At 40.5% G+C, this 243,616-nt stretch overlaps 4 protein-coding genes and 1 long non-coding RNA gene across 7 annotated transcripts; 3 read left to right on the forward strand and 2 right to left on the reverse strand.

Moving 5' to 3' along the window:
- The first annotated feature begins 15,997 nt into the window (after positions 1-15,997).
- Positions 15,998-147,761, forward strand: RASGRF2 (Ras protein specific guanine nucleotide releasing factor 2). 2 transcript variants are annotated; one of them, XM_074570633.1, is made up of 27 exons: positions 15,998-16,453; positions 59,422-59,528; positions 69,813-69,960; positions 70,593-70,682; positions 72,312-72,565; positions 73,692-73,771; positions 74,218-74,411; positions 75,995-76,104; positions 78,022-78,140; positions 83,215-83,375; positions 84,339-84,405; positions 85,255-85,391; positions 89,186-89,268; positions 91,371-91,619; positions 91,930-92,318; positions 95,610-95,738; positions 96,999-97,088; positions 115,585-115,691; positions 126,723-126,835; positions 135,259-135,319; positions 135,993-136,096; positions 136,714-136,798; positions 137,426-137,623; positions 139,507-139,586; positions 141,351-141,468; positions 142,234-142,302; positions 143,017-147,761. In XM_074570633.1, the coding sequence occupies exons 1-27, from the start codon at positions 16,169-16,171 to the stop codon at positions 143,107-143,109; spliced, it is 3,720 nt and encodes a 1,239-aa protein (XP_074426734.1). In that variant the 5' UTR covers positions 15,998-16,168; the 3' UTR covers positions 143,110-147,761. The 2 variants fall into 2 exon arrangements, with proteins under 2 accessions (XP_074426734.1, XP_074426735.1); XM_074570634.1 differs by having other exon boundaries at positions 95,613-95,738.
- A 5,478-nt stretch (positions 147,762-153,239) lies between these two features.
- CKMT2 (creatine kinase, mitochondrial 2) lies at positions 153,240-180,167 on the forward strand. Its single transcript, XM_074570635.1, has 11 exons — positions 153,240-153,869; positions 160,299-160,372; positions 164,095-164,267; positions 165,533-165,731; positions 166,902-166,997; positions 167,757-167,978; positions 170,338-170,423; positions 172,938-173,061; positions 175,500-175,634; positions 175,992-176,117; positions 179,938-180,167. Exons 3-11 carry the CDS (start codon positions 164,116-164,118, stop codon positions 180,055-180,057), a joined length of 1,260 nt encoding a protein of 419 aa, XP_074426736.1. The 5' UTR covers positions 153,240-153,869; positions 160,299-160,372; positions 164,095-164,115; the 3' UTR covers positions 180,058-180,167.
- Positions 175,491-193,642, reverse strand: LOC141736455 (uncharacterized). Its single transcript, XR_012584964.1, has 3 exons — positions 193,146-193,642; positions 184,745-184,867; positions 175,491-177,976 (listed from the first exon to the last, which is right to left on the reverse strand). It is a non-coding gene; the product is annotated as an uncharacterized LOC141736455 (long non-coding RNA).
- Positions 193,643-193,704: 62 nt separating this feature from the next.
- Positions 193,705-200,724, forward strand: ZCCHC9 (zinc finger CCHC-type containing 9). Its single transcript, XM_074570637.1, has 6 exons — positions 193,705-193,772; positions 194,034-194,398; positions 195,523-195,673; positions 195,937-196,029; positions 197,124-197,192; positions 199,116-200,724. Exons 2-6 carry the CDS (start codon positions 194,054-194,056, stop codon positions 199,229-199,231), a joined length of 774 nt encoding a protein of 257 aa, XP_074426738.1. The 5' UTR covers positions 193,705-193,772; positions 194,034-194,053; the 3' UTR covers positions 199,232-200,724.
- A 2,920-nt stretch (positions 200,725-203,644) lies between these two features.
- Positions 203,645-233,747, reverse strand: ACOT12 (acyl-CoA thioesterase 12). 2 transcript variants are annotated; one of them, XM_074570371.1, is made up of 16 exons: positions 233,502-233,689; positions 231,914-232,181; positions 230,731-230,800; positions 226,524-226,584; positions 225,410-225,511; positions 223,074-223,206; positions 221,088-221,238; positions 217,591-217,710; positions 216,068-216,218; positions 214,215-214,270; positions 213,760-213,820; positions 212,187-212,270; positions 207,783-207,916; positions 206,205-206,333; positions 205,182-205,308; positions 203,645-204,343 (listed from the first exon to the last, which is right to left on the reverse strand). In XM_074570371.1, the coding sequence occupies exons 3-16, from the start codon at positions 230,760-230,762 to the stop codon at positions 204,209-204,211; spliced, it is 1,476 nt and encodes a 491-aa protein (XP_074426472.1). In that variant the 5' UTR covers positions 230,763-230,800; positions 231,914-232,181; positions 233,502-233,689; the 3' UTR covers positions 203,645-204,208. The 2 variants fall into 2 exon arrangements, with proteins under 2 accessions (XP_074426472.1, XP_074426471.1); XM_074570370.1 differs by lacking the exon at positions 231,914-232,181 and having other exon boundaries at positions 233,502-233,747.
- Between the last annotated feature and the right edge of the window lie 9,869 nt (positions 233,748-243,616).

The raw sequence follows: 243,616 nt of genomic DNA on the forward strand, positions 1-243,616 counted from the left end.
CCATTCACTGCAAGTTAAACAATTTAGGCTGATACCAGCTGTATCTTCCCAATGAGGACAAGAAGCAACAGGAGTTATTAAGGGTCTTTGGGGATTCTCTGTTGCTGGCTATTTTTTTCCATGTGAGTGGATGCTTTTGTAGAAGACAGAGAAATTGATTCAAGGTGTTCTGGATGGTAGTATTTTTAAAAGCACACTGCTTTTTCTGCAGAACTGTAATTGTGATTCAAAAATACAGATAAAATCAGTAATAAGGGAAACACGCAACGAATAAAGAACAGGCAGACTGCAAAGTAAAATGTAGGGCAAAAGTAGGTGAGATTAAGTTTAGTTTAAATAGTCCACAGCACTCATGGAGCAAAATTTCTGTAGCAACTGAAAGATGAAAATAAACATTCACAATACAGTGTAAGCTCTGCTGCAGGCATATATGCTGACGTTCTTGGTTTTTCACTTTTCTGGATTTTTCCTTCTGCACAGCTTTAGTTCTCACATTTTCAGATACCAAAACCACATTCCCCCAATTAACAAATCAGCTTGTTTAAGTTGGTCATAAGATCCACGGGTGGATTATTTCAACAAAAGACACAATAAAGAAATTCATTATAAAGGTCACAAGTGAAAAAAAATTACTGTTTCTCCTGGTTTCGAAGCAGAATCTTACCACCTCGGTTTGCAAAGTCTAAGTAGGGCACGTCAAGATTTCTTGATATTACTGAATCATGGGGGGGAGTTTTCACAGCTAATAAAGGGATATTAACTTTTTTTTTTTTTCCAACATATGGAAGCCACGGCATCTTATAACTCAGTTATAAGTTGTTAAAAACTGAAATCAACTGATGCAATACCATCTCAAGGGTTTCAAGATGAGTTTTTAATGCATTCTGCAAATAGAATCATGTTGATTTCTTTCAGAAACAATGAAAAAAATCCATCTGCTCTTGCTAATAAAACCACAGCATATCTTGCTACAGTTATGGGATGTAAATTTAATTTATTTTTCACAAAATAAATTATATTATGTCAGGTTGCTAGAGTGAACAATAGTTATTGTCAGGAAATAGGTTCAGATAAGTTGTACAAACAACACTTCCTCCCTTAGATTTTCCCAAATTGAAATTGCAGATTGTGGCCTGGGGACAAAATGTACCCTGAGCTCTGGAAGCAATGGGAGATTCAGTTCTGGCTCCTTTCCTTGGGGTCTCAAAGGGTGTGAAACTGCCCTCAGCAGACCAAGCCCACAGATGTTCCCTGCTCACTGTTGTCCTGAGCCAGTGCTGCAGGAAATCGGTCACTGTTTTTAGTGATGCTACCCCATGGTACTTTTCTGTTCTTCAGACAAGGTGTCTGCACAGAAGGAATTACAGCGTGGGTTACACAAAATCATGTCATCGGCACTGTCTTGTAGCTGCAGAGCTCCTAAGAGGGGGACTATGCCCACCACAGCCCTGATAGACCACCTCTGACTTCAACAGCACAAAGGGCTTGGGTCTTTTTTTGTGCGTGGTCCTCAGCAGAGAAACAGCCATGGAAGTAGTGTCAGCTGCACAATGCAAAACATCTTCTGATCAGGCTGTTTTGACTAAGAGCATAAAGCATAAACCAGCAACGGGGTGCTCTCCGGTTGTGTTGCCTTCTGATTGCCCTGTGGGGAGGGACCCTCTGGCTGACAGTAACTCCAGACTCTGCAAACCTCTTCTCTGCGTTTACTGCTATTAAAACAAATAATTAGCACAGTAGGACAAGCCTCTTCTTATTTCATGAATAAAGCATATCAGTAAATAGATTTTCCTTTCTCACCATAGGGCTAAACCAGTATAGCGAGAGTAAGAGAAAGCAGAGAGTTTTGCACAGATTGGATAAAACACAATTTCTAATGAACATCCAATATGCAAAAGTGTCAGATGATCAGTTGGAGGGATATGACTGTAGAAAGAGTCCAGCCACAAGGGACTGTTTAGTTTTCTCGATTGGTTGTTCAAAGTCTGCTGGTGCATTTAGGGAATTTCCCACAGGAAGAGAAGCTGTTGGAGAGCGTGGCTGCTTCTGCCTGTACCCTTTTGCCATCAGGTTTCCAGGTGGCGTGAGTGTCAGGAGTGTCTCAGCACTGCTGCTGGCATGCACGGAGGAGAGAGACGCCGTTACTCAGGTTCCTTGAATTGGTTATTGGGGATATTTCACCCCCCCTCTGTGTGTCCATCTCCCACCTACTGCCAGAAACATGCTGGATAAAAGATGGCACAAGCCGTTCTGCTGTCATCCTCCAGTTCTTCAGATGCTTGAGGTCCCTTTGCGTATTCCTTTTCTCTTCTCAGGCAGGTAAATAGCTGAAAAAATAAGTACAATGTTTTCTTCTGCAGATATTTACCAAAGTATCTGCAGAACTGTATGTAGTGTGCGTTGGTCATTAGCCATTTCCTTGTAGTTCCAGGAAGGCATTTTAATCAGTTAATAAATAAATACCATTCCTTATGTAATAGTTATTATCTAAAACACCTATACACAGATTATTCTTGCTGTTCAAAGTCACCTTCAAAGTTATTGGCAAAAGAAGTTCATATATAAACACCCTCGTACTCCAGCTGTAATTTGAATGTGTCACGCTCTCAGGCCTACATGAGAAATAAGTCCTAAAGTTATGTTATAGAAACTTACACCAACTTTCTTCTGGAAAAGAGTTATTATTAAGTCTTGTGAGATGAATTCACTGAGGTTTCTGAACAAAAGCTAACATTTGAAGATTAAGGCGGTGCAGCTAATCATGTTTAAACACCATTAAGACAAGAAGGAAGAGAGACAATAAGGTCAGCTCTGGAACTGCAGGAGAAGTCACTCAGTCCTGTACATGCTCTGCAGCTGGAGAGTACTGAGCTTTCCAATATTTTCAAAGTTTAAATTTGGTAGTGAGGTTTTGCTGGCAATTTATACAGAGAAGGGTTTAATTTCATTAAATGCAATTGTGTCCCCTCCAGAAACCTACGTCTCCCACTTCAGAAAAGGTGCAGTTTCACAGTTGGCTTAAAATGCTCGAAGACACGTTGCCGCTGATAGGAGGTGGTGTCATCCTCCCACCCCAAGCCCTGGACTACCTCTTTTTTGCATCAGCACCAGCAACTGAGTGTCTGCAAGGCAAGAACTACTCACAGTTTTATTGCTTGTTTAATTTTCAGGTGGATGAGGAAACTGGACCAGTTTACCATACAACCATGGGATTGCTATTGCCTAAATAAAGCAATTAGTAAAAATATGTAGCTAGTGTAGGAGAAAGGGAATGGGCTGAAACGAGGGTAAACTTACTCTTAAAAAACAATGCAGTATTATATCAAGTGATGCTGAATGAAATGTTGCATCGTAAGTGATCTGCAAACCCCGGTGGCCTCAGGCTCCATCTCCACAAGAAAATTTTGCCAGAAAAATATCCGTGCTGGCAAGAAAACTGGCCCTTCTCTCCTCTGTGCTGTTCCCTCCCTTGCAAGGGCCAACCGTTTGTTTGAATTTGGGGGATGTGAATTGCATGTCCCCAAAACTGAACAGTTTGGAAGTGTTGGGTTTTTTTCTTTTTTTAAATTCTAACGTTACAGCAACAGTTTATCCTATAATCTGGTTTAGGTGGCAGTTTGCAGAAAAAAGATCCAGAGCTAGTCATCAATCATAAACTGAATATGAGTCAACAGTACCATGCTGTTGTGAAAAAGCCAGACGTTAGATGAAGCTCTGTAAGCAGGAGTGTGTCCTGCAAGATAGGAGACGACACCCTCCTGCTCTCCTCGGAGCCAGCGAGGACTCAGAGCCAGCGCCTTGTCCAGCTGTGGGCGCCACGTCGAGACAGACATGGACCTCCTGGAGCGAGATCTGGAAAGGGACACAGTGACCATGAGTTATCTGGAAACAAGGCCAAGGAAAAGTGGTTTAACCTGGAGAAAGGAAGACATGGCGACCGTCTTCTGAAAGGTAAAACACAGCTGCAAACAAGGAGCAACATGTTCTTCATGTCCCACAAGGGTATGGAGGGACAGAGGCTTAACATTCCAGGAAGGAAGATTCAAGTTATACATTAGGGGAAAACTCCAAAAGGTAAGGTTAGCTCATTGCTTGAATAGATGGTGTGGAGCATCTGGGAAAAAATCCAGAGGCTCGGAGACCTCTGAAGCTGTGGAGATAAACATCAGTCAGGGACGATGCTGGCTTTGCTGAGTCTGCCTGGGGAACAGAGGGGATGAGCTTTTTAAGTCCTTCTGACCTCTATGAGTTAACAGTATCCTAGTTAGTATGTACATGTGGGGTTTTATACACACATGAATGAATAATATATTTCTACGTCATGTACTACTATCTCTGTGGTTTTGCAATTATTGTAATAAGCCCTGTGATTTCAGTAGTCAGGGAAGACTGCTTTCCTGCAGAAACCTTTCGCAAAGGCTAGACAGTGTAAGTGATTTTCTTCTTGTTGTCACAATAGGGAAAAAAATTTTGGAACCGCCTAAGGACAAAAAGATCACAGGGTATTCATGCTTGTAGGATGTTAATTTGATGATGTATATCTTTTCTGTCTCTTACCTTACCTAAATGGTGAAACTGTCTTCTGAACTAGCAGTTACCCAGGTCTTTTCAGCATGAGCTTCACCCCCTCTTCAAGAATTTGAAGCAGAGAGGTTAAGGGGAGAGCCATATGCTCGATTTTTGCTAATGAATTTTATGCTTTTCTGAAAGATACCAAGGAGAGGAGGACAAAGAGCACTGGAAACAGAGTGCTGTAAGTCAGGACTAATAGTCACAGAGAGCATCACGTCATTAAGCCACGGCAGGGTTATGCAGGCACCAACTCATGCAAGTTTGTAACATACGGAACGGAAGGAGATGCCGCTGAAGATGCTGTTCTTTATAAAAGAGAGGTGGCAGAGCTGCCACTGGCAGTGAGTGCCTTTGCCAGCTGGGTTATAGCAGTGCTGGGGTACAGAAACAGCACTGCCTTCCACCCCAAGGGTGACCACGGTCTGGCTTTTCTATGCAACCCTATACATGGATTTGTGTGGGCTGTATCATAAAAAGAATTTTGGTTTCCAGGCCCTTTGAGACTTTATGGTCTCCTTTAAAAAAATAAAGCAAAAAAAAAAAAAAAAATAAAAAAAGCTCTCAAGATCGAGAGGAAAATGAGTTTCCAAGTTTGTACACATGTTTTATGGACATGAGCCTAAGTGCTACTATATATATTGATGGGTTAGGTATATAGTATGGGGGGGTATATACTATATACTATACAGTATACTATACTATATAGTGTAGTATATAGTATACTGTAGTATATAGTATATAGTATGTAGTATGGGGAAGGCAGGGAGCAGTTGTGACTTTTCTGTCCATAGGTGACATGCTTTCCTGCATTATGACACTGCATCTCCACTGGCTTCATTTTTTTAAAAAAATGTTTTAATTTTGAGTATATAATTGTCTTTACCGCAAACTGTGTTTAGCCAAAACTTTCAGTATAATTGATTATAATGAAAAATGTGTTTGGGGAATAAACTCCTGTTTCTAATGCAAATAGATTCATATTTCTGCTCACTTTTTCTGGGTAGATGAGCACTGCAGGAAATCTGTATATAGCGGTATTTTGGTTTGATTAATTAAGAAGATTAGCTTAGAAATGGGTGTTTTAGAGGTAGCAGAATAAATGGGTACTTTGAGATTTCATTATCTTTCCTGAATATTTTCTTTATGAAGTGTTTTGCTGTATCTGGAAAGAAAATAGCAGAGAGAATGACAGCAGTGAGCATTACTAAGTCCGAGTGAAACCAGCATGCTGTTACTTCATAATTTTGTTTTGTCCTTGTCTGCCAAACTCCTTCACTTAACTCCTTTTCTTGTCTGTTCCTCAGTTATGCCGGTACTTCTAATTTTAACAGCTATTCTGATACATATATGTTAATAGACTTATATAATTTATACAGTACATGCCGATAAGGCTGACAATGTACAGCTCACAGCTCAATTCAGGCTACAGCAATAAAGCACAGCATAATAATGGTGCATAGAGAAATGAAATAAGAACAATACTTTTTATATAAATTATATACATTTCATCTGTATCTCATATCCATTTTTATGTAATAACTCAATTTTAGTCATACCTGATGGTTCTAATTTTAGGCAATTAATATCTCTTAGCTGTTATGGAGGAAGGAAATTTTTGATGAAAAAGAGACAGAGCGGCATAGAACAATAAAACCACCATCTTATATATAACTATCTGTATATATATGTGACATACACAAATGTGAGTCAATCATTTATCACAGTTATAAAGTATTCTCACAGCCATAGATGAACAGGCAATTGCAACATGATAAAATTAGTCCAACTGTGATGGTTGCCTAAAGCTCCCGTAAGCACGTAGGTAGGATTAATCACGTAGGATTCATTTCATTCCTACCTACAGAGCAAGGAGCAAAAATCGGCAGGAAAACGCTTAGCACATTTTGCTTTTAAAAACACTATCTTTTGATGGTTTAAGTACTGTCACTAGTACCATAGACGGGCTGGAACAGGGGCAATGAGATGCTAAATGCACCAGCCTGAGCCTGTTTGCACTTGGAGGATTCCCCAGAGGGGAGTTTCTCCCTTTTTTTTGAGCTTTACACTAGAGGACGGGGGCTGTAAATGGGAGGGAATGTGACTCAACAGCTGCATGGGGTGTGCTGACCTCCTTCACAGTGTTTCTCTTCCCCCTTCCCATCGCTGCGTGTGTTTCCAAAGTTTTTAAGGGCAGACGGGCTGCATTCACTCATTTATGCTGCCTACTGACCAGATAGCAGGTAACAATTCAGAGATAAATGAGCAATCATTTACTCTAGTGGAAATTTCATAACTTGGAGGAGGATTTGTCCTAATTACTGTGTTTTACTGAATACGAACCAGTGACCTGAGGGCATGAAGCTCTGTATCCCATTACTAATGCCACTTACCTCACTTAGAACATTGTAAAAGCTTTTCTGAAAAAGATCGGTGGCTCTTGGAGGGACTGAGAGGAATAACTTGGAGTTACCCTCCCCTCCTGCACGGACCCCAAACTCCGTGCAGCCAAGCTGGCTGCCTTCTTTTGATGTATTACCTGAGAAACACCAAACAAAACACTTATCAAAGCAATTTCAATTCATCCTGTGTCTGCCAAGAAAGCGTCCTATACTCTAGACCTCTCATTTTTCTTTCTTTTGATTACACTGTTTGTCAACTTGCATTACAGATGAGTAACACAGAAACATAAAGACATACCCTCTGGAGGAAAAAAAAAATCAGTTTTATAGGATGAAGAAGCTTAATCATACATGGTAATTACATCAGCATGTGGTAACAACTATAGTATCCTAGAATGCGCCTTAATGCTAGTAACATTTAAAAGAGAAATATATACATGAACAATTATTAAAGATAATTGCAATCCATATTAAGAAAATGTATGTAATACACATACATAATAGAAAGCTTTCTCTGAAAAATCCCAGAAGCTGTTTCTTTGGGATACCAGTCAGAACTTCCTCAGAAATCAGAACAGTGTAGATGCCATGGAGAAGCACACGGGGTGTATTTTCCTTCCACAGCCCGGCAGAATGGGACAATCTGTCACCTGAAGCTCTCCCAGGGATTTCTCACTGATGTAGCTCAAAGTGCTTTACAAATAAGTTTATGTATTTATTCCCAAGGGGTTGGGCACAGTGCATGGAAATGCTGTAAACGTCTCGAAGGCCAGTGACTTTCATCTGGGGGGAGAACCAAGGTGTCTTCAGTTCTTCATGCTGGAACTGGCGATGATTTTTCTAAAGGTTTGGTTCATAAAAAAACCCAATCTGCTTCACTAGGAGTAAACATTTTGAGGATAGGATAGTATTTGACCTCAGACTGTTTTGAAATATGTAAGACCCTTTGACTTTGGCAAAACCAAACCAAAACCACCTGAATTTTCCAGGCTGTTTAAATGGTTGAACAATACGATTTACCTAATCCATTTATTCCCCAGAGTTTTGGAGAATAAACTTTTTAGAGGTTTCTGCATTAAGCACAATGGACAATGGATACATTTTTTTAACATCTTAAAATTGGGAAAATGTTTCTCACCCAGTCTTACACTGTAGGTTTCATATTCTTACTTTAGGCTCGTGTACCTGTAGCATGTGTTAATTCCAGATCTTTGTTGCTCTTCCTGAAGAAAACTCTAAGGCATTATCTAATAAGCCTTCACTAACATCTGACAAAACTATTAATGCGGTAGCTATATCTGATCCATATGTCTACACATATGTCAGAAATTTAGAATTAGTTCCACAAAGCCATTATATACCACAGCAAAAACCAGAAACTGTATAAATCAACACAAGAAGTATTTTCATGTTGCCTCTTTCTTTGGTCACAAAAATGCCACTAGAACAAGAAATCTCACTCAAAATTCTTGAATATTATAAATGTAACTTTATTATCGATACAGGAAAATGGGATGCCAAATTGGAATAAATATACCTTTCAGCTCCCCTCGCTACCGTGAGTACTAACAAAGAGGTAGTGCTAATACTCAAAGTAATACAACTGACCCAAGCAGACAAACAAACATAACAGTAACACAAATGGGAGAACATAAATTTTGTTTTTTGAAATGGTACAATTATTTTTCATTTACTTTCTCATTATATATTCAAGAGGAACCTACTCATGAATAAGTCACGACTTATTTCTGCATAAAAAAAGACCAAGTGTATTTTTATATGGATTCAGGCCTTTATTCACTTTAGCATGTTAAGAGTAGTAGCTTTGTGACAAGTACAATAAGTGTTACTTTTGTATTCTGTTTAAAAAATATATACATCAATATTAAGTGCAATTAATATACTTTATACTATACTGTGTTGGAAAGCATTCTACCATAAAAGACGATGTTACAGTTTTTTATATTACGTTGAATATAATTGTAGCTGGATATTGTTTTGATTTTTTAAATTTTTATTATGTTTCTCTGAGCTATTTTTTGTCCTTTGTTCTTTTCCTCTTTTTTCTTGCCCCCCCCCGCCCGTCCCCCCGAAAAGTATACTGCATAGCTCCCGAGCGGCTACAGAGGTTATCAGCTGAGAATCTGAACAACATAAAACTGGACCAGGAGGAATGTGCATTAGCAACAGCAGGTCAGAAATTACAGATACCTGCTATCCACTTCCCACCTAAGCAGAAATCCCCAAAACAAGCAGCGACTGATGTTAAGCTTAATTTCTTTACTCTTATTAGGTGAGACTGTTGTTTGGTATCTTTTTGCTTGCATGCGCAGGGTGATAACATTGGCTCAGATCACTGTTGTCAGGGCTGCTCTGCCTACAGCCTTTTAAGATATTTATTTTTCTGCTGTTACACACATTTTCTCCAGGCATTTGTACGGTCCCAGCTGCATCTGAATGGATTCATTAAAATGGTTTTCAATATATTCCATCTGTATCAAATATAAATGCAATGTTCTCATAAAAAGGCATTGTCTTAGAAATTTCACATGGTCTCGAGATGATGTGGGTACCCTGCACCATTTGATTTCTGTTAAGAGAACAGTGGATTCCATTCCCCATAAAACTGGTTTTTATGGTATATGGGTCTGCCTACCTACAAAGTAAGGTGCCGTACTTCTGAAAGCTGCTCAGCTGCATAATACATTAAATGTGTCTTTCAAGGTGACTATGGGGAATGCTACTTCTAGTTTATCAAACCTGTTTCTATTGAATTATGCACCCTTGTGGCAGATTATTTGCAGGCTTTATGCCAGATGGATGGAGTTCTCTGTATCAGTATCGAGCCTTGTAAACATCACAAATTCTTCCCAGGGTTACTTACTTATTCCAGATGGCACCTGCTGCGCTCTCTGTATCTTTCTTCCAATCTGTGGGGCTTACTTTTTCCCAAGAAAAGAGAATGCTTTAATATTTTGCACATTTTTCCTATTTTTATGCCAATATGTGAGAGTATCTTGACAGAATAAGCAAAAACTGATTTGCATTTATACTCCGTTCACACTGAATAAGATTTATACTCATTTCACATTGCATAACAAAAAAAAAAATTATCCTACTATGCCTTTTTAATTCTAAAGTAATTTTCATAGTTACCAAGAGCTTTTTGAAACTTAGAGTAATCATAGCCTAGTGTCTGCTGAACCCTTTACTTGCAAGAGCTCAGTCATCAGGCTGTCTCTCTTGACTCACATTTGGAGAACATTATGAAATCTGTGTTATGACACGCCAATGTCTTTGGAACATTTAAAGTACTAATTTAAGCTATCTCCCAAGAATGTCGAGACAGTTTCATGCTTTGGCTATTTGTGAGCTGTAGGACAATACTCTTCTTACGGATACCACACTGATCACAGGGTCTGTGAAATTCTCATTACACAGCTCTCAGAATAGGGAAAAAGGGAGTAATCTCTACTAACTTTAAAAATCAGGGCTCAGCTCTGGCAGTCGTATTCCCACTGGGTGAGTTGTGCCTCAATATCAATACTTTAGCCATGTGAAGAAAGTTTAAAAATACTATTTTCACTATGCTTTGCATCATAAATCAGGAGCTTAGTTTCTGTCTGTTGTATCTGCGTTATATAAAGTACTTCTGGGACTTTCAGTTAACTGAGTGTGTCTGCATATCTTAAAACCTTTGGTCAAGAGTCTGAATACTGGCTCTTCCATTTTAATCCCAGATGGTGAACCTTTGCTGTCCCCGCAGCAAAGGAACCAGTGGAAAACAAACTTAAGGAGAAAAGCTGCCTGTCTTTTCTCCCCTGTGTGATTTTAGTGCTGATTTGGACTATCAGCATCTCCGTGTTAGAAATGCTGCTTTCTTTTTCTGTGTTACCATTGATTTAATCCTTTCGCTTCATGCGCGGTATTGAACTGGCCCTACCTGACTCTCCTCTTCCACATTACTGCTTGCCAGCCCCCTCAATCTGCCCCCCTCTGTGCATTGGTCTCTCTTCTTCCTATTTCGGAGTGACACTCTTACCCCCAGGATCTCTGCGGGTGTTTTCCACCTCTTTACCAACCACCTCTTTTTTCCAGCCATACCCAGCAGCCACAACTCTCGTGCTCTGTGGCTCCCAACTTCGCCTTCTCCGCGACGGTCTCTCCATCACCACCTCCCCGCGACTCCTTCCTCTGCTCCTGGCTGTTGGGATCCTCATGCCGGCTCCTCCAATTCCCCAGCCGTTCTGAGCCCTCCCTTACTCACACTGGCTTCCTCTGCTCTTTACCTGCCGTGCTCTCATTATCATCAGTCTGCCAACCAGGCTGAATTCTTCCGCAACCCACTTGCTTTTGCCTCCTGCCTAAATAGTGCTATTTCTTCAATTTAATTGAGTCCCTTGATTCCAGCTTTTCTCTTTATTTGTTTTTTTGGGGGGTTTTTTTGCTGCTTTTGCTTTTCTCCAGCCTGACTGTGAGACAGCTCCTGCCGTGCTTTTTTTTTTTTTTTTCCATTTTTTCAGTTGTCCTTTGTATTTTTCCCACACTGTCCCTGACCACAGGCAAGAACTCCCCAATGACCTCTGCAGATGCACCAAACTGTTTCTTTCACAAGTTCCCGTAAAGCCTTCTTTTGGTATTCTTCTCCCAAAATCTCAGCAACAAATATGCTAGTTGTGTACTGAGGATGCTGCATATCACAACAAGCATTTACTAGTCCTTGTACTTCTCCTTTTGACTGACTCTGGCGATGGATTCTTATGTGTAGACGTAAGGTGTTCCTGGCATGGGTCCTTTTCTTGCCTTTATGCAGCATTTAGCACATGGTGGCATTAAACCACGATGATAATATCCTCACCTGCATAATAGGTAAATGATCTGAAATCTCCCACAGCAAGAAGTGATCCCTTTGTTACCCTTCGGTATGGCAGTAAAAAATCCTTTCCTCAGAGCTTTCAAATCATGTGCACCAGCATGTGTGGGGCTGCAAAATAGCTAGGTGGCTCTTCTGTATGTTGTAACGAGATGTCTCTGCCACACACAGAACTCCTGTGCTCTTTTTTCTTAAAATGAGCACAAACGCTCTTCCTTGGAAAGACGTGCAAGTGGCACCAGAGGCACTACTCACGCTCTGCGCAGATTCGCTATGAAATTATCCTCACTGGCGCCCTGTGTGAGGCATGGGAGGGACTGGGCTGGGATTCCTGAGGGAGGGAATCTCATGAACACTTGTTCCACCACCTTCTTCATAGCACTGAACGGCATGGGTAGTTGTCTCTTTTCCACAGAAAGGCTGACCCCAACACTTGCTTCCAGTTGCTAAAAAAGTAAGGAACCACAAGGAATGAACTGCCGTGACCCGGTACACACAATGATTTAAAATTGGTTAGACAAGACAATTCCCCCAAAACTTGTCTAGATAAAATAAGAGAAGTAAATCTTCTCAAATGACATCAAAAGCTAGATTAAGCAAGCATAAAATTGTAGTAATTTAAAAGGAGAATGATAAGAGGTAAATGACATTTCCATACATGTGAGAATATCTGGTTATTTTCAAGATATTCAGGACTTACTGTGCCAGTGATGTGCAATATTATGTGCTTGAAATTCTTCCTGCTTTTTCAGATAACTAAATCTTAGCTGAATATTATAAATACCTTTCAAATAGCCAAAACATGCTTTGTGCCTTGAAGAGTAAAGTATTATTCATTCAGTTCTGCTTTTCAGACAGGTATATTCTTAGCGAAACCTAGTTCCTTCTCCGTAAGATATTGTAGCAGCTGTTCAACAGCTTTACGGAATTGTTTTGTATTTGATACACTGCCTTGACATGAAAAGGTAAATAATGATTTACTACCCTAATTTAGTGACAAATAAGCATTACAAATGTATAACAGCACAGAGCAGATACATACTAACCCAGACATAAAATTGATGGTATAACAACACTTTTCCATTGCTTTAATCAATTTTTATTACCATTACATTAACAATATTTTTTCCCAAGGTTTTTTTTCCAGAAGAGAGGTCTACATTTTACATACTTTCTGAAATAGTTTCTCCTGACACCTGTCACTCAGAAGAGTGACAACTTGCTGACTTGCCCCCCCAAGCTCTCGTGGTCACTTCTGGGTATCAGAATCAGCAATTGCGCTGTCACACGACGCTATGCATTTCTCTGTCTATGACAGCTTTGAACAACATGCTGTGAATTAGTTCCCAATGGAAATTTCAAGGTAAACGTAGGCTGAATGGGTTAAATTATCTCACCTGATACGTGACCACAACTTTCCACCACAGTTTTACAGAAAGCTCCTTGAGGCCTATAATGACACAATACTCGGGAATGTGGTTTTATAAATGAATCCTCTGGAATGAAAATACCCAAAAAGTACGTGTTAGCTAAAGAAGATATAAAATAAAGTAAAATAGTGTGCTTATCTGTATGTTCTTTTCTTCAGAGCTCTATGGAATAAATTACATCAGCAGATTCCTTTACATCTGTTTGCACACGTAACTCGATCAAGTTCATACATACGAATTTGGCCTAGAACTTCTTTTTTAAAAACTACAAAACACCCTTCTTTATTCTTGGTAATGAAGAAATTAAAAAAAAAATCATATTTACTTACATGCGTTTAGATGTATTAGGTAGTATATAGACACATAGATATGGAGTAGAGCTTTAAAGCAAAAAAAAGGTAGGTTGTGCTTTTATTAGAGGGATCAAGTAATAAAATATCATTGAGAGAACTAAATCATACTTTGAACAATAAAGCACAGGAATTCGTGACAAACTGACGGTTACACAATCAGCGCTCACTGTAGCGAACACGTACATTAGATGCCTCGTAATTCCTACGGATTGCTGTGCAATGACATATTCAACATTTTCATCTTAGGAAAAATGCCTGCATGTCTAGGAGAAAATGATGTAGTAAAAGGAAACCCTCTCTTTCTTTATTTTGTAGTTAAAATTTAACTCCTGTCATTTATTTTTACTGCGTGTCTCAGGTGTTGTGGTAGAATAGATGGTGCGTAATCACTTCTGATTTATGCAAGAGCTTTATTAATGTTCAAATTACATAAGCTGGGACAAAACCGTGCAACCTTATCTTGGCAAAGATGGGTTCTTTCTATAGCATTTGGTCGTGATATACGATGTGTTTGTTTTGGAAAGCACTAACTATTCGCTTAGTGTCAAGTATCTGAAAACTCCTCTGAGTTGCAGTGTGGTTCTTTTCCTTAGTTTTACTGCCTTGCCATTAACTTACACTGAGATACAGTATCGCAGGAAATTTCATGCACCGAATTAATACTGACTTGGCCAGCACCACTGGAGTGAAACTGAATTAAAGATGCATCACAAGAAGCAAGTAAGAACCCAGTCATTGATACGCATGAATGAGTTATTTCATACATGCAAATAATCCAAACGATCTTCAATCCCTGTCCAAAACATGGACTTCCTTGGATGTTACGTGTTAAACTCAAACTGCATGATGTGAAGCCACAGAGGAAACTAGTCAACTAATTTCCAACAGGATTTGGGCATCTGTTTGTTTCTTCTAATACAAAGCTCTCTATTCACAGAATGGGAGGCTTAAAACTCCACATAGGTCCGCAGTTCCTGTAAATAACACTCAAAATCATAATTGCTGACAGAGATCCCATAGGGAATATTTTCTAACTCTTTCTGTACATTATACAGGATACTGAGTATTGTAATTTTTGCATTTTTGTTCAGACAGTCAGTAAGAGAATCATCTTTCTTAGTCATAAGACTCAGTAAAGCAAAGGAGACAGAAAGCTACATATGCAAAATACATTTTTAAATGAACGAGTTTCAAATGCCTTTTCGTGAAAGAACCTTAAAAGGAAGTTTAAATAATGTGGTAAATTAAAGCGTCCTCTAGTTGGTAGAAATTTCCATATTCCTTGTGTTTTTTTGTAAAACAATTCTTGATACCAGCTCCTTCGCTGGAGCTTATTTATATTTTTTTTTTTTTTTATAATTAAGGTCTGCCTCACCACACTGCCCTGGCAGCATGGAAACAACCCCGCGCCTGCTGCGAGCCCTGCTGAACCCGTGGGAAAAATAAACCCGAGTAACTCCCTCTCCAAGCAGAAGCGCGTACCGATCCGCTTCTGGGGGGGTGACTGGCCACCCCCTTCCCTCGGCTTGTCCCCAGGCTCATCCTGCGGGGCACGGAGGCTGTGCCCCCGCGATGCTGCCCGCTGCGGGCATCTATAATGAAAATTTGTCCCTGCAGCCAGCCCGGACACACGGACGGCTCCCGCAGCCCCGGCCGGCTGCGGGCTCCCCGCAGGGATGCGCGGGGGGGTGCGGGGGTGTCGAGGCCCCGGAGCGAGACCGGCTGCAGCGCTTCGGCCCCCAACCCCGCCCGGCCTTCAAACGACGTCCATATCGGGTTAAAAAGTAGCGGGTTTCGGGCGTTCCGCCGGGCTGTCACTTCTCGCTCTGGCTTTCCTGCGCCGCGCAGCTCGGAAGCGAAGTTGCCGGCTCCCGCCCAGCCCTGCCGCTTTCCAAGATTTTTTCACTCAAAAGAATCGAAAAGGCGAAAACTAACGGGAAACCGACCGCGAGCCCCCAAACCACCCAGCGCCTCCCGCCCCGTCCCGTCCAGCCCAACCGCCCGGCTGCCTGCAGGTGTCCCATCCGACCCCCCGCCCCATCCCCATCCCCATCCCCGGGGCCTCCCCCTGTGTCCCCCCCGCGTCGGTCGGGAGGCGGCCCCGCCGCCGGGCGGAGGGAGGGACTGGGGCTCTGCGGCGGCGGCGATTTTGCTCTTTAAATCGCTACCCAAAGCGGATTACGGCTGATCCCTGCACGTCACGGCGGAGTTGCCCGGGGGGAGTGGGGGGACGGAGCATCTTGCCACTCCCCCCCCCCCCCCCCATACCCTCTCTTCCCGCGGGGCGTCGGGGAGGCGGCGCGGGGCGGGGGGACGGGGACACAGAGGGGACGGGCACGGGTGGGATGCCGCGGCGGGTTTAGCGGCAACCGCCCCCGGGGGGCGGGCGGAGCTCGGGGGAGGGCGGGTGCCGCCCGTCGGTGCGTGCCGGCGCCCATGAAGCGCTGCCGCGGCGCGGCGCAGCCGGTACCGGCGCGCTGAGCGCCCGCGGAGGTTGCCCTTCGGCCGGGGCGAGTGGCCGCGGGCTGCCGGGCGGCCACCATGCAGAAGAGCGTGCGGTACAACGAGGGGCACGCCCTGTACCTGGCGCTGCTGGCCCGCAAGGAAGGCACCAAGCGGGGCTACCTGAGCAAGAAGACGGCGGAGACCAACCGCTGGCACGAAAAGTGGTTCGCCCTCTACCAAAACGTGCTCTTCTACTTCGAGGGGGAGCAGAGCGCCCGCCCCGCCGGCATGTACATGCTGGAGGGCTGCAACTGCGAGAGGGTGCCGGCTCCCAAGGGATGCGCCGCCGGCAGCGCCAAGGATGCGGCGCTGGAGAAGCAGGTACCGCCGCGCCGGGGGCAGCCCGACGGCCGACCCTCTCCCCCCGGGGCGGGAGGGATGCAGGGATGGAGGGATGGAGGGAGGAGGGCAGGCAGGGTGCGAGGCGGGGGAGCGAGAGTCCTGGCCGTCGGGGCGCCCTGGCTGCCTCCTCTCCATCTCCCCGGGAGGGTGACGGTGACTGTCCCCGGTCCCCAGGCCCCGGCGGGGAGCAGCTCCCTGACGCTTCTGGAGCGCTCCAAAAAGCAGCAGCCGCAAAGAAAGTGGCAAGGCCCGTGGCTTTCCCGTCCCATCTAATGACTCTTCCTTCCTCCCTGTCTCTTTTTTTTTCTCCCTGGTGTCTGCACACCTTATTTCACTAGAGTACCTGGAGAGGAGCATCTCACAAACTGGGTGTTTAGTCATCTTTACGCCAACGCTTCTGTGATATCACCAAACTCAGCAAATAGAGGGTGCAAGGGACAAAAGTACCAAAACAGCGCAGGGGGACACTATGGAGTCACCAAGTTTGTCCCTAGGTAGCTGTGCGGCTGTTGCCTGTCACAGTGATGCTGTGAGGGGTGACAGGCTCTCAGCTTTCCCTTGAGAACCCCTCTGAGAGCCAGGCCCGTGGCTGGGTGAGCATGTGCCCTGATTTACAGTCTGCCATTCGCAGAAGTCAGTGGGTTCTTTTGCAGTCGGCAGGTGTTGCAAAGCCGATCGTGCTTGCGATAGAAATGGTGGCGCAACGCTCCAGCCTGGTCTTGCATGGCTTTCATCGGGCAAAGGACGCTGAAGGCTTCGCTGGGATTCATTCCCATGAGGGGTGATGGTTCCTAACACCTGAACTGCCAAATTCCTTGTCCCCCCCGGCCCCGAAAGCTGATCAGTTTGACACTCATGTGTCGGACAAGTCAGTGGTTAAATACTATCTATGTATTACGTAACTGCGAAGACGAGGACAGCGTTGTTGTTCAGCGTAGATAGAGATCAGGTGTCCCAACCACACACCTCCTATTGCCTCATGTAAATTCTTGATCTAATTTGCTGCCTGGTTGAAATTTGTTTGAATCTGCATCTGGCATGCCCTAGCGCCTTTCTCCCTGAGCAGGAGAAGCCAAACAGGTGTCAAACTGGTTTGGAAGAGTTTGGGTAACTGGTAAGGAGGGTGGTTTCGAGCTGGCTGCAGGTATTTCCTTCTGATTGCGAGAAAGGGGCACAGACCAGCTCCTGAAAACCGGCACATCTGCATGGTGCACTAGCGTGATAACTTTGTGAAGAGAGCTCAGAATCTTGTCGTGTGTTCGTGCCTTTTTGCCCGTTCAGAACAGATACTTGTGTGTTTAAACAGGCTCTGAGATAGTACGTAGTTAAGCAAGTGAACTTTGGGAAGTTGGGATGATTGTAGTTATGTCATATTCCTCCGTCACATTCTTGCTCGTTGCTTTGAGGCATGTCTTCATAAGTGTTGATAAAAGAAATACTGGAGGAGTCCCTAGATAAAATTAAACATGAATATTTCCCCCCTGCTTTACATTGGCTTAGTACACTTGTTTATCGGTAGTGTTGTTAAACTACGGCTTGACTAAGAGAACTGTGTGAAAACAATGTCTTTCCATATCTGTTCCCTGGGAATCTTAAGTTGTGCTTTTATATAGTGATGAATGTCTGAGTTGTTTGTAATTACATTTGGTGGTGCAGAGACAAAATAATTACAGGGGATGAAGCTGAATTTTGCTTTGCTTTAAATATCAACTATGCTCATGTTTTTAACAATAGCAGAGTGCTATTAGAGAGGCAGAAGAACACTTCAGGTTTTTTTCATGGGATCCTAGCTTGAATTTTCAAGGCAGACCATGAGAAAATATCTTTTTCCTGTTCACCTTTCACTTGATGCAGAATAGAGCTTTTGAGTGTTAGTAGTTTTCACAGGTGTTACTCATTAAAGTGTAGCCTTGTTTGTATATTCATATGGACACAAACCTTTGCTAGGGTGTACAGAAAACTCCCTCAGCGACTAAAAGTGATAAATCACAAGAAAAAAGAGAAACATTTGAAAATCAAACAGTCCTTTTTATTCAGAAAATGTGCTCATATTCTTACAAGTGTAAATCAATAGACTGTGAACTGTCAGTTTATTAACAGAAGACAAAGTTATTTCAATCAAATGGTAATGAAAACTCAGTATTGTACATGTTAACTACTGGCAGGGTAAAAATACTGCCTAGATTTAATTTGCTTTGATTTAACCACACAAATGTATTAAAGGAATGAAAAAAATTGGAAAATCTATGCCAGTTTTTAAAGAATGAGATCTCTCTTCTCCAAAAGAGAAAGAAGAAAAAAAATAATCTCCTTTAGTTTGGGGTTTATTTACCTAGGTAATTTAGACATTAGTGTGATATAGGCTATAAAATTACACAAATGAGGGGTAGAGAGGCAGAAGAATTAATCTCACAGGAGAGCTTCATCAGCATCCTTTGGGTGGATATTTGAAAAAGCAATAGATTTTCTTTAAGTTATGTAACTGAAGATTATGGAAAATGCATGCAGAACAAAAGTATTTTGTTTTCCTTAGTTTGCAGATCCTTTTAATTTCAGTTTGAGTTGTTTAAGGCTTGCTTGTCAAGTCGTCACGCCAGGTAAGAACTGTGCTGAGAAGTTGTGAGAGTTCAGCGGGGTGAGTGTCGGAGCTTTACTTCCCCATACAGGAGACTGTATTTCGGTCAACAGATGTGCTCAGGTTTGGGTATCTGGCTCCCAACAAGCCCCGCAGCTTAATGATTTCACATTTAACCACTGCTGGGGCTGCTATGTCCTTCCAGCAGTCCATCATGAAGGGACATTAAAGTACTAACAGGAACCATAACAGTGTTTTGTGGAAGATGCCAAATGCCTTCGTAAGATTTGCTGTAATATTAAAGTATTAAGAGCTTGAAAAAAAAATTGCAATGACAGAATGCACTTTTTTTTTTTTTGTCTTTTCCATTAAGATATTAGTGGGGTTTTTTTTTCCTTTGGAAGGATATTTGCTTCAAAGCAAATTCTTTTAAAATTACGGTACCTTTCTTAATGTTAAGAAGCTGCATAGAGCATGAATCAGTTGATATTCTGGGAATATGGGATCAAATTGAGTACATTGCAGATATCAAATGATTTGTAGGGGGAGTTTTTATTTTTAAGGAAAAGTGTTTTGATCTCCCTCAGATTTTAGAAGGGTTTTTGTAAATGCCAAACAGGTGTTGCTATCCACTCCGATTTCACATTTCAGAAAAAAAAAAGACAGATTTATTGAAAAACAACCATGTGGAAGAAGCTGATTTTCAAAACAGAAAATCAGGACATGAAAATACTGCATGTGAAAAGCTCAAATTCTGGTATTAGTGAAAGTGCTTCTTCCTGCAGGAACCGTAGGCTGTAAACAAGTGCAGCTCCAACAAGTCCTCCGCTGTGACAATGACAGACTTGATGAGAATGAATTTCAGCTTTTGTTTCAGAAACTCTGGAAAGAGAATGGCTTTGTCTCAGTGAGTGGCTAGGCTCTTTCAAAGGTAAAATAAAATGCCTAAACATTACGCTTTCTGCAGTGTTTCATAGGAGGCGGCACTTGTTATCCATCAAATTCTCAGATATTTTTTTTTAAAAGACTATTGGAAGCATGTGAGTAGAGCAATGTAAATATTATTATTATTATTATTATTATTGTCTGTATTGGGAGGAGGCCTGTATGTTTAGTTTCTTTCATAACTGTGGATTGAATACATGGAAATGTTCTGATATAGTTATTAATAACTGTCTTAGTGTATCTAAGCTTGTAAATGTTATACGATTTGGGCAGAGACTATCCTTTGTATGTTGCCTGCAATAATCTTCCTCCCACTTAGCAAAATTAAATGCAGTTTTAAGTCCATGTCTCAACAGATTTACAGAATCCAATTATTTGAATTTTTTTTCTGCTTACTGTAGCTCTGTATTTATTTTATAAAGGACATGGTGATTTTGTTTGAAACCTCTCTACTTTACATGTTCCTTGAAGTGATAAGGCAGGCATATGCCACCAACAGCTTTTGCTGTACCTCACTGCTAATTCAGTGTACATAAAACCTAGCAACAGCACTTAAAGGTCATTTGTTTCTGAAGATATAATGAACTAAAAGTTCATCTCTTCACTTTTATTGGTCAAAACCCCCCCTCTTGTTGTTCAGCATCCTCTTTCTGTTGTATGCAGTAGGTAGCTGAGGAGTGGTGTTATCTTTTTGGCAAGATAGATAGCTTGCCAGCTTCAGGTGTAATACTGTCCATAAATCTTACTGCTTGCACGTGGGCAAGTAACTCCCTGGGATGTTTCAGTGCAAAGGTCCACCAGACATGCGGGTGTTTTAGAAATTTCCTGCAGCATTTAAAAAAAAGAAAAGGTGAATTTGTCTTCTCAGTATCCGAGAAGAAAAAAATTCATTGTGGGTTTTTTTTCCCCCCTCTAAATTCTTTTTTTTCTTTGGGGTGTGGACTACCTTCAACAGAAGTAGTTAATTAAAAAAGATGGCCAGTGGGAAAGTTTTAAGATACTAGTGCTATTGGGATGAGTGTTTCTGTAAGACCTTCTCAGAAAAGAGTCTCTAAACGCTTCTTGCATGGGGACAACTTTGGGGTAACTACCTCTTGTTTGCTTTCCCAAGTAACCCCTCTGCCCCCTCCATCATTTGGTCACTGTCACAAGACGATACAGTTTGCGGGCATGTTCAAAAAACACATTTGTTCAAGCCATTTTGAGATGCATTTGAGGAGTAAACTGCAAAACGAGTTGCTGACGTTGCGCTCGAGGCAAGCTGCATCAAAGGGGCTGCCTCTGGCTCTTCACGCAGAACTGTAAAGGGAATTTGCAGTGTGCTTTCTGGCCTAAGGCAACAGGCGGTAAATAAATAGAAAAGTATAACCCTCGTGATCTCTCCAGGGACGGAGCTTTGCTGTTTGATACATGGTTTGTGTTTACCTGCTTGCTTAGTAATGAGCACATTTTGGGGATAATGAGAAGAAGAGAAAAATTTCATAGCCATATTTATTGCTATTTTGCCAAAACTTAACGCATTTTTTAAGCATTTAATTCTAGCTCTTGAAAATGCATGTTCGATACTGTCGAGTTATGAAATGGACTGTTTGTAACTATGCAAAAGTGGGGAACATAGCCAGCTGAGAAGTGCGTTACAGGTAGATCTGGTTTATTTTTGAAATGCCATCCTCTTGAAAGTTTAGTTAAATCCACACAGACATTACCTCAAAGAATATTGATGCCATTGAATAGTTCGATATTCAACCTTTGGCTACCCTAATCCATGTCACTTTGGTCAGAGAGTGGAGACTGATCTGTTGTTTTCTGTTCTTGGCAACAGAAGATATTGCCAGATATCTTGACTAAACAGTAATTAAAAGAACACTGGGAGTGATCGTAGTAAGACCAGATTTTGGTGAGACCAAGTTTTATTGAAGAGAAAACCATGGGCTGAAGTCCTTAACATTTCTCTGTGAGGTATTGTAAGGTCCTGAAATATTACAGTATGCTTTAACAGAAGTGCATACTCCTTAATTAAGTTATTGGAAAAATAATTAGGTCCCAAGCCAAATTATATTTGGCAAAGGCTTATTTGTGGAGTTGCTGGGAAATCCTTTTAGCTAACAGGTGAAATGTCAGCGAGGGAAAGACTGGAATCAGGTTAGAACTGAATTACAAATGCATCCCAAAGCGTAAATCCCAAAACCACCGCACTGACACTTAGCCTGTAAGAATAATGCGTTCCACCTTCTCAACCTCAAGCATCACGCGAACGCTGTGCAAAGTGACCAGAACGTACATACAGCTGTGGAGCTCACAACGATGATGTGAATACTCGAATTACATTCAAAATGAAGTATCATAACAGTTTAACACCAATTTCATTCTTCCACCAGTCTTATGCTGCCAGCATAGTCAATGCTGCCAGCTCTTTCGTTTTGTCTCTTTTGTTAGCAGAGTTGCATTGATGTTGCGGGATCTGTTTAGTTCCTCAAATGTAAGATGAAATGTGTAGAAAATAAAAAAAATTCTGAGGACAAAAAAGGCAAGTCTGTCCCTAGTCGTCTGAATAATTGTATTCCATTTATCTTAATTGGCCTTTATTTAAGTTTTAAAATAGATTTAGTGTTTTTCTTCTTCGTCATCATCTAAGCAGACTCGTAAGGCACGTACCCTGTTTTCTGGTCACGTGCCACCTGTTTCAGTTTCTCACCATATACCTCAATAGAAGATCCAGGCAGAGATGCTTCTATTTCTGTATTAGTTTGGCAATATTATCAGTCTTTATATATTCATATATTATGTATTACAATCTCATCATTACTAATACCACGGCATTTTTTTTTGATCCACTTGTTGAGGATTTTCTATCCTAAGAATCTGCATGCATCCTAAGAATCTGTTGCTCAATTTGGCCACATACAGTGACCAGTCTTGTGCCTATCACGTGCAGTGTATCTGCATTACTGAGTAGTTTCTGCAAAGAGGGAAGGGATGGGGCACGTTCTGGTGCAGCCCATTGTGGGTTCCTGGCGTTTATATCCGTATTGCGTCCTGAGCAACGATGATGTTGGTAGTGCAACCCAGTTGTTAGTGCATAATGTGGATCTGGAGAGCTGACAGCTGCATCACAAGCAGGGCACTCTAGGTAGTGTCCCACTGTGTTGCTTCCACATATAGTGGAGCAGATTCACACCAAAAAGAACCCCGTCAGTGCAGTAAATCATTAACATAGACCTCATGCAGCTGGTGGAGATAGCGAGGTCTGAAAATACCAACCCGCTGCTTTTTGCCATTCTTAGCAGGAGATTTTGCTGCTAGCAGGAGCACGCTTCTCTAGATCCACTGCTTCAAAGCACGTTTGGTACCGCGGCTGCTGCGGAGTCGGAGGCAACACTAACCCATTTTTCAGTATGAATGTTATAAGCATTCTCACTTTGTGCTTACTCAAGTGGTGATGGACTGGCCAAATTTAGGTACTCTTTCATGGATCTGCTGGGGAAGGTGTGGGTAGATTTCGTCTGGATTGAAAACGATGTTTGTTTGTTTGTAGCCTGATTGCTGATCAGCCACAGCGATTCAGAAAGACGGTGTCATGAGCCTGTTCACACGGTTGAAGGAAAATGAGATTCCACATAGTACCCCTTTTCAGTTTTTTCTGTCTACCAGCCATTACTGATGCTGAAGATAAATTGAGGCAGAGGGTTTTTTTTTTAACACTGTGCTCTGCACTAGATGTCTAGGAACATATGCTTACGATCTAGCTTCCAGTGTTGGGGTTTTTTTTATGTACCAATCCCATAAGGTTTACTGTTTGAGGTACAGAATCAGTATATATAGAAGCAGAGGCTTCCCCGATTCAGTCCAGCCATTTCAATGTCTCTATTGTATTTTCCGTGAGCTCAGAACTAACTCAGTTTTATTGGAAGTGTTTATAAAGTACCAATTCTGAATTGAGCTATGTTGTCATAAGTGATCTTACTTCCACTGTTTTACAGTGGAAACACTTTATCGTGGCAGCTCTAATTCCACTGCTGCTTTTGAAAAAATGGATTGTGTTTTAAGAGTTAAATGCTGTAACTATTGAAAAAAATCTGGGATTATATGCTGTCTCCCTCTTACAGTTCTCCCTTTTCTTCTCACGGTACTGTGGAACAGTGACTTTTGTGCATTTTTTGCCTTTTGCGTTTTTGACTGTGGTATAATGTCTGAGTAACAGAAATTATCTGCTGCTTAATCGTTCTGCAGTTTTGACCTAGTGTGGTTCAAGTTCCCCAATTACTGCAACATTTCCATTGCAGTACAGTGTGTCCTCTGCAATCTTTTGAACTCTGCAAGCTCATTACATAGCTTTTTTTTTTGCCTTTTTTTTTTTTTTTTTTTTTTTTTTAATATTGTGCTTCTATTTAGCATTCTTTGAATAAATTCTAAACTGTAGGGTAGGATGCCGGTGCCCCACACTATTGCAGACAGTGGAGTCCCAGCAAGTACAGTCAGTGAAGTCTGGAGAATTAGTCACCCCATCCTAAATTAGGTGTCTACATTTGTTAGAGTGAGCAGACCTGACCGAGAGTAGTGACTAAATCTCGGTTGGCTGTTGAACTGGGACATCTGGCTCACATGTGTCCTGGGCACTTCCAACAACATGTTCTGCTGCTGACATGGGGAACATTTATTGGTTTTTCACCCAGACAGCTGTGAAATTTGAGTGTTTATGGCTGTAGACAATGTTCTGAAATGTGCCATGCTGGACCCTAAAACATACTGCTTTATTGCTGTTCGATGTTTTAGATACGTGCTGGATCCTTATGTTGGAAGTTTAGGATGATGGCAGGTGACTGCTGGTTTTTTTTCTTTCTGCTTTCTGTTCACTTCCTCTCCCTTACACAAGTTGTTTCTCCTGTCTCAGCAAATGCCAAGGATTTTGTATTCTTCGGTGTTGTGGAGATCATGTTCAGTGACTTTGTCAGAATCTCTCTGATGTCCTCCAGAATGAAATCGGGAATTAATTTTTAACCCCATGCATTCATGGGTGCTCAGGCATGACAACAAAATTGCAACCTTTTGCGCTACTTATATTCTCTTCCATTTGGCACTCAGAAAAATTTTAGAGAAATAGTAAAAATACTTCTTCCTAATAAATCTGTTGGGGATAATTTAGAAGTTGTGAGCCAGCTGCAAAGGTCTCTTATGAGAAAGACGGAAGAAAAACTGACAGAAGAGTGGAGGGATCCAACATTGATATCTGTGCAATGTCACCACTAGTCATGCAGATACTGGTGTGTACAGATGAAGGGAAGAACAGGACTAAATGGCACTGAGGTGATAATACTGCTATTGCATTTGATAGCATAAATATTCTGCCTATTCTTAGGTCTTGACCAGGAACATCAGGCAAATGAGAGCTCCTGGGATGGTGTATTTGTTGGTTTTGTGACTGTGAGGTCTTTTGGTTGTAGCTTTCGTGGCCCAAGAAGTGTATGATGACTGAAGGGAATACCAGGTGAAATGAGGAACAGTGATGGGGAGAAGATCCAGATGAGTTGGTGCTTCCAGAGTTGGAATCTTCCAGCCTCCCAGAATCCAGGAATCTCAGTATCTTTGTGATGGCAGATGGGAAGCATAACGCCCACTGGAGAGGTACAAACCTTCTCCCTCTAGTGGTTATCCCACAGGAGAATGCTAGCCAGCTACTGCTGTCACAGCACCAGCTCAGTGTAAGGTCCAAGGGCTGGAGCAGAGTCTCTGCAGCTGCTCCTTACAAGTATTAGCGCATGTTTTCTGTCTCTTTTGCTTTCCTGAGAAGTCCCAGGAGTTGTGTGCACAGGGTGTAAGAGCAGGGTGCACAGAGTGTGAGAACAGGCTGTAGGGATGCCGGACCGAGCACCCAGCAGTCAGGGAAGGACAGAGTCAAGGCTTCCCGAGCAGCCCAGCAGTCACGCCGCCTTCTGTGTTGTGATGTGCTCTGTGGTTTCAGGAGAAATGTTTCTTTCCTGGGACTCCTTTCTCAGAAAGTGTTCAAAAGAAGCATTGCAATTAATATCCTGAAGGGGGTCATTTCCTATAGGGCTTTTCTGCTTTCCCCCCGCTCCTTTTCTGAGCATTTGTAGCACGTGAGGCACGAGGCTGCAGGAAGAGAAAGATGATTCCATGGTAAAATCAGACCACCACCTGTGGGGACTGGATTCTGTATTTGCCGAGGATCTCTGTGAAAAATTGCAAAAATTACATCCGCAAGGTGTTTCATGGTAATTAATCATTCCTTCTTTGGGGGACCCAGCTTGGCCCAAGAGCTAGGCACACAAAGGTAGAACTGATCTCTGTGAAAGTAGTGGTTAAAACAAATGAAAGTGCCATTTAAATACCAAAGGCCGGTGGTTTTTCAGATCAGGCATCCAAATTGAGTTGCATCTGAAACTGCTGGATTTTGTGCTGACCATATTTGCAGTAATTCGTTCTTACCTCACTGGCTGTCGTGAAAATAAATGCATTAATTCAAAGGAAGCATCTGAATGGCGTCATGAAAAGTGTCATAGGATTATCATGTAAGAAGTTTCTGAACTCTGCTTATTATTGTGCAATAGATAAAGCAGGGAGACATGCATTCAAGAATCAAGACAAAGCAAAATATGAAATCATATCTCACTTGTATGTGGTAACTGAACCAGGATCTCCTGAGAGAAGAATCGTGTAATAAAGAACTGCAATCATTATGCTTGCACACGTGGGACTAAATTAACAATGCATAAACTAGCTTCCAATGTGGCGCGTCTCCTAAGCTCTGTGTACCTGGCTTTGTAATCTAATGCCAAAAACTAAAAAAAAAAACCAAACAACCTGAAAAAAACCAACAACATGAAATTGAGGCACAAATGCATGTAAAAAAAATGAATCTTTTTGACCCACATGATGTATGTTACGGAAACAACCGGATAGAGACAATTCATTTTGTTATTGTAGTAGGTGTAAGCTTGCAGACCCTAGACTAGGTTTTTTTCTCATCTTTTTGCTGCCTACTGCAGATGGAAGTTTCGTAAGTGCATTACTTGGTGGCCTGAGGGAAAGCCTAGCTAGCTGGTGTCCAGTGTTGTACGGTCCACAATGTGCAGCGACCTGAGAGAGCTCCGTCATCAGCAGTATGAAAACTGCTGCAGACCCACGGAGAAGTCGTGTCTGCACCACGTACACTAATATTAAAATCCTCTAAAGAGGGACACTCTTCCCTGAATGCTGCACCGCATTCTCGTAGCTTAGCAGCAGATGACTTGGCTGCGTGCCAGCCAAGTGAACGAAGTAAAGGCAGCCACTCAGATGTACTTGACAATTTAGAATAATGCCAAGTGGTTCCACGTGAAATAAATAAATAGATAGATTTACCTTTCACAGAAGGGAAGGGGGAAAAAAAAAAAGAAAAAAAAAAAGGAAGTATCTTCCTGATTTTAAAGAGGTTTTCTTACAGACCATTGACTTTCTGCAAATACCTCTTTGATCCTATATTTTATTTTTACTTTTTTGAAGACATTGGAATGTGCGTGTGTCTTATGTGTGTTCATAGGCTGGGTGGTGCGGAGCAGAAGGATGGTTATTTGCGTTACGTACGTCCTGGGTACATTTGCTTCCTGAGCCCTTCACTCCCTGTGGCCTCCTGGTGAATCAGTTTCTTGACTGCCTTCCTTCTGCAGGAGTAAAACAGGCCTAATAGTGCTTCCCATATGCCAGCATATGGGTAACACCATCTGCATCGGGATATTTGTTTATCCTTGCAGTATTTTAGGGTGTTCATCTGCGGCTTAATGGGTGAACGCAGAAGTGGTTACCGAGTTAGTCATAAGGTATCCTGAGCGTGTTTCTGCACACAGGAAAAGCACGTGGTAAGGCCTGAGAAGTGCCTAATCCTGAAACTTACAGCTGGGGTATTCCTCTTGTAATTCATGACTTTATTCCTCTCTGCCACCGGGGTCTGTTGGGTGCACCTTGCGTATTTGTCCTTCCAGGCAGAATGCTCTCGCTAGTCCAGTTAACCTGGCTTGTACAACTTACTCTTTCAGGCAGTTTGGTTTTGATGCACTCAACTGAAATTGGAAAGAATTTCTTCCTCATATTTTTTTGTGAATAAGTTATTTGTAATTATAGCAGACCCTCTTAATACTACTTACCCTAGAAGGGTGTTTCTTCTCCGTCAACACTTGTGATTGTCGTAATCATTGAAATTCATTGCTAGCCTAATAGTATATGGTTGTACACGCATTTGCTTCATCTTTCTGGTGTCATTTTCTTTGAGTCTTTCCCGTCCTTGTGTAAATTTCAAACTGGTTTTTTTTGGTCTTCCTGTTCTGCTTTCTGCCCCACCAATATTAATGCAGTGTGTCGGAGCTGCCTCATGTGCGGTGCTGGGGACACTGTATGAGTTTGCTTCGTCTCTGTGCTCCTCTCATTCAGTTCATACTAGAAAATGACTGAATGTGCCAGCAAGAGGGAACACATGAACAAAACCAAGTACCTGTGTAAGGCTTATTTCATCACTTTTGTCCCTTCTTAATGGCTTCTCAAATGCATTGTGTCCTACTCGTGAAAACGCTTCAGTAACTTGCAGGGCAACGATGTTTTATTTCTTGGTCTGCTGAGGTATCCTGACTTTCTACTGTTGTTTTCAAGGTACGTGGAGAAGTGTAAGCAACAACGTTGTCTTATTCTGACAGTGGTGCGGTGTATAGGAGGTTACTTAAAAAACAAAAGAGGTCATGTGCTTTCCTCAGCTTCCATGCGACAAGCTTGGAAGAAAGTACCGTGGTGTGAGCCCCAAAGAGCTGTTGTAGGGACTGCGCTGCAAGGAGCGGATTATACCTGAGAGAGTACAGCTGTGGTATTTGTAATCTCACAGGCAGTCCTTGGGTGTTCACCTTCATGTGGCTTCCTACCTGTCTCATGCTCACAGGATTGTTTCCCATAGGGGACACTCTTGCGACCACAGTCTACTTTGTGATTCAGCCACTTTCTTTAACTCATGTCTTGGCTACTTAGTCTTGCTATTGCCAGATTTCCATACCTTTGATTTTCTGGGTAAGGTACTAAATCTCTAGGGTGTAGGTAGTGTGTAAGACCTTAGGTGGAGACCTAATGAGTTGGCTATATGACAAATGTAACAGTAAATGTTGGGTCTGCTTTAAATGGCTTGTAGCATAAGCTGACTGTCCAGAAGGAGCTCTAATGATTTGCTTTGCAAAGGTCACGCAGCAATTCCAAGTAATTTTGAAAGCAATTCTGATTTTTGTCTCTAATGTTGCTGTTTGACCTCTGTGGTGGAGTGTGAAATTTGTTAAGTAAGAATAGCAAAAATATGCAGCATCCAAGACATCTCATCTTTTTGAACTGTGTTTTTTCGTCTTTCCTAATACGTTTAGATGTTTGGACTTTGCCTCCTTAATCTAATGGCTCTATTTGGCAGTTATATGCAGTAAAAATACATTTTCTTTTCTATAAATTATTCCAGTTCAATTTAAAAATTCAGAATTGTCTAAATTCTTGAGAAACTTGGGAACACAAGTCTTTGACTTTGAATCCATCCATAGTCTAATGATACCTTAATGCAGTCCAGTGGTATCCAAACCTTTTGCTTGAGTGAACTTCGTATGATATGCGTGAAGACTTGAAGGGCGTAGAATGGTCATGATGACTGGAAGAAGTTCCTAAGGACTGGAAGAGAGCAGATATCACTTGTATCTTCAAGGAGGGCAAAAAGGAAGATCCAGGGAAGTACAGGGCAGTTGATCTCACCATAGTACCTGGGAAGGTGATGAAGAAAATCCTCCTGCAAAGCATTTCCACACACATAGAATCATAGGGTTGGAAGGGACCTCTGGAGATCATCTAGTCCAACCCCCCTGCCAGAGCAGGGTCACCTAGAGCAGGTTACACAGGAACACGTCCAGGTGGGTTTTGAATGTCTCCAGAGTTGGAGACTCCACCACCTCTCTGGGCAGCCTGTTCCAGTGCTCTGCCACCCTCAGGGTAAAGAAGTTCCTCCTCATGTTTAGGTGGAACTTCCTATGTTCAAGTTTGTGCCCATTGCCTCTTGTCCTGTCCCCGGGCACCACTGAGAAGAGCCTGGCCCCATCCTCCTGACACCCACCCTTTAAGTATTTATAAGTGTTGATAAGGTCACCCCTCAGACGTCTTTTTTCCAGACTGAAGAGACCCAAATCTCTCAGCCTTTCCTCATAAGAGAGGACAAGAAGGTGACTGGGAGTGGTCAGCATGGATTTACAGAGGGGAAATCATGCTTGACCAGCCTGATAGCCTTCCACAATGAGGTGACTGACTTGGTGGATGGGGGGAAAGCAGTGGAGGTTGTTTACCTCGACCTTAATAAAGTCTTTGGTGCTGTCTCCCATAAAATCATCATTGTAGACAGCTGACGATGTATGGCTTAGATAAGTGGGCAGTGATGTGGATTGAAAACTGGCTGAATGAGCAGGCTCAGAGGACGGTAAAAGGTGATGTCGAACCTTCACCCAGGACATTTAGTTCTAAGACAGAACTGTTGGCCCAAATGGTAGGAATTTTTTTTTTGTAAGGCAAAACCACAAGGGTTCCCACTTCACTTTCTTACATTTTCCTCTCTGCTTGTTGTCAGGAAGTAAAATCACAGGAGAAAAGAAATATATATGCCAGGACATTGTTTTAAGTTGCTCTACAGTGATCAGGCTTACTTTTCATTCCCTGGCAGAAATTTACTACTGGCTCAGCATCTGAGCTGAAGTTTTAATGAGAACCATAATAAAAATCTGAATTCAGAATTTCTAAGAGTTTTCTGAGAAGTAAAAAGATGAAAATTCTTTCTGGCTTTTTGTACTTGTGATGGGCGCTTTTTTTCTTTTTGCATATATTAGTGCAGTGTGTATGTGGTATGTATTTTCTACTTCAGTTCTTTTCTCTTTTCTGGGGCAGCGAGAAAGGTTGTTTTGTTTTTAATCATTTCCCATCTGATTTAAATTTGAAGTAGTCATTCTGGTTTGGCAAACGGTTAAGTTGTAGCAGGAAAAAATTGTGCAACTAGAGTAAACTTGACTTCAAACTTTTTGCACTAATGAGCAGAATGTGATATAACTGTTGCTAACTAAGGCGGAAGCCTTTTTTCCTTCTCTTGAGGTACATGGAATATATCCATAATTCAGCATTTTCCTGCTTTTGTTTTCTTCTTGTGCTGAGCAGTAGTAATATTTACAAAATACTTTGTTTTGCTACCCTGGGAAGTGTAACATAACTTTGGATCTTCTTCAGGCTGTATTTATTATAGAGACAGAAGGAAGGAGGGGAAAGGGGCTGTTAAGCTTTAGGATATAAGGGCTAGTGTGTATCTCTTTATTACCCTTTTTCTTCCCGAGTTTCCCGTTATCCTGTACTTGTCTGTACTGTTTATTCAGGTGGCTTTTTCTTTTTTTTCTTAATCTTCACCCCCAGGGATTTATTTGGGGAATACCTATTTGGTAGTGAAGCTGCATGATGTATAAAACTGGAACACCCCCAAGCAAAGCTAAGCCTCGTTTATTCCTACTCCACTTACTTTTATAAAAATGCATGAGTGGTGATTCTTACATCTAAAGCACAGAAATAAGCGTCTCTGCTTTACCATGTGTATATCTGATATAATTTCACTGGAGTGGATTATTTAAACTAAGTGACTTCAGAGTTTAGACTCTTCTAAATATATCGAGTGGGACCAGGTGCCTGATCTGCTTTAATACCATGTACCTTTTATTAGGGGTTGATCAGCTGCCATTTCCATTTATATTTCCTGATGTTCTTTCTTGATTCAAGGTTATTTTTAAGTAACCCAGGTCAGGAAGGATATGAGTGGGGTGGAGTGCTGTGGGAAACGTGGACAATCAATGGAAAACATATTTGGAGGAGAGCTTTGGGAGCTTCCAAAGAAGTGTATTCAAGTGTAATTGACTCGTTTGATTAAAAATGCTTATGAGAATCAGGCTACCCCCTAAAAACCCCTGAATGTAGCTACAGCAAATTATTTAATTATCACTGAGTAATACAAACAGTATCCAGTTCTGCATGTCTTGTATGTATAACCTGCAGCTTTTATTATGGGTTACTAATGTTGTGAGAATGTCAGCGTATGTTAATTTTTAATTATTGTTTGGGATACTGGAGTATGTGAAATCTGCTTAAAACACCAGCAGTTTTCCATGAACTGTTTCAGAAAAGCACAAGGCTGCTAAGGTGGAAATACGGAAAGTTTCAGCCTAGAATTGTTGGCATCTTCTCTTGTTTTTAACTTCGGGATTACAGTGTGGCACAACAGAGTATGACATAACATCATTTCTTGGATTTTTATTTTTATTTTCTCAATTAAGGACTTAAAAGGGAGCAACTAGTTTAGTGCGATACTTAAACCCCATTTTGTGACTGAGGGTGGGCATATCTGTTTACAGTGTTTATGTTGAACAAAAACTGTCTCAGAACAAATTTTTATGGTTATAGCTGTCAGTAGACTATAAAAACTTTTTCTAACACAAAATGAAGACTGGCACTAAAAAGTCTCAATTCCTCTTCTCTTTCCTTGTCTGCCTCTTTTCCTCCATCAGGCAGCTGTACTGGAAGTCTTTGATCTCTCCCTGCCTTAATAAAGTCCTCTTTGACAGGCGAAAGTAACTGCAGGTTTTTATTATGCAGATGACATTAGCCGTTCCTAAAGCTCTCTCCTCCAAGTAACTGAGAAAATATGCTGTATTGTAAACTGCTCTGTGATGAATGGATTCATGTGTCGGTCAGAGCCTTGCAACCCCCGTGCTGCTTTGATGTTATTGTTGCGTTGGGCAACCTGTGAGTTCATCCCTGTTCCTGGGCGGGGTGGGTGTGGGGACAACGTTGTTTGTACATATGTCATCTTTGAAAATATCCAAGTACCCCTAGCAGATAACCTCTTCCTGTGAGACACTAATAGCAAATTTATTTAGCAGGTTTAATGCGTTTCAACCTGTAGCAGCCATTTGGGTATATGGGAAGCCTTAATCAATTTCAGTGCCCTCTGTTAAATACTCAGAGAAGCTAAATTAGAAGATAACTGCTTGTACGTGGAGGAGCCAAAGCTGTGTAACCGTAGGCGTCTTAGAGCTAGGCATGCTTAGCTTACCATACATAGACACAGGAAGGCACAGTAAGATACAGCAGACATTCCAGATTGGATTAAATGGAAGTGTTGGCACCTGTTAGCATAATAAACACAGAGTAGACAGCAAAAGTCCTTGTGATCAGTAAAACAAAATATACAATATGGACTTAGAAGCATGGAGAGATGCACTTTTTTGTTGTTGTTGATGCTGTTACTGAAAACTGCTCTGACGATGTCCTTAAACTTAGCACTTGAAATACTTGTTTTAAAAACTTATGCTGAATTAATTGTTCTTAGTTACTCGTTAAGCAACATTGGCTTAATTTTTTGAAACATTTGCTGATACTTGCTTTAAGTTGTTTCCAGACCTGGAACATACTGGAGTCTGTAGGTGAATTCAAGTTTTTAAAAAATATCTTATTTGCATATTATTCAATATTTCATAAAATTTAATACATTTAGTGTAATTAAATATTAAATGTATTAGTATTTAGTGCATGGCAGTAAACCCAAAGGTTTGGAAACTTCCTAAGTCATGTTTCCAATGTAAACCCTCTTAACCCTCTCTCATCACCTAGAAGACCTCCTTCTTGCAGTCCTGAAATGTACTTCATGAATTTTTTTCATTAAATGTATTTTATAGTTTTGCCTGTGTTACTCCTGTCATCAGGGACTTCCAAATGTAGTAGTAATAATTCCTACTTGTACTTGTCACCCATCACACGCTCAAAGTTGCTCAGTGTTTTTTACATTAATATGGAAATTTCCTATCTGTAACATAGGTCATGTTTTAAAAATAATGCTTTCGCATCTCCTTTATGGCTAACCACATTACTAGCAAGCCAGGTAGGTTTTCCAGAATCAGTGGACAGCCAGCAAGAATAATAAGAGTGCTTTAAGCATATCCTATCATCTAATGTGTTTAAAAAAAAAAAAAGTCTTGAGAACTGGCATTAAAATTGGTTTCCTAGTCACACACCAACCCTCAGACCTAGAAACTAAAGTCTGGTGTCTTGCCTGAGATGTTCTGATGGTTGCAGAACATTCGATAGCTGACAATTATGGTAGCCTTACCTAGCTAAACATTTCACAATGAATAATAAATCTTTGAGGTCCCCGTTCTGATTTCCTGTATTCTAGTGATGTATCCTTGACTCCTTGTGGAGAAATGCTTCTACCTCCTCTTAGTTGAGTGTGAACCCTCACTGTTTTCTTGAAACAGTGTTGATATCCGGGCCGTTAAGGTACTTTGAGAGCCTCTAAATGCTGCGGGTTGCGTATGTCTAGAGACCTTTCATTTTAGAGTATTTTTTATTGTAATAAATGAAAGGGAGTGCCATGTTTCTGTGGTGATGTCATGTGGTGCAATTTATTGTTACCAGATAATGTTTACATCTTGACTTCCTAGCCTGAGTGATGAGTGAGGTCAAAAATACCAACAAAGCTATGCAACTGGGTTGTGTTTACATGGCTCAAGGCAAAACACCATGTGTTCGGTTTAGCTCTGTGGACGAGGAGATTGTCGTTATGGTACACAGTGCACCTTTTAAAAAATGTTTAGGAACTGAAAGCACTAGACAGCTTCTGAAGAGATGGCACATGCTTCAGCTATCAACCCTGTGCTATAAATCAGACTTAATTACATGCCATTCATAATCGTTACATATTTCATTTTACAGAATACTAGCTTCACTCTTGTAACAGTAGCAAGAGTTGAGTATTGATTATGTCAACGTAAGCTTGACCACCATAGATCAAAAGTTCATTGAGCCAAATCTCCACTCCCTCTTAGTGTCGACAGCTGACGGTTGGATAAGTGTGTCAGGGCATATGTGATGCTTTCCACAAATGCTGTCTTAAGCTCTAGCAACTTCCAGACCTAATACCCTGAGCTGAAGTTCATGCCTTTGCAGTGAACAGTGATTTTTCTTCTCAGACTTTGCCAAATTCCTTTTTGAATCCCTACGTACTTACTTCTGTAAAGCCTCCAGTGGCTGTTGCAAGTAATTTGAAGGCTCACTACACGTTGTCATGAAGAAATACCTTTTGATTTTTAATCAGCACCTTAATGTTGTACTGTTCAGCTCCTGCAGCTTCATGCTGCCACGTCTGAGCAGCATCAGGGCACACCGCCTCATGCAGCAGCGCACACACGAAACCTGGGTGTTCAGTACACTCAGATCAACACAAACGCTCAGCACTGATGCAAACACAAACAGCACCAGTGGCCTCATCCTGTTTCCCACTCTGGCTGATCAAGATGAAGGTCTGTTAGGTGGAAATTATGCATCTTTATAATATGTATCCTTCCAGAAAATGGCCTAGGCACACTTCATCCAGCTGCTGGCTCTTGGATCCTCTTTCCTACAGTTAGTTCATGCACAAAAACACAGACACACCCAAACTGGTCTCTCCACAGACCCCCAGACTTTGTGGCCCCACCAGTAGTTGGCCTCGACCTTCTGGCCCTTTCAGTGTCTTAACTCCTCCAGTTGTCTCACTCACAGAGACTCAGCTATTGGCCCAGACTTAAACCTGTATTGAGAGCGGGCTGCCAGGTGACTTCTGCTGACTGGCTGGTGTGGCCCGATATTCACCAGCAGTCACATTCAATCCATTTGCTGGCACCACAGGCATATGGGCCCCTGTGACCTGTGGTCTGTCATCCAGTTGATGGCCCTTAGAGCTTCATAGACACACATATGCACACAGACACAGACTCACCCTATCCAGGAAAATAGTTAGAAATGGAGTTTAAGGCAACAACAGGAGACACTGTGATGGTCAAGCACAGGGCATGGACAGGCAGATGTACTGGCCTGATTGGCCCCTTTTGTTAGCTTATTCCTTTATTTTCCCATGCTTACTCTTCCCTTTCCCTGCCGTTGGTTCCTCCTGTAGTCATCCCATAACAAGTCTTGTACAATCCCAAAAAGCTCTTCCCTGCTTCCCATAACAAGTGTCTGCTCCTGTAGGCAGCATTCACAGACTGAAAGGTGATCTGGAGAACCTTTCCACTGACTGGTCTGGATGGGTTTCTAACAATAGGTTCTCTCATCAGGAACCATTCTACACCTTCTAGTTTGTTTCTTTGCTGTTCTCTTAACTTACAGCTCTGCCCTCTCTGTTCTGAGATGGAGAATCATAGAATCACAGGAAGTTCGGGTTGGAAGGGACATTGGAAGATCATCTAGTCCAAACTCCCTGCCATGGGCAGGGAGACCTCCCACTAGACCAGGCTGCTCAAAACCCCATCCAGCCTGACTTTGAACACTTCCAGGGATGGGGCATCTCAACTTCTCTGGGCAGCCTGTTCCAGTGTCTCACCACACTCATAAAAAATGTCTTCCATATGTCCAATCTAAATCTGCCCGCTTTCAGTTTAAAGCTGTTGCCCCTTCTCCTGTCACTACAGGCCTTGGTAAAAAGTCTTTCTCCATCTTTCTTATAAGTCCTCTTTATATATTGAAAGGCCCCAATAAGGTCTCCCTGGACCCTTCCCTTCTCCAGGATGAGAGGCCCCAACTCTCTCAGCCTGTCCTCATAGGAGAGGTGCTCCAACCCTCTGATCATTTTTGCGGCCCTCTGGACCTGCTCCAAGATGTCCATGTCTTTCCTGTGCTGAGAGCTCCAGAACTGGATGCAGTACTGCAGGTGGGGTCTCACCAGAGCAGAGTAGAGGGGCAGAATCACCTCCCTCAACCTGCTGGCCACACTTCTGGTGATGCAGCCTAGGATATGGTTGGCTTTCTGGGCTGTGAGCACACATTACTGGCTTATGTCCAATTTTTATCCACCACTTCCCCAAGTCCTCCTCCACAGGGCTGTTCTCAATCCCTTTATCCCCCTGTCTGTACCGGTATTGGGGATTGCTCCAACCCAGGCACAGGAGCCTGCACTTGGCCTTGTTGAAGTTGATGAGGTTTGCATGGACCCACTCCTGTCAGGGTCCCTCTGGATGGCATCCCTTCCCTCAAGCGAGTCAACTGCACCACTCAGCTTGGTGGCATCAAGCCAGGATGTACCTAGCACTGAAAATGTAGTTTGGCCATTTATATACATTATGGCATAGGGCCATTTTCTGTTTTGCTCCTCTGCTGTTCCCAGAATGTCTTTCTGATCAGTACCAAGCCGCAGACCGCAGATTTTCCGTTACAGCCCCAAGGTCTGATTAGTGCATAGTCAGCTCAGGGCTTATTATCGTGTATGTGAAATACAGATTGTCTTTCACCATATCCTTCTTTTCCTGTTTATTTACACTGAATTTCAGCTGCAGTTTTAACACTCAGTTGGCTGATACTGTTAAGCTTTCGTGTAGGTATTCAGAGACAGTGTTGGTCTGTGCCACCTTGAATAATTTACTCTGGCAAGAAGACTTTGTTTTGGACAGAAGATGCTATGTTTGTTTTATTTTTTTGTAGAGGAAAGGTGACTTAGATGTTAAGAAAATATGTCACAGTGTAATTAAAATGTAGTTATTATTTTTACTGTAGATTTGCCTGCTGCTAACATAACATGATACATCTACATTTCAGTCATGCTTATGGCTGTAGTTCAGTATATGAAATTGGTCTTGAAGTAATTCTAGTTCAGGTAGCAGACTAGTGATAACATTACTAGATTTTCTGTGACTAACTGCCTGAGCATTCATTCAGTGTCAATAAATGTTTATTTACTTTTAGTATAGATGGCTATTCTGAGTATTTTCTATTTTTTAAAGTATATAACAAATATTGGCAGAAGTCCACTGTGAAAATTTCTGGAACCACAAAATAAAAATCTCACTGATAAACGGAAAAGCTGTTAGCGCATAGTTTTCTGTGTGTTTTTAAATAAAAGAAAGGTTAAATGCAGCCTATGTACACACATAAAAATGTGTTTACCTTAAAAATCAACACCCCCTTTTGTTACGAAACTATTTTTTATGTGGGAAAATAATAGTTTGTAAAACTGACATATTTCAATTTTTTGCAATGTATCTGATTCACATAATTGACTGGAAAAATGTCTTGTGTGTCATTGCAGTTCTGAATAGCAGTCCTATGTGTGCAAACAAACAGTGAAGTGGTGGTGATCCTGTGTCAAAAATAGTTCCTTAGCTTCAGTGCTAAGTCTTAATAGTAATCATTACTAGTCTGACAAATGATATAGCGTAATTTTAGTAACATGAGCCTAAAGCCTCAGGTTGTCATTCATATGCATCTAGATACATGAGCAGCAAAGCACTTTTTTCAAGGGGAATAGTGAGGAATCTGGTAAACTTGGACCAAGGCTCACTGAAGGCATAAGACAGGTAGCCTCCTCAGGACCAGATTCTTTTTTTTTCTTCTTTCAGTTACCTGCTGTAAGCATTTTATGCTTTGCTAACCCAAAATGAGCCCTTTTTCACAATGCCTTTGGGGTCAAGGCTGTGTCAGTGATGGAGGAGGTTTTGCCACACCAGTGTTATAAACTCTGCTTATCCCCCATGAACAGTTGTTGGTTTCTCCAGGCTCTGGTGTTCTGCACACCGGAGTGGAGCGCTGTGCCCTTCTGCAGGGGCATGAGGGTGTGCAGACCTGTTTTAAACTACTCTGTCTTAATCATGCCAGTACCTGCTGAGCTTATGCATTTGGTATTCCTCCCATGCTTTAGCAATACTGATGGGTGTGTTCTAATGGGCAAGGGGTGGCCAAGCGAGATGCTAGCAGCTTCGTGCTCCACAAGCTGCCCATACATAGCCCTTTTGCAGGGGCTGTGTTGTGTGACCAGCAAGGCCCTGTTGGTCTGGGAAGTCCTGAGGAATATGGCCCTTAAGCGACAGAAGGAGATTAAGTGGCAGAATTTCTTCACTGAAAGGGCTATCAAATATTGGAACAGGCAGCCCAGGGATCACCATCCCTGGAGGTATTTAGAAGATGGGTAGACATGGTTCTGAAGGAATATGGTTTAATGGTGGGTTTTGGCAGTATTAGGTTAATGGTTGGACTCGATGATTTTAAAGGTCCCTTCCAATCTAGACAATTCTATGATTCTGTAAGTTGGAATCATAGCATCATAGAATCTTCATGGTTGGAAAGGAAATTTGAGATCATCGAGTCCAACCATTAACCTAACACTGCCGAACGTAACAGTTGCTGAACCACTGTTGATTGCTCTATGACTTGGTGTCTATGGTGAACCCAGTTGCGCATCCCAGTTGGGCATGAAATGTCTGATGCTCATCCTCTTCAGATACTCCGTTCTGGCTTATCTGTCAGCTATTATGGGTTACTGGGGATGGGTTACTGACCTAGATGAATGCTTGCATTCTGCCACTATGGCCGTTTAATTACTGAATTGACTGGCACTTTGTTCACTCTTAGAAGTTCCCCCATTATATTAAAAAAAAAAACCCTAATATTTTTTGTGTCTATAAAAATCTTCATAAATTGATACCAAATGATTTTTTTTGTTTCTTTATTTTATGAGTCAGCCTAATATGTCGCATATATTCTTTTCTCTTCTGCTTCTCTGTAGCATTATTTTCTCTAATATTCAAGGATGTAAAAAAATGATGATAGCAGATGTAAGATACAAAATTTATTTTCTTTAAGGTACATATATATTGCATCATAATTATAAAACAAGTCTATTGATCTGTGTTTGCACTTGCTTTATGTTTTATGGTTTCTTTTTTTCTAGAGGTAATAACATAGAATCTTTAGTACCTTTGGATAATGGGTTTTCTCTTCTGTACCCTGAATAAATAATGACTGTCAAGTTTTGGCAGTTTCTTTTTTAGTTTTTGCAATTGAGCATTTGATGTGAGCCGCTAGCTCTGGGCTTGCTCCTCAAATCTGTATGCAGGTCATTTTACAACCTTTGAGAAGAGGTGGTACATGGAAGGGGTTGAGCAAAGAGAACAATTACTTTGTGTGCTAGGACCTTCAACATGTCATGGATTTTCAGTGTCTAGAAACTTCTTTGGGAGTTAATGCAGGAAGTAAGAAGACTAGGAAGAAATAATGAGTGATGCTAATTGGAATCACATCATTTTAACCTCAGTGTAAGTGAAATCAGGGTCAGTCCTAAACACCCCAGATTCCTCTGCATTTAGTTGAAATTTTGCCATTTATTTCAGGGATGATAAGACTTCAGCCTGGCAGTCATAATTTAGCCAGCTAAATAAGAGGACAGATTGTCAGAAATTAAACACCCACTATTCTTAATTATTCTAGCAGAGCCAATAGTGCTGGATGATCAGTGTTTTACAGAGGCATTTTGAAAATCTTCATCCCAGCTCTCCATCTAGCTATGCAAGTATCTGTCTTTGGATTACTGACCTTCGTAGCAGGACATTGTGTTTTCTTGTATGCAAGCCCCAAATTATGCCAGGACATCTGTCACTTCGTTACATCGTTAACTTGCTTTCAGCTTGTTTTGTTAGAACTCTGCTTTATAACTGCTTTAGCTCAATGACATTATGATTACTTTGCTGTATACTGCAGAAGAATGGGAATAAATTGCTCTTCAGTGTTTCAAATATAAAGGGCAGTCATTTAGCTGGAGCAGTGGTATAGATTGGCACCTATGTTGTGGAAGTTTAAAAAATGATCTGATATAAATATTTACAAGAGAGAAGTCTCAGTGGTAATTTGAAGTATCTAAAAAGCAAACCTTTAAAAATGTAGAGAGCTGTGACACTGCTTTTAATGTTAAGATTTGTTCAACAATTAAAGCTGCTGTTGAAAAATACTGCCTTTTTAATGATTGAGAAGTAAACATGGTTAGTTGTGCTGCAGGAAAAAAATAAAAAGAAAAAGAATCATTTCCTTGCAGCACTGGTGGTGCAAGTGCAAGTAAAGCATTTACATACTGTGTTTTATAATACCACATACCTTTCTTTTGCAATTATTAGAAGGAAAGTAACTCCTGCATCTCAGTCACAGAGTAGCCACTGAAAGCAGCCACTAATGGCAGCTGCTAAGAGTTCTGTTTTGGTAATTTTATTGCCTGTTTTTGGCTACAGTTTGTTCTTCCCCCAGTCTCTGAATCATGTAAGAGCTGACAAGTGGCTATGGTCACAGACAGGGTAATGGATAGGTGGCTAATTTGAGCCAGGATGGCAAAACCTATAACCACAGCATGTGACTGCTTGCTGTATTCTGTTTATACAGAAATTATTTTATAACACTATTATATAGCTTGTTTTTACTCAGCAGTTTTTGAGAGACAACCGTAGCTTGTCTTCATAGAGCCAACAATGTTTGGTTGTAAATAAAGGGAGCAGGAGCAAAATAAAAAAGATCCCTTGGGTCTTGTTGACTGAGTTTAAACTTGGTTGCGTGCTTATTTGATTGCATTTTGAGTACAAAAGATGGAAGATGTGAAAAGATGGAAGATGCGAAACAAGCTTTCACATGTCACAGTTTACCCTGGAGCTGTTTGCTCACAGCGTCTTGTTCCTGGGCTCAGGCGAGAGTTGGGTCTCTCGGTCTGCTGTTCTCTGTGCGTCCCTCCTGCTCCATCCACAGCTGAGCTGTCAGCTCTGTACAGTGAACTTGCCTTCTGGTTCTGTATCTTGATGAGGATTGTTGTCTCTCTACTTAAGCAGTGAGGAATTAAGGCATAATTAATGGTTGCATGCCTGCAAACAAGCGTATGAGGCTGATTGCCAAAGTCAGAGCGTTACCTTTGCTTTGGGTAGTGTTGTTCCAGGTCAGTTCTCTGTAGCTGGATCCTGCTCAACTTCCTCACAAAATTCTTGATGCAAGTTTGCCTGTATATGATGACAGTGATGGGAGTGTCGCTTTGAATCTACATTTTTTTTGAGCAGTATGCTCCCTCTTCTCATTTTTCTCCCTTACTGCAACTGGCTACACCATTTGTGTTTCTGCAGCAGGCAAGTAAATTCACACAGTTTTTATGTCACATCTTTTTTCACATGGGAATACAGAACTGCAAGACGGTATATACAAGAATGCACTGTTAAACATCTCTATAAAACCAAATGTTTCCCCAGTTGTGTTCAGAATGTGAACTTTGAAACTCGGAGATGTAGTTATCAAAAGCACTGTAGCTACTTTTGTATTGTTTTATCTTTGGAAATGATAATTTTAAGGGCTTGACAGGGATTATTTTGTGGGTTTCTTTCTTCTCTTTAAGAAACCTGCATGAGGTTATCTTTCTGACACCATGTCAGACAGTAGGATGGCAATCTCCATAATTAGTACAACTTCCGCAGCAGAAGTAGTATTCCATTTTTATGCAACTGATAGAACAAAGAGATTCTTAATTTTTAACATTACAAAAGTTAGAGAGGAGGTGTCAGAAGTAGAAGTGCAAGAATGAAAGAAAGCAGGATAGGAATCCAGGGATGGTTTCTGTAGATGCTGGTCTTGAACTTTTTGTTAGAATTATTTTGCGTGGAGAAAGTAGTTTCAGAAGACCTGAAAAACCCTCATTTGATTTCCTACATTTTCCCCCCATCTGATTGAGAACTGAGTTTTTGGCTGGTTTGATTTCATAAATCAAATTCTCTGCAGACTCGCAGTGAAATGTTTGTCATTGAACTGGGTTGCATTAAACTTCATTGGTCTATAACGTTATGGTGTCTCAAGGAAGCTGGGTGTGGTGCCTCTCACCTTTTCTTGTATATCTTGACTACCCACTGCGTCCACCGCAGCTGAGAGCCGTGTGTCCTGGAAGACATATGACCGTAAGACCCATCATGGAAATACAGCTTGGGTAGGGAGGACACCCGTGCAATGTAGAAGCTGCATTACCGTTCCCTTTAGGCACGAATAGGTTGGTGCGGAACAGCCTTCAAACAAAGCGGTTTTTAGTTGGTCCATCACAATTGGTTGATTCAACACAAAGTGCTAAAAAAGCTTTTGTTTTCTTTTGCTTTTACATTTCTAAGTAATTCCTGATATGATGAAACATTAGAATTTCCCGTAGGATAGAAAAATGTTTTTTTTCCCCTGTTATTACTCCCCAGTCCTCCCTCACTGAACTCTGGTGTAAATCAAAGCAGAAGATGTAAGCAGTATTTTTCCTCTTACTAGAAATATTCTTCAAGAAAAGATGACTTAAGGAATATTTTGTCTGTTGCTGCAGAAAAATGTTGTTAAGTTTCAGTAAGAAATTGGGTGAGGCTTTTAACTGACCTGAAAGCTGTAGCTGATTTCTTACTCTATTTTGACGTTGTGCCTTGTATGCCGGTTAGTGCACAAAATTATGTTCTTTTATACGTTCCTTAGTACTAGGAATGCCTCTGTTCTTATTATCTATGGCAAAACTGGATAGCTTTTCAGTCCTTAGACACTGCTGTATGTTTCTGTGCCTTTGAAAAGGATAACATTCATGTGGGCTACAAAGTTCCAAACATGAGAGAAATGCGAGAAGAGAAATCGAATTTCTGGCATAGTTCTTCCCACAATACATTCCAGTGAGTTAAAAACAAAAACCAAGAGGAACTGTTAGTATTTAGATGCAGCTATTGGTGATAAACTGCTTCTCAGATGTTTTGGTTGAAACTGATGGCGTAAAGACGTGGTGGTGTTTTTCTGTGTGTATCTCTTTTTTTTTTTTTTAAAGGATCAATTTTGGTTAAATTAAAAGAAAAAAGAGGCAATTTGTATTTTGACATTTATGTGCAAATAAAAAAAAGAAACGTAAAGTAAATCGAATATTGGCATTTGCCATGTGAATACTTCTTTGGTCATTCAGGCTTTACTATTACATTATGTAGAAAATGTGAATCATTAATATAATTTTGAGAAACTCTAGTGGAATGGCAGAGATCGTAAATTCTAAAACTTGATATTGTCAGCACTAAAAGAAGGTGCAATAACGTCCTTTGAAATGATTCTGTTTGTATTCAAGCTGAAACTGATTTGGTTGCTCTGCTTCACTTCCCATGCTAGATTTTTCAGCAATTTGTTATGAAAAGTGTTGTGAAACAAAGACAGTAGAAGGAAGAGTTTTACGGAAAGAAGTTTCTTTGATTGTATGGCAAGTTTGAGACCTAATGAACTGCACATTTCTGTTGAACTGGCAAGAAATCAATAACGTTTGGCCATTAGCCTGCTGCAACGGAAAGATCAGGATGATGTTTTGCACTTCTCGAGCCAAGGCTTCATAGGATTTACTGTGGAATAGCAACAACGCTACCATCACGGGAAGGTTTTCCTGTTCAAAGATGATCTCCCTCAGGAATTCAAAATCTCTTTGTTTATTCAGGTTAGCTTGAGAAAGCTATCGCTGCTGGGGATGCAGCTTGCCATAGGAAGCAAAATTTGAGGTTGCATAAGAAGGAGGAACATAAAATATTCTCCTTGTGGAAAACAAACAGAAAATCCCATTGTTCTGCATACAATTTATTCTTTTCTGGGAGAGTGAAAGTGATGCCTGTACTTTTCAGCCTCCTCTTCCTCAACCGTTTTGTGACTCCGTCTTCTCCAAAATGATGATGCCAGCTTAGAACTGCTCTCGGTTCTCACTGTCACCTGCTCCTTGCAGGGAAGTGACATTGGCCCAGCAGTCTTCTGTATGCTTTGAAATTCTCCAGTCATGTCCGTGGGCAGCGGGATAGGGCTTTATTGCTACCCAGAGTGTGTGCAGGACAGCCTGATGGCAAAGTGGCTGGATCGAGGTGACACAACCACGGTCACCAATCCTGAGCAGCACCTATGACTGTGACACGGAGTTCTGCTTGGCCCGTTGTTGGGAGTCTGCACTGGTAGTTGCTGACTTCCTGCACAAAGTATTTCAGGAAGTCTGTAAAAGAAAATGGTTATTAATTTAAATGTATGTAATACGAAATGCCATAACAAACCGTGTTGTTTGGAAAATGAAACCGTGATGCGTGCACCTTGTCCTGAGTAACAGAGCACAACATCAGAAGAGCTAGAAGTGACACTGCTCAAATGCTGCTGTGATCCAGGAGTTGTGGAACATCTGGAAATGTCTCAGTTATCAGAAAGGTGCTTCCGAAGGTCCGTATTAACCAAAACGGTGCCAGAGTACTCTCATCAGATGGAAAGGAAACTCATGCCAAGCATGAATAAAAAGGTTCTTCAACTTTTCTATCATAAATCCTTTGGTAAACACACCATGCAAGAAAAGCATCACACCTGTTTGCTTGGCACCCAGAATTGTCATATCTCTGGGGAAAAAAAGAGTTGAGGAAAGTGCATTATCAGTAAATGGATTTCTGAAAGTAGTTCTGTAACTCCTTTTGGTATATTTGCTTTAAGCCCATTTTATTTCTACACAAGCTAAAAAATTAGCACACAAAAGATAGTTTTGGTTCACACTTACAGCTTTGTTCATGTCATCTCTGAAGGGAGGAGATGCCTGCCATCATATTACACAGCTGGATAAAGACAGCATTTATTAGAGTAGGTTGTACAAGCTGCGTTTCCCTGAAGAGGTGGCATTGGTAATGAAATGGTAAAGCCTGGTATCTGTACCCAAAGAGGGGCCGTGGGAGAAATAGTGTTTGTGCATCTTGAAGGTGTTTTGCCAGGATGCATGTATCTTGCAATGCTTTCATGCAGTTAAGGACATGACAACTCTAAGCAAGCTGTAGGTATATGGCCCCTGCATTAATGAACCTAGTGAGGTTTGGGTGTGAACTTCCTTATTGGAGGAAACCTGTAGCTCTGAAGAGGGAGAACATCTGGGGATCAGTTGGGAAAATGTTCTCTTCCTCTCTTCCCTCGTTAAGGCAGTCCTTTACAGTGGTGTCTTTGAAACACTTGACTTTGGAGTGGAGGAGAGGAAATACTTTCTCAGACTCAGAGGTTCAACTGAGGTGTTCTTGGTGTTTGAATGGGTAGGAGGTCCTGCCAATGGATGTTAACAGCGGTCCAGCAAAATCTGTGGCCGTGTGTGAATAGAAATGTGGTGTTGTTCCCCCCCCCCCCCGCCCCCGCCACTGTCATTTAAAGAGTAAGACATAGATTATGGTTACTACCCTAAGTAACTTCCTGTTGATCTCTTTCTACAAGCCTTGTTGTTTGATTAAACTTAGTGGAATGACAAGTGTGATTAAAGCCGGAGCATTCACAACCAATTTTTAGGGGAACCAAAATCCAGGCGTTCTCTAAAAGATGTGGGATGTTTCTATCCTATTATCTGAGAATATGAGTAATTGTTGTATTACTTAAAAAGGAAACTTCACCATGTCCTTTGCTATATGAGTGAAAAATCAGGTATAATATCTGAGCATTTAAAGTACTTCACATTGCATATACTGCAAAATCTTTGCTACTAGCAGAAAATCTATTGAATGTATCACAGTTAACATGACTTGAGAGATATTAGTAAAAACCTGGAAAGAAAACATGTACTTTAGTTGCAGTTGGGTAAATAGTTGAAAACTGGATGTGTGTTTAAGTGTGTCTTTGACAGTAAATATTATAAAATATGGATTCCATCTCTAATGTTGTTGATTTTATACGCTGAAAATAATTTTATTTTACACAAGCCATGAACACATTTCAGCAATCTCCAGCCAAGTTTTGAAAACCAGTTTTCGACTCACCACTTATATAGTACAATTCATTCTCACCCTTCATATAAAATGTTAGTGGATGTGACATTCTTCTCAGTGTGAGGATTTCATTTCTATATGCAAGGTGGATTAGTTGATTGGATTATTTTTGGTTTACTGGTACAGCATGTCTAAACAGTTAAAAGGAAATTTCAGTGAATCCCTATAAAAAACTCAGGGTTGACAATGGATAGCCAGAAGTTGAACTAGTACTACTGAGGATTAGGGATGGATTGTTTTATGAACTGAATTATCTTAATTGTTGCTTCGCCAAGGTGGGGTACGTTGGATTTTTGTTTATTTATTTATTTATTTGGGTCATTGATGAAAACTTTGAGAACTTAAAGGATAGCAGTTACATGGAAATGCCACAGAAATTTCATCCAAATGTTTCTTAGTGGGTGAGGTATGACAGGACTCAACCGCTGGATCTTTGATGTTCTGAGACAAGGTAGACATTTTCTTGCTCTGTGTATCTGAGTGTACCCCCTATACTCATGTGATTTTGAGATAGAGCAGTTCAAACCATTGCCTGGTGGTCTTGAATGTCCAAGTGTGCTAATAGGCTTAGTTATAGTTCCCTCTAAGAACTGCTTTTCTACTTACATCCTTTAGGGACTTGAGGGAAAAAGTTTAATGAAGAATTTGTTCCTGTGTCAATTATGGTTAGAAAAGCACTTTTTTCAGCTCTGTGGAGTTCGTGGACTTCTTGAATGCCAATCCTTGGCCTCCTGAGTTTGATCCAGGTGGGTAGACCAGCCAGTGCTCCTTTTGGTGTAGTATGACCTAAATAGTAGGTGGAAATCTAGGCAGGAGATCATGCTTCTGGTACTGGAACAACCTTCTGTTGCTTAAAACTAGATTCTGTCACTTTTCTTCCCAAGTTTTTTTATGAGGTTATATCCAAGCTCCAACCCCTAGGGCTAGTTAACCACAGAGTACGACTGTCAGTGAACGTGGTGGCACCTAAAAGACATTTTTCCATGTCATAAAATCATTCAGGCTTGATAGGCACTTTTGAAAACATTATATGTGGCTCTTTGCAGTGGCCTTTTTTTTCCCCATCAGAGCCCTGGCAATGTCTGGTGCTGGCAGGTGGACTGTACCAGTCTTGTCCCTTATCTCACAGAATACTGCAGTTGCTTGAGATTTTGAGTGTTTGTTTTTTTCTGAAACTGTTTATAGATAGAAATGATTATATATAACAGAGATGTAACAAGGTCTAGGATGTGCTGACTTCTTATTCTTGCTTCCCTATCATATGTTGGCTCACTTCAGGGAGAGGAGCTCTGTTTATAGCAATCTCGAGTTGAACTCATTTACAGCAGATCTATATTTGGGCATCTTTGCACATATCCTTGTGCCTAAAATGGGCACCATAATTCTTACCTTGTAGAGGGGTTAGAAGATTAGTTACTGTCTGTAAAGAGCTTTAAAAATGACAAAGCCTATGTTTCCATATCTTCAGAATATAATTAGGAAGCCAGCCAATTAATCTGTTTCCTAGAAATCAATAGTTCAGAATTATTTGTTCATAAAAATTGTTTATGTGCATAATTTGGGGTAAGTATACCTTTTTTTCCCCCCCATATGTGACGGTGTTTACTGAGAAACCCAGGCTCTGCTCTTGCAGTACACACTGCATGGACGCACTCTTGAAATCTGAGGCCCATTATATAATTTCATTATTTACCTGTTTACTCATTATTTAAAATGGAGCTGCATGTTTTCTAGTAGTGAGGGTAATTTACTACCTAGAACAACCAAACATGGGCTCAGGTGTGTTTTTTCATTACTTTTTATGTCAGGATTGATTAAGGAGGGTCTGTGTCTCACCTTGATCCTGTATGTTTTGATTCAGGAGCTGTCTAGTGAGATTTTTCTGGCCTATATTACACACGTCATCAGACTAGAAGGTTATAAATGTCCCTTCTGGCCTTTAAAGTCTGATCTTGTAATTAAAATACAGGGATGTCTTTTGTGGGGCAAAATAAATACTGATAGTTTATAGCTGAATTCGTGTGGAGGATCTCTGCATCATTAGGAGGTTTTTGACAAGAAAGTTAGATCGCAGCCGCTACAGCTGCTGTTTGGACAAGGAGGGAAAGCCTGTCAGTACGTGGAGAAAGGTTAGGGTTGCTAAGAATGGTGAAGCAACAAGACAGGGTAAAAAAAGAACAAAACACAAAAAGCCTAATTTCTGAAAAATATATAAAACTGCCACTGATTACAGTATTCCCTGTTGTCTCTTTCTGTCTCTTTCCCCCATCTGTCCGTTCTTTGTCACTTTGAACAGCACAGTTTTCTACTAATACAGCTGTATTGTGCTTAGTTTTGTGGTAGGGCTGTAATCTTGATTCCCTTTAGCTCTGCCATGCTTGAGGAGGGGCCAGAACTTGGATTACCTTGACTGTTCGTTCCCTCCTCTTTGGCCCCCATGGAAAGGCAGCTAATGACACACTGGAGAAATGGAGGTCGAAACAAGAAGGGAGGAGCTGTGCCCCCAGCCTCCATGCTGGAATAGGTCATCAGTAAGAATAACGGGATTTCTGTCCTCTTTGTGCTTTGCTTGCACTGCAAACATTTCGCGGCAGATCGTGGTCCCAACATGTACCTGGCCATTTGTTGGACTCTCCACATACGGGTTGAATGTGTGTGTCCTGAAAATGTCTCAAACTATGATTAAAACTAACTCTTTTAAGGATGTGACTTTCCCTTTGCAAGCGTAAGGAAGATATTATAAAGACACTGAAGACTGGAAGGGGTCTGAGGCAACAAGTGGTAGCTTAAATTTAGAGGTTTTATTGATAAGTGGGATCTGCAGACCTGGATGCCATGTCCTTTTTCGAGTGCTTGGGAAGGTGAGAATCCTAGGAATGGGATTGGGGACATACAGAGGGGAGCAGAAGAATACCTACACCATAAGGTATTGGGAACTTTATAGAAATTCTGTATATAGAAAGTATCTTTAGGGCACAGCTGCTACATCAGTCACCTGAGGAAGTTAAATCTAGAGGTGTTATCGGTGTCAGTCCCAGAAGACCTTACACGTGGGAGGGGAGGCTTAAGGATTTGCAGGAAGGTGGCAGTTCTGGGAACGCTGTGAATGTTTACTGGTCAATATACTGGATGCAGCCTTTCACGTCCCTAAAAAGTTAAATTAGGTGCTTTGTGGATTGCTCTTCCAGACTCAAGCATGGTGATACAGTGCAAGTCCCAGGTTGGTTGCCAAAAAGGAGACCTGTCTCATGTACAGCGTTCCTAACAAAATGAGACGCTTAACCTGACTGTCCTGAATTCCAGACCCGTACCAGCATTATAGACCTTATTTCTGTTCAGTGCAAGGCACTGTAGACAGAAGCAGTGATGACTGCTGCGAGAAGAGGGAAAATGTCCTGCAGCTAGGTAACGCACAGCCTTCTAGGCAAGCAGCTTGTGGTTTCTGGCAGGAAATTCCCACTGGACATTGTCAAATGCATTTTGAGATGATGTTACCCATGTTCAGTTTATTATTAGCGAATAATTTAGCTGTGCTTACCATGTTGTATGAGTTCCTGTAGGCTTTACTTTGTGAAATTTGCTTTTGTGCAGCAGAATTCTTCCCAGTTGGTAAACTTCTGCTGAAGTACAAATGGTCTGCATTGAAAATACAGCAGATGGGGTCGTATTAGCCTGATTCTCTCATCCATGAAAACAAATGCTATAACCATTGTAATTTGGCAGAATTTTGATGCAAGTCAACAGAGTTGCAGGAGAATTAAGGTCTGCAGTGACCTTTGTGTATTCCTTGATTTTTGTTTTACATGCAAGTTGGGTATGGTATTTTTTTATCGATAGTAAGAGTTTATAAAACAGGGTACATATACATATAATCTCCCTAATTCCAAAACCGCTGATTGCATATTTAAATATAATGACCTCAGAATGTTGTTGCTCTTGGCCCAGACAATATTTGCAGAATGGCTCAGGAAGGTGGTTCACTGTCAGATGCCGGAATAGATTTTATGCAGCAGGTTGTAACTTGATTAATCCAATACCGGTTAAAGAGAGAACATATCAAGCCATCTCATCTATACTATACAGGGGGTGTTGTGTGTATATATATATATATACACACACAGAGTATATATTTTCCCCACTGTTAAACCGAACCCAGAACAGATAACACAGCCCATCTCTGAATCTCCTCCAAAACAATGCCTCATCATGTGTTCTTGAGCCAGTGGCTTGGCAGATAAAAGCCCTATTGTCTTTTACCTCTAGAACGTTTTTCTCTGTCGTCCTGTTCAGTACCATTTTTCTATTTACCAGTGGTGATGAAGTAACATTAAGATGAAAAAAAAACCCTTAATCCCTGGGTGCCACCACAAAGAAACACAGAAGCTGTAATACTGCAGTGGCTCTCTACCAGTTTTACAAATTACCTCTTTAGTTTTTTTTAAAGAATTAAAATCCGAACCAAAATATGCAAGAAAAAAACAGACAATTAGTAAGAGCCAGCACTTCATGAAAATGCCACTGTATCTTGTTTATAATAAAAGTACGAAGCAATTTGGAGGATTTAAAAGACTCACATACCATCAAGTAAAGTTTTAATTAGCTCCCGTAAGACTATGAGAGAGGCTTTATTTGAGTGGACCGAAGGCCCAACTAGTCTAATATCCTATCTAGCATTGTGGCCATGATGACATGCCGGCGAAGGCATCAACTTCGGTACATATTTTATTTTTCCTTCACCTTTCCTCTGAGATGACTTTAAGATTCCAGTTATTTTCATCTTCAGGACTGCCTGGATTCTGAACATGTGAATTCTGTGTGTTCTGTAGCCCACAATTTCTGTACAGTGAACTCTCTAGTCTCCGTGAAACCCATTGACGCTGCATTTACCACTCCCTTTGTCAAGGAGCAACACAAGTTTACTGCCAGTTGCATGAAGAACCACTTTCTTGTGTTTGTTTTGAAGCTGGTTTCTATGACGTTCATTTAATAGATATTTCTTTTTTCTTATTGGAAGAGAAGTAGAATAGTGGATCCCTACCCATCCATTCCATACCTCTTGTGATTTTGTAGACCCATGTTGTATCCTCAAAGTTGTTCCTTTCTTTGTACTGAAGAGTCTCAACTTAAGTTTTTACTTATATGGATATCTGATTTGGACATATGCAAGACTTTCCACACCACTTTTTTTCTGAACCTTTCCCATCTTATGTTGCCTTTTCTGTGATGGGAAGTCCAAAACCACTCAACAGTATTCAAGGTGTTTCGTAGTGTAACAGCAGCCTTGTCTACTTTTTGTTTCTTTCCCAATCATCCCTAGCACTCTGGTTTGCTTTTTTGGCAGCTGCTGAGCATTGGGCTGGTGTTTGCATGGAGGTTATTCCAGGATCTTGCTCCTGAGTGGTAATAGCAAGCACAGAGCCCATCTTTTCATGTGAGAAGCTTGGAATGTTTTTCCTCACATATGTCATTTTATATTGGCGTACAATGAATTTTATCTGCCATTTTACTGTCCGGTAACTCAGGCGTGTTGAGGATGCAGTTCTTCATAATAGGTTCTCATCGTTATTATCTTGCAGAATTAGCAAACTTTGAACGAACTTTGTCATCCTTTGTAATGCCTGTCCCATCCCTCAATGCAATTCCCTGAGGAAGTCCTTTGATGACCTTGTTCTATTGTAATAACTGACAGATGGTTCAGTATTCCAGCTCTGTTTGCTACCTTTTGATCAGATTTTTTTTTTTTTTATCTGTGGAGGGACGTTTTCTTGTAATTCGTAGATGCTTAAGCGTTTCCCTAAAAATCTGTCAAAAGCATTTTGAAAACCCTATCATTGTAATCCAAATGCTTGTTGACCCCTTCAGAGAACTCCACTGGGCTTAGAGGAGATGACATCCTTTTACAAAAGCCATACAGTCTCTTCCCAAGTACATCATATTAATTCTGATGTCCGCTAATCCTGTTCTCATTATAGCTTCTACTAATTGCTGTGATACAAACATGAAGTGTATTGGCTTCGTATATCTCCCTGGAAACTTAAAAAAATTGTTACGGTTTTCAACCTCCTGTCATTATTCCATTCTCATGCTAATTTAACAACAATGGGCTACGAATTTCCTGCCAGTGCTGCTGGCACAGCAAGCCTCAAGAAGTGGCAAAACCCAGCCATGGCATTTCCTACCCTTGACTCAAGGCGCAATACTCTCCTTCCCACTAACATGCTGCTGATCCAGTGATGGGGAGGGATTGTTGTCTTCTCCCCCAAACATCTCCCTCACCTCCATACACTCATCCTTTTGCACTTGTTCCCTTTTAGGGATGCTGCCTTCTTCCAGACATACTCCCTTCTTTTCCTTCCCTTTCCCCAGGATGTAAGAAATGCAGAATACATGTAAATGTTTTCTATTTCAGATGCCGGGCAAAAACACATCTGAAAACTTCATGAGTTACCATGTCCTTAGATAGTACAAACTGCTTTGATTTAGACTGCAATTTGCTGCTTTTCCCTCAAGGATTACTGAGGAATCATCAATTGCTGCGGTGATTGTCCTCTTCTGCTCAATAATTTTACTAGTGTTTGAGATTGCATACAGGTTTCCAGATTCTGAAATGAAAACGTCTTTAGAAATCAAGGATGAGAAATATTTTTAGCTTGTCATCTTAAATTTTAATTAATCGCTTCTCCCACCTTCTTTAGCCTCAAAAGGCTAAAACAAAGGCTTATATGTCCTTATAAAGATCAGGTAGCGAATATAAGCCTTAAAGATACAGCAAATGATTAAGCATCCGCATACCCCACATTGAAGACAGACTTTTGTTAAGGCTCTTAATTTTTGTTAGCAATCTTGGTACAAAGACTAACTTTTCACAGTTGTTTTGCATTTATAGTCTCCGTTCTTGTCAATATTGACGGCTGGAATTTTCTTTCTAAATGACTCTTGAAGTCCTGACTTGACTGATTAAACAAAGACTGTGCAATAAGCCACCGAAAGATCAGGAAATAGCATATAATGAGGTCACACCACATTCATGATTTTAAAATGGTGTTTTTATAGTATATTATGAAGAGAATTAAATTTGGTTTATGTTTAGTAAGAAAAGTTTAGGGAAAAGCAGTTCATAGGCAAGTAGCAATTACCAAACTGTGGTCATTTACAAGCCCACAATACAACAAAATTTGGTAGTCACCTTGAAGTCCTTTGAGACATAGTTTAAATGTTTATATGCTGTGCTGATGGAAGGATGAGAGAACAAAACCACTGTTGGCACATGCATCATTTCTCCAGTATGAATTTTTCCATCTGGACTTTCAAAGCTGACCAAATTCCGGAGGAGCTGAAGGCATGAGCTTGCAGTAGGAATTGTCAAGCAGCACTACTGTCTAGGGTAGCAGCTTCTCAGCCCATGACAGGTAGCAGCACCACCATGGGAAGATGAGTGCTCATTCTCCTTGGTCCTTCAGTGTTTCATTAACTGAACTGCTGCCAGCATCACCACTCTTTTACAAAAGGAAAAGACATGTTGGGTTACTGCAACTACTGGGGGAGGAAATGGAGTAACGACAAAACAGATGTAGTGATAAGTTATAAGGGGATAGGAGGTAAGAGAGAGGATAGGAGATGTCCTTTACAGTTTTTCTGTGAGGTAGAGGGAAGAGAATGATCTGTGGGACCATCCCTGTGCATTGGAGAGCGCGGTGCCTGTGTTGGTATGACTCTCACTTCATAAACAGCAAATGCCCTTGTTGGTCACAAGGAGAACGGCGTTCTGCTGTTGGGAAATCTAGTCTTAGAGGTGTCTGTGTTGGTGGAAGCTCTACCTCAATATGCCTTAAAAGTAGTGTTTCTGTTACAGGGCATATGTCATTTGGGTTGTTTTTCTGGTTTGGGGTTTTTTTGTTTGTTTGGGTTGGGTTTTGTTTTGTTTTTTACCAGAACAATGCCTGTTTTTCGCCTTGGAAAGAATGGCAATTTCAGAGCTTTTACTGTCTTACTTTGAATACAGCCATTATCTGTGCAGTTTCATAAGGACAAAGTTATGGTGTGAACTTGCTGTTAGTGGGGAGCCCATCATAATAATCAGTGTACTCTGGTACAGGACTTCTTTCATTCAGGGTCTTAATCTTGTTCCAGCCTTGTCTCTGAAGTGCAGGTGCCCATCAGCTCATTCCTTAGTCTTTGCTTTTCACTGTAGGAAGAAACTGTTTAGCACTAGATACAAGTCAAAGAAGTGATACACAACAATATGATTGATGCGTCTTGATCCCTTTGTTCTTTCCTTGTCTGTCAGTCAAGATAGTGCCTTCATACCTATGCAAGGTACATGAAACTATCTCTCCTTTTTTTTCCTCAAGCTTTACTTTGGAGAACTCTGCCAAAGGCATTTTTATTAAAATGAAGACTTACCATTTTCCTTATGCATACCTGAACACTGAAAAGACACCTTTAAATCAAAATACAGAATGTTCATTCTATCTTCTGTGAATCTGGTGATTTTCAGAATAAGCAATAATAAAAAATTGTCCAACTGAACCACAGGCTTAACTTGAAACATGAGTGTTTGCCTGCTAGTCCAACAGGCACGATCACTTATGATAAGGGTACTTGATGTAAATGTATCCTGTAGTTCTTAAATATTTACTGCGATCACTTCAAGAAACTAATAGTGTGTATGCGGAAAGGTGGTTTTTACCTGTACTGCACTGCACTGATGTGGAAGCGGAGCTGTTTAGCAGATTGAGTGGCAGTGCTAAAGTTTCATATGAATATATATATTTATATATGTGTATATAGATCCACTTATGTACATTATCAACTTGAAAATTTAATAATGCATCACAGATAACATCTTATTTTCTTGTAGTAAATCAGCTTTGTAAATAAGCAACATTTATTTCAAAAAAAGATTTCAAGGATGACTTAGAGGTTCTTTTTAGAGGCATGTTGTGGTATTTTGCTTGCACTCCGCTTACTGTAGAGTTGAATACTTCTGGGTAAATGATGGGATATCGATACTGATGCTTGACTGCAATATGCCTGTTTGCAGGGGGAGGAGAATGTAGATGATTTTTAAAATAGCTTCTGAAAACAAATGATTTTTATAATTTAGCTTTTGTTTTCATTGGGTCCAGTCCTACTGTAGTAGCCCCTAAGTTTGTTTAAATTTCTGAATTTTCTTGGTCTAACTAAACTAAGTTTAGATCATGCCTATCACCATAGTAACTGTACACCTCTAAGCCTAAATTCTGCGACATGAGATCACCGGAAGTCTTGCTCAAAAGAGGTCTGAATTATCTCACTTTAAAAGAAAAAATAGGGAGGACTGTAATATTGTCTCTTCCTTTAACTTGAATCCCTACACAATGGGACTAAATCCAGTGCTTGTCTACACTTGTGTCTTTATTCTAATTTTATATGTAGCAGCTTTATGAAACACAAATAAGTTGTTACATAAATTGCAGCTCTGAACAGTGTGTTTTATCTTTAAATATACTTTTTAAAATAGACTATCCCAGTCTATAAACAGAGCGCACTTGTGTGTAGTCTTGCTGTACTTTTTACTGTCCTGTAGGTTGTTTTCAACTGCACTGCATTGTTGTAAGTTTTTATCTATCCTGGCTATGGAGAATCCTAAGGACCTGTGTATTGGGTTTGCATGGCAAGGTTTTGGTAGCTGGGGGGCTACAGAGGTGGCTTCTGTGAGAAGCTGCCAGAAGCTTTCCCCTTGTCCAACAGAGCCAATGCCAGCCGGCTCCAAAATGAACTTGCTGCTGGCCAAGACCGAGCCCATCAGTGATGGTGGCAGCGCCTCTGAGATAACATAGTTGAGAAGGGAAAAAAACCTGCTGGGGAACAGCAGCAGGTAGAGAAGAGTGAGAACATGTGAGAAGACCAGTTCTGCAGACACCAAGGTCGGTGAAGAAGGAAGGGGAGCAGGTTCTCCAGGTGCCAGAGCAGAGGTTCCCCTGCAGCCCATGGTGAAGACCATGGTGAGGCAGGCTGTCCCCCTGCAGCCCATGGAGGTCCATGGTGGAGCAGATATCCACCTACAGCCCATGGAGGACCCCATGCCAGAGCAGGTGGATGCCTGAAGGAGGCTGTGAGCTTGTGGAGAGCCCATGCTGGATCAGGCTCCTGGCAGGACCTGTGGCCCCGTGGACAGAAGAGCCCACACTAGAGCAGGTTTGCTGGCAGGACTTGTGACCCTGTGGGGAACCCATGCTGGAGCAGTTTGTGAAGAACTGCAGCCTGTGGAAAGGGTTCACGTTGGAGAAGTTCATGGAGAACTGTCTCCCGTGGGAGGGATCCCATGCTGAAGCAGGGGAAGAGTGTGAGGAGGCCCCCTGGGAGAAAGAAGAGTCAAAGTGTGATGAACTGACCACAACCCCCATTCCCCGTCCCCCTGCGCCACTTGGGGGGAGGAGGGAGAGAAATGGGGAGTGAAGTTGAGCCTGGGAAGAAAGGAGAGGTAGGAGGAAGGTGTGTTAAGTTTTAGTTTGTATTTATCATTATCCTCCTCTGATTTGATTGGTAATAGATTAAATCAGTTTCCCCAAGTTGAGTCTGTTTTGCCTGTGACAGCACTGGTGAGTGATCTCTCCTTGTCCTTATCTTGACCCACGAGCCTTTCGTTATATTTTCTCTCCCCTGCCCAGCTGAGGAGAGGAGCGACAGAGCAGCTTTGGTGGTCACTGGGCGTCCAGACAGGGTCAACCCACCACAACCTGATTAAATGTTTCTTTCTGTTCGTGGCATTCAGGTTTAAGTGATACGCACTGTCAAAACCCCACACTTTTACAGGATTGTCCTTTCAATGATTTATTGATCCTCATCTGTGCTCTGGAGTTGTTTAATTTCTGAAACTTAAGGGATCTGAGCCTGGACTTTGTATAGCCTGTTAAATGTGGATGCTGCTTCTTATTTTGCCTTCTTTTTTTTTTCTGTTTTGATGGTCTGTTGCTAATCCTGCAGTGCTTGTGGTCTTCTGTATGAAAGCTGTTTTGTAGACATGTAACAATGTTTAGTAAATTAATATAACGCACAAGTGAATAGTTTTCTCTCTATGGAATGCCATCATACCAACTCATGTTACTCGAAAACAAACCAGACGTACGAGCGTACGCGGATGCACAGAGGCAGCTGAGTTTTGTAAGTGTGAGGTCCCAGGCACAAACCTCACTGCAAATCCAGGTGTGCAGATGGTGCTCAAGCCAGTGTAGTTAATCTGGTGCACCTGGGCTGTGCTGAACCTGTGCTGACGGTGTCCTGTACAGGCTCAGCAGCCTGCCAGATGTTTCAGAAGGGGCCCATAGATGGCTGAAAACACCTCTTTTTCTGCAGACAAAATTCATTATCTGTGTTGACAGTATCTGCAGCCAGTTCTCTGTAGGTAAAATTTCATCCCTTCTGTTTCTGTGTATGCTTGTGTTCCTCCTGCCTCGAAAATGGCTTTTATTTCTGAGGTGGTTTATATTTGCTTGATCTCCAGCATGGTGTTTGGCTCAGAGAGGCTTTTTCAGCTGAGCTGTGGGTTTGACAGGGAAAGCAGAATGTTTGTTGACATCACTTCAGGTTTCTTACCGCTGTAAACAATGGCTAATGGTGTGGGAGAACGTAAATTATATACCTCGCTTGCTGACTGGAGCGAGTTTGTGATTTGCTGTTAGACCCCAGAAAGCAATTGCTGCCACAGGTCGTTATACTCAGCTCCCTGTTAACTGGGATGAAGGTGGAAGAGAGGTTGAGAAGTTCTAGGTAATGAAGAGAACTGAGTGATCTGGTGCAGAGATGTTTAGCTGTAAGAGCTCCTGAATCACATCAGACCTAATAACCGCTGGTTTTATGCCTGGGCAGGTCCATAACTGGTCCCTCTGCCTGTGAAACAGCTGACTTACTGATGGGTGCATTGAAGGCAGCTGTGGAAATTACACGTGTGCATTTAGGTAGAACATTTTCTCACCTATTTTCTTCTAAGTTGGAAGAAATCCATTTGCTACCTGGCTGTAAGTTAGAGTGCAAGCTATGCAAAATAAGGTTGTAAATGACCAACCTTGTGAACTGGGTTTTAAGGTAGATGACTGGGGTTTCTCCCCTCTACTATTATTCCTACATTTTGAAAGTAGCAGAAACTTTCCTGAAATTCTGTGTTCTATGGAACACACCGTGGACCGCATTCTTCGTGTAAGGAATTCCATCGAAGAATATGACACTTCTTGTGCAAACAGCGTTTTCTTGTGGAAACAAACAGTCGTTGCAATGACAATTATGGGTGAGACTTCTTGAAGGAAGCACAAAAATGTTTGGGGGGTGTGACGAATGAGAAGGGACGCTTTCCCTGTTCTTTTAGAAAGGTGAGGAAATAAGCTAGAGCCAGTGCACAGTCCGTGTTCTTGTGAGGAAGTGGTGGCAGTTCCAGATTTGGTATCCCGTGCTGGCATCGAGGAAAAAATTATAGCAGAAAAAATGCAAGGGAAAAAGAACTGTAGACACCCCGCTACAGTCACGCTATTGTATTCGACTGTAGAAGCTGCTTAGGGAATTACATTCTGTTGTCTTACATGTGGGAGCTTAAGAACAATAACTTACGGTAAGTATCATGAAAGCTATTACCTTGATACACAGGGGAATAAGTTAAGGATACAGTTTCAGCTTCAATCTGTGCTTCATGACTAATAGTTTAAAACACATCTTTGTAGGCTGGCTGGCTGTGTTTAAAAAGTTGGATTTTTTTATTATTATTTTATGTATCTATTTTATTTAAAAGAGTTTCTGGAAAATTTTTTTCTTGTTCTAATTTGCAGCATTACTTTACTGTTCTGTTTGGCCATGAAGGGCAGAAGCCACTGGAGCTCCGTTGCGAGGATGAAGTTGATGGAGACGAATGGGTAGAAGCTATTCACCAAGCTAGGTATGAAACCTGATTTTTAATCCTCATCTCCATTTTATTGTAAATAAATTGGTAATTGAAAATACAAATTCACTCTCTAAACAGAAGTAAACGTTACAGTTCATTAGATGTGTATTGCTTGCAATTCATGGGTATGTTGCAGGAAAAACATGCCTTTATTGTTCATGCTTATATCACTGTATTTTATCATTCACGAGTGATTGTGTTGCAGTTGAAATTAGTTCAAGAAGAATATTCTTTTATTGAAAGCAACCTGTAGGATTAGTCCTCTGTTAGAGGAAAAGTGTGTTACAGAGATACGCCAAATGAATAAACGAGCGTTTCTTAGAAAGCTCTTACATAGAAATAAGTGTAAGGTAGAGGAGGTCATGCCATTATGATGATAAAGTGTAACAAATAAAATTTTTACTTCAAAACTGAAGTCCAGAACAGCAAAGTCTTGTGAAAAGGGACGTGGTAGGATTTCCAGCCATGCAGTAATCTTCCCCTGAGGGAAGGTCTGCATGGTGAATGGGCAAGGTTTACAGTATAATCTAAATGAAAATCATCTCACTGAAGGTTTGTGAAATGGTTTGCAGAGGCAAATGCCTTTGCTGAAATGCACTTTCTCCAGCCTCCTCTCATAGACACTCACCTCAGCTAATCTACAGTGCCATGGTAACGCACGAGGAACCAGGCAATTTCTGAGTTGCTTAGGACATGAGCCATGTAAACAGAAGTGATTTTGCTTTATAACTAAAAATGAACTCCAGCAGATAGTAGTTTTTAATTTAGAACTTGTGAAATGAGGCCGTGAAGCTGCAGGTCTTGTGTCGCCTGGCACCCAGCCTTTGGATCCGCGTCCTCTTCTTAGCTGATACGTAACCGAACGGGGTCTTGTCCTTTCTTGAAAAGCACCTTCTGGGTTGTGGTTTTAGGTGAACCACATTTTGCATGGTAGCCCTCTGGGTCATCACGTTACTTCAGGTCTTGAGAAGCTGTGAGGCTTTGAAATCTCAGCCCATCATCCCAGGACAGCATGTCCACCAGCAGGCAGTCCCGGATTGCTCAGGGAGGAGGAGAGGAGGGAGATCTTCACCTTGTCTCGATCTGGGTCAATTTCTTTTGTGGAGTACAACTGAAAGCAAGTGAAGGAAGGAGTAGGACTTTTTGCCTTTTGGTAAGGGCGTTCAGGGGAAGCAGGATCCTACGGTTTCCTGTTCTCAGGATAATCGTCTTCTTTTCCATTGCCTGGTGTAAAAGGCGTGTAAGCAAGAAGAGCTTCATAACACTGAGTTAGAATTTCTGTCTAGGTAGGTAGTTCAGTCCATAAATGTATCACACATGAATTTTCAAGGCAGAACTTAACATAAAATTAAGCCAGTGTTTAACAACACACAGTTGAAAATACTGAGAAATTAAACTTGCTAAGAAGATGTTAGTTGTGATGTTCAACGTTGGGATGGCTGAATTTTGACTCCACTAGAAAGTTATCACTGCAGCCTTCAGAAGACAACAGGCTTTTCTGTTGTAAGCAAGATCAATATTTTTATCTTTGTCCCTTTTGCTATTTGACTTTTTTCCCTTTATTTGTGCCTATCTGAAATGACGGTCATAATAATACTGAGCTATGGACACCACTGTGAGGGCTATTCTCAGGACCCTGTATCATTTGGGGGATTTTCTTAATCTGTTTTTATGCATAGGTCTCTCAATTTCTTGAGGAAATTTTCCAGGGATTTGGACATGGCTTTTCTTGTTCTGGTATTTTTTCTTGAACAAAATATCAACAAGTGACAAAAATGTTTCTGAAATTTAGTTGCTAAACATAGAGTGTTGTACAGTGCTATGATCACCTCATTGTTCTCATGCTTTTCTACTTCACTGGAAACTGCTTTTATTTGCTTTACAGTGTGTGTAGCAAAACAACTTGGAGTTGCATAATTAATTAGTTACTTAACCATTGGGTCTTTTACCAAAGTACATAACAAAGAATGTTGCATAAGATTTTTCATGCCAACTTCATAACAAAATAGAACAAATTTTCTTCAGGGATTAAGTTTTGCCTGCATCACGATTTAGACTTTTTTCTTGAGTTAGTCTGCGTTTTTGACAAACGGCACAGGCTTTGGCAACTTCTTCAGTGTCACTGTTCATTTGAGGCTAGCCTCAGACACTTCTGACCCTTCTCTCAGGTTTTTATTTTGAGCTGCTAAATGAAATTTTGTTTACCCCTTTAAAGATACTTTTTTTCTAGTATCTCAGGTGTCTTAGGTAAAAACTCTATGAGGAAATGAAAACATTCCCCCTACCCTTAAATTAAAAACAGTCCTGGGAACATCCTGCTCTGTGTGAATATGTTGTCATTTGTGAAATAGAAATATTTAATTGCTTTCTGGAGGGTCTCATCCTCATGAGTAGCTATGGCAATCCATGTTTTAGCTGAGACAAAAGTAGTTGGTTTTTTTCTTTTTTTTCCCCCTGTTTTCTTAGATTGACGTATACAAAATCTAATTTTGGATTGTTTTTCATGACTTTTTGCCAAATACATGTTTGCAGCCATCAAAATCTCTTTCATGTTTTATTTATTTTGCAAGTTATAAACAGACTGTTGAAAAAATAACAACGATCTCACTGCATCCCATGTCCCGCTGTGGATAACTAGGTATTTTATTTGGATGCAAAAATCATAGTTAAAGGATTTTCGGATGGGCATTGTCCATTGTTCCTCGGAATATTTCACCGTGGGTGGGACACTACTGCTTATCATTTGGGGGCCACCGTGCACACCCTTTGAGAGCCGACGGGCTCTTGCGTGCTGTGGCTAGATGCTGCATTGCTTATGCTCCTGTCCGAAGTGCCCTCTCCCCATTTGGGAGAGATTGTTTGGCTTGGGAGGTAGCAAGGGGAGGTGCAATTCAGTATATTTTAATGGGGCTCCATCACGAGCTCCACATGCATACCTGCTTTTCATCTCTTCCCATTTTGTTTGAATTCTCAGTGTTTTGAGTTCTCACTAATGTCCATCGTGGCAGAGTAAGGTTTGATTCTTCTGAGTTACATTTCTGGGCTGAAGGATTTATTCCTGGCAAATTCTAGTTCCTCCGTCAGTGACCGCATCTGGAAGTCCGGTTTTGGGCTTTGTTCCACAACTTGGTCTCTTACAAAAAAATCTGTTTCACCCTCAATACACTGTTGTGGACTTTCCACCCTCTCTTACAAATTCTTCTGTGGGTTTAATTTTTTTTTTTTTTGCATTTAACTCAAAAACTTTTATGCTTGCCTTTTTTTTTTTTTAAGTGGATACAGCGCTCATCAAATTTCTCAGCCTTTTCTACTTTAGCTTATTGGAAAGTCTTAAATTAAGTGCTCCAGGCCATAGTTTCATGTATGTTTTAGTCCTGCATAAGCCCACACAGCTGCTGAAGGAAGCAGCTGCCATTCTCATAAGTCAGCCATTCATTCCCACACCTTTTACCAGCCCTTCTCTTAGGCAGGCACAAGTGTGAACTTAATTGGGAAAATAACATGCACTAAAAAGAATTATGTTTTGTTAATTTTTTTTGCCATCTTAGTTTTAATTCATCTGATTCCTCTGGGTCTGTTCACTGTGTCCACACAACACGCCTGCGTGCACTGCACAAGGGAGAGGGAGGTGCATGGGTGGATGTGGGAGAACACGAGTGCTATGTCGGGGGGAAAGTGGGAGTGCTTCTCTCAGCTAGGTTGCTGTTTAAAGCATATGAGGAACTACTGCCCTCCAACCAGCAATTTTTATTTTTTTTTTAAAAAAAAGGCTTGCTCCCAGATTTGTTGTCACACTCCACTTGCTAATGCAGGGTGTATTTCACATAGTATTTTGCAGCCAGTTGTAAGCTCAGTATGGTACTTCAGAGGCGCCTGGAAGCTTGAAGCAAATGCCTTGCTACTTATGCCTTACTGTTGGAGAAACTGTATTAGCTGAGGCTTGGTGCTGTAATAACCACAATTTTGTAGTTTCCAGTGGGCTGGAAATGAGGCAGAGAGAATTTGAGTAATGCTCAAAACATGGGCAATCTCATATCTGCCTTCCAGATAATGTCTAGCTAGATCCACAGACCAAAGTGGTAGGGGTTGCTTGATAGAGATGAGTCTGCAGCTGCTCCCTATACCCAGGCTGAACTAGAAGTGACCCTGAGCATGTAATTCCAATGCTAACAAACACACATACGTACATATAAACACAGCTTGCCACCCAGATGAGCACAGACAGAAACAGTCACCACTCATGCAGACACAGGCAACACCAGCAGCCTCGTCCTGTTCCCCTCCCTGACTGATCTGGGCGAAGGTATGTTAGTGGAAAATACATACAATGCATATATACAGCATGGGTCCTGCCTGTGAAGAGCCTGGCCATGCAGTCTTTCCAGGAGCTGGTCCTGGATCCTCCGTCTCCCCAGTTGCTGGCACCTGGAATTACAAGTTCCCATGGACCCTCTCCAGTTGCTGGTACTCAGTCCCCATTACTCACAGATACGCATGCATCCCCCCCTTCCCAGGACACTGTGGATCCCCCATTAACTGGTCTGAGACACTTGGTCTACACCAGTAACTGTCCCTGGACCCCATGTACTTCCGGTTACCTCACGCCCTGTTCCCCCTGTATGCACTGTGGATGCCCCATTAATTGGTGCACAGGTCCCACCAACCCTGTATGCATGAACACACACAGAGACCCAAACACTGTTGATCTCTCCCGTAACTGCCCTGCACACTCAGTCTAGCTGGTAACTAGCCCTTGGATGTTCCTGTTTCCAGCTGTCCCAGGCACACACACACACGTGTGCAAATGAGTTTCTCAGACAACTGCCCCACCTCATGGTGTTCCCGGTAGCTGGGTTGGGTCTCCTGTGCCCTCCAGGAGCCAAATCACAGAATTTCTGGTGACCCAACATAGACTTACTGCATCTTCAACACCTCGCTTCCCAGCAGCTGATCCTGCTCACCAGCTAGCCAGGCTTGACTGTGGCTGGTGATCACACGCTGATACACACACACACAGACGATACACACACACACTCCTGCCTCTCCAGTGGATGCATATATGGAGTCCCCTCACCCAGGAAAGTGATTAGAAATGAAGTTCAGTGAGAAGACAGGATGGACTGTGCTGATCAGGTGCGGAGCATGGCCAGACAAGTGTGCCGATCAACCTGGTTACATGTGACACTTTATCCTGTTTTATCCCCTTATCTCTGTGTTTTCCCAAGCTTGCTCCTCAAACCTCCTTGATCCCACCCTTTTCCTGCCCTTGGTGCCTCTCTTAAACGTCCCATAAAAAGCCTTGTACAATCCCCAAATGCTCTTCCCTATAATATCTCATAAATTTAGCACCCCTATAGTTCATAACCCTTCTCAGCCTGAAAGGTGATCTGGAGAGCTTTTCCACTGGTTCATCTCTGTGGGTTTCACAGACTGCCTGATGATGCTGGTGGCTCTCCTGTCACAGCCCTGGGAGGACCTCGACTACCTTAGGGGGCTTGTTTCCCTGACTGGGTTATTGGGGTTCCCTGCCTGGCACTGTGACCCTTCCTATTTGTGGAGATGGGCCTTTCATGGTCTGTTCTTGTAATAGCCTTGGTAGCAGCCAGGTTAGGGAGCTCATTTCAGGGGTCACAGCAGCTGCCATTGTTCCTCTGTGCTCCCTTGTGTTGGTTAAGATCAGCCTTTTACCACACATCTTAACATTGCCTACCAGAGGTGACCGTACCTCCTGTGCTCCTGTTTTATCCCCTAGAATGGCTGTGTTCCTGGAGCAGACATCTCAGTGCTGCTGCAAAGGGCTCCTTAAGCCCTTCAAGGGCACCTGTAGGTCTTGGTAATCAGCGCCTTACATAGCTTAGACACAAAACTTGAGAAGCCATGATCGTTGTACTGGTAATTAGGTCTGTCCAGGAGATTGGCGTGGTAGTTGTTTCCTGAGGGAACATTTGAAATCCCACCAGTCACACTCTCTGGAGATCGTAGCTACAAGTTTATAGCAGTTCTGTGAAGCCTCAGCTCACGCAGCAAGGAGTGTTCCTTCCATTGTATTTGGTCTGGACTTTATGGCTGGTGTTGAATTCTGTCTCAGTTTTGCATAATGGGGTAAGGTGCCTTTCTGCTACAGTTTTTTTGTAGATGAATTCCTATAGTCAGATTTTCCTGGATGAATGAGTGCCAGGACAATTGGAACAGCTGGTTTTAGTACTAGTTGTGAATTTGATGAATAACACATTGGGGTAATGAGATGTGTTTTCGGGATTGTCTCATTTTTGCGTGAGAGGGTAGCATTCCTCTCCCCATACACCTGTGCTCCTAGAGTAAGGCATACCTCAACTGACGTGGTTTGGGTGCATGAAACCTCCTCTGGTTGTTGGGGCCACCCTTCCGAAAGACTCTCTATTCCAGTTTGTATTTCCCCATCTCAGTTAAAAGGACCTTGTAGTAAAAGTAATTTGGGGTATGGACATCTCATGCTTCCCCATGTATCACACAGTCCTACACCCACCCACCCAGCCTCCAATCCCAGTTGCTGTACTTGTTCATCAGTCCAAGTGCCATTCCCTCCTGTTTGACTGGACATCAGTAGACAACTCTTTTACAGCCTTTCTAAGCAGTTGTCCATGTGTGTCTGAAAGCCCATCTCAATTTTCTGTCTTCTGATAAGCCTCAGCCCTGTAACCCTTGCAGCCATAGGTGTCTCTCGATATCCCATATCATGCAGGAGTTCATTAAAAGTTAATGGTACTTGTGTACAGGTGGTTTCCTAACTCACCTTGGTTAGAGTCGTAGGGGTGGATTGCATAAGTTCTATTGCAACTTGTGCTGTTTCCATCCCTAGTGTGGTTGTGAATGTGCCTTTAGATTTTAAAACCTGTCTGGAGGCTATTCCTACTCTGTTAAGGAGTCCTGTAGCTGCCTGAAGGTGGTTACTATGGGCAGATGTAGGCAATTTCTTTTGCCTTCCAGACCCCCAGAGCCATATTGCCTGGTTTTCATAAAGAGTTGATTAAGTTGTGCATTTTGCATTCCAAAAGGGTGATTTGATATGATCATAAATAGTTTGTCCAGGTCCAGTGCCTGGTTCTTTCAGCTGCCTGAGCCGCTTTAGTACAGTTTGCATAGAGTGATCCAACGAACCATAACTCTGGCCTGAATTCAGTACAAAAATCAATTATATTTGCTGGTAGCACTGCTGGAGCCTTTATCTTGCTCTGGTACCACAACAAGGAGACCCTAATAATGAGACACTGGTTAAACTTTCTTCAGTTTTCCTACGTTTTCTGAGCATGTCAACTCTCACAGGACGTAAAATAATGTATCATTTTTCTCAGGACTTTCTTCATTTCTTCCTGTCTCCATGTGGCAGGCAGTGGTCAATCAGAGCTTAAGGTTCTCAAAATATCTGTTTCGAGTCTTGTCTCTACAGATGATCAAGGAAATAGGTATAGCCTCAGCTTTCAGGATGCTCTGTCTTTGAGCCTCACTATGTATTATCATAAATTCAGAAAACTTAATCTCTCAGTAAAATCTTAATACTGATTCATAGAAACCCGTGGTTCGCAGCAGTTACTTCTTTGTATTAAACAATATGCAAGCCAGGGAACTAGATCGAGACTAGCTGCTTACAAGTTGGTTTATGAGTTTTTCGTCTTCCTTTGACACTTGAACACTTAGGTATAATTTTCTTTAACAAAGGATTTTGTATACACGTGTAATCAAGTCAGTATTGAAACCCTGCCCTCTTGGAAAGCTCCTGGCATTATGCTGGATATACAGGTTAGCACTTTAGGCATGATGCTTTAGGTCATACATACAGAGAGATGGATGAGAGGGGCTGTTGAAAGTACGTGAAGTTTATTCCAAAATCCTATGATTTTCCTTCACAGAAGTAGCGGTTTTGAGAAGGAAGATGGATAGCCTATTCTAAGTTAGTGTAGGTGTACATCGGCTTTTCCAATTAACTCCTCTTCATACTGCTAATTCTGGGAGTGAAGGAAGTGTTGTTTGGTTTCCAGGATGAGACTGACATTTTAGACAGCCAAAGCCACTAACTAGGCAAAATACTCTAAGTACATCTCAAAAGAACAGAAACTTTTCCATCTTCCATAGCAAAGTTCTTGTTCCCTAATACAGCAAGACTGTGGAAGTCTGGGTTAATGCTTCCAAAGAAGCTGAAAAATCTAGATAAAGCTTCATCCCCTAAAGAAGGAAAATAAAAATAAAAAATAGTGTAAGAAAAACATCATATGTAATAGTAACTGGAGTCTTACATCAGCTCTGACTGCAGCTGCTGTTCACCCTTTGTGATTCTGTGTCATAATATTTTCCTCAGTTCTTGAATAAAAGCAAAGCCAAATCTGTGAAATTCTGTATGGGAAACATTTGGTACCAAAAGTTTAAGAAAATTTTGAAAAGGAAAAATAGAAGAAAAGGTCCTACCGGATCTGAGTTTAGGTAGAAAAGATTACTCTTTATATTAAATGTGAATCAAGGCAGTGCTGCAGGCACTAAGGAATGCATTTTCTTACATATGTTACATATATTTTTATCTTCATAGCATCTCTCATCATTGTAAAACAACTACTGCTTACTGCATTTCTAATTCAGACACTTTTTATCATGTGCAAATGCCTTTAAGTGCTATGGATTCTGAAAAAACAGTATTCTTGCAAAACACAAAAGATTATTATTGAACAATTTTAAAGAACTAAATCTCATAATTTATTACTGTTTATTGCAGAGTTAAGAAATATGGATTGCTTCATGACAGATGATTGTGTGTATGTTGTTTTACTTTCTGGAAGAGACGCCCTGAGTTGTTTTTTTTGGGGGCCATTTGTTGTTTACTGTTGTAGTAGTTAAAATATAACAATAGATGCAATAGAATTAAATTCACTTCTTATTCTTTTTATAATCTGTTCAAGGAGGAAAAACTTTTGCTTTATGATAGCTGTGGGAACTCATTGTAATTATTTTAAATCTAAGCTTGCTTTCTAGGTTGTTGAATTTAATAGCTGTATTCAGTATTGGTCCCCTCCACTATATAGCTGCACTAATACTGATTGAAATGTGAATAAATATATATAAAAAAAGATTAACTGGAGAGGATGCACATTATTACATTTTTTAAAGCCTCACAGTATTTAATAGCAAATGTTAATTTTTCAATGAGTGCTGTAACAAGTAGGAAGAAATTTAAAAGGAAAATATGTGGAATCCAAAAATTCCTTCTGTCAAATTCTGTGCTAACTTAAGAGTGGAAAAAGATATGATAGTCAGCATTTTCAATGATAGATCATAAAAACATAAGACATCCCGTGTCAAAGATATAGGGCTTTGTCTGGCGTGTTTTGTGCACTTTGGTCTTTATCTTGTAAAATTGTTTAACTCTCAGAGGAGCAAGCTTCCTGAAACCTAGGTAAAGAGACAGTTCGTGTCTGTAGATTTTGCTGAAGCAAGGCCGGCAAACAAGCACGTCATAAGACTGTGCATTTTCTGCACATTTAAATTACGGGAGATAATTATGAGTGAAAGAGACTGAACCACATGAAAGACCAGTCTGATGAAGGTGTTGCATAGGAAGAAACTGATTTCTCCTTTACGTGAAGTTGGGAACAGTACTTCCAGTGCAGGCTCTGATTGTGACATCTAATTGCACTAGGGATACTGTCCCTTTTCAGGAAAATACAAATCAATGGCAGTTTTCTGCCCAAAAGCTAGAAGAAAGACTGATACCATAGTTGTTGTTACTAATCAGAATACATACATATATTTGAATAATCTCAAACTAGCCTAAACAATAAAATAGGTGCTAGCAAACTAAAATAACAGTTATGATGGGAAATCTTCCATAAAGAGATCTGACAGGTGGAGAGAATTAGAAATAGTTCTGATGAAGTGCCAGATGCTTCCCCCAAGTCCTCACAAAAGATAGAAAAAAAGCAGCCGTTAAAATAAATAAAATAAATAGAATTAATAGAATTCTTGGGCTTAGCCTGAGAATTAGAAGCTTATAAAAAAATTAGTGCAATTATCTTGCTGTTGATAACTGGATACTGGGAAGCTGGGTACTGCTAGCACCTGTGTCTAAAAACGATGTTGAACACTATAAGTTTGGGGGATTTATGATCAAGCTATTCATTATACAGTAAGCCAAACAGACACAGCTTTGCGGGTTTCTTGTCATTGGTGCAATGTTTATTCGGTCGGTATCTCATAAGGGGATATGGAAGACAATGTGTGGCTATTTTTACTAATGTAAATTTTTTTCCTTTTTAGTTATTCAGATATTCTGATTGAAAGGGAGGTGTTAATGCAGAAGTACATTCACCTTGTCCAGATTGTAGAGACTGAAAAGATTGCAGCCAATCAGCTTCGACATCAGCTTGAAGATCAAGACACGGAAATTGAAAGACTTAAATCTGAGGTATGTGCCAGAGACATCAAGCAATCATTGAATTATAACATTTTGCTGTGTACATTGCAATAATATTCAATATTTCTGTAATATTTGTGAAAATAATGGAACCCAGTAAGGTTAATAGGTAATAATCCCCCTATGAACCCTTGGCTAAATATTTTTCTTAGAACTATCGGGGACTGTTGAACTGATTGGATTATTTCTTTGTCAGAGTCTTTAAAATGACACATTGCTTTGCAGTATGGGTGCCATTGCTTGCATTATTTCTTGCTTGTCTTCACACGAGGCGTTTGACCCTGGACACATTGTCTTTGGTTGTGACAGTATTGAGAACTATTCCAAGCTGCTCTATTTCACTGAATGTTAAAAATTTTGTTGCAGTCCTGAGCTGATAAAGTCTGAAAGGCGCACTTGGTTTTGAAAGGAGAAGCAGCTCTCTTCTGGTCCGTCCTCCATCTGGGTCAAGAGCCTTGCTGGTTTTCAGAGAACTGTGTTCAGGTCCCTGTGACCAAATATGTGCTTATCATTCTGTGCAGCTTTAGCAGGCTTGAAGAAGGGGAAAATATTTTTCTGTTAGTTCTGTAGCTAAGAGTTTCATTGCCTTGAGAAAGCATTTAATGAATGGTTGTTTTTGTCAGATTATAGCTCTCAATAAAACAAAAGAAAGAATGAGACCTTATCAAGGCAACCAGGAAGATGAGGATCCAGATATTAAAAAAATTAAAAAGGTAAACATGTGCAGTCTTCTGTGCTTAAGAGGAGAAGGGTGGGATGGGGTGTGTACTGTTGTGTTTTAGTCTGTCTAGTTTTGTTTTCATTTATTTTCTTTAAGTACAGTCAAATAGCAAGATTCCTTTCCCTCCCCTACTTAAGTCTCTTAAATTACATCAGCTTCCTATGTTTCAGTGCCACATTTATCCTGTGGTGTATTTGTTACTTAAGCATTAATTTGTACTTGCGAGGTATATATTCAGTCTCTTGAAGAAGCTTGCGCGTTGCATTCAATTGTTGGTAAAGACTGAAATTAAGTCATGGGCCTTTCCCATCGGAGTCACGTGTATAGTGACTTTGCACTCCTTCCTTATTTAAAGGCTTATAAAGATATAAGAGAATGACTTATAGTCTGTCACTGCAGTTGGAATAGAAATATTGAAAATGCAGAGGGCAGCCTTGATTTAGGTTTTCAGCCGGTCTGTTTGATGGTGATTGTTCCAGGATGCTATGGCCAGTGCTTTTAATAATGGGGAATTAATTTAATAAATGGAATTCGTGCTTGAAGTTGTGGTCCTGTATGTGTCACCCTTATCCTCTCAGCGTTCAGTCTCTCAAATTGCATAATATCCTTTATGGTATGTGGGCTTGGTCTCTGACTTTTTCTGGGTTACACAGTCTGAGTCAGGGTGAGCACTGAATTGGTACCCTTGCGTGACTTTTTTTCATGTAGATTAAACAGTGTAATAGAAGCTGGAAATGTCTCTTTTCATAGAAGGAGAGTTCTGGTTCTGTATATAATTCACTGCATTCTACATCTTGATGGTTTTGACAATTAGGCCCTTTTTTAAAAGTTGTTTATTCAGAGTAAACTGCTACCAGTGAGATTCTGCATTTCTTTTTCAAGATGAATGATCTTCACATCAAGATCAGGGCAAAGACATACTGAAATTTTCTGTGACCAGATGTAGACCTTTTCTGTAACCTTTAATCCACTGTAACTTCAATGGATATTGTGCTTAAGTAGATTTTTCCATGACACAGAGGTACTTTTTAAGAACACCAAAAATATGCCTTTTCTGGATAAATATGCCTCGTCTGATACTAAGCAGTATATTGGTATTAGCTTTATATACACATGCTAAGATGTATCTACTTAAAACAGAAAGCAAACTGAGTCTAGCAACTATTTTAGAATTATGTCAATAATGATATTGAGTCTGTCTTGAAATGTGTTACCTGGAAGCATTGCACAATACTTCTGAGAGAATAGGAGAAATGTGTAAGGGGACTAAAAAAGGTAAAAGGAGTTAAAAAGCCTGCGCAGCATGTAGCACGGTTGTGCTGATGGGAATAGTATATACGAAGGTGCAACATTGAACTTGCAGTAAAAGGTACCTTTATATGTATGTGGTATCTTTTCAGTCTGTTTCCTGGCAACAAATATGACCAAGTGATTGTGGGAATTTCATTAACGTACAGAAAAATAAAAACTATAGATCAATAACGGCAACAGACTTTTTTTGTTTGTTTTTTTTTTTACACAGAGGCATTTCATTTAGAGAGTTATTTCTACAATTAAGACTATATGATAAGTCGTGTCATGTTTTTTTCTCATTCTTCTTTTCTGCTTGGTCCATTTTTAGGTCCAGAGCTTTATGCGGGGCTGGTTATGTAGAAGAAAATGGAAAACTATTGTTCAAGATTATATTTGTTCTCCCCATGCAGAAAGCATGAGAAAAAGGAACCAGATAGTTTTTAACATGGTGGAGGCTGAATCTGAATATGTGCATCAACTTTATGTTCTTGTGAACTGTTTTCTGCGGCCCTTAAGAATGGCTGCAAGTTCAAAGAAGCCACCTATCAGTCACGATGACGTTAGTAGCATTTTCCTCAACAGGTATGGGGGTTTTGGTTCACTTTTGGTGGGTTTCTGCAACCTCTTCTTCTCATTCTGCTTCAGTTTACAGTAGTGAGGTCTGGCACTTGTTTTTTTACTCTAAGTCAAGTCACTGAGGTAGACCATGTTTCCAGGGGTAAAAGGCAAGGTGCTGTTGGTGATGCTGTTTGAAACCAGCTAGACCTCTTTTGCCTCCTTACATTCTATTTCTTTCTCTGCTAGAGGAAGAAAATGACAAATTGTGCCTCTTGGGGCAGTTCTTATAATTTTCTGTCACCTTTGCTGTTTCTTTTTCTCTTAAGAGAACAAAATTCGACTTAGTGGCCTCATATGATCCAGATAAGACCCTGAGGATGAGTACATCAAATCTTTTATTTTCTCTTGTCCTGCCTAAGGAGCCTCCTTCCCTCTGACTTGTCTTTTCATATCCTACAAAAAATAATTATTCTTTGCATTAAGCATCCAAGTACTATTGTAATGAGTATGTACAAGTAAGCCAGCAGGCATCTAACATTTGATACAGGATTGGGATTGCATCCAAGTCCGCCCCAAACTTCTAAGAAATACAACATGTTCCTGTTCCTTTAGTTATGAGACAGGTCTCCCTTTCATAGCTCATTAATGATCACTACACGCTTTATGGTTTCTCTTACAACTGGGATGTCTGTTGACCTTCTAAGCTAAAATACAGCATTACATTTCATGTTATGGAAAAGCTGTAAGCTTCAAATCTTAAACGGAAGCAAGCAACAATGTAGGTTACCACCAGTGGCTTGAGGTTTCTGCATCTTACTGGTTCTCTTAAACTATGGAATGCATTGTCAAGGATATTCTTGGACAACCTGTTTATTAAACTGTGTGGAACATGTTATTTAATAGATGCTTTATTTAAAAGAACTGAACAGTTAGAATATGCTTTCTACACTTCTTTTTTTGCACATACTACACTGAAAATTTTAAACAATGCAATAAAAGGAAGCACTTTCATAATAATAACTATCTTCTGTTTTTTCAAGCAAAGTACAGAACATACTACTAATGAGGAAGATATGTTTCTCTGTGAATTATTAATCAAAAAATAAAACCTGAATTGTCTTTTTGTTTGTTTAAATACTTGTTTTTTCAGTGAAACAATCATGTTTCTTCATGAGATATTTCACCAAGGCTTAAAAGCAAGAATAGCTAATTGGCCTACCTTAATCCTAGGTAAGTTACTGTACTTTCTCTAGGGGTACAGTTTTCATATTTATTTTTGAAATTACAGTAACGTTGGTGTGGGGTTTTTGAAAGACTTTTTTAAAGTCCTTTTTGGATGGAATGCATTTCCAGAACTAACACCACAAGATGTGGTGTAGTGGGAGTCCCACGTGGGCAGTAATGACTGTCTTCCAGTCTGTGTATGAGAATGCCTCTGCCCTAAGCATTGATTAGACATGTGCCCCCGAATTTTCAGTCATATTGTCTGATTATTAGCTAATCAGAACAACCATGTTTTGGCAGGTGAAAGAGCTGAGTTGAATGTTTCTAAAAACCCAGTATATTGGAAAGAGAACTGATTATAGTAATTCACTTTGGTAGAACATAGTAGTTTCTTTAAACATATTTCAAGAGATGGGTAGCTGGAAAAAAAGGCATTTCTTGACTTTTTCTAGCTGACTTATTTGACATTCTGCTGCCAATGCTGAACATATATCAAGAATTTGTTCGGAATCATCAATATAGTCTACAAGTACTGGCAAACTGTAAGCAAAACAGAGATTTTGACAAACTCTTGAAGCAATATGAAGCCAACCCAGCATGTGAGGGGCGAATGCTGGAAACTTTCCTTACTTACCCCATGTTTCAGGTAGTCTCTGTATATTTTTTGTGACTATTTGTTTTTAATGTTTCCTGTATTCTTTTTGTGTTACTGACTTTGTGATTGATTGAAGATTGTTCTTGCTTTGCTAAAAATATTCTCATGCAAATTAATTAAGTTATTTCATTATTATAGTGAAATTTAATTATTTATTATACTGAAATAACATGGGTTTTGTTGTTATACTGAAACTCTGCCTGTAGAGATCTTTTCTCCAACTATAATGATTCCTCTCTATTCAGAATCTTACGTATGTTGAAGGGGAATGTGGGGTAAGGACTAGCGCCAAAAGAAAAAAAGCTGAGAAATTATTACTTCACTTCTGCCTGCTGCAGGATTATAAAGCGGTCCATAGAGGGATAATATACCTGGTATAGCATGTTAGAGCAGCCACAAGCATTTTACTGGGAATGCATTTTGAAACTTTCCTACCACTTTGTTCTCCAGCGACTTGGTCTTTAGAAAATGAAAAATATATTGCAAAAGTTTTGTGAACTTTATCCTTCTGATATTTTGACTTGACTTGCCTGGATTAATTATTTACAGCTGTCTTAAGAGGTCTATGAAACACTGGTCTAATGATTTTATTTAACCTAACATTTTACTCATCAAGAGAATAGTGAACTCCCTCAGTTTCTTCAGTTACTGGCAGACCAAGAGTCAAAAAGAAAAAAAAAAAAGGGACTTCAGTGATAATGTGTCAGTGATAGTTATTCATGTTAGCCTAAAGGGCCATTAGCACCTGTAACAATACATTTCTTTAGCATTGAGCTTGTATATTTTTGAGCTTTTGGACTTTTTGGTTGAGCTAAAACAAAGTTATGGGATCTTAGAAGAGAGGGAGAGCGTCCTATTCATATGTGATGGAGGATGTCATTGCTGATGACTTTTCACTTCAGCATAATAAGTCATGTCTCCGTCTTCTAAATAACTTTTATTCTGTAAAGACAAGTTATACTGCAGTACCATTTGGTTCTGGTTAAAAGCCCTAAAACTACTTTAGGTAATAATAAATGGATCAGGGTTCTTGTGCTACCCTGTGGCCGGCCTTTAATAGTCAAATGCTGCGTATTCTTCCATGTCCATTAACGCAATATGAATTTTATCTAAATGCAGACAGGTCAGCTGGCATTTTCAAAGTCACAAGAAATTTAGATGCACATATCCTGTTGAAATTGAGGGAAGGTATGTATGGATCTCCCAGGGAGTTTGGAAAGTTTTCTCTATTGGCACTGGGATAGCAGCATGAAACAATTACATTTAATGTCATATTTGTGGCCGCCTCTAATCTGATATTTTCCCTAAAATGTAAGAAATGGTTCTTGGGCTTCCTCAAACAGAAAACATACATATGCATATGCATATGCAATCTCTGTCACCCAAAAGTTCAGTATTTTTGGCAGTAGCTATATTTAGAATGTATGTATAATAATTTAGCTGTGGATATTAATTTAAAAAAGACTATGTTTGCAAAACTTTTCTGACCAAAGTAATGGCTAATATTTTTTAAAAAGCTGTATTGGAATTATTCTCTTAAGGATTTACTGATTTTATACCTAATTTTTTTAAAGATTCCTAGATATATTATAACACTTCATGAACTTCTGGCTCACACACCACATGAACATGTCGAGCGAAAAAGCCTTGAATTTGCTAAATCTAAACTAGAAGAACTTTCAAGGTAAGATTTTTCTACCTTAAGTTTGATAATCTTGAATCAAAGGTTTTGAGATGAAAAAAAATATTTTCTGTATTTTGGTTTGGTTTTGTTCTTTTTAAAAAATTCTTTTCAAGAAAAGGATCAAAACCAAAAAAAGATAATTAAAAAATACCCAAATACCCCAACATAATATTTTGACTCATCTTTTTTTTTTTTCTTTTTGGCTAACATCATAAATCTACAAGTGTGTCCTTGTATTTTGGGTAGGGGAGAATAGGAGTTGCTATAGGAACCACCTACTCCTGGGTTATGACCAAAGGAATTTCCTTTACCTAGAGAAACATAGATTTTTTTCACAGTTTAAAGAAAAAGGACTGATACTCTCTGAGAATGGGAATCAATGAAGGTCTTGAAAAGTACCGAGTTCTCAATCTGTATTATAGTTCACGTGTGTTAATGAAATAACTGATTTTCACATATGATTCAAACACTGCCAGATAAACAGGAACTAAAGATATACGTTTAGAACTGCTGATCCCTGTAGAAACCTGCAAAATTAAGCTCTTCCCTGAACTCCCAGACCATTCTCAGATGTTCTCCTCTGTCAGCCCAGAAAGAAATTCAGTTGTTATCTCTGGGAAACAGAGTTTGCTGCTGTGAACAGAGAAATGCTGCATGAACTCCAGGATATACTCTTGGGTATCTGGAGTATTCACCAAAGGTGTACTTGGAGTGTAAAAGAGGGATCGCTTTATAGCTTTTGTTAATTGCATGCTCTTGACTGCTCAGTTTTCTTTTTCTTTTAAGACAAAGTTGCTGCCTTGTGCAAACTACCTGTTAATTTGGAGCTCATTATTTTTTCCTTTTTGTCCTGCTGTATCTTTTAACAGAGGCAGCTTTCTGGGTCAGGTCATGTTGTGCCACTTCTTCAAGCTCTAAGTTCTTAAAGAGCTGGGCAGCCAATATCTTTTACAGAAATGTCTGTGTTTGACTCCTGCAGTGTTCAGCAAGTTCTGCCCTGTTCTGAGGCCATCTGAAGTAGGAAGAAGTAATGTCTCCTTTCCACTCAAGCAAAGCAGAGAATTTCTCTGGCCAGGGTTACGTGCACAAGCAGATCAATCAGCGTTGGCTTGGCTTCATCTCATAAGTCAGAGTTCATTGCTGATCCAACTAATTTGTCACTGAACGTCCAGAATTGGAGGCTGAGACTGATTGATGCTCCTCTGCTCACAAGGCAGGCAGTATAGACCATAAATATAAAGCTTTGTGACTCATTCCATCCCTTTAATGGGGGCCTGAGGGAGGAGGAGCTTTCACATAGTGCAGTCCGGTGCCAGTTTAGAAAACTATTATACATCACAATACCACATAAACTTCTGGGTTGGTATCAGCCTTGAAAAAATCAGGATCGTCTGTGTAAGGGGAGGATATATAAGAAAAAAAAATGGGAGAAAGTGAGCAGTGAGCCATCAAGGCTGTGGTTGTTATAGGAAGCAAGGGGGAAGTGAATGGTACATTGGGATGTAAACTGAAGCAAAGCAGTCATGGGCAGAGACTCTACAATGTGTTATAACTAATACAAAATGCTAGGAAACACTTCCAGCTTTGTGGCAGCCTGGTGTATTAAGGATCAAGAAGTACTATTCTATCAGCTGTGAAGGGTTTTTAGCTTGGTGGCATCTGTCAGATGTGTTTAGAAATAGTCTAAAAACAAGTCTGGCAAAATTGGTTCCACTGCTGAAAAAATGAAGCGATTGCAAGGGAGGGAATAAAAGGCAAGAAACTTGCTCTGGAGAGATCATGTGGATGTGTATATCTGCTTTGTAGCAGGTGGCAAAGGACATCAGCTACCTTCTGTGTCTACACTGTGGAAGTCCAAGTGAAAACAGACACAACATTTCAGGGGATTTAAAGTGCGTTTTGCATTGTTTCTCACAGGGTGATGCACGATGAAGTGAGTGACACAGAAAACATCCGGAAGAATCTAGCCATAGAAAGAACAATCGTAGAAGGCTGTGATATATTACTAGATACCAGCCAAACTTTTATACGCCAAGGTAAGACATTCTTCTTTAAAGCTATCTAAATAATAAGGAAAAAAAATAAATTGGTTTAAACCAGCAGGATTCATGTCCCGTCATTGGGCAGGTCACTGCACTGGGCACAGCTAACATCCTAAGACTAGTCACGGTCCATGGAGGGTAAGGCACAAAATGCCCTAATGACAACTAATTGGGGGCTGTATTTGAACCCTACTTCTATGCTGTTTTCTTCAGGAACCATGCAGAACAGCAGCACGTGAATGGTAAATCACCTGTGGAACAGTAATGTACACTCTGCCAGGACTGTGATCTTCAAAGGGATGGAAATTAGCTACAGCTCCACAAAGACCAGGGCTGCCTGGCAGTCCCAGCTGATACCAACACTTGGGCAAAAGTGCAGGAAAATTTTGAAACTTTATCACTGGTAAAATGATCGCTGGGAAAGAAAAGAGCTGTCAGTTGTTCCCGGTTTTCTTGTTGCTTTGGAAACATCTCAAATTGATAGTGTGAGCATAGATATAATACTTGAACATACTCACTTTGCCTCTTGCAAGATGCATTTTTGGGCGTTAGTAGAAGTTCAAGATAGATTTAAAAGGCACTTCTGCAAGAAAAAGTCATGAAGAAAACGCATCCTGTTCTGCCAGGAATGTAGGACTACTTGTAATAAAACAGTTAGCAAAACAAGAGATTGTCTGTTCTAGGTGGTTTGTGAAACTCTGTCTATTGAAATTTAGTTATAGCAGAGGTGGAATTTGTTGTTAAGTTCCACAAAATTGGGATAAAATAACTTTTCCACTTAACTTGAGTTTACTTTTTACCAGGAACTAACTGCAAACTTATTGCAGTTCTTATTTGGTGGACTTTACTTTAGTGTTAAACTAGCAAATGCGAAAACTTTGTAAATGAAGCTTATTTTTCTCTCATTTATTTAATAATTTACTTCTGGATCTTCTAAAAGAAGTTAGTTTGTTTGCACTCGCCACAGATCTGTAGGATAGGGTTTTGTCTGGGTAAAAGCTTCTTTGTGTCTGAAGAGCATTACATGAATTTAGGAAAGGTTAGGAATGTAATTTAGGTGCATCCCTTCATGGGACCTTTTCTAGATAGCCTCAGCAGAACATTTGGTATTTAATAGAGCCGTATACACAGCTGGTAGTTAATAATCTTTGTATACATTTTGAAATCCATTCTGCAGTGTTTCTGTAGTCAAGTGGTCAAACAATGAAACTTGCTGTAATAACTTCCAAGGCTGTTTTTATAACAGTCCCTGTTAAATTACTTGATTCTTCATTAAGTTATGTGCATTTGTTATAACTGAGGTATTTGAAGAGTTATGAATATGGCTTTGACAAAAATATAAAGCTGTTGTGTTGGATCCACAGCAAGAAAATTATAGGGCTGTGATTATCCTAGATTGACTTGTATCATACAATTTAATTAGATTTTAGAAAATTTTTTTCAAGATGATTACAGTGTTTTGCTTTTATATATTTGTTGGGGGTTTGCCCCTTAAGATTGGCTGGTATTACTTTGTCTGATTATGTAGTGTTTCATCAGTAAAAACTTACTATTTTTTCTGTGGGAATCAGTCTGAAAGAGATTACTGTTGAAGTGTTAGACCCAGGTCAAACACATAGTTCAAATATATTAAATTTAGTTTATTTCTGGACATACAGTCAAAGGACAGTGGACAACACCGTATGTTACAGAAGGCTGTATCACAGTTTATCTTTTGGAACATCCACTACATAAGATTTTGTGTAAATGCAGAAATCTGAGTAGAGCTACTGAAGTAACACAGAGCCCATTTTCCTTTCACATCTGGCAGTAGGGTCACTTTGACAGTGATGTCCGTCTCCTCTAATTTCAATTAGGCTCCTGTTCTTTGTGTTGATCAGTGTAGACAGGTACAGGAAACCTCTTTTCAGCTTAAAAAAGGAGACAGGTGCCTTTACCTTTTTTAAGACTTTTTCTGTGAAGGTTAGTTACAGCTTTGCCATATTTTGTATACTTTACTTTTCTAAGAAGAGATTGATTCTGTTGAGCTATACAAGTTGAGTAGACAGGATCTATCTCAAGCAGTGTTTTGCACAGTAGATTGTGGATTCCCCTTCAGGTTTCTTGGGGTCTGCTTTTCTCTGTCTGTTGCTTAGATACAGACTTTATTGTCAGGCAGACTATAAGTCATGGCAGACAATTAAGCAACATTTTCTTTAAGAGTCTAAAGGAAGCACAGGGAACCTCAATCTGCAATCCAACTATTGCCTGACACCCGGACAACTGGGCATCTCGAGGCCCTTTAGATGCCTCCAAACACTCTGTGTGATCTTCCTGCCATCGGCTGCTATGAATTTACCTATACTGATAAATATATCACAATTACAGAATCATGAAATAGTTGAAATTGGAAGGGGCTTCCTGTAAATTATCCAATCCAGTCTCATGTGCCCAAGGCAGCATCAGCTGGAGCAGGTTGCTCTGTACCATGTCTAGTCTGATTTTGGCTGTTTCCAAGGACAGAGACTCCACAGCCTCTCTGAATGAGCAGCCTGTTCCGGTGTTTGACTATCCTTATGGTAAAATTAAAAGACATCCAGAATAGAGAAAGCCAGACTGAATTTGTAAATCAGGCAGTTTCATGTAGGCTAATTTTTTTATTTTTTTTTAATACAACATTTTATATTTCTTGGATCAAACAAAGGCTAATAGAGTGACTATTCCGGCAGTGTTGAAGTACTGAAAGTGGTTAGGTCTGCAGCTGGATAAAAGTTCCTGAGATTACACTAATCGTCCAAAGTATGCTATTAACAAATGCTCTAAAATTAGCCTCACTTGCTCATTGCAACTGTACACTGGCCAATTGTGACCGTTTTTTTCCTTAAGAGGAAATCTGTAGTAGAATGGATGGTGGGCAAGTGCCCAGTTTCATTAGTCACAAAAGCTTGATGGGAATGCATGAAGTCCTTGCTTGATGTCAGCCATGCAGCACATATAGCAGATGCGTTTCTTCCTGTAAATATTGAGTATCAAAGAGACATAATGCAGTCTCTCTTTCCTGCATTTAAAAAATCTAGTATATTTTGATTTACCTTATTAAACAATAACATTTCACCTCCATACAAGAGCACCACTTAACCTTCAGCCAATTTTAGCAGAACAGAATATAGTATTCCTGAAAACATTCAAATGAAAATCAAAATAATAAAATAAAAGCTATGTGTAAAGATGTATCTGTAAGCTTATCGTATTTATAGATACTATTATTCTGAGAAGCAAAGTAGAAATGCAACTTACGAGTTGACTATTGGTACCCTAAATGTTTAGAGGGAATTTCAGGAGAAAAATGATGCTGAGAATTTTGTGATGGGAAGTTGCTTGGGCATTGTTTTGTACACACTCCTTGGCCTTGCAATGGGGGGCAGTTGGTGTAACACGGAAAAGTCAACGTTCCAACACATGGGAACCATCTCCTTCCTTTCTTTCACAGTTGAAGCAGGTAGGCTGTTTTGCCCAGGGGAAATGTATGACAACCAATAAGTATTTATGGATTTTGGTCAGAATCTAAGTGAACCTAAAAAATATTCCAGACCTTTGCAAATTTCTAGTGTATATCTTTACTCCACTGTTTTGTTGCAATGACACAAATCACATTGTACACATTTAGTTTGAATTGAATTGGCTGTCAAAGAACACTGTTCTGTTGCAGATTTACTGATTACTGCGGATTTACTGTATATTGTGCTATGCCAGACAGCGTAAGTTTCAAATATGTTAATAACATAAGGCTAATTAAATATATAGAGGGAGGTAAGTGTAGAAAAAAGTAGATAAGCAGTAGCTTTTTCAGTTACCTTAATTTCTCTGTTTGTTAGTTTAAGATTGTGTATATGAACTTCAAACGTGATAATTTTTTTTTGACAATGTAGAGTAAGAATTACTAATCTAAAATTTCATGGATAATTCTTTCAGGCTTCCATTGTGTCAAGCCGTTGCTGCTAGTTTGAGCTTTGATATAGCTATGCTAGTCCAATATCTTGTTGCCTCTGAAAGAGGCAGGCCAATATCCATCCCTTCATGCTTCTGCTGCTGCTGTTGCTTCCTTTGCACCCTCACGGGTGCTTTTTTGACCTTGCAGTGAGGCATATCAGGGAGCTAAGTCAGCTATTTCTCTGTAGCATTAGATTCCTGCTGGTTTAGCTCTATTAGCTAGCTAATGTTGGAATAAGATAAGAGCTGGTGTAAGGGTGATAGTAAGGATAGATGTGTGGGAATGAGATTAGGAGGTCTTTTGGCTGCCCTGTCTGCTAACAGCAAGCTGTATCATAAAATCGTTCCCTTCAATATATGGAGGAATTGCAGTTCGTCACCAAATTTAACTCCATATCCAAATTCGGAAGTGATACACATGGTGATATCGCTCTGGAAAAGCTGGTCAGAGACTGGTTTTGAGGTATGAAACGGCAAAGAAGCAAAGCTGTCCCCACTCTGGAGTTTTGCAGAGCACAAATTCAGACTTACGTAACCAGGTTCAATTTAGTTCAGAAGTTTTTTTACTGGTAACACATTTTAGATGAGCTGTGGAGCACTCAAAATTATGCAGTATAAGATAAGAAGAAGAAATGTGCTTCATTTCCATCTCTCTTGCACAGAGGCACACACACACAAAAACTCTTTTCCTTCAAAATCTTTTCTTTTCATCCTCGGTCTCTTTGACTTGTAAGTAATGTATCTTTTGCAAGTCTAGCAACTGTCCAAATGGCAGTTTGGTGTTCAGCTTCATTTTCTGATCAATGTGCTATTAGCGTGCTTAAATTGCATAAGAATTTGCCCAAGATCTAATCCTGCCATGTACATAAGTATTAGCCTGGACTGTACTTGTTTGAGTCTACTTATTGTAAAAAAACAAAGTGAACTTCTGCAAAACAAGATGATCAACTTGCGCTTGAAAGAGATGCAGATATATATTGATACTTACTAGAATGAAAATTTGCATTAATTAATATCACAATATTAAGTGCATTAGCACGTTAAACAGCGCCTACTGAATATTGCTATAGTACAGTAAATTTTTCGTCTTTATTATCAGGTTCCCTTATTCAAGTCCCTTCAGTCGAGAGGGGAAAACTTAGCAAAGTTCGTCTGGGATCGTTATCTTTGAAGAAAGAAGGAGAAAGGCAGTGCTTCTTATTTACAAAACATTTTTTAATTTGTACAAGAAGTTCAGGAGGAAAACTGCATCTTCTCAAGGTATAGACTTGACTTTATGACTCAATTTACAAAATGAAAACACAGCTTCAGTGAAATTTCAGTACTTTATTATTTTATGTCTTTAACCTGAGTAGTTAACAGTAGTTAACTGCTTTGTCCTGTCATTGCAAATAATAGAATTCAGCCAAAGTTCTTACTAATTACATTTTTTTTTCTAGAGCCATGTCATTCTAATGATATGGGGGTTAGAAACAAGATATCGGTGTATCTATTTGTATAAACTAGCACTGAATGTGAGTTTTCATTAAGTCAGCACATAAATCAGCCAGTACAACCCTGTAGAATTACTAAAGAATATTTTCCAGAGCTCTAATAAAATTAATTTTAGAAGTCAGTTCTGTTTTCCTGAAAAGCACTGAAAGGTCTTCTAAGAATACTCTAGTTATATTTGTTGAGAATCAGGCTTTCGTAGTGTTGGTTTTTGAATAAAGAGATGTTGGTGGTTTACAGAGCGGATTATGTTGTATAGAATTTTAATTTGACAAAGACATTTCTGAGATGTTATTAAAACTGTTTGTATGCCCTCTCATTTTGCACCCCTTAAATAGTTCAAGTATTATGCAAAGTAAATAGAGTATGCCTGAACCTCCCAAAAAATCTTGTATGTATTTAATTTAAATTCAGGAGAAGATGAAATTCTAGTTAGCTTTTTTGAAACTTGTGAACAAGTATTTATGTGAGATAAATTATACTGTAGTAAAAATGAAAGAAATTTTATACGTTTGAGTATATATTGATTTGTTGGAATAAGAAAACCATGATATTTCATCTGTCTGGGTTTAGTTCTTGAGGAAAAATGTGCATCGTGAAATTCATGTATCTTTCTAAGAGCTCTTAGTAATGTAAAATCTCAGAGTAAGGTATATCAGAGTGTAAAAATAACTATAATGACAAATGGGAACAAATGTCAAAATTTGCGAAAAATGTGCTTTGTTTTCATAGACAGGAGGTGTTCTGTCTTTAATAGAGTGCACACTGATCGAGGAGACAGACGTGAGTGATGATGATTGTAAGTTAAATTCAGCTGTTTGTAGTAATTATAGTTTCTAGTTTCTTAAAATTGGTACGCTTTGTTTATTTTTCACAAGAGCAAATTAATATTTTCTCCTGTTTTATGAAACCAGAGGAATACAGCATTAAACTGATTCAGTAGAATAGATGTTTTAATAATGGGCATGCTGGCTTGGTTAAGGGTTTGTTTTGTTATGTTTGTTCTTGCTGTTGACATCCCACATAGGATTTTCAAGTAGACTGGCTGAAGGAATGTGATAAATTATTTGCTGACTTTTGCATACAACTTCACCCAGAGGATCCTGGAACAACAACCAAAAAATACCTTAAAAGAAGAAGCAGATAATTGGGATTTTTAAATACATGGGGGTTGAGTGAGTTGGCAGAATTAGTGGAAAGTTTTTGTCTTGGACTCCCGACAAATCTTGACTGCAAGCTTGTTCAAATGAAATAACAAAACACATTCCCAAGCTGATTTTATTGTTACTCATTTTGGCTTCCATCCTGCAGTTTTAGGCAAGTTTTGCAGTTGAATTGTGAAAGTAGTTTCATTCATTTCAATGATACTTCTGCTGAGAGCATATCAGCGTAAAAGTGTTAGAAGGACTTTAGCCTTATTCGTATCTTTAAAAGTAGTGTATAGCAACTCCCACTATTGCATATTTACAGCTGTTTTTTGTATTCTGTGTATTTGAAAAACACAGTGAGTTTTGGATCCCCAGTTGGGTTTCCTCTTTGTCAGAGAGATGTTTTAAAGTAACTTCCATTCTAAATGAAACCATTTTCTTTGTCTTTCAGTCTTAAGTCTCATATTTTGATTTTTTCTTCCCCCACTCTGGCTGTAAAGCAAAAGGTTCTGGACAAGTGTTTGGACACCTTGATTTCAAGCTTGTAGTTGAACCTACGGATGCTCCTCCTTTTACTGTTGTCCTTTTAGCCCCATCACGACAGGAGAAAGCTGCATGGACAAGTGATATAAGTCAGGTAGCTTAATGCATTCTTTATCTTATTTGTATTAAGATCTTAGTTTATTCTGTATCTCTGAAAACTAATTCAAGAGAGGGATGTTGATTTCTTGAGGGCTGATTTGCTATGCTATATATAAAAAACCCTTAATGTTACCTGTTTCCCTCAAAATTCAGTCTTTGCATTTGAGTCATCAGTGAAACATGTTTCTCAATGAGACAGATGGGATATAAAATAGAAAACTGTCAGTTGACAAACATAATACTAATGGGTAGTCATTTTTATGTCTAAGGAAAGCCCATCCAGATACATATTTTGATTTAAGAAGAAGGATAGTACTTGTTTGTTCATAGCTTTCATACAGATCAAAAACCACCTGAGAGTCCTGAAAGTGAAAATGATACCATATCATATCAGTAATCATATCCTATGCAGTGACAAAATGAGATAAACTCCATTTTCCACCAAAACGAATATGAAAAAACCATTATAAATAATTACTAAGCATTCTAACGGTGTGCAGGAACTGTCTTTGCTATTAATGAAAAAAAATGATGTTTTAAAATACTTGAACGTCAGGGATAAAAGCAATATTTTTAGTGCATTTGGCTAAAAACATAGTAGACGAACTTTTATCAGAATCTATCGAGGGGAAAGAAGTTGAATGCACTATGAAAAATCTGAACTTTCAACTAACCAGGTCTGAATTAATGCTATTGCTATTTTTGTTCATGCAACCAGCAGGTACATAGATGTCTCACAGTTCTGACTTTGCATAGTATCCTCTATTAATTTCAAGAGAAATAGTTGATTAGGCAAATATCAGTGTGGAATCTGTTGGATTTCTAAAGATGCTACCATTGCTGGCAAGATCTCCAGATGAATTATCATCGCAATGAGTAGAAATTGCTTAAAAACGAGTATTCTGGGTTACTTTCTTCTGGACTGACTTTTTTAAAGGAACAAAAATATAAAGATAAAAATCTCAAGACAGACCTGGTTGGAGAATTTGTTGCAAAATGGATTATCAGTGAATTATGTTGTTCCATTGACACATTAAAGTATTGGAATTATTTGTTGGGGAGGAAAGACTGTTTAAGAACTGGCCTGGAACATGGTACACCCAGGAATAAGTCCATTCTTGGCCTATATAATAATAAATTTAAATGACAAAGTCATCGGCAGTCCATGTAGACAAGAGATCAGAGTTTGGGTCTGCCTCCAAGGCTCAAGTCTTCTCCTCCAAACCACTCCACCTCCAAACAATGCTACTGTGGTGTTAGGGGAAGAGCTGAAAAGCTCCACAGCTGACTTGAGAGGTGCATGCCTGCAAAGCTTGGAAGTGTCTCAGCAAGGCAGAGGTAAACACGACTAGCTGCATACAGCGGAGAGAGCAAAGGGTTGGCCAGACTGCCAGGGAAACAGAAGGGTTTCTTCCTTGATCCCTCTTTGAGGAAGGGACGATCTCCCAGCTTTTGAAGACAGGCATATTCTGAAGAGATACGGAGCCAACAATTAACAGAAGCTAGAAGCAAAAGCCTGAGAAAAGTGAGATCTTTTAGCATAGTGAGGCTGAAAAAGCTTCTCTGTCCTTACAAACGAAGGGAAGCAAGAGATGCTGAGGGGATAAGCAGCAGCTTAAAACAAAAAACAAGGAGTAAGAAGGGGCACAAGGTGCTGTGCAGACTGCACAGGCATTTGGTGCACGAATCAGTACTGTTTACAAATAGCAATCGAGTCAGTTGACTTAGCACTTATAGTTCTTCTAGTGCATCTGGAGAGCAGGAAAAGAAGGAAATAACACAAGAAGCATGCCACCTGTCTTCCGCTGGCAAAAGAAAATTTGGGGTGAAAATCTGGATAATGCTTGAGAACTTCTAAACAATTGAGACCACTGGTCTCTTGAAAATCAAATTGTGTTTCTGACTGAGCACATTGCCAGCAGAAGCATTGCCATAAAAGATTACTGAATCGCCTGCCCAAAAGCACTTTTTTCTTTTTCACCCTGGCTACAACCCCCAAGGAGAACACAGGAACTTTGCTAACAAAAAGGGCATGTAAAAAGTATTTTTTTAGTAAATATGTGTTTCCTATGTTTGCAAGTAAAAAAAGTATACATGAAGTTGCTGTTCACTCACAGCATTAGTCTTGCTGTCCGTAATTCTGCATCTTACTAAATTATCTATGTGTAAGACATATAAGACATACAAGTCATATTTGTCTATATGTTCCTAGTGAGGACTCCTGAATTTATATTCCCTTCATACAAACCATACACTTCTTATGAAAAATGCATGGGTTTTGTTAATGCTGAAGAAACCTCCCCGCTTCTAGTTTGAACTTGTTGTCCTTCAGCCCTAGATCCCTTATTGCTTAGCTAGAATGATGGTATCTGTCAGGGAGGTGATAAATGCTAGGCCTATGCAGACTGAGGATAAGAGCGCTGAATTACCTCAGACAGTTTTATGGTTGGTGCTAAGGCCTTCTTTGCAACATTTAAAATTCACACAGGGGAAATTACATATTTTTATTAGATGTGCTTTTCTCACTGCTTTTAGGTAGCAATTTGATAAAATCATAATGTGGAATGTTACAACTGCCCTTTTCAAATAATCTTAAATACCTGAATGTAAAAACACATATAGCTACATAGATCATATTTTAAATGTATAGCTACGTAGATATATTTTAAACCTGAAAAGTCCTGTCATTATCTTGTTTGACCAATCTAGCATCAATCGTTATTTTGCTATGAGATGTTCCAAAGCCAGCAAACTGTTTTTATTCTTGAAGTCAAGGTAAATGTATATGATAATTCTGGAAATTCCTTTTTATTGATGTAAATAAATAGTGTTTAATTATGTGTACGATATTTGATGAATAAAACTAGAAAGTATAAAGTCAAGAGTCCTGTCGTGTTAGGTAGCAGGTACTTGCTGAAGGCTGTGTAAGCCTGATCCACTGTCAGACTCTCTGTTGACTTCCAAGATCAAGGCTTGTGTTGATGTGTTATCTTAACTGTATAAAAGTACTAACCCGAAGATAGTGGTGGACAAATGGCTTTGACCTACCCCTATGCACTGCCAACACTGAGCTGCTTTGAGGCTTGAAGAACAGCTTAAGCACTTATAGAAGTTTGTAGACTTCTACTGAGCACAGGACAGCCTGTGATTTCTAAAGCAATATGTACTGTGACCACGGCCCAGAACTGACTTTCCAGCTTCTAATACTGAGCCCAAAACATTTATACAAGAGTTTGCAAGGAACTCCTTGGACAGCATCTTCATAACTCTGTTTCATAATAACAGCACCACTTGAATTTGTTTTTACAAGTGTGGTTCTAGAAACTGTTTATATTTCTCTTTGGTCTATTTGCACAGTGTAAAGGTTAAGGTATTAGTGTATCTGTCTGTGTATAAAGTATTCTCACTTTCTTGCAGTATTGATTTCTCAAGCTTAACACTCATTCAGGAAACGCTAGAGATATTTAATTTTGATCTGTTTCAAAGGAAATTTCACTTCCAACTCAAAGTACTTAATCATGTGGAAAAAAGGATGCTAAGCTGAATACCCTGAGTGTGCTGGTAAAGAAGTGTCGACTTGCAGATGTGCAAAACAAAGGCAGAAGACTAGAAAAGCACGTCAACTGTAATTCTTGCATCACTGCTTTTCATTTATGAAAATACCTTGTACCAATCCGTCCATATCCTGTAAAAACTATGCTTTAAGCTTACAGCAGTGTGAAAAGTGTGGAAGTAAGTTCCCTTACCCTGTGTTTTGATTTTAACAGTTTTCAATGTTTGTTTTCGCAGTGCATTGATAATATAAGGTGCAATGGTTTAATGACCATAGTGTTTGAAGAAAACTCTAAAGTCACGGTGCCACATATGATCAAGTAAGTGCAGCATTTTTTTTTTCCCAGTGACCAAATAGCTTCTTTGGTTTTTTAGAGAAAAGTTTTAACAAAAGAAAACGTGTATTTGGAAAATACAATCTTTTAATCTTTTGTTCCTCTGTTTTTGTTGATGGAATTAATTCCGCATCCCAGAATGTATCTTTTCAAATCTCTTTCTTGAAATGGTAGGGGTGACTCAAAATGTCAATCTCTGAATTCACAGTATTGGGCTGTACAGGACCACAGCTCAGATTTTTCTATTATTTGTGAAGTTACCTTCAGTTACACTTCAGATGATCATTTTATTCTCTGTTAGCTTTTCTCTGCCATACCACTCATAATTTTATTGAATATATTTTAAAATGTCTTTAAATTTTAGGTGACTGCAGACAAGTATAATTTTCTAAGGTACTTTTTTGCATTAGCCAAAATTTTTCTTCTCTTAGTTTCTCTTGTTTCTGAGAAAAAAATTGTTTTCTCTCATAATTTTAACTGATCACATCAAGGTAACATCATTATTCATAAATCTGCTTCCTACATCCTTGGATTCTTTCAGTCATCTGTTGTAATAAGTAGTTTTTATCTGTAGACAGCGATTTTCAGTACATGATTCCACATTTCTAACACAATTTTACCTCTTGAATCCTCTACAGATCTGTATTTACCTGAGTTTTACTTACTATTATCCAATATGAATATTAAAGACTAGAACATAGGGATAGAAGTACAAGTATTTCCTTTCTTACTCTTATCTGTCACTAGGCTATTTCTCTTTCTCTTGGATGTACTCCATACATGAAACGTTTCTCAAATGCCTGTTTTTCCTTTTTAGTTGTTGCCTCTCCTCTCTTTGCATGTGTTTAGAATTGAAAAAGAGATAACATCTGTGAATAGAGTTAGGCCACATACCTTTGATCCCAGGAAAGAAGGCATTTTATTGCCTTCAGTTTTATTCCAGGAACTCTGCAGTGTGTAAACACTTTTGTTACCTGCTGAATGTTAAAAATACATTTATCTGTTTTCAAATTGTAGAGTACAGCAAGGTCTTAATCCCAATGTCAAGAGAAAGAAATCTTACTTCTAAAAAACGTACAGGATCTTAACAACAGATATAAATTTGGTGTTGTCTTTCTGAGGTTCTACTCATCTGATTTTTAGCACACATTGACTTTTAGAGTCAGATGTCTTTGGATTAAATAAAAAAAAAACCTGCCACTTTTTTGAGGACCCAACTTAAGAAAGAATTTTTTTTCAGTGTAAAAGTGTGTGGAGTATCTTGATGCTGCATTATAAGAAAACCCAATCATTTTTAACGAAAGGATCAGACAGTATTGAAAGATACTTACTATCCATGCCATTTTTTTACAAACTAAGCCTTAAGCTAGATAAAATTATGCAAAACTTAATTCGGAAAAAAACCATCATGAGTACAGTTATGTAAATAATTGATTTTTGTTTTGATGTCCAAGCAAAAATTAGTCCAATTTTTTTTCACTGAAACAAAGCTTCTCTGTAGTTTCTGCTTTGAAATTAGAGATGTTTCATGCTGTTCCGTTTTTCCTTTTTTTTTTTTTTTTTTTTTTAAATAATTCTTGGAACCCGAGGGCAGGTGTTACCTTCAGGTACACCTTAAGCTTAGCTAAAGTGTTAATTTTGCCGTCTTTTGCTAGGGTCCATTAGTTTATTTTAGATAAAGCTAGATCACAGCAGAAAACATTGCAATCAGTCCACTGTTATTCTATAGTGAGCTTCTAATAATATCAGGCTGCAGGCCACAACAGCCTGAAACAGACAAGAGGGGACAATTCTGCCTCCTGTTCCATTTCAGAAATTTAAGCATCATTAATGGTTTCTTAGAATTTGAAATGTGAATTAATTATTTGCCAAAAGTAAAATTTAAATTCCTTTAGTTATGGCATAAAATATAATTGAATGGAAGTAGGTATCGCCACAGATTGAGTTCTCTTGTATTGATAAAATACAAGAATGCATATATATATTTGCTGCTTCTACGTTGACAGGAGTAGCTAAAGTGATACCACTGCTGTACCATAATCACGCTTCGTCTTTGATAAAATGTTCTATATTTAATTTTTGTGTAGATCTGATGCTCGTCTTCATAGAGATGACATTGATATCTGCTTCAGCAAAACACTGAATTCCTGCAAAGTACCCCAAATCCGTTATGCAAGCGTCGAGCGCCTTTTGGAGCGGCTAACAGACTTACGGTTTCTAAGTATTGATTTCCTGAATACTTTCCTACATACTTACCGCATATTTACTACTGCAGCTGTTGTACTGGAAAAACTCTCAGACATATACAGACGGCCCTTCACCTCCATTCCCGTCAGGTGAGCTCTGGGGTTTTTCCTTCCTATCGTAGGTTTCTTAGTGAATTACCATGGCATAATTTTTTGTCACGTTTTTTACTATGATTTTTTGATTATATAAGTAATCTAAGAATAAAGTTCTGCATTTGTAAACAGGACATAAATTTTTAGGAAGTCTGTCTCAACTTTCTGCCCAGGCTTTGAGGACTAAGTGTCATACAGAATTTGCAGTGCCATGCAGATTTGCACAAAACTTGTTTGTAAGTGTTTTCACTTAAATCTGTTTGGCGTCTGCTATCATCTGTTGCCTTTTTTTGTTTCTTACTCTCAGATCTTTGGAGTTATTCTTTGCTACCAGTCAAAACAACAGAGGAGAGTACCTGGCTGATGGGAAGTCACCACATCTCTGCCGCAAGTTTTCTTCTCCGCCTCCATTGTCACTCTCCAGAACTTCCTCACCTGTAAGAACCCGAAAACTGTCATTGACCTCACCACTGAATTCAAGGATCGGTGCCCTTGACCTCTCTACTTCATCAGTGGCAAGCAGTCCTACCTCGACCTACAGCCCAGCCACTTCCCCACCACCAACGGGTAGCAAAGTACCACTCGACCTTAGCAAAGGGCCCTCCTCTCCTGAGCAAAGCCCTGGCTCCATAGAGGACAGCTTGGAGAACCCTCGTGTTGACCTCTGTAACAAGCTGAGGAGAAGCATTCGAAGAGGTATTATATACTCAGAAAATACTGAGTGTTACTTTTGGTAAATAGATAAGTCTCTAAAGTAGGCTTGACTTTTATCAGATTACTGCTGAGAAGTTGTTTCTCATGTCTTTATTTTCCCCCCCCGATCACCGTAAGCTGTGTTGTGAAACCAAATACTCTGCTTCTACTTCTTCTCTGGTAGAGGCTGCAATGCGTTGTCTGTTTCCACTGCTTTGTCACTTTTTTGTAGGAATAGGAGTATGGCAGAACAGTCTTGTCTGTTTTCACTTCACCAGAGTGTTAGGGAGAAAGGCAGAAGGAAATACTTGATGCCAGTTGTGTTTCTTGAGGTGAAAAATTTTGGAGTTGTACCATTACTATAGGAAGTAAAATATTAATTTAAAAAGAAATAGGGATGTAAAGACGTTAACAGCTTTAACACGTTTACAGACCAGGGGTGGTTTTCCAGAAAGATTTCATCACTAACCCAAACAAATAATTTATGTGATGCCCTTGGTACATTGGTGAGATTTGAGATTCATACCACCTGCTTGTTATCCATCCGGAAGGCAGATGTCTAAAATAGATTAATTGCTCCTGTGCAAATGCCTCTTTTCCTCTATGGATTGTGTAAGGCACCCTGGAATAAGTACTACTTCCAGAGGGCTAAAGTTGGTTGAGAAAAACCTCACTACGGGCATCTGGAATGGGATCGTTGTATATATAGATGGCAAAGCAAGAAAGTAGCCCTAATCTCATAGAATGCACAAATGTGTGCTTATTTCTCCCTGCTCTTTGGGGGAGGGATAGTCTACCTCTGAATTGGAACAGAAGTATATAGTGATTTTTTGTATTGTTGTTACATTAAACAGAAGATGAGGAAATAAAAAAACCCCATCTATTTTATTCCTAAAATTAATGTTTAGAAATGGTCTTACATGGCCTGACTTACAGTCTGAGGAATTTGAATTGTAAATCTAAGCAAAACGTAGCTCAGTTTTACTTGCAAGTACTCTAACACTGAAAATTGATGTAACTCAAGAGGAAAGAAGAAAAAGATTACCAAATATAAACGAAGAAAAATCTGATTGAAGCGTTATGTCTACTTCTTACTGATAAATTGAAATAAGTGCCCTGGTAAGAAATTTGATGTTGCATTATGCGGAGGGATTGTTTTTACAGAATGTAGTCTGTTGTTTTTAAAAAATTGTAGGAGTCCATGCTTGCCCATACTTTTTGCTTTCATAAAATGCTGGTTGGCTGTTATACTTCATCGTTACATTTCTCTATGCTGGATGCTTTTAAATGAATAGCATGACAGAGTATTTTTATATATAAAATATAGTATTTACTATGTAGAGTTGGGCAAATTCTTCTTGTGCAGTAGTGTAATCACATTTAAATCAGTGTGATAACACAGCGTGTCCCAAAATATAGTCTGTGCATTAAAATGAATTGTACACAGGTAACTGCAGTCTTAGGTGTAACGGTTTTTGCTATACACTGTAAAGTAAACTAGTAAGGGTAGGTTATTCTGGCTTAGTGTTAGCACTAGGCATTGTTGCAGAGGTATTCAGATTTTGCATTCTGGTCTGTCAAAGCTGGAAGTGTCATCTGGGCAGTGTCAGGAACATTTGGAAATGGCAAGAACCTCATATAAATGCTAAATTGCTGTCTGTGCAGTGTCTCCAGTCCCTTTGGGGATCTCCTGCTGAACAGTTTGCGCTCAGTTTGGAGGAATTTGCAGCTAGATATCTCTGTTCTGCAGGGGAGAGTCCTTTTGTCACCCAGCTGCGTATGGCATGTTGAGGAAGAGGTGTAAGTTTAAAAAGAAATCTCACAGGGAGAATGGAAATGAGTTGTTAAGAGAACTACCAAATGCTAATCTGTGTGCTTCTTATCATACACGATGAATTTCTTTGTTTCTAAAGTTTTCTGGGTAAGGAGACCAGTTCTATTTAATGATGTACCGCCACCCCATTACAGTTACTACTTTTGCTCTGGCACTGCCAGATTTCCAAGAAAACAACTGTGGCTTACTCTAAATCCACTATAACCGTATGAATTCTGTTCGCCGGGACATATTATTATAGTGGTTGTTTTTCTCCTTTAGTTTTTTCTGTTTACATCCTGGAATTTCCACCTTCTTCGCCCACTTCCAAAGATTTTGTTTTCCAAAGTTGTGGGTTTTTAATACATTTTTTACATATACAATACTTATGCTGCAGGTGCAGTTGTCATTCATATCAAATGTCGGTTATATTTTATCACCTTATTTTCCCTCATTTTGGAATTAGTATTTCTGTCATTCCTTTTTTATTCTTCTGATAGAAGAACTCCTCCATGAAGTAATCAGCTCTCCAGTGCTGTATTTTGTTGGGCAGTTTTTGATTACATGTAGTTATCCAACAAGGATTATTTTCCCTTGCTCATATAAAACCTATGACTTCAAGTATCCTTATGACATGTGCATTTCACTGTATATTCTGCTGATTTAAAGTCCAGTCTTATCCAAGCTATTTTTAAAATTGACAACTTGCTGGTTTTCACCAAGTTCTTTATTTATGAGCTTTTGTGTGGCTATGTTGTTGGTACAAAATTTTTCCAGTCCTTTAACTCCATCCAGAGGATAATTATGAGTGTTCTTAATGCAAAAGATTCATAGGAAGTTTCAGAAGCAGTACTGTTTAAAACAACTATAAACCACAGATTAAATGTAAACAACTTTGTGTTAGATGGCATTTAGTGGTATTAGGTTGGTATTGAAACACTGGTATTACGTGCTATTAATTAATGGCCATTTTTTAAACATTATGTTTTGGTGAAGCCCCCTTTGATGTACATATTTATCAATGCATTCCAGTTCAGATTGTTAAAAGTTGATCAATTTCAGACTTTCTATCATTTCGTATTTGTAAACTGAGAGTCCTGAATCACCCACATGCTCTATAATCTCTGCAGAGGCACTCCATATCTAGGACAAACTAATCTGACTGGACTCAGTGCTTTAAAAAAGTGTATCTTAAAGGCCCATACTGTAGTTGCTATGGCCTCTTGATATTTTCAAAGGACATTTATACTTGATAAATACATCAATAGAATAGAATAGAATAGAATAGAATAGAATAGAATAGAATAGAATAGAATAGAATAGAATAGAATAGAATAGGAGTCATTGATATGTTAATATAAGTTGTTATTTAAATATAACATAATGTAATATGATATGATATAAGATATGATATGATACACATTAAAGAGTTGTAAATTATGAATGATCATCCCAGTATTAACATTTATTCTCTTTTAAAGCAGCAGTTCTAGAGTCTGTGTCAGTGGACCGGACAATTCCTGAAAGCACCTCAGCAGTGGATGCCACAGAGCTTTCCCCATGTAGATCCCCTTCGACACCACGTCATCTCCGCTATCGTCAACCAGGAGGTAAGAACCTGATGTTTCTTACCTCTATCAGTCACTTTAAAGAATTTAAATACTGTAGCTGTAATCTTTGCAGGACGTTAGAAAAGAAAAATGTTTGAATAATGTGTTTTGCTTGCATTTTCCTCATTTCTTGGGTATTAAAAAAAAAAAGCTGTTAGAATGTGAATTACACTGGTTAATTTGTATAATAACAAGAGACTTGGAAGCATATTGGGACTTCGGTATGATGAAATGTTCTTAAATAGCTTGAGCAAGATGTGCCCAAGACTAATACCGTATCAGTCCCATTCTCGCAGAACTCTCAAGACCTTGATAGATTTTTTTCAGCTTCTAAGGGGACGTATTTTGGGCATAATATGTAATCATGAAATACACAACACACGTTATTGTCAATGGGGAGTGACTGTGTCTGTTTCTTTGTATAACACTGCACATTTACAGATGGTGTCACATTATTCGTTCCAAAATTTGAATAAACTGCTCAATTGAAGAGGAGAAGTGAGAGCTGGAGCTCCTCAAATAGGTCTCACGTGGCTCTCTGAAATCATTAGCAGAGCTGTGAGCTACGTCCATGAACGCTTAAAATGCTGCCTTCTCATGCACGCCAGATTTCTAGGCAGTTATTTCATGTCTGGGATTAAAACAGGAAAAACAGAGTGGAGTCTTCTCAACTGTTAATAAGTTGCTGAGACACTTTAATTTTAAACCAACTTGTTATTGGGCACCTTTACAGTGAGATGGCAAGATTTGGGAAACTGTGGTGAACAGTGCCATATTATCTGAGTACTAGTCAGAAGCAACGTTCACAGAACTCTCTATAGAGAAAGTTTGATAAATTGTGCAAAACTGTACTCATCCTAGGCATTGACCTGGGAAAATATGTGAATCTAGTTATCAGAAGGTAGTTAATATGCTTAGTTCTCGGACATGATTTTTTTGTTTAGGTTAATTTTCTACACCATCGGTTTTGTAATTTTTTTTTTTTTTTTTCTCTTTAGTTACTGCTTGTTCCTCACCTTGGCAGTGTCTTAGACTTTTTTTCCTGTAGCAACATTAATTATACCAACCCGGAAATTAACTTAAATCACAAATATGAGTATTATATTTTTATTTCCCTTAATATAAAGTCCTCTGCCAATGAAAACGTAGAGTGTACACAAAGTATAAACGTTAGTGAAGTTTTTAAGTATTACTGTTGCTTAACTTGAAAAATATGAAAAGTATGTAGAAGTTGTTAACTTTTCTCTGTTCCCTTTTCAGTACAAACTGCTGACAACAGCCACTGTTCGGTTTCTCCTGCTTCTGCTTTTGCTATTGCCACAGCTGCAGCAGGGCACGGGAGCCCTCCAGGTGAGAGAAATGAGCTGTACAAAAGAGAGAGAACAATAAGATACCTAGGTCTCAAGAGGTGAATATTTCTTAAGAACATACTTATCTGAATCCTAAATAGTCACTGATTTTTTTCCATTCATCTGCTGGTGTTTTGAGTCTGGAATCATGCCCTTTGTGTGGACGTTGCAGCACAGCACCCCTAGTTAATTGAAGCCTGGGCTGCTGGCCAATATGAAAATATTTGTACTGTAACTCATTTAATTGGAAGTGCAAGTGACCCACAAGAATGACTAAAACAGCTTAAGACAGACAGTTCAGGTACATCCACCCTGTTGTATTTCCTGCAGTGACAGTCTGGAAATTTTGGCTGATGAACAATTTATGTCACCGAACAGTAAAATCATCTTTTAGGCTGTATGTATACCACCCTGTCCTGGGAAGTTGCCAGCAACCATCATGATGTCTACTTGAAAGAAGGAAAGGATAAGAATGTATTTCAGAAATATCTTTTAGAACAAAACATGAAACGTAACAAATGAGGACTATATACTATACCACACACCTTCAAGAAACTCGTGTGAGCTTTTGCATTTGTTTTGTAGACTCTAAGGAGATTGACAAACTATTCATTGAGATTTTGAACTATCATGGTATAAGCCAACAATAGCTTTTCTTGCTGACTTAAATCAGAATTATATTTATCACTTGCCATTTTCAGTTCATCATCTGTTAGTTGAATTCTTGTATTCTGTCCTTAATATTTCTACTCCAGCCTATTACTGAAAGATTAATATTTTACATATATGTAATCTGCTTAACATCTAGATCATATATTTCTTGGGTTTATTTTTTTGTATTCGCTTGCAATTTAAGGTTTTATTTTGAAAATAAGCCTTTTTATTTCCAAGGTTGGTATACATAAGAGCAGTTGTACTTAACTAAATTACGGCAAGCGCATACTGCATATTCCTTGGAAAGCAGCTATGTTGTCTACTGACTGGAGGTATTTACTGCAACTTAAAATACTCGATTTAAGTTTTGAATTTGCTTGCTGTCTTGCTTTGCACCCGTGACATATTAATAACTTCCACTAACTGAGTCCTGTCCTAGGTCTTCCTACAAATAGAAAGCAACTTTTTTAAAGTCCAGAAAATCACTTTCAGTTTGCATTGACTCACTCAAACCCACAGTTCATTTGGTTATGTATGACAAAGCATAGTCCAACTGTAAATTTACACCTGCCTCTTTTCCATTATAAGTGTTGGAATTTCAAGAAGCTGCTTTGAAAACCCGAGTCTCAAAATCACTCATGAAATTCTATGCAAGTCAGTAAATCATCGCCATTGATTTCAGTGGATTTTGTACGCACCGTGTCTAAAGTTGTGATCATTCACTTTATGAGTGAGTAGGCATCACGAGAAAATCATTTCTGGATAAATATGGATCAGTGCTCCTGTTACTCTTGTGTACTTCCTATGATCTTTAGATGATCACAAGAGAGTAATGTTCAGTTTTAGGAACTTCATGAACGTGTCACAAACGTATTCAATACATTTCTTTGAAATGATGAATATCCTCTGCCTCATCAGAGTCAGAGAGCTTTATAGTCACACTCTCTATCAGAAACAGACATGAAGAATGTTTAATCATCTCCTGTGGAGAATGCTGGCCATAACATTTTATAATTGCTGCCACCATGCAATGATAGGTTTATATACCGCTATGTATACAAAGCTCTGAACAGCTCTCCCAGGCATATGATGGCTTTGCTGATCTTACGATAAACAACTGAGAGAACACTGCCTATGTTGGTCTTGTCTGCAGGCTTCGTGACCGCAAGTGGCTTGATGGGAAACCAAAGTTGAAAGACTTTTACGTACTTTGGTCTGCTTTAGATATTGGTTCAGTTTCCGCTTCAGATGCAGCCAGAGTGCACTGCGTGTTGGCAGTGTTTTCAGTCTGCTCCATCCCCACTGTTTGGGGATTGGTGCTGTGCTTCAGGGACCTTGATGGTGTTTTCGGGGCACCCTCATCTGTTGGGTTCATTTGTTATCTGGGCGCATGTGAGGTGGACATGTGGGGCTAGCAGGGCCCTAATTACAGCTCATGCTGGGGTTGCGCCACAACACCATATGCCACACTAGTTTGCGAGCTGCTAAAAAGGAGGTGCTGGGCACCACGGCATTGCTCTGCAGCATGCAGAGCTTCCCGCAGTATGTAGAACCTTTCTCTGAACCACGATGGTTCAGGTTCTTATACCCTTCAGCAGTTTTTTTTAACTTACTGATTTTATTGCCATTAATTTCACTTATTTTACTGCTTTTAGGATGCCAAGCTGTACTACCTGTCCTATTGTTTAGTCCATCTGTCTGGTTAAATATTAATCTCTACATATCTTAACCATGTTTTTACATATTCTCTTCCAAAATACTTGCATACTACTTGTTTATTTTAACAGCCTGATAAATAGAAATGTGAAGTGAAAGTATGGAGAGATAAATTCGGCACCCCAGGTGCGCAGTTTGGTACTTGCAGGAATGATAATATGCACAGTAGGGATAAATAGAGTATGCGTCTTTTACATGTCCGTTCTCTTTGGAGGGATATGAAGGATGGCTGGATGGCTCGTGGTTTGCTGCAGCTGTAGTGCTCTGTCACCATTAATAGCTTGCTGCACGCCTTCATTCTTTTCCCAGCTTATAAAAATAGGATGACTAGCGTAGAAATGGACAGGTCAAATGATCTTTATTCTCCAGCTTTCTTTCGTGGCAATAAAGCTCATTCTTCACCAAGGGAAGAGAATAGAGTTACACAAGCATCCTTGTCCAGAACAGTGACAGATAACCAGTTTTCATGACTGGACATAAACTAGTATAAACTCAAATTGTTGATACAGGGCCGTATGTTCTTTACTTAATCTGAATTACCATCTCCCGTGTCATGACTCTTCATCATTGCTCCTAGTGTTTCTGTTCACCTACGTGCTTCTCAGAGCGGTAGGTAAGCCTTGCGCAATCACAAACATATGTGTGCTCAGAGGCATCAGTTACTTGAGCTGTTTCTTTCCCCGCTGTTCATATACTTCTAGAGAATTGGTTCTTGATTTCTGCTTCCAAAATCAACACAGAAGTCATCTATCAGCTCTGCTCCCGTGTCTGTCTTACAATATAGAAAAGTTCCAACGAAAATTTTATTGTTAGCGGTCTCATCCTAACGAATGTCCTGCTAATCTCTTCTTCTAGCTTTGCAATGGGAGCTAGGTAGTCCTTCAGTGGAACTCCAGGGAGCTGCAGGGAGCCCCATGTGTCTTCAGGAGTGATTGCCTTCTCTTCTCTGAGAGTCTGTCACACAGCCAGTGTCAAAAAAAGGAGTGAGACTGGTAACGTGGGAGAGGAACCTCCTGCCAAAATGCTCAGCACTCATTTGTAGTTTTGCTGCAAAAATCCTACAGATGTTACAGGAATTAAGAAACAGCAGTATAATGTACACAGCACCCACACAAACCCAGCAATTTATGTGGAAAAGTATTTCTTTCATCTGTGACTTGTAGAACTTGCAAATTTCCCTGGTTTATCTTTGTACAATTCTTTCAAACATGTTACTGCTGTTTTTTCTCCTTAATAGTTCATTTATATCTGCTGTGCACAGAAATAGAGCGCTATCTCAGGATCGGTAAGGTATCATGCACTGATTTTTAAAGAAAAAACAACTTTTGGTGTTGATTTATTGAAACTGCTTGCTCTGCATGCAAATATAAGGTCCTGATACTTGTTAATACTTACAAACTATGACGGTGCTCTGTGTGACTAGAAGTGATTCAAGCTTCACTTAAAATTTCTGAATAGTTGTATGGACGAAGCCGTATTAGCAAAATAATGCTGTGTTATTTTTGTAAATAATGAATAAAGTAAAAAGTACTTACATAAGCTTAGCAAACATACACATTTCTTCTCTGCTAAGAATATCTAGTATAACTTGAAGAGAAATGGTTGAGATTAAATGGATCATTTTATTTTAAAACAGTTCTGCCGAACACAGGCGTCAAGGAGATTATTTTGGCAAAAACTTAAATTCAAGATCTAAATTGATCTTGTATGCTGTTTATATTTTCTATATTCTTAGAAGATAGCCTGACGGAGCTTTGAGAAGCTTATTTCTTCCTCAGCTCAAACTGGAGACCAGAAAATCTCCCAACATGGAAAATAAATGTTAGGCGAGAAGCAAATACTTAAACCCAAACAAACGGGTTGTTCCCTCGTGTGCACAGCAGCTTTATTTCAACAGCTCTCTCATCCGAATTTTGAGCTGGGTACATCAGCCTTTCCAGCGTGCCGCATGCTTCAAGGCTGCCTTCCCCCTCCTACGGCATGCCGACCCGCGCCGTGGAGAATGTACCATTTTTCACAAGAACAAGGTGACATATTATGGGAGAGGATGGGAGTGGGATGGAAGCTTGCGGTTGGCAGGAGGGCCTGGCTTCTTTAGTACAAGCGTTTGTTTCTTGAAACACATGTGAGAGGGAGAGGGGAGAGCGAGAAAGAAGGAGGGGGTGGGGAAAAAGAGTCTTTGGGGGAGTATCTCTGACAAATATGATTTACACGTAGGAAAATCTGCCCCATGGTAGCGAGGAGGAAAGATGGCTTTATTCTCTCTGAATTTAGTGATTTAAAGGAGCAATTAAAGTAATAGCTTGAAGCTTTTAAGCATCTATGCAAAGAGGAATTGCTCATATTCTATCCCTTTCAATTAATTGCCTGCAGATATCTCTGACACTGAATTACCTTTGACTTGAGTTATTTACCTGAATGTTGTTCAGGAGAGAGAATTTTTCCTAAAGCTTCTGTGTTTTGCAGCTTAAGCCCTTTCAAAGAACACTTCAAAAGATCTCTCAAACACCCAGCCGGCAAATCCTTTCTTGTGCGGAGAAAGTACAACCAGCTCCTTCTCGTTTCACAAACCCACTCCAGTGGTTCAGAGAATCAATCTCAACCTAAATTGCCCTTGGTTTTAGTCTGGCAACACTGATCAGCCTCTTTACCAGACCATTTTCTGGTATCATCTGCTTTTCCATAGCTCTTACAGTCTGCCTGCAGAAGTGATCAGACAGTCCTTTGCAGCTGCAGCAGATCCTCCACAAAGCAAGCACAAAAGCTGCTCTGTTAATCTGCTAGCTGCAGCTGCTAAAATGCAAGTAATATTTTCCTTCAAAGCAATTTAATATGCCTGGCCATTGAAAAGTACCTCCTGATGCCGCTTCCACGCACTGCCACTGGAGGAGTTTCCACTGTTGGTGACGGTCCTGGAGTGATGGTCCTGCGGTCACGTCACTCTCTATGGAGGCGTCAAGTTCCTTTCCTAATTTTATACTTTGTGTAGAAACTTAGTTATATGCTACCTTCCACTGATAATCAGTTATGCATTAGTCCATATATATATATAAAAGTGCGTTATATGCATAAGTTAAACATTAGTGATGGAAAAGATGTACAGAGAAATGTGTAATCCTTTTACAGTATGAAATATCTGATTTGTTTTGACTTCGCTATTTTTGTATTCATGGTCACAGCCTGGGTTAAAACATGGTAGGCCCTTTTTGTACTTCGTGTGATCACTTCTCATCCAAAGCTGGCAAACCTCTTGAATGCGGTTGAGGATAAACAGTGTGGAAATATTGATGCAAAAGTGTCAACTTTAAAAGCCAGTGATCTATGTGAAAGTGTCAACTTCAGGAGCCACTGCAATGAATAAGGACAGTCCTCGTCTCCTCAGAAGTGCTGTAGGAGTTTGTCTGCCTTAACATGCCCTAACTGTAACAGCAGTAACAAATGTAAGTGGACTTCTGTAAATTACAGCTGTGGTTTCCAGAATGACACATCTCTTGACAGCAGCATAAGCACTGAAGTTGAGCCAGATGGGTCCTGTGAGCTCTCAGCCTGACACACTTTATCCCTGCTTGATTACTGTCACAATATCAGATGGAGAAGAACTAGCTAAAAGTAATAACTAATGTTTCATAGGGATTGAGATTACACAGTGGGTCATATGTAGGCCTTTCCATTCTGATAAATGAAGCACAGATTGATTGACTACTTATTTTAAAAGGCTAAAATTAGCATGAGAAAGTTTAACAAAAGTTTTTAATGAGAGCTGCGTAGTTTATTTTAAGTTGTGGCTTGGAGATGTACCCCAGAAAATAATGAAGGCATACACTCCCAGTGGGATCCCGTTGATCCCTGAAATGGAAAAGCATGCAGAAACGTACATTATGCTTTAATCAGATATGGTATTTTCTCACCATGTTGCACACAGATTGATGCAAGGATATAGTTCCCTATTCAGGGATATCAGCTGTGCTGTTCAGGGAGTATTTCGCTAATTCTGAACAGGAATAATAATGTGGCATAACACCATTATGTTTCCTGAGACAGAAATTCTAGAGTAGGCAGCTGAGATAATACAGAATTTGGTAAAGATTAGAATTAAGTGAAGTTAGTAACGGAAATTATTACTTTCTTTTTTCTGTTGTGAGAGGGCAGGCAGGGAGGGATTTCCTTGCTCTGATGAATGTGATAGTGAAAGTCGAGCACTATCTGATGGTGATGTCGAGACAGATTCTACATTAAATGGGTAGCCAGGTAATGCACTTCTGTGTTATGCTGTACTAAATAATGCAAATTATATCAGTGATTTTACAAGCTAACCTTTGGAAACGTATGTCTTTCTTTCTGGCTTCGTACATAAGTATCCATGTCTAAAGAAAAAACAGAAAATGTGTGTCTTTTTTCTAGATGAAATTCAGTATGATGCCATAAACATTGCTATTAGTAATAGTTACAGTAATTTTGCACGCCAGTAATTTTCTGGGTTATAACATTCCATTCCCTGTACTGGAAAAGCTCTGTGGAACTCTTTCCTTATGAATCCAGACCTGAGAGAAAAAAAATTGTGATAGTGATCTCCCAATCAATAATCAAGATGCAAAGAATTTAATCCTTTGGAGTCTGCACCTTATCCCAGCGGGACTACTCTTCAGAGGAGTAAATGGGCACCGCTGGGTTGCAAGTATCATGGAGACTGTTTCTGAGCACTTGGATGCAGACCTTGATTTTAACTGTATTTCTTCAGGTCATGGGTTCCCTCATGGAACTTCAGGGTTGAATGTGTGGCCAGCTGCCGTCCTTTCAGAGGTAGAGGTTATCATCAAATCTGTGAAATTGTTTCAGGCATGGCTATCAATCCTGCTTGGGTTGCAACCCTCCCCAGTCCCCCCTTTCTATCAGGGATCTAAGATGCTTCGTTCAAAGAAAGAAGAGTGTTGGTGGAGGATTTGTTGTCCTCCCCTGATCCTTTATGCAGGACAACCAAGTTTTTTTGTCATTTTTGTTTGAGTGGTGTCTCTAGCCAGGAACTGGGAAAATGAGTTCTAGTTCCCACTTGGGAACATGTTTTAATGAGATTTCCAGATGAATTTGTGCAGATTCCTGGAGATTTGAGAAGCATTGAGAGCTTAACACTGAACTTCCTTGGAGTTCCCCATTTCGATTAAAAAACCCCATATGGGAGGTACTCATTGACTTACTCTTCAGCTGCCACTGTTCTCCATCAAAAAAGGTTGTGTGAGAAATAACCACTGGTGTAGACCAACCAGCTTTCCTTCATGGTGGCTGGAGGCGTGTCAGGAGTTGCCCAGATGTCATTAAAAGTAGAGGTGGCCAGTGACCAACCCACCGGGCTGGCCGCGGGGCTCGGTGTCTGTGATGTGTGGGGTCCACGGGGGCTGATGACTGTGCTCCAACAGAGAGGCAAACCTGCTTTCTCTTCCAGGCTGCATTTTTAACACTTATTCACCAGGCTGCTTTTATGAGACATTTGTGTATGTTTTCTCTTGCCAGAGGATATTTTACTGGGAAATCGGCAGCAAAATGAAAATAGAGATTAAAACTAATTTGTTTGGAATCTGCCTTCTAATTCAATAACCCTGAATGTTATTCCTTTACTCTGAATATTCACCTACTCTGTAATGCATTTGAGTAGACTTCTATTTTTGTTGCTGAATTAGGAGCCCTTTGAATTTAACAAAATTGTTGCTTAGCAATTTTAGATAACTGGCTAAACATTCATGTTCAAATCGAGTTGAATCTCCCCTTGCAGTTTTCTTGAATTAAAACAATGACTTGAAGGTTAGTTTTGCCTCAAGTGATCCCTGCTCTTGGGAATTAAGAGCCAGGGGAAAATTATGATTTTTTTTCACTTTAGCAGAAATTCAAGACCCCCTTTTTCTACGTGTTCCTATCTCTTAAATTAATTTCTTATTCTAGTATCTTAGAGAAGCTGTCTGCTCGGGAAAAAAGTATTTGCACTGGACGTTTCCTGAGTTATGACACTGTGACCCACGTGTTTCCTGACCTATTGCACTAAGTCCTGAGCAGCTGCAGGGAAAACTCTCTGCTTCATAGACATGCGCAAGCAAACTGGCACTGAGAGAAAAATTCCTTCTTCATCTAAGAAAGGAGACTAGTACAGTTCCTATTCACGCCCTCCCCCCCAAGCGGGTCACCACAATCCTACTGCGATTGATTGGATGGGATGTGTTGAATTATCTGTTTTCCAGTGGTTTAGCTGAGCTTCTGTGGCAAGCTCTTAGGTGCTATTTCCCTCTGGTCTCCCAAGCTGAGGAGGAGAGAAGCTGGAATGAAGCTGTGACCACTGCACACTGGAAGCCAGCCCTAGTATGTTGACGTTGCAAGCAGGGAGTTTGACCAAAAATTCTGGGTTTATAATGAGGGCAGGTTTGTTTAAATTCCCTATTATCTTCCTCACATTCAGTGCACCCAGTGGTGTATGTGGGGTGAGGAGAGAAGTTTTGGGAGATTTTTTTTGTGTTTTTTTGTTCTTCCTTTTTTTTCCCCTGAGCCTAAGTGTTGCTTGCATAATTAATATTTGTTTATGCTACTGTTGAGTTTCTTGATTTGTGGCCCAATTATAAATGGTCTGGAAGCTGCTTAAGAGATGGACGTTTTGTTCAAAGATTTTTTGTTGACTGTTACGCATCCTGCCAATTTTTGTTTTGCATGACAGTCAACAATCCCTTCACAGATGGTCTGAAAAATGATACATTTGGCTCTTTGCAATTATCTCCTCCTTTCCATTTAACCTTTACTCCTATTGTCATAAAAAAATCCGAATAATTTTGCCAACTTCCTCCTTTAGCTTATGGAAAAAGCCTGGACCAACTAAAGAAAAAATTTAAAAAGGTTTTTTTGCAGATTTCTGTTTCTAGCTGTACGTTGTTATGGGCTTTTTTTTAACCTTTCCTTTGTGGCATGGGACACTGAGCATTTTAAAAGTCTGAAAGTTTACTTTGAATAGTTCTTGAACAGACTGTGAACATTGTGCAAAAAAAGATCTGCAGCACTTTTCATGTTGCTGATAGAGTAGGTTGAGGGTATAGACAATGTGTAATTAAAGAAATCAAGAGCTAGAGATCACCTGACATGCAGAAATACATCAGCAGGTAAAAACTGCTTGTATGTTCCCAGAAGACGAAGAAACATAGCAGGAGCACAGGCAAATGCACTTGGCTGATGTACAGATTCAAAGAAATAGCAACTGCAGTGTTGCCGTTCTTATCATTATTCATGGAAGATAATTCAAACATTACTGCAGTAAAAAAAAAAAAAAAAAAAGGTGTCTGAGATGTACTAAAACAGTCACAAATATAATTGTTAAGGCAGGCTGCTCAAAAAGGCTTTTCTTCTTTGACAATTTTTCCCTATGGTTCTTTTATATAAATAAGTCACAGGAAAAAATTCCACTGTCACATTGCGCATTTGTCATGATATTTTGCCATCTGTAAACACAATTGGCAACAACAGCCTTTGAAATTCAGGATCTGTTCTTTTCTGGAGTTATATCTATAAATAAAGGCACAAGATTTGGATGGTTTCACCTAGGACTTCACTGGAGAAACTGGACTAGGAGTTTACATGTGCAGGCACACACATACACTTGCTGTGTGCAAACAAATATGATTTTGAAGATGTATGCAGGTACACCAAAATTTGGCATTAGGTCTTGGTGATGATATTAACTCCTTGTTGGCTCTCTTTGCTGTTGCCGAAAGAAGAAAACAATAGGATGTTATCCAGTGGACGTGGAGTCACTGCTGCTTACTGTTGTGGGAAATGCAACCTAAAAAGTGCAGTCGTCTAAAGCTCTGGGTACTCATTCCCTGTGTTGTTATAACATATGTAAATGCTAACGCACACGCGTGTTGAATTTTTCTCTCTTCAGTAGGGAAGTGAACAATGCTATTTTCTCTGAACCCATGTACTTCTCACAATATGCCCAAAACAAAAATTTAATCTTGTATTGCTGCTGAATGCTAGTAAAAGAAAAAAAAAAAAAAAAAGTAGACTCTTTGGTGTTTTTTACTTCTAAGATGAGTTATAGATTTTTAATAACAACTTGTGTAACTCGTAACTTTAAGTATGTTTTCAGTGTTTAGCAATTTTTAAAGATTTTCTTCCAAGTGTGAGACTAATAAGGACTCCTGAGAGAATATCTCCATTTAAAAAGAAGAAATCCCAAGAGTGTGTGCCAGTTATATCTATAGCAGTAACCCTGTTTGTAAGGATTTTTCAGATTTTCAAATTTGAACAGTTTTTGAGTCTGAAGGAATATTTTCATTCTTTTTGGTACTCATGTTTTAACCTTATAATCTCATAGATTATTATAAATCTCAGAGCAACCTTAATGTTATTATTTGGAGTTAAAATAGTATCTTGATTTTAAGCATATTCTTTAGACACTTACGTTTTTTTCCCATCCATTAAACTAAAATTATTTCGCTGGACTGATATATTTTTAGACTTCTGGATTTAGTTCAAGTTTACAGCATAATCATGACATAACTGCTTTATCTCAATGTTGTGTTCTTTAGATTTCTCTGATGAGAAAAAGCCTTTCTAAAGCACGAGTCACTTAAAAATAGTTTACTGACCTTTCCCTTAAATATTTTGCAGAAATTAAACACAGTCACTATAGCTCTATCTGTGTTACACTATTGTACATCAGACAGTGCATGTGAATCCATGGGATTTACTTTACTAAGACTATAATCCCTTGACTTGATTTGATAGTTAGATTGTATTTGTCGTGGAGGTTTAGGCAGAAGAATCAAATACATACTTGGAATTATTTCTGACGTGGGTGGTTGCAACAGGGATTTTCAGTGGCATATTTCTTAGAACAAAATTATTTCATATGTCCCAAGGACCAGTGAAAGTGAAATTAAAAGCCTGAAATGCATTGGTGGCTTGATTTCGTCTGCTTTTTAATAGTCACTTCTTCTAATGCTGTATGAGTTCATAAACCTTTGTGAAACAAACTCAAATGCTGGCATAGTGAACACTTGAACGCTTAAATATGCCTCTTAAGATGAGGTAGCTCAAAGATCATGGCTAGACTTGATAGCTCTTACTTTCAAGCTTCAGACTGCTCATATGACCTGCTCCATTATAAACCTGCATGTGCATATTTGAGAATTACAAAAAAACCCACCACCTATGAACGGTATTATTGATCAAATATGCTGTTCTGTATGCAGTGAGTGGGAGTTCATCATCTTTATGTCTCTTTTCATCTCATTTAATACGGTCTTCTGTTCCAGCTCTGCCATTCTTCAGCTGTCTAGTGTACAGCAACCTGGTATCATAATTAAAGAAATGAAAAGGAGAGCAGAATCTTTGGCAGTTTAGATTTTTTTATCAATATTAGGCTAGTTGCTCTCTGACACATTTCTATACAAATGTGTGAAACCCAATTACTTGCTTGAGAATGTATGATCAATAGAGTTGGTTATCTTTTTTTAAAGCCATCCAAACTTTTTTGGGTATGCCAAGGAAAACTTTTTGTAGTGATTTTTTTTGTGCTGCATAGATATTGGGAAGGCTTTTCTTTTGTGCTGCATATATTGTAGAGGCTTTTTCAGTTTTAATCTGTGGATGAAAACTGCTCTGCTTCAAGCCTGGGGTCTGTATTTATTCTTTGTCCAAGTCAGAAAGTAACACTGATGTTCTCCAAGCCTAAACTTTCAGGACGTGAGCCAAGCTGAATCATAAAACTGGCCTACAACTCATGAGTGTATTTTTCAGAAGAAAGAAAAAAACCGACACGACAAACAACTGCATTTGACTCTTTTTTTGATTATTTTTCATCTGTCTCGTGAGCCACAAATGTTCCTCTTCCACCTCCCTGGGACTCTGTGGGATTTGCTGTGACCTCAAAGGCTGGAGTGCAATTTTCTCCAATGTTAGGTACAGCTTCAGTGCATGATTCCAGAGTAGTTCAGTGAAACTGACACTTAAAATCTTTTTCTGTAAGGAAATTTTTTTGCTAAGAAAGACACCAGAAACTTGTTGAAGTCATTCTTCATAACTTCAAACAAGTTACCACTAAATTTTGTGAACATAAATTATAGTTTTTATAGGTATGCCCTTAAAAATAGATGAATCATCAAAACTTTCGACAAATTAATTACTGTGGTCAGATCTCATGTGCTGTTGTATTAATGCAGAAAAACAAAATGCAGGTAATACACTTACTGTAACTAGACTGAGAGTTTTTGACTTCCTAAGTGAAATGGAAAAGCAAATGAGCATAATTTAATTTCTTTAACATATACAGTACAGAATTTAACATCATACAAATATTCCTCTCGGGTGAAGTGGTTTTTAAAGAGAAAATAATGTAAATTGCTGACAGAGTCAGGTTTGTTCAGAAGAACAAGAAAAACGGGACAGGATTTTGCTATAGGGACTTCTTAGTAGCTTTTCAGGAGAGGGCCTATTCTCTGCCTCACACTGACATGTGATGAGATGTTTGGATCTGGTCCTGAGTGCAGCAATTCCAAAGGTGGAAACACTGACACATCCCACCTGCAGGCATTGATTGCCTGTGTTTTTTGGCCTTATCAATGGGGTAGTTAATGACATCTACCACTGAAAAGTGCTTTAGCCTTTCACGTAAGAAGAACTGTCTATGTACAAGGTCTTGTCATAATTTTATCTGTTTTTGTCTGCAGGTGTTGAGAGTTATGTCTATTCAGCACCATTTTTTAAAATCTTTGCTGATAGTAGAAGCTATGAAAATACTAGTTTTGATTATACTGCACATAAGAAAAACATCTGAAGGTGAAACTGTATTTTGCATAACATAATCTGAAGACAAGTACATGAACAGAGTGATTAAATTATATTGAAAGAAGTAATTCACTGAAACTAGCAATGCTGGCAGGTTAACGTTGTGTTTGACAGCCTGTGGTAAAAGTTCTGCAGTGCCATTATGTGAAGAAACTATTTGTGGAAGCAGTATATATTTATCTCAACAGATACTGGGGAAAAACATTACTTGAAAGTAGCACTCACTGAAGCAGCTGCCCACTAAGATGATTAATGATTAGAAATACTGCTGTTATTTCTGATGTGGAAAGATTGCGTCCTTCAGGAGAGAAACATATTCACCATGGAGTGTTTCGGGTTATTTCACCATGGGATCTGGATGTTCCATCCAGAATCCTAATTAAAACATTGCAAAGGTTGGCATCCTGATAGATGGGACCCTTCACCTCTCTCCTCTTCACAGTGAAAATGAACTTGGAAGAAATTGGCCTGATTTCCCACCAATTTAAGCGTAATGCATGTAGATAGCCCCCAGACTCAATGCCAAGGATAACACACTATGGGAAAGACCACTTCAAAATTGCATCTTTTAAAGATTCATTCTGCAAGATTTGCTTCCGGATACCAAGCTAGATGAAATTCCATCTGATCAGATATGGCTATTTTGTTAATCTTGCAACCCACTTAGATTTATAACCTACATGGCTAAGAGTGTCTCGAAGTCCAGGTCATGGACAGGGATGATATTATGCTAGGGGATGTATAATCAGAATTAAAAACTGTTCCTAGCCCCAGGATAGGTAGGAAAGATATATGGGTAGTAATAGAGTGGATGCAGCAATGCTAAAAGGTTAACTGGAAACTGTTTCGTAGGATGGTCTCTGAGATATGCCTTGGAGGTGTGATGGAGCCCTTGTTCCTTGCAGATCAACACCTGACCTGCAGCTTTGGCTCCCAATTCTAGTCTGTGGGTCAGCACCCTTTCTTTTAGGTGCCTACCAGTGTTAAACGATGACAAAATTTCATATTGCTTACTTTGCGTAGTCACTTGGTGCAGGTCCAGTTTTACAGTTTTACATGGACAGGTGGAGCAGGTGATATGTGTCCCAGGAACTTTGTCTCTTGTTTTTCTGCAGTAGGCAAGATGGCTTGGAGTTCCTGCTAGGCTAGCACCCCTGTCACCTGTTGCAAAAGTAGACGGGACTGGAGGATTTGGGTTACCTCTTGCAGTGTAGAGAGCAGCAGATATGTGGCACGAACGTGCAGAACAAGATAAGGTTGTGTACTGGCCTCTTTGAAATATGCATAAACAAGTAGGCTATGCATATGGAATAGTTGCAGTTGTCATGGTGGCTCAGGGTTTTGTTTGGAGTTATATTAGGAGAGGATTAGGTGGGCAGAAAGAGAGAGGAGGGAGTAAAGAGCAGCAGTAAAGCTGATGTATTGGAAGGAATTTGTGCTGTGAAAAGTGCAGGAAACACTGATAAAAGTTCACCGATGCCTGCTAAGATAACTTCTGTAGTGGCTTCATCAGATCTTAGTCTGGTTATCTCCCCTTTGCAGTTAATGTCCTAAAGTCCATGTGGCTTTGATTTTAGGAAGAGCAAAACCAATGCTAGCCAAGGACTTGGTTTTGGAAGTTTCTGCTTCTATATTAATACAGCCATCACAATAAGTGTTTATTGTTTGTTTTTTTCTTGGTGTTTTCTTTAGACCTTTTCTATCAAAGTTAGAAAACCAGAAAGTAACAATGGTTACTGATATTACTTGTTTGAAGCTGACATTTTTTCTATTTTTTCTGAGTTTTGTAAGATCCTGAAATTTAATACCACTCCTCTGCAATTTGCATGTCTTGAGAACCTTTTTTGTTGTATGTTTTCACCTTTTGGTTAATGAAACAGTGACTGTAAGAACGACTGAAATTTCTTTTGCTTTCACTGTCAATATTCACTAACTTTTCTTTAAGTTAATGATATGACATAATTTTCTTAGTATCAGGAATGACACAATCCAGCACTTCAAATGGTGAGATTTTTTTAGCTATTGCTGTACTGACTAGGACGGAGCTGTCACATTAGTTTTGAATAGATTTGCTGGTATCTATCTAAGTATAACTTCTCACTTAATGTAATCATCTGATATATAGGTGAATAGATCAAGAAATAATGGCTATTTTCTATAATTTTAATGAAAAAGTCATGTCTATAAATCCACTTAAGCTTATCTAGTGAGTAGTAGCAGTTATTAAATCACTTCTAATTTTGAGACTAATCTAATTAATCTGTGCCTGATGGTCATTTTAATGATGTGGATGGTAACCATCTCTACACCATGCTGTCAGTCCTCGCTCCTGCTTCAGGTACAAGTCAGTTCGGGATGGAAGGGCTAAGAGCCAGCAGTGTGCTAAACACTATTCAACAGGTTCTCACTTTGCAGTGTCTTCTGGTGGTAGACCTGGAGAAGGTCATATGCTTTGCTTCCTCAGAGCTTTCCGCACCAGTCAGTGATGACTTGCACACCTCCATCTTCATGAGGGACAGTTCTTCATCTTCATGTCCATTGTTTTGGAAGTCCCTGGCATTGCCCGGAACATTGTCACCTCGTTTTAATGTGGGAGTATAATCAAACTCTTTGTCCTGAACTGCTCCATGTTCCTTCCTTCTATGTCCGTACAGAAGCATTTGCTTGGAAATAGTGTAGAATTTTGTAGAAGAGGAAAATTGTAGAAGAGAAAAATTGTAAAAGAGGAACTGCTAGCAGAGGCTCCTTTTTCTGAACATTACAAGTCCCAGAAGCTCTGTATGGCTCCAGCCTCAGTTGCCTCAGGGAGGTCCAAGGACTCCGTGCACTATTCTCCAGCACACCTGTCTTTGGCTTAAGGCCTAACTCTGCTGAGCTGTTGTCAAAGCTACTGCATATGGAGCCTACCTGAGGTCTGCTGTTACTCAAAACAAGTCCTGAAGAAAAACCTTGAGGTAAAGCCGGACATCCAAATGGAAGGATGCTAGGGCAGTATACAGAGAATAGTGGGTATTCTGCTCCATTCCATTTCCACAAGAGAGTGTCATAAACGTGTTCTTCTTCAAAATCAATGTGTAGATTTAAGTCTTGGTCAGTGAGCATTGCTTGAGGACCTGTGGATTCTTTTTTGTGTAAATTACACATATATATATTTATTTATATATATAAATTATAAATGTTGGTTGAAGAAAAAAGGAAACACATCCTGGCTTTCCGAGTTGCTCGGTATTTAAAACCAAGGTCAGAATGGAGTTAATAGATTTCTGGTTTTATTTTGAAAAAAATGTATTTTGCTGATTTAGTTATTTATGTGGAGTCTTGTACCTGAAGATGTACAATGAATCAGCCACTTGCAGTTAAATTCACATGTGCATGTATGTTCAGTTAAGTTCTTTTCTTACAAAACTAGAGATCTCCATTTATAGGTTTGAGACATGCAACGTTAAGTATTGACAATGTGGATCTGAGTTAACATGTTGCTTATTCTCTGCAACAAGCTAATTACTGCTTAAAAATTGATGAAATTCTGAGGGCCGTAGAAGTTTGCTGAAGTGATCTCTGGAGGTTTTCCTTTTTCCTTTCTTGCTCTTTTTATTCTTTTTGCAGCTAACTGAAAACTGTCTCTGTAGGCTTCCTTCTGTTTTCCTTCCAGTTTACTGAAACTTCTTTTCCTTAATGTTACTTTGATAAAGACTCCACTGCTTTAATATATAATTTTCATTGTGACTTTCATTGCTGCAATTAAGTGGCTAATTGAACAGTTTATAACGTGTATGCCTAATTGCTTCTGCAAGAGGTTAACAGTGAAAGGCATAGAAAATTAACACACAAAATGTTGCCTAGGTTACCTTTTACCGAGTAAAGCCTCAGAGATTTTGTTTACTTTGCTGTTTATGGGCAGTGAAACTCCTAAAGATGTTTTAATATGAAACTTCCTTTGATATTAAATCTTAGATGTCAACTACCGTGTAATATGCCATAGTTTAAAAAACATGCATGAAACATAAGTGTAGAAAATACGTTTGGGGTTTGGGGGTCCAGCCTGCGGTAAAAAATGTAAGACTGCAGTTAAACTTTTATTTTCCTGCTAATCTCTCCAAAAATACAGAGCAGCAATTTGGATTTTTTGGGTTGTCTTTAAAAAAAATAGAGCAAAACTAATACTAGCCTCTAAGACTACCTCCAGTGGCTTTCTTACAGAATAAATAGAAGTTTCATCTGCCTTTGCTATTTTGCTAAAGCCTGCCTACACACGCTTTAGAAAAACTTTTATGCCAAAAAAATAGTAAAGTTCTTAGTGGTCACGTGGAGAAGTGTTTCCGTTTGTTCCCTGGACTCTGCACTGAGGGAAATGGAAACACCACAGTGTAAGATCAAATCTAACAAAAACTTAGAAAAATATAAAGTTCTCAAGTGCATCTTCAGTGTTATCAATTTTTTAAAAAAATTAGGGGGTTTAATGTCATCATTTTGTTATTATAAAATAAGGTAATGATTATTTCATTATACACATTGTATTTATGATAAAACTACAGCAGAATAAGAAAAGGAAGAAGCAATAGTGTGAACGTTGGAATAAACTTGCTTGCTTGTTTTTAAAACCTATTCTTTATAAGTAAATGTTGCTGGCTAAAAAAAGTTGTCTTTACAAGATGTGTGGGGAAATGCTGTAGTTGGCAAATCTTTGTTTTCAGGCAGCTGGGTTGTAAATGTGTTTTCTGTATTGTGTCTTCCCACTTTCTTGTCACCCCAGTGGTGAAAAACCAAATAGCTTATTTGAACAGTCTCTGTTGACTCTCGGAGCCTGTGCAATACCGCTCTTAGAAAGGAGCATTTCTCATGTTGACCTTCTTCTCCTCTGTGTTTAAACTACTATCCTCCCCTGTTTCTTTACCACTTCTGAAATTTACCACTTTTCTAAGTCATACTCACTTTCCTTCTGTAATCCTCTTGGTTATACATCCTTTACATTTTTGGACTGGTCCTGGTTTTTACTGTTACTTTTTCCTATACATCAAGGGAGATCTTAACATTAATGATGCAGGCAAATAATCTTTCTAAAACTGAATGCTGACCCAAGTAGGTGTCTGTATTAGTTATGATGGGCAAGGTTTTATTCTATTGATCTTGGAGAATTTCAGCTATCTAAATGACCATTTCAAATAAATGGTCATATTTGAAAGTCTATATAGGCATCTATCTTTTTATTATACGTGAATGTTCTATGAGCTTTCAGTTTACCAAAGTTATTCATACCGTATTTGAATTTTTCCTACCTCTGTTAACTCCAGTGTGTTTTTTTTTCCGCACAGGATTTAACAATTCTGAACGCATGTGCGACAAAGAGTTCATAATACGCAGAGCAGCCACGAATCGCGTCCTTAATGTCTTGCGCCACTGGGTCTCCAAGCATTCACAGGTATTCTCCTTTTGCACTCCTCTTCTCCATCTGTAATACATTGTCCCTGTGAAATATTTTTGGGCAGTTCTGCTGTATGGTGTAACAAAGGTCAAACAACCTGGAAAGTTAGCGTTGTGAAGATAATATAGAAAATTGCTTGTAAAACCACACTGTTAAGCAAGTGAAGAATCCTTCATCTAGCCTTGTAAAGCCCTACTGAAAATATCCAGTTATAGCATTACTCCTGGTAACATTGTGCAAGTGCTTTGCTGTTGCAATGTGTGTTGAAACATGCAATGAGCAGGTTGGATTAATCCTTCAGATTGTCAGCGTTCATGCTACAGGCAACTTGGTTCAGTTACTTTGATTGAATGGGTTAAAATACTTGTGCTTACATTTATTTATTTATTTATTTATTTATTTGCCTTTACGGAAGGAGGCACCAGTCCTCCGTGTTGGTCCCTCTACAGCCACAACAGGACTGTGGGTCTGATACGTAATCATAAACTCTGTTGGCCGAGGGAGGGGAAAACAAAGAAATCTGAGCAGCTACAGGTAGCCATAGATAGCCATGTCCTTTAAGCTGCCGGGTGAGATAAATGTTGGAAGATTTTGGTGTACATGTAGAAGACTACCAGGAAAATTACTGAAAGAAACAAAAGAGGGAAGGAGAGAAAGAGGGACAGAGGGAAAGGAGGGAGGAGGAATAGAGAGAAAGGAGGGAGGAAGAAAGAAAGAGGGAAGGAAAGAAAAACAGTGAGAGCACTTTGGAAGCAAATGAAAGATTTTTGTGTGCCTTGGGTAGACAATACCTCATGGCAATTATAGACTGCTTTGTCACTACATTCTAATAATCAAGAGCACTTCATCTAAAAAGAGTTTATTGGACAGACAACTGCAGTGGTGGCAAGCTGTCCTATGTCAAACTCAGTTGCCTTTTTTTCCATGTAATGGGTTTTTAACTTTTGTAGAGGTTAAGTTTGCTAGAGAGTGAAGTCAGTAAGAAATGCACAAATGGGAAAATCGGTTGTGTTTGAAAAGCTGAACAGCCCAGAAGAGATTAATAAAACCTCTCTTAGTATCATGGGAATGATTGAACACTTTGAGTTATTGGAAACAACCTTTGTACACCAAGTTCTCTTTTACTATCTGTTAAATGAAAATCATCACATGGCAAAATCTTGAGCTGTACCAGAAACGACAGAAGTCTGTTATTACTGTTCTGTGTTATGGTAGTGTACTGTACATACTTATTGTGTCCCTGACACAGTTCATATTAAGCAACTGCTATGACTTGAGTTGACCCTCTATATTAATTAAAAGATGGTTAACTAATGTGACTGTGCAAATGTTAGGAGTCATCAGACTTTTGTCTACATTAAGCAACCCTCTACAACTAGTTAGACTGAAGTTTAAGTTTCAGAGCTGACCCTGATTGTGATGACCGTCTATCATAAAAATAAAGTGAAGAGTGCAAGCTCTATTATTGTAGCAATTCACCAAAAATGAACTTTCTCTTCTTAAAAATACGTGTTCTTTGTTTCCATTTCAAAAGTACCCATGATATGCAGAAATACACCATTGTCCTGAATACTTTTGCACATACTTTTGCATAATATTTACCATTAGTATTCTTTTAAAAATATTAAGAACACAAAGGTAATGGGTAAAAATTAAACACTGTGCATTTTCAAAGTGCAAGCTATTACCTGGACTCGCTAGTCTCTCACCGCATTTTATTTTTCCTATGGCAAGGGTGGCAGATTTTAATTCTCTAGCTCTCCTAATCCATTATTCCAATATAGCAAATATTTTAAAATATGAGGGCTTCGGAATAGATACTAATGAATGCTACAGCAACAGGGCATGTAATTAGCTTTTTGTGTTGTTTGCTTGTGAGATGGGAGAGAGAAAGAACATAAGACCTCAGCAAACCAGAAATGACTGACTAGTTTCTGCCAAAAAAATACGGGACAGGACCGCATTGAGGAAGGCAAGTGAAGAATTACTGTCTGGCCAAACAGTATGAAATGTTGGCAGTAAAGATGTATAGTCCTGGGAGAGCAGTAGCTTCATTTTACAATAACAACACAAACTGCAAGCCAGAGAACCCTTAGCCACCAGCGTCTGGTGAAGAAAATGCTTATTAGATTTACAAAATGACAAAACAATGTAAGCATTAAAATTCTATGAGATCAACAGACCTGCCAAAAACTTTATTACATTGTAAGGTACTTGCATCATTCTCTGGCCACTTAGAGCATTTGAGACATCCTTCACCTTCAGCAGCGGCCAAGGGCAGGTTTTATTCTCTCTAAAAAAAAAAAAAAAAAAAAAAGGTGAACAAAATAAGTTGATATTCGCAAAGATAAACGTCCAATTCAGTATGCTTTGCTGATATTGTTTTCTCTCCACTTGGCTTTAAATTTCCTTTTGCTGCAACAACTAGGCAATTTCTGTCCTCTCTGGGAGAAGCTTCTCCTGCTGGTAGACAGTTCTTCTTGTGATGTGCCTGAGATCCTTGTGGTCATTGCTAGCCTGCACTGCTGTAAAAGGTGACTTGCTGTGCTCATTTTTTCTGCCAAAATGCCACTTCACAGAATCACAGAATGACAGGGGTTGGAAGAGACCTCTGGAGATCACCTCGTCCAATCCCCCTGTCAGAGCAGGGTCACCCAGAGCAGGTTGCACAGGAATGTGTGCAGGCGGGTTTGGAATGTCTCCAGAGATGGAGACTCCACCATATCTCTGGGCAGCCTGTGCCAGGGCTCTGCCACCCTCAGGGTAAAGAAATTCCCTTCTCGTGTTGAGATGGAACTTCCTATGCTCAAGTTTCTGTGACTAGGCACCACTGAAAAGAGCCTGGCCCCACCCTCCTGACACCCACCCTTTAAGTATTATAAGCATTGATAGGATCCCCCCTCAGTTTCCTTTTTTGCAGACTGAAGAGACCCAAATCCCTCAGCCTTTCTTCATAAGAGAGATGTTCCAGTCCCCTAATCATCTTGGTAGCCCTTTGCTGCACCCTCTCCAGCAGTTCCCTGTCCTTCTTGAACCAGGGAGCCCAGAACTGGACACAGTACTCCAGATGTGGCCTCACCAAGGCAGGGTAGAGGGGGAGGATGACCTCCCTCAACCAGCTGGCCACACTCTTCTTGATGCACCCCAGGATGCCATTGGCCTTCTTGGCCACGAGGGCACATTGCTGGCTCATGGTCATCCTGTTGTCCACCAGGACTCCCAGGTCTCTTTCCACTGAGCTGCTCTCCAGCAGGTCAGCCCCAGTCCTGGTGCAGGGGGTTATTCCTCCCCAGGTGCAGCACCCTACACTTGCCCTTGTTGAATTTCATAAAGTTTTCTCTCCGCCCAACTCTCCAGCCTGTCCAGGTCTCATTGTATGGCAGCACAGCCTTCTGCTGTGTCAGCCACCCCTCCCAGCTTTGTGTCATCGGCAAACTTGATACTGATTTCCTTATTACTAGATGCAAAGAGAAGCAAAGACGTTAGATGGGTAAACTGTGGGGCTTGCTATAGTTCTCTTTTGAGGGTGCGAGATGCTGCTACAGACACGTTAGTGCTGCAGCATGTGAGTAACCCTGCACCATAACTAACTCTGTTCTGGTGCTTTCTGATCCACCAGTGACAGTTAATTCTCTAGAAGTTATTTTTCTGCCTAAATTATTGTGTGGATTTATTGTGTTCTGGTGCCCAGAGCACATGAAGTGCTGCACAGTCGCAGGGGAGTGTGCAGGCTGTGTTCAGAAACGTGTGCTATGTAAAGGGACTAATGTACAGCCATCTGTTAAAAGTGCTCTTACGTATATCATCCCACTTAGTTATTCCCTGGCCTACACCCCTCCCTCTGGAACCCTTTGGCTTGCTTTCGCATGCTGCTTTCAAGTGTATAATAACATGGGTCAGGGTTAGTGCATGAACTGAGGGATGGAGGAATTATCCAAACAAATGGTTCAAAGCCTTGCGTTTCTTCACTTTTCTCTAGCAAATCCTTGGCCAGGCTTTGGAGGGTCTTTTCTCTGCTGGGCTATGGAATGAATTAGCTTCCTACAGTATCTTGCAACTGTGTCAAAACCACCATTGTGGATGTTTCAAGGTCATTTTTTTGTTTAAAGCATTTGTTTTTTAAAATTTATCCGAGCATGGACGGTATTTAACACGTAAACTTGTCTGTGGCCAGAAAACAGAATCATTAAAATTAACAATTTAGCCTATTCAGTGAGGATGTGCTTTCATAAAGCGGCTTTCTTATCTTGAAATCATACTAAACAATGCTTAGAAAAAGGATTCATTATTTTTAAAACTTGGGTCATACGCTGTAGGAGCCTCACTTAAATTCTATGTAAATATATAGTGATCATGCCAAATCTGCAGCCCTTCCAGGAGGGCCGAAGGAACTAATTAATGTCTTCAGGAGCTCTCAAGGCACAGGTAAAAATTTTGAAGAAAACATCCTCACATAATGTGACACATCCTTTTTGGTTTTATCACACTGAGCAAGACAGATCAAACCTATATTGTTCATCAGCCAAAACCAGGACAGCGTGAAAGATGCCTCGTTTAGGTTTTCCAGGTTTTTTTATTTATATTTCTTTTCTTTTCATTCCCTGTCCCTCCTCTTTTTTTACCTAATCTTCTCTGTCTTTTTCATTCAGCCACCCACACGCCAACAAAGATTTCATTTTGCTCAAAATAACAGCAGATTGTTCATGTTTACATTTTGTTTTTAAAATGTAATTGAGAGGAACAGCGTAGGATTCTCCTGTTGTAAACAATGAAAACACAAATGACGAGGCAGACAGTCATTGTGAAGACAACAGCGTTGATGGGAACGGAAAGGGCTCGAGAGGATAAAACTCCCACTGACTCCTGTAGAGATGGAAAAATAGGAAGGGAAAAGGAGGCCAAGAGGAGGAAGGCTTTGTATGATTTTCCGTATCCTAGTGAGGTCTTGCAGCCTCATTTTCTTTGTTTAACAATACTTTCGTATCTTTTATCTAAACATTTCATGTTACAAAATCAAGTTCTTTCTGCTTCTGTGGGAAGCAGATTGAAATGGAGCTTGTCCAAGGAGAAAGCTTTCGCATCTGCTGGTGAAGAAAGAAAGGCTGGCTTCTCCAGACTTCCCAGTTTTGAATGACAGCCGGGTGCTTGTTCCCGTTGCCTTCATTGAAGATCTCAGCTGGAACGAACTGGCAAATCTTAACTCTCCTACAAACTAGATGGCTGCCAGACAGTGTCAGTGAGTTATGAAGTACCACAAGATCTGGGGAGAAGATCAAGGCTTGAATTTTGAGGGTATAGGTCATGATCTTATGCCCGATGCCTGTCTTGCTCCAGCTGTGAAATATTCTACATGCTCAGACTGACGAAGCTGTGTTGGGTTTTCAACAGAAGGTTTTGCAGATGTAGTTATTGATAGCACTTAGGGATTGTGGAGGACACCTGTATACAGAGAATTGTCCAAGATGATTTCAGTTAGTTAAAAATAGTTCTAGTGCACGTGAATTGGCCAATTCCATTTTGTACATTGGAATAAAAATTAAGATAAAAATTCCTTTATACAAGCCCCACTTGGCTCGTGTGTAAAGGCATAAAGTAATAAATATGATGCCTGGCAAAGTTATAGCAAGTTTATTGTAGAAATGTGAACAAATTACACTTAAGCCGCACTTATCGTACAATAGCAAGATGTGCTGTATTTTAACTACTTTCAAATAAAGCCCTAGGATCCATGGCCTCTGCCTTGAAATAGCAGAGAAATTTCTGGGGTTCTTTCTGAAATAAACAGATGTCACGATACAAGAAACATGAAGAAACAAAGAGGCTGCCCCAGAGAGGGGCAGAGCAAGGGAACGCCGAGTGAGCCTTCCAGCCTGCTACTGGTCACTTCGTGAAGAAATCCAGTTTGCATAAACTTACGCCCTGTGCAGAACACAGTTATGCATTGAACAGTAATGCACTTAATTGCTGCTGCGCTCTGTCCAAACGTCACAGAAGGGTAAGGGTTTGCTATACCATGACCCTTCAGGGAACGTGAGTCACCCCCAGAACCATAGCCAAACTTGCAGTCAGTCAAACTAATTAGCGGTACTCTGCACCCACTGCTACTGGAGCCTGACAGGTCCCTCTTCACAGAGCTCTTTCTGCAGAGCTCTTGAACGTACTACATCCCAGGACTTAGAGGCAGGGATGTCACATTTCTTATCTGTCCTGAATGCTTTAATCTGACAATACGTAATGGCTAGATTCTTCTTTCAAGGTTTCTTTGTACTACAGTGTTACACGGTGCTTGGATAAGGAGAGGTTTGTATTGTATGTGCTGAGAATTACTCAGTCCTGCTGTTAGCATAGCTTGTAGTTTTAACCTGATTATATTCCACCAGGAGTGACAGGCTAACGCTGATACTGTAGAATCAGGGCTGTCACTCTTCCCTGAATGATGACTGTCTCTTTGTGCTTGAAGCTAACTGGAAGACAAAGCTGTTGTCCTTTGCTTGCTTCTTGAAGTAAGCCAGACTTACTTCAAGTTCAGGGATGAATTTTCCTGATACCCAGTTATAATATCTTTTATCTCTTTTCTAATATAGAAATTATAATATCTTTTATCTGCCACATGTGTAAACTGGTTCGTTGCAGGTGAATTTATAAACATCTCCCTCAGCACAATTGTGTGTGATAGCCGAAGTGTGCTTTTATGCTGGAAAATTAAATATTGTTGTAGGGGACTGCAGCACTGGAGCAACTTCAGTTAACTCTGATAGAGTTTGATCTGCTGTGTGCAAGATTAAGAGTCACTCCACTGATGACATTGAAATAATTATCTGTTTACACTTTGGCATGAGAGCAGATATATTAAAATAACAGGGCAAAACGCATCTATTTAAAAATATTCCAAATTCTTTGTAAACAGTCTTTCAGTAGAGCTCTCTGCCTTCCTGGATGTTTCCAATACTGGGCTCCCAGTGGGATTTTATCATAAACCGGTCACTTGGAAGTAATCAGTTATAGCCAGTAGCAAAGCTAGTCTTTCTCAGTGTCTGTGCCCGACTTGCTGCTGCAGTTGGGGGCAAAGGACAAGTAGTCCGCACACAGAATCTCCACTTTGTTTGGGTACTCATAGAGACATCTAGAACCCTGACTCGAGCTTTACATTTTCCTCCCTTTCACATCTGGCATTTTTAATCTTTCGTTAGATTTTTCTTCTCCCTTCACTAATTTAACCCTTCCTCTCCCTCAGAGCGTTTTCTCTTCCAGATGCCTCTCAAAACTTTCCCATCTCCAGCTATTACGCGAAGTCCCACCAATTTATTTCTTTGCCTGACATTTCTTACTTGGTACCTATCTGGTGACTTCATCTTCCATTTTAGAAATGTGACCACTTCTTCTTCTTTCCCCACGTTTCTCTTTTCTGCTTCTCCCTGTTTCTATATAATACATCCCTCTTCAGGTTCCCTTATCTGTGCTTTATGGATTGAAAAATTCTCACTGTGTAGCTATTCACAAGATGAAGAGAAGTGGCTAGGAAAATATTTCACTGCATCAAGTCCTCTTGCTCGTAGTGATAATATCAGCTACATCCGGGTGCATCTGTGGAAAGACCCTGGGCTGTGTGAGCCAAGGCTGGGAATCTGCATTGGAAAGCAGTCAGCTCCCTTCCTTCCCTGCTTGAAAAAAGCCTTCCAGCCTGGGAGGCACACTCAGTCAGATGGATAGAGCCGTCCCCCCATCCATGACGAGCCCTGCCAGCTCAGGGTGTGACACTCGGGTGGGTGGCACGTTCCACCGATGTTGGCCAGAGCATCTGGAGAACTTTTCCATTCTCGGGTCTCCTCAAGCATAACACTATGTAACAAAAAATTGGAATGAGAAAGAGAGAGAAGCTAATAAAATGAGTCCAGATGCATTCAGCAAAGGCTGTCATGAGGGAGTCGTGCTACATTTATCCTGACAACTCATACTCCTCCTCCTCCCCTTCACATGGCAATCACAGGGCGCCGAAGCCAGCCTGCCAATTGGCTTTTTTGCCTTGTAAGCAGGTGCCTGAGGAGTTGAGAAGTTGGCTGTAGTTTCGGAGCTGTACTTAGGTGAGATTATTTTTACATGAAGTGTGTAGGGTTATGTTGAAGTTGGATGATGCAACTCTGTGAAAGGGTTCTTTCTAGCATTTCTTTGTGGTTTCTCTGTGCACAATTCCTACCCCTCTCCCCTCCTGTCCCTTCCTTCCCTTCCTCCAGTAGTCCGTATCACTTACTCAAACATCAAGTCCTTACGACATACTCAAATATAAATTAAGTTCTCAGGTTATAGCTCCCTTCTATTTGTCTGGGTTATTCAATGTTCGCTCACATTTTTTAAATGAAGAATGTTTCCTCTCACTTTGGAAGATGTTAAGAAAGAGGGAGGGGAAAGCTTTTGTAGTTTCATTGACCCCATGTCAAAACTTGAAAATTGTATACTCTGTATAAACCACTGACAGTAAATCTACTATTTCTAGTTGTACCTCACCAGCATAGCAAAGTTTTCTTTTTCTTGCTTTCTGCTGCTTCTGCTGCAGTCTCTTTTCTTCTGGCCAGTGATTCCAAATCCATCCCCCCACTTTTTTTTTCCCTTCTTTTTTTTTTTTCAGTCAGCTGGGATAGGTTGCTTCTGAAGCACTTCTCATGCTGCAGCACAGCTTTCCTCGCTCCTCCTGGCAAGGGAATGTGCTTGCTCTTTGTAAAGAGAACATTGCTGTCTAATCCTGTGCATGGTAGAGATCAACAGGCTGGTTGTGAATCTCCTTAAAATGTAATCACGCCAACTTTGGTGCTCTGTAGTTACAAAGGAGGCTTTTGCTCTTACAGTGCAAGTGAGTGACAGCAAAATTAATACAGTTGTCTCTGTTGCTGCAGTATTCTACTGCGGGAAACTTCATTAAGTGGTGCTGAACATGGTGCGTGGTGATTTTCATTGGTTGGGAACTTCATACATCCTATTCTTATCCCAGGTGACTCCAGGGCAGACCTCCTACTTAACTCATCAGCTGTCATGTTTTGTATATCTGCACATTTCATAAGTGGTCTTGCAGTATAAATATTAAATAAATAGGGAAGAAAGATCTTTTCCCACTACTGACAGTAATGGACTTAAAAAGAAAAGTTTAAATTTTGCTTGGAAATATTAGTAAATTTCTCTGCCTAAGTCAAATGAAAATCTGAATAAGACCCACAAATCCTTAGGCTACTATCGACTCTAAAATATATTAGAGCTATGTGCCCTCTCCTGAGGGATTACACCACTGTTGAGTTGAAATCTGCCTGCTGGAAAATGGAGTGTTTCTTGTCTGACTGACTGTATTCCTTCTAATTTAAACAAAATTTAAACTAAAAGTCTCTTTGAACGTTGGGGTGGTCTAAAACATGCAGCCATTTAAATGTAAACCAGTACAGTGGGTTCACTCAGGCTTGCCAGCCTGCACAGCTGAGAATGGTGGCAGCGTCTTGTTGCGAGTCCTTCCAACAGCTGGAAGAAATAGTGATATGTGCTAATGGGAGATAAAACACATAAAAATGTCACCAGAGAGATGTGATATACAAGATGTATAGACCTATATATGGCTACATAAAGATGTATATGTGCCTATGCTACTCAAATAATATACATATGAAATATATTAATATATATTCATCCATAATGCCCATGATACAGGTAGGTATAATCTGCACGCGTTTATAGTTATTTATCTATAAATTATATTTGGAACTGGTTGCTAAGTATTTTGTTGCCTGTATAATTCTCGTGTTAGCTTTTCTACATAAAGTACATGTACATGTTTAAGTGCAATGATTTCCCTAGATTTTTTATATATTACTCATCACACTGGCATCTCAGTACCCCCTAGATCATGAACTTCTACAGCAAAATAGTTTACCTCTCCAGTTTTCTTCTGAATCCCACCTTTTTTTCTTTTTTTTTTCTCCTCACATTATAAGAATCAGCTGGCATATTGCTATAAAAAAACAATACTGTCAGGCACAATAATAGAGATTTTGTGTGGTGAAAAAAACAGCTGCAGAAATTGCATGGACGTAGGGCCAGGCCTGTCCTGTGTGAGGGCTGTGCTGTGGAGTGACATCTTCTAATTGTGGTCAGGCTGATGTGGAGGTGTGACGGCAGCTGGAGCTGAAGGAGTCGCACAAACCAGTGCATTCTCTGTCTGTAATCCCTAATCAGTCCCGATCACCCACAACAGGTCGCCCGGGGGGGTTGTGGCTGCCCCATCCCTGGAATTGTTCAAGGCCAGGCTGGATGAGGCTTTGAGCAATAAAAGCATTTTTTGGAACCTACTCCTGTAATTTCCCACCTTAAAGTTTGTACATTGTTCTGTGTTCTGTTCCTTGATTTTCTCCGGTATCAGCAATCAACAGAAATGGTTGTTGGGTTTTCCTGGTTCCGATATCAGTCTGCCTCAGAAATAATTAAAATGCTGAAGCTCTTATGTGCAGTGCCAGAGAGCACTAATCTGATTTATCGAGTTTATTAGATTGAGTACTCCACTATGTGGAACAAAAAGCAGACCTTTCCAAAAGGGCGAGTGTGAGATAAGAAATATTGGAGTGTGAGGCAGATAAGCAGAGAAACTCAAGAAAACAGTGAAAAACTAGTGTCCAGCCTCACTAGGAAGTGCTCTGAGTATTGCAATTAAACTGTTTTTCCGCTTTTGTAGTCATCACAAGAGAAGAGAGGATCAGGCATTTTGTGGGTATTGGTGAGATGCGGTTCCTTCAGAAGAGAAAGGTTAAGTGATTGGCCCATTTCCACAGAGAAGATAAAGGTCAGAAAAGGAGATAAATTACAGCCTTTTTGGCTGACGCTTTTGTAGCCTGTTCACTACAACAGCTTTTTCTTTTTTTTTTCCTAAATATTTTCAAACCTAATAGCAAAAAAAAAAAAAAAAAAAAAAAAAAAGGCAAAACTCACAGAAGTATATCCTGTCAGTCATTTGATCAACATTGTTAAAACAAAAGGAAGTAAAGTCATTTTCCTTTATAGGATTTTGAGCTGAACAATGAGCTGAAAATGAATGTGTTAAATTTGCTGGAAGAAGTTTTGAGAGACCCTGACCTTCTGCCACAAGAAAGGAAAGCTACTGCAAATATACTGAGGTAAATACATTTGTAATTATTTAGTATATTAACTACAGCATGTGAAATAGTTAGGGGATCGTGTATCATAGAATTCACAAGGTTTGGGTTTTCTCCAGAGTATTTAATTTTGAAGGATTAGTAAGTGTTTTATTAGCTGTAAAACAGAGTGTGTTTTTCGCTTCATTCATAAAAATGCCTGTATTAGAAAACTTTGCTGCAGTACAGCTGGCAGCCGTGGGCTCAGTCTTTATGCAGAAGAGGAAAATGCTGCCCGGTAAAGCAACAAGACCTCTCGCCGTAACACGTTGAAGGACTTCTATCTCCGTAACAAGCCACCCACTCATCTAAGCTCACCAGAGGCTGATGACGGCCTGACGCGTCGTGCTAACGAGACCATGCTTGCACCTTCGTTTGTGTTGGCACCCTGTCCAAAGTTCTTTGGGTAGTTTACAGAGAGGAATATATATTTTTTTTTAATTAGTGCCATGAAATAAAAGACCTTTAAGCTTCTGCATAACCAGGACTATTTAAATTAGGGTTAGAACACCTTACTTTGTTACTTAGGGTTGGTATTACAGAATTGAGTGTCTAGTCATGCCAAAGAGACAGATCTTTGTAAGTATTTATCAGTGACAATAATTTTGTCTAAGTATGAATATTTTATAGTAACTGAGTTTCAGGTAAATTGTTCTACATTAGTAAGGTGCAGTAAACATTTAAAGACTAGGCAGTTGATAAAATAACATACGATGAAAAAATACAAATCAATCTATAACGTCCTTTATTAGTATTTTTATAAGTATTCTGCTGGAAAGACAATAAGGGTGCAATAAATGCGGTGTGTCTGAATTTTCTAAGACCATTTGACAGGTTTCCCCTTCAGATACTTAAGTGAAAAAGAATGTCAGAAGAATGAGGGGAAGGCTGTTCACCTGGAGGGAAAAAAGTCGAACAAAGGATAAGAAACAAAGATAACTTCTTAATAAAAGCACTTCATGTCAATGGGATCTTACTTAATTTTTGCATAAATAAAAATAAACCTACTTTTCAATTATATGGCAGGTGCTGTTATTCAAAGTAAAAATAGTAGGTTTGCTTCATGCATTTCCTTGAACTAAACAGCAAGCAAGAAGAGCAAAAAGGATTAGGATAATGGGTTTTAATAATATGTGTGACAGCAGGGGTCCTGTCAGATTGCTCACAGTGGGAAAAATTATCTTAAGACCTTTAGCTTCTTAAGAAAATATGAGAAAATAAACACAGATTGGCTGTTCCTGACAGAGTAATGGAATAGATTTACAGGCCTTTAACACACAAGTTTGTTAGCAGTTTATTGTATCCAGTTTCCAATTAGCCAATTTCCATTAGCTGTTTCACCAAAAAATGGGACCGTGGTAATTATGTGTAAACTGTGCGTTGCCGCCATTTACATCCTTCAGCTGCTGTTGTATGAAGTGGTAGGTATTGTTTGTCTTCTCTTTCCTTCTAGCTCTTATTACCTTATTATCTAAGCACATTGTATATGCTAGTGAGTACAGTCAATCAGATGCTTCCATTAAACATTTTAAATGAAGACTGAATTTTTGACCATTCAGTGAATTTTCATACTGTATTTCTTTTGCAAAAAAGAAAAAAAAAGTTCAATTCTGTAAGAAGTGAAAATTCGGAAAAAGTTAAATTGTTAAAACCTCAGAAAAAGAAAAAAGAGAAAAAGAAAAAGAAAAAGAAAAAGAAAAAGAAAAAGAAAAAGAAAAAGAAAAAGAAAAAGAAAAAGAAAAAGAAAAAGAAAAAGAAAAAGAAAAAGAAAAAGAAAAAGAAAAAGAAAAAGGAAGGAGTAGTGAAATAAAACAATACTGAATGAAATTAAAATTTTAGTAGAAATTAAAAAATGTATGGACAGAAATTGAATTAAAAGTTAACTAAAAATGAATTCATTTGAAATATTTTGCAGAAACTGACTGCATTTTTTAAAATCCTTCCTTCATAGTCATTTTCCTGACAGCATGCCTGGACAGGATTATGGCACTTTAGAAGCAGGCAAGCAAAGCGTGAATAAAATGACCCGTCTGAGTTCTCAGTGGGAGTTTCTGTTGGAAACAGGTAGACAATGAAGATTTCCTGAGATATGGTCCTCAGCCAAGCCATCTTTCATGCAGCTTACTCCTGCCAGATTTTTCAAGCAACGTGGTTTGGTTATAGATTTGGTCATACAGAGTCATAAGTACTTGGTTGGATCCCACACACCACCACTGCAAAAAGAGCTGTTGGTGGCTCGGCGTGCAAGACTAGTCCTTTTGACTGAATGCTGCACGGATGTCCCACTTTCCTTCAAAATGAGGCGTGAAATTTAAGCCTTGGCTAACATTGGTGAACAAAAATCCTTTACTGCTTTTCAAAACTGGCAATCCTGCTAACATATATGCATGTTGGACGATGTGTATGTCGAATATTTCAATACTGTTGCAATTTCAATTAAATTTCAATGCAGTTTCAGTACTATTTCAACACTAAGTCCAATAAGCTCCAGTGACACAGTATTGCTGTCCCAAGCGTTCAAAAATCTGCTATGTTCCATTTTCAGTAGCAACCATATTTCAGTAGCAGCTGAAATTACTCCTGTGTTCTATCTATACATTTATTATACGCACAAACTGACCATAAACCTTCAAATAAGAACATGGCATAAATAAACTTTCAGATAGAAGCTGTTGCATAAATTCAACTTTCATAATTAAAACTGTTGTTAAGCTGCAGTCAACAGGACATGAGGACATAGTCTCCAAGTTAAAAATGTTATCACAGAAAACAAACTGTCCCAAAGTCATACGCTGAGCAAAACTGTAAAATGAAGCACTTGGGCTCGTTCTCCAGCCACACAGGAGGCAGTTATTTACCAGGCATGTCAAACTTGTTAACAGTCAGCTGGTAAGGAGAAATTAATTCTCCAGGAACGGGGACTGCCTCGCTAACCTTGTGAGATAGAGTGTATTGGAACAATTGTGATATTTAACACAAAAATCATTCAGCTGGGGTGAAATACACGAGTGTGTTGTACAACTCACTCCTTTCACTGAAAGGAGGAGCTCTGGTTCTTAAATCACCTCAGGAAAATGGGTTGTATGGTTATTCAGCGTGGTTTCCAAGCTTTAAAAAAAGCACTGTAGTTACTCCTAGGGACATACACTCAGCAAGGCTACATAGCTGAGAAGAGGAAATCAGAGGATTTAAGGAATAATCTGCAGTTGAATGTAGTTGTTTGTGTGTAACTGTGCATCTGTGGTAGTGACACAGGCATGCACATTCCTTTACTCTTCCACAAGCCTTCATTTTTATTGCATGTTATTAAAATAGGAATATTTATAAGCCTTCAAAAAAAAGATTTTGTTGCTAGTCCTAAGCAGTGACCTGCTGTCCCATGGAGTCTGTGAATACACACTTCTGGCTACTCCAGGAACCATCGCAGCTACTGGGCATCAAGCAGCATTCCCTCTGGTACTCCAGCTTCTCAGCTTCAGAGGTGGAACCAACTCTGGATTGTTCTTTGAAAATGTAACTTTTTAATAACACAAAATACAAAACTGAGGAATTGTTTCTATCAGGAGGGTTTAGCTTTTCTGGCAGGCTGAAAAGGTGCTTGCTCAATTCTGGAGCTGATTTAATGGAAAATGAGAAACCCACAGAAGCAGAAGAGACAATAGCCGCATGACTGCATCCTATCTGACAATATAGTTGTACGAACCCAGCTGGCAACCATGTTTCTAGTGCCAGAAGAACAAAGTGTTTTCTGTATTTGTAATAAAAACAAAGATACTGCTTCTGGTGGAAAAAGAGGACATGGTGAAACAGAAATGGTGAAATGGTTCTCTCCCTGATATTCTTCCCTGATGCCTCCCATGGTGCCATGGCAGGTTGTGGAAGTAGGTTAAAGCAAACACTGAACTTGCTCTTCCCTAAGATTGGAGAGTTCTCTCTATTACTTGTCTCTGAAGATTGCTATTTATTGTAGTATGGACAAACAAGACTATGTTCCTCTTGACTGAGAACTGATAAGCTTTAAAAAAACGCTCCCATACTACACTGAGACACCATGAGGTGAAGAGGCACCTTGTTCTACACCAGTTTGTAGACCACACAAAAAGAAACACCGGTTTCTTTTTTTGCTGCATCAGATTACAGATTTTCCATCATTTGCCAACATGGCAGATTACAGTCAACATTCTGAATGTTAAGAGAAGGCCTGTAATGGAATAAACTTATTTCTTGAATTCCTTGAACTGTCCATAGGTTAGAATGACAGGGTAAGGGGAAAGGGATTTCGTCTTTGCATTTACTTAGAAAAAATTCTTTGGTGAGACCCACAGTGTCTAACTGGAGCACCTAACCCTGAAATGAACTGTAAACACCTAATGAAGCACTCCTTCCAAGGAGACTGCCTATCATGAAGGAGATTCTGTCCACCAAAATTGTCTAAAGTTAGGCATCCTGACTGCTCCTCCAGAGATCATAGAAGACACCTTCCTTTCTCAGGCAATTAGAGAACACAGGCAGTGGCTTGCAGAGATTGTGAATCCCACCCTGGATGTCCTGAAGGCATCTAGAGTCTTTATTGTTGTAGAAATGTGTAGAGATGCTCCCCGGTATCACATTCCTCATTTGCTTCACATACCAATGTCTGGCTTGCAGGAATGCTGCCCAGTCCATCAGCACCACATACCCATCTCCCTGGAAAGCTGTTATCTTTTTGGTTTTCTTCCAGATAGAGCGCTTTCATCTAAACTACTAAGAGAAGGAATATAAATTACCTGCCTAGAACTGAAGGGCTTTTTTACTATTATTAGAAATCAATTTATTTGAAGATTTTTGACAGCATATTTTTTGTATGAAAGCACAGATTAGTCATAACTGGAAGTTTTGATGAAACTTTCATTCAAAAGTCTTCTCTGGGACAGGATGAAAATGGGAAGGAGGGATGAGCCAGTTGACATACCACTCATGAAAATAGTCATTAACCCAATTACTAAGTCATAAAATAGGCTTTTTAGTTGTTCTGAAGAGGTGCTTGCTGCAGGCTTTTTTATCTAAAAAGCCTTGGCATATCAAAACACATCAACCCTCACTGTAGGTCTCGGTTCCCCATATTTCAGTTTTTGTAGTCTACTCTTGACTCTGAAAAGTAGAGGAATTCAGAGTGAGGTTAGGAAAAGCATTTCTTATGATAAATTCAATGTTCTAACACTCGTGAAAGAAAGTTCATGTTTTCTGAGCCTACATATGTTCCATGGACTGTCTCCTTGACAGTGTACAAGTGTCTCTTTTTACAAATTGTCCCAGCCTTTGAGTGTACGTGCGCATATGTGCATATAAATTTCTTGGAAAAACAGTTGCTTTGTTAGCAGAGATTAGAGGAGGAGGAGGAAAGGTTGATTTATATTCCAAACATATTATGGTCAGCTCTGGGAAAGACTCTGCATAGAATATGAATGGCAAGGAACGTGTTTATGAGAGATGCTGAGCTGCTTCATGCCTTCTTGAGTCATCAAACAGAACAGCTGGTATTTCTTGCGTGATGAGATTTTTGTTGAATGGAGTGACAGGGTTTCTCTGCAGGGTAAAAAAGCTTACTTTTATTCAATATCTGTTCTGAAAGCCAGGCAAACCTACTGCAGTATGTTTTGCTTGAGATTTTATGAGCCTTATTTACTAACCCCTGAAATCTAGGTAAAATTTCATTGATGGTGAAGCCGAAGGTGTAAAGTTCCAACTGAACCTTGATAAATAGTCCTATCTGGAGAAAAAAAAAAGGTGGATCAAGAAACAGTTCCTCCTTCTTCTTCCTCAGAATAAATGTAAATGAAATCCAGGGATATGCAGAGTTCAAAATTTGATGGATGACCAGTTTTCTGCCTTGTATGATCTCACCAGGGTCTATAACTTGCACCAGCTTTTAAAGTAGTTTTAAAATATTTTATGTACCATAAAGAAATGAGGAGACGCATGTTAATATTTCCCGCTAGAAAATTATTTTAATATTTGGGCTAGTCAGGCATGAAGAATAGTTTAAGTGAGAGAGAGGTCTAATCCTGGCTGCTGACTCTAAGAATTAGAAAGTTATTTCCTACATGTTCACTTCCTTCATTTCTAAGGATAACAATGGAGGTGTCACCCCATTCAGTCCTGAGAGGGATACTTTTAAACAATCTGGCAGAATCTCTCCTTACCTTGGCTTTCTCTCATAACTCTTTTCACATGGACCCAGTCTAGAGATGCATTGTCCTCTGCAGATTTAAACGTAGAGCATTTATGGATAAAAGGAGAATTTTTTTTCATGAGACCACAGTGTTAGAGAAAAAGCACCAGTCATCTCTTTAGAATGAGGGATTGGAAGTCCACGTAAAATGTGCGATGTCATGTTAGAAAGTAACAGGAAGAAAAGATGGGGGAAAATTAAGTATTTTTAACCTTTTAAGAATCTCATGTTTCCTATTTTATTTTGTATTAAGCAAATACAGTAATTTCTGTATCAAAGATGATAACTCCAGCCAATATAAAGTTATATGTAAGGAAGTCAAATGATGACTTTACGAGATTACTAAGAACACTTGGGGCAGGGCAAGCCCTCTCTTTTTTTTTATTGCCAGGAAGCACATGCTCTTGTTGTGTGATGAACAATACCTTTCTGCAGGCAATCAGTCATGAGACAAAGCACAAAATAAGCTGCTGAGGAAAGACAGATTGCCAGTATATTTACAGTTACTGAGGCTGCACAACGTTGTTATCTGGAGAAGCAGCTTAGGGTTCTCCTGAAGAAGCAGGTATTCAAGACTTTGCACAGCTTGCCCATCAGACATAAGGTGTTCCCATCTCCTGTGAAGAAAGGGGCTTTTTGTGTGGATTTGGTAGGCTGAAAGTGAAGGCAAGGAGGTTTCTTAGATCCTTTCTCTGCGTATCTGCATTTGATTTTAACCTAATCCTCCAATTTGGCAAACTAAAAAGGAAACAACAGCAACCCACAACAGAAGAACCTAGTGTACTAAGCATTAACACTTCCTCCCCACCCACATAGTACAAATTCCGTATCTTACACTCATAGCTGAAGTCTCCAGGCAGTATAATCCTTTTCTTTTAACCCTTTCCCCAGCTGGTACATGGAAACTACAGAGTGCAAAAATAAAGAATTGGAGGGAACATGAGGAAATACCTGTTCCAGTTGCTGTGTGTTCTGGAGTGATCAGTAGAACTGGATCTTCTTTGAAAATGGTCATCTAAACTTTCCTTGAAAAATTGGCTGATGAGTTCTCTTCAGCCTCTGCAGAAAGCCTGTTCAGTGCTCACCTATACTTGCAGTTGAAAAATGGAACTTAATGTTGAAACAGATGCGAATCAGACCAGTGACTTCTTGCCTTATCGTTGGTGTCTTTAAAGGCAATCTTTCACATACTGACATACTGTTCTTTCTCCCTAAATCTTCTCTTTTCTATATTATATAAATCCAGTCTATTCAAGGTTTCTTTGAGTCCGTATTTTCCAAATGAAGGGGTAAGATGTGACAAGATACTACATCCAGGTACATGGCTTCTGATGAATACTTATTAATTCTGCTGGGTCTGTTTTTGACCCATTATTCGGAAATAACCCTAATAATGACAGGTTTTCTATGGAAGAATTGGAAGCACGGATTAACACTTGTATTACTGAAAGCAAATTATGTACTTGGTACATGTAAAATCTGGTAGCAGTTTGTTGTCTGTTTCCACTCTTGCAGCTCTTTTTGTGGGACACTGAGTAGGACAGTGCAGTGCCAATAAAGAACACTTCCCAGTGAATCAGTCTTTTGTGCATGCCTATTTTGCTGTCTTTTCTTTACTTCTCAAATGTTGATTTTTCAAACATTTCCCCCCACTATCACTTAGCACAGTAGTTTAAAAATCAGAGCAAAGGCTTCAGATGTAATTTCCCATCTTTAGGTTTCCTAGGATTATTCAGGATAGAGAGCTTCTTATTAAATATTATTGTTATCATGTTGTGGATTTGGATTGCCAATCCAGTTCTTGAAAAGGGAATTTTTTCTTTGTCCACCAAACTTCTTTGCATTAAAGTCAAAGTGGGATAGATGTAGAAACATTATAATGAGCAAATAAGTACAGTAGCTATTGGCATTGAACATTCTGCAGTATGTGAGTAAGAACATTCTTAGCTCAGAGATTTTAAGCCAGCATGACCATCATTTTACCTGGTATGAGTCTGATGTCACACCAATTTGTACACTTTTATTTAAAAGAAGACATGAGATTTTTAGGTACCAGATTTTTTTTTTCTTTATCTCTTCAATTGCTGTTTTAGGATTTATTTTAGATAAACATGAATGCCTATCTGTGACAAGGATTACTCATAACCATAGACAATTTTATTTATATAGGATGTTCTGCTACTTAATTTTTCAGGGCGCTTTCTCAGGATGATCAAGATGATACCCATCTAAAAATAGAGGATATCATTCAGATGGTAAGTTCATCTTGAAATTTAAACATAAATATTCCTATAGAAATGTTGTGGTTTTAAGTCAGTAAAATGTAGCACAACTGCAGCTTTACAACTCTGGACAGAAATACTTTTCTTTTATATCAGGAATGTACATTTCACTTTAGAGAAAGTAGGAATTTGGAGCCTATATCAAAGATGAACAGGTCAAAACTTCAGGATTTAGATTTAAATCACATGATGAAAAAAAAAAGGCGGGTGAGGGGAAGATATTAGTATATAAAAAATGGTAAGTGTCTGCCATCTCAGCTGCCAAGAACCATGGCTGGCCTTGACTGACAGTGTGCATCCTCCAAACCGTAGTCACACCATCTATAAGTGCATTGCATTGATCCAAGGAAGAGCGTGGGCAGCAAATTCAGTGCAGAGTGATTACGTGGAATGTAACGTAGAATGCACAGACTTTAATTAACCTACCTACATACTCATGACTTGGTATGCGGTTGTGTTCTTATGAGTTTCCAGCCTGATGTTTACCCTTATGTTGTTAGCAGTTTTTCTTAATTCTTATTTCTTTGTGGCAAAGAAGTTAATTACAACTCTGTGTTGAAAGTTCCTATGAGTTTTTAATACCCAGTGCTTTGAAATGACCCTTGGTGCAAAAAGAGATCATTAAGTGTTCTCTTTATTTTTGCAGTCAGATTGTCCAAAACCAGAGTGCTTTGAGACTTTGTCGGCCATGGAGCTTGCAGAGCAAATAACTCTTTTAGATCACATAGTTTTCCGAAGCATACCCTATGAGTAAGTGTTCTCCTACGAGTGACTGAAGTGAGTACGGTGGACGAGGTACTGACGGGCAGCGTGAGGCACTACACGAATTCATGCTGATGGCAAAAAGCCTTGCATACATAAAGGGATAGTGTCCTTCGGCTCTTTCTGTCATTGCCTCTGAGTCCCCTGCAGTCTGATCATGTTTTGAAAGACTCGGTGCTTCGCTAAGAGAAAAAATCTGTGGTCTGAGGCTCTGGGCTAGTGCAGGGTGAATGTGGTATGGAAGTGCTCAGTCTCTTGGGAGGGAATGTCAAATCAGCTTCATTCATACAGCAGTTTAACATGGATATAACCATGTTAAGCTGACAAGACCAATTTCAAATAGGATCACAATGATGAAAATTAGGATGGGGGGGACTGGGGGAGGGGATTAAAAGAAAAATAAGTCTTCTTTGTAGTGTTCACTGCTTCAGGCAGCATTAAAAATGGTATAGTGAAACGCTGGAATTGGTGTAAAGCTATGTTATTAGCTTCTAACAAAATGAAGTATACTCGAAATCCACTTAGGCTACGGTTTCAGACAGAGACTCTGTACTGTTTATTAAGGACATTGTTGTTTGGTTCTTTTCTCTCCCCTCATTGTCTAGAGAGTTTCTTGGGCAGGGCTGGATGAAGGTGGATAAAAATGAGAGAACACCCTATATTATGAAAACTAGTCAACATTTTAATGATGTAAGTACTCTTAAATATAGATTGCTTTCTAGGAACTCTATTGACACTGTCTATGACCTCTGGAAGAAAAATATCTTTTTTTTTTTTTTTCCACAATCTGATGTAACTTCTTATCTAGTAGTGACTGAATGTCTTTTTGTGATTAACCTTTTAAATCAAAGGATGAGAAAATTCTCGTTTTCAATAATTGGTATTCAGCATTTCAATAGCAATTTAATGGAGTAGAACATTTTAAACTCTATTAAAATGCCTTGTTGCTTACAGAAGAAACTAAATTTTCTCCAGAGAATGAAAATATAACACTGATTCTGTTTAGTGAATGTCCTTTATATCCCCAACCATATCTTTGCTTTTTACCATTTTCCTTGAATTTTACTGAGAGACTTCACAACCAGTTTTATTACTGTTGGCTTGGAGATACTCCCCATTGCATCTCTTACTTAACTCTCTCATATCATCACTCCCCCGACTTCCCTACAACACTGTTCTGAATACACTTTCTCTGATTTTATTGAGAACCATAAGTTCTGTTGTGAATTAGACTTTTCTGCCTTGTTCATTAAATAATCGTATGTTGAAAGGGATTATATTTAAATGTCCTAATTTTCGTCCACTTTGTCTGGTCAGATGAGTAACCTCGTTGCCTCCCAAATCATGAATTACGCTGATGTCAGCTCCCGGGCCAACTCGATTGAAAAGTGGGTAGCAGTAGCCGATATTTGTCGATGTATGCACAATTATAATGGTGTGTTAGAAATCACGTCAGCCTTGAACAGAAGTGCAATCTACAGACTTAAGAAAACTTGGGGTAAAGTATCCAAACAGGTAAGAAAGATGTGATTACAAGTAGGGTTTCTAGTCAGTGTGCTGTTCAGAGAACAACGTGTTGAGATCGGATTTCTCCCATAAATATTTCTACTTCTATAATACTCTGACTATTTGCTGGAAGCACCAAGTGGTGCTGGTATTTCATGTGAAGGTCTTTTGTATTTCATTTATCCTTTTTTTATGATATCATTAATTAAATATCTGTGGGATCAAACAGATTTCAACTGAATCAGCAGCTGCCTAAGACTACAACTCGAGCCTGAAGTACTGAAGTATTTGAGAAGACTAAATTTAGGTATTTTCAGATATACACATCTATGCGGATACTACCTATAACAAAAGACAGCTCAGGTGCCTAAAATAGGGGACGTATTTCCCTGCCTGTGCAGAAAGTCGGTAGAAAGGTCAGCGCTTCTTCTCAGGGTGGTGAGTTTTTTGATACCCAGAAAGAGACTGTAGACAGCCATTTAGGGGCCCATTTAGATGCAGTGAATACCTCCCTTTAACCCTTACCTTGCTACCAAGAGTGTCAGCAGCGTGGCTAAGGCTGTGATAATGACTGTCAGTGACAAAAATAAGACAAGCGAAAAAAAAGACTAGCCAGGATGAAGAGTATCCAGTCTTTTATGTTCTCTGTTTTAAATGGTTTGAAGAAATTGGTTGATTTGAATCTCAGTTTTCTACTATTTAAAAAAAAAAAAAAAGAGAGAATATTTTAGTATGGTGGAATAACAGAGCAAGGAGGTCAGTAGGACAGAGCCAATCACTTCTAAGTCAGGCAGTATTTGGATACAGAGTTCACTCCAGCTAATTGGAAGATTTTGGGCTGCCCATGTTAGATCTGGCTAATTGACGTGCAAAAGGTGGGCTTTTGTCATTTCATTTCCTCCTCCGTATAATTCTGCAGCTTTTGCAAAGCGTCAAAGCAGCCGAAGCAAGGAAATCCACTTAAAATACATTCTGACTGTACTGCCTTCTCCAGTCAAGTTTCTCTCAGCCGCTTTATAAACGGTGCTCCGTCCTTTTATTTAAAAATGTGTTTAAAATCCTTTCAATACAAACTGTTATAAAAGAATATACCTCCACAAAATTCTATGTTTAGAATTTGTTTGATTTTTAAACTTCTCAATTAAAAAAAGACCAAAAAACCATCAGATTAATGTTGTTGCAAAGTTTTCCAGTACTTATTGGAAACATAACTGAGTGTTTCATCAGCCTGCCATTTAGAAGGAAAAGAAAGTGTCTGTTACTGCCTACAGCTTTCTCTTAATTGGAAATTCAGTTTCAAAAATGACAAATTTCTCATTATTCTCTATACTGTCTCAACTCTATAGCATAAATAGACTGAAAAGCAAATTTATTTCACTTATCAAGTAACCGGACTCTGATGGTGCCCACTGAAAGTAATTTGTATAAGACAGTAATAATATATTTTCAAATACATATTCAGCTTCTATCAGAAACTTGGAGGCAAAACCATCTTAGTGCAAGCTGCAGGACAGTACTGTCACTAATTTCAGTAATCGCAGCTGAGGATCCTCGGCAACATGTAAGATCAAGTCGCTAATATTCTTGAACACACAGTAAACGGAATTGGTAACCATTAATTTAATGAACTTGTGTTTTTTCCTGGATTTGCAGGCTCATAATATTAGCGTAGATACAGGTTCTGTGTATCACTCAAAGGAAAATGTTTAATGCTGCCTAATCTCCATTTTCAGAAATGCACTAGGAACTACAATAAAGCTAAATTCCTAATGCGTACATTACTACTTTTGAAAATGGGGTGAAGATGCTAATTGGTGACACCTTTTCTAAAAATCTAATCCCAGTCATTTATGTGCAACAACAATGACATCTGTAATGCATTTTCTTTCTAGACAAAAGCTCTCATGGACAAGCTTCAGAAGACTGTGTCATCTGAAGGAAGATTTAAAAACCTCAGAGAAACACTCAAAAAGTATGCTTCCCTACAATATACAGTTGTGTTCTGTTATAAGCAGTGGATAGTACATGTTAAAGATGAATTGGCTTTGATTAAGCTTTAATAATTAATATAATATTGGATAATATTTTTACCTAATAACCTTTTAAATTATGGGTTTATTCTTTTTGGCATTATTGTTTTGCTGAATATCCTGTGATTTAGTACCCCGGTAGATAAATATAATATCTCCAGAGAACCACTGAAACAAATTAAACTATTATTCTGTGTGAATGTTCCCTGTTGGGGTTTTGCTTACACTGATAAACTTTTTCAATAAGTGTAAAGGTAGGTTTATAAATGAAAGTTCTTACACGATAACAGGATTCCAAAGAGTCCTTGTTCCAGATAAGAAGTTTAGGACAGGACAAATGCACCGTGGTATTTCCTCTCCTGTAGCCTCCCAGCCCCCTGTACTCTGCTACCCTGGAAAACAGCCTGCTTTTTTTTGTACAGTAGTCCTTCAATATTTTTTCTTTAATTAATTTGACAAATTGTGCTTGACCTTATGTAAATTTGGTATCCAAAATATACTGTGACAAGGGTTCTACAGTTTATGGATCAAGTCCAGCTGCGTCTGTGTAAAACCTTTATTTTTGCAAGTTTGTAATTTGAAGTCGGCTTTCCAGGATTGAGTGGTACAACTCACTACTTTAAATGATCTTGAGAGAAGCAAAGAATTTAACTACTAGAGAAATTACTGGAATGTTTCAAAATATATATAGTTCAAGTTAGTCAATTTTTACGTAAAAAATATTGTTGGGGAGCTAATCACCTTTTTAAAAATGTTTTTACTCTCAGTATATGAACAGGTATTTTTATACACCTTTCAGTTAATATATTGCTTGCCTGTGTACAACAGTCATCCTCATAATATAAAAAATACCCAGAATGAAATGCACTGCTAAGCACCGTCAGCGGTCTGCCTACGTTGACAGTACAGCCAGCACTCTGCGTTCTTCTTACGCCAGAGCTTCAGAAAACCACGTGTGCTACTCTTTCTGCTGAGGCAAGAATCAGTGAGCGTGGAGCAGTGACTACTGCATTAGGGGAGCAACAATCGTTATCCCATTCCTCCTGTCCCTCCCAGAAAAGAAAATCTGAAAATCCCTCTTCTTTAGGGTCTCTGTTCCCAGTTTTCTAGAACGTCTTTTCTGCCTCTCTATCGTTCTCGTTCTTCCTTGTGTTTACTGTTGAGAAGGACTGAAGACTTTGGCAGAATAGTATATACATATAGGTATACATTTACATATACATATGTATATACATGCATATATCCATACATATGTGTATTATGTTTAAGTATATGTATATATGTGCATGTATATACATATATATGCGTATATATCTCCACACACGCGTGCACACACTCACACATGCCCATACATGCATCCTAAGACGCCTACATGACTTGTGTGTAGGATCTGTTTGTAGGACTGAAGTGTGCTTGAAGGTGTTCTCAGATTCCAGAGTTTACCTGTCCTTTCTCTCACTCCGTCATGTTACCGTTCTACCTTTTACTAAAGGTTATCTGCGATTAATATTAGATATTGGACAGAATACATTCCATTTGCCAAACGCAAATGCAACTCAAGCGAAGTCAGAGAAGCTCTTTGTCTTCGAAGTGAATGTAACCTGCTGATTAGAAGTATGTTAAGTAATAAAGAGTTTGTGCGAGCTACAAAAAAATTAGTTTGCAAATTTAGCTACCGGCAAATACGATGATTTCTTGTTTCACAGTTGTAACCCACCTGCCGTTCCCTACCTTGGAATGTACCTGACGGACCTGGCATTTATTGAAGAAGGGACACCAAACTTTACTGAGGAAGGCCTTGTCAATTTTTCCAAAATGAGAATGGTAACTTTCAGCTCCTGATGTGCTTTCCCAACAGGTGTTACGTTATGTGCATTAATTATTGATTTAATTATAACTCCTTTGAATTTAACTTTTAAGACCTACAAGTATTTTGGCATCATGCAAGATAGGTAGCTATTTAAAAGCAATTGCTTGATCCAGTCTTCTATCACCACCTTCTGGTAAACTGAATATTTTTACAGGGTGAATTACCCTCAATTTGCTATCCGAGAAACGACAGACAGAAAAAGCAGCTGTCCAAAGCTCGTGAAGGAGCAAGAAAAGACTTTTTGAAATAACCAAAATTAAAGGAATGTAGTGATTCATCAGAAAGCAGTAATCGCAGTCTTCTTTTCATGTGTGCTAGGGTCTATCTAAAAAAAGCATTTTAAAGTTGATTTCTCTCCAACTAGCACACAATGTTTTGTAACAACTCCTCAGAGGAAAGTATGGAAATTCCTCTTCTAATCTCATCTTAGTGCCCTTCTTGTGGCTACACATTGCAGCAGTCACTCGAGGCAAAGAGAAGAGAGGTAATCAGCATGGGGGGTGAGGAGAGACAAGGTGGTTCACGTGAGGCTGACTGAACAATAGATGGTTAGTTTAGGGAAGTGAAATCCTTGGAAGCCATTAGGAGAAGATCTCTGCCCTTCCCTTCCCTTCTCCCATAATAAATTGCATAATTTGAGGCAAAATTCTTGCCTTATGTGGCTTAGCTGAAGTCAAAATGCAGTTGTACTTACTCATATACGTGTATTCTTTTGAAAGATCTCACATATTATCAGGGAGATACGCCAGTTCCAGCAGACCTCCTACCGCATAGACCATCAGCAGAAGGTAAGGCTCTTCTTAGGCACTGTTACCTGCTAATGAAGTCAAAGCTGTGGCCGCAATTAGTTGTAAGCTACAGCTGCTGTTGAAAGCAAGAATCAATGTGTTCTGCTCCCACGCACAGAGACAGAAATACGGACGGGTGCTCTGGGGCTGCGGTACTCTCACCCGGGCAGAAACTCTTTATTTGACACTGTATAGAGAAGCAAATTTTTCCCTCCTTTGGAAGCTGTCTCGGGATTGCAGCCTTCGTGGGTCTGGGGTACTAGGGAACAGGTTCAAAGGGAAATGTCTTCTCCTTGCCCAATTGGAAGCGTGATTCCCCAGGGAATCCCAGAATCCCGGGATTAGGGGACAGGAGGTGGCCTGAGCACCTGCTAATGCTGTGTGCATCCTGCAGGTCTTTTCCCCTTGTCCCTCATGGGAGCAATGAAAATTTTCCCAAAGCCAGTCCGTGCCGTTAGGGAAGATTTCATCTCAGACTCCAGAAGAGTAACCTGGGCTTAGGTAACCTGGCTGAGGACGTGCCCATTCCTAAGAGGCCATGCTTGATTCCTGCAGCACTGCTGGTCCAGCTTTACACCATTCAAACGAGTTGTTGTGTTTCTCAAGAAACCAACGTGAGGGAATCTCAGGATCCAAAATGGGCTGAAGAGGAAAGCAGAGAAATTTTTGTGGAAGTAACGTACAGTCTGTTCATCTGTGTTTTCTCCATTCCAGGTCACCCACTATTTACTTGACAAGACACTCATCATAGACGAAGATACCTTGTATGAGCTTTCCCTAAAGATTGAACCCAGACTCCCCGCCTGAAGAGCCAGCTTTGCCTCAGAGTCTACAGAAAGCTTTAGTACAATGAACAAAATTATGCATGCCAAGTCCTAAAGACAGCAAGGGAAATATGGAGAAGAATGCAAGCTCTCTTTTCCAGTAAGAGATACAGAGCCTCACAGCATTTCCCTCTCAGGCAAAGAAAATGAGCATCGGAGGTGGAAGACAAAGATGCTTCCTACCTGGATCAAGTGATTGCTGCTTTGCAAAGATAATGTTTTCAGTAGGGACTATGCATTTAATGGAAAATAGGAGACTTCCCTGTGAATGGGTACTCATTTTAGCGTTCGTATGTGACAAATTAAGGGGACAGATTTAAACAGTGATAATATACTCAGGTATATTAAGATAAATGAGCAAAATGAGATGGCTGTGATGTGGTCTGGTTTGATGGCTGACTGTCCATTCGCTGAGGCAGTAATGGTAGTGATCTCTTCATACCGCGTTAACGTCATTGAAACACAGGATCTTAACAGTCATCTGCTACATTGGAGTGACCTTAAGGCAGCATCTAGTATCTTCAGTTCTGTAGTTGTTCAAAATACTTGCTATACATTTCCTGCTACCCTTTATAAAATGTTACCTTCTTTAAATGTCTTGTCAGTCTTTTCTAAGGCAATTGATTTTACCTATAAATGAATTGTAGATATTTTTTCATTAATACAGAATGAGAGTATTTACAGCATGGGAAGCAAATGAACTAGTTGAACAGCTGTAAATAGTTGCCAACCTTGCAAGCTTCAGCTGGGAAATACGACGTTAGGAAGGAAATATCAAGGAAATACCTGAGACTCAATAAACCCGGACATGCAGTCAGTGGGATGGTTAGTCATGTTGCACACAGCCCTGGAAAAGGCACTTTATTTTTCTGCACCTCCTGCAGCTTCTCTGACAAGTCAGGCTACAGAGCACTTTCTGGACACACTGTGGAGAGAAACACATGTCTGGTCTGGCAAGGGGTAGCGATCAGCAATGAACAGTAGGAGCTGGAGTGACAGTTCCGATTTACGTGGAATCAGCGGTTTGAAAAATGTCTATTTTTTGTTCAGCCATTCGGCACTGACTTAGCTCTAAAATTGTTCACATAAGTGGCAAACTTTGAATGCCAGCAAACACAAACTATATATTTTTATCTGAGCTAGTACTTATCATTTGCATATGGGCGTATGTTTAAGAAAATGTGCTACTTGTAAATGTTTTCAAAGCCTATGCTTTAGCGACATACCAGGTAGATAGATGTCATTTCTACAGCTAGTTGCTACTTCCTAAATTTTCCTGATCAAGAGTGGCCTGTTGTAGCTGCATGGAAAGTGAGCTCAATTGCATGCTGTAAAAGTGCATCATAGTATAAAACGCAGGTATTAGCACTGTTGAAAAAAAATTGGCTGGAAAAGTGTCCTTACTTTTCCAATGATACTCAGCCAGTTGAAGAAATAGGGCTATATCACTGTATACCTCCCTTAAATCCTCTCAGGGAGACAGATGTTTAAAATAGATTGTGACCTAGGCCTATTTGATCTGACATTTCTTACCACAGTCATGATGCTTCTTAACACTGGCGATGAAAAATGGATCTGCCTGGCTTGTGGTTTTTGTCTTTATTTGCACTTTAATTATATCGCTGGCCCAGCCCAGAGCTGCACAATAAATTCCATTCGTTCTGTCTGAGTGTAACTGCTAGCATTTATAAATGTACCTTAGCAACTGTAAATTTCATTAAGGTTCTTCATCACAAGGACCATCTCCTTGTAAATAACTGCATGAGGAAACGTCACAAATACTGGAAAATTCCTCAATTAGAAATGCAGACAGTAACAGGAAAGGAAATTCCAGAAGCCTTTTAAATAGTTCTGGCTATTGATTGCTGTAGAAATGAACATGGAAAATGTTACTTGTAGAAGCTTTTTATTGTCAAAAATGTGCTTGTTCTTTTCAGTAATGACTGACAAGAAGCTGATTGCATCCCAATGCATGATATGGAAAAAAAAGCATGGTTTATTTGGACCACAAAACCAATTTACTGTGTATTTTCTGTACAAAAGCAGTTACCATACAGTAGTTTCATAAAAATCTTTGAATTAATGAAGAAACAGGGAAAAAGTGGTCCAAAAGGTGATTTCTTAACTTGGTTTTATTGTTTCTCTGTTAACAAAGAAAGTGTGTAACAACTGTCAATATCAGTTGGCATCTCTGTTGTATGCTATTAACTGCTGCTTTATCTGCCTGTACCCCATTTTACCAAACCTCCTTGATGTTCTTAGGGTTACAGGGTACAATTCTTCATGTTTCCTCTTCTCATGGTTCATTGTTTTGTGCTCCATGTGCATTTATCGGTTCTTCGGCATTTCAGAACATTGAATGCATTTTAAGGCTTGCAATGCGCAGGGGTGGTGCTGTGCTCGTGCTGCAGTATTAAAAATGGACAGAGAGGAAGACAAAGGATTAGACATGGGTTTTTTTCAGAGGTGCTGAGCATCCATATCATAAAATCAGTAGACAATGTGGTAGTTCAGCCCCTCTGGAAAAGCATCCACTATTTATATGCCAAAAGTTACCTCTTGGGTCAGTGTCACAGTTTAGAGTAGAATCACTAGAGTAACTAGATACTTGTTTTGTGTTCAGAGCAACAAGAAAAGGGTTATGGTCACAGTAATGTTCGGTTTGCTGATGACTAATATTAATGTTTTCGGTTGGGGGTACAATGCATTCATTAAAACGTGGGAGGTGACTGCTCAAAGAATTGAGCACGCATGGTGTTATCCACGACCCCGGCCGGCGTTGCAGCCCCAGCCCAGGCTGGAAATGGCTTTTCTGCAGAAATCTTGCACGGGGAGCGTGTCTGCCCCGCAGCCGGGTTGTGTGCTTCGCGTGCAAGTGGCCCGAGTGCCTCTGCTACAGCACTGCCGCGGCGTTTGAGCTGTGGCAGTAGCGAGTAGGCAGCAGCGACCTGCTTGGTGTGAGGCTTCGCCTGGTACGTCTGTATAACCAGCTCGTGCAGTGATCCCCCTGTACAGCGCACAGGGGTTGTGGAGCTCCTTGCTACCCGCTTCTCCGTGCCACTCCACCACAGCCATATCACACATAGAGGTAGAAATCCCAGTCGTAAAACACCCACTGTTTGTCTCTGGTGTTTTAGGGAGGATGTCTCCAAGTAAGGACTTCGTCATCGTGATCTTGCTGTCTTTGAGGATCTTGTCCATTATAGCTTTTAACACCGTGGAAGCAGAGCAGGCTTGCTTTTCTGCAATTGGAGCTGAAAAAGCCCAGCTGATTCAGGATTCCTAAGAAAGAGAAGGGCTGAAGCGCCTATCTACTTGCCTTCCTTCGCTCCTCAGCCCTGCTGCGCCAGTCAGATGCAGCAGCAGTTCTCACCATGGAGGGGCTGCGCCCTTCGGCTCTCTCCGGACACAGACGCCTCAGGGTGTACGGGCTGGCTAGCTGCAATGGGGATAGCGTATTTCACCCGCTGCCTTCGGCAGTGGGCACACTTTGCCAGCAAAGTCCGAGGGGGGTTCCGCAGTATTTTGTAACTGCGTAAGTAGCAGCCCGGATTCAGCCCGTAGTTAATCTGGGAAACCTGGGCGGCAGCACAGACACGTCCCCTTCCATGTGACAGAGAGCACTCGTCACACACCGATACGGGGTTAGAGTTGCCTTCACCCCAGCCTTCGCTCCCCCTGTCCCTCTCCTCCCCCCACCCAGTTCTCCGGTATCGTTAGTGGGCTGAGCCATGAGTAGTCATGAGTAGTCATCATGTGGAAGAAAACATAGATCCGTTGGATTTACAGTGGCAGTAAGTGTATATTCCGTCCCTTCCTTTCGGCTAGTCCTGTAACACACAAACGTGTAGCTTAATAGTGAGAGATGATACTGGGGCTGATCACCCTTGTTTAAAAATAAGGAGGAGGTCTTCGTCCTCTTTCTGCTTTCCTAGTTCTTAATACTGGTTATTGTTCTGTAGGATCAAGAGGAACATAACTATTTAAAGTATTTATTAACTTTAACCACGTTGATTTTTATTTCAGGATATGTTCATTATCCCAGATTTTCTTTCATAATCATTATTTATTTTAAGGGTTTTACAAAAGCATTGTTTTATCTGTATCAATACTCACTCTTTCCTCTTTTCACTCTTATCAGCAACATTAAACTTAGGTATATGATTTAAAATTCTCACCAATAGAGACATTTTTACCCACTCATAATTGTTCTTCATTAAGGGCAAAATCCTTCAGACCTCATTCTGATAATACCTTAGGCTTCACTGAGAGCTTTTCATAAGTAAGTAATTGGGGATCTGGCTCTCAGCTATTTGCCTGTTACAGTTTTTGCCTCCAAAGGTCAAATGTCTCTGTGTAGGATGCTTTGTGTCCGATACGCTGCTCAACTATGGTTGTTTTGTTGTACCTTTACTTTCGAAATAGTCTCTGAAGTTTTGTTCTTTAGGAGGATAGATGTATGTTTATCTGACAGATGTACCTATATCTAACATGTTACTTAGTGCACAATCCAGATGTGTTTGCATGTATTGTAACTTATCTTTTGACCTGAGGTTATTGGTTTGTATTGTTAGTAAGGCATATCAGGCAGGGTGTTGTGCCTATATGCTAATTAAACATTCTTTTTTTTCTGGAGTTTCAAGAGTCCTTACTGGTATCTGTTTATCTTTTTACCCCCCAATGGTGAATGATTAAATCTACTCCTGCTGAATTACTGATTTTTGTAGCGAAACATGGGAGGGGAAGGGACAAGCCATTAATAAGAAGGGCAAGAATCAAAGAAAATTCTGGGTCTCTACTGGGAAAGACCAGTTTGAATTACTGCATTTTATTCTTTTTTTTCACTCATGCTGCATTGCAGCTGCTGTGGGCATCATTGGGAATAAGGCTGATTTTAACTTGGAAGAGAGTGTAGTGTACTTCATACACAAGTAGAAATGCTGATCCACTGCGAAGTGGATAGTTTGCATTTTGTATGTAGTTTGCATTTATAACTAAATGAGACATGTAACAGATTAAACTGAACCAGCCGCACAACTCATTCTTCTCCAGCTGAGGAAAACCTCTGCCCTTCCACACCTCCATTCCCTTTATAGGAGGTTACAAGCAGGTGGAGTTTAAATATGATTTCAGAAGGTGTTTAACGACATCCCGATTAAATAGAATATTTTGTTATGCAAAAGGCAGTGAATTATATAAATAGAGAGTAAATAACTTTGTCCGTAACCTCTTTATCGTGTTGGTTTGGGTTTGGGCTTTTGTGGAAACATCCCTTGCCTTCTCTTGGCTGGTGTCCTTTCCTGGACTTAAAGAAATAGTATAGCCACATTTTACACCCAAGTAAACACACAAAACATTTTAGTTTTCTAAGTATGGTATGTCCCTCCTCTTGTGATAGGAAAACAAGTCACATGGAAATAAAATGACTTGCTAATTGAAGCAAATCAGAGTGTAAGGCTGCAAAACCATGTCTCCAGCTTCTGTTATACGCTCTAATATGTTATATGCTTTTAATGCTATTTACTGCTCTCCTTTGTATAACTGGGTAATTTGTCTAAGATAGAAAGATGCCTATTAAATTTCAGGTGGGGTCACACAAGAACAGAGTAGAGGGGGAGAATCACCACCATCGACCTGCAGGCCGCGCTCCTTACTATGTATCCCAGAATACGATTGCCTTCCTGGGCTGCAAGAACACGTTGCCAGCTCATGTCAAATTTTGTTTCCACCAGTATCCCAAAGCTCTGCTCCGCAGGGCTGCTCTCAATCCATTCCCTCAGTCTGTACTGATACCGGAGATTTCTCCAACCCAGGTGCAGAACCTTGCACTTGGCATTGTTGAACTTCATTGGGCTTGCACAGGCCCACTCTTCCAGCCTATGAAGGTCCCTCTGGATGAAGAGGGATTTCATTCCCTCTAGTGAATGAACCGCACCACTCAGCCTGGTGTCAGCTGCAAACTGGCCAAGGGTGCACTCAATCCCACTACCTATGTCATTAAGGAAGATGCTAAATAGTATTGGTCCTAGTATGAACCCTTGAGGGACGCCGCTGGTTACTGATCTGCACTTGGACATCGAGCCATTGACTGTAATTCTTCAGGCACCACCACCCCACCAGTTTCTTATCCATCCAACAGACCACCCATCAAATCCATATCTCTCCAATTTAGAGAGAAGGTTGTTGTGAAGGATCATGTCAAAGGCCTTACAGAAGTCCAGACAGATGACATCTGTAGCTCTTCGTTGTCCACTGATGCAGTCACTCCATCATAGAGGACCACTACATTTGTCAGCCACGATTTGTCGTGTTGTCTGTCTCTCCTCAGCCCCTGCCTTCTGTATGTTTCAACACGTTTTCCAGGAGGATCTGCTCTGTGATTTTACCGGGCACAGTAAGATCATGGATTATTGTTTAAGAAGTATTTAGCAGGGGGGAAGCTGTTTTCTACTTTTTAGTGTGTTGCAAGAGAACAACTAAATACTCTGTAAAATTATGGACTCACTGAAATGATCAAATCTCCAAGGAGGAGCACACAACCCTTTTGACAGCACACAACTCTTTTTTCAACCTTGACCAGGAAGAATGAGGGGGAAGCTAGCTGGTACGGCCTGTTCAAAATCCTCAGCTCTGTGAAGAAAAAAAATGAAATTGGTCTTGACCGATTGTGCAAAGATGAGAATTGTGAAGACTGAACTATGCCTTGAAAGTTATATTTTAATGTCCTGGCCTTCTCTGCGTATAGCTAGAAGAAGTAAAAGTTGAGAAAAGCAGATTTTTGCTTGAAATTTCCAGTTCCAAAGAGGGCTGAAACAATCAGTGGTGTTCATTCCAATTCCCTGACTGCTGGAGCCCACCCTGTGCATGTGGGTTGGTAAGTGTAATAGCAGAAGCCATTTCGTTTTCCTAGAGGCAGCATCCACTGTATAAGCCTCTTTGAATCAGACACCTCATGCTCATGGTGTGCACATGCCTAAATGTATGGGTCAGAAACAGAGCAATAATTATTACTTGTGTAATAATTAGGCTTGTGTTCTCTCCCACTACTCTTCCTGGAAGCTCTTCATTTATACAGATTGGGGTCAATATGTATTGACGTCTAGATATGTTTCACATAAATCAGAAGTAGTTAACTTTTCCAACCAGAAAAAAACACGAAGTCCTATCAATGCTTTCTATTCTGCTCTAAATCTAAATATTGTATTTATTCCACTTCATTTACTGTTAAAATTTCATCTCCAATGGGAGAGCCATCTGAAGAAAAGCACCTTTTTCCTTCTCTAACCATGCCTGCTGGAGTTTCCATGACAAAAAATGATGGATCAGCATGTTGGAAAGAGGTAAGGTGTTCAGAGTTCAACATATCTGAATACGTTTGTTGGCTGTCTCTTCCTAGTCATTACTCTTTTGAATTCCCTCACAATCACAATCTCGGAACTGATTAATTTCACCATTGTGGTAATTTTAAATTTACTGCTGCATTTTTGGTACTGTTTTATGAGAGGAATAAGAATCCCACCTGTGGAAAGGCTAGTTTGAGAGATCCAGATCCATAGTTGGGGTGTGTTTTGAGGAGAAAGCAATGGCCTGCTGGACTGTGAGCCTCCATCACCGTCAGTGGCGGGTCCTGCAGCAGCAGTGGAAGAACAGAATGAATGTCCTCCGCTGGCTTGGAGAACAGAGGATGTCAAAGTGTCCTCTTGTAAAGCAGTAATGTCCGTAATCGTGTTCTCAACATAGACCCTTGAGATAAAATAGCATTCCAGTGAAATACAAATACTCCTTTTTCATTTTTTTAAATGAGACAAAAGCTTTGCCAAAATGTCACACGAGAGCAACATTTCAAAGGGCTGAAATTGTCTGAAACAGCATTGTCACCTCTTTCACGTGCATGATCTACACTGGACAATTCCTACCTTTAGCCTTGCTGCCCTAATTAAAAAACATGCACATTGTGATACTGTGCAATGCAGTCTGCAACACAGCTGGCAAAAATCCTCACATCTTAGGCAATTGCACTGAAGGCCACATGGTTCTGTTCTAAGGATTTTGGATATTCCTGCTTTTCCAAAGGGTCAACTCCATTTTTAGGAAAACCTTTTCCTCCTCCCTTTGGCCAGAAAACACACCGCTAACTATAGAGAACCTTTCCAGCGTATGTGGTGGACATCCTGTGAAGAGCAGCTTTGATAACTAAAAATAACTGGCATTATTTTTAACAGGTTTGTTGGATCTAGTTCAGCTCTTTATTTAGTAGACATGTATTAGCACCTTCAAGTGCCTTTCTTTGGAGCAATCATAACTGTAGGAGGACTGTTCTGTGCCTACTTGTGCACTTGGTTGTGGTGAATTTGTGCCCATGCGTAGCACCAAGTACTTCTTAAATTCCAGCGACTTCAGTGGGATGTAAGTGGTTGGATGGCACCTCAAAACAGAATGTTTTTCCAGTTTGAGATCTCAGTGACTGCGTATACTCTATGTAAGTGGATATTGAACATCCACAGTCAAAGAGAAACCTCAGCAAGAGGCCTGCTAACCATTTGGTAAACAATGATATTTATTCCGAAGATGGCATGCTTCACTGCATTATGCTGTCTTTAGGAATCTCGGGACTTAAAAACCCATCGAAATGGAATTGCACTGGGGCAAGCCGACTACTAGCTTGTAAGGATATTGTGTGTAGTGGCTCTTTGCAGCTGTACAGTAGCACGGCTGTGACTCGAACAGCAGGAGAGATGGTGTTCGGTGTCCTTGCAAGCTCTTCAGAACAAATACAGTATCTTCTTAATTCCTAATTTGATACGTATAATAAGTAAGAATAACAAGGCATATAATTTCTGTCCTGATTCCTTTGATTAATAATAAATTATTTCCCACATACTGAAATGTGACTTTATAGACATTTTCTTTGAAAGAAGTGTGCTAACCAGAAAGGCCTTCCCATAAAACAAAATTACCGCTGTCTGGTCCGTATAGGTAACGCCTCTGTTGAGCAGCTTCCGCAACAAACTCCAACAGGACACAAATTATTGCTGAATTTCAGATGAACTCCCTGTGCAGGGACAGATGGCATTAACATGAGTAGCAATTGAATTAACACGCGGCTGCCGCTACCTGCCCAGCACAAGCAATGAAGCCACGACAGCGTTTTAATTGGGAGAGTTCACAGAAATATTTAGGTTAGATAGAGATGAAAACAGGGCATTATTTATGGATGGATCTTAGCATCACAACTGTTTCTGTAACTGAGTTCCTCACAAAATAGATCAAAGAACAGTAGTACGACCAAGCTATTTTCTAAGGATTAATGATACATTCTTCAGAAAACACAAGGGAACTTGCTAACACTGTTTGCCAGGTGTTTGCAAAGTTAGCTAACGTGCTGAGTGTTTTTGCATTTTCTGTTCCTCCAGGCTCTGAGCTGAAACATCCGCAGGACCCAGGGAGGCGCTTCAGTTCATGGCATCATCTACTCCGAGGTGAAGGCCATGAGGGAGCCATGGCCGAGTACAAAAGGAAAAGCTGGTTTCTGTTTTCTCTGCCAGTTCCCCGCACAGGGGCAGATTCGTTGTGCTCATATTGCTGTACTCCTGTTACCTCAAAAGATCCCCAATTGGATTATTTTTTTTTTCCTATCAATACCAGAAACATAATGTTGGGTTGATAAAAAGCAGGTGCGGTAGAAAGGCTGTTTCAAATACTTGGTAGTCCAGAAGCATTATTCTGGAGTGACTCTGTTGTTTCTAATTACGGTGGGAATGCATGGCTCTCATTAATCCAAACAAGTCATGACATTTTGGGGGAGAGATGTCTAAGTTTTGTAAAGTTTCAAAAATCTGAGATTTGGGCTTAGGAAATTGCTATGTATAATTCAAGGAATATTAAGGGTACAAAGGAAAAAGCATTTTACAGTCTTGGATTTTTAAAAACTGCACAATACTGGCCTCTGTGTTCCTCTGTCAGCCTCAATAAATGTTCGGCTTCATGTGGGAGCAGAGCTAGGTGAATGAAATTGATTATTCTTTTTTTGCTTTCCCAGCCATTGCGTGCCATTTCTTCTGGTACTTTGCCACTACGTAGCCATAGTAATTCTGAACAGGAGGCTTCAGATATTCTCCTTTGACATTTCACATTTCTGGACCCCTCCGCCTCACAAAGAGCCAAGAACTGATGTTGTGAATTAAAAAGCAATGGGGGGGGAAATGCCCACAGCGATCTCAGCTCATCCTGGGTCCCGTTCCCTGCTCTGACCCGCCTCCACCTGGGATGTGTGCAGGTGGATTTATCCCGCTCTCCTTTCTCTCAGGAGCTGCTCAGGCAGGCAAGGCAACTCAGCACAGACGCAGCTCTTGACCTTTCTCTTTTGGCTGTCACTAAATGGGTCCTTGGGGGTGAATCAGCGGAGGTGCCTCTCATTGCAGTTAAGCATCTGGCCAACCAGTTGCTGACGTGAGCTCTTTCCCCTTGAGAAGTGTCTGAAAGATGATGTTGCTGTCACCCAACCGCTACGTGCCCCCCTCCTGCCACATCCCGCTTACGTCCTCAAGGGCATCCTTGTGCGTGCAAATGTCATTCATGTAACCCAGTGAAGCAGGATTGGCCACTGCAGCAATTATTTTTGTTTCCACCACCTCCTTTTCCCCTCTCTCATATTACCTGGGCTCCTGTCAGCGCACCAACTTGTTATTCCCTTTACTCTGGGCTCGCTGCAGGCAGCAGGACGTCTCTACCTTCAGCTTCAAGGTCAGTTTAACTACCTATATTGCTTTTCTGGCCCCAAATGGTGGCATTTCAAATACGAGGGTTATTAAAAATGAATTCAAAGCACCACAGGATGTGGTGTAATTTGGTTATAATTTATTGATTCGCATAACTACTTGGTGCAGGGAAAAACGTGTCAGCCCACTGTGCAGCTGCTTCAAAGGCTGACCCTTCAGTAATAGCTCAAGTAAGGGAAAAATAAGTCCCTTTGCAGACGTGTAGGAAGTTCAGAGAAAACAACTCTCATTCAGTAAGTTTCTTGTGACTTTGATTGTAGCTCTCTGTACTGCAGAGATGAGGGTTTCATACTGTAAAATAGTATCGGATTGATTCAGAATGGCAAGCACGCCCTGCACCTTGGTTGGGCTTTGGTACAAGAATTTGGGCTTCTGAGTCTCACCAGGTAGGGTCTGACTAGCCAGACCTCCAGCTGACAGAAATCAAAAATCATGTTGTTACTAAGGGGTAGTTGTCTATCTATGAAGAATCACAGTCTTTTCCATGTCTTCGCTATTCATATGAATCTATTCACAGATCTATAATTAATAAGATTAATCAATAATATATTATAATCTTATTAATAATAATATAATGTATTATAATTTATAATTAATAATTTTTTCCAAATTATTAGACTTTTTATAACCATTCACTGACCTCTGGCATTACAAGGAGAAAGAAACTGAAATTTACTCGATTTTTTGTAGAGATATTCCATGCTGTGATTAAGGCACAGTTAGAATGATGTCTGGAATGCCACTGTTTCCACACTCTGGAGACTCTACCTTAAACCCAGACTAGTCAAAAAGGTTCGAGTCTTGCTCAGGGTAAGCTATGAGAAACTGAAAAAAACCACCAATATTGGTTCATGAGACTTAAGGTTTTAATTTTGTCTTATCCTCTGAACCTGTAGAGTGATACAGCAAACCAAGAGCAATGTAAACTGTTTCCTGGGCATCTAAAAATGGTCTCTCATGCATGTAGCCACTTGTGACATTTATTTCAGATGTTTCTAAGGTGCCAACAGCTTCCCTAGATGGGCAGAGAAAACTTTCCACTGGCATCTGTAGGCTTTAGCTCAAGCTAAGGGTGACTCAAAGGAATTACTTCTCAAATATAAAAGACCAGCCTCCTTCTCCCTGCACCACGTGAAAGTTCAGCTCACTGCAGTGATACTGTTAGCTAAACGGCTTAACAGTTTAAGATGTACGTATACGTTATCTGTGGCTATAAGCCTGTGTGAACTTTAGCTATGACTCTGCCATTCCTCTAAAATGTCGCTCAGGATCACATGGTGTGGCAATTAATACCACCCATGACATGGTTCAAATATTTAATCTAGTGCTATTTCTAGAAATGTCACTGTAACCCTTGTACCTTCCTTCCCTCCTTGGCTAACAGCACATGTGCTGCCCAGTGTGAAATACAGGACAACCAATACCTGTGTTCAAATACATTCATAGAAAAAAATGGAGCTGACAACTTCCTCTTTAAAAGTAGTTAAAGAAAGCAAAGAATTAATAGCAAAAGCATTATTTTTTAAAAAATATTAAAATTATAGTAAAATTTGCAATTTCCTTAAGGGGTAAAGAGGTGGTTTGTGCATTTCTGATGATGCGGTCTCCTCTGAAGTTCCCCGAGAGGGACGCAGCAGCATCGCCTGCGTGCAGATCACAGGACCTCAGTGTGCAGTGGGACACGGCTGAGGCAGCCTGAGCACGGTGGTAGCTGTGAATCAAACATCCTGGAGACCCTCTGCAGCCTCTGGCCAGAGCAGCAAGGGGAGTTTTGCTATGTCAGAGCTTTCTTAAGTTGTTGATTTGAAAGAAGAACCTTTTTAGTGTTGGTGGGGGACCTGCTGTACATATTTCCTCTGGAGAGAACCTTCACCTTTAACAGAGGCTTTAATCTAGGCGTATCAAGAACAGGAGGGTAAACTGGTTTAAGGTCCTGAAATAGGCATTCTCCAATTTTTTTTTTCATCCTGGGGTTCAAACTGTGGTTACAAACAGCCCATCCACCTTAAATGACACTTGCAATCCTTCAGGTTGTTTCTCGGCCAGCATCAGATTTGCAGTAGTGACTCCTCCTAAATCTTGCTGCTGGCTTTTGTCTCTGCCTTCTGTGCGTGGTAGGTGACACATATATTAAAATACAGTTTTAAAAACAAAATATAGTCCTGGTAGGATATTAATGTCCTGAAAGCTGGTTACAGGTAGCTGAGCATGTCTTGGGGGAGAGCAGAGAGATAAAAGCTATGACCTCTGAGATCATGACCTTTCAGACAGGTTTTGCTGATTCATTGGCCATAAGTCATATGGGAATACTGCTTTGGAGAAGCCAAGGCCAATTTGACTCTGAATTTGCTTACCCTTTATGGTGCTGATGTAGTGAGAGGAGGGGAATGAAGAAACCTTGGTTTTGCAGACTCTTAACGCCAGAGGTTGCACAGCTGAGTGGCTGTTACTTTAAGTCAGTGATGCACGTACTCCCCCCACAATTAACCACTGCAGACATTGATCCCCAAGACGACTTGTAAGGAATTAATCAAAACCTTTCACTGTAGGAGGGAACCTGGTGCATGGAGGATACACAGCAGCTATTTCTGAGCCAATTACTCTGTGTTTCTTCTCTCCTGTACAACAGTATTTTTGCATTCTCCAAGTGATAGCACAAGTACAAATGACCTTGGAAATGCAACTTTAAAGGACTTGCTGCCAGAGACAAATTCCACTCTCAGAGCTACTGAGCTGTGCTCCATGCCCTGCCCTTGGGCCAAAGGCATGCGTAATCCTGGAGGCATACAAAAGACATCTTAACTAGTTATCATGAGGCAAAGCCAGTATCCAAAGTATGAGCAGAGTGACATAATAAGGGGAAAATCTGCAAGGCAAGTCTTCCAAACATTTTGTAAAGCATTCGTCAGATTCAAATACCAGGAGCCACTGAGGTGTCTCACAGCACACTTGACTAAAAAGAAAAAAGAAAAACAAAACCTTCCCTGCCACTTTACCTGTAGAAAATCCACCTAATGGTGGATACCAGCTGAGATGTATATCTTGCCCTCCACCTTTACCAGTTAAATGATGCCTAGCTGTGGGCACTGCTGAAGACCATGCTATCTGCGAAGGAAAGGAAGACAGGCGTGTTATAAGAGACAGTAGAGCAGATGAGCCCTGACCGTGAGGAAAAGCAGGAGATAAATGACTTGGATAGGACTGTTGCATGGGAGCCAGCAGCTTTGGCACTCGCGCTGGAGAGCTGGTGAGCCAAACCCAAGTGACGCCATGTGCAGCAGAAGCAGGTGCACCCTCCCTGTTACAGCACTGCCTGGCACCACTGCGCTCCCGAGGTCCATTTTTTGTATTTCTGCCATCCACTAAGGGATCTGAGAAGCTCACGCTCTCCTCTCCCTGATACTCCCTGCCTGCTCTTATTACCATCAGCCTGCAACGAGGTCAGCGATGTCCTAGTCTGTGGACTTGAGCTACCACTCTAACGTATGTTTCCCCACTGCAAAATACCAGTTCTCATTAATTCACCTGGGGCTGCCGTGCCTCCTGAATGTGTCAGCTTCTGCTGATCTGCACACAGAATATATACGGTGCTCCAGCTTTGTCATAGCCTTACACTGAAACAGTTTAAGTCACATCTCTGAATATTTCTTACACAATGTACTCACATCACCAAATTAGCAAGGAAGAAGCTGTCTGACTCTTAAAGTGCCTATCCATTCCATTTTGGGAAAAACAGTCTTATTGCTGTCAGAGTATCATCTGTGTGATATGTGGTTGAGGTCTCATGCCATAAATCCTAGGAATCTCATTAAAATATATAAAATAAGATTAATAATCTATAAAAAAATCTATGAAATAAAATAAAATAATTAAGATTTATACCTCAAAAAAAGTGTTGCATCCAATACCATAGAAATTGGATCTTGTTTGGACAACTGAAGAAGAGGTGGTCACAGAACTAAAAATCAGTGTAGGTTTAGATGCAGCTAATTCTGTCTTATGTGTTACCAAAATAAAGTCCAAATTCACGTGTAGCTTGTGGTGCATTGGAAGAACTTGAAACTTCTGCAAGGCTAGTGCAGTTATAAACCATTTAGCAGAGAAACGCTTTTTAAGTAGAAAACCATAAATGACTATTGGGAAGCATTTAAGGATGTTTTTTCAGTACATTCAGAATCCCACGACAGAGGAGAAAACTTCTCTGCTTATTAGGAAGCATTCCAGTTTAAAGGGAAAGTGAAAGTAATAGAATAAAAAATTGATGGGGCTGTCAGAGATGTAAGATAACCAGGTTCCTGCCATTGCAGACAACCCCATCGCATAATCTTACTTGGAAGTATATCCATGTCCATATCAGAAATAGTGCCCCGCTCCGATCAGGAAGGTCCCTAGGCCACGCCGGGGACTGCAGTCAACAATCCCTGCCCACAGCTCAGGGAACTCTGCGGCTCCCAAAAGGGGCCAGCACTTGGCAGGCAATGACCACGGCGTGCACTCCTGGTGAGCCGCGGCAGTCCCAACGGTCTGATACGATTTCCGAATGCAAAAGCTATTTAGTAGACACGGAGATGCTCTGCTGCTTCCATTTCGGAGACCTGGTACAACCATTACCGGAATGACAGAACCATTCCGGTATCAGGAAGGTGTTGGGGATGAAACAAAATGGAAAGAGTTCGGGGAAGAGCTAAAGAGTGATTAATAAATTCGAAAAATATGATAACAAACTGATGGAGAGCCATAAAAAGTGCTAGTTATTAAGTAGTTACATGTGGAAAAAATAATGAGTAGAAATTTCTACAACAAATTGGTAAAAGTAATAACAAAGGCCAGTGATTCAAACAGAAGGCAGACAAATGCAGGCCAAAAATAAGATAAGGGTTTTATTTATTTTTTTTAACGCAGGTTGATTAACCCTTGGAACTCCTTTATCTTCTCTCTAGATAGTTTTAAATGGAATATGGATGCTTTCCTAATGCGGGTGTTTTCCTTTCAGCATACCTGATCAGCACAGGCAAGCACTCAATTCCTTTTCAAGTGTTAAAACTGATAATCACAAAAGTTCTTCTGATCTTGAAAAATTAACCTTTCCCCTTCCCAGATAAGCTATGGTATCAATATAGATGTCTAGGACAAAATGGGCTTTCTATCATCATGAGCACAGGGAAGACCCTTAGGAAACACCTGCAAAAGAAAAGTGTGCGCTTCCGTTTTTCCAGGCTGTGCACTGGTTAAACTCCCCTGACGAAAATGAAATCCTTACAGTGGAAGCCTAATGACAGTCTGCAGCGAAACCTGAATCACAGCATGGTATTTCTGGTAAAGTGTTCTTAGAAAAACCTTACGCCTTTAATGACACCTTTGGCTGGAATAATTACGTTTCTCTGAATCCACAGAGGTGGTGATGGTGCAAACTTATTGTTAGGGCAGGTTGACATTTTCTGTGGAGAAAAACACAGCTGAATCTGTTAATGATTTGAGGTCAGATTTGACAAATTGCTTTGATGAGAATTTTTTGTTGTTGTTGTTGGAGATCATTCCGTTCAGACTCTTTCAAAATGGATCTTTCTGAAATGTTTGTTTTGAAGCAATGCATTACTTAGAAATCGTGGTATCTTTAGCAGGAAAAAAAACTGAAAAACAAAGCCAAACGGTCCGTTTCCTGCCAAATGAAGTGCCTTGTTCATTATGTACCTTCATTATGTAAAAACTTTGTTTGCTGAACTTGTACAGCAGGTTTTTTTGTGCAAGTCTGTTTGTGCTATTTTGATTGTATGTGGACTACCTGCGCAAGGCACAACATGGGCTCAGCTTGTGCTGCAGCATTATATGCATTTATACTCAGAACTATAGCCCACCCTTGTGGCAAGAGCTGTTTATTAAATTAGGAGTTAACACCGTTTTGATAAAAAGGATTACAATCACCTTTCCACAGCGGTCCAGATGATGTTTTTCTTCTCATAAGAAATTCTAACTTTCATGTTCCCCTAGACCCTTTGCATTTGACAGTCACAAATGATGGTCCCTGCGATGGCAATGCCACGCTGCAGTCAGAAGTCCTACGTAAGGAGCAGAAGATCAGGCCAGCTGTCGTCTCCCAGCTCCTGCAGGCAGCAGCCGCGTGATGCTATGATTGATGCTTGTCAGGTCACCTTCTCAGCAGAGTCACCTTTTCTGCAGGAGTGACTGGGTTTAAAAAGCTGAGGCACTTACTGGTAAAGACAGAAACTGAACTTCTGCTTACAGAACTGTACAGTTTGGGGAAGGAGATGTTAGGCTGAGGAATGCTGGGCTTAAACTGTAACAAGGGATGTGTAGTTAGACAATTTTTTTTTAAAAAAAGGCAAAAAAAAAAAGTCTATCTTACTCAGATTTTTTTTAATATTTTTTTTTTTAGGTAGTTAACCTACGCAGTCTGTGGCATCTCCAGTGTTGGGGGCTTTTAAGAGCTGTTAGAGGAGCATCTGTCAGGTAAAGTAGAGCCTGCCTCAGGGCAAGGAAAACCTTTTCTGTGATCCAACAAGGCAAGAATGTCCTGGGGGACAAGGCATGCAGCCACAATGAGAGATAACATTGCCAACAGAAAAATACTTGTGCTATGGTCAAAAAGGAAAACAATTTCATGAGCATAAAATCTGCCTTTGATCGGGTGTCCAAAAGTCAGTCATTCTGTCCCAAAGGTACAGACCCGTTTAGCGTATCAGACTGAGAAAACCGCTGGTGCTGCCTGAAGAAGGCAGAAGGGCACAATGAAATTGTCCATGCTGAGAGGGGCTGCTTTAGGGGTCGAAGCTCGGCACTGCACATCCAGTCAAAAACAGGCATAAATGGGAGTGAGGAGAGGGTACTCATACTCATTCAGCAGAAGGAGTATGGTACAACACCCCTGTATTGCCCAGATCAGCCATGGCACAAAGCCTTCACCGTTTGAGTTACCAAGGAAGTCTCCCAGCCTTTTCAAACTGGTTCCTTTTCGCCCAGGTTCATCTACTTCTTTTTCCAGGTGGTTTATTTCTCTCTGTTCCCAGGCTGTGATTTCTTTTACAACCCTATACCTCAGGCTGAACAGCATAGTTCAGCTTGAAAGTCAAGGATGCCGTGATACCTGCAGCCACCCAGAGTATTGTTCGCACACCACGTCCTGCAGAAGGTTTGCTCTCCTCAGCCGCTCTCAGGATCGGGCTCTCTCTTACCCCATAGCTGTTGCAAGGGCAAAGTGAAGAACACAAGAATCAGCAGCTCAACAACCTTTAGCTTTTAACAACTTCGGCAAACATGGTTTGTCCCCTGAAGAAGTCAGAGAGCAGCTTCTAGCACCCTTCACCCTCACAGAGCTGCCGTGTACTTTTCAGCTCCTCCAGAACAAATTAATGCCAAGTGCCTCACAAAGAGCACGCTCTGCTTACCTCCCGGTCCCAGAACACAACTTCATGCTGATCCAGAGGGTAACTTTCTGGCTGGGATGTTGCTTCTATCCATTGTGCATCCTTGATCATTGGAAAAGGCTCGAAGGTAGAAAAATATGCAGCCAGTCAATAGCTGCTGTTCCAGGGGACGGGACCATCCCGTCACATTGCATTAGTACAAGGAACAGAGGTTATGTGAAAACAGCAAACAACACAGTGCAGTCTTGCCAGCAGATATGTGACATGGCTAAATATAATGACCTGTCTGAGGCTGCGAGCTTTACCTGTTAAGCTGTGGTACACGCTGTAGTCACTGGGTGCACTGCTCTGGTTATTTCTGAACCATTATAATTACCCTGTTGTGCCTCACTCTTCTTTCTAAATACGTACTGCACATGATTCCTCTCATTTAATCAGATGTACGGACCAGATTTGTCCCTTAAAGTGACACAGGATTTAGAAGCTCCCAAAAAATCCAGGCTGGTGGAGATGCTGATGAGTGCCTGGGGTCGTTGAAGTCATAATGTCATCACCTGCAATGGGATTTTGATACAGCTTCTCGTTTTCAGGACAGGATTTTGACTGACAGCCAATTCCTTGCAGTAAAGATGGCATCTGTGAAACAGAACTATAAATACATAGAGCTGCTATGAAAATACATGTATTGTTTCTCAGACACTTTGGTATAACGATAATGGTTCTGTGCAGATTAGTCATAAGCAAATATTTCTAGAGTGTAGGATGGGGATGCTATACTGTGAAAAGTCACAAGAGCCATCTGCTAAATACACAGAAAAGAAAGCAGCACAAAAAACCTCCATCACAAACCTCATATTTGATTTTGATTTACAGTCAAACGTTCTCCCACTGCATTTTGGGAGGGAGAAATCCTGTTGCAGTCATGAAAGCCTGTCCTGCAACTCACCTAAACGAATCCATGGATGGAGGGAAGCCACTCCAGATAAGATAAGGCTACAGCCGATGACACACCTCCTGTCCCAGCCTGGTGTCAGCACGTATTTCATTATACTCTAGTGCTGTACAACTAATTCTTGAGTCTTGGAATGGCTGAGGAAATCACAATGTATTCCTAATGGGGGGGGTGGGGAAGCCTTCTCTGTGTGGTCTCTCCCTATTTCTGTTTTAGGGAAATTCTTTCAGTGAAAAAAAGATTGACATTTCTGTCAATCAGTCAGCACCTTTCTCTGGAAGGAAAGCTAGATAAATGTATGTTGCATATTGAAGGCACGGAGGTGACAGAATAACAAAATTAATCTATAAAATTGTTTAAACAAGATAAAGGACATGAAACAAATGACTCTCAAACTTGAAATGCACCTGTGTTTCTCGTCTCACATATGTGACTAAGGTACAAAGAAGATGCTGCTTTGCAAAAGAAAACCCTGCAAGCAGATGAGAAGATCTTTTTACCAAGTGAGAAGATATAGATGCAACATTGCATTTGTCTCAAGACAGGAGTGGAAAAGGCAAATAATTACAGGGTTTGGGGCTAACTAACACACATCTACATGAAAATTACTGGACATTAGAACACCTTGTTCACTGAAAATAAAACCAAATGCTTTGACGTGCTTAGTTTAACCTTGAAAGAATGGTGAAGAGATTACATAAACAATTACATTTTTTAAAACTTTGAAAAAACAACCGAAGCAGCATATCTGGGTGAAGTTCGTGTTTTCTTGTACATCTTCTGTGCCCATTTCCCAAACATGATTTACCAGAGTCTAGTTTTAAGAATAAGCTTCTGTCAATGACAGCAATTTGTGTCCTTATTTAAATAGGAGTTATATTTCCCTGAGGAACTCACAGCCACCAGCAATACTAGTCAAATTCTGATTCTTGGAAGAAAAAGCGTGCATTGTCTTCTTCAGACTTTCATGGAACATACCATGTTCCCTGCTAGACTTATAGATCTCCTGTACTCCAGACACAATCACAAACCCATAGCTCTGCTATGAGCATGCTGCTGGGAAAAATTAAGAGAGCATGGAAATTTCAGACCAGGGAGTATTCATAGAATCACAGATTCACAGAATGGTTTGGGCAGGAAGGGACCTTTAAAAATCATCTAGTCCAAACTTCCTGCTGGGGGCAGAGACATCTTTCGCTAGATCTGGTTGCTCAAAGCCCCGACCAACATGGCCTTAAACACTTCCAGGGATGGGGCATCCACAACTTCTTGGGCAACCTGGGCCAGTGCCTCACCACCCTCATCATAAAAATTTTAGGTCCCTAGCACATCCCCCTTCCCATGGTGTGAGGCAGATGATGAATTCAAGCCTACCCCAACTTTACTCATATGGAAAAAAAAGCACAAAGTGCTTAACAAGCTACCGTGGAAAAGGCACAAGAGTTTCTGTAGGTTATACACTGAAAGGAACAACCTACCCAATGCCACGTCCTACCACATGTAACTGTACCTTACTGTACCTTTTCATCCACTGAAAAGATGTTGTTGCTGTGAAACAAGCTAAAGATTCAATTATGGCCATAAGTAATTAAAACAAAATATTCAGGGTGTTTGGCTTAGAATTGTGACCTCAATACAGCCCCAAAAAACTTAACTGGTTTCCAACTCTACCTAAGGTACAGGTACAGAAATAATACATGTACATAATAACCATTTTTCTAAACACACTATGAAAGTGCAAACCAATAAAAAAAAAAATTAACTTCTTCCCCCCTTACAGGTCTGCCGTTAAAAATGAGGGTTTACCCTGTCATTCATACTGTATGAGGTTGACATTGGGCTGTCTTCTCTTCCAGACACCGTATCCTCCGAGAGGAATGGCTGGCACCTTCTGCCGTCTCCTGGCTGGCCGTGCAACCACTGCACTCTTTGCAGCCGCAGGCACAGGGGTGCTGACCACCGGGTACCTCCTCAACCAGCAAAATGTGAAGGCTGCTGTTCAGGAAAAGCGTAAGCTCTTCCCTCCAAGGTAAGGACTGGGGTTAGGCAGTCAGCAGAGCTCAGCGCGCTGTTAACTGGGCTAGAAGTAATGTTTAACTCTTTGGAGGAAGAAGATGCCCATCAAAGCTGCAGAGTCCTCATGCGGTCACACCGTTTGTGTGTCTGTCCATGGGCTGTGTGACCTGAAAACCCCTTTATTAATAACTCCAGTTTTAGGTAGCACCAACAATGGCCTTCAAGACCAGAAGGCAGGGATATGCGATAGTATCAACTCTCAAAAAATCCCATTGCTGAACAATGACAAGCCTGAGAAATGTTTCAAATTTTAGGCAGAGCACTCAATTAGTCCTTATTTTATCTAATCAGCTGTCAAACGCTTTGCAGCTCAGCCTATTGGACCAGCTGATTGTACGTACTCTATTATTAGGAAATGCGAAAATATTTTCATTATGCAAGTAGTAAAGAAATCTCCCATATAACTGCTGTACTTGAAATATTCCTAATACTGTTACAAACTGGCTGGCTGATGATTACAAATTAATTACAGACTTTATTCTCTGTAGGTAGACTTTGCTGGCCATACTTGTGAAAAACAATATGGATCATGGATCTGACAACATATTTTTTTTTAAGTAGTGAATAGTATTCTAGTTAAAATATATTCTTGTAGAAATAATGGACTTGCACATAAAGCAAATCATCACCAGTACAAGGTACAGTTGCAAAAATGCCTTGCTAAAGCAAAACATCTTTATTTTCCCTGGCTTAGTACACCATGCAGCTTTCTGTAAATAACAATGCCATTAAAGCAAACCCAGATATTGTAGAAGAATGAGCTTCCCAGCTGACATAGATCAATCCCAGTGACGTCCACTAAGCTGTGAGAGCACCTCGGCTCCAAATTACAAAGAACTTCTTCAGCTAAACTTAATTCCCTTCCTACTTGAACACAACAATGTTAGAACTCTTTTAGTGTCTCAGTAGAGATTTAATGGGGCCTAGTACACTGTCAGAGCTCATTGGGATTCATTTTCCTGATGGCCCCAAGTAGCAGAAAGCTGCAATTGCCTGTCAATGTCATGGCCCACCAGTGTGCAGCATGGGGTACTTTCAGTGACCTGAATCTTCCTCCCTTCCTAAAATTCAATGCAACAGTTAAACCAAGAACTAATTATACTTTTAAAGCATGCTGTGTACTCTGTGTCTCATGATCCCTTCAATAGCTTCATAAACTAGCAGGGATTACTCTTCCAAGGTGCCACATTAATTGCTTGGGATTCTTCTTCTCTTCAGCGCCGACTATCCTGATCTCCGCAAACATAACAACTGCATGGCTGAGTGCCTCACACCAGGCATTTACTCTAGGCTAAGGGACAAGATGACTCCCAACGGCTACACCCTGGACCAGTGCATCCAAACCGGGGTTGACAATCCCGGCCATCCTTTCATTAAAACTGTGGGCATGGTCGCAGGTGATGAGGAATCCTACGAGGTAAGACATTTGCACAATACTGTTGTATTTGGTGCAGTTTCCATGGTGTCATTCACATGACGAGCTCCTTAGATGAAGACAGATTACCAGTAGGGTATGCATTGTATCCCAGAGAGTACATAAAGGGCAGGCCATGTGCATAAGGATGCTGTTTTCCCTAATCTTCCACATTAGGAATGCACGAACATGAGGCGTTACTACAGGTGCCCACTCTGCTGCAACTAAAGTTAATAAAATGTACCTGGTTGGGAGCAGCTGCCACCTGCCTCCAGCAGCTGCCCTCCTTCCTATGACTCAACTTTGTTTATGGCAAAGCTATGCAACCCTGAGACATGCAAAATAAAGGTAATGTGGAAATTACGTTGTGGAACAGCAGAGGCAGCAGTGAAACAAAAATGTCTTCTGGGAAGTGCCAGACATCATTAAGCTACAGTTTTTGGATCACGATGAAAGCTGAAGACAGACAGCATTAGGATGGGCAGGTTTATTTAACTCTGGAATAAGGAGATGAGGAAAAAAGAAGAAAATCCTTATTTTTACTGACCTCTGTGGTCTGCTTCCTCCAGTCTACTGTACAATGGTACCTGTTATTATACAGTCTCCTAACAATATCCCAAACACTGGGCTGCTAAGGATGGACTGGGACATCTGGCATTTTGGACTATCAGCTCCCGTTGTTGGGTTTACTCACTTAGATGTGCCACTGCTTCTCACCCTCATGAAGGTGTGGTTGTGATCGGTGTTGACACACCTGAACCAAGTGGCTCTAACAAGAACTAGTATCCCATGACAGCAAAGACAGGCTATTCCTGCATGACCTAAAAACAAGAAGCAAGCTGCCAGGGGACTCTGAGTGTCTGTTCTGGTTGGTAGTACATCCTGAAACCTAACCTGGTTGCCACCACATCCGGTACCTGTCTGTGGTAACTAGACTAAGCTTGTAACTTAAGCAAGGTGCAACTGTTGTGAAGATGAGCAACAGCTGCAGAGCCCTGTCTAGGTCAAAAGCACGCCCTCTTCTCGTATTTACCCCTGTCTGCATTTGCATACCCCCCTTTATGTCTGTCATCCAGGAGCCTGTGCCAGGGGACTTCTCCTGTGGCTTAAGATGGTGCATTTAAGCATTTCTATGATGCTGCAGACTCCTTCTAGATTCTCTTGATTCCATAGGTGTTTGCTGAGATTTTTGACCCTGTCATTAAAGCGAGACATAATGGCTATGATCCACGGACAATGAAGCACCACACTGACCTGGATGCATCCAAGGTAGGATTGAAATAAAATAAGGAGACAACAAGGCTCAGGGCTGCTTCTTACAGTGATGATATTGTATGCAATAGTACTTTTATTTTTTCCTGATATAACTCCAAAGACAGTAATTTTAGGGTTAAGGAAAGTGGGATGCCACTCATGGCCCTAACAGCAGAACAGCTGCATCCCCACTTTGTACCTAGCAGGGCGATCAGTCCCAACTGTAGTAAGCATTTGGGCCACAGTCTCACTTGGCACTGTGGGTCTGTTCATGAGCTTACAGATAACCATGTGTCTAAGGGTTGGAATGAAAGCAGCAGTTGACTCCACTACACCCACATACACATGATCTGACCTTACCTACTGCTTAATATTTCTTTCATAGTTCAGCTACACTGTGGTTTAGCATCTTCTTGGGCTTTCCTCTTTCAAAGGATCTTCTGTACCTGGCCCCCTGTCTCTGCCCATATCCGTGTTTCCAAAAGACACGCAGATACCTTGGGACCATGAAGGACTGGCTGGTTACTCTGCCACATATATTCAGCAAAGGAAACTTCCTGTTCCTTAAAACCTCCTGGTGTCTGAAACTCTGAAGGGCTCCTTGGATCCTGAGTATTTGTGATCTCATGGAGAGGTCATCCTGCCTGGGCAGAAAGATGCCCTTCTTTTTTGAGTAGAGATATTTGAGTAGAAATGCCGCCTTTTTTTTTTTTTTTAATGGTGGAGTACAACACTGGGGACTGTGTGTGAACTAATGAAATGTGCTTCCTTCAGATCACCCATGGTCAATTTGACGAGCGCTATGTCCTCTCGTCACGGGTGCGGACTGGCCGCAGCATCCGTGGCCTCAGCCTTCCTCCCGCCTGCACCAGGGCAGAGCGGAGGGAGGTGGAGAACGTCGTGGTCACCGCGCTCGCTGGGCTGAAAGGAGACCTCTCTGGAAAGTACTACAGCTTGACCAATATGTCCGAGAGGGATCAGCAGCAGCTTATCGATGTAAGTACAGCTCCAGTGCTGATACCACCTTCATTTACTCTCGTTTATCTTAATCTTCATCTTCCTCTGGGGTACGTGCTTTCCTGTGTAGCTAAGGAGGATAACCCGGTAGTTAATGACCTGTCAATATTTTTAATGTAATGGCAAATCATCCAGGGTCTACATTCTGGCCAAGTACATCACTGTGCAGGTCTGAAACGTGGAGTTATATTCCAGATAGCAAGATCTGTGTCAAATCAAATATACAAGGCTGCTGCCACCTCTTTGGACAAATAACGAAGTAAATTCAGGACTTTTTCTTGGACATTTGCTTGAGCAAAGATTGGCATTTTCTATATTAATAACCATTATAACTAAAAATATCACATTGAGATAAGGATTGCATATTATCTGTATTCCACACTGTTGGGGTGGGGGGGCTTTGTCTGTAATTTCTTTATGTCAAAACTACACTAATTCTAATTTCCCCCAAATGGCTGTAGCCAACTGCACCCAGGTGTCCTTTTCCCAGTCCTGTAACTGTGTTTAAGGACTTGAAGGATCAGGGCCATAACGAGAGTTTTCATTGTCACACAGATGGAAACACAAGGATTTTCATCATGGATTTTGTCACAGCATGTGACATGTCAAACAAACGTTGAAAGTGCATTTTAAATATCCAAAGGAATGGCTGTACCCTGGTTAGCTATATTCATGGCACATTAATCCATAACATCAACCAAAAGGGAGCTGATGAAGTAACATAACTATTTATAACCCTGGAACTAGGTGTCACAGTCTGGATTAACCAGGAGTTAAGAATTTATGTAAGGTCAGTAACTTTTTTAATTGAATGTCCTTGGTAATGTGTTTATTGACAAGGTGGTGTTGTAGGTTTTATTTCATTGCTTTTTTCAGCAGGAGAGAGCTCCTCAGAAAGCAGAGGTGAAAACAGGATTGTGGAGAATATAATTCCTTCATGGTTTAAGGTTAAATCCTTTGGGAAGTGGAATAGGCTCCACCGATTCAGCATTTTACCTTGTTTTGTTTGTTTTTATGGTAATGCAAATTTATAGAAATCAGGGTATTGAATGTTGTAACCTCAGATTCCACCTTTAACTCATACCATTGCTTACCTCCGCCAGTACTTTAGGACGTTGAAACTCTATGGTATTGGGCTTTCCGCCAGCCTTCAATAAGCACCACTTGATCTCTGTAAGATCAAATCAGTGCTAGCTGAATGGCATTCAGCACAGAAGGCATTTGGTACTTTGCAGATTTGGGCCATATGCATGTAAGGGAAACTAATAGTGCTCGGCTGTTTTCTTGCAAAAAGGGGAATTTTTCTTTCAAGCAAAAATGTAAAATGGAGCAAGCTGAGGAAGGAAATATTGTGTCCCTGTGGTGAGCAAAGAGAACTCTGTACCTTTTCTTTCTGCATGGTTGGGGTTCTGGCTGCATAATGTCTATCACAGGCTATTCAAAGATGAAAACCTAAAATTCTGTACTAAGGGGAAAAAGAAGTTAAGTTTATCAACCTGTCTACCATGTTATATTTATTTTTGATAACTCGCCTCACTATTCTTAATTAAACCCTAGATTTAAAAAAAAAAAAAAACAACCAACAACATCCTCCCCCCTTCCAACTTTGTGTTTGAGAAACTAAGAACTAATAATTTTTCAGTACACACATGAAAATCAAATATTTATTTGCTCTGGGGAAAAAACAGCTCAGTTAAAAAAACAATCTAAATGATCTGGAATATGGCAAGTTGGTGGCACATCAAGTGCTACATTTATTAAATCAGAAATAGTATCTCTGTTAAGGAACAGAACAAGTCCGTGATTCCAAAAGGTCAAGCTTAGCACTGATTTAATTCCTACCTTGACTTCACGCTCAGAATAAATTGCTATATCTCTGTGCTGGAAAAATAACTTTTCAGAACTAGACTTTTTTTTTTTTTTCCTCACCCAGTTTTTAAGAACTCGTTGCCTTCTCCTACCCTGAAATATGTCAGTATGCAGAAAGCATCTCTGGTGCTAGCAGTCAGGTCCCTCCAGAGCACCCTGTGGTGCGTGTACATGGTATTAGGTCCCTCCCATTGCTCCCTACATTTGAAAAATGTTTTCATCAAAACCTGGTCATATTACCAATGTCAGTGAAAATCCGTAGAACTCAAGAAAATCACCTGGGTAAAGTGCTTTTTGTTTTCAGAAGAAGGAACCAGATTCACAAGCTGTACTATGTGATTCACTTCAACATTGATTGCTTTCACATAAAATGTATTAGCGTTATACTGCTTCCTTGAATAAACTTGAACTTTTTTTTTTTTGTTTTCTCTCTCTTTCTCTCTCCCTTTGGCCCCATTCCGGTTTGCAGGATCATTTTCTCTTTGATAAGCCAGTGTCCCCTTTGCTAACATGTGCTGGGATGGCACGTGACTGGCCAGACGCCAGAGGAATCTGGTATGTTGTGTGACTTGCAGACGCTTGTGTCGTGTTTTAAATATTACGTTACAAATCTCCTTCCTTGTCCTAACCTTTCAGCCACTCTGTTCCCGTACTCACAGCACGTTCAGTTTGATTTAAAAAAACAAAAAAAGTTTTTTTGTTTAACTTAAAAAAAATAAAACAAAATGCAGTAATGAACAACAGACTAAGACCTTTATACTCAAGAAGCCATCGCTAATGTCATCCACGCAGCATAGCATCATAGGCATGGCTCCCTTTTCAGGTTTTTATCTCCATTTTTCTATTTCTAGATAAAAATTATATTTGGGAAAGAGCCTGGGAGTCACCATGCAGTCGGCAGAGCTGAGGTTACAAAAGCAGCTCTAACACCAGACTGTAGCCATGCTGTCAGCTAGGAACCACCGGACATACAGCTGCAGGACACCGCATTGCAAATTCCTGTGCCCCTCCTCACTGTCAAGGGACAGAGTGTTATTTTAATTCCCAGAGCTGCAAGTAACCCCTCCTTTCCAAATGAACTTGACAAAGTGAAGATACAGAAGAAGTTGAATTTCCTATTTTGTTCTAGGTTTGTTTCTGCTTTCACAACACACTTGATGTCTTTTGTGCCCAGATATGATATTTTCCGTGGAGAGAAAGGGATAATAGCTCTCAGATCAGTGCACACACCTGGTAAGCAGAGATGGAGCAACTGTGCAGTGCATAGCATCTGCGTCCATCCTGGTGTACTCCTAGGCATTGCCAGATGACTTGATTTTGAAAAATTAGGCTAAAAAGGATTCTGAGGAGTCACCTAGCCTATCTCCTCTCCCTAGGCAGGTTCAGGACTTCCACTGAGGATGGGATTTCATGTGGAAAAAACCCACAACTGTTCTCCAGGCAGTGTCTTGACAATACTGGCTCATGTTCAGAAGCATAGCCAATATTGCTGTGACGAGCTAAACATGATTTGTGTTGGGGAGCAGGCGCTGTGAAACCTGATAACCTGTTGGAAATGTGTGAGGATTTTTTTATTTCAACATGCTTCAGATTAGCTCCCCAGTCCCTGTTTAAATCTGAGGAAGAGGGAAAGGATAAATTTGAGGCATCCCAGTCATTGTCTCTACAAACAAACAAGAGAAGAACCAACAACATAAATATTATCCAGAGATCTTCTGAATAAAACTGACCTGTTTCTTGGCTTGTTTTACATGTGAAATATCACGCAGACTCGAAAAAATTAGTAGGATTGGAAAGTATTTCAGTAAGCCACATTTGGAAAACCTTCCTTTCTCTTGCAAGAAATTGTGGCTCAAAAAGAGTGCAAACTCTGGGAATTAATTTGCTTATAATGATTGCGATCTTATCCTTGTTATGGGCTGCAGGACTGCTCCCACCGACCTCACCAGTGGCAATGGCATAGTTTAAATGCACCCAGTGTGGCCTCCCTCTGTGTTTCTTAAAGCAATGGGGAAACTCAGTTAATTAAAGGGGCAGCTGAGTCAGGCCAACATCAGACTATTTGGAAAACCTTCCCCTGAACATTTTTACGTGACTAATGACAAGATAACTGGACCTTGGGTGACCATAATGTCAGGGCACAGGATGTTTACACCTGCTCATCTTGCACTGGCAAACTCCAAGTTCAAAAAAAAAGGAGGTACAGTAAAAGACCAGCTGAAAACCAGGCTCTTGGTGAACTTGAACTTTCAAATTTCATGTGTTTCAAACCTGGTAATATTCCACGGTTTGTACAAATGAGTCTAATCACCTTCTACGTGCTGTAGAAAGGCTGTAGTAAAAAACAAAGTGGAGAAAAAGCCAGAAAAAGTGACCTCAGGTTTGACCCAGCACTTAATAAACCTAGCCACAACTGATCTGTTTGAAGCACGAGTGGATATCTTCAGGCATTTTCATCTTGACTGACAAGCCAGCATTGCTAATGCTCTGTCTGGAAGCAACATGCAGCTGCTGTCCTCAGACACGTAACTTGACTGATGTGGCAATCCAGTGCTACCAAGCGATACAGAGGGCACTGGGATTTGATTTAGGGGAGAATACAATTAAGTAAGGACATATTGCTTGCCCCCCAGCAGCATGCAAACCTTAAGGTTTTTTTCTAGCTGCACAGTTTTCTAAGAACAATGGAAACCGTCTTTGGTGACAGAGGATGCAGAGCTTGGTTTCTCCCTTTGCTGTACCTCCCAGCTGTGCTTATGCCAGAGGACAACATGTTTTTCCTCGCTCAGCACCACAGAAGCATGACGTCACCAGAAAAACTGTTCCCGCTGTGCCTGCGAAACCCACAAAATGCCATTGGCATGGGGGATCCAACTGTGAAAGCAGCTCCAATCCCAAGCTCTGCAAAACAATGCTATTTTGCCACGCTTAGCCTCTCCACAGCCCTGAAAGACTCTGATAAGGTCTACTTATCAGAGCATAAGTAGGATAAGATAACTAAGGATACTGAGAATTATTTTTCAGGGCTTGTCTTTTTAAAAATACTCTTCTTTTTCCCCTCTCAACCAGGCATAACAATGACAAAACATTTCTCATCTGGATTAATGAAGAAGACCATACCAGGGTGATCTCCATGGAGAAGGGTGGAAACATGAAACGGGTGTTTGAAAGATTTTGCCGTGGTTTGAAAGAGGTAGTATCTCAATGAGTTTATTATTCCTGTTTGTTTATTGCTGGGCTGTTGTCAGCACTGCTTACTGTGGTTCACACTGAACTGACATCTCCGGGAGCAACAAAATGTAGTAACACCAGTCCACATGGCAACCCACACTAATGCAGTTAAAGAAGGAAACATGGGCAAATTGCTAGCTGAGTTGTAAGGAAACAATAAACAAAATGTCTTTGCAGTTTTTCCATTCAAATCTTAAGCACAGACTGGCTAGAGAAATATCCCTTTTTTGCCATTTTGTGCCTGCAGGCTGCGGGAATTTATAAATCACGCATTTTATTTGAATTGCTTGTTTTGCTTGAAGAATTTATTTGGCCCAGCCTCCTGGTTATTATCCCTGATGCTGGGAGCAGAGTGGATGCTGCTGGGGTTGTGCACAGGACCCAGGGTATAGGACCCCCTGGCTCGCTGCCACTTTTGGGGAGATACGGGGTTTTGTGATTAAAATACTAGGAACTCATAGCCAGGGCTCCAGGGGTTTTATTCTGGTATAGCTATTTACAAAGATAAAAAAGCCTTCATGAGATGGCATGTGGGTTAAAACGGTTTTGACTAGACAGTCCAGGTATGGCTCAAGTTGATTCTGGACCCAGCGTAGCCCTGTGCCCTGCTCTCACAAAGAAAAAGTTGCTTTGAGAGAGAAAGAGGACTCTACTGTGTCCCACAGGCAATATAGCAAGACTCAGTGGACTGGTTATGTGGCCAAACACTATTCTCCAATACTCTCATCCACATCATTCCTGGATGGATTGCCATAGTACAGGAAAGCCTAGAGGTTAAGCTGAAAAGGGCTTGAAATCGTCTCCAAGACTGTAAGAATACTGAGGCTGAATAAAACAAGTATTTCTCCTCATCGGGGTCCTTGGCACACTCATTTAACCTGAACTATGAAGGAACAGCATTTGTCTCCATCCCACTGCTTTTCTTCCTGAGTATGGAAATGCATATTGGGCCAGCCTCGGACCACTTGTTTCATTCCTCTCACCTTGGCAAAACAGCTTCTCTGGCTTTCTAGAGACACCGCTGAATCAGAAAATCCCCAGCATTCGCAGAGCTCATACAGCTGTGCACCCCTCCCATATCACGTCACAGCCCCACCCCAAAAAAAAGCAAGTCAAAGTAGGGACAGCAGGGAGCTACAACCTGATTGTCAAGTGGTCCCTGAGAAGCAGAAGAAGGTAGGATCATAGCATCCATAGGGAAGTTTGAGTATGTAGTGTGTTTGGAAACACAGAAAAACAAAAGCACCTAATGAATGCTTCTTTGGCGTTACAGTGGTTTACTGGGACCTGTCAGGTACAGCCATGAGACTCAGCAATGCACAGCGTGGTGGCTGAGGTGACATGGCTTGCAGATGCTGTACCCAGCTTTGCCTCTGCTACTGTGAGGCTCTGTTGAGCTCACGTTCAACAGAGTTGGACCTATAGACCTGGCCACGGGAAGAGGTCAGAGAGCTTTGGAAACTGCGACCACAACAGGTGCCTGAGGCAGGAAATCAGGTCTAGTTTCCCAAGAGCAATTCTTGTGTCCTCACACAATATAGAAATGATGTTAGGAGAGTCCTTTATTCTGTATCCTTCTGCAGAATGGAAGTATTAACCTATATACACAGAGATCTTGTGAGCATGAGCTGGTTTATGTACCCGATTTTCCTCTGGAGGAGATGATAACTGAACTGAAATTGTATTTGTATCACAGAAGTAAGTCCAGGAAGTATAGACGAGTGAACAGAGTACCAGCCTATTCAAAGGTCAATAGACCCTTGTGATTTCTCTGGAGATAATTATTTCACTCTCCTTTCTAATCTGGTTAGAGATCTACTAATGAAAACCATTATATACAAGGTATGCTGTCTCCTTATAATGGAAGTGTGGCTATTAATATTAGGCATTTAGAAGTCAAGTGTCCTCCCCTAAGAATCACAGCATCACCTTGAAAGTTACACAAAACTCAGCTTCAGCTCCTTTTGTTCACGTTTGTTGCAACCTCGCTGCAAAAACATCAAGGTTAGAAACGCATGGTGAAAGCCATAATTCGTATGTGCAGATATGGCTTCACGGGCTAAGGCTTTACCAAACCACCATGACAGGGAGCTTCACGATAAAGTGACAGAGAGTCTGCAAGCTAGCAGTCACAAGAAAACGATGAAGAAATCCTTGTAATATGCACTGGGGATCTTGGTACCTGATGAGTGCAAATGTTTGCATCAGATCCAAACCAGACTGTACTTGGATGTAAATTTACACAACTCCACTGGCGTCAGTGAAGTTCATCATCAACACAGATACATGGTGAAAAGAATCTCAGCTATAAGCACACAAGTTAAAATAAGACATTTATATGCTGCCCGTTTCTTTTTGCTTTCTCCTTTTTTCTTTTTTTCTTTTTTTTTTCCATCATAGGTGGAAAGATTAATTAAAGAACGGGGCTGGGAGTTCATGTGGAACGAGCGACTTGGATATGTGCTGACCTGTCCTTCCAATCTGGGAACTGGTTTACGCGCTGGAGTCCATGTTAAGCTGCCCAGACTTAGCAAGGTACATAAGTCATTTAAAAGGCCAGTGGCATAAATCAGCGCTTCTGATTTATAAAGGAACAAATGAAAAATGACAGCTTACAGCGGCTGCATGATAGTATGATGTGTAACAAGGTCCCAGGGATAATGCACGACTAATTGAGCATACTTTTATTCTGCAAATTATTGTATTTGTTATGGAAATTAATCTACTCAGCAGACAGTTAGCAAGACAGGCTGTAATCCAAGGACTGAGAGAACTATCCATCTCTGCTTGTCTTCCTGGAGATGCTATTAAATCATGGATAATAGCATTGTAACAATTCAGCACAATATGCAAGGTAAAAGGCAATAAGCTCAAACCTGTTTCTTCTGATAGGATCCCAGGTTCCCAAAAATCCTGGAGAACCTGCGTCTGCAAAAGCGTGGCACTGGTGGAGTGGACACGGCAGCTGTAGCAGATGTGTACGATATCTCCAACCTAGACCGCATGGGTCGCTCAGAGGTAATATGTTCTTTCTTTTTCCCTTGCTTTTTAGCTCAGATCAGTACTGATATGAGTCAGTTTCCCTCCAGCTGGGTTCACTCCACTGACCTCAGTGGAGCCATGGCAGTTTTTACTACTGATGAATATGGTCCAATGGAAATGCTTACTCAGAGAAAAATTATTAACGTGCATGAAGTGCTTGACAAATATTCCTGTTATAGCAATGAAAAAAACCAACCATGAGCATGTTCCACAAGTGTGACCTGCTTGCACCATGTGCTGATGATCTCCGTTGAGTGCACACAGGTGCTAGAAAGGTTTGACTTTGGTAACAGACATCCAACAGGATGATGTTTCTGAGCATCACAGCACAAACTCTTAGACCCACCTGCCTGCTGGAGTGCCCAGCTGAGATCAGTGTCCATCGGTCTCTGCAGTGCTGGGCATGAGACACATTTGTAAGCTGTACAGTGGGCACTGAGCTAGCTATTATACATTGGGCAGTACCTGCTGTACCTGCTGCAAAATGTTGGGGAAAGGAACAGGGACCAAGTCCTAACCCACCCAGGGGACACTGAAAGCAGGACTGGTTTAAGGAGTTGTGTTCCTTTTAGTGTTCAGAGTTACGCACTTTCTCCACAGCAGGACAAGGCCAGTCCTTTCACTCCAAAATAACTGAGGAGGAAGAGGAGTTAGTGCCATCTTCATGTGTCCTGTGTGGCACTGAGCAGAAGATGCAGGAGAGCTAGGTTTAAATCAGAGCAAAGATTTAATCGTCAGCTCTGAGCGCTCCCTGTTGGGCTGTAGGCTACAATGAGATGGGTTCATCTCAGACATTTGTTTTGAAGCTACTTCAGTTTGAATGAGTATCTGTTGTGCCAGAGAGTGGAAATGACCCTACAGTCTGGTGGTGCTGCTGCTCTCCTGGGAGACTCCCTCCAGTCCCAGACCTCATTCCAGTTTCATATTTAAGTATTTTCTAAAGTAGAACAGCTCCTAAGAGCAAATCTACTGGAGGATGGGGGAGAAACAGCCATGCCAAAGAGATGCTGCCTCCTCCCACGAGCTCTGCCTGAGCCAAACCCTTACTCCAGGTCACAGGCTGCAAGTCCTGTGGCACTGCTACAGCTTCCCTTTCCTCACCAATACCAGGGCTGTGTTCACCCTTGGCCACATCAAGAACTGAGACAAAAATTTACCTTGCAAGACCCTGTAAGTCTGGCAATTTGAGCACAGTGCTAGTAAACAGAGGTCCAAACCTTCTGTCAAACACGTCTTTCATTTCCCATGTGCATGCCGTAACCTCTCAGGTATGGTCAGCCGGGCAGGCCCTGGTGGGACTGATGTCTCCTGAGAACCCTTTTTCTCCATTAGCAACGCAATACATGATTTGGGCTCAGATGCCAACCTGCTTGAACATGCCAGGATTTGAAGGGCTGCCTGCTTGCCCAGCAGCAAAATTTTAATTACCTTGGGGGCTTTGCTGCAAGTTAAAAGTCAATTGCAAAGAAAAGTATGCTGTCAAGGTGTGTTTATCCAGAACAGCGCAGCACTGAGACGTTTAGGTGTGGATGTAGTTCAGTCCTGCGGTGTTGCAGCCCAACACATGTGTTCAGCCTGAATCTTGATGGCTTTTCATAACATGAATATAAACCTGGGATAATGCACCTGGGTTACAACTAGATTCAAACTGGTCCACAGCCAGCCAGCTGGCTTCCATTCCTCACTCACCTTGGGTTTTCTGCCACTGGGACAGAGCCAAGTCAGGTCTTTCAAGACATGTACTTGAATGTCTTCTCAGCCAAGGGCCATTTCGACAGGGGTTTGGAAATTCTAGATTTTGGAGTTTGATGCAGTTTGATGTAGTTCCTTTGGATCTAGACCAAAATAAATAAGAGTGAAAAACTACTAAGCTGTATCATTTGCAAAAACAGTATGTGACAAAGATATTTATTAATACATGAAACATCATGATGTGTGTTTTACACTAAAATAACACTAATAATACAGAATAATTACACAGCATGATTAATTAATATGAGTTCTACTGACAGATGGCCTAAACCTACAAATTTTTGCTTATATGAAGACTTCCACTGAAGTCAGTGATGCCTCATACAGCAAGGATTCAAAGGATTAAGCCAACAGATAAGATACAATCCCTGCCTTGAAGATTCTGAAGTCTAAATAAGACAAGACTAACTCAAGGGGATAGAAATGTTTTATTATAAGACATATTTTTCCATTATGTGGTAAATGTGTTTGCAGAACTGAATTATGTTCCCCAAGGTGCAAGATAAAAATGTTTGTATTTTTGCTTTGTTGCAGTTTCTGGTCAATGCTAACTTAATATGAAATTCCTTTTCTTCTGGAGGCTGCAAATTCAGACCTCTGATTCCCCAACGCAGCTGGTCTGTAAAAGACAATAAAATAAACTGCTAAGCCACTGAAATGCTTTATAGTAAAAAGAAATCCCTTGAAAATCAGCAACTGTCACAATAAAGAGACAATGGGATTTAGTCTTCACATTCCGTTTTAACAAGTCAGTCATTAAAGGTTGCTAATGAACCCTTTCATGAAGATTAAGAAAAATCAGTGCTATAGCTTGCTGGCTAACAATACCACAGGGCCTGTGGTCCTCACATGTCACTGCCTGTGAAGAAAGTCTGCTGGGGACAGGGCACCTTGTATTTTTCAGCAATTTTGAATAAGGTTACAAAGACACCACTACCCCCTGCCATACAGAATTGCAAATTTTGGTGCTGCTCTGGGCCTGGAGCTAATCCCACTCCTGCCAGTGTAAATCAAGAGCTGAAAACAAAGGAGTGATGGATGATGTAGAGCCAGCACGAGTTTAGGATGAGTGCCTCTGCTTCAGAGATGTGAGTCCTGGGCTTGGCAAAACCACATCAGCAAAGCCAGCATGCTTGGCAGAATGAGTAGAACAGCTCTCCCCACAGCTAACAAATCATCGCAGCAGTGTTCATGGTCATCCACAGGGGAACATATGGTCCTGAGCCGTGCCCGTGAAGAAGTACAAGACTCTGGTTTGACAAGCTTTCTCAGGCAGTCTAAAAGGCTATGGCCAAACAGGTAGTCTGGCCATCTTCCCAGCCCCAGCCATGTGAAGGACTACTATCAGCAGCACTCAGGGACAGGGCCAGTGTGAATGAAGGCAATGAGCCTCTGTCTTCCTCTCCTTGCACCACCGTCCCATTTAGTTTCTGTCTGAGACTGTACTCACATAAATGCTCCTGCACGCACAGGGATGATATGGGCATGGGAGCTGGGAAGACACAGCAACAGCAGTAGCTGCTTCGGCGTGAACTGCACAGTGATGCTAAGCACTCACAGCACTGCTGTTTTGGTTTCTTCATCCTCATACATGAGGGTGGGGAACACAACAGACAGGTACCACTTGTCGTGCCAAGCCTTACTTTTCAGCAAGCATCTGGGGAAGATCCTGCACACTCGTGGTGGTCACATTTGAAATAGGTCTCTCAACATTTTCTAGAAGGACTTTTGCTTGCTTGCTTTGTTCCTACAGGAATATGAGTAGGAGCACAATTTGGTGGAAATAACTTTAGGAACCTATTTGAAAATTTCTGTTGCTGGTGGCCCAAACTCAGGGCAAACAGGAGAAGGGAATTACTATGGGTTTCCACTGGACCAGCATGACCCATATTCCCTGTGCCAGACAGTGTGTGATCTCTATACCACGACGCTCCTTACTTATTCCTTTACCTGCTGTCATTGCAGTACAAGCCAATTTTCCCTTCCTCTATTAACAGCATTAGCTAAAGATTCTATTACTACTATTTTTCTCTTCTTGTTGTAGGTGGAGCTAGTCCAGATTGTCATTGATGGTGTCAATTATCTAGTTGACTGCGAGAAGAAACTGGAAAGAGGTCAAGACATCAAAGTGCCACCACCCTTGCCTCAGTTTGGCAGGAAGTGATCTTGCTGCTGATGGTGGCAACTGATGGTAAATATGGCTGCCATTCTGACAGAAAGGCACCTCTGTATATCTATGTATAAATATCTTGTGTAATAAAACACTACCTGATACCTGATGCCTCCTTAGATGCCTGGCTGCACTGGCAGAAACTAGTCTTTTTGCAGATTTACTAGGATGCACCCAATACAACCACCTTGGGTAGGCTCTTTTGTGGGGACTGCTTTCCTTTCTTTCTTGGTTGGTGACACGAAAAGTACTACCTCAGTAATGCAAAAAGCACAAATCTTTAATTCTATCCTGCATTTGCACTTATGGCCATCCTCATGAAGTCTCCTACCAGCACCCTATTTTCATTCACAGACACACTTCTCTCCAGTGATTGTCTCGGCAGCTGAAAGCTGCCAGCCTGAGAGGCAGGTGCCGTGAAGTGCTCATTGCTTTTTCAGCAACCATTGGACACCATGGTGAGTTCAGCAGTTAACTGGAGTAGGCTGCTGCATATGCATTCAGTCTCTGAAGTCCACCACTTGACCTGTCATCAGGAACTCAATGGTGTCTCTGCATTGGAGCCGTCTCTTCTCTGTTCAGGACTGATCTGCACACAAAATGCTTTACCATGTCATCCCAAAAACTCAGAGCTTTTTACTCCTGGAGAACTCACCAGGTCACTTCTTAGCTGTTTCCCTCAGGCATCATTTCTGGCCTGTGGCCTTGGGCTGCAGCAAGCTGGCCCAAAAATCAGCAGGCAAATCAGTTTGCTGATAGTCTGTATCCAACATAAACCTGCCAAGCATGGCCTGTCCCAGTCTTTCCCCACAGCTTTCAGGTTCCAGGTAACCGTCACTCATCAAAGTACATCCTTAGGATGTACTGCCGCCCTGAGTAAGATCCCTGTGCTCACTGCTATTTCATGTGGTGAGCAGCTTGGTGGAAAGAAAAGATAGCAGATGCTAACAGTCCCATTGATTGCTTCGTTTTTGCATATTGAAATATATTCAGTGTTTCACAGTAACCACATTCAAAATACTAGTTCTCAGGAAAAAAAGTCAAAACATGGTCTGATGAATGCGCTGTCTGTGCTCCTGCTGAGTGGGGAGTAGTATCAGCAGAAAATGTTTCAGGTCTGTGCAGAGAGCAAAACGACACTGCTGAGGTACCCACTGCTCCTGTAGGTATGGGTACGTCTAGGACATGCGGTCCAGTCGTGTCCAAAGTGGCGCTTTGGAGCACATTGCAGCACCTTGAGCAATGCTAGTTTAGTTTATAAAACTCACGCAGTGTAAGCTCTGAGAAAACACTGCGAATACATGTGTTAGTCCTAGTTTAATTCTCATGTCGTAGGGACTTCTCTAACAATGCACTCTTCATCAGAGACCTCTCAGCTGACATCTGTACTACTCCAGCCTGGTGCAAAGCCCCTTGTGAAGTTTTTTCAGTGGGTCATATCTGAAGAGCTGTGACTGGATAGCTAGGCCACAACCAGTTACAGACTTTAAAAATCACAATTGGAAACTAATTGAGAGCTAGATGGTGAATTAGCAGCTCTTGGAAATCAGCAGCATGGTGTGCTCATTTCTCGCTCAGAAGGAGAGCTGTCGCGTATAAAGTAGGTTGGAGCTTCCAAATGATTGCTGCTTCTTCCTCATCTATGCTGGCTACATTCCCTAACATTTTGCTACTGGCTTTCTAAATGGTGGTTAATAATAGTAATTCTGGGGGTGGAAAAGAGACTTCTGCTGATTTCACATAGAAGGCAAACAAGTAAAACTGGAAAGTCTTAACTGTTAGATCTCCAAAACACCCAGATCAACACAAAATTCAACTGTGGGCCAAATGTGCTTGGCTTATAATCTCTACTTGCTTTTCTCCTGCTGACTTGCAAACTGCTGATAGGCAGTGGTAGGAAGTCCAGCTGGCAGCCATTTACTAATAGCATTCCTGAGGGGTTGATATTGGAGCTGATGATTCTGTTTTAATACCTTTCATAATGACCTGGATGACAGGGTGCATTACACGGTCAGCCAGGCCACTGCTGGTGCTAAATGAAAGAGAGCAGCTGGTACCCCGGAGAGCAGGGCTGCTCTTCAGAGTGCATTTGACTGTAGAAATGGGCTGACAGAAATCTCATGAAGTTCAACAGAGGCAGACGCAAAGTCCTGCACCTGGGATGGAGGAAGCAACTCCATGCAACAACGCAAGCTGGGAACTTGGGGTCCTGGCGGACAGCAAGCTGAACATGGGTCAGCAGTATGCCCATACTGGGCTGTGTTACATGTGAGTGTAGCCAACAGCTTGAGGGACATGATTATTACCCCTCCACTGAGTACTTGTGCAACTTCATCTGGAGTACCATGTCCAGTTTTGGACTTCCCCAGTACAGGAAAGACAGCGACAAACTGCAGCAAGTCCTGGACAGGGCCACCAAGACAGTCAGGGGGGCTGGAGCATGATATACGATGCAAAGCTGAGGGTTTATTCAGTCTGGAGAAAAGAAGGCTAAGAGGAGATCTTACTGATGTCTGTAACTGTTGTCTACATCAGAGGATATAGAGAAGACAAGCTCAAGGCTCTTCTTGGAGGTGCACAGTGATAGAACAAGAGGCAACAGACACAAGCTGGGACACTGGAAATTCCAGTTAGATATTAGGAAGACCATTTTGCACTAAGAGGGTGGTCAAACATTGGAAATAGTCAAAACTCAAGGAAAAAGGTCATAAGCAATATGATCTAAATTGTCTCTGCTTTGGGGTTGGGGTGGGATGATCACCTCTAGATCTCCGGTCTATGTAATTCTGCGATCCCGTGATTGAAGCAATTATTGCAAAAGGCCTGCAGATGAGTAAGTAAGCCAGAAAAATGCCCTGGCCATCCTGTGCTCTGACCAGGCATGGAATTAAGTCTCCACAAAACAGGAATACCCTAATACGATTTACTCTCTGCTACAATTAAACTGTGGTTTTCTCTGTATTGTTGGCTTCCAAGTGTGTCCTTCACAATCAAAATACTCTTCCTCATATGGATTATTTTGTAAAGGCTTGTGATTTGACACCTACATTTTTCACTTCTGTGATCTTTCTCACTCTCTGTGGCCTTTATACTGTCAGCAGGAGTAACTCAGCTGATTAATATTTTCATTCTTCACATCACTATTTAATATTTTAAATGAAATTTGGACAGTCATATATCCATTAACATTATACTGGACATCTTTACTCAGTCCTACTCAGTCCAACCTATCATTATGGTCTTCAGACCAGTTTGCTGTCTGCTTGGACCATGTTTATCTCCAAGCTGAGTACGTCCTGGGGCTGGAGGGTGTGGGGAGGTAGGGGGGACTCTTCCAGTAAGCCTTCAATGGCAGCTTGAGGGCAGCGACACTGCAGATGCACTGTTTCCAGGGGATATGCTCTGGTGAATGGCTGCAGCAGGAAACAGACAACCTGAAAGGTTATCAAGCACAAAAAGGGAATTCTACAGATTATGATTCAATAAGAAGATATTAACAGTTAAAAAGCTGAGTTGCTGCACTAACCCTAGACATACGATGTTACTTCTTGCCTTCTCATATTTGGTGGTCTTGCCTTCTCATGGTGGCCCCATGCCACCAATTCTATGTTGCTGAGATCCTCTTCTGCCAATAAAACTCTTTCCTGATATATTCAGACCCTGATTCTCTATAAATCTTTGGAATTTATTTGATTAAGTACTCCAAGAGCTACATGCCTTGCCGCAAGTACTTTTATAATCTTCTTAATGAACGCATCAGCGACTAGGGATCAGCAGAAGTAAACTCTCAGGTCATGCTCCATCAAAGCCCACCGGTGGTCCATTAGGCAGTTCACGCAGGGTGAGAACTGGAGTGGAATTTGCCATTAGACGGCAAGGGAAAAGTGGGCACTGTACTCTCAGCTCTACCAGGAAATGTACAATGACTTTGCAAGAGGTGCCTCTGTACAACGAGCACATTCTTCTGTGTTGAAACTGTCATACAAATATTGGTCTAACAATAAATACCCTGTCTAAATGGATGGAGTGATAAGAATATACTGTGTTGATTTGCATTTACACCACAAGGGAACCAAAGGCACTCAGAAAGCTACAGATCCTTTCACCTGTTCACTACCAAAACGTTAGCTTTAATGACAGACCTTTTTCAAGGCACATACAGGGTAAAGGAAGAGAAAAAACAGTGGAGGAGAAGAACATAGGCTGAAAGCATAGAAGAAAGGTTCGGTAATTTTCAGACAGTCAGGAGGATAATTACATATATTGGGAGATTCAAGCATGGACACATAAGCCAAATTATTTGTGCCAAGCCTGAACTGGGTTTGGAGCTGTGTTGAAGTTAACGCACACAAGCGACTGATCCTGAGAAAAGCCAGCTCTTGCAACAAGTCCATGGCTTGGCTAAAGAGCACTGTCAATAAATTGGAAAATCAAGGCTGACTCAAACATAAAAGTCAAGCCAGGAGCAGGGTCAGAGTCTGGACCCAGGTGAGGGAGGCAGGAAACCCAAGCCCAGGGCACGGAGTAGCACATGTGGGGCTGCCTCAGGAGGAAGCAAGGGATGCTTCAGGACAGCAGATCCAAAGAAAGAGAAACACACATATATACCTTCACAAAGGGGGCTAAAACTTTCCTGTACTTGGTAACTGGGCTCCTATGACATATGCAAAAGACAAATTACCATATATTAGCAGGCAGGTCTCATGTGACTCAGTAAGCTACTGAACAAACATGCACAGTCTGGAGCTCTTCAGTTTTCTGGTAAGTTGTAAGGTCTATCCATCACCAGAGGGCTGAATATGAGCTGTTAATACAGAAAAACAGCAAGACAGTGGAGGATTTACTGTAACATTTTCTTCCCAAGAAATATAACACAACATGAGTAGCAGAGTGGCTGAAGACTGACCTACTGCGGTATCTTTGAATTTTGGCTTTATTCCATGCACTGGTGTTCATGTGTCTCATGGAAAGAGCACACAAAATTCATGCCTTGTTAGGAGGGCTTCCTGTAATGTAGGTGGAACTACATGCACTGAAGCCTCATTTAAAAGCTTAAGACCCAAGCCTGTAGCTATGACAGCTATAATTGATTTCACTTGTGACACCTTACACCTAGATCATTCACTGTCCTAACAAAAACTGACTTGACAGATTTCAAAGGTTCATGAAACTGTCACTCTTACAAGACTAATGCACACCTGAACACACATGACGTAATTTTTCTCTGGAAATATCAAAAAAGGCAGGAGATAACATGGGGAATGAATTATAGCTAATATTTATACGCAGAATTACTTTACTAATAAGATTTGTCAGAATGTAATTTAAGACCTGCCGAAATAATTAATGTTCATCTTTCTACTGTAATGCCTTTTAGAGCTTAGTTTCAGCTTAAGGCTTAATTAAAAGATTAAAGACTTTAAACAGCCATTTCTTTTGCCTGGAAAGACGCCTGAAGACATGGCATACACAGAAGTGCACTACATATAGTACAGAAGTCCTACCAAGTCAAGTCATCCAATAGGGCACAAATATACAGTCATCTCCTACTCTCTAAGTTGAAGAGATACGGATTTGATGGGTAGACTGTTCGGTGGATAAGGAACTGGCTGGATGGTCGCATCCAGAGCGTAGTGGTCAATGGCTCAATGTCCAGATGGAGAGGTGTCTCTCAGGGATCCGTACTGGGACCAGTGTTATTTAATATCTTCACCAATGACATAGGCAGTGAGATCAAGTGCACCCTCAGCAAGTTTGCAGATGACACCAAGCTGAGTGGTGTGGTCAATGTGCCAGAAGGATGGGATGTCATCCAGCTGGATCTGGATGAGCGGGAGAGGTGGGCCCATGCAAACCTCATGAAGTTCAACAAGGCCAAGTGTAAGGTCCTGCACTTGGGTCAGGACAACCCTCGTTATCAATACAGGCTGGGGGATGACGTGATAGAGAGCAGCCCTGCGGAAAAGGACTTGGGGGTACTCGTGGATGAAAAGCTGGACATGAGCCAACAATGTGCACTGGCAGCCCAGAAGGCCAATCACATCGTGGGCTGCATCAAAAGAACTATGGCCAGCAGATCCAGAGAGGTGTCCCTCCCCCTCTACTCTGCTCTCATGAGACTCCACCTGGAGTACTGTGTCCAGCTCTGGAACCCTCAGCAAAAGAAGGACATGGACCTGTTGGAGCGGGTCCAGAGGAGGGCCATGAAGATGATCCAAGGGCTTGAGCAGCACCTCTGCTATAAGGACAGGCTGAGAGAGCTGGGATTGTTCAGCCTGGAGAAGGCTCTGAGGAGACCTTATAGAGGCCGTCCAGTACCTGAAGGGGGCCTACAAGAAAGCTGGGGAGGGGCTGTTTGCAAGGGCATGTAGCGACAGGATGAGGGGCAATAAGCAGGGTAGGTTTAGATTAGACATTAGGAAGAAGTTCTTTACAATGAGGGTGGTGAGACACTGGCACAGGTTGCCCAGAGAGGTGGTGGAGGCCCCAACGCCGGAGACATTCAAGGGCAGGCTTGATGAGGCTCTGAGCAACCTGATCTAGTTGAAGATGTCCATGCTCACTGCAGGGGAGTTGGACTAGATGGCCTTTAAAGGTCCTTTCCAACCCAACACATTCTATGATTCTATGATCTACTGTACAGCATATTATTTCTGATTGACACCACATTTTTAATTCACTCAGTATAAATTAGAAGGAGGCTGGGCTCATAACGAGGAAATACCAGCTATACTACAATACTAAGTTTATCAGTAAACAAGAGTAATGAACATATTTTGTTAATCTACTAATTTTTCTGGGAATTCAGATGGATCCAAGAGTTTCCTAGAAAAAGGGAAAAAAACCTTGATTATTGATGTCAGTTAATAGAAGTTCAGTTTCTGCATGTGTATTCTTGTTTGAACTTAAAATGTCTTCCATAAGTTTTCTGTCTATGCCTTTACCAAAGTACTTCTCTTAGCTCTTGTTCCAGTTTTCACAGAATCACAAAATCACAGAATGGTAGGGTTGGAAGGGACCTCTGGAGATCACCTAGTCCAACCCCCTGCCAGAGCAGGGTCACCCAGAGCAGGTTGCACAGGAACGCGTCCAGGCGGGTTTGGAATGTCTCCAGAGACGGAGACTCCACCACCTCTCTGGGCAGCCTGTGCCAGCGCTCTGCCACCCTCAAAGGAGAGACGTTCCTTCTGATGTTTAGGTGGAAATTCCTATGCTCAATTTTGTGCCCATTACCTTTTGTCCTGTCCCTGGGTACCATTGAAAAGAGCCTGGTCCCATCCTCCTGACACCTATCCTTTAAGTATTTATAAGTGCTGATAAGATCCCCCCTCAGTCATCTTTTTTCCAGACTGAAGAGACCCAAATCCGTCAGCCTTTCTTCATAAGAGAGATGTTCCAGTCCCCTAATCATCTTGGTAGCCTTTGCTGCACCCTCTCCAGCAGTTCCCTGTCCTTCTTGAACTGGGGAGCCCAGAACTGGACACAGTACTCCAGATGCGGTCTCACCAAGGCAGAGTAGAGGGGGAGGAGCAGAGTAGAGGGGGATTTTGTAGCTCTGCTTTCTGAAGCAGAATTTCCTCTCAGTTATATTGATAGTCATTTGGCAACAGGGGCATGTGCAGAATTACCATGAAAACGTATGCACCTCATGAACACCAGTGATGACCACATTAAAGATAATTAATATCTGTATTTTTAAAGTCTAAAAAGGCCCAGATTCTGATGAGACTACCTAGATAGATAAATCTGTATCAACAAGTATGCAGATACTTATATCCATATTTGGAGGTGGACTTCCCTCCTCCAAGTCAGAACACCTTCTCAAGCCCAAACCATTCAAGAAACCAAAGATAAATTACTAATACCAAAAGTCAGTAGCAAATCTTGAATATCTGACACTGGAATAGGTTGCCCAAGGAAACTGTGGATGGAAGTGTCCAGGCCAGGTTGGATAAGACTTTGAGCAACCTGGTATAGTGGGAGGTGTCCCTTCCCATGGCAGGGGGTTGGAACTAGATAATCTTTAAGGTCCCTTCCAACCCAAACCATTCTATGATTCTATGACCTGCCTAGGTGCCCAGCTCCAACAGAAGCTAAATAGGAGATACCTAAACAAGAGCTAGTTATCCAAATGCCTTTGGGCTTTAAAGCTATTGATCATTTCGCAGGCACTTGTCAAATAACTGTGGAGACTACTGGCAACTGGACTTTCTTCTGTAGAAATAAGGGATTTGTATTTTTCTTGATGGAATACAAGAAATTAATAAGACTGAAAACATTAGAAGAAGCATGGAGCACCCTCCCTTCCTGCTTAGCATGCCTAAGGAATCTGTATCTCTATGTTGGCTTCTGCTTGCAGTTTGAGACTGCTTTTTTTCCTTTAGTCTGTGAAAAACAGCAGCTTTATTCAAAATAAAGCCAATACTGTAAATGGAAGAGGCCACTGCCAATGTATGCCAGTGAACTGCAGAGGATAATCTATACTTTATCTTTAACCCTAGAAATTAAAACTTACTCTGTGATATTAAGATACTAGCTAAAGTGTAGTGCTGCTGTTTAAAGTCTATATAGTTCCTCCCTGTGTGTTTCTGAAAAAGCAAAAATTACATCCTCCTACAAGAAAATAATGTTTCCTTAACAGGCAGCCATCAAAACTAACAACAGGGAAAACTCCTGCGCTATCATGACAGTGCATGTCTAATAATCCTCCTTCACTTGAGCCATGCTTTCCAGATTTTCATTTTGATATAGAACTAACAAAGAGCAGTGTTTTTTTGCCATATAAAGTAACTAAACAAAATACGTGACCACAGGTTAACCTTTAAATATTCCAGTTCATCTCCAGGTAGTTAAGCACTTGCCTAAATCTTTAAATCTGTGAGTTGATCCAGCAACATATGTGAGTTGATTGAGCAACACATTTAAGCACTTATTAAATATCCTGAAACAATCAGAGCCACACACATCATAGTCTGATGTAAATAATATAGCACAATGGTCAGCTTGCAGGCTTACTGAAGGTGATGCAGTCTTGGTTGTAGCAATTAAAATCCATAAATATTTAAGATTAAAAACAGTATATGTCATCATTTAACACACTCAAGAAAGCAAAAAAAAAAAATAATAAAGTATCAGTAATCTGTTCATTTTATGGTGAATAAACCAATTCAAACCCCTCTCCAGGGGCTCTCAGAATACTGCAGATATAAAAGAATTTAAGCAGAAACAAGCCTTACTTTTTCTTTTCTCTCCCCAGCCTTAAATAAAAATTGTAACAACAGGAAAATGTCACCCTGACACTGTGGCAAGTAGTATTAACTATCCAACAAACAGAAGAAAAAAAGAGCGAACAAAGATACCATCAGTCATATGTACATACAACTAAAGCCTCTGGCATATCTTCAGCAGACAAAACTTCCCTTTTTAGGCATTTGAGGATTATGAACATTATCAGCCAAAACAAAACCAAAGTCACTTGTCAAGCTTTGCAAAGAACTTGATGCTGTGACACATTCAGCTTCATGGTTGTGCTTCTGTCAAACACCAGACTAGAGGGGATGTCTTTATACTCCTTTTCCAATTTACCGCAGTCTTTCTCTGGGCCCCAAAAATGCACTTGCATCATTTCTGTTTTGTAAAAGAGCTGCAGCACAGCTGTGAATCCCGGGGTTTGCAGGCAGACTTTTTTCACTTGCTGTTCCTTCATGATTTCTTACAACTACATCCTTCTTGCCCTTTTGCATTTTTCACTCCCCTGAACCTATGCTGCAGGACCTGTCTGGCACTTAACCACTCTCGTTTTTTGTGTTGGCTCTTGCAAATTGCCATCCTCCCAAGATATGCTTCTTTCAGATGTACTGTCGCGATCTAAGAGGACAATTCCCACAGACATGGGCTGAAGAACACAGAGTCAGGCCTTGAATTATGCTATTTGATACAATAGTGAATGAACAAAAAAAAAAAAAAGTGTCTTTGAAGGAGAGAGGAAGATTTGCACATGCTTCTCTTTTCCTGGTTACAAACATCAAATGATTCAAACCATGATATTCCAGGAGATTTTATCCTGAGTTACTAAAGATGCTACAGGATCCACCAGTCCAGATTTTCAATTCTCCAAAGCGTTTTGTGTCTGTGATGGAACTATGAGAAAGACTCCCAAGACAGCCATTAGACTGTGCTGCTGGGCAAGCAATTTGGTGTCTCTTAGTAAAATATGAAAGAAAGGCAACGCAATTTTACAGTGATTTGCATGACTGCTGTTTTGCTCATTTTTCACCTGCTGCTAGTGTACAGCAGAGCTCCCCGACAACTAATGTCAAATTGGAACAAAACTTGCACAAACCAGTGCAAGTTTAAACAGGTGTGGTCACTATCAAATAAGTTATATTTGTGAGGGAAATACTGTCCTATTGATTTAGTAGAAAGGTATTAAACAGCCTTTTGCACTGCCTGCAAACCCCATCAAGGATCCTAAGGGCCACCCATCCTGCCTACACGCACACACACAAACTATCAGACTGTGAAAAAGAAAGACAACACATTAATACTTCAGCATAACACGGAGCAAACCAAGTTCTTTCTCACTGGTCTTTCTTACACTGTTCCTCAGCTGTTCTCTACACCCATTTCCACGTCCAGTGGGGTGACTGACAACCCGTCTGCTGTGAGCTCAGTAAGGATGACAGAGGAGGCTGCAGCCAAACAAAAACCTGCACTGAGGCGAAACCAGTGAGCAGGCTGCATGCACCAGGAGGCACGCCGCTGTCCCTACTTAGTGAAAATAAGCTGACAGACAGATCGACATACATAGATAGGTGTAACTAAATGTATGTCTGCGTGTATTCTCCTTTCATTTGACAAGTAAATCAGTCCTCATCTACTGTAATACATACAATTAATCTGGCCATGTACAATACACACAGATTAGCAGGGATTTTACCCCAGCTCTCTAAAACAAACCCTAACAACCATTTAAAAACTTTCCAACATATCAATATGTAGCTATTCAAAAAACATGGCCTAATAAAGACATAGTGTACATATGCCAGAAATGTGTGTGATGTGTGATGCCCATGGGATCCTTGATTGGCTTTATCTTCCCTACCCTTGGGCCAGTGTTTCCTGTTTCTAGTAGCCCTTTCTGGCTATCAGCCTTGGCCATGATTTCTCATCTACGGGCTCACTGGCAGCACGTTGTAGGAATAACTAGGATCTCATGCTGTGGTTGAGCTGTAACTACATCAGCATATTTATTATTTTTAAAACGAAATCCTGATTCTTTCTATTTCCTATCTTATTAACAGTGGCTCTTAAACGGCATTCATCAATTATTTTTACCAGCAGTAAATGCACTCTAATTATTCTTAAATCTATGCTTGTTCTTACTGGCAGTGGTGCAGTTTAAGAGTAAGATCAACGCACGCTTTGTGCACACCTCCCTCTAGTGGACGCAAAGCCCCGGAAAAATCAGCAAAATACAGCAAGGCAATTTCTCTAGTGCAACACAAACATTAAGGATAACGAATATAGAAGGAATGGTGCCCAGCCATCCTTATAACATCAGCTCAAGATTACCAGGAAAGGTAATGTATATGTAGTGAAATGCTAAAAATACAAGAAACAGAAGAGTGAGTTGAGAAAAAAATCTTACTGCATTTATAAACATTTATTTCATTGCTAAGCAAGGGCCTGTAACAATATAGTCCTGGAGATTTACTTTGTGAACCTTAAGGGAGTGTTTTTGAGAGGGTGAAATGTGTCATAAATTGTTTCCAAAAACTGTCCTTCTTAAGAAAGCCTGCTGTAAATTTTACAGCTGAAGGTCTGAATCAGCTTTACTACTGCATGACAAAGGTAGGCACTTTCTTGGTGAAAGATAAACCCCATCTAAACAAGGCTGACTTTAGTGAACAATGTGAGCATTTAAACTGGTGTAACTGCACCAGCACAGGTCCCCATCTGCAAAGAAAGGATGGCATAAAACCATAAATTATGCCAGTGTCAAAACTGCAATAGTGCAGCAGCATCCAGGGCAGAGTCGGCACAGGCCACGGCCCCCACGTTAGGACTGTCCCACACATGCTTAGCATCAATGGCAGTCCTCCAGCCTCTGCAGCCTCCCCTCTCTCGGTAGCTCTGTGGCATGTCGGCAACATCACCCTCTGCTGCGACTGGGGCACAGCAATGCGCTCCCCTACACACACTGATATGTGGATTCAGCTGGCAGTAGCGCACTGCCCATTCACCCACTCCACTCTGAGGAGCAGACAGGCTGTTGGCAGCAGGGCTGCGCAAGGAGAAAGGTACTTGAACACAAGCAGCAGCTCCTGCCACCACTCACCACCCTCCCTGCTCCTCTGGCTGCTCCCCAGGAAGCACAGGTGCCTGCAAAGGGCTACATCCCACAATCCTTTTACGCCAGACATGGAGAAGTTAAACTTCTCTGGAAGAAGGTTAGTTTTTTCAAGTGCCTTGAAAATGCAGATGCATACTCACTCTAGTGGAACATCAATGAGACCATACAGACAACAACCATACTCTGTTAATTAACAGGTAAAAACACCATGGGAACACTGCATTTCACTGCTATCAATACAGGCTGGGGGATGAAGGGAAGGAGACATTGAGAGCAGCCCTGCAAGAAGGACTTGGGGTTATTGGTGGATGAAAAGCTGGACATGAGCCGACAATGTGTGCTCACAAACCAGAAACCAACCATATCCTGGGCTGCATCAAAACAATTGTGGCCAGCAGGGCAAGGGAGGTGATTCTGTCCCTCTACTCTGCCCTGGTGAGACCCCCCTGCAGTGCAGCATCCAGCCCTGGGGGCACACACGTAAGGACACGGACCTGTTGGAGCACGTCCAGAGGAGACCACAAAGACGCTCAGAGGGCTGGAGCACCTCTCCTGCAAGGACAGGCTGAGAGAGCTGGGATTGTTCAGCCTGGAGAAGGCTCCAGGGAGACCTTATAGGCACTTCCAGTACCTAAAGGGGACCTACAGTAAAGATGGGGAGGGACATCAGGGAGCGTAGTGATGGGACAAGGGCTAATGGTTTTAAACTGAAAGAGGGCAGACTTACATCAGGTATTGGAGAGAAATTCTTTCTTCTGAGGGTGGTGAGCCACTGGAACAGGTTGCCCAGAGAAGCTGTGGGTGCCCCCTCCCTGGAGCTGTTCCAACGCCAGGTTGGATGGGGCTTTGAGCAACCTGGTCTAGTGGGAAGCGTCCCTGCCCAGAGCAGGGGCTGGAACTAGAGGATCTTTAAACCATTCTGTGATTCTATGATACGTTTTGTTCTGTCCTCATCACCAAACCATTCTATGATTTCAGGCCGCAGTTAAGGTGGCGAGCACTGGGTCTCCACAGCCACGCTGCCGCCTCTGGGCGAGGTAGGGACCCGCTGCCGGGACAGCGCTGCCGCTGGACTGACCCCCTCGGGAACCGCCTGCGGCGGCCCCGACGCGTTCGCGGTCGGACCGGCACCTCCCGAGCGGGGCTGCGGGGCTCCACCGCCCTGCCCTGCCCTGCCCTCACCTCGGCCCTCCTGGCCCTGCCTCAAGATGGCGGCGGGGCGCCGAGCCAGAGCGGCTTCGGGGGCAGGAAGTGACGTCACGCCGGGTACTCTGCGGACCGGCGGCCCCGGGGACTCGGCTCCGCTTCCGGTCTCCGGGCGGGACGGGCCGCCCTGTCAGAGCGGCCGACTCGGGTGAGCGGTGCTTCCGCGTCCGCGCCGGGCCAGGCCCCTCCGCCGCCGGTTGCCGTGGCCCCTCTCGGGACGGGCGGCGTGGTCCGCTAAGCCGCCTTGGCAGCGCCGCCGCCCTGCGAGGCGGGGGGCGGTTGTCGCCTCATGAGTGAAAGGGTGGCGGGGCTCGTCATGCCTGGCTGAGGGGACGGTGTTGTGTGTGGTGGTCCCTGGGGGGCGTCGGGGTGTGCGGGTCCCCGCCTTCACTGCCGTGTCTCTGTGCAGGAGCCGCTGCCGGCCCCGCCATGACCCGGTGGGCTCGGCGAAATGGCCCTCCCGGAGAGAAGGCGCTGGAGGCCACCCCGTGGGAGGAGATGGCGAACGGCCCCGAGGGGCGGGGGGGCCGGGCCGGACCGCTCTCCCTGAAGAAGGAGCAAGAGAAGAGGAAGAAGAAGAACAAGAAGAAGAAGGAGTACCTGAACGAAGACGTTAACGGGTTCGCGGCCTACCTGGAAGAAAGCTCCCGGGGTGGAAAGGTGGCCGAGGCAGACAGTGCTGAGTTGGAGAAGGACGTAGCAATAGCCTTGAAGAAGGACAAGCGGCGGGAGGATAGGAGGCTGAAGAGGCAAGAAATGAAGAAAAATGCCATGGTGAGTTTTGCCTTGAATGGTGGGTGTTTGCCTGTCCATGGCAGCTTGTTAAAAACTTCTGAAAGGCTCTGTGTGGAATATGCAGATTCCTTATTCTCCGCTGATCTTGCCAGGAGGTGGTTCAGTGAGGAGGCAGAGCGCCTTGCCTCCTATAGGCATAGCACATGCCAAGTGACATTTCAAGTTAATAAAGTGAACTTAAGTATCTCAACTTGAGAACAAACACGGAGTTTCAGCTTAACTCTTAGACTTTAGTGTGACGCTCTCGTTGAACACTGTTCTTGCTACCCTTTGTCGAATTCCCAGCCCCTCTTGTCTCCCGGGTGAAACTAATTCAGTGCATCTCTGTAGGTAATTCATCAGTACAATATTCCTGCTGTTTTGGGGCCTTTTTCTGCATTATTTTCTGCTTGACAATTGGAGTGAGACTGTCTGAAAGCAGTTATCTCAGCACAAATTTATGCATTCAGTATAAACTTAAGCTGAATGTAATCTAGGAACACAGTAAAGAGAGCCTATATCTTTTGTGAGATACCAGAGTTCTTCATGAGTAAATTGTAGGACAGTGGCAACATTGCTTATATTTACTTTAGCACTTAGTTGCACTTAAAGAGTTTGAGGAACTGTGCTGTAGTCAAAATCGCCTACCATCATTCATCCATGGCACTCAGTTGTCAATAAGTGAATGGTGGTGTTGGTGAAAGAAGAGTACCCATAATAATGTGGTGTAATGACATATACTACTGACAGTTATTTTGTGACAGGATACAATGTCTCTTTTGTCTAGTTGTTTTTCCCTGAGGAGAAAATCCCTTGATTTGTTTGCCTTCTAAAAATCCAGAAGGCCTTACTAGACTGGGATTTTCAGGTCTTTGAGTGCCGTTCACAGATCTTGTCTCTCTATGTTAGAGTAGCCTTAAATCTTAACACTAGAGAGATGTACACAATAGTACCCTGAAGGTTTCAGCCAAGAGAAGTAGTGGTCTTGTAAAAGTCCACTGGCTATAGGTGATAATCAGATAATAGAAATAAGTGAATTCTTTCATAATGCCACCTGTAAGGGCTGTGTTTTGCTACGTGAACTGTCTGTGAAAATGCATATAACTTAATTTTTATTTTCAAAGGTATGTTTCCACTGTAGAGAACCTGGCCATGGTGTTGCTGATTGTCCTGCAGTACTTGAAAGTCAAGATATGGGTACAGGAATCTGTTACCGCTGTGGATCCACAGAACATGACATCAGCAAATGCAAAGCAAAAGTAGATCCAGCTGTTGGTACGTCTCAGAAATTTTTGTATTTTTCAAAGTGCTTTGGTCTGAGTTTTCTAACTACTGAAATATGAGCTTTGTGGTTCATATATATTTGTGTTTAATATATTTAAAGGAATAAAATATTATAACAATGAACTTAACAGTGCAAGAGCATAGTGTTTACAGTAAAATAGTATAGTATATATTGTAATTATAATGTGTTCAGAGTTGTCTGTGACTTTGTAAAGTTTTTTAGTGTGGATCATAAATTGTATGGGTTTTTGCAGGGGCATTTCCATATGCAAAATGTTTCATCTGTGGTGAGATGGGGCATCTGTCAAGGTCATGTCCAGATAATCCCAAAGGATTGTATGCCGAAGGTGAGTGTACAAATTTACTAAAACCAAAACACATTTTTCATATTTGCCTGATGCAGAACAAAGTAACATTGTAAGTGAATGAGGATCCAACTAAAAGGAATTTCTCAGTATCTTTAACTCTTGGTAAAGCAGATAAATTCTGGAAAATTTAGTGTTAATATTGATTACCTAGGGATTTCTGTTTTAATTGTTTAACATCAAGCTTACAGTGAGCTGCAAAGTATGAAAACTTGCTTGTCCTTGCAATTTCAAGAGCTGCACAAAGAAACAAAATCATAATAGGCTGTATGTACGTAGTCAGTGGGTATTTCAATGTATATATACCGAAGTATGTGGTAAAAATGTATTCTCATACTATACCTTAAGACTCTGGGACGTGTTCACACAGAACAAGGACCGTGACTAGAAACGGACATCTTCGGCTTTAATGAAAAACGTGAGCTAAGTTTGAAGATTTCACTCAGATTCTGGTCTGCCTGATTTCGCTGTTGGCACTAACAAATAACATTCTGTGTTCCAGTGTCTCCCAGTAGAAACTTGAGGCCTGGCAAACTCAAAAGTGTGATCTTACATCACAGTTAAATTGTAAGAAAAATCACATCCACTTTCAATGTTCGGATTATGAGGGGAATTTATATTTCATATCTCAGTACCTGCAGTTGGATTACCGGGCTCTCGGGAGTTTCTGTTAATTTCAAAAGTTCCTTTGAGTATGAATTTCAGAAGAATTCAGCTTGTTTCTCAATAGAGAGCTTCCAACAAATCAGAAATATTCAGTATGTGGTGACTGAAATTTGTAGTATGTGATGCTTTACAGAGCAGTGTGATTACAAACAGCCCTGTCTGTTGGAGACACAGAGGAAGCTGTGTTTGCAGGCTTCCAAAACTGGCTGCATATCTGCTCCAAGATGTTGTATTATTGTGCCTAGGCATGCAGACCTCTCCAAAGGGAAATTTCTTTATCTTTTGTACAGGTTGTCACTACAGAAAAGTAGAACAAGATTTTTCCAATATCCAAAAGAGCAAAACAGTGCAGGGGGGTTGTTGTGGTTTGGTTTTTTTCCCAGATGAGTAACAACTTTCTGTCTTAACAGGTGGCTGCTGCAAACTTTGTGGCTCTGTGGAGCATTTCAGAAAAGACTGTCCGGAAAAACAGAACGCAGGTGAGATGCAGGAGAGTGCATAGAGCGGAGTTTGATGGCAGAGCTGAGTAATGTTTATTTACTGCTTTGCCTGGCTTTGGTCACAAAGAAAGAGTTTGAGAAAAGATCTTGCAAATAGCAGAGATGATCTTCCTTTGGGAATAAGTGCTTTTATTGAGGGGTATGTGGAGGAGGCATTAAGTTGCGATGTAAAACTTGAACTTTCAGTTAAAAAAAATAATCTAGCTTGTTGGTTTCTGAAGATAATATGAACTAACGTGTATTTGTTAGCCAGTATTCATGCTGCTCTTCACAACTTTAGCAGCTGTAGAACAAGATGATGACGATTTCTGTGTGAAGTGGTGGAACTGAATATAATGTCAGTTGCAGAATGGTAGTACCGGCAGCCTGTAAAAGCTGAGTGTACAGGCAACTGTTCGAGTCATTCAAGACAGGAGGGAATGAGGAGACAGGAGATCTGTCCAGCTAGATTCACCATCTAGTAAGCTGCCTTCAGTTACCTGTGTGGGTGGAAAAATTACATTATATACAAAAAAAAGTGCTAAGGAAGGCAAAAGCATCAAACAAGGGTTTGAAGAATGATGCTGTTACTGAAGTTGTGACACATTTGTGTGTTTTCCTACTTCATTTGTATGGCTTATTGAACTTTTGGGTTAATAATATGCCATAAATTGTTGAGGAATTTGTGTAAGAAATATTTATGGAAGCGATAGAAGCCTATGTTTTAGCCGCTTTCTTTATCTGATCCTGTACATATGATATTGTTGCATGCAAGGCCATATGTAAGACTGTAGATGTATGCTGCTCTGCTAGTTTAGAACAAGTGAGATTAACAGGTGTGACAGAAGTTTCTGGTATGAAAAGACTCAGCAGCCATATCAGACTGTTGGGCAGTGCCCGTTCAGACGACTGCTGAGTTGAAAGCCTGTAACATAGCCCTTGTTGGATTTCTGCATGCCACATTTATGGCAAACGACCTTTGTGTGGTCAACACTTTCTGTAAGTCAAAAACCTGTACAGATGCAGTAGGAGAAAAGAAACGTTTGTAGGGAACGGCATTGCTCAAAGGTGTTCCCAGGGTTGTTAGTGCTGTCCAGCACAAGCCTTCCTGCTCTCTGGCAGTAGGGCTCTAAATTTCATGTGAAGTGAAACTGGCATTTTTTCCTCCCTTTTTTTTGAGAGGTTTTATGTCCATAATGAAGACTGACAGTGCTGTTTAATTTCCCAAGGGACCTCTTAGTCCTTACGCTGATGTTTCAAAACTAGTACTGCTGGTTAAAAATAGTTGAATTAATTGGAACTGTGACACCATTGCTAAGAATTCTAATATTTTTTTGAAATCAGTTTGCATCATGCAAAGTACCTCTAGATTGACTACAGGAAGATAGCTGATAGCTGGCAAAGCAGTGTGGGCACTACAGTTTGTCATTTCTTCAGGTGGGATTATTTGGCCTGCTTTAATACATAGAAGTTAATCCAAGTAAACATTGATTTATCCATGGGATTTTCTTGGTATAATTTAATTTGTTGCTCTCCAAATTAGGTTGTCACTTGGAAAAGAAATACAGGTTGGTTAGTGGTGTTTTCTATAGGAAAGGGGTGTTACTTGGTCTACGTAGTATTTAAACAGCAAAAAGATGGCACTGATTATATGTAGGGACATGAATTGAGAAATGTAAATTTTTCTCTGTTGTGCCTCCTCAAGTTTATTTTTTGGCTGACATACTCTAAAATCTTCATCATAAGTGTTATTAGGACTAAAAAAGTTGTGTAAAGAGGGTTGGCTTCAGAGCTACAACTACACTGATGGATCTTTGGTGATCCAGTGACAGGCCCTTGCAGGCCAAATCTTCCTCAAATGTCAAAGTTCGGTATACTGGTAGTGCTTTGCCTTTCCATGATCTCTTGTCTCTCACTCTACAGATCAGGTTACGGTTGGGCGATGGGCCAGTGGAATGAGCGCAGATTATGAAGAAATTACGGAAACACCAAAGCTGCAAAAACCAAAAGTGAAAGTACCCAAAGTCGTTACTTTTTGAAGGCCTCTTGGCTCTAAACTACAGTTAGCCTGTGCTGCTTCACTCCAGAGTCAGGACTGCACAGCGTGGACTGCTGGTTCCAGAAAATCAAGCGGACTGTTGCAGCTAAATTATTATTTTTTTTGTACTCTCCATTTTTCCAGTTTGCCTCCCAGGCTCACCTAGCTTACCGGAAAGCTGCAAACAACAGAAATGCAGCCAACTGGGTATTTTATTTTTGTATATCTCTGCTGTAATAAAGCCTTCCCTCTGATTCACATTCCTTCTCACTACCAGCTTGCTGGAGAGGAGAATTGGCTGCTTCTTGTAATGGGGATCTGGTTCCAGTAACCAAACAGGGTATGTGTGTTTTATCACAGACGTCTGTGACCACTGGATTTTGGTGGTCAGTACTGTTACCTTAGGAGTGCTGTTTTTACTTATTGGAGATAAACACAGTCATACTGGTCTTATTAAAAGCATTTCTCTATTTCTCTGAAAGGCACTGTGGGTATTTTCTGAAGACTCTTGTTGGGTTCTGGTTTGGTTTTGCCCTTCTCTTTTTAGAAAGAATGATTTCTTGCCCTGTATGTGCAAGCTTTGAGCAGTCTTTTAGTGAAGTTATCAGGTAAACGCTACAGCCTGTAGAGCTTGGGGTGCAATTACCACTACTCAGCTAAATATGTACATGCATTAACCCTATTGTTTATGCATGTTGGATTGTTTGAGTATTTGTTCACTAATAGAAACAGAATCATGCCCTTCCTCTGATATCTGTGGTGAAACATACCTGAAAAAGAATTGGAGGGCAAGTGAGCAGCTTGATTAGTTTCTTTACTTTTTTCAAGGAAAGTGCTCAAAAAATCTCTGGTGTTTCTGTCCCTTGGTATGTTGGGAGTAAACTTTGGTTTGTATTACACACGCCTGCTTAATGGCAGATTTATTTATTTATTTTTAAATGGAGACTGCAGCCTTGGAGAATCTGACACATATTAAAAATAAGTTACAAACTTATGGAGTTCCTGCAGTAGCTCAGGAATGGAGTAACTCCAGGGTCTCTGTGCCGTGCCCCACTGTGCAGGGCGGGCAGGCACCCACCACCCCAGGCGTCTTGGTCTCAACTGCAGCTCTGGTGGCCATTGGATAAATGCGGTACTTTCCTGTGCCTAAAATCTGAAATGTGCCTTCTAGAAACTTCAGCTTGTGTTGTACAGTAATGAGCAACAGTCCTTGGGGGAGAGCTACACCGTGGTAAAGCTAGGGCTTCTAAAGAATTAATTTACCTTTTTAATAAATGTCTTAATGGTACATAGACCGCCTTGGTGAGAATACCAGAGAGCAAACTTGAGCTCAGGACCAGGTTTTGAGGTGCTTAGGACCTGCCACTGAAACCACGGGTTGGGAACGTACTTTTCTTACAGAAAAAAAACCCAAATACAGGAATTTAATGGTGTGGGTGTATTTTATATTTGTACATGTTAATTATTTTTAATAAAATGCTGCTAAAGAATACAGTAGTTAGAGCTCTTATTTTAGGTTTCTTGATTCTGCTCTGGATACAAAGGCACATGAGGGTGACTAAGATAGGGCGTGTATGTTCGGTTTCTAATAATCAGAGCACACATTTAAATGGGGAAGAGGACTGGATGTGCATGAAATCAAGGATTAATTACAGAGTTTTAATTAACTATTGGATTAAAGCTTAAAGCAGCATCGCTTCAATGTCTACATTTTGCAACAGACATTTATCCCAGCTTAAAAAGTGTTTCCGTTTCTATTGTATGAATATCATTTAAAAAGCTTATTTTTAGATCATTTCCTGTCTTTAAAACTCCTTGGTACTGTAACATGTTTTTTTACCTATAGGAACTTGAAGCCTTGCACCTTGACTTTCTCAGTGGTGCCAGTACTGCCCCGATAAGGGGTTGGTCTCCAAGTTGTGTTTTCAGCGCGCAGCCTCTCTTCTCATGAGGAAGCGGCTGCTGCGTCCCTGTGGTTCTCAGCAGGACGTGGGCACCCAGCTGTGCTAGCGCGAGCTGCGCCAAAGCATCCCCTTGGCAGGCTGCGAAGTTAATGTGGTGTACGACACATAACTAACTTGTCGAAAAGAAAATTCACTGTTCCCTTCCCAGAGCTGGTCACTGCCACTTCTGCTTGGCAAAAGGGACCGTTTAAAAAGGATGGCTGAGACGACAATTGTCGCAAAAGAAATCCCACAAGCGTGGATTAACCGTTGCTCTTGAAATGGTGGAGCACAAGCAGGGCATGCTAGTATCTGGCTTGCCCACCTTCTGAGCCCAGCCTTCTCTTCAGCCCTGTGATGCAGTCCTCGTAGTGCTCGTCTGGAGGTCAGTGAGCCTAACAGCCATCACTGGTTGAAGACAACCTTGAATTTCATTCCTCATGCTTTGATCCCTTTTGCACTACAGAAGCACGTGTTGGGCTCCTGCACCTGACTAGTGCCCTGTTGTTGTTCTGGACTTGTTCAGACTTAGAAAATCCCCGGGTATGGTCTCTGCAGGAATTTCAGTATAAAGGCAGCAGCTGTTTTCAGATAATCACATGTACTTGCTTGCATGGGACTGGAAGCATGTCCATCTCCTTGTCCTCCACCACCTTGCCTCAGTGACTGCTAAGGAAAATGAGGCACTGTGCTCTAAAACAGCTGCACAGGTTAGCAACTGTCAGTAACTCAGACAAAACTACTTAAATGCAGCCACTAATCTCTTCAGGTGATTTCACAAAGGTACATGTAGTTACAGAAAGCTATTTGAAAAGCAACTGTAAAAGGTGCTGCATGTAAAGATGCATTGTACCCACTAATAAATTGAAAAGTTAGGCAAATAATTAAGAGGTTAAGCACAGTTTCTTCTGCCAGAACCCTGAATCTCCTTGTCTTAGCAGTTGCACAGAGGTTGGTAAAATACAAGCCTTGGTCTATGTCAAAAAGACACAACCCCAAAGATGTGTGGCTGCATCTGGAACGCGGCCCAGCTTCGCACTGCAGTGGCCAAGGTCTCAGAGTTGGGGGCAGAGGGCAGAACCTCTTGTGGAGGCATGAGCATGGCAGAACACTACTATTTAAGAAATGCCAAATGCTGTGCTCGAGATAGACCCTGTGGTAGCCTCACAGCTGAGTTCAGTGTCTCTAAAGGCAAATTATAAACTGAGCTGCCTAAGAAGCCACTCAGGCAGCTGATAAATGCTTGGTGGAAGGCAGAGTTTGATGTGTCACGCGTGTATTTGGAGATGAACGTTAGGTGTCTCTGTTCACTAAAAACTGGGACAACAGAGACTCACCTGCCCACTCAATAGTCTGCCATCATCTGTGCACGGTGAGTGTGAGCAGGGCCTGGAAAGCTGAACTCCTGGAGGAGGCATGTGGTGCCTTGGTGCTTTTCACACTCTGGAGGGGGCTGTCCTGAGGCTGCTGTCCTCACTCACTAGACTGAGGGATTGTACGCTACCCATGTGTAAATAGTCCCTCTCCAGCTTTCCTGTAGGCCCCCTACAGATACTGGAAGGGGCTATAAGGTCTACCCGTAGCCTTCTCTTCTCCAGGCTAAACAACCCCAAGTCTCTCAGCCTGTCCTCACAGGAGAGGTGCTCCAGCTCTCTGAGCATCTTCGTGGCCTCCTCTGGACTCACTCCAACAGGTCCATGTCCTTCTTGTGCTGAGGACTCCAAGCTGGATGCAGTATTAGTAGTGCAAAGGTGTTGTATGGCATACAGCGGCCAGCCCTTGTGAGGCACAGAAGACAGCAGCTGATTTCACTAGTGCTTTGTTCACTGCACAGCTGTACCCAAGCTAAAGCAGTGTTGTTGAGAGGCCAAGTGACTCACAGTGCTAGTGTACCCAGAGGGCTTCCAGGACTGCAGTTGGTGGCTCTTCTGCTGCACTTGGTAGACATGCGATACACAAAATGTGCAGGCAGGCTGTAACCTATAAATCACTGATGCAAGCTTTGATTTTGTTAAATTGAAGATATATTTTCTTAAGTGGGAATGGGACCAGACCCCTAGAGCTCTTGCTCTTCCAATTATGAGACTACAGTAAGATAAAAGAGCACCACTACACGCTCTGATTCTCTCTCTTAACACTCCCACATTCATGTTACGATCTAGCTGCTGCTGATCGTTTTTTTTGAACAAGGCTCTTTTGAGCAAAAATAAGAGCAGAAAACAAAGTAGACGCACCACAATAAAACCTCTGAAACCATTCTCCCTTTTCATCGGTGAGAGAATGTGTCGAAGAGTCTCGCTGTTCTGCATTTGTGCAAGGCTAGCACAACAGTCTTGCATAGAACTTGCCAGCCGGAGGTCATGGCACTGCTGTAAGAGGCCAACAGCCCCCATCATCACTACAAAGCAGTCTTTCTGGAACAATGTCTGAAGCCATTCCACAGATACTGTAATAAAAGTTACCATGAATTTGTAACCTCAGAAACAATAATTTATTGGAAGTCACAGATAAACAACAAATATTAACAGATAAAGTGCAAACATTAGCAAACACTATATTACATAGGGTGTAATCTATATATAATGGGTGTGCAAGAACCTGGACAACCAGGTCAGAGCACTGGATAAGCTACTTAGAAGCATCACGTCTCTGCAACTTAGACAGTGTGGTATTTACTGATTTAAAACTGGCTGGATGCCATATCACTTTCAATATAACATTAAAATAGTGAAATAGTCTCATGAGCTACAGTTCTACTGGACCAAGTTCTGCCTCCATTTATATAAAATTCATGAATGCAATCAAGAGCGGAACCTGTCCCTTAATCTTTTTAAAATTAAAAATTCAATTTAGTGCCTAAAGCCTAATCTTAATTTGATAGAAAATGCTTGTAGTAGATATTCTCAGGCTCAAACCCAATATTGGCTACATGATTCCAAGTAACTAACCTGTAGAAAAATGATCAACACACATGCAGAAATTTAAACCAGTACTGCTTGATAATCTAGAGTCTCTTCAGAAACCCATTTTCAACTTCAGTACTTGCTGTCTTTCAGCTCCAAGAACTTTACACATTCCAAAGCAGTGTCTTCAATGGATTTTGATGAGCCAGTAAGATTTGCAGCTAAGTAAGGCATAACACCTGATGTCACTTGATTGAAGTAACACACCTGTTTAAACAAAAATAAATTGAACAAAAAAACCTATGGATTGCAACAGTTAGTCATTTTTTGCAGAGCCTAGATGAGTATCAAAGTTTTTATGGATATGAATAGAAACACATAGCGCATCTGAAACTGAAGGCAATAACTGCAAAAAGAGCATGCATTTTTTACAGTACTTCAGTGATCTCAGCATCCTCACTATGGCCAGGTCTTCAAGCATCTGTAGGTAAATGTACACAGCAGCGCAGCAAGAAACGTTACGTGTAACCAGTTAAATATACGTGCTTTATGAACAAAGTGGTTCCCCGGAAAAGAATGCCAGCCACTGGGAGTTGCTGAGTGTTTTCAGAAATGTATTTTCTTAAATGAAAAAGTCACAGTCTTCCATGTAAAAGAACAAAAGAGGAACATTGTCATTGGCGCAGAGATAGGATTCAGACTGCATAATTTCTGACATATAAAAGTTAAAATTAAGTGTTTAATCTGAAATAATTCCTTGGACATCCTCTGTAGTCAGTGAAGGGAAATGGACACCACCACTTTAATGTACACCTTCTAGAAGCGTATTTTAGGAATGAATGAATGACTCTCTGGAGGTGCCTGGCCATCTCTAGTGCTTACTTTAGATTTCATTCCTAACATTCAGATTGGCCGAAGTTGGGCAAAACAGATTCCACTTTGTGGAATAAAGAATGTCTTAATAACCACACTGAACTCTGGAGAACTGACTCATTCTTTTGTTATATTGCTGTTACTGTTCCAGACTATCAGCTCAAATTAGATTATATGCACGTGTAATGCTACAGGAAAGGAGACACAGCTGAGGTCTGCAGAGGCTACTCACCGTACAGGAGCTGTTGCTGTCAGTGTAGATCTGGAATCCAGCACAAAGGATTTTACTTCTGCAGTATTCTGGAGAAGGTGGCATAGACGTAAGGGTAACTGACTTTGCAGCTACTATGTAGGGTTCACTGCATGGCAAGGGGAAGAATCAAACACTTCTTCAACAAGATGTTAAAAAATATACATGTAAATGACTGCAGCTATACCAAAGATATCAATTTCATATGAAGACAAACAAGCTTCTGTATGTTTAAAGATATACGTTAAAGGATTCAGACTAAAGACTCTTCGAGTCTCATTAAGGCTTTGTCACAGACTCCAACTCCACTCCAAGCAAGCACGGTACAGAATGCTGCCTTTTAGAAGTAATGTTAACATGAAGAATTACTGAAAAGAAATTAAGAATAAAGAACGATAAGATACACCAAGTGGTCCCACTCATCCATGTTTCATTATCTAAGAGCAAAAAGAAATCTAATGAAAAAAAATAACGTTAAACTGATCAAGGGACTTTTAAAAACAAATCCAGCATCAAAATTTACAGATACAATAAACGTGTCACACGGAGGTTTCAAGGAAGGCCAAGCACTTCCTTGGATAAGAAAATCTCCAGAATTACATTAAATGGGATTATGAAGTCAATACAAACAAACAAACAGACAAAACTCCTAGTTATGTGCTTCAGTACACTGACAGGGCCTCTGGGACATGTTTTTTTCTGGCCTATTTTCCCTCATGATAAACGACTCCTGAAGAGTCACTGTCAAAGAAGCAATACTGGACTACACTACAAATCTGTGATGTTCTGAATTTACTTCATCGCACCTTCATGTTGCAAAACTAATCTGGTTGTGCACGCTCAGGTATCAACAACACATGTATTTTAAATTTTAAATCTAATCTAATTTCTTAGAAAACTAAAACATTATCTTTGTCACCCAATGACAGGTCCAGATAAAGGTCAACAGTAATCCAAACTGTGTCTCCAACGTGCTCACAGTTGAACTTGAAATTGCATACTCACCTTTGCTTACAGGGTTGCCTTTGAGACACAAGAATCACAAAGTCTCTGGGTTTACGGCCAGTCATGGGTGGAGACGTAATATAATATATTTTCTCATCTTCATTCACAGCCTGGAGGACTTCACAAGTTCTGCAAATACATTTAACACACACATGCAGACCCCGATGTATGCAATATCATCTCTTATAAAAAACACAGTACAAACACGTATTCCATCCTAACATTAAGCCTATGGTTTTCATGTGCAGGCAGCAAGGAACTGAGAGGAACAAAGAGTGAAAACTGTGGGTTTCTGCAACACCTCATCTGACATCACCTCTCTGTCCCACAAAATTGTTTAAAAGTTCTGCAAGGTGCAGGAGCAATGTCTTAAAAGCATGTCTTTTGCTTACTGTCAGTTCCTGTTTGGAATAACATTGGCTTGTGTGCCATAATACTTGCTGAATCACCAAACATTGTCCATCTGACACACCATAGGAAACACAGTCAGGAAACATTTGCAAAATTTTATTCAAAGTTGTGTTCTACTCTGTTCAGACAAGGACATCTGGGTAGGACACAATCTTTCACTGTCTTGGAAGTACTGATCACTATCTCCAATTTTTCACTACAAAAAATATATCAGTGTTTTCCTTTACACTGTCAGTAATTGATTTATTTAATTTCAGCTTCTACTGCCTCAGCAATAAGCACTGCTAAGCTGATATTCTATTTTGACCAGTCAATCAGGCTTTGTGGTAATCGTAAGAAACGTGAGATTTTGGCTGTAGATATGGAAAATCAACATAATATTTCTTCAGCTTTCATTTGTTACAAGCCATAAATTCAGCAGAGATTGTAAATTTTCAAATATCCCTAAGCTTCCACTTTGACCCTCTGATAAAAATCTTTCAGGATAGAATGACTAACTGAAAAAGCTTCTCCTTTAAGAGAATATTCACCAAATAAAATTAGTATCATATCAATTAAATTGTCTCCAGACATTATTCTACACCACAGAAGGTATAATTAAAAAAAAAAAACCAAAACCAAAACCCTTTTACAGCAATTCTGAAACAAACTCCAAATCCTACACACTTTATGTTATTTTTCTCAAAATGTGCATTTTGAAGATCCCCATTTCCTGATTTCTCACTTTGATCGTATGATTCAGCTGAGCATCAGTGTCCCAAACAACACAAACAGGGAGCCCACAGCTTTGCCTTGCTTCTTACAGAGAGCATGCACAATATATTGACCTCAAGTTATATGCAACCTACTCAAATTAACCCTTTCAACATAAATTTGTCTAGGCATGGAAATTTTTTCATTTTAGAACGGATAACCTCTGTCCCAGCTCTCTCTTTTGACAGTCCAGGGCAACCGTATTTTTAAATCAGACATAGGAGAAATTAAATTTTATTTTTAAGATAAAAAAACCCCAATCCATACTTTGACTAATGAATCTTTAATGTCAACTTCTTACAGCAATTCCTTATTAATTAGGTAGAAAAGTGTCAACATCTCAAAAAATATTTGTGTCAGAAAAGGTTAGTTGTCAGTGGATTCAACAATCTTAAAGAAAAGGTAAGTTCTTACAAGAAATGTTTGTCCCATTGTTGGCGGAGTGTGAAGTCAGACAAAAGGGAGAAAGCTAGATGTGATGGTATCTTCACTTGCATTTCTACTTTGAATGACAACACATCACCCTCCTCATGAGTCCATATTTTTATCTGAAAAGATTGAATAATATTAAAAACAAAGAATGATTACTATAAATATTTTAACACATAAATGTTACACATTTAGGTCTTAAGCAGATTTTCTCAGAAGTACATATGAAACTATATCTGACGGATGAAAGGCAGGCGAGTATTCAAGATTAGTTTTACATTAAAATACAGCACAATGTAAAATCAAATATACTGATAGCATAGTGGCATCACATTTTCAGGAATAAAAAACTATCCCTGGTTACTTAAAGCTTTGCAGAAATTTGAAACTACAGAGTAGAATCCATTGGATGTGACACTGGTGAGGAGGAGCAAGCTGGAGTGAGGCCATGCTGGATGAGAGGAGCACTCCTGCAGTATGTGTGAGACTTTATCAAAATAAGACAAACTAAGCAACTGCCCGTTCTGCCACCAGGATTTTGGAACGTATCCAGCAATCCTGCATATTGCAGCTTTGGAGAGCTTATCTAGAGACATCCAAAGGGGATCAGATTTTTTAAAATGCACTTTCCAAGCTTTGAGAGGGATGACTTTGGACAATATATGGACTGCCTCCTTGATCCAACTCTCCAACCTATGCAGTCCAGTAGTTTGTTTTTAATTAGTAGAGTTCAATCACTTCAGCTCCCATTGTCCATGCAAATCGGTCACACCATTGGCCTATGCTCCCTTCCCCTAAAATGACTTGACATTTCTCTTTCCAAAATATGTTCCTTTTTCTCCCCTATTCTTTACTGTGAAGCAGGGCATGCAGAGTTAAGAATGTGCTGAAAAATTATCTCAAGACACAGTTTTGCCATTCTTATCCCACACTTGCAGTATCTTGTCTTGATTATTTTGGGTCTATATCTAGTTGTAGGCCTGAACCCTAACACAAAGAATTCAAAAGGAATAACCTGCACATAACAATGTATACACAATCCTTGCAAAAGAAGTCCTTCCATAACCCCTGTATAATGGAAGAAGATGAGTACAAGTGAGTGCTTAGTGGACTTCATTGCCAAATTTTAACGTGATATGCTAATTTGCTTCTCAGATCCTAGAAAGTTTTAGCAGATTTTCATTTCCAAGTGATACAAAATTCATGAGTTTCATCATCTCGGTGGCTCTTTTTTGCTATATCAAAAATTAACAATTTTTGGCTTGCAGAGCATTTGTGCAGCAACACAGATTTTGTATGTTGTTGTATTTTCATGTTTTGGAACAGAAAAAAAAAAACAACATAAACCAGCAAGCATCTTGCTGAAGTGAAGTTTGGTGTAAAACAAAGGGCCCAGAAGCTTTAGAGACCAGCTACAGGATGCATGGATTCCTCTGAGGCATAGGGAAGAAATCACGTTGTCTTAGGAGTCTTCTAGACTTAAAAATCATGAAATGAAGTAGGAGGTGCAGCTGTTAAAACACCTCTCTGCTATGTGAACATTGTCAAGGCTAGATTACTTCTATCAGCCTACAGTCTTGTGGCTCTATGTCAAAGAGCTCACGGTGCCACTTTTCTACCTTAAAAAACTATCCATCAACTTTGGGTCATTCTAATCCCAGGGAAAACAGAACAAATCCTCTGCATATAAAGAAGAACAGGCTGCTTCACAAAACCTGCCTTCTAAAATATGTAATCCCAAAATACAGTTAAGTCTAATGTCTTTGACAGTCTCCCCACAGTTTGATTGCCTTTAAGCAGAGCACTGATCCTACAACCTGCTTCCTACTATTTGTTCTTCCTGCCTCTCCCCAAAAAGACATTTCATGGACACCGAAGAGATCTGGAGTGGAGATGTTGCCATGTGTGTCTATCAGAGAAGGTTAAGTAGTTGTTCTATGCCTACGCTGCTGAATACCCTAAATACAGGGATCAAGACCTGGTACATGAGTGCAGAGAACAGAAGACTGGTATGATGTGTGTTTGGTGGCCTGCACTGCCTAAGGGAAGATGTTCTGAGCTAGATACTATTTCCTAAGGGATAATTCCTTGTGCTCACATTTGCAAAAGTGACAAAAGTGAGCATGAAACAGTGATAAATGAGCCAAACTAGTATTTGCCAATGGTAAGTTTCATTAACTGGACCTGGCAGAAAGCCTTCTTTGGAGCTCCATCTATACCAGCATTTAGGGACTTCAGCACACACCTAAATTTAACTGGAGAAGTTGACCAGATAAAGTCCAAGATAGGTTTCACTCTTATTTTCTTTGCCAAAGAGCAAATAAAGAGCCAAAGAGCACCTCGTGGGTTAATTTATAGGTAAGCATACAGTCACGTATGTGCACAAGTGTGCCCTCTGCCTACTGTCCGCTGACACCCACACTTTGTCAGCAGTCTACCTTGTGCCTGCAAGTAGATGCTAAATAAGAAAGAAGACTTACTTACGGAATAAATGGTATACAACAATCATAAGTATGGTTTGCTGTCACTGTTCACTGCATACATCCTTCCAGAAAAAAAAAAAGTTAGTGTGCTACCTTGAAGCCCTGCCACTTCTTTAAGGAATATCTAATGATTGATAATGGCAGATTATGTAGAAATGTTCAGAACAATAGGCTACTCTCCACCCATTGACAGCATCAGTGTGATTTGCATCCTACATCCCGCCTGAGATTTTGCTGGATAGCTACTACAATTACACAGAACAGCAGCTAGAAAAAGCTACTCAAGATTTTCCACCAGAGAAGGCAGATCTTACTATCAACACTATTCTAAGATATCAAAAAAGTGGAGAAAGTTCCAGGCTCCAGTAATACTGGAAGGCACCTGGTGGCTTGCTGAGAGAGAGAAGTAACATCATGCTGTCTAAAACATCATCCAGAATGTGCATGGGTTTTGGGTTTTTGTATGAAGTCATTTCTTCACAACATTTGGTGCTGGTTCTATTACAGGTTTCAAGCATTTAGGGTTAAGAAAGAAACTGAGACTGTGGCAGTCTCAGTGGATGCAGAAAGGAAGTATCACGTGGATAATAATACAGTCTTAGCAGAGGCTTGAAAATAATGCTCAGTGTTTCAGTCTGATTGTTTAAGCTTGCTTTTTCCAGCATGAGTGCCATCATTTAACTGGCGTAACAGGGTTTACTGAAAGTCATTAACCACTGGAACAACCTACACGTGGAATTGGCATATTTGCCATCACTGGAAATCCTTAGGATTTATATATGCTCTTAGTCAAGTGGCTTATTGGCTAGATGCAAGATCAGTAACTGAAGTTTAATAGCCTGTGACATGCAGGAGGTCAGACTAAAAGACTTTAAGAGTCTTTTCTTTTTCCTGTCCCAAAACTTCTCTGAATCTACGCGATCTTAAAATAGTGTCACTAACCATATTTCAGAAAACAAACCTTAAGAGATGTCTCTCAATAGTTTGGAAAACATGCACTGTGACTAGGTTAAAACTGAGTTTCCCGGCTAAGTTATCTTGCTACTGGTTTTCTTAACAGCATCTTCCTATCCTAAAACTGGCTTACACAAGCTCCCTTACTGATTTTGAGTTTATAACACTGACTGATGAACAGAGAAGTACTTTGCTTTCAGGCTTTTGTAATTTTTTTAATAGAAAAAGGGCAGCAAGACAGACATCTGAAAGAAAAAACATCCATAGAAAGAGTCAAGTGGTCTTCTGAGAAGACCAAGACTGAAAAATACCATATATAAATTGCTGCCACCTGCTGACTGGCAGTGACCACTTGGAATTACCACAAGATAATACCTACTACTTAGAAACATCTCCCATGCTGCAAAGCTGGTAAAGGCAGCATATTACAGACTGTCATACACATTTTGCTTACCACAGTGACACCAGAAGCCCCACAGATTGTCAACAGCACTTCTTAAACAAAGATGTCCAAGTTTGGTGTTTTGCTGGAATCAAACAATATGGCCAAACAAAAACACAGAAGCAGGTCAGTTGTGGCAAAGAAAATGTCTTACAGAAGTGAGATATGGGTTTGTTTGTGTTTTTACATTCTCCTGTGTGTTGCTCAACAAGCCAAACCGATCAGTTGCTGACAAGCCTGCCTTTATGGCATTCCAAGTGCTATGCTCACCAATCATTCAGACCATCTTCAACTCCTCCATGGCACTGCCAGGTTGCACAGCTCTCTGGACAATCAGCATTTCAGGGAAACTCTGGGAGTTTTGGTTTTCAACCCTAGCCATAGTAAAACCAAACACTGCCAATCCAATGTATTTATTTACAAATGTAAAATGTTGCTTTTCTCCACCCACCTCTTGTGGTGAAACCTAACTAAAGTGACTATGTAACAATGCCACAATTATGCACTTACATCATCCAGTGTACTGGTTATCTCCCATCCTGGTTTTGCTGCTAGGTGTGTCAGTGCAGCTATATTGCTGTAACTCACATATGCCTGAAACATAAGATACATTTCTGAAAATGAAGGGATAAAGGTACATTTCACATTTCACATTGCAGAAATGAGATGCTCTTTTTCTATCTTTTTACCCCTCAATCGCAAACCAGTGTGTATTTTTCCCCTAAGTGTTTTCCTTCCAGAAAACACAGCCCAGTAGTTCCTGAATTAAATAGTTTCAATAGCTAGATTATGTGCTCACATGGCTGTTGGCAAAACAGCCCTAATTAAACAACAACAAAATACCACTTCAGGCTTCTCCAATTATAAAGCAGTGCAGAAAAACTGTGACCACCAGAGAGACAATACAGGTAACCTCTCAGGCTACTAAATTAATGGTTTTGTCCATCTTCCTCCAAAGTAATTAAAATCTATTAGAAAATTAACCTCTTCATTGCTATCACACTGTGGTCTATCTTGGCAATTGCTCTACACAGCAGGCTCAGAGCAGAGAAACTGCAAATACATCCATTATTTATGCTTGACTACAGTGGATGGAATTCTCATTTAACCACAGTATAAAGAGAATACAGCCTTAGAGTCTTTAATGACAAGTTTTAATTTAATATTAAATAAATCTTAAGTAAGCTATTTTTATCATTGTTTGCATATTTATGGTTGTTGTTTTACAGAAAAGAAATGCTACTTCAAACAGTGGAGGTGCCACTGTTAATGGCAAATCTCTTCGTGCATTACAATTCTCAACTATTTATTTTTTCATGTAGTGGAAAAATTCCCAGCAAAATTTCTGGGAGCTGCTGAGATCTTAAATGCAATGAAATTTTAACGGCAAAAATTTGACACTGAAACAACATTTAGGGTGTCTATAAACCCACTTAAATTCAGGTTCATCACTATTCATTTCACGACACAGGCCCATTCTATGGCCTAGCATGTCCAAGCCAAAAATATGTACCACTTGATACAGAGGATTTATGAATGAACGTTAAGTTTTCACCTCTCTTTCCCATAGAAACAAAATTTATGCTATTTCACTCTTCACGTCTGTTAGTATTGCCATGTCTCTCCCCCGACCTTTAGCATTTACTAATCGGTCTCCTCACAGCAATTTTTGAGGAAGTCAATGGCTGGATGCAGATAAAAAAAAACCCAAACCAATTCCTCTGCAGGAGAATTCAGCTTTTTTTTAAAAGCTGAGGACACTGGGATAGAAATCTGCAGGAGACCTTACAGCTCAGCTGCGTAAGGGACCACTTGTTAAAAAAGTCTATCTTAAAAGACAATTTTTATGTTTTGTATGAAACCTACTCTTAAATCAATCATCTACTCTCTTTTTTTCAGAAGAAAAAAAAAATTCATCTTATTATATACATTTATCCATTCTTCCATGACTATCATAATGCTTAAATACAGAAGGTCCACTTTGGACAGTGATACAGCCTGTACAACTGTTTTACATAACCAAAAAGTGTACAAATACACCATTTCATGTAAGTAGACAATAAGGACACCATCTACAGATTACCTGGTTGCTTCTCTCCCAGGAATCAGAAGGTTTGTCTTCCTTAGCAGACAGCATGCATTTTCTAAAACAAAATTCAAAAGAAAAATAATGGCACGAATTTGATTCTCTACACTTTCTTCTATATATGCTAGAAACAATCACTTTTATAGGCTTAAGTGTCTTCTAAATACTTTACAGGTATTTTATCAATTTTCGGTTGCAAGACAGGTTGCAATGACTCCTTTTTCTTCCCAAGAAAGACGGGGAAACAAAATAACCTATAGAGCAACGAGTTTTTGAGACAAGCGGCCTCTAATAATTTCAGTGCAACTCAAGCAAAATTAGTTGGAAAGTTAAGGAACATAACAGTTATCTTTGTGGAGACTTCGACTACTTAACAAATGATCACTTTTTTTAGAGGATACATTAAAAAGTTAAGTTTTCAAAATCAAGTTCTCATTGTAACCCAACTATACCTGGCTAGTCGAATTCTCCTTCGGGCAATAGCTCCATGGTATCGCCTCATATCATCCTTTATAAAAAGTAAACCAGACAGTAACACATCTGATTATTTTAGGACACCCTCTAAAAAACAGACAACTAAACCCTATTTCTTACAGATGGAGAAACACCAGAGATGTATTCCAAATAAATAAAGAACTGTAGTCTGCACATTGGACTTTCCCCAGATTAACATGAGTCAGTGATTCATTTTTGATTTGACAATATTCCCTTAAATTTGCAAAAACAATCCAATAAAAAAGTTGTATCACAGTAGCATACCTGTAGCACTTTTTGGTCCTAAACCAGTGGCAGCTGGGCAGTGCACCACACACATTATGTTCTTTCTAAATGCGCCACCCACCAAATAAACCATTTATCCAGTTCATCACCACCTGATGTTCAACGCACAAAGGAAGCATGGAAGAATTACTATCTTAGTGCACATGGATCTGGGACACAGAGCAAGCACTGTGCAAACAGATGTGATCTGCCCTTCAAGGTGGCAGGTCTTTCCCTTCCTGTATTATTACTCTGCCAGGGTGGATTATTTTTTTTGAAACACATAAGTGACCCAAGAGCATACACCACAGCAAACTGCATTAAAGGTCAATAGGACTTGTAATCTTGAAGGATATGCCACTTTGGAAAAAGCTTCTTTTTTTCTACTTTTAAGAACTGACATGTAGCTTCTGGAATAAGAATTGTTTCCAGATCAATGCATCTCAGCCTTCCTTACACCAATCCTTCATAATATTTTTTGAAGACGTCTCTTGCCTGTTCTATAGAGCACTGCCATACCAGCTGTCACTTTCAGTCAAATGACCACTGAAAGTTTAAATTATCTTGAGCACATACTAATTTTCCCAGATTTGTTTGCTTGACCTGAAGGAATGGGTGCACATGTTCGTATCCTGACACTTAGCTTGTGGACGCCCCTCTAGACAAGTCTTTAAGGGAAGCACGTTTTTCTCACAGAAACTAATCTGCTATGGCTTTTTCTAAAAATTACTATATATATATTTTTTTTTTTTTTTTTTTTTAAGAGGAAGGGTCAGTTTTTCCTCTTGGAACAGTCTGTAATGGGCAGTAGTGAACGTTACTGCCTCATTACATAGTACACAGGACACCTTGATTTATTTGTCCAGTTGCCATCCCATAAAATGTTAAGTCCATTGATGTTAAATAATCATTTAATTTCTGTCTGTGCTGGCTCTATAAAAATCTCGTAATTGGAGCAGTAAAGTTAATGACAGGAGACATCACAGCAAATAATTCAACAACAGTATTCAAACTGCTCCGAGTGCTTTATGAACCACTTTCAGGGAAACGCATGCTGAGATCTCCATGTCAAAGGAACCAGGAAGCCCACCCATGCCACGGGATTTGATTCCTACAGACTTCTTTATTAACTCTATTTCTAATCTTCATTAAGGGTTTAGAAAAAATAACTTTATTCACTGAACACTTATGAGTTTCAGTTAGGTTTTTGCTGTCTGGGCAGCTTCTGCAGTCCATGGAAATTGCACAAGACAGGAGACAGAGATAGGTGCAAACGTGCGTAAAGCAGATTCTTCTTCCCTGTCCATCAACTAATTACAGAATTTCTAATGATGACCACCCTCCACATTTTGGATGACTGAAGTTAGCAATGACAAATCTCTTCCTCAAAGGCAAACATTTCATTTAGAGGTTTTCTCTTCTGCACCTCCCTGTTTAGTCCTTGCTTTCCCAGCAAGGTTATATGGCTGTGTGACATGCAGTGAGCTGGGCTGGACCACATAATCTCATGTATGCATTCATCCTGCTCCTGAGGATAAGACCTGACCTTTGTAGTAGGTTTGATTCTGGGGAAAGGGAGCAGCTCTCCTTTGTCATTTACAGTGTTAAAAATGAGAAATGCGCTGTTAATATGCCGTGCTTGGTTCTTGATCCATTCTTCGCAGTTGTAAGCCTCAACACGAACACCAACCTCGACACTGAAATAAAAGTTTAAATTAATTATTGAACTACAACAAGTGATGCAGAAGCAGCCCTGAGACATACTAAAAAGGGCTGATGTACACTTTCCTGTGTGCAGGAAGCCTGACTGAAATAGTTTCTGTAGCATACAAAATAAATTACTCAGTCTGGACAGACTGATTTCAGAAGTAAAATAAAAGGTGTCACTAGATAAATAGCATCAATAAAAAGAGCAAAAATTGAGCTAAGTAGTAAAATATGAACACCAGTAAGCATACTATGAGAACAGACAGCAAAGGTGAACTGGATGACATTGATTTGACATTCAGCAGAAGCATAGCATGAAGGTAATTCGTGCCCTACTAGTGTCCTGTGGGGACCAAATACATCTACAAAGAAAACATAGAACAGCAATGCCAGGACAACATTTGCCTCATGTACAGAATTTGGAGGAGGAATTACTTTAGCTTCTGCCTTCTTGTGGTTTGTCTTGCTACATCTCTTGCAGCTTCTGAACATGTCCTCCTGCTCTAGGTTCCACTGATGGAACAAGGCCCCATGTAAGTTATATCACACCCCTGGCATAGCCAGAGGGTCTGTTGGCCCAAGGCGCCATTCATGTAGACGGGGAAACAGCCTAGCAGAGAGGTGCCAAAGGTCAGAGGAGAGTCATTCTCTGTGATGCAAACGCAACAGTAGCCCTAAAACTGCAGAGGAGATAGTGCATGCAAAGAAGAGAGAGAGAGTTAACCATTAGCAGGCAGGATCTGTGCAAGATTGCTCAACAGCCACACCACCAAATTCCAGGAGATGGTGGTTCGGTGTGCCAAAATCTGTGTTTTGTGCGCAGGGTGACCATATACACAGCTAAAGATAAAATTTCAGCATGGGCTGTAGCCATTTATTCCAAACTGCAACTGGCAAAGCCTCACCCCTGTGTACACCCAAATGAAATGAACTAAACAAAGCATGATTTTTTCCATTAACAAGCAATAAACAGAACCCAGATCTGGAAAGAGATGCCAAGACAGGAAGACTCTAGCAGCAAGCTGAGGCCTTCAGAAGAATCAAAGCTGTGGGACCAACTCATCCTTGAAGATGCCCAAATTTCAGAGTGATATTTATGTTCTGAGTTTGCAGGATTGGGATTTGGTTAGAAATGATCTTTAAATTGAGAGTGAAAGTCAGAGAACAATTTTTTTAAAAACTTTCCCTGAGAAAAGTTTAAAAAAGTACATATAGATAGACAGATATAGATATATCCTTCAAAGCTCCAGCTGAAATGTTATTCATTCAATAATGCAAATCCTACTGATAGCTGAAACCTGAAACACTCAGTTAGGCTGGTCCTAGAGACGTCAAGGAAGACAAACAGATGAGGAGCTTTACCTATTCTGGAACGTATTGTTCACAATTGCATTGAAGACAAGGCGGTCACCCACGATGGACGGTCCCCAGAATTTAAACATATTGACTGATTTCAAAATGGGGTATGAACGACAAAGGCGGCTGGAAAATAAAGCAACAGAGATAGAGAGCAAAACATACAGCCGTGTTAAAGAACCTCCTTTGTTATGTTTGAAGTAGGTAGCAGTTAGAGCAACAAGGTTTGCACAACCTAGAAGATCACTATATTACACTAATTTATTCCATAACCCACTGAAATACAGTTAACATGTTCAGCTCCGAGAGTACATAATTCCAGGTTCAAACATAATAATACCACTTATGTCATGCTGTTTCATTTTCAACACACTTTACAAACACCGACTAATTAATTCTCACGGCTTGATACTACCTTCTTTTGGAGACAGACCATGAATCCCTTACAAACAGAGTAACCACTTACTTCACAGAGTTTCATTAATTTCTGTATGATTGCACGGGGTGTAGGATATTGTTCATGATGTAAAAATGCCAGATCATAAAGCCTTCAAACAATTAAAAGAAACCTGATCAGAAAGGTTGAGCACCAGAAACAGTGTTCAAGCAAAGCAATGTCAATCTATCTATTCCTTTTAATATTGATACTTTTTTGCTTGTTTGTCAGATGATTTCTGCTAGTGTTATATGAGGTAAGAATAAAAAACTACTCCTATAACTGCCAAATGCATAGTTGGTTTTGGTTTTTATTTTAATTTGGTCTTTTAACTATGTGCAGTTCACTACTGATGCTGAGCTGGGAAACTCATCTTTACACATACAAAGGGGTTGAAAGATGTTGAACTGATCAATTATCAATTCAGAAATGCAGAACTGTTGGCTAAATTCAAAAGCTGAGGGCACAATAGTGGATTACAAACACACAAGTCTTAGTAGTTCTGTTCCCTTTGCCCTTCCAATTGCATAGTGCATTGTTCACTCACCTGTCTTTTCTTAGTTTGGACCTGATCCTGTACTGTGTTCAATTGCATGTAATCAGGTTCAGCTGGATTATCTTACTGCACCTCTTTGAACTGCTTGTGCAATAAGTTGTAGCTACTCTGGTAAAACTCAGCTAGTCTAGTGCAGAAGGTTGCCTGTGCCAGGTGAGTACCCTTTCCATAAGCTTACTAACAGAGCTACTCTTTGGACAGTAAAGTGGACAAACAGATATACACCTAATCAAAGCTAAACAGCTAAAGAAAGAGCTTTGCAATACTGTGTCATCTACACTAGGGAATTCCAACAACCCACCACTTTTCTGACCTTCACAGACATTCCAGAAAAAATCTGCAGTACAGATACAGCTTAAGGGTTTGTGGAATTGGAATCTAGTCTGCAAGCTCTCTGGAGTGAGCAAAAATTAGGTTTCTTCAGCAGTTCGGTATGTAGTCAAAGCCCCATTCTTGACTGGGATTTCTGTGCATCACATGAATAGCGAACAATACACAATAATGCCATTTATTTTTAGATTTTGAAAAAAACACACTCTATTCTGATGTTTGCAAAACTCCTCAATAAGAATCTCATATGCACATCTGAGAAGAGATTTTTCATTGTGCAGTTTTTCAACTTGAAAAATACAAAAATACAACTTTGTAGTGTTCCTAGCTTTTAACTCAACTGCACTCTGCAAACTAATGTACCAGTATCGTTAAATGCACACAATTATCTGTAGCTAATTAATTGACTGGTACATCTTTTTAATAGACTAATACATTCAAACGACTTTGTAATTTCATTAAGAATAATTTGCTTTTCTGATTTAAAACGCTAAATGGTGATCTTATTTCCAATGTTCACTATAAAGATGCAAACACAACATTATTGAAAATGAGAGGAAGAAACCAGAAATTTGGCCTAAATATTTCATTTTTCCTGGAAAACTATATTTTGAATGCTTTTACTTCAAATGTAAGAAATAAGAAAGTACAGATCTGGTTCAAACTAATATTACTAATATTCAAATAGCTTTATTGCTATCTGCAAGATTTCCATTGACTGTCCAGTCAAAAATGTGGAGGGGAGAGGAGGGTGAGTAACCACTAAAATGCCCTTAGAAATTTATTTTTCAAGGGTTAGCCCTCCTCTTCCATGCCTTCATGAGTTTGTGGCCATAGCAACTCTTAGCTGGCACCTTCAAAGGCCAGGTCTAATCGCGAGTTGCCTCACAAAAGGTTTATAGTGATACTAGCTATTTCTCAAGCATAAACTACAAAATCTCTGTTTTCAACAAGCCTCTGTCACCAGCTATTATTCCTGAAATTTTCAACATGATAAATCATGCTTGACATTCATTATGTCAAAGAAAATTTTTTCACTACTTGGCTTCCTGATGTTTTCCTTCTCTTTTTAAAACTAAATGTGACTCTCACTAGGTAAAATTTATCAAATAAAAACAGGTAAATATTTTGGGCCATATTATGGCAAAAATCTGAAACAGTCCCTTTGAAGCCAATGAAATTACACACTGGGGTAAGGTCAGTGCATTCTAATATTACTAAAGCAAGTTGTTTATCCAACTACTACAGAAAACCCGTTGTTATCAGTACAACTACTGGCTACAAATCAAAACTATATGAATAATGAATGGAGAAGTCATTTAATTATTAAAGTTAAAAAGCAAAAACACATCTAACATCCCTGCAGTGAATTAGGTCACTTGGTATGCAAGGAGAATTCAAACTGAAACTCAAGTGTTGCTTACAAAGAAGCTTTGTATAGAGTCCAAGAACAAGGAGGGAGAAAAACAACGGTTTGATTTCAGGGGAAGAGAAATGACTGTATGCCTAGGCCATACCGACAAGCAATGCTAGGCAGTGTCACAAAAATACTTTGCACATATTACCTGAAGATGTCAGAGCCCTTTAAACTGCTAAAACTATTACAACCTATAAGATAAGTAACTCAGAGAGACTGAAAGGTTAAGTGACTTGCTGAAGGTTGTGAATCCATTCTGTGTGCACACCAACAAAATATAACCTGTTTCTTTTGAGTCTCCTTCTCTGACTTACTCTTCCTTCTGGTATAATGATCTGCAAGTTAACATTCAGAAGGCTGTTCGTTTTGAGGTACCATTTGATACAAGGTCAGTATCGGTTTTATCCTGACTTAGCAACTAACTCCGCTTTTAAAACACCCCACCAACCACAAGGAGGCCAAGTTTCCATTCCTATTTCCAATGCTGACTTTCTGCAGAGATTCTCAGGAGGATAACATAGCCGCTTTTGCCTTAGGGTCTGCATGTGTAACAAAAGAAGAATAATATTTGACTCCCGCAGTGATGTGGCATGCTGCGGGAACTGCACCACATAAATAGTTCAAAGGCCTCCTGCAATCTGAGAAGGAAGAAAAGTCACTAAGGTTTGGTTCTGTATTTTTCATAAAATAAATCCCTGTGAAACCTTAATACTAAAATCACATCCATTCAGAACCATATGGAAAGACTACATGTAGAAAAGTACCTTGCTGAAATACTTGCCACTGTCTCCATCCAAGCCATGATCTGGCCACCAAAAGTGTTTCCGTGATGGTTTGCATGAGGAGGCTGGACAAGCTCAATACTCTGTACATGAGTAAGGTCAGTTGAAACTGCATCTTCCTCTTCAAAAGAATCTGAAATACAGCAGCAATGTATAAATGAAGTATTTCAGCTAGTAACTCTGATAGCCAGGAAGAAAATATCCGCAGTTACCGAAGCGTGCAATTTGCTTCACACACAATGAGAAGAAGAAAAAAAGAAAGGCACAGAAGACCTCTGTTCTTTGCAAGGGAAGCAAGGGGCTGAAGATTTGCTCTGTTCTTCTGAGAGATGTAAGAGGTGGGGGATGGTGCACCCTGCAGTCTACCACAGCACAGTGATCCTTCCCAGCCCTCACTATACCCTTCAAAGACGCTGTGTCAGAAGCAGTTACTGTGAAAGCTGGCTAGCTGTGAATGCAGGCAGCGAACCGCCCCAGCATGTGCTTGTGATTATTCATGGTTGCTATGCATGATCTCTAACAGATGTTGTCAGAGCAGTTTATCATTTTTTCTAATGCCGTTCGTAGACTTTGACCACCATGTATGATGACACCTGTGCAAATCTGTCTGATTAAGGTTACAGTATGACATGATTATTTCATAACCTGTTACAAATCTTGTGATTACCAGAGACAATATAGAACACATGAAAGAAAAAAATATGGATCTGAATAAGTAACCACCTTTCATTATCTGAGCATTTCCAATTCCATTTCAAATCTTTAGTCACACATCCTTATACTAAGGTTTGTATTTTCATTTATATTTTGCAAGAACAGATTTAGGCATGAGATGATGTCAGCCATTTTAAAAATGCACACCTATACTAGAAGCTGCTTGACCTGAATTGTACTTTTGACTTCTGCCATAATTAACTAACTTTGCAATTATATAAATGTGCAGACACGTTTGACTAACTTGCACTTTGGACCTACTGAAGTTGTTGTATAAGATCCACTGAGAAGACAAACTTCACTTTCCAGATACGATTTATACCTATTTTGCTACCTGGCAGCCTTTATATGCAATATTTTCTTATCTCCTTCCTCTATTTTGCTTGTTCTGTTTCCTTAAGGAAGTGAATTAGTGCTAATAATGGTAAGATCCTTTGAGGAATTTTCCAGGCAAGGCAGTGGAAAACAAAATCATCAACCTCTGATTTGTCTTTCATGGTATAAAACCGTCTCCTGTGAGACAGTTACCATGAAGACAAATAACTTGTTTGCTTGTAGCAAACAAGTCTCTTCAGTACTACACAGTCTTATTAAATTGTTAAGACTAGAATTTATATTTACAACAGGTTTCATCTTTCCTCAGTAAAACCACATAATGTCCGTTGTTTATACACGGAGCTATGGCTCAGATTTTTTTTTTAAGATTCTCTTTAAGAACAGAGATTGCTATCAGAAATAAAGATGAACCTGCTTCTTGGCTGACTTTCTCTAATTTGGTCATTTTACCTGTTTTGAGCTTCATGTAATGAAGTTTCTCATGCTGGTTGGGAATGATCTCACGGCATAAACATAGTTCTTAGCGCTTTCTTGCAAAGACATAGCCATAAGCCTGGATGAATTTTATCCTTCTATCTATACCACAACTAATGTCACAAGATTTTATTACCATATTGCAAAATTCTGTATGAACCGTAAAACCTTACACACACAACCTACATGAAGATCTGCATGTCACATCTATTTAATGCATGCTTGGCCTTCAATCCTGCATTTTTAAATCTCGAATTTCTGAAAGACAAAGAAATACCACTCTATTACAGTAACTTTCTTGCAAACCCCCGCAAATCTGGCACATGTTTTTACGTAATACCACAACCTCAAGGAGCCCTACTCAGATGTTCATCTGCTTTTTTCCTCTCTTCCAGCTGCCCACAAGCTATTTGTTCAATCCTCTGTGCTGACCACAGTAATCACCTTCCTTATTACTCTCCTGCATTAGGTTCTGAAAGACCTGTTCATAGCCCAGTCGGATTCTTCTTCTCTCAATAGCCAGGGAGTGCTCCAGGTGGTCTTCTCTAGACAGAAGCTTTACAGGTTCTAATTCAATCTATGTAAATGAAAAAAAAAAAAAGCTTCTGATTGCTATAATCATAACAAAGTGCACTTTGAACTTAAAATGGCATCATCATTTTCTACAACCTTTTGCCCTCAACAGTCCAACATGGCAAGTTCTATTAATATAAACAAGCACAGAGTTCAAGAGAGTCTACATTATCCTTTCAGAATAATTTGTTAAAACTTTTAACTTTTAAATACAAACATCCATGACAGCACACAGTCTAAGACAGTACTCATTTAAAAAAAAAAAAAACAAAAAAAAAGGAAATATAATATGAAAGTCTGAGTATTGAATTTTTGTATCAGAAGAACAAACCAGTTGCACTGATCAGTGGTATAGGCTATGGGAAAGTACCACAGAGCCCACTCTCACTCACTACACAAGTAGCCCACTCCCTCTTTCACAATTGGCTCCATACTCACATAGCCTGTTCCATCTATCTGAGGACCTATTTTCAAAGAAGCACTGGTTTTCTGAGGTGGAGGAGAAACACATGAATACCCAGCACTTGGTGCTGCTTCAGACTCCATGCATTTATGCCCAAAATGCTACTTGTGCCCAGATACACACCCTTCTCTGCACAGATCAGACCTTCTTCTCCCTTAAGGGCAAATTCCCATGTATATCAGCTCAATGACAAACTGAATCCAAACCTCTACTCATTAAAGAAAGTCATTGCACTTATATAAATACTGCAGAGGTGCCACTGAACAGTCATTTGTGTGATTTGTCTACAAGGTCTAGCCTCAAAAACCTTAACATAATGCAGACACACTGCAACACAGACAAATTCAACATTTCGTGTCCTGCAGTGGTGCTGCTGATGTTTCTCAGTCTTTGAGTCTTCACTCAAACTCTCTTGCAGTTTCTTTGCCTTGCCTTTCCTTTCCTTTCTATCCCTCCTCAAGAGCTTCTGCCTTTTTACAGATGGCCCTGCTAAAATACTAAGATGAGCGCATACTGTTGCTCCCTGCACAACATTAGCAACAGTTGTTCAAAAGAAATGTGCTTTAATTTTCCCCAAGACTTTAATTTGTGATGGAATTTGAACCTAATTCTCAAACTTCCTCTGGGGCATTCCTGTCTTAAGATTAATCTTAGTTAATCATCACCAATTTAATCCTGAATTAACCTCCCTGGAAATTTGGGTAAAAGGTAAATGGGTTGACACCACGTATATGATATCAAACCAATAATAAACAATCCTAACTTTATGTGTTTTAATGCTTTCAGGTTAACCAGTTTAGCCATTAACCTTTCAGACACAAGCTGGGCTTTCGTTTTGGTAAAACTGTTCCGATCTGTTTCTTCTGCAAATTGTAATATGTCATTGCAGAAGAGAAAGCAGAAGTGATTGGATCTATTAATTGCTCGTGGGATGACTGCTCTCTGCCAATCTGCAATGGATGTTAAAAAGGCAGGTTCACTGTCATAACGCATTCAACAAGACAAGAAAAAGCCAGATATATGATTCTAGTCACTCATGTTCAAGAAAGTAGAATATACATACAAATGGAGTTTATTAAGAGGATCTGAGGGATATTTGGCCTTTATCATATGAAAAGTTTAAAAGAACTTTGCTGGTTTGGCACAGCAATGTGAAGGCCAGACAGTACCATCACCGATTTCTAAATACCTCCAGGGTGCCAAACACTGGGGAGAAGAAACAACATTGGCATAAAAACAAATTAACATAAACAGCAAAGAATTAATTTAGATTGGAAGCTAGCTTAAAAATACTGTCTTCTATCTGAACAGTGATGTCTGAACAACCTCCTCAAAAGGGGAGTGAAGGATAAAGAAACCCCACTCCCAACACCCTTGCAGGTTTCAAGATGTATATAGATCAGTTTCTTAAAAGGAGAGAGAGCATGCGGAGTCACATGGATCTCCCTTACAGTGCTTGCCTCTGTCGATATTGACTGCAGCCCTTACACAGACACCAGTTCTATTACTAGCAAATGCACCAGAAAAAGTGGAAACAATAAAAAAAAACCATCCCTAATAACTTCAGAGCAGAGATGTGGAAAAAAAAGATCCCCATATAGTCCAGACTTCACACTATTTTCCTATTGCTGATCAGAATAAACAGATATAAACATTTTCCTGTGTTCACAACCAAAGAAGTTGGGTTATTTCACAGAAACTCAGTCCCAGTAACTTCAAGCATAGAAAAAAACAGAAATAATACCTTTCCAGCACCAACTGGTTTGGCTACATATGTTGCATATGCCACACTCACAATTTTTTCAACATTAGTCAGAACGTCCTGTACTGTAACCTTGATGCCAACCTAGGAGGAAGGAGGTAGTGGAGGAAGGAGACAAAGAAAGGTATTTAATTCATTGTCAGTTGAGTTGAGAGAAAATGGTGCAGTGTCTATCAAATTGATCACCTCCAGTTTCTTAAACCAAAAAAGAAAAAAGGTAAAAAACTGCTTTATCACTGATACATCTCTGAACACATACGAACATCGCAATAGTCGCTGAGCTCTGCAAAACTCTTAAGTACAACAACTGTGTATGTACGTTTAGCATCACCTGTAGTGTAAAATAAAAAATAGGAAAGACATTTAGATTTAATTTTATGGACATCTCTTTCCATTTACTTGTGTGCCATTTGGAGTCCCCATGTAAATCTTTCTAAGATCTGTATGAGCAAAATAGTCCGCATAAGCATATAAAACACAATGAAACACTTCAAGGTGAAACACTCTATTTGATCCTGTGAGATGGGCCTGACATGCATCAAAGCTTCTGGGTTTTTTTTCTTATTTTTGGAACCTTCTACATTCTCTGTGAGATGCATCCCTTCCACTAACATTAATGAAAATTGGACTTGGGCACAATGCAGAGAAAAGTACCCTTAAGGTTCAATTCTGATTTCAAACAAGTGATGGGGCAATTCTTTGCGTACTGTTACAATATGAAGAGTAAGAATGCCTGAGATAAATATTTTTTTATCAGAAGTTTCAAAAATACCTAGAACTCCACCTATTCAGGATCCTAGCTCTGATCCAAAGACTGCTTAGAGGTCAATAGCTTTGGACTGAAGCAACACCACCCATCTCATCCTGTCCATTACACCTGCCAAAGATTTTAAGTCTTCAGTGTCCAGTTCCTATATTGACATGGATTATTTTACAGGAAACATGCAATTATAATAGTCATAATGAAACGAGAGTTATTGTTTAGATATCTACACAACGTTCCTTCTGAAACAAATGGACTCATGCTGCATTCCTCTACTCCTCCCACCTCTCTACTCTTCAAACATTGCTAGGAATAAGAGCAATGATCTCTTACCTCCATGCTGGTTTTGAATGCTCTGTTCACCTTTGCTTTGATGGTAATAATTTGTCCAACCCTGTTAAGAATAACATCAGTATGTAACCATGCAGCTTAATAAGGGTTTGAACCTGCTTCTCTAGGTATTCCTAATAGTAGTGAAGAAAACCTCATTGATCAGTTTGTGTCTTCCATACCATACTGAAAATGGACTGAAAAAGGTTTATTACCACTGTTGTTCAACTTCATTCAAGCTCAATAATGATTTTAGTCACTCTGAAAACTGCATAAGCTTAATATCGGCATTCCTTCTCCTTGATGATGTCTGTATGATGTCATGTGTGCTCCAGGCCCCAGGTCCCTCGAGAAATCTTGGCCTGGATTCCACCTCTCTTCAAAGGCACACCTTGCCACGAGTTACATCAAATCACTGAGTATATTTAGCTGCAAAACCACACAAGATATACTCCATGTGCATTCTCTAGCATACAGACATGCACATGAAGCAATAATCCCAGAACAAAAAGTGCTCTTTGACATCTTTGAAGGACGGGGAAAGAGTTCACTTTGTAAGTTTTGGCCAAGAACACGGCTGCAGCATGTCTCTTCTGTCCTAACAGCACACCTATGAACAACTACTCTTTCCCATTTACCTACACAGAATATCTAAACAGAATTATATCTTCATAGAATAAAATTTAAATGAGAAAGTAATTTCTTTCCTTCTGGAATTTCTGAAGTACCTGCTACGCGTCGATAACAAGAGTAACCCTTGTTTTCAAACCTCTAATATCCTAACACAAGGCAACGCTGAAAGGGTGGACAGAAGGCAGTTTCCCCTAAAGTTGCTTATTGAGCAGAGCCGTAAAAAGACACGTGCATGGTAAGTCAAAAGAAGCCAAATTAACAGGGAATTTAGACTAACTTACAACTGCTAAAGACCAGTCCCAGAGCAGGCAAAGTGCTGCTAGCTACATCCAGGACTGCAAAATATAACTCAGACCACTTGAGTATCTATGAAATAGGCATTTACAGCTAAGGATTTGGCACAGTTATGACCCCAGTTTATAAAAAAAAATTCTTTATAATTTCTTCCTCATTTAAGGAATAGGGTTTTGATGTTTAAAGGTAAGTCTTTTCCTAAATTGCTCCTCTCAATTGCAGAACTTCAAATAAATTGTTACCAAACACTAGAATAGGGAGTAGGAAACCTGCTCCTTTACAGTACCGGACAGGAACAACCAACTGCACAGAAACTTTCTCCTTCTTGTTCACTTTCAAGAACACAAGTGGAAGCCTTTGAGTAGACAGGGGGAAAAGCATGGTTAAATGAAAGAATTAAGACCATCTGCAGATACGCAGCCCTCATTACCTTTTGAAGAACGTACTCAGAAGTTTTTCCATCATTCATTGCAAAGAAAAAGCACAATCACTAACATAATAGTTCTAAACTGCACAGCTACCGGAACCACCAGCTCATTTACAAGAAGGAGAGCGTGTTCAGAACAATAACACAATATTTATGTACAAGCTTGAAAAAGAAGTTAATGTTATGATCTCGTAAAAGGGCTTTAGAAAGCTTAGAGACAGATCTCAGTCAAGTACTCTGAAACACCTCTGAAGACTATTATCTGTCACAAAACTCCCAAGACGATTACAGTAACACACAGCAGAGGTAATGACAAGTACAAAGTGAAAAAAGACAGAATATACTCATTAGATAAACTCTATGATTGAACACGACACATGCTGATAGTGACTGTGAGGATTTCCTTAAAAGCAGGAGAGTTCAGAGTCTCTGCAGATGCTTCCAGAGGATGTCACGGTCCCTGTCAAGAACATCACGATGCTGGATCATCCATGAGGTCCCAGCAGGGACTGCAGAGGTCCTTACCTCAGGCTTGCTGGCCTCTGTTCCTCTGTACAAAGATTGTTTATTTCACCTTTGTCAGTGACACCTCCCTGGTGACCTCTCTTCCTCTGTGCAAGAGCATTGCATAAGAGAGGTTGAGAGAGTTAAGTCTGGGTCTGTCCACCTTTGAGGAAACTGCAGGGTGGGAACAACACAACAAAGCTGAATGTGATCTCACACAGCCTGAGGCACCAGCCCTGCAATAAGGCTGGATTGGACTTCGCAGACTAATTACATTCCCTGTCTGACGGACATCTCCCCTGGTGCTCCAAGCAGTATACGCAGCTGGACGCATATTTCATTGTAGGAAAGTGTAGTCCTCTGGGGTCCACAGCCATATCAGAAAATAAAGACGTCAGAACTGAGATGGCCAGAGTGTATGATAGGGAAATGTCTTTTCATATACTTTTGGGACCTGTTTCAAAATGAAATATTTTCCACCGTATCATGTATTCTGGCTTTGGACAAACTGATTTATTTAAGCCAAGAGAGCTGATCAACTTGGGTGTTTAAATAGATATGTAAGGGCAGAAGGCACAGAACACCACACTTCCACTTGTAACTGGCAGAAAGCTTTTGAAATATATTAGAATAAACTGAATGCGATTCACGTATGGACCTCTAACAAAATTTAAATACATGTAATTTTAAATCAGATGTTCTTACTACCACTGAACTGCCGTATATTAAGAGACAAGGAAGAGGCATTTGTTATCACGGCATAAAACTGAGTTTTGAAATATACAGGTTTGTGGAAATCTCTGTTTTCCTTATCAGCTGAAAAGAAGTATGCACAGAAGAGTTAATACTCACAGAACATTTGGAAACCTGATTTAGGTAAATAAAGCCTTACAGCAGGTAACTTACAAAACATCTTTTTAATTTACTAGAGTGATATAAGATAGATAGATATAAGAGCTCTCTTATTTATGCAAGATAATTGTAGAATCAACAAGATCTGGCAAAATTTAGAAAATGACACAGTAAACTACAAACAGGATGTTAGGGATGACCTGAGGCTAAAAAATAATTACTGAAAGCACTTCACAGTTGCTATGCTTGTACCCTAAATTCCTGTCATAAATGAAACATTGGCATCACAAGTGGAAGGAGAACTACAGACATACTGAGAAACAAATTTGGAAGGAAAAGTATTTTCAGTATATTTTAGTAGCGCCGTTCTGCTCTGAGAAACAAGAGAAAAAAATTGCTCTGAAGCTACTGAAGTATTATGCCTGAAAGAAAAACACTACACTGACTTCATCTGTAGGACTCTTTGGTTACAGTTTTCACAGACAGGAATTTTTCCTAAGGACAAAATTAAAAACGCAGAACAATCATAGAGAGGACAAACACTTTAGAACTGATTTTGTAAAACAGAACAAGAAATTCTCTTGAGTTCTAGATTCGGTATGACCATGTTCACTTTTTTGCTATTGGTTCTAGTTCTCATCCTAATGGCCACTACTCTGAAAATCTACTGTTCAGAAGTGTGAGTGGATGGTTATTTTACGCTCATGTAGTGCAAACAGTTTTACATTGACAACAGCTTTACATGCGACAGCCACGTTGCTCAGTTCACAGTCAGGACAACTGCATGTCTATGTAATCAGGTTCATCTCATCTATGCATTCAATAATTTCCAGATTGCAAGGTGTAAAACCAAACAAAACCTACAAAGTAATGGCTTTAAGTTTCTGTAAAGACACAGTTTTGGAATAAATGTGCTATTTCCTCTTGCAGTCTCTTTTATCGCTTGGAAAACCCCTATGGTTCTATGAAAATTACGAAAAACAGTTAAAACCAAAATTAAGACCTGTATTATCCTGTAGACTCACTCAATATTCGGTGATCACAAATGCAAAACATTTCTGTTTTGTTACAAGAACACATTTTTTTTAAAAAAGCTGAAAGAAATGGATGGTAAAAAATAAATCGTAAGAGCACTTGCAACAACAAAAAAATTCATACAGTAACTGTTATAGGTATGTATTCCTTATTTAACAGAGATAAGTAACAGCCTGCAGCATTCGCTTTAACTAGAGCCAAAGATTACTGGGCCATCAGTTTCCCACCTGGCATCTAGGTTGCTAATTCAAAGTAACTACGGTTTATTTTTGATTCGTGATATTGATCTGTTTTCTAGGTGGGTCAAGCTATCACAGATAGAAAAGAGTAAGTTTGAGACTTAACCCTCTGACTCTGAGGAGTTCATTGGCCTGCTATCCCAGATTTTATAATGCCACAGTTTATCTCTGCCAAATAAGAATGTCTACAGTGAAAACATTTTACTATTATTAGCTGGTATTGTACCTGGCAGCCTCTTCAAATTGTATGTCATCCATAGACGCTGTCACACAAGACACACCAGCATGTTTCTCAGCTTCAAAAGAGACACATGGACACACAGTTACCACACTGCATTTGCAGCAAGCTATTCACCTACATACTTGTGCATGACAGACAGAGATGAAACACAGTAGATTCCAGTTCCTTTGATCACCCTAATGCAAGTCTACAGTAGACCCCTTAATAAAAAAGAAGCCAAATAAAATTAAAGTTAATATGCACCATAAAATAAGGGTAACATCAGGAAATGAGACTAGATGACGATAATTATCCTACTTAGTTTGAAAAGCTCTATTTCAGGTCTTTCTCTAAAAATGAACGTTCTGGGAAGAGAGCGTTAATGAGCATGTTGCAGGACAAAAAAAAAAAAAAAAAAAAAAAGAGTCAAAAAGCATTAACAAGCCTAAAGAAACCTCAGTAATCTCCTTCAAAACAGGATGTTGTGAACATCGGTTATGTTAAACCAGTGTGGAAGTTTTATGTTAGTTGATTCTCAGACACAGGAGAAAGATCTGCTGGCTTTTTAGTGTGGTCACAGCAGTGGAAAGCAGGTAAGTACATGTCCTCAGGGCTGTACTAAAATTGTAGGAATTGTATGAAAACAAATACAAACAAAATTTAAAAAATCAAAACCAAGTATGTACTAATTGTAAAATATTTTTACCAAAATTTGAACTGTGTTCTTCCTCTCTCTAGGATGCATGTGGTTATGAGAAATAATGCACCCTATTTGTATTAATTATGAAAGTTAATCTGGAAAAGGTAAACATCTTCTTTACTATTAATATTTAATAGTCCAATAGTTATCTTTTTACAGTCAGTTATTGTGATTTATTACTTATTTGACCATAGCACCTAGAGTTCCAAGTCAGAAGCTAAACCTCCACTCCACTAGGAGTTGTATAAACACAGGAAACCCCTGCTCCAAAAAGTTTACTGAGTGACGGAGGCAAAAGACAGGACTAGCAGGAAACCTAAAAAATGGCACTGCGCAACAGGCAAGAGTTCTCACTCCCAAGCAGCCCAGTATTTTTAGTGAGCATCGCAAGAAAAAGGTTGAAGGAATCAGAGGATGGTGCACAAGCTGTACCAGTATCTGAGGAGTTCCCTTTGAAAATATGAGGGTAAAACACATGAAGGCACTTACCAGAAAGACAGCAAACTGCGATGAAAGGGAAGAGGTCACTAATGACTAAGAGGCTGGAGTTGCCACTGTGACGGGTAATACAGGAAGGTGATAGTCATAAATAGCCTCAAAAGCAAGGAAGCAGCGAGTCAGGTGGATCACATCTAAAGCAGCAGGATATGAGATGAGGAGGGTGCAAAGCCCAGGCACTTGCAACTGCAGCAGCTGGCACTAATGCGGGTGAAAGATGGTAAAGCCAAACAAATCCCTGACTGGCATGTTGAGCTTGCTGTGGGACAAAAAAGCAAACCAAGGAAAGGTGTTAAAAATCCTTTGTGTGCAACGGGATTAACCCTGTGGGGTGAATGACTGCTGCTGCCCTAAACCTAGTCAAGTAAAAGCAATTATGAAAGTGAGCTCTGGTGACAGATTTGCAGCTGATGAAAATCATCACAGCTTAACCCAAGTCCAGGGAGCAAGGACCAGCTCTTGGAGCAGCTGGGGCTCTGCCACTTCAGAGCAGGGACTCCAGTTCAGGAGTTGTTGAGATCAGTTCAGAGTCCCTCCACAGAAAGCCCTGTTACGGGGTAAATCACTGAAAGGCTGAAATCAAATGACTCCTTCATGCTAGAATAAATCTCAAAAAAAAAAAAAAAAAAAAAAGTGTGATCATATTGGGAAGTTGCTACACGCTAGGCAGTTTCTAGGTTACTGTGTGGGACAAGTTCTCCAGGATCCCAACTCTATATAGGAAGAGCGGGTTACGTAAAGCTGCACACACCTACGCAGCGACTGCACCGCGGCCACCACGTCGCGCAGAGACGCCATCCAGACATGAGCTCCCCAAATATACCCGCTATTCTCCGCCAGGCTCATTATGGACTGCTAATGTATGCAGCTGTACTTGGAAACGGAGTTCACTGACAGCAGAGATGGCAGAGCCTTGGGTTTTCTTAGTGCTTTAGATGCCGCTTTCGCTTCCCAAAGTTAGCTAGGGAGATTTTAAAAGTTTTCGAAGCTGAGCTGCACCAGACACAGGGTGCTTTGCACGCTGGTTGGATTTGTGGTTGGCGGCTTTTTTTCCCACCCATGCACCGATATTCTTAAATTAGTACTTTTCTTTCTTCTAGTATTTATTTTTTTCTGTCCTGTTTTTCCCTCTGCTGCTCTCTTTTTTAATTCTCCTCATGGCAACCATCCCTGTCACCCCCTCCTTCGCTCTCCCCTGGGATTTGACAGGATTTGAGAGGACTCCAGCCCCACAAGCTTTCTCACTCCTTTGACGCCTGTTCCTAATCTGAACCCCCAAATCTCACACACTCCCCCCGACTGAAACCTTCCCTCAAGCCCCATTCCAGCCCCCCAGGGGGAAAATTTCCTCTTCTCCTCGCCTGTCACAGGCAAGTATCGGGACGGGGCAACCGGTTTTCAGGAAAGCAGAGGCTGTCCCCACACAACTGACGAGGTTAGGGCGCATTTCTGTGGGAAGGGGGCGCAGGGCGGCCCCCGGAGCAAATGGCAGCGGGGGCGCCTCTCCCCGCCGCCCTGAGGGGAAGCTCCCCCGCCCGCCGGTGCCCCCTGTCCCCCGGGGCCCCTGCTGCCCCTCTACCTGCGAGGCAGGCGGTGGCGTCCATCCACTTGAGGAGCTGCCCGGCGCTCAGTTCCCCTCGCTGGTTGGCGTGGGCCGGGAAGACGGTCTGGCACATGCAGACATCGCCGCCCGCCGCCGCCCCGCGCCGCTCCATGGCGCCGCGAGCGAGGGGAGGCAGCGGCCGCCGCGGCTCCCCGGGGCACGGCGAGGCAGCGCTGGCCCGGCCTGGCCTCTCCTCTGCCTACCGGGGCTGGGGCGGGCCGGTCCCGCCCCAAAGCCCAGGGCTGAGGTGGAATCGCCTCCTCCGGCGGGGGCCGGGCCGGGGCTGCGGGAAGCCGGGAAGGAGCCGCCGGGGTGAAGGGAAGAGGGTGCCGGGGGGCGGACGGGGACACTGCAGAGACAACGCGGCCCCTTCTTTTTTTTTTTCTTTCTTTTTTTTTTTTTTTTTTTTGAAGTCTTGCTCGCTTAAGCTGTCACCACCTTGACAGCCCGGCAGATGGGCCCAGGGAAGAGACTTTCCCATCTCCAGACCTCCAGAGCCCCGTCAGAAGGTGCCGCGGCCTGGTGAACCGCTGTCACTGCCAGTACCTACATTTTGACACCTACCTTGGTGGACACAGCCCCTGTCACGTTTTTCACACAGGAGTTAATAACCTCTGTGAGGTGTCCTCCTCTTACCTCCTCCTCACATGGCTGGTCAGGTGCTGCTGGATATCGCTGCCTCTTGCAAACTACAAGAATATAAGCACTGCTGAGGAAGAGTAGATCAGTCGCTTTTGAACCGGTCAGGAAGGCCAAGGTTTGACTACTGCCATGGATACACACCGTTGTTACTACTGAAGGCCCGACCAACCCCAGCGTGAAGACACAACACGGAGAGAGCAGTTTGGAGATGCTGACAGACTCGGCTTGTTGTCTGGTAGGGCAGGTGGAGCAGCCCTGTGCCTTCAACTAGCAGAGTGTGTAACCTGTAAATGGTCTGTAAGGAAAGACCACAAAGCTTACAGCCTTTCCTCTTTATCATCTAGCTGCAACTTGCTACCCGCTATTCCAATGACAGCCTTCCCATGTTTATTAAAAACATACAGAAATTGATTTATACCGTGAATGCTTGTTCATTTAAACATTGTTAAAGATCCAGCTTTAACCTGTAACAGCAGGGAAAATTTGAATTTTAACCAACCCGTCTCACCAAAATAGGATTTCTCAGTGCAGTAGGGATTTTCTTCCCACACGGTCTGTTACTATCATTGCACTATAGCAAGCTCTGTTTCTTTGTCACATACTCTTTTAGCAAGCAACAGGATGGCTGTACCATCACACTACTGACATTCCAGAGGATACTGGCTCTGAAAATCAGCAAGCTGTGCTATTCCCTAGATTTATGTCTATTCTGTTGTTTCAGAAAAAAAAGTTTGTACTGATTTCTCTCTCCTTCTCTGACTGGCTTCTGTGAAGGCAAGAAACAGACTGTCTTGGAAGTGGCAGTGGCATAGCTCACTTGCTACCTGACGAGGGTTTGTAAATAGTGTGCAGCCTGTATTTTCTCCTTCCTTGTCTGCTCAATCCAGATGACAAAAATTCAGGTATCAGCTTCTCACACCATGGATCCTGGATCTCAGAAGGAAGAGTCTTTAAACAGAACTAAACATTTTTTCTATTTTAAAAAATCAACTTGTGTTTTGCCTGCCTAGGCCAGTAGATTTGTTTTCAGGTTTACCTTGTCATGCTCATTGACCAGCCTTTCTCTAAGATAATGCTTATTTGTTGTTCTTTCACAGGTAGCTTTCACCTCCATTTAACACGGTCCCGGTGATTAGGTGTTTGGCCCATAATATATCCATTTTCTGCTGTGAGATTAGGAGCTACAAAGCTGTTAGTATCACAGAGAGGTAAAAGTAAAATCTAAATCTGCGCACATCTAAAACTTTCTGAAGTATGTGGAGGAATACATGGTGGGAATAGTGGTCAGCAGACCCCTCAGGCTGTATGGAGGAGTTACTGAGAAACAGAAGATGTAACTTCCCTTGTTTCCATTGGGTAAGGGAAGGCTGGTATTTGAAAAACACACCTCAGAGCTGTACATACCTTTTGATTTCTGAGGGAAGAATGTAATTCAAAATATGTCCATTGGAAGTAGGAGCTGCCCTTCCAAAACAGGAATGGCCACCCAGGATACACATGAGCAACACATGTGGCTTCCACTGCTGTGAACACTTGGCAGACACACCTGAAGAGTGAAGTGAGGGAACTCGCAGTCTAAAATGCACTTTTCCCAAACAAGCCTCTGCTTTCGTAAGCTACATTTCTCCTGCCCTCCAGCTCCTCTTCTTGTACCCTTTCTGCTGTGATAACAGACTAATGCCCGTCCTCCAGCTGGCTTCAGTGACAACTTTCTCCACAGTCCCTTATACTCCTTTAGCTTCTTAGACAGTCTCCACTGGAGTAGCTGAGTATTTAACAGCCTTTAGTGTATTTTTCCTCAGAAAATACCTGCAAGGCCAGTATTGTTCTCCTTTCACAGCTGAAAAGTTAGAGAAATTAAGTTACTGGCCCAAGTTCAGAGAGATCTATGCTTTTCAATTGTTTCCCAGTTGAAAAGTACCTTTTCTGGCACAGTAGCCTATACCACCAGATGAAGATAGCTGGACCAGCACTGGGTGGCTAAGGCAGTGTCTGGGAAGCATCTTTGTGGACCGTCACATTTGTCTTTATTGATGCCCACTGTGGTGAGAGAACACCATGGTCAATGGCAGATGGAGAATGCCTTTCATCCAAACACATACATCACTCAGTCACCGACTTTGGTGAAATTGTTGTTTTGAAATGAGAACTGGTGGTGAATTAGAGTGAGCCCAACTTTAAAAGTTTGGTTAACTGACTAAGAAATTTACTTCCCTTCAGAATTGTTGCTTGCTAATGTACTTTTAAAAAGTTCTTGTCAATATATGATTTGCTCTTAATGGCTTGAGGCTTCCCCTGCTGAACTGAAATAGTAAAAATGACAACAAACAACAGGCGCAATACAGTTTTAAATACATTTACAAAGAAAAACCAGAATGGATATTAGGTTATAATTTCTCAATAACATGCATTTGTAATTGAAGCAACGTAACTTAAAAAGCTTTGTGCAGCACAACAGCGTATCTCATGAGCGCTGTGAAGATCAAGACAGCGCAATCCTGTAGAGGAATTGTGCCAGAAGAGGTAAGGCATTTCATTAATAAAAGATGAGCTCAGTATTAGATGTGAATAAATCTTCTGTAAAGTAAAGCCATTAGAGCAAGCAAGAAGTACTATTCAATCATACAGCACATAGACAGCTAGCTGCCCACTCAACTAATGTAACGGCTCCAGACCTGCATTTCATCCAAGTTAGAATTTACTCTGAGAAATGGTATAGAACAATGTGAAGGCAAAAGAGGTCCGATTGAGAACCAAAATTCCACAGAAGCCTGTAATTTAGAATTAAACATACATGCGACTGGAGAGCTTTACGGTTCCTTGGAAAATAACAGACTAATGTGATAATTGTGACATTGTTAACACCTTCACAAACCTTTTCTTACAAATGGAGTCAGCAGCTGCAGGACATGCCTCCAAAATGGATCTTTTTGGTAATGTTTTAAATACAGATGTCAGTTACTGCAGTAAATGAACTACAATATATAGCTGTGCATCTTTGTACGCTGTATATTTCTATATTCTTGAAATAAATGTATTACCGCCTGAAGTCATACATGTTTTAGAGATTCCTACGTTTCTTGCATAACCCTATTTGTGGGAAAAAGGGTGGGTTTTTTGACACAGCTTTTGAAAATACAATTACTTCTTGTAAAATGAAACTTTATTCTAAAATGTATCCAAAATTGCAAGACACAAGCACCATTAAACAGATAAATAGACATATATTTATGTACACAGAGCATCAAAACACAAAACAATTGTTAATATAATTCTTATACCATTTTAATGAGTATCCATCAATAAAACTTTACAATTTAAAGAAGACTTTTCAGTTGCAAAACAGTTGTAAAATCATATGTATAAATTATGTTTACTACAATTCCAATAACAGAGGCAAAGTAAAATACAAAAATAATAATCAATACTGCAAATTCAAATACAAAACCCAAAGTAATGCTGCACAGGTACATACGTACACTGGATGAATTCATGCAGCTAGGCAGTGCAACAAATTAACTGCTGAGTTTAACTTATCACAAAATGGAACAACCATGTCGGCAAACAGAAGAAAATATATTTTTGTAATAAATCATAGTGCATTTGAAGTTAGACTTTATAAAATGATTGTTGAGTGATATACTTCTAAAATTCCCCATGTGTTTGCGATCCCCCAACTCCTCTCCTGCAAAGTAAAATAAAATACAAATGACAAAAGCTAAAAAACCCACTGCAGTACAGAGTCTGATGTACTGGTACCATCTTGATTTTTTTTTATTCTCGGTATCAGACTTGTTTGCAAGTGTCCATGTCCACAGGGACATGCGTTTCTCCTTGCTACCAAAAGTAAATCTTTCACGCTTCAATGCTATCTTCATAAACTGAATCTCACACGATGCTTAGACTGCACTGGTTTAAAGAGACACAGCTGAGCCTTGAAAAAAGAACTCTTAAATCCCTATGAAATACAGAGAGTAAAACGGAGGATAGAGAGACCTCGTTATTCCTGAAGCTCCCATCCCTAATTGCTTTAATTACATAAACACAGAATAACATAAGAGGCTTTTATGGCTTGGATGAAATTTCTGCTGATTTGCTGGGCAAGTGCAAAGCCCGTGTTTTTCCACAGGGCTTGCCTTTCACAGTGCAGAAGGCTACAGACTATTTTGGTTGGTGAAAGGAAGCCTCAGGTAACTATATAGAAAAATACTTCGCGGTGAAAATGTATTAGCGATAAAGAAACGAAATCAAACCCTTGAAAACTGTGATTTCTTGTGTAGCTGCGATACTAAAACATGGCTGTTCACCTTTCCGTTCTGCGTTGGTTGGTGTATCATGAACATGTAGATAAAAGTGAGGTTCATACCTCACTGAATATTACTGGTTAAGTGTCAAAATTAAATGAGATACAATTACATGGTCTGACACTTTTTTTCTTAAAATCTTAAGTGATAAGCACGCTCAGTGTTTTCACTAGAAGTTACTGCTAAAATGCTACATTTCTTTGCTGAGAAGACATTAATTTACAGCAGCCTGTAAACTACTGAAGAGTTGCTCCCTGCATCCTTTGTGCTTCCAAAACCCCCTTTCAAGCCATCACGAACTTTCAAGTTAATGGGAGTTTTGAGCAAAAAAGGGACGCAGAAAACCAGCTGTATTGGGTAAATAATGTAGCAATTTATACAGCATCATTTCTTAATTTCCAACATGCAAGCACGTGTAGAGAGAAGCTGAGAGACAGCATGCACTGCAGTGATATGTCATTGTGCTTATGTCTGATGAGAATACTATGGCATTTTCACCCGGGAAAACATAAATGTTAGCCCCATTAGACTCAAATAACCAGTATTAACAAAGCCATCAGCTACTATGTAGTAAAGAACACCCCAAAAGAGGGAAGAAGTTTGTCTGCTCATAGCTTATAGATACTGAAGCTGAAGAGAATTACAAAGGCACAATACAAGCCTATATTTCTTGTAAATTACATCTATTCATATATTTTTGCTCAAACCACCTCAAGATACTGAATGGTAAAATAATAATTGAAGATACAAATGTTAATTGAAAGTTAAGCATTAAAAATAAGTGATTGCTGGAGAAGATAGCTCATTACTTGCTACGTTTCTACCCTTCCTGGGTGGTGAGCTTGTCCACCTTTCCTCCACTGGCTGACAAAAGCCGTCAAGATATTTGAGAACGTGGTGATCCACCAAGAGTGTCAGACGACAGACAGAATGGCTTTATGCATCTGAGAAGTTGTCAGTAAATGGCTGCCACAGCAATCTTTCCCACTGCAACTGTTTTCCCTTTGGCCCAGAATTCACTGAGAACCCAGAAACACTAACTGGAAATTCATACCCATTTTCATGCAGAGATGAGACTAGGACAATTCGTGAAGGTAACATTTTAGTTAAGTTCGGCACTCAAAATATTGAACAGCAGAGCAGGGATTGTACTAGCATATAATAAAAAACAATTCTCAATTATTCTATTCATAGCTACACAAGATGCATATAATTTTCAATGCTGAATGACTCACAACTCAGAAAATAAAGCAAATGCATCAATACTGCTCCTATTGAGCTCACCAAAAAATTACACCTACTTTTGTGTGATGAAGTTATATGGCAACTTGGGAGGCAGCTGCCGTCTCAGGCCCAGCTGTGAGAATGTGGACACTTCATGAAGGTGAACAGGTGCAAGTTACAACATTCGCATTTTTAAACTTCAGCTGTTCCTTGGCTCACAACATTGAATTGGTACAACTGCTGTTATGATTTTGTACTGGCAGTTAATGAAGAAAGGTATCAAGCTGAACTATAATAAAGTAGCTGTATGGTGCAAGTCTGAGGTGGAACCTGCTACAAATGGGCTTCGCTAATCCGCAGTAATGCCATTAACACCCATTTACCAGAAGTTTACAAAAAAATCCCACCCCATAAACTGCCATTACTACTTGTATTCTCACAATCCTAAATTAGGAGCTTCTAGATTCATTCTTTAAAGCTCTCAGGAAAGGAATCTTTAGCTATCCCCAGAAAGTATGAACATTAACATCTTAGTTACAACCTCACAGCTGATATTAAAAGCAGCATAGGCTATTGCTGGTGTTGATTCATCTAGGCAATGGTTTCTTCATGTGTTGCTTTCAGTGAATGAATCGGTGCAGGCAAAGAGTGAGAGAGTCCACCTAACAAATAAAGGTGAGGATTTCTAGGCAGGTGTGAACCTTCCAGAATTGTTCAAACAAGTTAATTCAAGTTACATCTGCTTATAAAAGAGGAATTAAAGATAGAGAAAATGGCAAACTGGGGCAGAAACTTCATGTTTGAGATTGAAGGAATCAGAAACTCATCTGGAAGCTACACAGATGCAGCTTGTTAAGAGCTGCATTATTCTTGGCCATACCAGGCTCAAATTAATACTTTTGTGTACAGGGGTGTGAAGCTAAATACAAACCCTTCCATTCGTGCCACCTAACTGTAGGCCCTTAAGAGCATGCAGGATTCATCAGTGGAGAAGGCAAGTGATGCCATAATAGAGTCTTCCAGGGGCAGCTCCTCTTCTCTCCCTCCTCTGACTTACAGAAGAGATCTAGGCTGGTATTTTTAGGCAGCTAAAACAAGGTTAGGATGAATCAGGCCACAGTGTGGAGCAGAAACAAGTCTGATGTGGTGGTACAGTATTGCCATTACAAAACACAGCCTGTAATAGTCTTGTCCGAGGCTCCAACCCAGATATGCTTTGTGGTTTGTGACACACACAATCCATGTCTTTGCAGCTTCCCAATCTTGCAAGGAATTTTTTAAAGATAAAACGGTGAGGCTTGATTTTATGGCCTTGTTTGTTCCTTAGACAAGGTGGCTTCTCTGAACACGGGATTCCTGGAGCTGTGCTGCACTGGCTGTCAGAGGCACTCTCTGAGGGGAGGCTCTCTCAATATACAAACGCACACAGGACTGTGTTTTGGTACAACAGAACCAGCACCACAGAACCTCTTTGAAAGCTGTGGAAAACAGCTGTGTATTTCAAAAAAGGATTTTGAAAGAAGGGAAGCCTTCAGGGGGAAGTCTGTTTTCTGACACAGAATAAGGGCTTCAAATAAAGATATATCCGTGGTACAGCTCTTCGAAGGGCTGCAGCTGGGACGCTGCAGTTACAATCCCCCAAAGCAAGACCCTGAACCATTTGGAAAGGGATCACTGTCAGGCAGCGTGTTGGACTGTTCATCAACACAGACTACTGCCCTTCTGATACCATCCCAGGGGCTGCTTTTAAAAATTGCACACAAGGTCCAGGGAACTTTGCAGTAGAGTGATTACTCATCCTAACACAACATGCACACAATTCCACATATTTATGATGATGTGGGAATTTTGTATCGTCATGCTTTCAAACTCTTTCAGTATGGCATGGATTGGCTCTTTGCGGCAGCTGTTGATAATGAAGATGAAGCACATGCTGAGAAGAAATACAGCTATTCTGAAATACATGAAATATGTAAGATCCCCAATATTATCAATATTAATGCTTAAGGTCACAAGCAGTATCAAGTTTTGCATGTATTTTCTACATTAATATTTATATTGACAACTTTAATTTCTTGCTGGTTTGGAGAATTACTGAAGTTTTCTTTACTTCCAGAGACTGGAGTTTGAATATTAGTTTCATTTATGACATTGAAAGTAATTCTGTGTCTAAAATACACCTGCCTAGTTGTTTAAATACTTGGGATTATGGGATTGGGATTGCCCTATTTTTCTCTGTAAAGGGCTGTAGAAACTTTTTTTTTTTTACCTTAGAAATATAGAGAATTTATCTACAGATCGGCTTGAAAGTGTGAGAAACATTTATTGCAAGTACTCAAAGTCTTACATGAAAGGGTGAAGGTGCAAAGTCATTAAGAAAGACTGCCTTTATTCAAAAGGTTAACCTCATCATTTGAACTAGCAATAAAAACAAATAAAACACAGAATTTAAAATAATACAAGTAAGAATCCCCTTCAATTTTAGCAGCTTTTTCACTTTTCCCATCATTGTCTTTCAGTCTAGACAGGATTTGAATTTCTGATGTCAGAAACCAGCAAAGAATACATATACATTTTCAGGTCTTTGTTGTATATCATAAAATACTAATAAAAAAGAATCCAGAGTTCAAGAATTCATATTATTCTTCTATCTTGATAACAGACAAATCATTAAATTCTCCTTCAAGCACTGCCTCGCATAAAGCCTGTGGTAGCTGGGAATGAGGACACAATAAGGAGGCAGTGCTTCCTGACCCCCTGCATACCCTTAGTGGTGGGTTTGTGTCCTGGCACCGATGCAGAACTTTTTGGGGAAAAAAAAGAGACACCAGAGGAGAAGCTAGTTATGTCCTTGCTCACTTAGAGCAGGGAAGCCTGCAGGCTGGCAGGTCTCTCTGTGACAGTCTGCTGAGGTCCCGTAGGTGCCTTGGCTGGCGGACAGCAAAAAGAGGAGAGATTTAGGCTTTCCCTCCTGTTTCCTGCGCAGGGTGTGATTTCTCAAGCTCGAAGGTGCCTGCGGTTGGAAAGCACACGCTGCATAACCAGGCACGGAGTCACAGAATGGGCTGACCTGCAGCTGTCTGTTGTCTGCTAAAATCCAACCCCAAGCTCTCAAAACCAGTATGAACTAGGTTGAATTATCTTACGTTACATTTAATATTCCTGTAAATGGCTTATATATCTGCTGTTTGAAATACATTCTGAAACCACTAAGCGTGCTTAACAAAGCTTTAACTACATGTGAACAGCAAGTTTTGATGACAGAACAAGTACTGTTGTAGTATATAATACACATGGCTGTACAATCAAAAGCCACCTCTTGCTTCGAAACAATAATTTACAGTAGTAAGCAATGGTGACAAGGTTTCTTGTCACAAAACCTACAGGAATTTACAGAATATGCATGGATCACCGAGGTTATAATGCCAGCAGTAGACTACACAGAGTATTTTGTGCAATGTGAACAAAGTTGACAATAGTTTACCAATGCTTGAAGTAATTCACATAAATATGCTAACCCACCAGCTATCAAATATTCCTCCTCTCCCCACCAGAAACAAGTGTTTGCCAGATGCATGTACAGCAATCCATAAAGCAATTGATTTGTTTTTGTGGTTTTAGGCAAACATGCACAAAATAGATGCACTGCAACATTTTTACAAGGGGATACTTGCCACAAAAAAAAAAAAAGCCCTCAAAATTGGCATCTAAGCATTTTGAGTCACACTTCTCAAATAGCCACTACAAGGCTAAAAAAGTTTATCGTATGGATGCTTTTTGTCTTAAAAAAAAAGTACTTGATTCTCAAGTAACAGAAAGCTCCAGCTTCCACTTTACTTGCGCTACTCTTCCATGTCTGCATTTCAGCCCTAGTTTAGGAACTCGTTTTCTCTTCCTTAACCACTAATGTAAATGTAATAA

Source organism: Larus michahellis, chromosome Z (assembly GCF_964199755.1).
Source record: "Larus michahellis chromosome Z, bLarMic1.1, whole genome shotgun sequence".
NCBI classification, from domain to species: Eukaryota; Metazoa; Chordata; class Aves; order Charadriiformes; family Laridae; genus Larus; species Larus michahellis.

Excerpts from the sequence above, each read along its gene's own strand:
- CKMT2 (XM_074570635.1), top strand. The coding sequence starts at position 164,116 with ATGGCTGGCACCTTCTGCCGTCTCCTGGCTGGCCGTGCAACCACTGCA. Across the intron at positions 164,268-165,532 it reads CGTAAGCTCTTCCCTCCAAG|CGCCGACTATCCTGATCTCC; the intron begins GTAAGGACTGGG and ends TCTTCTCTTCAG. Across the intron at positions 167,979-170,337 it reads ATCAGCAGCAGCTTATCGAT|GATCATTTTCTCTTTGATAA; the intron begins GTAAGTACAGCT and ends TCCGGTTTGCAG.
- ACOT12 (XM_074570370.1), bottom strand. The coding sequence starts at position 233,637 with ATGGAGCGGCGCGGGGCGGCGGCGGGCGGCGATGTCTGCATGTGCCAG. Across the intron at positions 223,207-225,409 it reads AACCAGTTGGTGCTGGAAAG|ATTGAATTAGAACCTGTAAA; the intron begins GTATTATTTCTG and ends TCATTTACATAG. Across the intron at positions 212,271-213,759 it reads CCTGGGAGAGAAGCAACCAG|GCATATGTGAGTTACAGCAA; the intron begins GTAATCTGTAGA and ends CTTATGTTTCAG.
- ZCCHC9 (XM_074570637.1), top strand. The coding sequence starts at position 194,054 with ATGACCCGGTGGGCTCGGCGAAATGGCCCTCCCGGAGAGAAGGCGCTG. Across the intron at positions 195,674-195,936 it reads AAAAGTAGATCCAGCTGTTG|GGGCATTTCCATATGCAAAA; the intron begins GTACGTCTCAGA and ends GGGTTTTTGCAG. Across the intron at positions 196,030-197,123 it reads CAAAGGATTGTATGCCGAAG|GTGGCTGCTGCAAACTTTGT; the intron begins GTGAGTGTACAA and ends CTGTCTTAACAG.
- RASGRF2 (XM_074570633.1), top strand. The coding sequence starts at position 16,169 with ATGCAGAAGAGCGTGCGGTACAACGAGGGGCACGCCCTGTACCTGGCG. Across the intron at positions 91,620-91,929 it reads TTCACCTCCATTCCCGTCAG|ATCTTTGGAGTTATTCTTTG; the intron begins GTGAGCTCTGGG and ends TCTTACTCTCAG. Across the intron at positions 142,303-143,016 it reads GCATAGACCATCAGCAGAAG|GTCACCCACTATTTACTTGA; the intron begins GTAAGGCTCTTC and ends TCTCCATTCCAG.